Genomic DNA, 239,061 nt, shown 5'->3' on the forward strand with positions numbered 1-239,061 from the left:
ACGATGACAGGTTTTAAAAAACTGGAAATTCTCAAAAAAAAAAAAAAAAAAAAGGAAATTCTCAGCACAAGTTGTTCGCTCTATTTTGCATCTATTATCAACCATACAATTCTCAGGTGGATGGAATGAAAGTCACAGCAAATCAAGGCCAGCTTTTTATCTATTTCTTCCCCTCTTCCTGTTCTCTGGCTGCACAGAAGCAGAAGCTCCAGTTAGCTAGTTGGGCCTTTTTTTCCTGAAGAACTTAATGAAATTTTCATTAAACTCTTTATTAAACTTTTTTTTTCATTAAACTTCCCATAAGTTCTCCCAGCCACCTCAATTCCTTGGCAAGCTTCCTCCAGGACTTTAGGTAATTGTACTCATTCATTCCTTTATACATTCAGTACTCAGTGGGTGCAAGATGCTTTGTTGGGGATTATCCAAAATGCAAAAATAAATAAGCCTCAGTCATTGCTCCTTAGTGGTGTGCAATCTATCATATTCCTTCCAAACAGTTCCGGCAAGATTCTTACCTGTGTCCTGCATTTCACAACTTTGGTTACTTTCACTCAATTATGTTTTCTTCCTCGCTTTTCACATCTTTTGGAAGCACTGTAAGGGAATAATATAATAATCTATCTTTGTATATGTATTTGTAATTCCATAATCATCAGAAACCAGAGCAAACCAAAACCCTCCTTAGCACAGTTTTAAGAATTGGGAGGTCTGGGTTTGAGCCCCATCCATGCCTGTGTAGCCTTGAATCAGCCACTTAACCTCTCTGAATCTCAGTTACTTTGCCTGTCAACTAGGACTAAATATTTCTGCCTTACCTACTGCATAGCTGTGTGTGTGTGTGTATCAGATGAACAAATGTACATGCAATCATTTTCTACAATATAAAATGATCCACAGACGTAAGTTGTTATTAAAACTTTGTAATGGAATCAACTTCAGGGTTTGCTTATGTGTACAATACAAATGCCATAGAAATAGTAACTAAGGGCAGAATTTGACCCAGGGCACTTAACTACAGCATTTTTATTTTAAGGGCAGAAGGAACAAAATCAAAGACTTTCTATTCAAAGCAGAAAACTTTCAAACAAGAGTCAACACCAGCCAAGGACATGGTTACTAAGTGGCTCTCCTTGAGGGAAATTCAGAGCGTGAAGGCAAGCTTCAGAGAGCAGGAACTGAAAGAGAAAAGTCTGTAATGTTATCATCTTCCTCCTCCACCCTTGCTTAGAATTCCTTATCTAATCAACTGGAGACACAAATCTTAACAGTCAAACAATAAAACTGGGATGCAGTTTAAGTATGGATCATGACGGAGGCCAAAACATATCCCAGTCAGGTGACTATCATCGTGCCCAGAGGGCAGTAGACTCCACTTTTGCTTTAAGGGAACCATAAATCAAATGCCTTCTCTCCCAGATTTCTGAAGTGTTCTGTGGTTAAACCTGGCTAAAATACACTGCTAAAAATGGCATTTTGTTCACAGAAGCTAACAAAGAAGCAAAGTTTATGCTTAATTCCCCTGACATGAACCAGCAAGCAAAAGGGAATGCAGTGAAGTGGGGGAAAGGAAGGACTGCAGCCACTCCTCATTTTTCCAGCTTGAACTCCTGTGTGTTACGACTGGTTCCAGAAAAGTAGAAATAGAGAGGTTAGTGGAAGTTTGCTTGGTGTAAGAGATAAAATGAGAAGTGGTGAAGAGAATCGGAAAATATTACTTCAATTAGAAACAAAGACGAGGGACCTCCCTGGTAGTCCAGTGGTTAAGAATCCATCTTCCAATGCAGGGGACACAGGTTTGATCCCTGGTCAGGGAAGTAAGATCCCACAGTCCATGGGGCAACTACTGAGCCCATGCACCACAACTAAAGAGAAGTCCATGAGCTGCAATGAAGAGTCCGCACACCGTAATGAAGGATCCCACATGCCGCAACAAGGATCCCGTGTGCTGCAACTAAGGTTCCCATATGCTGCAACTAAGGCCCGATGCAACCAAATAAATAAATATTTAAAATTAAAAAAAAACCACAAAGAAGAAAATCTCAGACCCATTAGGATGGCTACTATCAAAAAACCAGAAAATACCAAGTGTTGGAGAGGATGTGGAGAATCTGCAACCACTGTGCATTGTGGGTGGGAATGTAAAATGATGCCAGTCCTATGGAAATAGTATGATGATTCCTCAAATATTTTAAAATAGAATACCATATGATCCAGCAATCCCACTGCTGGGCATATATCCAAAGAACTGAAAACAGGAACTCAAAGAGATGTTTGCACACCTATGTTCACAGCAGCATTATTCACAATAGCCAAGAGGTAGAAGCAACCCAGTGTCCATTGATGGATGAGTGGATAAACAAAATATATGCTAGATACATACAATAGAATATTATTCAGCCTTAAAAAGGAAGGAAATCCTGTCACATGGTATAACATTGATGAACCTTGATGACATTATGCTAAGTGAAATAAGCCAGTTTCACTGGCTTATGAAGAAGAAGAAGAAGAAAAAAGACAAATACTGTATGATTCCACTTGAATTTGACTGTACCTAGAGCAGTCAAATTCACAGAGACAGAGAGTAGAATGGTGGTTGACGAGGACTGGAAGGAAGGAGTGACGGGGAGTTGTTGTTTACTGGGTACAAAGTTTTAGTTTTGCAGAATGAAAAAGTTGTGGAGATCTGTTGAACAACAGTGTGAAAATGGGCCTGACACTGCTGAGTTGCACACTTAAAAATGATGAAGGCGGTAAAATTTATGTTACGTGTTTTTAACACAGTTAAAAATAAAACATTATTTTAAGAAAAAGAAAAGGAAAACCTGAATGAAACCTCACTGCCCAGATTAACCTTATACTAATGACCAAGCTCTATGCTTATACAGTCTGATGGTTTCCCATGCCTGTAAGGTCCAAACCTTTTAGAACAGCACTGGTAGTCAACAAATGTTTAATGTCAGGCAGATCACGTCACTCTTCTGCTGAGAATCTTCCAGAGGTCTTCAAAGGACTGGCATTGTCTCCCCAGCCTGCATTCCCACTTCTCTGTCCTCATCTCCTTTCACTTTCCTCTCAGTCACTCCACCCCAGCCTCCTGGCTTCCTGACTGTTCCCTGACCCACTGGGCATGTCCTCCCTGTAGGGCCTTTACAATGGGCTGACACCTCTGCCTGGAATTTTCCTCTCTCAGATTCCCACCTGGCTCACTACCTGACCTCCTTCAGGCCTTTGATCAAAAGCTCCCTTCTGGAAATGCCCTTTCTTAACCATCCTTGGAATTGTACCCCAGTCCATCTCTACCCCAGCACCCACTAACCCGTCCCATCTTTATTTTTCTCCATCATGCTTACTACCAGGTAATATATATTTTATTTATTTGTTTGGTCTTTGTCTCTTCACTGGAATCTAAGCTCCATGAGGGCTAGTATTATTTTACTCTTATTCACTGCTTTAAAAAAATCCTCAGCACCTTGAACAGTGCCAACCCATCGTGGACTTCCAATAAATAGTTGTCCAATTAATTAAATGATTGAGTGACCACAGAAAGCACTTGCAATCTAAGATTATTGAATACTTTCTAATTATAATCCAAATCTTTTTCCTGTGACCACTATCCTGGGCTTGGGGGAAAAAAATTGCAGTACAAGCTCTTTTTTGTCTTCACTGCCCAGAATGTAACCTGTACTCAGTAGCAATTGATTGCTGTTTTTTGGTTGGCACACTCTAATCATTTCCTCTCGGAAATTAAAGCAAAGGTCATGTTGGATAAGCACTCAATTAAGTCTTTAGATGAGGGCAATATATAAACAGACGACTTAGTCCATGTGCGTAGTTAATTCTCACATTACTTTGCAGATTGCTTTAACACTGTGGTAACATGATTCCTGCTAACTTGCTACCTGTATTCCATTATGAGTCTCAGTCTTTTAGTAAGCCCCCTCCCGACATTTGATTGTAAAAAATTTTCAACAGTATAGGCAAATTGAAAGACTTTACAGTTAATCTCTATATACCTGTCCCCTAGATTCTACTGTTAACATTTTAGCATACTTGTTTAACAATTAACTGTGCATCTATCCATCTCTAATTTGGGGGAGGGGGGGCTGGGTACAGTGTACTGCATGGATGACACATGACAAAGTAGGGCTCCTCAGCCCCTCCGTGTCTTCAGGGGTCTGGGATGGAAACTGTGTTTAGGATGGGAGATTCTCAGTGTGTTGGGGAATCCAGGTGGGGCAAGGAACCCCCAACAGCTGAGGGCCTCTCTCTTGCTCTCATGATCTCACTGGGGCTGGTGGTCCAGGGGGCTCTTACTCCTCAGAGGCCCCATGGACTATAAGTCCTACCACTCTGTTGCTGTAGCCAAATTCATTATCATACCAGGAAATGAGCTTGACAAAGCAGTCATTGAGGGCAATGCCAACCCCGGCACTGAAGGTGGGAGAGTGGGTGTCACTGTTAAAGTTGCAGGGGCCAACCTGGTCCTCAGTGTAACCCAGGGCGCTCTTTAGGGGGACCTCTGATGTTTGCTTCACCACCTTCTTGATGTCATTTTGGGCTGCTTTCCCTAGATGGCAGGTTTGATCCGTGACCAACATGTTGGGGGTGGAGACATGGAAGACCAGCCTGTGAACTTCCCATTCAGCCCCTGGATGACCTTGCCCACAGCCTTGGCAGTGCCAGTAGGAGCAGGGCAGCCCCACAGCCATCACACCACAGCTGCCCAGAGGGGACGTACATGGTCTTCTGGGTGGCAGTGATGGCACAGATGGTGTTCACGAGTTCTGGTTTTCTTTAACCCTAGGGCAGTAGTTCTCAACTAGAGATGATCTGGGGCCCTGGGGGACATTTGGCAATATCTGGAGACATTTTTGATTGTCGCAAGTTGGGGATGGGTGCTACTGACAGCTAGCAGGAAGAGGACAGTATGCAGTACACATCCTAAAATGCTCAAGACAGCTCCCCTTCCCCCAGCCCTCAGTCCCCACAAAGAGAGCCCAACAAGTCAATAGTGCCAAGGTTAAGAAACCCTACCCTGGGGCATAGTCCTTAAGATTCTCAACTGAAAACTGGAGTATTAACCATGTCTCCTCCTCTCTGGCAGGTCTTGAACTGCAGTTTTTGTCTCCCCAGTGCTGTAAGCCTGCCAATCCTTTGTTTACCCTTAGAGCCTCGCAATAGCTACTTTCTGCTTGGCGGTTTTGCCTATTGTCCTGCGTATACACAGTTTACGAACCAGCATATGTTTTCAGTGGAAAAAACAGTGTTGAATGTTGGTATCACCTATGCAGGATCTTGGCCCCTGAATGCCTGCCTGCTTTGGTTGGCTTCTGATACCTTAAAAAACCTGTTGTTTGTTTGCTTATTTATCCATTTTGGTTGTTGTTATTACTGGTTTGCATTTTATCCAGCTTTTATATTTTTTCCTGTTGGCATGGTTATTAGGATCCAAGCTACTCTGTCATAACCAGAATTGTAAGTCTGCTATGCATACATGCAACCGAGTCAGTTTAACTTCATTTTGAAAGTCTTTCAGTTAACAAATCTCCAATGATTATTCTGATCACCAGTTATTTGAATAAAAACATGTTTAGGTTTTATTTTCTGCCCAGATATATGATAGGTGAAAATATTTAAATGATAATATACCTTTCAAATATTTGCTCAGTGTAGAAAATTTAGAAAAAAACAGAAAGGGTAAAGAAGAAATTTTTTAAATATATACTTTCCATCACCCAAAACAGCCATCAACAAAGTTTGTTATTGTTCCTTTCAGTGTTTCCTCTGTACATTCCTAACAATGTTTTATTCAGGACTAACTCATAGGCCTTTATTAATTTATTTTGCATTTTTAAACAGTTTTATTGAAGTATAAGTTACGTACCATAATATTCACTTGCTTTAAGTGTGCAATTCAATGATTTTTAGTAAATTTACAGAGTTGTACAACCATCGCCACAATCCAATTGTAGAACATTTCCATCCCACCAAAAGGAATGTCTATTTACAGTAACTCCTTGTTTTAGTAGGTTGGCATTTCTCCCCTGGTTTAGCCTGTAACTTCTGGTCAACTCTGGTTTTCTGTTTCTCATGAGCTCTTACAGAGGTGCCAAGGGAAGGCAAGAAAGAGGTGGGCATCTTCTGGGAGGGAAAGGCCGGGGACAGACCTGTGTCTGACAGCCAGTGTGGCAGCCATGGAGATGCACTGGTCAGGTCTCCCTTTGGGAGAACACATGGTGGGGAGTGTGGGTGGCTGACAGCCCACAGCTGTGCAAGGTCCCCTGGGCTCCTTCAGCCAATGACTGAGCATGTGGGGGTGATAGAGCCAGAGGATGCAGGACTTCTCTAAGGCAGCATTTGCTGCCAACCCAATCGGAAAATGGGCAGAAGACCTAAATAGACACTTCTCCAAAGAAGATATACAGATGGCCAATAGGCACATGAAAAGATGCTCAACATCACTAACTATTAGAGAAATGCAAGTCAAAACTACAATGAAGTACCACCTCATACCAGTCAGAATGGCCATCATTTAAAAGTCTACCAATAATAAATGCTGGCGAGGGTGTGGAGAAAAGGGAACCCTCTTACACTGTTGGTGGGAATGTAAACTGGTGCAGCCACTATGGAGAACAGTATGGAGGTTCCTCAAAAAACTAACAGTAGAGTTGCCATATGATCCAGCAATCCCACTCCTGGGCATATATCCAGACAAAACTATAATTCGAAAAGATACATACACCCCTATGTTCATAGCAGCACTCTTCACAATAGTCAAGACATGGAAACAACCTAAATGTCCATCAACAGATGAATGGATAAAGAAGATGTGGTGTTTATACACAATGGAATACTCAGCCATAAAAAAGAATGAAATAATGCCATTTGCAGCAACATGGATGGATGTAGAGATTATCACACTAAGTGAAGTAAGTCAAAAAGAGAAAGACAAATACCATATGATATCACTTATATGTGGAATCTAAAATGTGACCCAAATGAACCTATCTGTGAAACAGAAACAGACTCACAGACATTGAGAACAGATTTGTGGTTGCCAAGGGGGAGGGGGGTTGGGAAGGGATGGACTGGGAGTTCGGGGTTAGCAGATGCAAACTATTACATACAGAAGGGATAAACAACAAGGTCCTACTATATAGCACAGGGAACTACATTCAATGTCCTGGGATGAACCATAATAGAAAAGAATATAAAAAAGAATGTATATACGTGTATAACTCAGTCACTTTGCTGTATAGCAGAAAGTAAGACAACATTGTAAATCAACTATACGCCAATTTTTTAAAAAATAGGAGGGATATTGTAACATGGAAAGCAGTATGTGACAAGAAAGAAATAAGACTTTTCCTATCAGTGGCCCCTCACACTAGAGCAGATGACTCCTTGGGTCAGGAGTACTTCAAGTGTGGCTGATGTGAGGAAAGCCATAGACCGATCCCTTTAAGACTCACACTAAATTCCATCACCAGCATGGGAACAGTCCTCTCCAGCCAATATGGCAGATGCAAAGTTTAAAAAGCTTGGGTTGGCAAGAATGTGAGTGAAAAATAAATTCCAGCAGAGTCCTGGTGATTGTGTCATTTGGTGACTGACATCTGAAAATCCTTGGCAGTGTTTTAGGGCATATTTTGCTTTAACAAGTAGGGAAGATACTTTAATTGGTGCCCTTTATTTATAATTTTTGTCATTCATGTCTGTGGAAAATTCCAACATCTTCCACGTTACATCATTTCTGGACATTTGGCAGCGTACCAGACCAGCAACTGTTTCAATAGAGAGAAATCTCTTCCCTCACTCAGCAAACATATTTTACTTCTTGGAAGATTGCTCTCCATGAATACTGCCTGATAAATCTTAATATGATTTTATAGATTATAGCTATCCCTCTTATAACTGGTTTTTCTATCATCCCATTTTTAAGGGTTAGTCAACATTTAATGAGTGCTCATGGATGTCAAATTCCATATGAAACAGGACTGGGTTTGCTCAAGGGTGATAAGAAACAGATGTGGTCTTTGTACACAGAATGCGTTATTTTTATTTTTTGAAATAAGAATTTAAAAATTAACTTTACCAGGGTGACCTATTTATTTTTTTATTTATTTTCTATTTATTTTTAAATTTATTTTCTATTTATTTATTTTATTTTCTATTTATTTTTTTATTGTGGTAAAAAATATATAACATAAAATTTGCCATTTTAACCATTTTGAAGCATGCAGTAGCATTAATTATATTGACAGTGTTGTCCAATCATCACCACCATCTATTCCAAAAACTTTTCATCACTCCAAGCAGAAACTCTGTAATCATTAAACAATAACTTCCCATTTCCCAGGCAGCCACCATTCTACTTTCTGCCTCTATGAATTTGCCTAGTCTAAGTATTTCATATAAGTGGAATCCTATAATATAAGCTTCTGGCTTATTTCACTGAGCATAATGTTTTCAAGGTTCATCCATTTATGATACATGTTGGATCATGTATCAGGATTCATTTCTTTTTATGGCTGAATAATATTCCATTGTATGTATATACCATATTTTGCTTATCCATTCATCTGTTGATGGACACTTGGGTTCTTTACATCTTCTGACTATTGTGAATAATGCTGCAATGAACATTGGCATAGAAGTGTCTGTTTGACTCCCTCCTTTCGATTCTTTATGGTATATGCCTAGAAGTGAAATTGCTGGGTCTTATGGCAATTCTGTGTTTAGCTTTTGAGAAACCATCAAACTGTTTTCCGCAGAAGCTGTACCATTTTACATTCTTACCAGCAATGTACAAGGGTCCCAATTTCTCCACATCCTCACCCACGCTCGTTATTTTCTGTTGCTGTTGTTCTCATTGCCATCCTAGTGAGTGTGAAATAGTATCTCATTGTGGTTTTGATTTGCATTTCCTTAATGGCTGGTGATGCTGAACATATTTTCATGTGCTTATTAGCCACTTATATAGCTTCTTTGGAGAAATATCTATTCAAATCCTTTGCCCATTTTTTAATTGGCTGTTTTATTGTTGGGTAGTAAGAGTTCATTCTATATTCTGGATACTAGACATCTACCAGATACATGACTTGTAAAAATTTTCTTCAGTTCTGTATGTTTTCTTTTAAATTTCTTGATAATGTCCTTTTATGCATAAATGTCTTTAATTTTGATGAAGTCCAATTTATCTATTTTTTCTTTTGTTGTTTGTGCATTTGATGTGATATCTAAGAACCTACTGCCTGAGAACCAACTGAATAGCACAGGGAACTCTACTTGATGCTCTGTGGTGACCTAAATGGGAAGGAAATCCAAGGAGGAGGGGATATATGTATATGTGTGGCTGATTCACTTTGCTGTACAGCAGAAACTAACATAACATTGTAAAGCAACTATACTCCAATAAAAAAAATAAAAGAATCCATTGCCAAATCTGAGGTAATGGAGATTTACTCCTATGTTTTATTTGAAGAGTTTTATAGTTTTAGATCTTCCATTTAGGCCATTCATCCATTCTGAGTTAATTTTTTTATATGGTGTGAGATAGGAGTCCAGCTCTACTCTTTCACACATGGATATCCATTTGTTGCAGCCTATTTTTCTCCCACTGAATGGTCTTCACATTCTTGTTGAAAACCACTTGGCCATAGATGCATACATTTATTTTTGGACTCTCAATTTTATGCCACTGGTCTATGTGTCTATCCTTATGGTAGTACCGCATTGCTTTGGAAATTGTAGCCTTGTAGTGAGTTTTGAAATCAAGAAGTGTGAGTACCCTAACTTCATTCTTTTTCAATATTGTTTTGGCTATTTGAGATCCTTTGCACTTCCATATGAATTTGAGGATTGGCTTTTCAATTTCTGCAAAAAAAACAAAAAAGCCACCGGCATTTTGATCAGGATTGCACGGACTCTGTCAATTTGGGAAGTATTGACATCTTAACAATGTAAGTCCTCCAACCCATGAACACAGCATGTCTTTCCATTTATTTAGGGGTTCTTTCACTTCTTTGAGCAATATTTTGCAGTTCTCAGAGCACAAGTCTTACATCTTCTTGGTTAACTTCATTCCTAAGCATTTTATTCTTTCTGATGCTGTTGTAAATAGAAGTTTAAAAATTCAGCCTTTTTGAGTGGACAGTCTGATGAATTTATAAACAGTAAATTTATACTGTTATGCAAGGCTCATCACAATCTAGTTTTAGAATACATGCATCACCCCAAAAAGTTCCCTTCTGTGTATCTGCAGTCAATCCTTGCTCTCACCTCCTTATCCCAGGCAACCTGTGATCTGTTCTGTCTCTATAGTTTTTTATGTTTTAGACATATCATAAAGTAGGTGCTTATATTTATATAAAATGCAACTATAAACAATGCATCATCTGCCTCTCTGTTCCCTTTTTCTCTCTCTTTCACCCAGGACAAAAAACCATCCAGCTTAGGACTCAAAATGAAAAGCTGCTCAGCATCACTAATCATTAGAGAAATGCACATCAAAACTACAATGAGGTATCACCTCACACCAGTCAGAATGGGCATCATCAGAAAATCTACAAACAACAAATGCTGGAGAGGGTGTGGAGAAAAGGCAACCCTCTTGCACTGTTGGTGGGAATGTAAATTGATACAGCCACTATGGAGAACAGTATGGAGTTCCTGAAAAAACTAAAAATAGAATTACCATATGATCCAGCAATCCAACTACTGGGCATACACCCAGAGAAAATCATAATTCAAAAAGACACATGCACCCCAGTGTTCATTGCAGCACTATTTACAATAGCCAGGTCATGGAAGCAACCTAAGTGCCCATCGACAGAAGAATGGATCAAGAAGTTGTGGTACATATATACAATGGAATATTACTCAGCCATAAAAAGGAACGAAATTGGGTCATTTGTAGAGACATGGATGGATCTAGAGACTGTCATACAGAGTGACATAAGTCAGAAAGAGAAAAACAAATATCGTATATTAACGCATGTATGTGGAACCTAGAAAAATGGTACAGATGAACTGGTTTGCAGGGCAGAAGTTGAGACACAGATGTAGAGAATAAATGTATGGACACCAAGGGGGGAAAACGGCAGTGGGGTGGGGATGGTGGTGTGCTGAATTGGGCGATTGGGATTGACATGTATACACTGATGTGTATAAAATTGATGACTGATAAGAACCTGCAGTATAAACAAACAAACAAAAAACAACAATTAATACTAAACTTTCTTTGGGTTATTTGTATGGAAATATGTTGATATAAATGTTTCAGACATTACATGAAATTTCTAAAAATCTTAAAAAAAAAGGGGGGGGGGCTTCCCTGGTGGCGCAGCGGTTGAGAGTCCGCCTGCCGATGCAGGGTACACGGGTTCGTGCCCCAGTCCAGGAAGATCCCACATGCCGTGGAGCGGCTGGGCCCGTGAGCCATGGCCGCTGAGCCTGCGGGTCCGGAGCCTGTGCTCCGCAACGGGAGAGGCCACAGAAGCCCGCGTACCGCAAAAAAAAAAAAAAAAAAAAAGGAATTACCCAGTGGATGTGACCATTTTAAAGAACATTCAGTCCATTCAGTCAAGTGAGCATTTAGTTGGTAATCTTGAAATGGGTCCTTTACAATATCATATGAACTGTAATGAATTTTGTCCTATGATAAATTAGTGATAAATGATCCATTTTAACAGAAGGAGAAGAGTCATTTTAAGAGTCATGCCTTTTAGTGGCCTCTTTTCCTGGAAAAGTGGATCCTAAATGCTTTATTCCAGAGATTTACTGTGATGCCCTGTTTTATCATGGATAATAATAGATGACACCCTATCTTTATAGTGGGGAATATATCTTGTTTTTTTCTGGCTTAATATTTAATACATTTTCTCTTCACTTTGGATGTGATGGCCATGATGGGTTAATGCCCCCTCAGAGCTGGGCCATTATTATTTGTAGTAGCAACAATAACAACAGCAGCAGCAACAACAATAATAATAAATGTCCATTTATTATGAGCCATATACTATGTTAGGCACTTACATTTATCTCATATAATCTATATAACTTTAGAAGTAAGTATTCTTCTCCAAATTTTACAGGTAATTGAAGCTCAGGAACCTGATGTAACTTGTCCAAGGTCATACAACTAATCAGTGGAAGAACTAGATTTGAATTAAGAGACATGTGCTTCTAAGTCTCACGATCCTCATCGCTACAAAACACTGCTCCTTGGGGCTTCCCTGGTGGCGCAGTGGTTGAGAGTCCGCCTGCCGATGCAGGGGACGCGGGTTCGTGTCCCGGTCCGGGAAGATCCCACATGCCGCGGAGCGGCTGGGCCCATGAGCCGTGGTCGCTGAGCCTGCGCGTCTGGAGCCTGTGCTCCGCAGCGGGAGAGGCCACAACAGTGAGAGGCCCGCGTACCGCAAACAAAAACAACATCAAAAACAAAAACACTGCTCCTCAGTAGTGCTAACAGGGATGGCACTAGGCAAAAGTAATGGAAAGACAGAATTTTACCTTTAATATGACTCCAGTGCCTCTGCTCCCATATAAGGAAGAGGCAGACCTAATGTCTTAAAGCAAAGAAATGGCTCTAATAACGGGCGGATAGTTGGCAGCATTCAGACATGTTGGTGCATCTCTATTTTCACGCCATGCAAGTAGCCACCATTTTGGCTATGATGAGAAGCATCCCTGGGTTACTCTTCTTACTAAATAGTAGGTTCTGGTTACTAGTTGCACAATGGACTTTTGAATAGCTGAAAAGAAAGGTCTCTCTACAGCTTCACAGGAGGGAAGACTGCTGGATGTTGCACAAACTTTTCTGAATCAGAATCCACAGGTTCCCACTTTAATGTTTTCCAATGTTGATTTTTAAACGGCACAGTAGTTTGTGTTACCAGTACAAATAGTCCACTTCAATTAGGGAACCCAAGGTGGTTGTTAGGCAAGGGGATTTTCCCCATAGTAGTATATTACTGTCATATATTCTCTGTACTTGTAGAAGTTGCTCAGAAAATGGTGCAGAGTAGTGGTGATGAAGATTTACTTCATGTTTAGCAATAGTTTGTTACAAGGAGGAATTTCAGATTTCAAAGAGTTTGTTACATAAGAATTTCAAATTGTTTCATGCACAGTAAATCTTCCAAATAATCCTCTGTGGAAGCCAAAAAAAACCCCAAAACAACAACATACATCCTGGCCTGTCCAAATGACCTCATCTCTTACAGCACCCACTAGTTACCAAATAAGAAAATCCTGGCTCATCCTTATGTCAGAGGAAGATATCAATAACCAGGCTAACCAGAGCAGCTCTGAGTAGGTTAGTTCTTGAGAAAACACCAATGGGTGTGTCTTCCAGGTATCTGAGGCTGGTGATTATGTGCTGAGTTTCTATTGGACAAATCTACTGCAAAGAGAGACTCAGAAGGACCGAGGACTGTTATGGGTTCTTTCACTGCATTGAAAACCCCAAATTACAGACATTGTCCAGCCACTGTTTAGAATCCATTAGAAACTGCTGTGTGTGGCTAGCTTATTAGAATAAAGTCATGCTGGGAGTGAGGTTCAAAAGCTGCAATTGTGTGAAATGTGAGGTTGCATTATTGTAAAGTGAATGAAATGAAAATAGCAGCTGGGCAGAGGATGAGAGCCAATCACCAGCTGCCAATACTGGATTTAAATACAGCTCCACAGTCCAAACCTAAACCCTCAGGATGACGGCCCACGCATCATAGTAACTACACAGTTTCCTACACTCCCCTTTCCCCTGGAGCCTTTGTTGATCTTCCCTTTGAATTCCCAAGACACAATATTTCGTGTGTTTGTTCAACAGTTCTCCTAAGGAGGTCCAATCCATTGCTAATAATGACTCAAAGTGCTTTCACTGGCTCAGATAAAAAGCTCAGTTACATTAACCTACTTCTTCCTGCCAAATACAAAGGCAATGCAAGGCTCAGATGTTACTAGGAGTTGCTAAGCACTTTGCTATTCAAAAGAATAAGAAGACCAGGTTTCTAAGAAGACATCAAAACCTCTTATCCTGAGGTTTATAAATTGTTCAAAGGGTGGGAGATGGGATTGTACTTTTCATTGGGATGAGGGACTGAGAACCTGGAAGTTTGAATTGTCTGAAATTAACTGGGTAAATATTGAATCAGAATTCATTTGAGTTGTTGCTGTATCCTTGTCAGCTCTCAAGGATACAACAAATATTTATTAAGGACCTGTTATTTGCCAGGCTCTTTTCTAGGTGCTGAGGATAGAGCAGTGAACAAAATGGACAGAAGATCCCTGCTTCTCTCTCATTCTGGTGGGAGAAGACACACAATAAATGAAACAAATAAATTAAATATAAGTGGTACATGGTACTAAGGAGGAAACTAAAACAGAGGAGGGACAGAGAGTTCTAGGTGAGGAGGGATAATCAATGGCTATGATTTTAAATAGAGTGGCCAATAAATCCAAAACAATTAAGAAAATGATAATAGGAACATACATATCGATAACTACCTTAAATGTAAATGGAATAATGCTCCAACCAAATGACATAGACTGGCTGAATGGATACAAAAACAAGACCCGTATATATGCTGTCTACAAGAGACCCACTTCAGACTGAGGGACACATACAGACTGAAAGTGAGGGGATGGAAAAAGATATTCCAAATGGAAATCAAAAGAAAGCTGGAGTAGCAATTCTCATATCAGACAAAATAGACTTTAAAATAAAGACTATTACAAGAGACAAAGAAGGACTCTACATGATGATCAAGGGATCAATCCAAGAAGAAGATATAACAATTGTAAATATTTATGCACCCAGCATAGGAGCACCTCAATGCATAAGGCAAATGCTAACAGCCATAAAAGGGGAAATCGACAGTAACACAATCATAGTAGGGGACTTTAACACCCCACTTGCACCAATGGACAGATCATCCAAAATGAAAATAAATAAGGAAACACAAGCTTTAAATGATACATTAAACAAGATGGACTTAATTTATATTTATAGGACATTGCATCCAAAAACAACATAATACACATTCTTCTAGTGCTCATGGAACATTCTCCAGGATAGATCATATCTTGGGTCACAAATCAAGCCTTGGTAAATTTAAGAAAACTGAAACTGTATCAAGTATCTTTTCCGACCACAGTGCTATGAGACTAGATATCAATTACAGGAAAAAAAAAACTGTAAAAAATACAAACACATGGAAGCTAAACAATACACTACTAAATAACCAAGAGATCACTGAAGAAATCAAAGAAATAATCAAAGAATATCTAGAAACAAATGACAAGGAAAACACAATGACCCAAAACCTATGGGATGCAGCAAAAGCAGTTTTAAGAGGGAAGTTTATAGCAATACAATCCTACCTCAAGAAACAAGAAAAAGCTCAAATAAACAATCTAACCATACACCTAAAGCAATTAGAGAAAGAAGAACAAAATAAACCCAAAGTTAGCAGAAGGAAAGAAATCATAAAGATCAGATCAGGAATAAATGAAAAATAAATGGAGGAAATGATAGCAAAGATCAATAAAACTAAAAGCTGGTTCTTTGAGAAGATAACCAAAATTGATAAACCATTAGCCAGACTCATCAAGAAAAAAAAGGGAGAAGACTCAAATCAATAGAATTAGAAATGAAAAAGGGGAAGTAACAACGGACACTGCAGAAATATAAAGGATCATGAGAGATTACTACAAGCAACTATATGCCAATAAAATGGACAACCTGGAAGAAATGGACAAATTCTTAGAAAAGCACAACCTTCCAAGGCTGAATCAGGAAGAAATAGAAAATATAAACAGACCAATCACAAGCACTGAAATTGAGAATGTGATTTAAAATTTTCCAACAAACAAAAGCCCAGGACCCAATGGCTTCACAGGTGAATTCTATCAAATATTTCAAGAAGAGCTAACACCTATCCTTCTCAAACTCTTCCAAAATATAGCAGAGGGAGGAACACTCTCAAACCCATTCTACGAGGCCACCATCACCCTGATACCAAAACCAGACAAAGATGTCACAAAGAAAGAAAACTACAGGCCAATATCACTGATGAACATAGATGCAAAAATCCTCAACAAAATACTAGCAAACAGAATCCAACAGCACATTAAAAGGATCATACACCATGATCAAGTGGGGTTTATCCCAGGAATGCAAGGATTCTTCAAAATACACAAATCAATCAATGTGATACGCCATATTAACAAACTGAGGGAGAAAAACCATATGATCATCTCAATAGATGCAGAAAAAGCTTTTGACAAAATTCAACACCCATTTATGATAAAAACCCTCCAGAAAGTAGGCATAGAGGGAACTTACCTCAACATAATAAAGGCCATATATGACAAACCCACAGCCAACAAAGTTCTCAATGGCAAAAAAATGAAACCATTTCCTCTAAGACCAGGAAGAAGACAAGGTTGCCCACTCTCACCACTATTATTCAACATAGTTTTGGAGGTTTTAGCCACAGCAAAAGAAGAAAAAGAAATAAAAGGAATCCAAATCGGAAAAGAAGAAGTAAAACTGTCACTGTTTGCAGATGACATGATACTATACATAGAGAATCCTAAAGATGCTACCAGAAAACTACTAGAGCTAATCAACGAATTTGGTAAAGTAGCAGGATACAAAATTAATGCACAGAAATCTCTTGCATTCCTATACACTAATGATGAAAAATCTGAAAGAGAAATTAAGGAAACACTCCCATTTACCACTGTAAGAAACAATAAAATACATAGGAATAAACCTACCTAAGGAGATAAAAGACCTGTATGCAGAAAACTATAAGACACTGATGAAAGAAATTAAAGATGATACAAATAGATGGAGAGAAATACCATGTTCTTGGATTGGAAGAATCAACATTGTGAAAATGACTCTACTACCCAAAGCAATCTACAGATTCAATGCAATCCCTATCAAACTACCAATGGCATTTTTCACAGAACTAGAACAAAAAATTTCACAATTTGTATGGAAACACAAAAGACCGTGATTAACCAAAGCAATCTTGAGAAAGAAAAATGGAACTGGAAGAATCGGGCTCCCTGACTTCAGACTATACTACAAAGCTACAGTAATCAAGACAGTCTGGTACTGGCACAAAAACAGAAATATAGATCAATGGAACAGTATAGAAAGCACAGAGATAAACCCACACACATATGGTCACCTTATTTTTGATAAAGGAGGCAAGAATATACAATGGAGAAAAGACAGCCTCTTCAATAAGTGGTGCTGGGAAAACTGGACAGCTACATGTAAAAGAAAGAAATTAGAACGCTCCCTAACACCATACACAAGAATAAACTCAAAATGGATTAAAGACCTAAATATAAGGCCAGACACTATAGAACTCTTAGAGGAAAACATAGGCAGAACACTCTATGACATAAATCACAGTAAGATCCTTTTTGACCCACCTCCTAGAGAAATGGAAATAAAAACAAAAATAAACAAATGGTTGTGACCACCTAGAGGGGTGGGATAGGAAGGGTGGGAGGGAGACGCAAGAGGGGGGAGATATGGTGATATATGTATATGTATAGCTGATTCACTTTGTTGTAAAGCAGAAACTAACACACCATTGTAAAGCAATTATACTCCAATAAAGATGTTATGAATAAATAAATAAATAGAGTGACCAGGGAAAGCTCCACTTTGAACGTGGAATGTGAGTGAAGACTGAAAGAGGTGAGGGAACAAATCATGCCAGCACCTGGGGGAATGAGCAGGCCCAGTAGAAGGAGCAAATGCCCTGATCTGGGAGTGAGCCTGGTATGAGAAACCTCCAAGAGCCAGGAAGGCTGGAGGGGAGACTCCAGAGGGAAACTGGGAGGAGATGAGGCAGAGGGCAACCCGGAAGGGGAAGATCACGTGGGGTCTTATAGGCCATTAGGATGATTCTCACTTTTTCCCAGAGTGGGATGAGAGCCATTGGAGGCTTTTGAGCAGAGGAGGGACATGACCTGATTTAGGTCTTGAGTATTTCTGTCTCTGACTGCTCTATTGATTGCACAGGATAAAATACTTAGCACCCTGCTGCTATGTTATAATATATATTATATATATGCATAATGTGCATTCCACGAATGTGTATGTTTTGGTGTATTCCAAACACATGCAAGTTATTCCTGAGCTGAAATTTGGAACATTTCTTCATATAGCTCTATGGCCCCAAAGTAGCACCTTCTTTAACCTACGGACACCTTGAGATTGTTCAGCCATTCCTTCATTTACCAAACTTTTATTAATGGGTGCTACGAGGTGCCAGGCACTGTTCCTTTTAAGCACTGCGGACGCAGTAGTGAATGAATAAGATAAAAGATGTCTGTGCCTCAATGGGGCTTTCACTCAAGTGATAGGAGGGCAGAAAATGCACAAATAAGATATAAATAAACAAATACATATATAAAGTCAAGTAGTGGCAAGTGCTAAGAAGAAAATATAGGTTAAAGGGCATTGAGTGGCAGAAGTGAGGGCTATTTTATTTAATGAAAAGATCATGAAATAACAGTTTCGCATCACTGTACATTATGACTGCATGTTTCTGAATGGAGAGATCGGTGAACTGCTTTACTATGACACTTGAGGGCTGCGTACCCGCAGCTCTGACCTGAATTTATCCAAACTCTCGAGGGAAGTGAACTCAGTGTGATGATTGACAGTGACGGTGGCCAGTACAGGAGTGCAATCGCAGTCCCCCCTTCCTGGGAAGGGCACGTAGCAGGACATGATCCCTCTTCCAGTTCCTGTTAAACAAAACAGCTATAATCCCATCCCTCCCCCTCCCCCTCGAGGTATTTGTGAATGGGCCAGTGCCCAACGTGGGTCCCCCAACGAGGGAGGGGGAAAGCAAGTGATGGGTGGGGGGCAGAAAGGCTCCCCTCAGCACCTGGCCCCATGGGGCTGTGAGGGGCTACTTTAAATGGAATGGTCAGTGATGTACTTCTTTAGCTCAACACTTGTTGAGTTCTTACTATGGTCAAGGCACTGTGCTAGGTTCTGAAGCATTTTCTATACAATCCCTGCCCTCAAGGGACTTAAAATCCATAGTAGATAGAATTCTATGGTGGCCTCTAAGATTCCTTCCCCTGGTACACACACCCTGTATAATCCCTGAGACTTGTGACTATGATATGATAATCACTCTTTTGATTAGGTCATGTTATATGGCACAGCTGACTAAGAAAGGGAGATTACCTGGGTGAGCCTGACTGAATCATGTGAGCCTTAAAAAGGACTATGCTCACCCTGAAGAACAGACCGGAAGCATGAGAGGGATTCAATGCCAGGAAGGTTCTCTGCTGCTGGTTTTGAAGATGGAGAGGGACACAGGGAAATGGCTTCTAGGAATTGAGAGGGACCTGAGGTCAACAACCACCAAGCAGACAGAGACCTCAGTCCTACAACTGCAAGGAACTGAATTATGTCAACAACTTGAATGAGCTTCAAAGCAGATTCTTTCTCAGTCAAATCTTCAAATCAAGCCCAGCTGACATCATAATTTCAGCCTTGCCGGAGCCTGAGCTGAGAGCTTGGCCATGTTGTGCCTGGTTTTCATACTTACAAAACTGTGATATAATAAACCAGTATTATTTTAAATAGCTACATTTGTGGTAACCTGTTATTAAGAAATAAAAACGAATATAGACTCTAATAAGACTTCTGGTTTCTGGTCCAGCATATAAGAAGCAGGAAGTCACCCCTCTATCCTAACAACAAGTAAAAAGCTGAACAAACTTGAAAATCAACTCTTTTTAAATCTGTAAGAGAAGTAAGGTCACAGGACAAAATGCTGCCCCCAGAATTAGATAGATTGACAGGCAAATACAAAGAATCACAACTTACTGGAGCAGAAACCTTCGCGGGAACCAGGGCTGGCCGTAGGGAACTTGAGCTGTAATTGACAAATTGCTGGAGGTTCCATGTGGACAAGACTAAGAGATAAAAACTCCAGTGGGACCCAGTCATTGGGGGGCCACCCATACTTGCGAGTTTTACCTCCAGGATCTCTACCACGTCCTCACGGTGAATTTCAGAGAAAAATCCCCTCATGCTTCCAGCAGGAGGAGGAAAACGGAACCATTTTGAAACACACCTGAGCATTCTGTTCTTAACAAGCTCTGCTCTCAGGAGAAACTATTTAACCAGAGCTAATCTCCTGGGGTTTTATCAAAGCCTAACTGATTGGTGGAGGGAAATACTTAACCAGCTGCCTCTAGCCTTCCACGTGGGAGAAGAGACATACCCAACTCCAGCCCACTCTAGCCATCCTGCCCACCTGAAGAGTAGGGGGTAACTGAGAAGCATTGTGAAGTTCACAGTCCAGAGGCATAGGCTCACTAAACGACCAAACCCTGGGACTTCCCTGGCAGTTCAGTGGTTAAGACTCCATGCTTCCACTGCAGGGGGTGTGGGTTCGATCCCTGGTCAGGAAATTAAGATCCCACATGCTGTGTGGTATGGCCAAAAAAACAAAAAAAGACCAAGTCCTAATCATAGGACTATAAAAAAAACAATGCTTCCCTTTCCCTCACCCCTTATCACCACATCACTGAAGGCCTATTTACAGGAGTTTGTTTTTTTTTTAACTCAGTACATCATATCCAGCATTCAACAAAAAATTATAAGGCAGACTAAAAGGCAAAAAACACTGAAGAGACAGAGCAAGCATCAGACCAGGCTGAGATATGGCAGAGATATTGGAATTATCAGACCAGGAATTTTAACTAAGTATGATTAATATGCTAATGGGCCTAATGGAGGAAATAGACATCGTGCAAGGACAGGTGGGTAATGTAAGCAGAGAGATGGAAATTCTAAGAAAGAACCAAAAAGAAATGCTATAGACAAAAAAACAAACCAAAACAAACAAACAAAACCATTGTGACTGAAATGAAGCATGCCTTTGATAGGCTTATTAGTAAACTGGATGTGGCTGAGGAAAAAAATCTCTGAGCTTGAGGGTATCTCAAAAAAAAGTCCAATACCGAAAAGCAAACAGAAAAAAAGACTGAAGAAAGAAAAACAGAACAGAATATCCAAGAACTGAGACAGCTACAAAATGTGTAACATATGTATGTGTAAAATGGAAATACTGGAAGGAGAAGAAGGAGAGAAAGGGACAGAAGAAATATTTGAAAGAATAATGATAAGAATTTCCCCTGAATTAATGCCAGACACCTAACCATAGATCCAGGAAGCTCAGAGAACATCAAGCAGGATAAATACCCCCCAAATTACATTGAGATATACCATTTTCAAACTACAGAAAATCAAAGATAAAGAAAAAATCCTGAAAGAAGCCAGAGGGAGAAAAAAAACAGCTTATCTAAGGAGAAGCAAAGATAAAAATTACATCTGACTTCTCCTCAGAAGCTGTGCAAGCAAGAATAGGGTGAAGTGAAATATTTAAAGTGTTAAGAGAAAAAAAACACCAACCTAGAATTCTGTACCCTATGAAATTATCCTTCAAATGTGAAGGAGAAATAAAGATTTTCTCAGACAAACAAAAATTGAGGAAATGTGTGCCAGCAGACCTTCTTGGAAGAAATGTTAAAAGATGTTCTTCAGAGAGAAGGAAAATGCTATAGGTCAGAAACTCGAATCCAGATAAAGAAATGAAGAGCTCTGGAGAAGGAATAAGTGAAGGTAAGTTAGAATCTAATTAAGTGGATATGAAAAGTATATCAGCATCTATATTACAAAGGGCACTCGAAAGCCGTGGGGACAATCTTTGCTTTTTGAATGACATCATCTCTTATTTTCTCCTAGACTCTCTGTAAGGTCGGATCTTAACAAACGGCACCGCGAAACAGAGGAAAGCTTCAAGTGAGCTTTATTAGGGAGCGCTCCCGGGCGAGGTTCACTGGTCCGAGAGAATGGGGTCAGAGAAGTCGCACCCGGGCGAGGGTTGGGCAAGATTTTATAGGGGAAGAAGGGAAAGGGGTGTGGTGAATCTGGGAGGGCGCAGGGTATTCCTTATTTGGTGGTCTTTTCGGGTATCCTGGGGGACCATTAGTCCCGCCCCTCGAAAGGCGGGAAGGCTGGGCTGGTTTCAAAGTCCCCAGGTCAGTTCCTGGAACTGGGTGGTCTGGAGAATTTCGTTCTGATGCAACCTGTGAATCTGATTGTGTTCCCCTGCCTCGAGCCAGTTGGCCTTACACTCTCCACTCCAGACTCTCGTTAAATGTTGAATTTAGCAGTCTACTGTCCATTAGATGGCCCAGAATGCCTTCTCCTCCATCATTTCACACCACTCCTTCAGCCCAGAATAGAGCAGCATCATTACAGACAAGATGAGCCATGTAGAGGCAAATATTTTAACTCTGGCACTTATCCACAGAATCTAGAGACAATGAAGTTATCATAAACTTCAGAAGACTGCAATCATAGCATGTCAACCCCTTACCAAAAGTGTTCAATGGCTTCCTATTTCTTATGGAATAAGGTACTAGATATACAGACTGATTATCAAGCTCTTCCGAGATATGACCCCCAAATGCCTATCAAAACCATCTCTTGCTATTTTACATGCCCTGTGCTGGCACTTGTCTTTGCCATCTCTGTTCTTTGCTCAGCCTGGTCCCTATTCCTGGAATGTCCATCTCCTCTTTATCCATTTATCAAATCCTGAGGCTCAAAGAGGTTCAGTAACTTGCTCCAGGTCACAGAGATTGGGGGTAAATCTCACTTTTTTCAGAAAACATTTACAGGTCAGGATCAGTCTTTTCCTCCCCAATACTTTTGTTAACACTTTGACCTAGTACTTATCAAACTGTACCTTGTCTTTCAAGTTATTTACATGTATAAGAAGAGATTCTTGCGTAAGCAAATGACTCCAGAATTATCTTAGGCTGAAATCCTCACTCTGTCACAAACTATGTGACCTTGAACCAGTAACTGGACCTCTCTGAGCCTCAGTTTTGTCACCTGCAAAATGGGACATATGAAAATATCTACCTTTCAGGAGTTCCCGTTACATAATAGTTTACTTCATGATACAAAAAGAACTTTTTTCAAATTTGTATATCCTTTGGCTCTTAACACAGTGTCCGGTAAGTCATATAGCTCAAAAAATGCTGATTGAATTAAATACCCTGGACATTTTTGGATCATGTTGTTAAGTCATTGAGTCTTTTTAATTTTTAAACTTCACTTCTCTCCAAGTTACAATAAAACTATTAGGTTCCTTTTCTGCTTAAAATCAATACTTATCCCATGAATAACAGGCATATTAAAACCTTTTAATTTTTCCTTCTTTTTCTCCAGGGACATGGTACGTTTTTAGTATCATGGCACTTCCCCACTCTTCCTACTGATGCTTCCTGGAATTACCTCCCAAATAAACTATAGTCTCAGGGTCTGCAAAGGAAGAACACAAGTAGGGCCAGCTTCATGGGTGTGCAACCTGTGAAGGGCCTGTATCTGGTTTAATGTTCTACCATTGCCATCTTGAAATTATTAATAATTTTGAACAAGGAGCCCTATATTTTTATTTCACACTGGGCCCTGCAAGTTATGTAGTCAGTCTTGAACCCAACCTAAGGCAGTGGACTAGCCTTCCATTTAGGATCCGTGTCCTGAATATCTACTGTATTATTCCTGGCCTCTGGGATTATGATTCATCATTCTATTACAAAGGCATGATCGACAACTTAGAGAACAACTGAATTTCACTCTTTTGTCAGGGGTTATACTTGACTTTGCGCTGCATGATTTTCATTGGTGATCACATAGCTTAGGTTGTGATTATTCCTTAAAGGTCAAAAGAAAGATTATTATATTTGTAATGGGTTATCATTAATGCTCCACCAGGCCTGTGTTCATTATTGCAATTCCACAGACTTTTATTTCCCTGCAGAAAAATTTCCAAGAATTTCCACTTCTCTCAGACCTTTCAGTCGTTCCTAAATGTGTAGAGGCATTTCGTGTGGGAATAGTCAGCTGGCTCAGATTGCTCTGTTTCTCATCATATTTGTATTAATATAGACTCTCAATCCATAAAAAAATCTGTTCTCATGAGGAAGTGATTAAAAGAAACGTGGGAGAGTGTTTCTGTGGCACTGGGCCTGCTCTCAATGACAAAATATGTCGCTTAAAATTCAGACTTTGGCCAAAAGGTGGAACTCTTCTCATTTGCTGGTTGGCCAAACCAAAGCATTTCACACCTCAAGTGGGCCATGCTTTGAACTGACAGGGAATCCTCTCCCCCAGAGAGTCATTACACCTCTTCAAGAAATCTTTCTACTTTCCAGATATAACATCGATAGATAGCCTTACTCCTTTCTCTCCCACAATGATCAAATAAGATAGTTTTGGCCTTTCCAACTAAAAATATCCTCCCAACAGAATGTCTGAATATCAAGGAATTATTGAATGCAGGTGGAAAGTAGAATCTGAATGCTCTAAACTTGAAATGGAAAAAAACAGAGATTTCTGCACGGAGGGAAAGGTGGACCAGATGAACTTCGGCTAATTTCAGAGTTAATAAGGCTGGTCAGGAAAATTACAAAAAGCAACAGCCAAATGACCTTTGGGGAAGTAAAGTCTTTGGAAAAATCTGCTGAGAAACAACAAGCTGATGTAGCCATATGGAAATGGTTGTTGGGGGTCTCTGTGGTAGATGCAGATTTATCCTTAGTCTCAATATTCTGTTATTTCTTCCCTCGTCTTTGCTCACGGTGGTCACTCCCCCTCAACCCTCTAATCCTCTCTGTAGATGTAATTTTCTCCAGGAAGCCTCCCCTGCCTTCTGCCACTGCCCGGTCCTGGGTTGGCCCACTATAATCAAGCATTGCTCCACAGTGCTCCCCAAACTCACCGTGCCTGTATCTTTCTTCCCCCACTGGAGCGTAAGCTCCTTAGGAGCAGGTGTGATACCTTATTCATCTTTAATTTGCATGTAGTTGCAGCTTCTTACTAAACCTGCGTGGAATGACTATGTGACTGGCTTTATTGCCTGATCTCCTGCCCAAGATCACTCCCCAAGGAACTGTGGGATCTCCTTACCAAGAGCTGTGACCAGCAGAGCCTCTCCAAGGCGGAGGATGTAAAGGAAGAGGCATTGAATGCACAAAGAGATCAGAAAGTGAACTCTTCCCGGTGAATGAAAATAGCAGCTGGTCAAAGCCTAAGTGCGATCTGAAGGGGAACGTTTGCTATCAGACCACATCCTTAGACTTGGCTAGTTCTTCCTTATTTGAGGGTGTGTTGCTTCATTTTGTCAGATGTCACACCTGCCCCATGAGGAGGAGTTGTTTGCTTCTATTTTTAATGAGGAATGAAGTAGGTGCCTGGAAGGTCCCTGAGCCCCCTATTGGGTGATGGGCTTTCGTTACAGATGTAATGGTATCTTGGTAGAGTGGACTTAAATGAATACAGGGTCTGAAGGTAAACAGGAGGCAGCGACTCGAGTTCATCATCCTCCAGGCTTTCCTGACAGATGAGAAAGTGGACACATTCTGGGAGCTGACATAGCCAGGGGCTTTCAGTTAAAACTGAATTCAAGGAATTCCCTGGCAGTCCAGTGGTTAGGACTTGGTGCTTTCACTGCCGAGGGCCCGGGTTCAATCCTTGGTCGGGGAACTAAGATCCTGCAAGCCGTGTGGCGCGGACAAAAACACAAACAAACAAACAAAACCAACTGGATTCAAGTTCCAGTTTCTCGGATTTTTTAGGCAAGTCAGCCTTGTTCAAGCTCCCGTTGATAACGTTAAATGACAATTATATACAAAATACTTAAAAGGAGATAATCAGTCAATGCTTCCTCCTTCGCTGCTGTACTTGTTTGGCCCAAGGTCACTCACCAGCAGCCTCTCTCTGGCCACCTCCCTTTGAAGACTGCGTTTCAATCCTCAGTGGCTTAAGAATCACCCGAGATCCTTGTTAAAAGGCAGCTTCTGGGCACCACCTCCAGAGACCATGGAACAGTTGGTCTGGGTTACAGCCCAGGAAGTGTCATTTTAAACACTTATTTCAGGTAATTCTGAGTCAGGTGGATTGCTGTCCACACTTCTGGAAACGCAATTTGAAAATTTCCAAGTGTTTCTTTGTTTTAGCACAAGACTACTTTCCTTTCATTGTCAACAGCTGGAAGAAAAACCCCGTTCAGCCAAAGTATTTAATTAGGTGCTCCGTCCCGGTAAGTGTTGAGAAAAACACAGTAAGCCGAGGCGGTGTGGAAATGGGGGCAGAGGGTAGGGAAAGCTGGCAGTCTTCACTGGCCTACAGATTGCCGTCCGCACTCCTTGGGGAGCGGTGAGCAGGGAGAAACAGAGCAGATGGCTTATGTTGGACTAGAGAGGCAAGAGGGGAGACTGATGGGTCTGGAGAGCTTCCAGCTTATACCAAGTCAGAGCTTAGAAGTATGGCTTTATTATTTTCCCTTGAGGGCTATAAACTCCCTCTCCATCAGACCCATTCAAATTTAAACATCAGGAACTTCCCTGGTGGTGCAGTGGTTAAGAATCCACCTGCCAACGCAGGGGACACAGGTTCAAGCCCTGGTCCAGGAAGATCCCACATGCCGCGGAGCAACTAAGCCCATGTGCCACAACTACTGAGCCTGCACTCTAGAGTCTGCGAGCCACAACTACTGAAGCCCGTGCACCTAGGGCCCGTGCTCCGCAACAAGAGAAGCCACCGCAATGAGAAGCCCGCGCACCGCAACAAAGAGTAGCCCCTGCTCACCGCAACTAGAGAAAGCCCGCGTGCAGCAACGAAGACCCAACGCAGCCAAAAAAACAAACTTTAAACATCAGTCCTCATACACAGCCCGAAGCCAAACTGAAGAGACTTTGCTATCACCAGTAGTTCAGGGTTGCCCAGAGGCTTCATTAGAATGGAAAAGTGAGGGGTGAGTAGACATCTGCTCAACCTGCCTCTTGCAAAATCCTCACTGAGGCCTGCGGTCCACGGGGCCACGGGCTGCCTCATCTTCCCAGGTCCTCAGTAGGGCATTTTGCCAAAGGACACCTGGCAGGGGCTCCCCTGAAGGCTGATAACTATCTAAGTGCAGGCTCCTCCTGGCATTTCTCAATTCTTATTTTCCACCCTTCCCCCTCTTTTTAAACATCACTGGGATTGGAAGTTCATTGCTCTTTGAAGAAATGCAATATGTTGCTTTCCAAGTTCCCCTGCCCTGTGCAGCTTCTTCACTTTGTCCTCCACCACCAAGTCACTGGCACAGAAGACAAATGGTTTTCTCAGCTCTGCATCTATTCAGCAAACATTTTTTTTTCAGCTGTGGCAAAATACACAATATCAAATTTACCATCATCTTTAAATGCACAGTTCAGAAGTGTTAAGTATATTCATGGTTGTGCAATTCATCTCCAGAACTCTTTTCATCTTGTGAAACTGAAACTCTGTGCACATTAAACAACAACACCCTGTTACCTGCTTCCCCCAGCCCCTGGCAAGGCCCATTCTGTTTTCCATCTCTGTGGATTTGACTGAGTCATACAGTACTTGTCCTTTTGTGACTAGCTTATTTCACACAGCATAATGTTCTCAAGGTCTGTCCATGTTGTAGCATGTATCAGAATCTCCTTCCTTGTTAAGGCTGAATCATATTTCATTGTATGTATAGACCACATCTTGTTGATCCATTCGTCTATCAGTGGACACTTAAGTTGCTTCCACCTTTTTGGCTATTGTGAATAATGCTGCTGTGAACGTGGATGGACAGATATCTCTTCAGATCCTGCTTTCAGTTCTTTAGGGTCTCTACCTAGAAGTGGAATTGCTGGATGATATGGTAATTCTGTTTAATTTTTTGAGGAACTACCATACTGTTTCTCACAGTGGCTGCACCATTTTACCTTCTATCCAGCAGTGCACAAGGGTTCCAAGTTCTCCCCATTCCAACAACACTTGTTATTTTCTGATGTTTTGATAACAGCCATCCTGATGGTGTGACGTGGTATCTCATTGTGATTTTGATTCGCATTTTCCTAATGATTAGTGATACTGAGCTTCTTTTCATCTGCTTGCTAGCCATTTGTGCATCTTCTCTGGAGAAATTCAACAAACATTTTTTTGTCATCTGCCTATCCAACAGCCATTTCCTCTTGTCCCCTGGCTGACCTCTGATTTCATTTCTTCCTGATGTGGCTCAGGGATAAGTCCTGACTAATCTAAGTCAGTGGTTCTCAATCCCGGCTTCACACTAAAGTTAAAAATACCCATGCCTGGATCCCCTCCCCTGACCAATTAAATCAGAATGTCTGAAGGTGGTCCTGGGCACTGGTATTTTTAGAAGTTTCCTACTTAGACTCAAATATTCAAAAATGCTGCCAAGAGTACAAACGATGGTTCTAAATCTATCACGAGCGGTAGTCTCCCTTCTCTTGCCAGTGATTGGCTTAGGATTGGTTGTATGTCTTGGTCTAGTCAATGTGACGTGATGGCTTCTAGAAAAGAGTTATTTTCCCTTAAAATGAAGCATGGCACAGGATGGGAGGTGGGGTGGAATGGTTCCTCTTCTTCCATTGAGTATGACTCTTAGAATGAGGGCAGTCCTCTTGCAACTGTGAGAGCCACGAGCCTGAAGGTGTCAGAGCAGGAAGATATGATGAACATGGGTAGCTGATGTTGTTGAGCTGCTGACTTTACCCACCTTAGAGCCAGCCTACTTCTGGAATTCTGATGCAAGATAATAAATGTCCTTATTTATGCTAGTCTGAGTTGGGTTTTCTGTTAGCTGCAGCTGAAGGTATCCTGATATTATATTACTATGTGCTGGGAATTTCAGGAAGGCATAAGGCTATCCTTATCTATTATGATAGAAGAAAGGAACAGAGACATTGTCTTGAACAGACTCCAACCCCGGACTCTCACGGTCAAAGTCCGACGCTCTACTGTCCAAGGTTTTCAGGTTTCATTCAGATCCCAAGAGAGACAGAAAACCAGGAAAGTTGGACAAGCTATACTATCAAGGGCCAGACCAGAACTGGAAACATCCTGAACTTAATCCAGACTCTGCCTCACATTTTCCTGTGGAATTTTCCTTGTCCCAGCCAAGTCCTTAAATCTGGGTCAGTTATAGAGTTTAGATGCAACACGAGAAGGGAAAGAAGTTGTGTTTACCGAACATTCTGAGTCCAAACCACATAAGTCTTTAGAGATTAAATTTAACACCTTGATGTGATACCTGAGACCAAACAAGTAATTTATTTAAACTAATGGCCAGCCACGTAGTACTTATCAGGTTACCTGAGTCTCAGGTACATAGCAGAAGTAACCTTCTTTAGCTTCTTCTTTCCTGGATCTAGGTGTTATCAGATCAGGCGTCATTTCTGCTATAGTTTCCTTCAATTGCACCTGTGAGAGTGCCTTATGAGTAGGCAGTGGGTATCACCATTTGGTGAGTCCCAGAGGCAAGGCTGGGAGAGGGGTACTCGGGATATTCTGCTGGCTGGTCACAGTTCTCTACCAATGTGCCAATCAGAGTTTAACGTTCCTTACAAACAAATCCCAACACACACCACAATGCTTAAAGATGACACATGATCAGCTGCTAGCTGACAGCACTGTGTGACAAGAATCAGCCATAGGAAGGTCTGATTCAAGATAAAAGAGTAAAAGAGGTATGTATGTCTCTAGGAAAGCCATTAAAGTAGAAAACACTAGAAGTACACTTACCATCAACATTTCAGAATATATTTTCTGATTTACTCTTATAGATTGTATCAAAATTTGAAATGAACATTGATGAGTATAAAGGTTGTCCAAAGCGCCACCTGTCAATAATTCACACCTGGCCTTGGAAATGGACTTTTTGGCTTTGTGGTCTCCACAGTGAGGCCACAGACCTGAAACTCCTCAAAAGAGAGATTTGCATAGAATGCATCGCAGTTTCAGAATGAATGTGAAAAATGTTGGGGAAAAAAGTGTGAGAAGGAGAAACATCACAAGGTATTCATTTAATTGGATCAGCATGAATGTTGGTTCTGACACTGTTTATCCTACAGAAGAAGCACGGTACTACTTGAAACTCTGCTGTGAGGTCTGTGAAGAACGTTGAAAATTAGGGGATTTTAAGTGTAAAAACTGTAAATGAAGAGAAATCATACCCATGTGTAAAACATGTTCAAAATTACTGCTAGAATTTTGTGGACACAACAAGGCAAATGTAGAAAACACAGAAGAACACTTGGGAAAGATAAAAGACAGCAACGTACTCAGTGATAATTGCTTCAGGTCTTAATCAGGGAGGCTGATTCTTCCCGTCAAAGTGTAAATGCCATCCTGGACAGAGTGCTGCCTTATCAGGAGAGAAGAAGCTAAATGCAGAGGTGTAACTGGGTGTTTTACCTGATGTCTGGAGAGAGCGTCTGGATGGTTGGATAATTTGCAGAGACGTTCCGCTGCTGGCCTTGTGCCTGGAAAGACAAGGAGAATTCAACAAGGGGCACAGTGGCTCTCGTGGCACTTCTGGGCAAGCCCTTGAAGGTATCTTTCCCACAAGCCCACCTGAGGGTGTGGGAATACTGAGATACAATTAAGTCAAGGCTGATCTGAGTGAGCCCGAGTTGGTCATTCTTCCTTAGACCCACCAGAAACATTGTCTCATTATAGCTTTTTACCCCCCCAGCTAAAGGCCACACACAAAGAGACTGAGAAGGAGAATTAAAACCAGAAAAGCAACCAAATGTAGAAACTTGGGGGGACAGAAGGCTGGGAGGGAGGATTAGAACAGAAGGTAAGAATTAAAAACTGGAGACCCAGAAAGAAGAACACCAAAGGAAAGGGCAGAATGGAATTATGGGAAAAGGCAGCTATTCAGCCTTGGAAAAAAATGTGAAAATTCAGGCTTCTAATACAGCATTACCCATAACAGCAGACCTGGGGTCAGATCAGTTTGGAAAACACTGTATCCTGTTTCTAACCATTCCCTATATTTTGCAATTTATAGCACAAAATAGCTTATTAATGGCTTTGAGATCTACTGCAATAAAGAAACCCATTTAACTCATAAATTCATTTAAATACAGAACCTCTTTTTCCATATTACCCCCATTCTAGTAACATCCTGTAGGGCTAGAATTCTACTCTACATATTTGTCACATGCTTATATACGTTATAGTATGATAAGGAAAAATGGTGGTTACGAGAAAAGTGTTTACTTATAGGAAGAAGCGAGATACAATGGGAAAACCAAACTAGGTTAGGAGTCAGGAGAGCTGACGTCAGCTGCTGACTCTCTCCAATTCTGCATTTCTCTGTAGAAAAAAATGCTGTGTGCAGCTTACGTTGCTGAAAATCCAAAATCAGAGAGAATTCAAACAGCAGCAAGGTTTAGAATTCTGGTTTTTCTCCTAAGAAGATTAATCACTTGTCCAAGTTACTTAACCTCTCCGGGCTTCAATTTACTCATTTGGAAAGTAAGGGACTTAGACATCAACATTTCTATGATCCTACCAAACTTTAAAATCTTATGTATCAAAGGAGCTCTGATAATTCAAAAAAATCCTTTCAATTGGTATCAGGCGACTCTCCTCCCACTTCTCAAAAAAGTCAAACAATTTATTAGTAGTTTGACAACCCACTCAAAACTCAAGGGAGCCAAATCATTTTCATCTATTGTGGATCTCTGAGCATAGACTGAAAACCAGCTTTGTGCTGACTTGACATAAGGTGTAAAGAAAAGTCCTCGTAATATGTGATGTTTTCTAGAAGCCTCTACCTTGGACTCTCTTGAGGCTCCTTTAGATGAAAGTCACAGACACCCAGCTCAAACTTATTTCAGGAGAACAGGGAGCTCGTCAGCTCAGATAACCACGACATCCAGGGTTACGTCCAGCTTTGGGAACAGAAAAATTGGGGACTCAACAATGCTACATGGATGTCATCCTCCTCAGTCTCTCAGCTCTGCTTTCTTTTCTATGGGCTGAATTCATTGTCAGGCAGGCTCTCCCTATGTCGGAGCACAGATGGCTTCCTGCAGGTCTAAGCTTCATAATCATTAACTTCTATGCTTAAAAACAGAGGTATTGCCTTACCCCCAAATGGTTCAAGCAAAATAATGCTTCAAAATAATGCTTCAAAATGATGCTAAGAATTATTTGAATGCTTACCCTGTGTTCTGCTGCACACGTATAAACTTACGTAGGTCTCACAACTCTAGAAAGTTGGTACTATTAAATTTGCGTTCTACAGAAAGAAACTAAGGCTCAAAGAGATTAGTTTATCTATTCTCTGTATGACCTTCAGCAAATTACTTAACCTCTCTGTGCCTCAGTTTCTTCATCTGTAAAAACGCCAACAACAACTATTTCCTAGGCTATAGTGAGAATGAGATAAGGCTACATAAGAACTGAAGGATGGTACCCAAAGTAGAGTCACTGCATCCAGTGAGAAGCCAGTCATTCTTGGTACCATTTCCACTTGCTATTCTCTTATCCTCTGCCTCTTTCCCTGTAATGGTCCAAAAAACTTCAACCTCATACATTCCATGGTCGCTAACAGCATTAGGTAAGAAAGTGTCACAGTAGGTCACAGCTAGAGACCGAGGGAAGGAAGCCTAAAACAGCACAGCGAGGGCAAAGCTGGAACCAAGATGCAGTATCCAGGTTGGGATGATAGAGCTGAGGGTAAGAGCTAAGTCAAGGCCGCTGATTTAGCCTAGATGGGAGCCAGTAGCGAGGCCTATACCCCGGATGGCAGACCCCAGGCACCAGCAGGCAAACCTCTAACTAGAAGCTTCTAATACTGCTCCTGATGGGGTAGGAGCCAGCTTCAGAGTGTACCAGCAGAACAGCTGCAGGTGGGAGCCCGTTCTCCCCCGAGGGAGACGGTAATGAGCTAACCTGGCTGGAAGAGAGAGCGTGGAACCCAAGTGAAGGTCACAATCTGACAGGAAGCCTCTCACTGACGGTGATTACATGAAGAGATGGTGCTAAATACTATTCATAAATTATTTGGCAAGTTTCACAACAAAAATAGGACTTTATAGACAATTTAACACATGCCCTGGCAGAAAAAAAATATTTCTGAACTCAGTTGTGAAATATCCCATCAAATCAATGCATTATTTAGGGTGGTTTCCATCAGAATTGGAGAAGCTTTTCTGAATATCCTGACCAAGTGCTGGGTGCCTGGAGCCGAAACTATTCTAGGGCTCCCTATTTCTCCAACACTGTTCTCTGAAATTAGTCACTGTTTCTGATCTCTTTTAACAGACGGTTTCCGATTCATTAAAAATAGCTCCAGGTGGGGCTTCCCTAGTGGCGCAGTGGTTGAGAGTCCGCCTGCCGATGCAGGGGACACGGGTTCGTGCCCCCGTCCGGGAAGATCCCACATGCTGCAGAGCGGTTGGGCCCGTGAGCCATGGCCGCTGAGCCTGCGCGTCCAGAGCTTGTGCTCCGCGACGGGAGAGGCCACAGAAGTGAGAGGCCCGTGTACCGCAAAAAAAAAAAAAAAAAGAAGCTCCAGGTGAAAACTTGCAATGTCTTTATTTTCAATATTTTGCCTCTATCTGATCCTGTGGTTAGTGCATGGAAGCGATGCCCCCTGAGTTGCTGAAGCTGGAGGACGGGAGGACTCGAGTAACACCCTCATGCCAAGATGTCTGGCAAGGTCCTGATTTAACAACAAGCAGGTGCTGAGCATCGAGAGATGTCAAGAGCACAGGAGACAGGAGGATGCCTCCAACGACAAGAATCTCTGAATTAGTGAAGTATTTGTTATGTCCATTTGACTCCTCCTCCCATAAAATCTGTGGCTGCCAGGATGATGGGAAAGCACTAAACGTGGGAGAGGATTATAAAATGTTTCACTGCGGGATGGATTTTATTTAATAATAGATAGGCTTTGTTCAAATGGGGCACTTTTGACCCGGGCAGATATTACTAAATTTACTACTGTGGTGTTTAGCTAAATGTAAAAATATCAGAAAGTACCCCCAGATGCTCAGAAACACAAGTGTCATTTTGTCTTCTTTATATGGTCCCAGAATCCTGACTGGCTACATCTACAGAAAAGTAGACCGTGATGTCGGGACCATGAAGAAACAACACAGGCTTAAATACAACTGTTTAGTTTGTTTTGGATGAAGTGACCAGTATTTATGACATTAATCAGTCTGGAATTCTAGGGTGACATCATCTCTTCCAATATGCTGGCTCTGTTCTGGCCATCTGGGGCGCTGACTTTTCCTAGCGCCTTGAGCACGTGCTTTCCAGAGCACTTACACTTCTGTGCTGTGTTCTTCTGATTAGCTTGTCCATCTCCCCTCCAGACCATCCGTGCTTAGAAACCTTCATGTCCTCACTGCTTCACACCTTGCTCAACACAAAATGAGCACATAGGAAATATTCAGTGAATAAATGCTTGCCAAAAAAAATCAAAGAAATTTAAAAGTTATTTTTTAATTGATAAACTTCCTGTTCCAGTATGGCTGAGTAAACTCCAACTGGCTCGTCCTTCTACAGAAAACAACTGTAAACTTTGGACACACACACACACACACACACACACACACACAATAAATCTCCTAGGCCACTGGATTTCACTGGTGAACTCTATCAAACATTTAAGAAGAAATGACATCAATATCACACAAATTCTTTCAGGAAATAAAGGAGGAAGGAACATTTCCCAACTCATTTTATGAGGCCAGCACAACCTTAATGCTAAAACCTAAAGACATCACCAAAAAAGAAAAACAAACTCCATGAACTGATAAATTTCGTCCATGATCAGAATGCATTTGGCTATCCTCACGTGTTTGACGTGTACAAATAGTGCTTCCAGCAAATTTATATAAAGTATTTCTTACTGATTTGTCAGAGAAGAAAAATTACTAATTTTAAGATTTGTATTTTAGGGCTTCCCTGGTGGCGCAGTGGTTAAGAATCCGCCTGCCAATGCATGGCACACAGGTTCGAGCCCTGGTCCGGGAAGATCCCACATGCTGCAGAGCAACTAAGCCCGTGCGCTACAACTACTGAGCCTGCGTTCTAGAGCCCGTGCTCCGCAATGATAGAAGCCACTGCAATGAGAAGCCCGCGTACCTCAACGAAGAGTAGCCCCCGCTCACTGCAACTAGAGAAAGCCCGTGCACAGCAACGAAGACCCAACGCAGCCAAAAACAAACAAATAAATAAATTTATCTAAAAAACAAAAAAAAAGATTTGTATTTTAGTGTCCACCTGTATAATTTTGTGGAAATTAACTCCAAAATGTAATGGAATTGGCCTCCTGTATCACCAATTTCAGTCCATCCAGATTTATCCATCAGTGGTTTGAAAATGGAAATAGATTATATAGAACAGGGAACTATACTCAATATTTTGTAATAACCTATAAGGGAAAAGAATCTAAAAAAGGATGTATGTACATCTGAATCACTTTGTTGTACACTTGAAACACAACAGTGTAAATCAACTGTACTTCAATTAAAAAAGAAAAAAAAAAAAAAAAAAAAGAAACAGGCAACCCCCGCCTCAAAAAAAAGACTCTAATTGGATCTCCTTGCCCCTTTTTGGAAAAACCTGTTCATCCCAGGCCAATTTGTAAGCCGCTTTCCTGGTCTAATTAATATATTTGATGGGACATTAATGGACAGGCTGTTCTTCAGTTGGATGTGCACCCCTAATCCAATCAGCTATTGCTGGAGGGGGTCGGGTAGTAGGAAATATGGTGGCCGAGGGCTGGCTCAACAGCAGGGCCTGTGGGAGGGGAGGTTTTCCTTAGAAGGGGTCGTGGGCACAGCAGACACCATCATTGTTCAGCACGGTAGCTGTGGTGAGTTGTGGCAGCCTCCTTATCATATTTTCTACATAGTCTTCAAGAAAACAGTTCATGTCCTTATTAACCATGGCACGCCACCACAGTGGTCACTGCTAGTAGAGCACTAGCCACCAGTCTACATTTCTTCTTTCTGCGGCAGGTGTAGGATGATTCAATCGCTATCATCAGGGGTTCTTCCTCGCTTTTCTGAGGTGTATGGAATATTGCTTCTTCCTCAAAAGGCACATAATTCACTTTCAATGAGGTCTGCACTCCACTTAGCAGGAAAGGTCTAGACGAGGCACAAGCAAAATGGTGATGATTTGGGTTCTGGGATCCGGAGTGTGTCTTGCTAAGGGAAGATTTATGACGCTGAACCAAAGTCCTTAGAAAATGCCAAGGAAAAAGACTGAGAAAATCAAGTCCAGGTGGCAAGTCCAGAGGGCAGAACAAGGTCAAAAACAGGAGACAATCCAAGGATCAGGTATCGAGCAGAACTAGAACAGATGGAAGGTGATGTGAGCTCCGCTCAGTGTGCCTTTGCTTGCTTTTTTGGATTCACCAGGTGGCGCGGGGTGGGTAGTGCTGGCCTCAGGGCACATGATTGAGGGGGACATTCAGGAAAAGTCTGTTCCTTCTCCTTCTCCATTTACCCCTGGTCTCTGGTCTCTGGAGAGTCATTCCAACTCTCCTCCATCACCTTGGAACTGTTTACTTTCTGCTGTGATTACTTCCTCCTGCCTACCTCAGACTCCCCAATTCCTCTAATAACCTGGAGTTCAGTGGGGCATGGTTTGAGCCCTTTAACCAGTTTGCTTTAAAGAACACAGCCCAGAAGGTGAAGTTAGCATCTGCCTTGCGGGTTACTGAACCTGTTCCTTCAGCATGTGCACTGTTCAACCTGTTCATCTGCCAGGTAGAGGCAGCCGTTAACAAGGTCACTTGTTATCACCTCTCTGATTCGCTCCCACATCATTTTAGGAACTCACGCCCCATTCTTCCGGTTGGGTAATCCACATGGTAACAAGTGATATCTCCACACGTGCTGCATATACCACACGTGGCCTGAAAAAGACATACGCACAGCTCTATAGGCAAATACGATGCCACTGATAATTCTAAATAGGAGAAGGTGCCTTGATTGGCTCAACTGACCCGGAGGCCATTAAAATGTCATTGTTGGGGCTTCCCTGGTGGCGCAGTGGTTGAGAATCTGCCTGCCAATTCAGGGGACACGGGTTTGAGCCCTGGTCTGGGAAGATCCCACATGCTGCGGAGCAACTGGGCCCATGAGCCACAACTACTGAGCCTGCGCATCTGGAGTCTGTGCTCCGCAACAGGAGAGGCCGCAACAGTGAGGGGCCCGCGCACCGCGATGAAGAGTGGTCCCTGCTCGCCGCAACCAGAGAAAGCCCTCGCACAGAAACGAAGACCCAACGCAGCCAAATAAATAAATAAAATGAATTTATAAAAAAATAAATAAATAAAAGATTTAAAATAAATAAATAAAAAATAATAATAAAATGTCATTGTTCCCGAGGAAAATGTTTTTAAGGTCAATCCACGGTTGCCCTACTCACAAATGACCAAGTCTGAACCCGTATCTTCACCTGAGACAACTTTTCTTGTTACGCAACCCAGAATACCTGTGATGTCACAGACCCAAGGGCGATTTCTAAGGGTTGGGTGAGCGTGAGGGCTTGGGGCTGTTCCCAGAATCCCTATCTGGAATGCGTTTACAAATGGTGATCAGTCCAGGGTGCCTGAAATCTTATTAGCGCTGCATGATGGGCGCATTGAAGCAAAATGGGCTTCTGTGGACTGGCACGGGAGCCAAGCTCACTCTTTCAGGACAAACTATAATCTTATTCATAATTTGGGGCCTATTCCTAGAATGTACATTCTATCTATTAAAATGCTTTGTAAAATAGAAGCCTATTGCTGATAAAACATCAGCTATTACCTAAAACAAACTCTCACCTTTCAGAACCAATATTTTCTCCCTGAGAAAAAATTTTTTCTGCTGCTTCTGAGGTGTCAGTTATTTGGTACTATTCCAACAGCCCTCAACTCTGAAATGTTTACACTAGCTAAACACACACAACTTACAAAGAACTGGCCACTTCACCCGAAATTTCCAGCTATTCACTTAATCAATTGCAACGTTGAAGCAGGCATTACCTTGGTCAAGGCTATACTTCAATTCAAGAAGTATTTAACTGTTTACCAGTGGCTAAATGCTGACTCAGGATCAAGGGAATTGTTTATTGAGTACACAGTGTTTGCAACACATGGGACAGATTTAAACTGGACAGAGAAAAACCCCATCACCAAAGTGCTTCAGGTTACCACTGATCATAAAAAGGCAGGCAAAATCATTTCTGCCATGAACTGATTGTGGTGACTTATCCCTTTATTAACATGAACAGAAATATCATCCAGCCCTCTAACACAGAGTATAGGGGTAGAGCGTTCCACAGGAGTTTAGAACTTACGTCAACACAAGCCTTTCTCAACCAACCAAGTAGTATTTCCTGACTACCTACAGCGGAGGAGATACAGGTACTAAGATATGCGTTGACCTTTTGAATAAGCAATTTCAATAGTTTTTCTCATTCAAGTAACTCAGGATCCACAGTAACTCCATCTAATGAGCCACCAAAGGAACTGCAAGTTGAATTAAACTGATGTCCACCACAAAATCCTTTTTCTCTTGAACTCTGTAAAGTCTCCTTTCTCTGTGCATCTAACTAAATAGCTACCTGTAAATAGAGTACACATAGCAACAATATACACCCACATATATTTTTCCACATCTGTTATCTTATTTAAGAGCAAGGGGTTTTGGAGTCAGAATTGAGTTCCATTTGTGACTGTCATAGTAAGTAAATGTGACCTTGGGTAAATCACTTAAGCTCTCTGGGTCTCAGTTTTCTCATCTCTAAAATGGGATTCGTAATAGAAATTGGGTAATTGTAAGGATTAAAGGAGCTAATATTAGCAAATTTCTTAGCACAGGGAGTACATAATCCATAAATCATAGATTTAATTATTATCCTTTAATAATTGTCCCAACCTTTGTAAGTCTACCAGGCACTTATAATTATCTCTGTTGAACAGATGAGATTAAGTAATTTATCCAGGGTTCAACAATTCAGCAGTGGCAGCTCCAGGGCTTCTGATGCCAGGCCCCAAGACTCCCACCATCACCCCCAGTCAACCTTATAGACTTTTATAGAATGGGCTGCACTGTCCAGCACAAGAAGAGAATTTTCCTTGGTGAAGGTCAGTGCCACAGGATGGGAAAGACCGTGGGTGATGATGGGCTTCAGTACTGGAAACTCCTCAGGTTTTCCTAAGCATACGACAGCCAGATTAGAAGTGTCGGCAACAATCACGTTCCCCTGGTGATCAAAGGTCACAGCGGAGGCGGTTATTTTGGAGGGGAAAAAGAGGCTCAGCCCAAAGGCATCCACCTGGCCGATGAGCTGCATACTTGAGCTGAACACCTTCACCGTGGTGCTGCAGGCCCCGGTCCCCACAGCCAGGGGGTGCTCTAGGACCGCAATGGCCCCGGTGAGCCAGGACACCGCCACCCCCCGGGGATGGCACAGGTGAGTTTGCAACCGTTCAGTTCTCCGGAGGACCCCTTCTGGAAAGTCGATTTCCAGGAGGTGCAGGGACCCCGCCTCCGCATCAGTTACCATGACCCCATTCTGAGGGGTGGTCTCCACACCCCAAGGCAAGGAGAACTGGCCTCCGATGACAAGCTTAATCTGGCCAAAGAAGTCAAACACTTTGATGGAGCGGTCGCCGGCGTCGGTGACAACCACATGGCAGTCGTTTGTGACGGTGACGTCAAGTGGATACCTAATGTCCTGAGCAGCGTCCCCCTTCTCTCCAAACTGATGCGCACATCCTCCCCCCGCGTCAAAGATCTTGACACGCCTCCTGCCGTCGTGCACCACCACGACCCGCCCCGTCTTAGGACACAGCGCCAGCCCAGTGGGGTTGACCAGGGTCCCCCAGCCTCCGAAGGCGTGGTGGCAGGTGAGGACCCCGGGGGCGGAGGGGGCGGCGCGGGGGGCCGCTGGGGCCGGGCGCAGCGCGGAGCCCAGGAGCTCCAGGAGGTGCAGCACCGGCAGGCAGTCGCTGGTGTCGCAGCCCCTGCAGGCTCGCCGGCAGAAGGGGCACTCGAGGGCCAGCGTCCGCGGGTGCGCCAGGGCGGCCACGCAGGCCAGGCAGACCACGTGGCCGCAGGGCAGGTTGCGTGGGCGCCGCTGCTGGCGGTGGCCGAACCGCTCAAAGCACACCTTGCACTCGAGTAGGCTGGTCTCGGCCTCGCGCACCAGCTCCCGCAGCGCTGGCCCGCTCCCGGAGGCCTCGGCACCCATCGCTCGGCCTGAAGGACTCCCGCCGCGCCGGCAGCCTGCGGAGCTGTACGCTGCCCCCGCGCCGCCCAGGGTCACGGTCACGGGGCGGGGCGCTGGTCCTGACGTCGACAGCGGCCGGCCGCTCGGCCGAGACCTGCTGCCCCCTGGTGGGCACTGCATCCTGAGGGTCTGACAGTGGACACTGACAAGCTGTATCCACAGCGCATGGTCAGACCTGTAATCTTCACAACAGTCATGGATGAATAATCTCCAATTTACACTTGAGGAAACATACATATTGAGGACAAGCGGGTTGCTCCCTGGTACCCAGCAGAGTGCCCTGCAGTTTCCCGTCGGCAGCGCTGGGTGCTGGGGCCTGGGGCTGGCCAGGCATGAAACCTGGTCTCAGAGCTCACGATGCTTATGATCTGACTGGGAAAACACAGTCGTACAAGGGAAATTAAAATCCAAGGGGGTGAGGCAGGTGCACGTACTTCTTTTGGGTCTTCTATCACTCTTGGAGTACAGTAGATGCTTCATGACTACTTGTAAAATGAATTTATGTATGAATGAAGCAATGTTATAGGAAAATACATGCAATCCACTAGATGAATTTGTGTCAAGGCGGGGACTATGGCTGGGAATGTCTCCCAGAGAAATTAATATGAAAGAAGAAAGCTGTTAGTTAATAATAAACTTACTCCATGCCTGCCCTCTTTTAAGTGGTTTCCATAGGTTATCTTATTTAAACCACATGACAATCCTAATAGGTGTGTTACTTTCATCACCCATTTTCTACCATAGTGTTTGTAGAGGTTAAGCTTCTTACCCAGGGTCACATGGCTAGGAAGTGGCCAGGCTAGGACTTGACTGCAGAGCCCACACTCTTAACTATACCAGTCTTTTCAAACTTGGTTGCACATGGTAAATACCTGGGTTTCATCCTCCAAAGATTAATTTGTCCAGGGTGTGGGCTGGGCAGCTGGGATTTTTTTAAAGCTTCCTAGGGGCTTATCATGTGCAGCCAAGTTTGAGAACCACTGTGATATGACAGTCCCACACATGACAGCAGGTTAAATTCTTTCCACCTCAATCAATATGGAAAGCACAGAGAATCTACAATATGTTCAAAGATCCTCAAACAGGAGATAGCACAATCTCTCTCAGGAATCGCTGTGGTACTGCAAGCAATCATTTTCAGGAGTCTCCCCTCAATGGATCACGTGAACGTTGTCTTTGGCAAAACCACTTATCAGATCACTTCTCCTCATTTAGAGATAATTACCGTGATCATTCACCCTCTTATTTGCTAGACTTCTGAGAAAACAAGGGATTTTTATCCCATTAAATCCCCTGGAGGAAACTTTAATGTAAGACAAGAAAGAACATTTTCTTATGTAGTGTTACAAGATTCAAAGATTATCTGTGTATTGGGACACAGTAACCAACTTAATATTATAATTTCAGACTACAATACATTTTCATTCCAAATAGAAATTACTTTCTGAAGTCATCCTTAAGTCAAAAAAAATTCAGGAAATCTAAATCCCATCTAAAAATGCAATATTTTTAGAATTAGTACTAAAAGATATATAATGAGAGCCATGTATAGAATATTAAATTTTCTAGTAGCCACATTTTAAAAAGGAAAAAGAAACTAATAAAATGAATTTAATTGCGTATTTTATTTCATCCAAAATATCCCAAATGATATCCTTATGACATGTAATCACTGTAAAAATTATTAGAGATATTTTACTCTTTTTTTTTTTTTTTAGTACTAAGTAAAGTCCAGTATGTATTTCAAACCCACAGCACATCCTAATTCCATTCAGTAACCACATGCAGCTGGAGGTTACTGCGGGGAACAGAGATCTAGACCAAGTCTGTGATTAATTACCTTCTCAAGATGCTTTTCATTACGGATTTCATTGATGCTTGATGTGCTTCTAACTTGCCTCTGCTCCAACATTGTTTTAAAACGAATCCAAAGACCCCCAACTCCTTGCTGACTGTGACGGAGCTTCTACCCCACCCCTCAGCGACGTCTTGCCAGTGAGTGTGATTCTCAGTAGAGAGGAGCTCTGCTTGGTGAGTAGCCTGCCTTCTTCTTCTTGATCCTGTGCTGTCCCCGTGCGGCAACCAGTAGTACTGCACCAAGAGGCTGGCGGTGTTTAGCGAGGTAAACCAGACAAATCTGCAATAAATACGACTTATTTAAGAATGTTCACAGTCATCGCTCTGCCACTTGGTAGTTAGCAAAGCGGTTCTGGAAAGCATTGTGGCACATACACTGACAATCCACCCTGACGATTTGCTGTCAAGACTCTAATTGGTAAATTTAAAGTATGGAAATGTAATTTTGTGGCGTTTGATCAGTTAAAGCTTTCTCAGTGACACAAAGCTTCTGAACTAAACACAAGTAGGTTTGCGTCTTTCACACTGAGGATCCCCACATTCTAGCTGGGCATCGTTAGCAATCATTTTCTTCACTGTTTGCTGCCTCTCCGTGGAGTTAAACAAATTCTGTTCCAGCGTTCCTGTCAACCCAACCCACACCTTTCCTTCCCTTTCCACTTGTCCTTTTTCTACTTTACCAAGTGTAGAGTCCAGTTTCTTTTTATCCAATCTTAAAATTGCTCTTTATCTTCATCCTTTCTTTCTTTTTCTGAAGACAGAAACTAAGTTCTAGGAGAGCAGGAACCATATCCGCAGTGCCTAGCGCATGCCTGGTACACAGCAGGAGTCAATACATGTTTTTAAAATGGATGAACTAATGAATACTTAAAAGGATACTACTTACAGGCAGCAAACTCCAGTGTTATACCTTTCCTTTGATGATTCTCTAGTATTTATAGGAAGTATTGTTAGGAAAATAGCACTTGCTTATCTCTAGAGTCAATGTTGAAAGGTTTCTCGAATACCTTATATAGTGCAATCCTCGTCGCATATATACACTGATTAATGAAAGAAATGCCCTGGGGACTTCACTGGTGGCCCAGTGGTAAAGAATCTGCCTTCCAATGCAGGGGACGTGGGTTCGATCCCTGGTCAGGTAACTAAGATCCCACATGCCGCAGGGCAACTAAGCCCACGTGCCACAACTACTGAGCTCGTGTGCCTCAGCTGGAGAGCCCATGCGCCCTGGAGCCTGCGCGCCACAACTAGAGAAGAGAAAACCCACACGCCACAACCAGAGAGAAGCCCACGCACCACAACGAAGATCCCGCGTGCCATAACTAAGACCCGTCGCGGCCAAAAATAAATTAAAAAAAAAAAAAAAAGAAGCGATGCCCTGAGTCTTACCTCTAACATTCTGAGTTTCCTATGAAGAATCATCCCTCCTCCATGGCGAAGTCTCCATGGATTTCCTCTGTGCTTCCCTCCAATACTTCTTACTTAGAGGGTCCTGGAATAGCATGACCATCTCTTCCTCCTTCCACCTAGAACAAGCCCTGAGGCCTGTGGAGGCAAAGGATTTGAAGAATACATCTTGTGGTCAGTGGCTGACTCCTGTGCAAAGGACCACGCGGCAGAGCTGGGGAAATGGAGACCCAGCTCAGGGTGGTTACAGCAGAGAGGAGGGGGCGGAGGGCGACAGGCCGAGGAGTCTGGGGGAGGGAGTTAGTGCTTAGGCACATGGACTGCTGGTTTTGCAAGTGTGGGAAGACATGCCACATACATGCAGTTGAGAATGAATCCCAGAACGAGTCCAATGACACAGTTACATCTCAGATTGTACCTGACAATGACCAGAGAAAGGAAGAGAGCAAGCCACATAGAAGCATCTCAGTCCAGGAGGAGAGATGCAACCTTTGAACAGAGAAGGAGCAGACTGTAGGCGCTTTAGCATGGGCTTGTGAGCTCACAGGAGCAAAAGCTTGCTACCATTATGAACCTGAATCCCTCCTGGGTTGGTGGGCTTTGAGTTTCAGGCAGCCTCCGGGCACTGCCTTAACAGGCAGATCTCCATCACCTGTGTGGTTCCTTGGACCCAGCCTGGATTCTGGTCTCCAGCTTTGCTCTCCCCCAAGGGCACCTGGTCTTCCAGCATCCACTCTGACCACCTATCTAATTTCACAACTCATGCCCCACGTGCTTGGCTTCAGGGGTGAGGGGTTTGGTGGGGAGGGGAAAGTGGTGCAGGCTCGAAGGTTTTGAGCACACACAGAAAAATGAGCTGGAGATGTATGGTTGAAAGTGAGAAGCTGGAGATTTCAAAGTTTCTGAAATTTTCATAAACACACAATGAAATAATTTTTATAATACACACCATCCCATTAACATGAGCTAAACAATCTAAATCATTTAAATATTAGGTAGTGCAGTAAGAAAGGAATGTCTGATTTATCAAAATGTGATTTTTAATGAAAAACTGAAAAGTTTTGAATCTAAACTTTCATAATGAACAGACATGAATCCAGTCCTAAGTACACTGCACTTCGTAAGACTATCATTTAAACAAGATTAAATTACGAGAAACAAAAAACTGCCAAACACAGAAAACAACTTTTAAAAATAATTTCTTTTTACAGTTTGGGAAAAATATTTTTTCCATATAGATTGGTTAATTTCATTAATTTAAAAGTTTATTTCTTCATTCTGTCATATATAAAATTATATAAGGAGAAAAAAATGTGAAAAGGAGTGCTAGGATTGAGTACAATATGAGGGTTTACAGTAAAAATTAATGTTTATATAATGTCTTAGACCATTATCTTTTACCTTGGACCCCATTAAAGTGTTACATTTACTCAATGGTTCTAAATTTCATAAAGAATGCCAATGTTTCTGTCTATTATATTTAAGTTATATGCATTATATTTTTCTTTTATTCTTTAATTATACAAGTAATACATGCTGATTGTAAAAAATTCTTGCAATCTGTAAGTAAGACACACAGGTATAATCGTTTGCCCCCCAATCACAGTCTCTTTTCCAAAGTACATGTTTTTTTTCCTAAGAAGTTATAAGCATTTTTGAGCAAAGATCTGTGATGTGATTTGTGAAGAATTTTTTTCCAAAAGTCACCTATTATATTTTCATGCCTTAGCACAATTTTCAATTGCTCAAAAACATGTTGATATTACTTGCTTCTATTTACATCTCATTTACTTTTCTATAAATAGATATAACTTTTCAATAATGTAGTCAATTCCCCAACTTTTATGTCCTTCTTCAAAAGCATCAACCTTCTCCAGACAATGAATATTGCACACTGAACCTGAAACAAAAACAAAGTGTGACAAGTTAAAACTTTATGAAGAATGCAACCAGTTCTAAAAACATATCAGATGATTTTTAAAAGAGTGTGCACTGAAGATCTTTTCTTTCTTTTTAACGAACATGGGGAAATAAATATTAAGGGTAAATTTTCTGTGCTCTGAATTGTTATTATCACTTATAACTCCTAAGAGCTAAAATAAACATACCATCTCTCTAGAAGAATTCAGATGTCTTTAACATAAGCATACCATTTAGCTAAAAAGTCCTATTACAGAGATGGGTTCCTTTTTTGGATATAATAGTCTCCAATTAACTGGCTTCTGACTTTTAAATTTTATATACTTCTAGATATTAATAGTTTGCTAATAGCTCAAAACAGTTAACTGTTGACTTTATTTCAAAAGTTACAGCACATGTCTGTAACTTACCAAACAATGTTTTAATTTCAGCATCTGGAACGTAAAATGGTGGACCTAAGTAAAAAAGAAACATGGTGAAGAATAAATTCTAAAAAATCTAATTGTAAAGAGAAATAAATTCTCAGGGCCCACTTCTCAGCTTATTTCCAGTGACCTTGGTATACACATTCCATACGTAACTCAATTATCCAAATAGGTGAGGATGTGACAGGTTCTTCTGCTTCTTGTTTTGCACATCTGATACCAAAGACTGGCTTACTGAGGGGACTGGTAATGTTAGATGCCCATCTCCAGCTTACATGAGATGGCTGAGTCAGCAGGAACTTGGGAACAGGAAAATCAGAGTGGAGTTCAAGAACAAATTTCCTTGGGGCTTCCTGCTTCCAGGGTAGAGATTTTCTACCACTCCTTCACTTACCCTCATCCTACAAACTCTGCCCACTTTTCTGTGGGCCATTTACTTTAGAAGAAATAGCTTCTGCCCCTTTCTAGAAGGGAATTCTTAGCCTCCACCCCAGACAAGGCCTGTTCTATCTTCTTCCTACAGGCCCTTCCTTAGGCCTACTGTTCAGGAAGGGAACTTACATCACATTCACAGAGTTGACATCTGTTTCCTTTATTTTCTATTTCCATCTGATTGTCCCAGACTTAATTATGGACACTAGGTCTCATCTTTTAATGAGTTTTTAAGATCTGACTTATTCAAACAGAAAAAAATACTAACACAGATATTTATAAAACAAAGCACTTTTTTAAAAAGGCTCAATTAAAAATCAAATAGGGTATTTTTACAAATTAAAAGTGTATGTACTTCGTTTTCACTTCTTCCTGAAAAGCCACGACTTAAAGATCAGGCTTTGCAACAAAAAGAATAAAATACCTAGGAATAAACCTACATAAGGAGACAAAAGACCTGTATGCAGAAAACTATAAGACACTGATGAAAGAAATTAAAGATGATACAAATAGATGGAGAGATATACCATGTTCTTTGATCGGAAGAATCAACATTGTGAAAATGACTCTACTACCCAAAGCAATCTACAGATTCAATGCAATCCCTATCAAACTACTGCTGGCATTTTTCACAGAACTAGAACAAACAATTTCACTATTTGTATGGAAACACAAAAGACCCCAAATAGCCAAAACAATCTTGAGGAAGAAAAATGGAGCTGGAGGAATCAGGCTCCCTGACTTCAGACTATACTACAAAGCTACAGTAATCAAGACAATATGGTACTGGCACAAAAACAGAAATATAGATCAATGGAACAGGATAGAAAGCCCAGAGATAAACCTAGGCACATATGGTCACATTAATTTTGATAAAGGAGGCAAGAATATACAATGGAGAAAAGACAGCCTCTTCAATAAGTGGTGCTGGGAAAACTGGACAGCTACATGTAAAAGAATGAAATTAGAACACTCCCTAACACCATACACAAGAATAAACTCAAAATGGATTAAAGACCTAAATGTAAGGCCAGACACTATCAAACTCTTAGAGGAAAACATAGGCAGAACACTCTATGACATAAATCACAGCAAGATCCTTTTTGACCCACCTCCTCGAGGAATGGAAATAAAAACAAAAATCAACAAATGGGACCTAATGAAACTTAAAAGCTTTTGCACAGCAAAGGAAACCATAAATAAGACACAAACACAACCCTCAGAATGGGAGAAAATATTTGCAAATGAAGCAACTGACAAAGGATTAATCTCCAAAATTTACAAGCAGCTCAGGCAGCTCAATATCAAAAAAACAAACAACCCAATCCAACAATGGGCAGAAGACCTAAGTAGACATTTCTCCAAAGAAGATATACAGATTGCCAACAAACACATGAAAGAATGCTCCACATCATTAATCATTAGAGAAATGCAAATCAAAACCACAATGAGATATCATCTCACACCAGTCAGAATGAATGGCCATCATCAAAAAATCTACAAACAATAAATGCTGGAGAGGGTGTGGAGAAAAGGGAACCCTCTTGCACTGTTGGTGGGAATGTAAATTGATACAGCCACTATGGAGAACAGTATGGAGGTTCCTGATAAAACTAAAAATAGAACTATCATACAACCCAGCAATCCCACTACTGGGCATATACCCTGAGAAAACCATAATTCAAAAAGAGTCATGTACCACAATGTTCATTGCAGCTCTATTTACAATAGCTAGGACATGGAAGCAACCTAAGTGTCCATCGACAGATGAATGGATAAAGAAGATGTGGCACATATATACAATGGAATATTACTCAGCCATAAAAAGGAACGAAATTGAGTTATTTGTAGTGAGATGGATGGACCTAGAGACTGTCATACAGAGTGAAGTAAGTCAGAAAGAGAAAAACAAATACCGTGTGCTAACACATATATATGGAATCTAAAATAAAATGGTTCTGAAGAACCTAGGGGCAGGACAGGAATAAAGATGCAGACATAGAGAATGGACTTGAGGACACAGCGAGGGGGAAGGGTAAGCTGGGACAAGGTGAGAGAGTGGCATGGACACATATACAGTACCAAATGTAAAACAGATAGCTAGTGGGAAGCAGCCGCATAGCACAGGGAGATCAGCTCGGTGCTTTGTGTCCACCTAGAGGGGTGAGATAGGGAGGGTGGGAGGGAGACGCAAGAGGGAGGAGATATGGGGATATATGTATATGTATAGCTGATTCACTTTGTTATAAAGCAGAAACTAACACGCCATTGTAAAGCAATTATACTCCAATAAAGATGTTAAAAGAAAAAAGGTCACGCTGTAATGTTCAAACACATTTAAATGAATCCAGAAGAAAACATCCCTTCTACACGTTCAAAACAAATACAGTTATTTTTAAAATGCAATAAATTATAAAGTTCCAGAAATTAAAAACAGCAATAGTTTAGAGATTTTCCTGCACACCCCTACCTCCCCACGTCCACGTCTCACCCCATCCTCCTATGAGGATGTATTTGTAGGCATCAGCCCAATACATCCCATCCCCACCACCATGGATGACACAGACTGCGTGTATATCAGCAGTATGCCTCACAGGAGAAAATAATGCTATCCAAGTCATAGAATTAAATCACGAAACAAGGCAACTGGAAAAAAGAACAAGAAACTTTACCTGCATGTTTAGTTGGATCGTAAGAAAAAACAGACAAGAGGTACTGAAACCCAGTTCTTGTTAGGGACAACATTGTATCTGCATAGCTGAAAAGAACATTGAAAGGCATGTGTTACATTTCTTTACAAAGAACGAGAGGCAGGGAGGGAAGCCAGCTTTTCCTTTCATCCCTATTACTGAGTTTAACTCTCCTAAAAAATCACATGAAGTAGATTCTCATTCTAAAAAGCTAGAAATGGGCTCAGCAAATGACGTTACCTGCCTAAGCCGGGAAATAGCGAAGGATGGGAACCCAAAGGAGGCCTGGCTCTGGAGCCCATCAGACCAGAAGATGTCAAATTAAGCAGAACAGAGGCTCCTTCCAACGTGATGTGGTCCCCGGAGGCCCATCAGCTTTGAACGTATATTTCCTGAAGCACTGCCAGCTTTGGGGCAGTGGTTCCTAGACCAGGCTGGTATCAAGATTACCTGGGCACCTGCTGGAAGAAGAGATGCTCGAGCTTCATTCTTCTCAAGACTGAGTCAGTAGGTTTGCTGTGGGGCCTGGGATGCTGCAGCTTAACAAATATCCTGGATGACGGGGTCATCACCGGGGGCGCGAGTAAGAGGTACAAAACACAGTCCCTTTCCTCTCTTTAGTTGGAGAGAGATAAGACTAATAAACAAGCCAAAATTCAAGGTACTATGACATTACAGTTCTGCACGGGTGGCATAAACCCTGAGTGCTATGGCGACTATCCTTTGGAGTAGGTGTCCTGAGGAGCAGGTGATGCCACTTCCCAGCCGTGTCTGATGGGTTCAGAGCGGGGACCTGCCCTAACAGGGCCCATCAGCAGACAGACCAGGAGCCAGACCTGGGTCTGGTACAGAATGAGAAGTTGGACCAATCAGATGACTCCACTGGGAAACTGAGTTAAGAGATCCAAAGAGGAGCTGCTAGTTCGCTGTGGTCATTGGACCAAACGCTGGAGTTTCTGTGCTGGGTGGAGGCTGGAGCAGAGGAAGCTGAGTGCTGAGGTAGGACGGCAGAGGAGGCATGCACAGGGAGGTAAGAGGCCATGAGAGACAGACAGAGGTGGACGAGCTGCACAGCTCTGAGTGAGGAGCCTTGGCTCTTTCCACGGGGTCCGGCTGTGCTGCCATCCCTGTCCAGAGCTCTGGGAGAAATCAGGGAGGCTGTCCTGCATGGGGTTTAGGAGTACGGACTCTGCAAGGTCCCCGAGCTCAAAGTCCAGCCCCTCCACTTATGGGCTATGTAAGCTTGACAAAGTCTTAACCCCTCTGTGCCTCAGTTTTCTCATCTGTAAAATGGGGATAAAACTAGTAACCAACTCACAGGTGGTTGTGAGAATTCAATGAGTGCACACACATAAAGTGCTTAGAAAACTGCCTGGTACGTGGTAAATGCTCAGGTCAGTAGCTTATTCCGTTAGCATCCTCAACATAAACTCCCTTAAAACTTGAGCTGGCTTGAGCTGGTCACTCTTCCTTGCAAGTGAAAGAACCAGACCTAAGCAAACTTCTGAGCAGAAACCTTTACTTTTTAACTTTAGATTCTTCTTAAGAAAGGAGGGACTTGCTGTCCCGATGAAGTGATCAGTCAGACAGGTTTGGCAGGGTTTCAGAGGACTCACAGGCATCCTTCCTCTTGGAATGCGGACTTTCTCTGTCAACCAGCGTCAAAAAATTCAGAAAAATGAGAGGTATGATTGATGGTAGGCAAGAAACCTGAGAGTCACAGCAGAAACCACATCCGTTCTCGCCCATGTGTAATCTCAGCAGGAGACACGCCGTAGTGATGGCAGGACTGGGAAAAAGCACTAAGTACTGTAAATGCTAAGATAAAGTCATTTATCTTCCTAATGGCTCAAAATAAGCAGTTATTCCGGAAACAAAGGCCAAGGCATTCTTGGGGCTGTGACAAGACACACACACACACACACACACACACACACGCCTGGAAGGGGAGGAAAGAGAATAGGGGGACCAGGAAGACAGAGTCTGTGACCAAACTAGAATTAGATTCTCCAAGAGCTCTGGAGGGGCCTCATGACTCTTTCTTACCATGAACTAAACAGTTCAGAGGCCACTTAGATGGCCTTTATTTCTAGGAGAGAGGAGGCAATGGTGGCTGGTGGGAAACAGTATATTTTCCTTGCTTTGAGTCAGGTTTGTTTTCACTCATTTACTCAACAAATATTTATTAAGCTCCTACTATGTGCTAAAATTTTATATACATATACATATATTTATATTTATTATTATGCCAGATGATATCATTATCTATAAAAATTAAGCCAGATGGTGGAGAAATAACTGAACACAAGGTGCACGGTCTGTAGAGCGAGCTTTGTGATTTCGGGTTTGCTCCCCACTGCCTTGGGGATCTGAGTGACGCAACCAAAGCCTGCAGAGAGACTAACCTCGAGGAAGAGGGTAGACAACCTTAGGAAGCGGGGAACACCTACGATCTTAGAGACTCAGCAGAACTGAGTTTAGTGTATAAATGTGGTGTTTTATGGAGACGCAGAAGTCACAGGTGGTACTTTTGAGTTGATGACGGACACTGATGTCACAGGGAAATGCCGAGCAGACACTGGATATGGGATGTGGGTGTTTAGGAGAAAGAACAGAGCTGGAAATACAGAAACAACAAGGGCCAATACCATGCGTGACTTGTTCAGTTATTTCCCCAACATCATGTGTATTTAGACATAGTAGGAACTTAATGTGTATTTGTTGAATACCAGAACGAAAGTAATAGGAGAACTGAAGCAATCTTTGAAGGAGCAAGTACAGGAGAGAGGACAGCACAGCCGTGCTGAGGATGGTCCCTCTGGGAATGATGACTTCTAGGCATGTGAGGAAGGTGAGGGTCCCAGAGAAGAGAGAAAGGAGGAAGGTGTCAGAAAGAAAAGGGAAAAAGGGGTGTGAATTATCACCAGAGGAAAATATATATTAAGAAGATGTGGAACTTCCCTGGTGATGCAGTGGTTAAGAATCCGCCTGCCAATGCAGGGGACATGGGTTCGAGCCCTGGTCCGGGAAGATCCCACATGCCATGGAGCAACTAAGCCCGTGCATCACAACTACTGAGCCTGAGCTCTAGAGCCCGTGCACCATAACAAGAGAAGCCACCGCAAGGAGAAGCCCGCGCACCACAACAAAGAGTAGCCCCCGCTTGCCACAACTAGAGAAAGCCCTTGTGCAGCAACAAAGACCCAGTGCAGCCAAAAATAAATAAAATTAAATCTTTAAAAAAAAAAAAAAGAGGATGTGGCAATGTCTAATTAAAATAAGATTAGGTTTGGCAACAAGCCTTACTCACCAAACAATTCTTTTTTTTTTTGGCCCGCGTGCAGCATGCGGGATCCTAGTTCCCCAACCAGGTATTGAACCCCCTGCGCCCCCTGCCATGGAAGCTTGGAGTCTTAACCACTGGACTGCCAGGGAAGTCCCAAACAATTCATTTTTAAAAAGAGAAATTTCATTTTGCTGATATGTTGAGTCTGCCTCCATACAACGAAGTAATTCAGTATTTATGTGTTACACCCAAGTAAGGCTGTGAATGATATTTGGGTTGGAAAGTACACAGGAGGGGTCACATTTTACTCAGTATACTTTCGCATATTTTAATTTTATTTTCTAATAAGACCAGGTACAAAAGAATGCTCACCCAAAATATCTAGACCAAAAGCTCTAATACAATAGCAGCTAATATTTAAACAGTCATTTAGGGTCAACACAGCACTTGTTACACGTGTTATTTCTTTCCATTCCCACAACAACCGTGTGAGGGGGCCTAGTCATGGGCGTGACTTTAAAGCCAAAGTCCTTGGGTTTTAATCTCAATTCTGTCACGTACTTGCTGCCGCACTTTGGACAAGTAACTTAAACTCTTTGACCTTAGTTTCCTCCTCTGTAAAATGGGAATAATGATAGCGTAATACCTCACAGCGTCGCTTGGTGGATAAATTGTGTTGTTTCACATAAGGTATTTTAAGAAAGCCTGGCACATGGCAAGGAGTGAACAAGTATTACCTGGTACTCTCAGTGGAGGTGGTGAGGGTGGTATTAGTCGGAAAATTACAGTTTTGCAGAGGAGTAAACTAAGGTGTAGAGAAGTTGACTTCTTTGACCAGGGCAATACAGCTTAGAAGTGACAGAGCCACAAGCCTTGCACCCATGTCCCCGTGGCCAAATCCTATACTTTTTAGACCAAGATGCTATTGGATATAGGTCTTCTAATTCCAAATACAATAAGCTATTTCAAACCAGCAGAAGTCTAGTAATCTTCTGGAAACCAGAAAAAGTACAATATAGCAAATTAAGGAGGCTAAAAAAGGGGGAAAAAACAACATAATTAAAGGAGCCAAATCACTAACCGTTTGCGATCACCTGGATTAATAGCGACTAACGCTCCTCTATCCCAAATTCTGTCAAATTTGCCAATATTTGCTCTACCAGAAAGAAAAAGATAAAAAAATTTATGTAAGAAAAATAAAATCTTTAACAAGACAGTGTTCCCCATGGCACATGTCAGAACCTCACCAGCTGTTAAGGAACTGGGATCTCACATCTGCTTTTCCTCAGAGTCTCTAGGGATGTGCTGGTGTGTGTGTGTGTGTGTGTGTGTGTGTGTGTGTAGCTGTCCATCTCCTCCTAGATCTAGGAGCTGGTGGCAGCAGCTTGGACTTGGGGGCACAAAGGAGGAACAAGGGACAGTTTGAGACAACTCTCCTCCCAGCCCCTGGAACAGGTATCAGGGACTTTTAGGAGATGAGCTCTCACCTCCGTCCACACCCTGAAATGCATTTCTGTTACAGACACAGGTGTGAAGTGGAAGACACTTTCTTGCTCTCCCCTCCTTTTCCCTACCTTCCTAGGGTATAATAATTTTTCCAGAGCCTAGCAGCTACCCAAGGGCAAAGATATCAAGTGTGCAGACATACAGGCTGCAGTTAAAAATAACTGCAGAACAGAGACTCAAATCAGTGCTTCATGGGTGCTACTACAAGGGAATGGGAGTGATAAAAAGACCCTCAGCCCACCCCAGCATTGCCTAGCAAATACTCAAGTTTTTAAAAGTGCAGACGTAGACATCAGTCCTACCTGGGAAGATCAAAAAGACTGCAACAGTACAATGAGATGTTCCCTGAAGAACTCTGCAATGAAAAAGTCAAGAAAAAAAAATTCCACTTAATTAGGAGGTACTTGAATGGTCAAGGGAAAAAAAACAGGGGCAAAGCAGCACATGGGTGGTAGAGAAAGAATGTGTAATTAAACATAAAGAACATAATTTCACGGCAAACAATTTTTTTAGACATCTTACTTTAAATTTTTATTTTGGGGGGACTTCCCTGGTGGTCCAGTGGCTAAGACTCCACGCTCCCAGTGCAGGGGGCCCGGGTTCGATCCCTGGTCAGGGAACTAGATCCCACATGCCGCAACTAAGAGTTCACGTGCTGCAACTAAAGATCCTGCATGCCGCAACTAAGACCCGATGCAGCCAAATAAATAAATAACATTATTTTTAAAAAACACTAATCTATAAAAAATATAAATTTTTATTTTTTTAATTTTGAAATAAATATGGACCATGCTGCAGAGAATTTATAGAATAAAGAAAAAACCTGCCTGCCACCCTCTGAGCACAGTGATTTTAATCATTTTGGTGAATTCCTCTCCATCTTTCCCCCCTCACTTCCTGCACCTTGCAACCTATGCAAATATTTTTATAACTGAAAATAAAATACAATTTTACTGAAAATAATTTTTAATGGGACTTTTTAAAATTAAAAACCTATATGGGGTTCTTTTGGATCAACTCAAAAAGGAAAATCAGATTGGTTAATCCTGAAGATCAGTTAACTATTACTCATTTTGGAGCTTGTTATATTTTAGCAATGTTTACTTTAGCAAAATCCTAATATTTTGACCCCCTAATGACAAGTATACACATCAATCAATTACCAGGCAGACTGAGAGAGAAAGGGCAGGCATTTTAAAAGTTACTCATGAAGGGCTTCCCTGGTGGCGCAGTGGTTGGGAGTCCGCCTGCCGATGCAGGGGACACGGGTTCGTGCCCCGGTCTGGGAGGATCCCACATGCCGCGGAGCGGCTGGGCCCGTGAGCCATGGCCGCTGAACCTGCGCGTCTGGAGCCTGTGCTCCGCAACGGGAGAGGCCACAACAGTGAGAGGCCCGCGTACCGCAAAAAAAAACAAAAAAAAACCAAGTTACTCATGAAAAGTGCAGTTGTATTGACTCCCCATTCACTGACTGTCCATTCACTGACTGATGAGCATTTATTTCCTGAGCACCTCGTAGACAGGACTAGCCCAAGTTCTAGATACTGCAGTGAATTTGACAGTCTCTGACCCCAGTGAGGACAGCCTGGTGGAGCAGAGAGGTGCGGGAACAAAGAACCATCACGGTACAGAATGGGCTATACTGTTCTGGTTGTGTGCCCAGAACTGTGGGAACACAGTAGACGGAGCAGGGAACTCACTGCCCAAGCACCAGGAAAGGCGGAACAAAAGGTGGCCGAAGAACTGGCTGGATGCATCTGCTGACATCACGGGTGTGGGAGGTGAGAAGTCTGGGAGGTGGGGGGAGGAGCAGGGTAGGAGATGTACTTCAGGATGTGAAAATGTTGGATTTTATTCTGAAATAAGGTGCAACAGAGGTGGGTGGGCCTTTGAAGACCAGTCTGGAAGCACAGTGGGGGTCAGCCCTGAGAGGAAGGGGTCGGGAGGCAGGGAGAACAGCCCGTGAATCTTAACCTTGGCTGCAGACTGGAATCCCCCAGGAGCTTTAAATAGACCTGATGCCAGGCCCCATCTCTAGAGGTTCTGACTGAATTAGCTGGAGGCAAGGCCTTGGCACTAGGAATTTTAAAAGATCTACAGATAATTTCAAATGTGCCACCAGGGCTGAGAACCACTTCCTCCAAGGAGTCTGGAAGAGGGCTAGCCTCTCCGGACTGAGCAAACAGCAATTCTTAGATGATCTCAGAATGGAGTGGGAGGAAGCTATAAAATAAAGTCCTATCAAGTTTCCTAGTGACCTGAGCAATTAATTTCAATATCTAGAAAAGAGAGTGCTTTGCGAGAGACCGAATGTACAGACGGATGGTGGCCAGACCACATCTGGTAAGAGCTCAGACCCATAACCTCTGCATCAACTAGCCAGGGAAGCCTAACCACAGCCTTGCAGGACGTGGTCAGTGACTGCCAGCCTCCCTGATTTTTACGCCTTCCCTCCACCCCTACGCCTCTCTTCTAGCTCAAAATCAAATACGCTTCCCAAACCAATCACAAGGGATGCCGCTTCTAGTTAGCCAACAGCGCCAGAAGCCTTCGCATTTTTATCTAGAAAGCTTTCCTACGCCCCCGCCAGGCTTTGAGCCTCTGACACATTCAATTGGCGACTCCCTCTGAATTGACAGCCTCTGCTTGTTCTCATTTGGGTGGTCTCTGTTTATTTCCACATTATTACCCCAAGCTAGTGAAGCAGTTCCACTGGATCATTCTGGTCACAGGAGGAGGACAACTCCCAAATCTATCATTTCCAGCCCAAATGCTTGGCGCACGCTTCAGAGACATTTGCCAGTTATCCCTTCATCATGCCACAGGTCTTTTAAACTCACCTCCAGAACAAAACTCATTTTCTCTGCTCTTCAACTTGCTTCTCCTTTATTCTCTGCTATCCAACCAGTCATCTGAGCTGGAAATGTGAACTCACCACCCCCTGGATTCCCACTCAATTAATCACTAAATCCTCCCAGTTTGACACCCTAAACATCATTTTAATCTATCTGTTCCTCTAAGTGCCCCATCACTCTCGCGGTGCAGCCCTGCAGGATCTCTTTCCTGGACCACTGCTCACAACCTCCTATCGGGTCTCTTTGCCAGGAGGCTACTGCCCTTCAAGCTCACTTCCCTTGAGGCCACAAGGGTGGTCGGTTACAAAAGAAAATCTGGCTGTGTCACGTTCAGGTACCAGCTTTACAGGACATCTGGACTGGATGACCTGACTCTCTGCCTGTCCTAGCCCTATCTGTCACCACACTTCAGGAAGCTCCCCCAGGCTGGGTTAGGAAACATTCCTCGCTGTTCCCTTAATACCCCGTGTCATTACACTTCGCTCCATGTATGACAAACAGCCTCCTTTGTTTCTCTTCTCTCCTAAGCTAAGCGATTCTTTAGGGCAGGGACTGTGTTTTCATCTCTTCAGTGTCTTATGCAGGGTGTGGCACAAGACAGGTTCTCAGAAACACCTGTTTATATATTAAAAATCAAACAAACCCAAACCAAAATCACGACAAATAAGCTTTGACCTTGGCTTTTATATATATTTGTTCACACCTAGCTACTGTCTATCTTTTTATGCTCCTTACACTGTATAATATCCAGGTGAATCTGGTGATAAAGTGGGGTCATCTGACACTTGCATAGTATCCTCACTTACTCATGCTGAGAAAAACCTTCTTCTGGGGGTATGGAAATAACTATTTACCAAAATCAAAACACACCTTGAATACTTTGGCTCCAGGAATTTCCATAATTTGTTCTTCTGAGTAAGAAAGATTCTGCTCCATAAAAAATTCCCGTATCCCAAGTTCACTGATTTCCACACCAACTACACTGTATCCTCGGTCTGCAAACCTGCATAAAATCATATAATTACACTTAAATTTTTATTTCAAATACCGTACTAAGTAAAAGGATATGTACCAATAAGCACACATTTTCCTTAATTTTAAGGGATTTATTTGAATTCAGACTCACAACGTTTCACAGAACATGTAGATACACAGAAAGTGGATCTATATATTCTCAAACCTTATGCTATGTGGAATTCTGAAAAAATGATTTATATGACCTTAGGAAAAATTTAAGAGTTTGGAAAATTATACCTTAACATGTTGATTTACTACAAATGATTTGACTGGAAGAGTTTCTGATTTAAAAGCATCCTATGAATTAGATATGCTTTTCAAGTTCTCTAAATCAGCTCTGTCCATTAAAACTTTCAGTGATGATGGAAAAATCTATACCTGTGTTGTCCAATCCAGCAGCCACTAACCACATAGGCTATTGAGCCCTTGAGATGTGGCTCGTGTGACTTAGTTTAAACAGCCACATGGGGCTGGTAGATACCGTACTGGAGCACTCTAGGACATTATCATCCACTTCTATAATAATCTTATAATTTCCACTTACACTAAACCCTATCCAAAAATTTATTTGATTACCATACGCAAAAGCTTACCAGTATTTTTCCGGTAAGGTTTATAATTACAGAATTCAGTCTTGGGATCTTAGACTTCAAAGAAAACAGCACTAGTGGCACAAATACCCAGGTACAGTATTGATTTTATGTTACATTAAATAAACACATAAGTCAGTTATGCAACATATGCTTTTTTTTTTTTTTTGCGGTACGCGGGCCTCTCACTGCCGTGGCGTCTCCCATTGCGGAGCACAGGCTCCGGACGCGCGGGCTCAGCGGCCATGGCTCACGGGCCCAGCCGCTCCGCGGCATGTGGGATCTTCCCGGACCGGGGCACGAACCCGTGTCCCCTGCATCGGCAGGTGGACTCTCAACCACTGCTCCACCAGGGAAGCCCAACATATGCATTTTTAAAAATCACACACCATGCAAAATCATGCAGTAAAAATCACGAGGCTTATGGGGAAAATGGGGGCTGGAGTACACATTGAACAACTTTGTCCTAATGGAGTATATTCAGCCATAAACAACTGAAATCTTGCCATTTATGACAACATAGATGGACTCTGAGGGCATTATGCTAAGTGAAATGAGTCAGACACAGACAAACAGCTTATAATCTCACTTATATGTGGAATCAAAAGAAAACAAAAACCAGAAACAAGCTCATAGATACAGAGACCAGATTGGTAGTTGCCAGAGGCTGGGGGTGAGCAATGGGTGAAATGGGTGAAGGAAGTCAAAAGGTACAAATTTTCAGTTATAAAATAAATAAGTCATGGGGATGTAATGTACAACATGGTAACTATAGTTAGTAGCATTGTATTGCATATTTGAAAGTTGCTAAGAGAGTAGATTTTAAAAGTTCTTATCACACACAACACTATGTAGTTCTGTAACTATGTATTGATTAACTAGATTTATTGGGGTGATCATTTCGCAATATATGTATATACAAATATCAAATCATTATATTGTACACCTAAAACTAACATAATGTTGTATATCAATTATACCTTAATTTTTAAAAAGGTTTTTTTTTTTAAGAAAAAACTGCTGCACGTTTGCCATAACTCATCTCTGTGAATCAGGATTTTCTCAATAATATGTAATTAAACAGTATTTAGAAATAAAATGGATTAAATAGTACTTAAGAAAAAAAAAAGTGCCACATTAAAAAGAAAAAAGACAAGAACCTAATAGACATGGTGGCACAGTTTTACATGTTAAATGGTTACAAAATATATAAATACTACAACATGGCACTTTACCTTGAGAGAGACCTGAAGTTTACTTGTAGACTTGTAGGCGTTGGAAGGGCTGCAGCTTTTAAGTTATTGTAAAGTAACGGAAGGGGGATTATTGGCAGCCGTGGAAAGTTCCAACACTGGCTGTGGATGGGAGCAAGTGGCTCACAGCACACCGAGGTGCACTGAGGTATCGGGGAGATAGTTGAGGTTTGTGCATGGGTGCATTTTGTCTATTTATACACGGTTTAGTAGAGCTGGGTGTTTCACCTCATGTTTCTTGCAGACAAAATTACATATAAGCAGATGTGAAATTCAAACCATGCTCAAATTGTTCCTTAATGTATTAGTGGAGTTAGAATGCAATTAGCATTTTCAAAACAATTGAATAATAGCAGAACTGATGGTACCTATTTCCCTACACAAGAGGACACACTTTCAATGTGGTCAGAACATGAACTGTTTATAGTTCTAAAACATACATATTAATAACTTATCTTTCACATTTCCTGGGAAATTTGTAAGTTAACATACATGGAATATTTTTTTTTTATTCTCCATACATTTTTTGAAGTTATAAAATATAAACAAAAAAGTTACCCAAACCAGCTGCATGGATTTTTACTTCTACTCAACATATGGAAAAATGAACCATAGCCTACTATAGACTGGCATAGGCTGGATTCTACTGGAATATATTGTCCTAAAAGAAACCCAAAACCTAAGGAAATGTCTTAAACATTTTATGTTAATGCTTTTGGGCTTCAGCTCACAGTTTATCTATTCACATCTGATATCTGTATAGACCTTAATACACAAATTTGTTACATAAGTGAAAAATCCTCTAATATAATAACTTTTATACAATTACAGTAGCTTAGTTCTGGCATTTTTATTACAAAGGACTTTAGACCCTAAATCTTCAACAATCACATTTAATTGGCTGTTTCATAATACCATTTTCTAACCTTGTATCAAAGCCTCTGCTAGAACTAGATTGTTATCACTTATGACACAGCAATAAGACAATCTGCTCATAGAGTTAATGTTTTTCTTGCAGGTAGTTTGCAAAGTAATTCTTTCTTCTGCTTCAGTGAGTTGGTTAGGATATAATGTTCTCAATTTCGTGGCCACCCTAGAATCTTAAGCCACAGCAGCCACTCACAAATGCTCTCAGCTACAAGTTGAGGGAGCAGGGGGCTGGCTGCAAAAATGCCACCATCCCCGCTCAGAAATCCACTCCCAATGCACACATGTTCTGTAGTTTGCCCACCTGTATTTATGTAGGGCAGAGAGCATTTTTAAGTTACTATATTTTTCATTTACTAATCATTTTCATATATTTTATTTTTCTTTCCTGCTTGACGATCAAAGTTCTCAACGTTCAAGCTTATACAAGCTTATGTCTTGGCATGTACGATAGCCTCTGTACATTATCATTACAACAAATTCTGTATAGGAAACGATTGCCAGGTTTGTGACTTTAGGGTAACCCATAGTGACAGTGGCTTGTGAATTAAAGTGAATTCTCACAAGAGAGAATTACTCACAAGAAATACTTTCTTTATCACTGGTTTTATTAGCAATGATTCATGAAAACAAAACCTCCTATGTGCTCGTAGAGGGATGGGAGAGTTGAGCTGAACTGTGGACTATACACGGTTTTGCCAAAAAGCTGTAATTCATTTTGAGCTTTTCTGTCCACCTCTATTTAAAATACCTAAAATTAACTTAGTTACATTCCAAAACCACCTACAAAAACTAAACCACCACAAAGATGAAGGAAATTTAAGAGGGAAGGCTAGTCCCATCCTCTGCCTCCCCCACCACTTTGGTTGTAGACTAATTCTTTTGCTTAGAAACTCAATACAGAAAGACTAGTTCTCCCCTCTGTTTCTGCACTGTCTTCCTGTTTGAGAGTATTACCTCTATGAACCCATCGGTATTAGTCTACTAAAAATATAGAATCCCTGTGCATTTCCTGAGAATGGAATTTTTTAAACTTACATCCTATTATTCACCCAAAGTGTTTACCATCAAGACAAGAAAGTACGTTCATGCTTATCTGCTCATACCATTTCATCTCAACTGCTTTTCCACAAAGAGGAAAAAATACCCTCAGTTCTTTCGCGCCTTTAAGGAAAGTATCCAAATGCTTCTTTAATAGCCTGGGGAGGAAAAAAAAAATTGTTTGTTTTAATTAGCCCAAGACACAGAGGAAAGGACTACAATTTTACAATGCTAAGTACATTTCATGTATTACCTCACTTAATATTTCCCAACAACTTTATGAAGTAGGTAACATTATTCATTAAAATCTCCAGTTTATACATGAAGAAACGGGAAGGTTAAGCAACTTGCTCAGTCAGGTAACTGGCAAGCAGTTAATGTGACTCAAACCTGGGGCTTTCCTGATTAGTAATTAAACATAAAAAATTATTTTTTCCTTGTTTGATATGTTTTGAAAATGTATATGTGTGTGTGTGTGTGTGTGTGTGTCTTCTAAGGCCAGCTACATGACAGAGATAACTCATACAATGGTTCTAGGATGATACCCCAACTACTACTTAGTGTGCAAATGTAATAATAATAATGATGTCCCCTGGGCAGTCAGGGTGGCTGCCTGGAAGAAGGAACATCTGTCGTGGCCACTCTACTCAGCACTGACCCATCTTTATTGCTGCTGCTTCAAAGCCCACTACTACTACTACTATTACATTGCTTAGCATTCAGCTCACTGATTAATTTCTCTCAACTTCTCTTCTTCCACCATATAGATAATACTTTAACATTTGAACACATGCTATTGGAAAGCAAAGTCAGAACACCACCACTTTTCAGCATAAAGAGATGCCAGCATTAATATAACCTGAGCATCTGCATATGTATAAACATGTATGCCCAACAAATAAATGTTATAGGGGATTAAAAAAAGGACATATTTCATAAATCTAAGATGTCATCAACTGTAAGTCACACCATTACTTATACTCCATGAGAAGAAATATCACTGCCAATTCACCTATGACATGCCACAGATGCATCCTGATTTCAGGGATGCTCCAATGTGAAAATCTAAAAATGTGCATCTTAAAATCAAATAATGGATATCTATATTATTATTTCTATTTCCAAAGTCAGTTTCTGATAGAGCATTTCTGTTATAGACCAACATTTGATATAAAGAAACATAAACATTTCTTACTGATGTCCTCGTTCTTGGTGAAATGCAATTTTGTGATTCACCCACTTCTCTTGCCATTCTTCCAGAGTCAGCATTCGGTTTTTCTGTACCTCAGTGTTGGGGTTCTCTTCAGCATCAAGTACTGCTCTTGTATTAGCCATGGTTTTGTAGATAGCTTTGACTCAGAAACAAATGTCTCCAATGCCTAAGTGGAAAATGTTTGCAAGGTTGTCACTTAAGTGCATTTCAATTCTATTGATGAATGAAGAAAAAACCTATTATTCTCAGCAGTACGGCTTTTATTTTACTTTTTAATTAATTAATTTATTTATTTTTAGCTGTGTTGGTTCTTCGTTGCTGTGCGCGGGCTTTCTCTAGTTGCAGCGAGCAGGGGCTACTCTTCATTGCGGTGCGCGGGCTTCTCTTGTTGCAGAGCACGGGCTCTAGGCGCGCAGGCTTCAGTAGTTGTGGCTCGCGGGCCCTAGAGCGCAGGCTCAGTAGTTGTGGCACATGGGCTTAGTTGCTCCGCGGCATGTGGGATCTTCCAGATCAGGGCTTGAACCCGTGTCCCCTGCATTGGCAGGCGGATTCTTAACCACTGTGCCACCAGGGAAGTCCCAGCAGTATGGCTTATTTAAAAATATTTCAATATTCACGGAAAAGCTATACAAAAAATTACTTTTCAGTGAATCTGATGGTAGAGGCATATCTCATAATACACATTAGGAAAGATCTTTAAATAAATTGAATTACATCTTAGAGTAAAAGAATTTAAGTTTAAAAAAAAGAGACAGGGCAAAAAAAAAACAGGCATTATAACTTTTGTAAGCTTAGAATCTTTCCTAGCATCTCACTCTTCAATTTTTAAAATTTCCTTTAATGTTTACTTCTTATTTTTTTAATCAATGTTATAATGCACACAATTCAGAGTTCAACAGAGCTATGAAAGCAGCAGTCCCCATTTCCAATGAGACAAACATCTTTAACTCTTTTAGCTGAATCTTGAAATATAACTCAAAATATAACTCAAATAGCATGCTTATTTTGTATCTTCTTAATTTTTTATTTCTAGGAAGCATCTAGAAAAGATAAGCATTTAGTCCTCTTTCAACTTCCCAACACACACACACCACCTTCTCATTTTTCCTATCCTTTCCATATAGATATAGCATATTTGTGATTAAACATTTCAAGTTCACATTATTAGGACTAGGTAAATACTATTCACAGGTAAGCCATATAGAATTCTATGATTACTTTTCCTTTTCTGTACAACTTTTTATTCTGTAGTTAATAACTATCTGGCTTTTTCATTTATAAAATTTCCATATATTTATTACTAATTCAACTCTAAGTTCTCCCAATCTCCTGTCAATACACTCTCAATCTCTTGGCTTATTAGATATCCTATCAACATCATCTCAGAGAATAACCTTCTGACCTGGATGCTGTCTTCTCCTGGTACACAGCTAGCCTTCTGCGATCTTTATCTACCACCATCCTGGAGCCTTCCTTCTTATCTTTTGATGAATCTCCTGTTTCCTTTATTGGCCATTTTCCTTTTCTTTGGTTACCACCCTTATATTGGTAAAATACAACCTTTGGCAGCTTTCTGAGAAAGAGTGCATGGGAGAAAAGGCTTTTGGCAATTTTGCATGTAGAAAATGTCTTCACACTATTTATTCCCCATCCTCGATGTATAGTTTTGCTGGGTAAGAATTCTTAGTTAGAAAACATTTTCTCTCACAATTCTGAAGAAATCATTCCCTTGTCATCTAGCTTGTAGAGTTACTGCTTAAATTCAAAGACATTTGGATCTTGATATTTTCCATGTGGCCAATATTTTTCTCTCTCTCAAAGCTTTTCTTTGCCCCTTAGTTTTTGCAATTTCATAATTCTATGCCTTATCCTGGGTCTGCTTTCATCCATCTGGCTGACTTCTTTTAATCTGGAAGCTCATATCCTTCAATTATGGAAAAATTCTTGAATTATTCAGATGATGATTTTGGTCCTTTTTTTCTATTTCTCTTTCTCGGACCCCTTTTTATGGTTGTAGAAGCTCTTGACCCAATGCTCTAAATTTCTCATATTTTTTTCTATTTTCCAACTCTTCATCGTTTTGTCCTGTTTTCTGACAGCCCACCTTATTTTTATCTTTCTACCTTGCTATTTAGTTTTTCTTTTCTGCTCTCAAGTCTTTAATTCTCAAGAGCTCCTTTTTGTTTCTGATGTTCTCTTTTCATTTTATTTTGTCGTTACTTCATGTATAGAATGTATATAATATTTTCTCTTATTTACCTGCATGGTCTGTTACTGAGTCATTTTTTTCTGTTGGTTTTGTCTTCTATCTTTCAAACTAGTGACTGTCCTCAAATTCCTAGCAATTCTTATTATCTACTCACATTTAAGAGTAAATACCAAAAAGCTGATTATAAGTTTAAGTTTGTGGATGGGGCTTATTGACTGTAAGCTTCTCTGTAGGATAATATGAATAGGTATTATTTGGAAACTTAGATGTCATTATCTTTATTCTCTTTGGACTCATCAGACTTTCCATAGATGGACTTCCCAATTCCTGTTGAAAGTTTGAGTCCTTGGGACTATGGTTCTATACTCACACGAGAAAAGGATAAAAGTGGGAAAGGGCCCCAGCATTCAGTTTGCCTGTGTTCAATTAATCCCCATATTTTCAGTATGGTACTCCCATCCCCAACTGTGAACTGTATCTTCCCAGTCCAAAGACTGTACCCTCTCCAGGGAATAAACCCCCCAAAGTCTGCTGGTGTGGTGAAGAAGAGATACTTGGTTGCAGGGAATTGGGAAAGGGATCTGCGGACTTAGCCTTTTAGGAACCAGAATTTCAAGCAATCCTCCTAATTTCAACCATACCCTTCCATCTCCCTGAGGTACCTGGTGCCGCTAATTCCTGAGCATTGGGGGATTCTATAATGCAAATAGGATTGCTTATTGGCTTTCCCCATTGCTGGTTTAGAATTTAGCTTTCTTCAGTCTGCAAAATCCTTTATCACTCGTCCATCTGCTTTCTAGTTTCAAATTTTTATTGCTTTTATCTTCTCTTCTGTCTTCCCTTTATGTCTTTAAAAATCATACTGTTGTTTTGGTGGAGTTTCAGGAGCAAGCAAAAGTAGATGCGCAGATTCAATATCCCTTCTCTACCCTACAAGTTTGCATTTTCAAATAATTTTCTTATAGCTTTTTTTTTTTGGTATGGGAAAATGCACACAAAGGCGTTGACCTAAAGAAAAACACACAACATAAGAGTTGTGAGTTTCAATTTTATTCGGGGACCTTACTGAGGATGATAGCCTGGGAGAGAGCCTTTCAGATACCTCTGAGGAACTGCTCCAAATACATATGTTCCACATGTATAAGATTTTTTTTTTTTTTTGACTAGGAAAAACATGTAGTCTAGCATACATTTTGGTAAAAGATTACTTTTTGTTTTGTTGTTGTTTTTGTTTTTTTGCGGTACGCGGGCCTCTCACTGTTGTGGCCTCTCCCGTTGCGGAGCAACAGGCTCCGGACGCGCAGGCTCAGCGGCCATGGCTCACGGGCCCAGCCGCTCCGCGGCATGTGGGATCTTCCCGGACCGGGGCACGAACCCGTGTCCCCTGCATCGGCAGGCGGACTCTCAACCACTGCGCCACCAGGGAAGCCCAAAAGATTACTTTTAATCACAAAGAACAGATACCTCAAGTTAATGATTTTAGTGATTTCTATGTACAAGAAGATGCAAGAATCTGGGGCCATTGAAATTCTCCCTGAGGCATGCTATCTAGGGGCCATTTATACAAAACCCAGAATGCCTCACCCTTATTTTCCCTCCAGAAGTCCTAAATCGCCTGGGGTACATAACCCTCTGCAGGGGGTTGTGTTTTAACCCTTAGTATAACTGGTTGATGAGCAACATTCTTTGTTCCTTTTTTTCCCCCCTTTTACAAAGCGAACTGAGAAAAAAGGACATGTGTACATAACTGCAAATCTACCTGAAGGTATGAGGAAAATGTCTGTCCTTTCAACGTGAAATTTGTCATGTGAGGACGATACAACACAATAGTTGTAACTTATCCTTTGAGTCATTAGTGAAACTAATTTAGTTTGGATTACACTAGCAGGCTATTGGTGGAGTTAATTTAATGATTCATCCATGAATCATTATTCATGGAAAAGCAGTTATTCAAGGAAAAGTTCCCTTTATGGCAAAACTTGGCTTCAGTGTGCTTAGGATTTAAGGAGAAGGCACCTCTCTTGGAATTGGGAACACAAATTCACTTCCCAGCAAACTTTTGTTAACAAATGGCTTTTGCAAGGCCCTGATGATGTCTAGAGGTGATGCTCAGGGTTTTCTGAGAGGTCAGAGGGAAGTATCTGATGTATTGGGTACAGAAAAGCAAAAGAGAGTTGCAGTTTTCCCATTTCCACATTCAGCCAGAAACTTTGGAACCTGAACTTGAGCCTTCATAAACAGTTCTCTACTTAAAACAAAAGGGAAGCATAATTTTATCACTAAGCCAGGGCAGCCTGGAATTGTTCAACTCTACCTCTCTTACACAAACTTGAAATATAACTTAACATCATGAAGATAACTTAATCACTTCTTAGGTGTTCTCATAGCTTCTCAACCTGTACTTAACTTGTCCACATCCTTTTCTGGGGAAATAAAAAGTTTCTTTCTACAAGCAAGATAAAAGTGCAAAATTATAAGCATCAGGAAAGGCAAATTTCACAATCATTCTTACCCATACACAGAAATAGCAGATGTGCTAGTTTGGTCGCCCAAGTTCTCCTTGGGTGGACTCCCAAGACTGGTTTCCTCCTCACCTTTTCAAAAAGCATGTTTCTGCTTTAGATTTATTTTAAAATTTTGGTAAATTTAAGAATAACTTCCCTAAAGTGCACAAATTTTAAGAGTATGGCTCAGTGAATTTTTATACATGCACACAACCTATGCAATTACCATGGAGCAAGACAATATTTACAGCATCCCAGTTCCCCTCACTCTCCCGGCAAGTACTTCTCTTTTCTTAAAATCAACAATACCCGACAATGCTTTGGGGTCACTTTAACCATGGACTCAGAAGGATCATTCACTACCTGATCTCGTTATTCCCCGTTCCCACTCGGCTCCCTGAGCCCATTTCAGGGCGCGGATGGCTGGGACGCCCCGTTCCGGAATCCGATCACACACTCACACCTAAACGTCCCATTGGTCATCGCACCCTCTCTGCACCCGGCGGAGCCTACCTTGTGCGCTGTCCGTCGCCTGCTGCTGGTTCTGGCGCTGCCGCGGGCCTCACGGGCTGAGTCCCTAAGCCCCAGGCTCAGCCCTGCTATTGGACCCGCCCCCGGACCCGCCCCTCCCGTGGCGCACAGACCCCGCCCCCCTCCACACGCTCCCCGGCTTGCTCAGCGGCGGAAATGGCCAGGGCGGGGCGAGTAGCGCGGCGAAGGCGAAGGCGGGGACCCTACTCCTCCCTCTTCCCGCCGGCTCCTCCCACCCCGGGTCACGTCGTGACAGGGGCGGAAGCAGCGGCGGCGGCGGCCGAGCCGGGGCTGCGGCTCGCTGCGCGGATCCTGCAGTCTTGTGCGCTCGGCGCGCGGCTTCGGAGAGGCGCCCGCAGCTCTGGGCGGCGCGCGAGGTCTCGCCTGCGCTCTGAGGTGGGGGGCACGCGGCTCCGGGGGCGGGCGTGAGGGCGGCGGCGGATTTCGGGTGACAGCTCTGCACAAAGCAGCTTGGCCGGGGTGCACGCTCTCCTGCCCCTGTGCAGCGCTCCTTGCCCGGGTGGGAGGCGGACCGGTGCCCTCGGGGCTATACCTCCTTCCCCGGATTGGTAGGGGGTGAGAGGTGGGGATCCCAGCCTGAGAAAGGGGGAATTCCCGGGCTGGGGTGTTGCAGCGACCGGGTTCCCCGGTTCATCGCGGTGCTGCGGGTTTCTCCTAACCCCCCCTCCCCGCAATATTTCCTTTCTGTACAGCGGTGCCTTCTCGCCGCGACTCCTTGCACGCCTCCAGCGCAAAGGTGAGCCCGGAGAGGCTGTTGCTTCGACTTCGGAGAAGAGACGAGAAAGCTTTTCAGAAAGCGTGGCTGCTGCATCTGGCACAGGGAACGTTGGGGCTCCCTCCTGGGGGCTGTCAGTGCCCTGTCACCTGGGGAGTACCTGCTGCGGGGAGTAGGCGGGGGACCTACAGTCCGGGAGTAGGAACTCCCTGGCTGTTCTTCCCAGCCGAGAGCGTGGCGCCGAGGAGCCGGCACGGCCTCGCAGGTGTTATTAGTTCGACTGCGGCGCCGCGACCACGCGTTGAGACGCGATCGGCATTGCCAGGTTTCTGGGGTAACTCCGCCGGGACCTGGGACCCCTAGGGGGCGGCCCGATTACGGTAGCTGTTAGTCAACAGCCTAGCAGCCGGCAGGTGAAAGAGGAAGGAATGGGCAGGCCCAGCTGTAATGAGTTGGGGTTCCGTGATCTGGAACCTAGCCAGCTGGAGGCCCAGCCCTCCCTCGGGAGAGCGTACGGGCGTCCATAGACCACTCCCTTTGGAGAGATCCGTCACTCCACCTGTGCACACACAACTCGAGGCTTTTACACTTTGGTTGGTTTTTTGGTGTTTTTTTTTTTAAACCTATTTTAGTAAAAGGAAAGCGAGTGGGAGGGACGGTTTCGTCAGGAGGTACAGGAGAAAATGACCATTAATAATTATCTTCCACGCAGAGAAAGTAGTCAACAAAGCATTCGGGCAATTGAACTGGATCCATATTTCGGAAAATTTGATTATTGTGGGTAGAATTTCAGGTGGCCCAAAGGGAAACTTTTGCTCTTTTTGTCTCTGAAGAAGTTTCTAGTATTTTGTCCAGTTTTGAGAAATTATGCTAACACCACTATAAATTTTTATTCCAACCTGGAGTTCTTTAGATTCATATTTTTATGAATTCTGTGTCTTTTAAAAAAGTTTTTTGAATAAGCTACTTCTGAAAAAATCCTGGGAATTATTAAAGTAGAAATCTAGACATTGATATGTTCACCTATATATTTATGCCCCCCCAACCATTTTTTTCTTTCTTTTGTCACATTGAAAGAAAACCAAAGCTATGAATTTAAAATTAGGAAGAAATATGCCTATAAAGTCATATTGAACCTGAAACAAATTGATCATACTTAACGTTAGGTGAGTTTATTAATTTGAAGAACCAGGTGGGAAAGCACTTCCAGTAAACTAATTTGTTTTAATGACACTTTTGATCATATTTCTAAGACTATATTTAAAAGCACAATTAACTGTAGTCCTTCCAACTTAAATATTTTTCCTCTATTTTAAGCCCCAAGAACCCAGCAACAGTGAAAATACAGAGATTACAGTAAGTGTCAAAAAAAGGATGAAGGTACATAACTGTTAATTGTATAATTAACTGAGACAAAATTACTGCCCTAAAAATCTTCAATCATATTTTTCCCAGACAACACAGATTTCTTAATGGCTTTTATAGCTAATGTTTTCATTTCCTGTTAACCATTTCTTGAATTACATATTTCTTCATTGCAATCAAATACATGTTTTTCAGTATACAATTGGGTTAAAATGTTTGATGAAATTTCCAGAATCTATGCTTTCTTTTGGGAGAGCTTTCTTTTGAGAGTGCTTTCTTGCCCAGGTAACACTTTAAAATGTTGCATGAACCTGATTTTATTTATGTCCCTAAACCCCACATTAGACTCAAATATTTTTGCTGCAATACTTAATGTATACTGTATACATGTTTACACATGCTTTAGTCATGGTCCATTTTATTAATAATGTGGGATATATGTTTTACATAAAAAGATTGGTTAGATTGGACAAAATTTTGAAAATGTGATCCAGAAAGCCTTCTCTGGGTATAAGTATAGGTAGACAGTAGTACTTTTAAAATCATTAGTTCTTTATCCAACTGTATAATGAGTGCTGTGGCACTAATGGCAGTTTTTTTTAATGGTTAAAGAACTGTAATGCATTTCAAAATATGCGTAAGGTATATTTGTTCACAACTAACATAATGGTTTTGAGAAAGTGAAGACTGAGTCAAAGAAAAACCATCCATAACATCGGTGTCAAGATTTCTCAAAGTTGTTATAGATGGCAGACTGAAAGTCTTCACACGTGATGTTAATAATCCATGAAAAATGCACTTATGAATGTTAGTGCAAACAATAGGATTACACTTTATAGTGAAACAATAGGACTACAGGCCCTTTAAAGCTTTTCCCCAAGATTAAGATCATATATGTGGGATTTATATCTTAAGATAAAAACACTTTTCCACTTTCCATTTTCTTATCCATAGGTATGTCCTGTTTATTTCTCATGCTATCGTTTTGTGTAAGTGTATGTGTGTGTAGTAAATATGGATCAGGGAAGGAGATGTGTGATAATTGTAGGATCCATACACTGTTGAGTACTTATACTAAACATTTTTCATTCCTTATCGAATTTAATTGAAAAAATACTAATATGATAATCATTCATGGTTTTATGCATTATTTTTCTTGTAGACTTTTGGTTCTTAATGTTTCTTTAACTGTGCTGTTATTAGACTAGTTTGAGAACTCATAAAATTTGTCCAGTGGAAGATATTAGTGACTATCTAACCCGGATTCCTATATTCAGTAGTGACTAGACAGTGTGCCTGAGATTTATTTGTTGGGTTTTATTGAGAAGGAATGAATGAGTGTTCTTTTTAAAGTATAATAAGAGAGCAAAATTCAGGAACTAAGAAGATGCAGTGAGATAGAGAGGAATATTACAAACAAAAATGAGATATTTTTACTCATTGAATTTTATAAACAGTAGTGTCAGTTGTTTATTGGTCATTCATGTGGTTACATTTTTATATGTAAATATACATACTACTAATGGATAACATTTACTGAGTACTTATACCAGGCCTGGTGCTTTAAATTAGTTATTTTACTTAATCTTCACACCAATGCTAGGATACACTCTGGCTGTGCCCATTTTATATATGAGAACACTGAGGTGTAGTCTTAGCGAGCTTAAGTAACTTGAAAGCAATAGCTTCACACTCAGGCCATCTGACTGCGGAACATACACTCTTACCAACTAAATTACATAATAACTTGACTCCAGAGTGTTGAAAGTATTAGCAGATGTTAATATGTAATGTTTGTTTGGTTTTTTTTTTTTTTCAGATTTTCTGATACAATGGCAACCCCACGGGGGAGGACAAAGAAAAAAGCACCTTTTGATCATTCTCCAGATAGCCTTCCTTTGAGGAGCTCCGGTAGGCAGGTATCACTCATTTGTTCATTCAATGCACCTGTTTTGAAAAACAGGCTACTGTGATTGGGACTGAAGAATTAGAGTTGATATAATTTCAGCCCTCAAGGGGCTTGCAGTCTAGTGGAGAAGTTCACCTTGGGACAATCAGTGTGATAAAGTGATAGAATGTAGGAAAAAAGTGTATCTGGCAGAGGGAACTGCGGGGATAAAAGGCGCAGAGTGTGAATCAGCATGGGGTGTTCAGAGAATCACAGCTGTAGGGTTGCCTCCAGGATATGAGCTGGGGCCAGATCATGCTTCGCTTGGTGTCATTCATAGGAATTTGGACCTCAGCTTGTAGTTGGTTGGGTGCTGTTAGCAGGTTACTTGCTGCCATCTCTCTTGTAGGACTTTTTTTTTTTTTAAAGAAAAATATTGAATGATGGAATTCTTTTTCTAGAATTTGTCTAATTTTTAAAATCTGTAATACTGAGAGGATATAACTGCTCTAAGTAAAGAAAAAAATCTTAATTTGAGAGTGGCTTTTATTTTTGATGGTGCAGCTTTTTAAAAATTTTTTAATTTTTTTATTGAAGTATAGTTGAAATAGCTTTTTCCTAAGAGAAGCTCATACGCATTTTCTCTACTCAGAGAGCTGTTGTCAAAGTGCTAGTTCTAAATTTCTAGCAAATTAGCGAGTTATTTGCACAGTGCAGTCTCAGGGAAATGGCTGTATCATCAACCCCTCCCCCACTGCCAGGATGCTGTTGATCTTCACGTTTAGAACTTCTAACGTGGAAGTGATGTCAGTAGTAAACCTCCCACCGCCTTTACCTTTGGCCCTGCCGGTGTACTCTTAACCTCAGCTGGTTCTTTCTCAGGTGAAGAAAAAGGCCACAGAGACGACAGACGAGGATGAAGATGGTGGGTCAGAGAAGAAGTACAGGAAATGCGAAAAAGCCGGCTGTACAGCCGCGTGTCCCGTGTGCTTTGCCAGCGCTTCTGAAAGGTCTGTTTAGATGGCGGGTCTTGGCCTCACCTTCCTGCGGGTGAGAGCCTTCATCCTCAAAGGTAGTCTTCCTGAAGATACATAGAGATACTTGTTATCCAACAACAGAGACATTGTCTGTCCATTTTGTATACAGCACGCCCAACTCTGCCAATCCGTGTCCTCCAGTCCCATCCACAATGGCTGTACCTCTGGTGGTAGGGGATGGCAGGGGGGACAGTTTGAGATGGGATGGGGGGTAAGAGGTGGGGGCAGAGGAGAGAGAACCTTGACCTCCCTGGAGAGACAAGTATACGCTTATTTCCCTGTGCTGCTTTTCTCCCTCATATAACATACCTTCTCCTCCAACAGATATATACAGGTCTCATTAAAGCTGTGTAGCTAACTGTACTCTTGCCATTCTTATTAGGATGACCCAAGCATAACCTTTTACTTCCAGAGAAAAATCTTCAGTTAACATTCAGTAAAACCTGGAAAACATATCCTGGGTTGTTTTGTTGTTGTTGTTTTTGGTTTTTTGTTTTGTTTTTTTAATCACAAAGAGGTGGTGGTGGTACTGTTCATAGTAGCATTATATTTCCTTCTTTGACTACATGATTGGCTGTGTGGTAGGTTGTATTTACTAGATTGCATGCTGGATGGTCCCATTCCAGCTGGCCAGATTCGTTCACTGTTTAGTATCGGGCCAGATGTTATCACTAAAGACCGCACTTCGCTCCTTCACTCCCATGCAGCAAGGCCACTGGCATCCCTTCTTTCATGTCTAAAACCCTATCATCACTCCGTGGAGTCTTGATAAAACTGCTAAGTCCCAGGCCCTTCTGATGGGTACCACTGATCTAAGTCCCTGTGTCCTAACCATGCACTGTTATGTATCAGTTGGCCTTTCCATTTCCCTTGTTGTAATCTGGTTGTTAGGATTCCCCTGTTATAATTCTGGTTGTTGTAATTCTGTCTGTTGGAGGTAAGGCAAAAGGGCTCCTAGGAGGTGCTTGATTAATTTTTTTTTAAACGATTTGATAAATGTTAAAAAAAAAAAAAACGAGAAGAAATGTTTATTCATTACCAAAGCTACCCGTTTTTGCTGTTTTCAGATGTGCCAAAAATGGCTACACATCCCGGTGGTATCACCTCTCCTGTGGGGAGCATTTCTGTAATGAATGCTTTGACCATTACTATAGAAGGTTTGTTCTGATAATTGTTTGAGGTTTCCGTGGTGGAAGGGATGGTGGCTTGGGTGGTGGAGGGTGTCAGATGGTTATGACTGAGCCCCCAGGCTTACTGAATTATTCCACTGTTTCAGCCACACCTGTGCTGACTACCGGTGGGCCAGGACTTTGATGCTGTAGTTTGCATGTGTGTACACTTATGTGTGTGCACACTCAGCGCTCAGAAAGCATCTGCTGTGAGACAGTTATTCTCCTTAGTTTGCAAATTCTGAAAAATCTAGGAGCTGCTTCTTCTGTGCCAATGCATGGGGGCAGAATGCAAAGATTAGGGGGAGGATGCTGACAACTAGAGGGTGCTGGACAGACAGGTAACCATCCCTTCTTGATAGTTTTAAGTACTAAAACTGATAGGAATGCCACCTGTTTTATGGGTGCCATGATAACTACCCCCCTCCTTAAAATATGGCTGGTTAAGTCCTTTATGTAAGATTTCTGCCACCTGTTTTGAAAACCTGAATAACTTATAGCTTGATATATTTATTTTTATTCTTTTTCAGCCATAAGGATGGATATGACAAATATACTACATGGAAAAAAATATGGACTAGCAATGGAAAAACTGAACCTAGCCCCAAGGCTTTCATGGCAGACCAGCAGCTTCCCTACTGGGTAAAGAAGATAACAACGCTTTACTGTTCTGTAAAGGATTTGTAGAGCTAAATGCAAGAGGAATGGATGAAAATACCAATTTTTAGGAAAGCTTTCTTTAATTACATTTATTCTTTCTGTAACTGTTAAAGCAAATCACATTTTTGATTTTTGTACAGAAATCACATAATTCAACCTATGGTGTAAAGAAGAAACTAAAGACTCATTACCAGCTGGTGATAGTCAGTGCTGTTTGGTGCATATCTCTCTCATCTTTTTTTCTATTCATGTTTTTCTGTGTATGTTTAAACACAATTTTATGCTTTATATACAAATCCTAATTAGGTTTAAAATCATACTTTGCATGTAAGTTTTTGCTAACTGAGTTTTTTTATTAATTTAACTTTATATCATTTTTCCATCTAGCCGTTCTTTGAAAACATATTTTAGCAATTGCATATATAATATAAATATAACATCATTTAATAAATGATTTGCTAATTTATTTAATATTACAGGTAATTTGAGCTTCTCTCTGCATACTTAAAAAATTTTTAATTGAAGTGAAATTCACATAACTTTAAAATTTATTTATTTTATTTATTTATTTTTGGCTGCATTGGGTCTTCATTGCTGCAAGTGGGCTTTCTCTAGTTGTGGCGAGGGGGGGCTACTCTTCATTGCAGTGCGCGTGCTTCTCGCTGTGGTGGCTTCTCTTGTTGTGGAGCACGGGCTCTAGAGCACAGGCTCAGTAGTTGTGGCACACGGGCTTAGTTGCTCCGTGGCATGTGGGATCTTCCTGGACCAGGGCTCGAACCCGTGTCCTCTGCTTTGGCAGGCAGATTCTTAACCACTGAGCCACCAGGGAAGTCCCCACATAACTTTCAATTCACAAAAAATTCACATAAAATTAACCATTTTCAAGTGTGCACCTCAATGGCATTTAGTACATTCACAGTGTTGTGCAACCACCACCTCTGTCTAACTCCAAAACATTTTCAGCGTCCACAAAGGAAGCCTGTGCCCATTCAGCAGTCACCTCCCATTCCTGCCTACCTCCAGCCCCTGGCAACCACTAATCTGCTTTCTGTCTTTATGGATTTACCATTTTGGATATTTTATATTAAGGAATCATGCAGTATGTGACCTTTCATATTTGACTTCTTTCACTTAACGTAGTGCACTTGAGAATCATCCTTGTGGTAGCATGTATTAGGACCGCATTCCTTTTCATGGGGGAATAATATTCCACTCTATGGATTTGCCACATTTTACTGATCCCTTCATCTGTTGATGGACATTTGGGTCATCTCTACCTTTTAGTTACTGCAAACAGTGCTGCTGTGAATATTTGTATACAAATATTTTTGAACATCTGTTTTCAGTTCTTCTGGGTACATTCCTAGGAATGAAATTGCTGGATCATAGTAAATCTATGTTTAACTTTTTGAGGAACTGATAACTCTTTTCCATAGCTAACTGATGCACCATCTCTCATTCCCACCAGCAATGTATGAGAGTTCAGATTTCTCCACATCCTCACCAACTCATGTTTACCAATTTTTTAAATTATAGCTGTCTTGGGGCTTCCCTGGTGGCGCAGTGGTTGAGAGTCCACCTGCTGATGCAGGGGACACGGGTTCATGCCCGCCACAACAGAGGCCCACATACCACAAAAATAAATAAATAAATAAATAATAAAAATTATAGCTGTCTTAGTGGGCGTGAAGTGGTATCTCATTGTGGTTTTAATTTGCATTTCCCTAATGACTAATGCATCTTTTCTTGTGCTTGCTGGCATTTGTATATCTTCTTTGGAGAAATGTCTATTCAAGTCTTTTGCCCATTTTTAAATTGGGTTGTTTGTCTTTTTGTTGTTGAATTGTGAGTGTTCTTTATCTATTCTGGATACTGGGCCCTGATCAGATAAGTGATTTGCAAATATTTTCTCCTATTCTTTAGGTTGTCTTTTCACTTCTTGATAGTGTCCTTTAGTGCACAGAAGTTTTAAATTTTGATGAAGTTCAATTTATCCATTTTTTCTTTTGATGCTTGTGCTTTTGGTGTCATATCTAAGAATCCACTGCCAAATCTGAGGTCATGAAGACTGACTCATATTTTCTTCTAAGAATTTGATCATTTTAGCTCTTTACATTAAGGTGTTTGATCCATTTTAAGTTTTGTATGTGTATTAAGTAGGGGCCCAACTTCATTCTTCTGCAGATGGATATCTGCATGCTTTTTTATTTTGGAATAATTTTAAATTTATAGAAAATTTACAAGGATAGTACAGAGTCCCTGTATATCCTTCACCCAGTTTCTCCTACTGTTATCACCTAACACACCAGGATTATATTTTGAACTAAGAACTTAACATTGGTGCAGTACTAATAAGTATATTACAGACTTATTTGGATTTCTTCAGTGTTTTCATCAGTGTCTTTTTACTGTTCCAGGATGCAATCCAGGATACCACATTGCTTTTAGTGTGATACTTTTTGACTACCTGCAACTAAATTTAACTCTGTTTCCTTAGGTTAGAGCTAGAAAGCCATTCTGACAACAGTACTAAGATCCCCTTTGCACTTCTGGGGGCCTGAGCTAGTATTGAATCACAAATTAGACTGATGGGGTAAAAGTGGATTTTATGGGTGGCGATGGCGCAAGGGGAAGAAAAGGTATTTACTTGGAAGTGCTGAACGGTTGTTGACCAAATCATGTGAAGAAGATGGCAAAGTGAGAGGTGGAAGATAGAAATGCTATAGCTCACGAGGTGCCAGCCCATTGATCTTGACTTCTTACTTTCCATCTAGGTTCAATGTACAAAACCTGAGTGTAGGAAATGGAGGCAACTTACCAAGGAAATCCAGCTGACTCCACAGATAGCAAGGACGTACCGATGTGGTATGAAACCAAATACTGCTGTTAAGGTATGATCTCTGTTGGTTTTCCTTCTGAATTAATTGATGTGTTAGTTTAGTTGTCAGTAAATAATAATGGTGTATATTTTTCAATAACTCCGTTGATCATTGTATCAGGATTATATTGTCCTACGCATAACAGAATCTCAACTACAATGGCTTAACCAATTAATAAGGCTTTTATTTTTCTCTCATTATAAGCAGTTTAGAAACAGGCAGTCCAGAGTTGGTGTAGGTATCCAAGGAAGTCTCCTTTTAGTTTCCAGTTCTGTCACAAGATCATTACTGCACTGTCAGCCATCATTCCAACTTCAAAGCAGAAAAGATGGGAAAGGCTGAGGTATTCCAAGCCAAGTCTCTCCCTCTTTTATTGGGAAACCAGGAGCTTTCCTGGAAGTTCCAGCAGTAGATTTCTATTTATAGCTCATTGGCCAGAATAGTATCATGCAGCTACTCTGAACAGCAATAGGGACCAAGGAAGAAAATATTTTATAACTGTTGCGTGTTTTATATTTTATAAAATATTTTATAACTGGAAGAAAATATTTTATAACAGAATCAAAATTAGGATCTTGTTAGTAAGGCAAAAAAGATATATATGTTTGGACTGTTAGCAGTCTTCCATAGTTGGTATAGTGTGCCTGTTTTGAGATTTGATAATTACTTGCGTTTAAAAATGTGTTAATTGCTTAAATGTGTTAAAGCACTCATCTACAAAATGTCTCTAGTTCCATCAGTACATTAAAGAATATTAGGAATCATTGTAATCTCAGAAGCAAGAGGCTTTCTTTTTTGAAAATTTTGATTTAATTCACATAGCATAAAATTCACCCTTTTAAAGTATGTAATTCAGTGGTTTGCTGTATATTCACAAAGATATGTGGTTATCATGAGCAAAATATTTTCTTTTTAAAGAAATGATGAAAAGCTCTATAAAGTTTATGATCAAGCTTTTAAAAGCCTGGGATTTAAGATACAAATATTATTAAAGTGACTCATAATTATTGTAAATATATTTGGAAGATTTTGCAAAGTGAAATGGTGAGAAAAAGGGTATGAACATTTAGGAGTTCTGTGTTTTATTGTTTTAAATTTTACACAGTTATTACATGAATATAATCTCGGGTTTAAAAAAAGTAAATTGAATATATGTATGTATATGTAAATATATACACACACATATAATTTACAAATAAAAAATGAAAGTGCCCCTTAACCATCTCTTCCTTCCCACCCTAATAGATAACCATTCTTAACGACTCATTTATCCTGCTAGAACTTTTTTGTGCTTTGATTATGTATTTATGGTAGGCACTTATTTTTGGCCGCGCCATGTGGCAGGTGGGATCTTAGTTCCCCCACCAGGAATCGAACCCGTGCCCCCTGCATTGGAGGCACGGAGCCCTAACCACTGGACCTCCAGGGTAGGCACATTTTTTTAAGGCACTTGATACAAATATCTAAAACTTTTTAAAGGTTTAAAGAACTACAGCTCAGAGTGATCATTTTGTCAAAACCTTACCTACACTGAGTGGTGATATTTTTAATAGATGTAAAATTACGTCTTGTTTTTAAAATTGAGGTATAATTACATATTGTAATTACATGCACAGATCTTAATTGAATTTCATTGAGTTTTGGATAATGTCCACACTATGTAGCCAGTACCCCAGTCAAGATACACGATGCTTCCACCACCCTAAAAAATTCCAGTCATTTCCTTCCCTCCCTCCAGAGGCAAACACTATTTAGACTGCCATACCCTAAACAGAGTTTTGCCTGCTCTTGAACTTTGTAAAATGGAATCAGTCAGTATATACTTTTTAGCGTTTGGTTTCTTTCACCGAGTAAAACAGCTTTTGAGATTCATCCATGTTCTTGCATGGATCAGTAGTTTTTTCCTTTTTATTGCTGAGCAGTGTTCCATTGTATGGATGTATCACAATTTGTTTATCCTCCTGTTGAAGGGCATTTGTGTTGTTTAAAATTTTTCCTATTATGAATAAATCTGTATGAACATTCTATGCAAGTGTTTTTGTGGACTTATGTTTTCATTTCTGAAGGGTAAATACACAGGAAATTGCTGAGTCATATGGTAAATTTATGTGTAAGAAACTACTAAATGGTTTTCCACAGTTGTTGTACGAACGAGACTACAACATTTGGAGGTGGTACTTTTTTTTTTTTTTTAATGTTAGCCATTCTAGTGGGTATGTATTGTTTTATCATTGTGGTTTTAAAATGCAATTCCCTGATGACTAGTGATGTGGAACATCTTTTCATGTGCTTATTGGCCATTCATAGTTCCTCTTTGGAGACATATCTGTCCAAGTCTCCTAAAAATTGGGTTTGTCTTGTCTTGTAGGAGTTCTTTATGTAATCTGGAAATGAGATATGTTATCTTGAATATTTTTCCCTGTCTTTGTCTTGCCTTTTCATTTTCTTAATAGATCCTTTGATGAGCAGTTTTTAAATTTTGCAGCCTAATGTATCCATTTTTTTTTTATGCTTAGAACTTTTTGTATTTTTTCTGCAAAATCATCGCAACTCTCAACTTGCACAGACAGTCTCCTATGTTTTCTTTGAGGAGGTTTATTATTTTAGCCTTTATATTTAGGACACTAGTCTATCTCAAGTTAATTTTTGGTTTTGATGTAGGATATGGGTCAAGATTCAAATTTTTTTCATATAAGTATCTAGTTGTCCAAAAGACAATTTTTTTCCCATTGAATTATTTTGGCAACATTATAAAAAAGTCAGCTGGCCATACCTGTAGCCAATTTCTGGACACTATTCCATTGATCTCTTTGTTTATCCTTAACCCAGTACCCTGCTGTCTTGATTATTGTATCTTTATAGTAACTCAGGTAGTATAAATTCCTCCAACTTTTTTTTTTCCAAGATTGTTTAGGCTATTTTAGGTCCTTACATTTCTATAAAAATTTTGTTATCAACTTGTCAGTATTTACAAAAACTTTTGGAATTTTGATTGGAATGGATTGAAGCTATAAATTATTTGAAGGAGAATTGACATCTTTACATTTTTTTGTCTTCTAATCCAGGGGTCAGCAAACTATGGCTCATGGGTCAAATCTGGCCCCCTCCACCTGTTTTTGTAAATAAAGTTTTATTGGAACACAGCCATACTCATTCATCATGTATTGTGTATGACTGCTTTCATACTACAATGGCAGAGTAGTTGCAACAGAGACCATGTGATCCACAGAAACTAAAATATCTACCATCTGGCCTTTTAAAGAAAAGGTTTCCCCAAATGTATGGGCACAAAGTGGGGAGCAAGGGGACGGTGGTGGTGGTAGGATGAGTTGGGAGATTGGGGTTGACATATATACACTAATATGTATAAAATAGGTAACTAATAAGAACCTGCTGTATAAAAAAAATAAAATGAAATTCAAAAAAATAAATAAATAAAAGGTTTCCCGACCCCTGTTCTGACCTATGGGTGTGGTCTGTCTCTCCATCTTTTCAGGGTCTTTAATTTCTCCCAACAGTGTTTTCTAGTTTTCACCGAGAATGTATTCTGTTAAATTTATTTCTAGATACTTATTTTTTCTGTGATTGTAAGTAGAATTTATTTTTAACTTTTCAAGTTGTTTGTTGCAGTTATATCGAAATACAATTTAATTTTGCATATTGACTTTATACCCAGAAACTTTGTTGACTTCATTTTAAATTCCATTTATATTTTTGTAGATTTTTTTGTTGGGAGGAATTCTACAATATCAACTGTGAATAAAGACTGTTTTGCTTTTTTAAAAAACTATCCTTTTGCTCATTTTTTTCCCTTACCTTATTGCATTGGTCAGGACCACCAGTACAGAGCTGAATAGAAGTGGAAGAGCAGGCTTCCTTGCCTTGTTCCTGACCTTAGGAGTGATGTGTTCAGTGTTTTATCATCATGTGTAATGTTGGCTGTGGCTTTTCACAAATGCCCTTTATCAGATTGAGGAAGTTCCTTTGTATTCCCAGTTTGCTGAGAACTTTTTATTATGAAAGGATGTTAGATTTTTTTCAGATACTTTTTCTGTATCTTTTATGATGATCATACAGTTTTTCTCCTTTAATCTGTTAATGTGGTGAATTACACTGATTATTGAATGTTGAAGCAACCTTGCATTCCTGGGGGAAAAAAATTCCACTTGTTCTCAATGTATTATCCTTTCATTGTGTTGGATTCAGTTTCCTAATATTTTGTTAAGGATTTTGTATCTGTGTTCATGAGGTTTAGTCTCTGTCATTTTCTTTTCTTGTAATGTTCTTGTCAGGTTCTTCTGTCAGAGTTACACTGGCTTCATAAAATGAAATGAGAAGTATATCTTCCTTCTCTATTACTGAAAAGTTTGTGGGTGGTTAATATTATTTCTTATTTCGTGTTTGGTACAATTCACTAGTGAAGCCATTTGGACCAATTTTCTTTGTGAGAAGTTTTGAAATTACAAATTCAGTTTCAATAACAGATACGTAGCTACTTAGGTGGTTTATTCTATCCATTTTAGAACATGGTGTTTTTCAAGAAATTTGTTTCATCTACATTGTCAAGTTTGTTAGCTTAAAGCTGTTTGCAGTGTTCTCTTAATTCTCCTTTTAATGCCACTGGTATTTATGGTGGAATCCTTTTATTGTTGATATTGGTGATTTGGGAGTGAAGAGTGGAAAGCGTTGATCTTTCAGGGTCAGGGGTCAGGGTCCCGGAATTAACAAATCCTGTTCTAAAACCTTTCAGTTTAGCCCTAAATTGATTCTTGAGCTCAGCCTCCAGAGTAGAAGACCTCTCTGAGGGATAGAAGAGAAAAAAATGGGAGGGGGCTTACCCCGAGGGAATGGGTAATTGATTTTCCAGACTGAGTGGGCACACCAAAGGAAACTGGGGTTTGAGTGGTGAAGGGACCGTGAGCTTGTGTGGTGAAGGGGAGCATGTCCAGCTGGCGGGAACAATATGGTTGCACTGAACTTAACCAGCACCTGTGCTCCAGATTACTTCTCAAGGGAAAAGTAGACTCAGTGGCATGTTATTATAACATTTGAAGAAGAGTTCAGCCAAGGAACAGTCAAAAATAGCAGACCGTTTTAATAGATACTAGCCTTTGGGTCATTTTCACTCAACCTATTTCTGTGAAGTTTCTGAACAGTTCCAAAAATATATATATTGGAATATTTGCATACTAATGTTACCTTACTAAATATTAGGTGTGATTTTTATATTAAAAGTTCACATTAAAATCATTTTGTACTGTGCTTTGACTAGCTTTGGTTTAACCACTGTTTAGAGTTATCCATAATCTCTCTTTTTCACTTGCAGATAATTGAATCTAACTTTGACTTCATCTCTACTAATTGTTCAGATTATCCATGTTGCTTTTTTTGATTACTTGATTTTTCTTCAGGTGTGTCATTTACAATTTCTTCAATTTATGTTTTTTTTTTTTTTTTTTTTTTTTGTGGTACACGGGCCTCTCCCTGTTGTGGCCTCTCCCATTGCGGAGCACAGGCTCCGGACGCGCAGGCTCAGCGGCCATGGCTCACGGGCCCAGCCGCTCCGCGGCATGGGGGATCCTCCCAGACCGGGGCATGAACCCACATCCCCTGCATCGGCAGGCGGACTCTCAACCACTGCGCCACCAGGGAAGCCCCTATGTAGTTTTTGAAAAGTCTGTTTTCTTTAGAATGAGTTTGTTTTCAGACAAATGATATTTGTTTATCATTGAAAAATTCAAGCAATATAGAAAAAAAGATTTAAAAAATTCATGCAGTCATCATCATGAAATAACCATTATTAAATGAGATTCATTCAAGAGAATTCATGCACGTATACAAGGAGAAAGCCTGGCAGATAGATAACTTCATATTAAGGAGGAGTGCTGTATATGCTTGCTTTATGTAAAATGATTCAGTTCAATACAACATAATTTAAAGTAAGTAAAAGAAGCCAAAGTGAAATATGAAATTGCTGGACATAGGACAGTTATTTCTTCATCTCAAGAAATAGTAGTTTCTAAAAACTCCCTAAAAGATTAAGAAAATACATGATGAGGATAAGTTGGAATCGCTCTAGCTTTTTAACAAAATTGCATGTTTCAATTTTAGGTTGTATCAGTTGACACCCTGCTAAGACAGAGGGAAAAGTAAATGACACCATACTTCAGCCCACCTCCCCTTTTTCTCTCTCCCATTTTTGTTAGGGTTTTGCTGTTTTGTGTTAGTTTAGTTTGCTCTGTTGGAATATCACTTTTTTTCTATGACCATATCCCATTCATTGTTTACTCTTGCACTTATATGCAATTACTGCTGCCCACAATTTCTGTTACTACAGTTCCTTCTATCCCATTATTTTGATTCATCACCTGCTTGGATGTATTTTAACATCAAGTACTTTTTTCCAGGAGAGCTCTGAGGTGCCAGAGTCCTTGTTTTTGAAAAACTTAAATGCCTTTCTCTTCTTCCATCCATCTTCAAGTTGAAGACTTTATGATCTTCTTAGATCCCAGCCTCTAAGGATGGTATCACATCTTTTAAATCTCCTCCCCCACCCCCGCCCAAGAAATCCTCCTTTGAGACTCTCCTGCTCCATTGCGATTGATTACCACCCAGAGCCTGAACTTTTGAAATATTTATTTAAAGTGTGTTTATTGACCCAGAGTCCTTTTGGTTTTCAGTTTGATCTTCTGTCAAGGACAAAGTCTGGAAAGATTTATTTGTAGAACAGCATTAAAAAGAATTGTAGCAAACAACACACACTGTTTTGGAGCTTTTTGTCATTTAATATTTCTTAAAGATGCTTCTTAAAGATCTTTACGTACGCTTCAGTATGTAAAGATCTCTTTCTCTTTAAAGACTGTGTAGTAAATAGTCCACTGAATGGATATGTCATGATGAATTTGGTGTGACTGAAGGGCATTTAGGTGACTTTTAAACATTTACCGTTAGTGAGAGTGCTGTAATGAATAGCTTTGTATCTGTGCTATTTTTCAGTGTATTTGTAGTATCAGTTCCTAGAAATAAAATTGCTGTGTCAGAGTATATCCAGTTTTTTGTTTGTTTATTTTTTTTTAAATATTATTTATTTATTTTTGGCATTGGGTCTTAGTTGTGGCGCACGGGATCTTTCATTGCGGCACGCAGGCTCTTCTTTGTGGCGTACGGGCTTCTCGGGCTTCTCTCTAGTTGTGGTGTGCGGGCTCCAGAGCGCGTGGGCTCTGTAGTTGTGGTGTGCAGGCTCAGTAGTTGCCCCGCACAGGCTCAGCTGCCCCGCAGAACGTGGGATCTTGGCTCCCCGACTAGGGATCGAACCCGTGTCCCCTGCATTGAAAGGTGGATTCTTAACCACTGGACCACCAGGGAAGTCCCTATCCAGTTGTTTTTAATATGAAATAATTTTTAGACCCAAAAGAGTATTTATAACTTGTGTGTGAGGAATAAAGGATGAAGGTGAACACTCACTGTGTGCCCCCCAACCTGGTTTTAGAAACAGAGCGTTACCAGTGCTTCTGCAACTCCCTGGGTTCCCCCCAGTATTTTTCTTCCTCTGCCTCTCCTACAAGAGCAAGCAGTATTTCGCATTCTGTATTCATTTTTCCTCTGCTTTTTGTTACAGAGTTGATAAATATGTATGACACTCTAAATAACATGTAAAGTTTTGCATATTTTTATATTGGTTGTAAATTGTATCCTATTGTGCGTATTCCTCTGCAGCTTTGTTCTCTTACTTAACGTTGAGGTTTTTCAGCTGCATCCATGTTGATGCCTGCAGGTCTGGTTCATTCATTTTCCCTGCTGTGTAGTTTTGCGTTGTGTCAATCTACCCCAACATGTCTATTCTCCTGTTCATAGGTGTGAGGGTTGTTTCTGGTTTGGGGCTGCTACACACAGCGCTCTGTGAGCATTCTTGCACGTCTCTCCTAGTGCATGCACACATGCAAGAGTTTCTCTGGAATATATTCCAAGGGCCAGATTTCCCAGGCCATATGGTATGCCAGTCTTCAGTTTATTTAGGTAACTTTTTTTCATTGAAATATCACATACAAACAGAAAATGGACAAGCCAAAATGCATAGCTCAGTGAATTTTCAGAGTCCCCATTTAGCCAGCTCCCAGTAAAGAAACTGAACACTTACCAACCCCTCAGAAGCCCCCTTGCACCCCTTTTCACTCACAGAGTCCATCCCTTGCCTCCCCAGAGTAACTACCTACTAACTCTTCTCCCCCATGCAAGTACTAACCAGGCCCACCCCTGCTTAGCTTCTGAGACCAGAGAGACTAGGCACATCCAGGGTGGTACGGCTGTGGATCTCTACTTACCCCTCTGACTTAACAACACTATGGCTGTTTTGCTTGCTTTTGAGCTTCATGTAAATGGAGTCAGATAGTATGTATGCTCTTGGGTCTGGCTTCTTTCGCTCACCATCATGTTTGTGAGGGGCATCCATGTTGTAACATGTAGCTGTAGTTTATTCTCTTGACTATAATACAGTTTATTTCTCCATTCTACTCTCGATGGACTTCTGGGTTGTGTTTATCTTCTGTCTCTTAAAAACAGTGCTCCTTTGAACATTTTCTAATCCTTCTCTTGGTACACATGGATGAGGGTCTCTCTAGAAAATACAGGTGTGCCCTGTTTTATTGTGCTTTGCTTTTTTGCGCTTCGCAGATATGCATTTTTTTTTACAAATTGAAGGTTTGTGGCAACCCTGCATTGACGGTTAACATTTTTAGCAATAAAGTATTTTCCAATTAAAGTATGTATGGTAATTTTTTTTGCTATTGCACACTTAGTAAACTACAGCATAGTGTAAACATAACTTTTATATGCACTGAGAAACCAAAAAATTCGTTTGAGTCACTTTTATTGCAATATTTGCTTTATTGCAATGGTTGGTCTGGAGCTGAACCCACAGTGTCTCTGAGGTATGTCTGTATAGCAAGGCTGGAATTGCTGGGCATAGATACAAGATAATGCCAAATTATCATGCATTTAAAAGTTTCGTATTTTGTCAAACTGTTCTCCAGAGTGGTTACATTCTTTTAGATTTCCACCCAGGACATCTTTACAAGAGAGGCTGTCTTCCCCGCACCCTCACTCATGTGGTGTTTTATCACACTTTTTTTTTTTTTTTACCAGTCTAATCAGTGAAAAGGGGTATCTTATTGAAGGTAATTGACACTTAAGACTATATTTTATAATTAAACCTAATTAATGCTTGTTTTTTGTATTGTTTTTGCAGCCTGAGACCTCAGATCATTGTTCCCTTCCAGAGGATCTCGTGAGTATTTCTGCATGTTCTAGCCTAGAGTGCGTCATGCCTTCAGTGATAAGTGCTATAAGTAAATGACAGTAACAGTTTTATGAGTATCTCTCTTTTTTTGGTTGCTGATCCAAGGGGTTTTTATCTAACAGGATAACATGATGAAAATGCTAGCAATAGTGGTATTGTGGGTGATCCTCTCCCAACTTAAAAAAAAAAAACTAAAATGTTATTGCTCTATGTTAAAAGGAAACAAAAAGGAAGAAACGGACACCTTGCCTTCCTACAGGGACCAGACTTGTTATACTTGTTTTTCAAGGGCGACTTTATGACCTTCTCTCCACTTGAATCGTTCCAGGAAGAGAACAAGATGCCCATAATTTGATGGTCTTGGCCCAGATTCAGCTGTGAGAGTGTTTTTGTGTATTCTGACCTCAGCATAACTGCTTTGTCCCATCCCTGCCCAGATGTGGAAGGGGAAGCAGCTGGCAGAGCCTCATCACATTTCATCTGTCTTAGGAAACTTTGCCACCTGAGCTGGCCGATTTTGCCACATAGCTAGATCCAATAGCTGTTTCAGAAAATGATTTTTTAAAATTCTGAGTTTCTGAGTTATTCTGCATTACAGCGATCCAGGATAGTTTGTAGTTTTTCTAGATGTCTGAAACCCAGGGACTGTGACTGATGTTTAGGCAAAGGGACAATTGACACCTAGCATATCTATTCTGTTACATAAAGGGCTGTGTGAGATGCCTGCGCGTGTGCGTGCTTGCGCACACAGACACATTAAAAAAATAAAAACAGTTGTACCGTCAAACATTTCCATAGTAAAGCAGTGGCCTAAATAATTTCTGGATTTAGGGTACACAGGATGACATTACAGAAAAAAAGGAAAAAAATAACCTTAAATACAATTACAAATACCTTAAGAATATTTCCCCTAGTATTCAGACCATTTTGCGCACAAGGAGTCTGAACTTTAGGACAGAGGCCATATTCTTGGGATCTAAGAACTTTAAAAAGCTTGAAAGAGTCCCTGGATATTCATCTGCCCGTTATTTATTTTTGTCTTTGGTTAAGAAAGAGTCCGGAGCAGGTTTATAGCCATGTCACCTATACCTGCTACGCTTTTTCTATTCATACGGATTCTGGGGTTACCTTTAAAGCAGTTTCTAAATTTTGAGTGCCTTTATTAGTTTCCTAGGGCTGCTGGGACAAATTGCCACCATCTGGGGGGCTTAAAGCAACAGAAGGTTATTGTCTCATAGTTCCAGAGGCTATAAGTCTGAAATTAGGGTGTTAGCAGGGCCGTGTTCCCACTGAAGTCTCTAGGGGAGGATTCTTCCTTGCCTTTTCCAGCTCTGGCATTGCCAGCAATCCCTGGCATTCCTTGGCTTATAGCCATGTCACTCCAATCTCTGTTCCATCTTCACATGACCTTTTTCCTCTTGTGCGTCTCCCAGTCCCTGTGTCTCTTCTCTTCTTATAAGGACACATTAGAGTGAATTTAGGGTTCACTCTACTACAGTGTGACAAATTACATCAGCAAAGACCTTGTTTCCAAATAAGGTCACATTCTGAGGTTCTGGGTAGACGTGAATTTGGGGAGACAACTTTTTAACCGAGTGTAGTGGGCATTTCATTAAATATGCTAATAGACTGACTGTATCCAGCACAGTTTCTTCAGTGGTATGTGTATTAAAAGCGAGAGTGGAACATTTGATGGCATATCGACAAAATTATAGTCAGGTGTCCCAGAATGGTAAGTGTGCTAACACACTCGGAATAGCAAGACCACGTGTTTGTTTACCAGTCATTGAGTTTCTCCTACGCTAAGCCAGAGGCTGGTTGGCGCGCCCTCAGGTGGGCTTCCAAGGAGAAGAAAGCCTGGGGCAGGTAGCAATGGCAGGGTCTCTCTTGGGTCCTGACTTAATTTCCCAACACAGCTGCAAGGCCCAGGAAGTGGATTAGAATGGGAAGCGCTTGGGTATGTGGTTTGTTTTTGTTTTTTCCTCCCTTTTTTTTGGTTGGTTTACTTTATTTTATTTTGGGGGGTTCTTGTTTTTTTAAGGCATCTACATTCTGCCCTCTTTGGTCCATTTCGAGTGTCAGGATCTGAACACCCAGTTTTACTCTGTCTGAGCCAGGAAGGGGGTCCATAGAGGCAGCCCTGGTGTGTTGGAGAAGGAACTGAAGCTTTCCTTCTTTTTGGTCCAGCACAGGCTGCTCAAGGGTAGCCAAACCTAAAACAAGCCTTGAGGACAAAGATTGCAAACTGAAAAGCCTTCACGGGCCGGGCAAGTAAAATAAATGTGTGTAGCAGCTGGGAGTAACTTATGGGGGGTGTTAGGGTTTGTAGTAAGCCGAAAAATGCTTGCCCCAGATTTGGACTTTGAAGGGCAAATAAAATGCATCTTGAGATCACAAACCCCTGCTTGATGGCAAGTGGCATTTGCGTGGAGCCTGGATAACTAGCATCAGAGGGTCCCTGAGCCCAGAGTTCTCCTCTATCAGGCTCCTAGAGTTCCTGGAGTGTACATTCAAGATCATGTGTAGCAAAGGCTGCCTAACATAGGGTATGTGGCAGTTTCGCTTTAGAAGCCAGGTAAATTTTATTTTTATCACAATAGTTAGTCATCACAGGGCTGCTTTGATCGAATGACTCTGTATGTTAAATCAGCCCTGGAATATGATCACATATTTTAAGACTGAAAATAGCTTTTTCAATTCAGTCCTACATGGAGCATTTTATTTTGATGATTGTCATGTACTTCTCCCTCTGAAGTTTTTTTAGTAGCCTCTGGCAAAAAGCAGTACTGTTTGGACTGCTACTCCAGAGAATAGTTTTTTCTGCTGAATTTTGTAATTTCAGTTATCTTTAGATCCTCAGTTAAAAGGGAGAAGGGATGGGTGATAAATGATTACGGAACAGAAATAAGTTTCTCATGTCAGACTCAAACAAACCTGGGCTTGCGGTATAGTCAGTGGGGGTAGCTTTAAGACTTACCTGGTGTTGGGGTTTTTTGAGGGAGGGAAAGGGGGAGGCCGTTGCTGAAGATCTGAAAAAACTCGGCCTAGGAAACATTCTCTCCAGGTCTCATCAGGCATTTTTTGTTTCTGAATCTTCCTGTGCAGAACTCTGGTCTAGGACTATGGAATGGGAGAAGGCAGAGTAGAAGGGTTAAGGATGAATGAGAATGGATGACACGACGAGAACCATCTGTCCTTGGCCGACTCTGCATGTACATTTCTTGGTTGCCATTGTCCCTCTTCGTTTTGCTCTGCCCCCTTGCAGAGAGTGTCGGAAGTTTCCAACCATTGGTGGTACTCCATGCTCATCCTACCTCCTTTGCTGAAAGATAGCGTGGCAGCACCCCTGCTCTCTGCCTACTACCCCGACTGCGTTGGCATGAGCCCGTCCTGCACCAGTACGCACCGCGCAGCCAACGACGCCAGTCCTGGGAAGCTGGAACACTCCAAGGCAGTCCCCTGTGTGCTGGGTGAGAGCTGGTCCTGGCCCTCCCCGCTTTCCCTCCTCCCTCCGCCCTTGCCCTGGAAATAAGTGGGTGAGCAGAACGGAAAAGATTTTTTTTTTTAATGTGTGCAGCTTGCTACAAAGCACCTCATTATTTCATGGATCTGGTTTCACTGTGGATCACTCGTATCATTTGTATATATTGGACAGTTAACTTTGCCCTCAGTCAGTGGGAAAGCCGTAACACTTGTCCAGGAATCATGCCTACGGAGTTCAATGAGCATTTCTTTGAAAGTTGGATAGCTGCAATAATTTGATGATAACACCTCCTCACCCTGACATGCCAGAAGAAAGTTTTGACCCTCTGAGCCACCCTTCTTTTTTCTCCCCGAGTCTTTCTGCTTCTAATTATGCCATTGCTAATCTCAGCCAAACAACCCACTCTTGGAAAAACTTCAGGTCAAGGCAGGCAGACTGATAACCATTTACTTTAAAGGGATCTTTAAAATTCTCCGTCAGAATTCTTGGTGTACAAGCAAGAATTGTAGATCATCTCCAGCACACTGACAAACTTCATCTTTGATGGTGCAAGTAGGTTTTGACATTGTAGCCCTATCTTAAGGTTTTCAACTAATAACCCTGGGCCCTCTAAAAATGCAGGTGTGGTCAAAATCAAAGCTGAAGTGATAAATCCCAGTGTTAATGAAGGAGGAATAAAACAGGCAACTCAGATACCACTAGTGTATACATTTATGAAGGACAATTTGGCAGCATGAATCAAAAACCTTAAAATAGATGTTCTTTGGATGTAGGAATTTATCCTAAATAAATTATCAAAGATTATCAAAAGTAAGTCCAAAGATTTGTGTGGCATTGTTTATAATAGTGAAGTAATTGGATGAAATTTAAGTGCCCAGCAATAGGGCAGTGGTTAAATAATAAACAGGAGAATATTATATGTCCATTGAAGTCATATTTAATGACATGGGACACTGTTCTTGAAAAGCAGGTAGGAAAAACAGCCTTTTTGTTGCATTTTTTTCTGGCTTTGTAAGAAAAAATATCAGTTATATTTATATTCTCTATTCATAGAAACAGAACCAAGGTTAGACTATACTCCTAAATGTTAACACCGCTCAAGGATTATCAGTAGTTAGTGATTGTTATTTACTTCTATGAACCTATTAATTTTATAATCAGAAAAATTCCAATGAAAGTTGCTTTTAAGATATATTTCCATGGGGACTTGGCATTCAGTTGGGCTTGGAATTTTGGTCTTGCAAGATGGAGATGTTCTGGAGATCTGTTGGAAAACAAAGTGAGTATACTGAACACTACTGAATGGTAACACTCAAACATGATTAAGATGGTAAATTTTATGGCACGTGTTTTTTTTAACCACAGTAAAAAATTTAAAAAAAAATTTCCAGACTTCCCTGGTCTGTGGTCCAGTGGTTAAGACTCTGTCCTTCCAATGCAGGGGACACAGGTTTGATCCCTGGTCGGGGAACTAGATCCCACATGCCATGTGGCGTGGCCAAAAAATTAAAAAAAAAAAAAATTTCCATGCCACAGAAATTGAATTTTTGAAGAACGAATGGGAAAAAAAAATTGTTTAATTCACGCCTATTTTGTCTAACTGGACAGAGGAAGTGGAAATGTTTATGTAGGACAGACTGGGGAGCTTGTCTAGGCTCTCCTTTCTGGTTTCTTTTTGCTCTTCAATTTAGCCAGATTTAGAATTTACAGCTTGTGAGGTTTGCCTATTCTACGTCTTCTCTCAGTTCCAGGCATGAACCGGTACTTCCAGCCTTTCTACCAGCCCAACGAGTGCGGCAAAGCCTTGTGCGTGAGGCCAGACGTGATGGAGCTGGATGAGCTCTATGAGTTCCCAGAGTATTCCCGAGACCCCACCATGTACCTGGCTCTGAGGAACCTCATCCTCGCCCTGTGGTACACTAACTGCAAGGTGAGTGAAGGGTGCGTTAGCCAGCAGCACATGGACACAGACTTCTGTTAAGGAGAGAAGTTGCTTTGACTGTGGACGGAACCTTTGGATCCGGGTGTCTCCACCTCAGGACTCTTGACATTTGGGTGGATATTCTCTGTGTCGGGGCTGTCCTCTGCATCGTAGGATGTTTAAGCAGCATCCCTGACCTCTACCCCCCACATGCCATAGCACCCCTTTCCCCCAGCTGTGACAACCAAAAATGTCTCCAGATATCGCCAAGTGGGGGCAAAGTCTCCCCTTCCTGAGAACCACCACTTTAGACCATATGGCATCAGAATTCTTCACTCTCTAGTTATATGGTGCAAAATTTGGTTCAAGGAGTTCCAATGACAATACCAGGAGAAAAAAGAATAAAACATTAAAGATTGGATTATAAACCCCTCGAGGGCTGGGATTCTGACTCACCTGGTTATCCTCAAGCATCTGAGACCAGTGATTTGCTTTTTGCTGGGACTGAATAAATGTTAGGGCCCTCACACAGTGCCCACCTTGAAAGGGATGAAGATAAATTAGAGGGTGGGCAGGGCGGGACCACGAGTTTTGTTTTATTTTTAAAGCAGAGGCTTTCCTGACGCTAGTGTTTTTCCAATTTATTAATTTCTTCTGCAATTATCTGAGTGACTGCTGAATGCAGAACATTTTACAAGACTGCCAAAGAAATCTTGGTTAAAGAAAGATATTCCAGTTCCACCCCGGTATTTCACTGGATTAGACTCCGGTCTGAGATGACTTGATTAAGTTTTGGCTATAAATGCAGTTTATATGAATTACACCCAGGTGAGTGTATTGGGCATGGTAGAATTATTCATTTCCTCTCCAGCAGGCTTGAGGGAAGTATTCAACAAACATTTGCTGAACTAAACAAAACTGGTCAGAATTTCCTGTAAATAAGTTGTGAAGATGCACTTTTCAGAAACAGCCTTGGGTTCATTTTTCTTCCCATTTCTTTTTAGTTAACTTTGAAATTTGACTTATACAGGAGAAGAATCTTATAAAAAGACAAATCCTCCACTTATCAGTGTGGATCTATTTTAATATGTAATAAGATAGCAAGTATTGTATCTATTTAATACTCTAGTGGGAAAACTCAAATATGGTTGCTTTAAAGGGGTCAGACTTTGAAATGATTTTTTAAATCTTTCTTTATTTTATTTTTATGGCTGCGTCAGGTCTTAGTTGTGGCATGCGGGATCTTTCTTTGCGGAGCGCGGGATCTTTCATCGTGTTTTTTTTTTTAACGTCATGAATACAAACACGTGTTTTAATATTCTGCAGCAATCCAAGCCAATGTTGTACGTGTTATTTCTTTCACATTTTGAGTATATAGTCATCTTCCTGTGTTCAGGTTCTGTTGGAGCTGGGGCTTGCGGACAAGTAGAGGAAAGGCCAGGGTGGGCCCTCTCCCCCCTCCGCCACCGCCCGCATGGCCCAAGCCTGTTCTAACTTCGAGACACTGGGCAGAGGCCACATTACTCTTGAATCTTTGAAACAGACCAAGGCCTTGCCAAAGCTGCTGGGGTGAAAAGAGAAAGGCAGTGTCTTTTTTTTTTTTACAAGTTCCTAAGTCCATTCCCCCCATGTCTTATCAGTGATGAGTGTCCAGCTTTTTCTGCTGCCAGTGCAAGCAGCATCCTGGGTTTCTGTAATGGCCTTTGTTGTGTGACTTATTGAATCAGGAATATATTTGTGGTATGGTCTGCCTCCACACTCCTGGGCCAGTCATTCGGGTCAGTCATTCTCTGCGAGGGGAAACTTAGGAGATAAAATGCAGATTGCTATGTGCTTCTTTTGTCCCTTTCTCCTTTTTTTCCTTCGCCAGGCAGACCTTCCTTTGGTCTTACTATATCTTAGTGATAAATGATGGATTCCAATTACCTGGAGAGGTTTGTTTTTTTTTTTTAATTGTAGTAAAACACACACAACATAAAATTTACCATTTTTACCCTTTTAACCATTGTAAAATGGATAATTCAGTGGCATTAAATACGTATACAGTATTGTGTAACCATCACTTCTATGTAGTTCTAGAACTTTTTCATTACCCCAAGAGGAAACTCCACACCCATTAAGCAGAGACTCCCCATTCCTCCCTTCCCCCAGCTTCTGACAACTACTTTCTGTCTCTATAAGATTTGCCTGTTCTGGGTATTTCATATAAACGGAATCGTGGCCTTCTGTAACTAGCTTCTTTGCTCAGCATAATGTTTTCAAGGTTCGTTCCTGTTGTAGCATGCATCAGCACTTCATTTCTTTTTATGACCAAATGATATTCCATGTATGGATAGACCACCTTTCCTTTATCCTTTCATCCACTGATGGACACTTGGTTGTCCTGGCAATTTGAATAGTGCTGCTGTGAATTTTTTTTGAACCTATGTTTTTAGTTCTTTGCAGTAAATACATAGGAGTGGAATTGCCGGGTCATATGGTAATGCTACGTTTCACTTTCTGAGGAACCAGGAGTTGTTTTTGGTTGGTTGGTTGGTTGGTTTTAACAGTTTGCTTTTATTTCCAAACACAGGAAGCTCTTACTCCTCAGAAATGTATTCCTCACATCATCGTCCGGGGTCTCGTGCGCATCCGATGTGTTCAGGAAGTGGAGAGGATACTTTATTTTATGACGAGGAAAGGTCTCATCAACACAGGAGTTCTCACCGTCGGCACCGACCAGCATCTTCTTCCTAAAGATTACCACAACGTAGGTGACTGTAGCTCTGGCAATACTACCACCATCGGTCATGATAAATGCTAGTACATTAATGTTCATAATACAAGTAAAACTCCCGTAAGCACTATAAAAGTTATAAGGCAAGACTTTTGTAGAATATGCATTTCTCCAAGGGAAGGGAATATCAATCACTATTCCTCTAGGCGGTAGAAAGGAGGAAGGGCTGACTCAGGACAAGTACTAATGTATTCTTTAGGGAAATAACTTGTACAGACAGGACATCAAGGAAATACAGATGAACGAACGTTGCTTGGCAGCTAGTACATTCTATTACATTGTTTTCATTGCTCTAATTGGATTTTTGTTTCTTTTCTCTTTTTTTTTTTTTTTTGGTAAAGAAATCAGTCATCATTATTGGAGCTGGTCCAGCAGGATTAGCAGCTGCTAGGCAACTGCATAACTTTGGAATTAAGGTAAGATTTGGGGGACATGGAGGCGGAAACAGATGGTTAACTGCTCCTTTGGTCCAAATGTTCTAAGACTTGGAAACTAGTTCCTGATTTTAGCAAAGAATGCTAAATACATTATATCTTTATATCTTTACAATAGATCCTAGAAAAGATACAAAATTTGAAATTGGTTTAATTGAAGAAAGGTAGAGGAAATAGAAACTCCAGCAGCTTTGGAGAGGATTTTAGACTATGATGGGCAAGACGCAAGAGACTCTAAGATGATATTAAAGCAGAAATTCTTGGGACTTCCCTGGTGGTCCAGTGGTTAAGACTCCGCGCCCCTGCTGCAGGGGGCACGGGTTCGATCCCTGGTCAGGGAACTAAGATCCTGCATGCCATGTGGTGTGGCCAAAAAATAAAATAAAAAGTAAAATTTAAAAAGCAGGAATTCTTGACATGTCGTTATTGACACAGCAGTGAAGAAAAAGCCCTTGTTTCTGCAATAGTTCGAGACAACAAATAGCAGCTTGGAAATTCACCATTTCCTGCATAAAAGTTAATGAACTATCCAGTTACATTTTCTTATGCAAATCACACTTTGAACCTAACTCTGGAAAACAAAAATCTTTGCTTTTGGAAGCAGGATTGAATTAGTTAATCCAGGGTTAAGACAGAATTATGTGACTTTTAAAGTACTGTATATTTTTGAGTTATCCTTCTTCCCCAAGGAGAAGGATATTATTTCTTTTTATCTAGTATGTTGCCTTATTCTAATTGTTCAAAATTAGCCAAAATAGAGACGATTACAAAAAAACAAAAATTGTGCAATTCAGTATCTAATTTCCATTAGATTCATTCAAATCTTCCAAATTTCTGGGACTTGCTATGTCTGACTCATTTCTCCTTTTTTAGAAACCTGTTTTGCAAGGACTTTGGTCTTCCATTAAACCAAACGTGAAAATCAATTTGGTAGAATTGAATTAGTCTTTCGCTGTATTCTCTCTGGCTGAAAGAAACAACTTCTTTTTCACAACGTTTTTCTCTGCTGGAGGAGTTTCAGCGATGAGAAAGTTTTCAATGGCTCTGCCTAAGTGGTTTTCCTCTTGGTGGAATGCAAGACCTACGTCTTGGATTCTTATATATATTGCTGACAAAACAGAAGAATCTGAGTTGAATGTATAAGAAATCTGTTTGCATTTCAAAATATTGTCTAAGTGGTATTAAGCTATGAGGTGTTTTAATTGGTCATTTATGTATCTCAGCATTAGATATTAGGGCCAAGGTTTCTTGTTCGCTTTTCACTTGGGAAACCCACAGATTATGTTACAAGGAAGGTTAGTCCTAGCCAAAGTCTAGGAGGGGTGCTGTCTTTAATGTTCAGCCTTCCTCTTATAGACTAAAATAAACTAGAAACGGATGGTCCTGAGTTCATCTGAAGTCAGAGAAAGAAGGTGGGGAGGGGAGAATCACAAGCTGTAGCCTTTCTAGTTGGAGAAAATGAGAAATATAGGTCCAAGGAAGAAGCATATTTAGGGGACCTCTGTTATTCTCCCCTTTCTCTAAGGAGACCCTGGGGAGGCCACCCCGCTCCCTCGTGGTTAGGAAGTAGACTACTCCTAACCTAAGAGATGGTTAGCTCGGGGAACCTCCTGGAGCAATTTGCAGAAGTGCTTTTAGGGATCTAGAAATGAAAGGACTGGTTTTGCCCTGAAGAGGATTCACATTTTCAGTTACTACAACCAAGAGCAGTGAAGCTCTTTGAGCCACAGGGCTGTCCACCTGAGAGCAGCTCCCACCACCACCAGCATCAGAAATTTGGAGGAGATAAAACGGTCTGGGTGTGGTGGGACCAACCTGCTTTGGCCAAGCCTGTGAGGCCATACTTAGATATAATGACATATGATTTTTTTTTTTAAATAATAGTCATAGGGAAGTTAAGGCCTGTTTACAATGCTAAAGGAATTTTGCTACAGACACAGATATTTCATAGGACAAAACCACCTCTTTAACTTAGTTTTTTTTTTTGCGGTACACGGGCCTCTCACTGCTGTGGCCTCTCCCGTTGTGGAGCACAGGCTCTGGACGCGCAGGCCCAGCAGCCATGGCTCACGGGCCTAGCTGCTCCGTGGCATGTGGGATCCTCCCGGACCGGGGCACGAACCTGCGTCCCCTGCATCGGCAGACGGACCCCCAACCACTGTGCCACCAGGGAAGCCCCTAACTTAGTTTTTAAGAGTGCCTTTTAATTTATGGAATACTATTTAATAAAAGCTTTCAATATGCATTTCACATGCTAGTTCATCCAGTCTTATCATTTTGGGATTTGAGAGGAAACAGTTTGAGGGGCTTCTCCAGCAGACCACTCACTTACTCCTTGCTAGAGCCTGCGTTGTTTGTTTTTAACATCTACTTGGGCTCCTATTCACACTGCCCTCTTTTTTTTTTAAATTTATTTTATTGAAGTAGTGTTGATTTACAGTGTGTTAATTTCTGCTGTACAGCAAAGTGATTCAGTTATACATATAGGTATGTATACATTCTTTTCCATATTCTTTTCCATATGGTTTATCACAGGATATTGAATATAGCTCCCTGTGCTCTACAGTAGGACCTTGTTGGTTATCCATTCTATATATAATAGTTTGCATCTGCTAATCCCAAACTCCCAATTCATCCCTCCCCCTTGGCAACCACAAGTCTGTTCTCTGTGTCTGTGAGTCTGTTTCTGTTTTGTAAATAAGTTCATTTATGTCATATTTTAGATTCCACATATAAGTGATATCATATGGTAGTTGTCTTTCTGACTTACTTCAGTTAGTATGATCATCCCTAGGTCCATCCATGTTGCTGCAAATGGCATTATTTCATTCTTTTTATGGCTAAGTAGTATTCCATTGTATATATATACCACATCTTCTTTATCCATTCGTCGTTGGACATTTAGGTTGTTTTCATATCTTGGCTATTGTGAATAGTGCTGCTATGAATATAGAGGTGCATGTATCTTTTTGAATTATAGTTTTGTCTGGATGTATGCCCAGGAGTGGGATTCCTGGATCATATGCACACTGCCCTCTTCTTAAAGTTGTTTCTCTAATAATATAATAATACATTAACCGGATATGAAACTCATTTAACAATGTCACTGTACATTTATACTGCATCCTATTCAGCTTCCCTGATTGTCTTTTTAGGTGACTGTCCTGGAGGCCAAAGACAGAATTGGAGGCCGAGTGTGGGATGATAAGTCTTTCACAGGCGTCACAGTGGGACGAGGAGCCCAGATTGTCAACGGCTGTATTAACAACCCAGTAGCACTAATGTGTGAACAAGTGGGTTTCTTTAAGATTTGTATTGTAGATAAAGAAAAGAAAAAATGGTATCAGTTTGCTTGTGTGCAGTATTAATGTGCTTCTAAATAATATGTAACAACCCCAAAATGATTTCTTGCCCCCTCATGCCCTCTGAAAAGTAAATAAGAACAAGTATAGTTCTTCCTTTCTGCGGAGGTGGAACTAGAGGACTTAAAATATGCCCCCCCCGCCCCAAGGTCTTTAATTGTATTTGTGCATTATTCGCAGGCCACTTGATTAGGGTTGCCAGGTTAAGCAAACAAAATTACAGAATGCCCACTTAAATTTCACTTTCAGATAAATAACAATAATTTTTTTAGTATAAGTATGTACCAAATATTACATGGGATATTTTGCATGCAATATTTGGGACATACTTATCTAAAAAAAAAAATGTATTCATTGTTTATCTGAGAATCAAATCTTTCATCAGGCAAACCTACCTAGTGTCTTTGAAGACCTATGGTAGGCCCAAGGATTTTTCTGAACTATTTATTGACAGTCAATTCAATTTCAACTTCTGTGAGCGTTCGTGTGTTTGTGTGCTCTTTCACATGAGATTCCATAGAGGAAATAGGATGTCAGAGCAGAGAGAGGTGGTGCACAGCTATAGCGTCTGAAACATTGATAAATATTGGCTGGAAAGCTGTGGAGGGCATGGCATAGAAGCTGTTGCTGGCACCCTTACATTCTCAGATTCCATGCTGGTTTTTCACTGCCTTACTTTGCTGCCATTCCCCAATCAGCATTTGTTTTTGAGAGGTCCTAGACCCTTTTCTCCATGAGAGCTCTGTCTGATTTCAGCTTAGAACCTGTACCTGTTTTTTCCAGGGAAAACTTTTCACCTTCTTATTCTTATTATTTTGAAGCTTGGCATCAGCATGCATAAATTTGGAGAAAGATGTGACTTAATTCAGGAAGGTGGAAGAATAACTGACCCCACTATTGACAAGCGCATGGATTTTCATTTTAATGCTCTCTTGGATGTGGTCTCTGAGTGGAGGAAGGATAAGACTCAGCTCCAAGATGTCCCTTTAGGAGGTATGGGGAGAATGGTGTTCTGATTGTTCCATCTGAGTCTCATTCTAACCTAAGCTTGATTAGGGGTAGCATCATTCATCCACAAGCCTGGATGGATGCAACAAGAATAGTCCTTAGGAGCGTTCCTTTTGAACTGACCGTTCCACAGAGGGGAGCAGAACTGCCTCAGGGACCTTTAGATGCGTGTGTGTGTGTGCACACACGCACACATAATTCTTTACACAATAGCCAGTGTTTAAAAAAATTATTTAAATGTTTAATTTTCAATATCCCAGAAGAGCTTACTTTTAAGGAAGCATGTGGTAAGCTCTATGTGAATAACAAGCCACCACATAATGACTCTTCTAGATAAGAGTTCCTGTGTGAAAGGATTCCTTTTCTTTTTTGGACAGTAGGTTAAGATTTTTTTCCAGTATATTTTGTTTAAGAATGCAAGACTCTATATTATGATTTAAGAACTTTAATTCAAAGTTTTTAAGCTTTGGTACTAAATGGACCATATTCACCCTTTAGAAAACCTGACTGTAACAGCTCATTTCCCTGCGGGCGCCCGCTGAGATCTTACTATATTGCTTCTTAAATTGATATTTATTTAACCTACAATTTCATGACCTGAATGTATTCACTTGTAATTCTTGGAAGCATGTCGGAGTTTCTTACAGTACGAGCATTTGAATTCAATTGGCAGGGTATTAATTTGCTTCAGCTATGTGTTTCTGTGCAAGGGGTCTCAAGTCTCCATCCTGGAATACACTCTGTCTCTGTTTGGGGTACATTTCTCAAGAGCAGGGACTGTCTGTCTCCTCTTTTTATCCTCTCTCCCCGCCTGCCCCCTGCCGCCAACCCCCCTCGCCCCCCTCCTCCCCGCCGCGACCTCAATTCTTCGCCTCTGAGACCAACCCACATTCTAATCGCCCTTAGTAAGTGTTGACTGACAAACCGTAACAGAACATTTTTAGAAACTTACTGGGGTTGACAGGGAACATTTAACCAAATGTGGTGTCCAAACCAAGTGGTGAGTTGTTGAATTTTCTGGAAATGAAGACAGCGACTAGGCGGACTTACATTATGTTGTCAGAATCTGATTAGTGTTTTTGCACATGTGTGATAGTCGCTGGGTGGGGTTTTTCTTTACGATTCTTTCAGGGCCACCAAATACAAAAGTTAATAATATTGCTTTGTCTTGGCTTTACTTAAAACAAGTTATTAAGGGAGGATCAGCAACACTTACTGTGTAAGTAGTTGTTTCATCTCATTAGTATATTTTTGGAAAAGCTTTAATAATAGTGTGCCCATCTCTCCATGAGGTTACAATTAGAGCCTGCCTAGCCCTATCTCGGCTGTCTGAGCTCTCACCTTATTAGCATTTAGCTGAAAAGACAAAAATATAAATACTAAGAAGCTAGAGTGAATTTCACAAAGCAAATATACTAAAGCTTTTAAATGTTATTTACGTAGAGATCATATTAAGGCTTCTCTCAGTCTGTTTATACTGTTCTAGCAGTCTTGGTTCTTCCCACACCTCTACAAAACCTAAAGGAAAATAGAAACTACATAGCAGGAGGCAGGAATGGGATTGCTACAAAAAGGTATTAAAAGTGGAAAAAAGCCCAGTGGTCTAGGGGCAAAAGCCTAGCACAGAGGTGCCACAGACATCCCCATACTACAGTCTAACATAAGAATGGAACATTTTAATGAGAACCTTGAGTTGTCAAAAAAAGAAAAGTTAACTGATGCTCAGTTCTGTTTCTAGTCAAGCATGTGCACAATACTTTATAGAAGCTTTGAGACTGCATTGTATCTGTTGGGTGGTTGTCACCACTGGGAAGGTAATAAAGAAGTAACCTGTGCTAAGATTCTTATACTTTGTCAGGCACAAGCTTTCCCCCACCCCCCCCAAAAAAGGAATCTAAGCCAATCATTGGAACGATGTCAGGGGGCGGTGTATATGTAGTTGAAAGTTCCAGGTGAATGGGATAGATAAGTGCTGGGGGTTGATAATCAAGGAGCGATTCCTGAGGCTGGTAGTGACCAGGTGATGCTGGTCTGTAAAGGATGGATGGGACTGGGGTGGGGAGGGCATTCCAGGGAGGGGCGTGGTAGTAGCAGACTTTGCAGGGTTGGCATTTACCAGGAAAAGATTGAGCAGCAGTGCAGCAGAGCCTGTGAGTGGACAGGCGGTGTTTGCTGTCTTTGGAAAGGCTAAAAATGTGCTAACACTGTCAGGCTGTGGTTTTTGGAATTTATTACATAGGCAATGGAGAACCAGTAATTAAAGGTGTTGAGCCAGAGGGTTGGCATGATGAAAGTCCATGATGGAATATTTGGAATGTTTGGGAGAGAAGATAGCCAGTAGTCAGTCTATGATAGGTCTCTTAGTTGAGGTGAGCTGTTATAAGAACTTGACTTTAAGGTGATGGCAATAGGACCAGAAAGGGAGTGGGAATCCTCTCTCTGTCTTTATATGTGCAAGGGTTACTTTTCCTTTATCTTGAGCAAAAGAAGAAATAGTTTCTCAACTAAGCAGAAATGAAACATGGTTGAAGACATAGAACGTGCATAGTTTTGTTCCCCATTAAGATAAGCTTTTACTTCCTGAGAGAAACCAACCTTATCAAGACAGATGCTCTTTCCCCCTGAGTTTACCTGGGAAAGGTCTTCAAAAGTTTGGGGCCTTGCAGGTTGAAGGAGGTGGAACGCAAAAGATAAGGAATTCGAGAATAATGTTAAAGTTTTTTTTCTGCTTTGCTCCATTCCCATTGCAGAAAAGATAGAGGAGATCTACAAAGCCTTTATTAACGAGTCTGGAATCCAGTTCAGTGAGCTGGAGGAGGAAGTCCTTCAGTTCCATCTCAGTAACCTGGAATATGCCTGTGGCAGCAACCTCCATCAGGTGGGCTTTGAAGACGCTTGTTTCTGTGTATGTGTGTGTTTTATATATTGAGATATTTAGCCTGGGATGGTCTGGATAAACGGGGAACAATGGGTCTACTGCTTAAAAGGTCAAACACCAGGACTTTAGAGTATATGAAACCCATAGTGGTTTTGAAAAAAAAATTTTTTAAAGCAAGAGAAACCTGTCTTCAAATCATAACCTGTGAAGACACCCAGTCCGTAAACCTGAATACAGGAGGGCTGCTGGGCTGAGTCAGGGAGGCGGCAAGAGCCAGTGTCCTTGCCTTCCCCTTGCCCTCCTTGGGGGCCCTCGAGCCATTTCTGTGCAACTGTGGGCTGAAAACACTGCTCCTAAGAAACCAGAATAGAGCATCTTTGCAATTAGGATCTGTTCTTCTTGCTAAAATAAATTTAAACTTGCCTAATTCATGTCACCAACTGTGATCGCGATACTTGGATATGCTGTACATTGAATAGCGGTTCTGTGGATGACCCCTCACTTAATAATCCTCTTTGGTGGGGCGGGCAGGGACAACAATTCATGTTTCCATTTGATGATTCTTTGCAATCGGAATCACACTTTTCCAAAATCATGCTGCATTTCAGTGTCTGTGGAATTTCCATGTTGAAGGCATCTAGGTGGCATATTTACATATGGAGTTGATTGAATGCAATTCTCCTCTCATGGAATTCTCCTTATCCAGGGTTGTTGATGTATAATACACCTTTCATTTTTATCAGGGAGTGGTACCCATGCCCAAATCATGTCTACCTTTTGTTCTAAAATAAGCTTTCCTGTGCTTTATTGAGAGATCTCCTTTCCCTGGCAGCAGTATCCACCTGGGTTTATCTATTCACGCCCCACCCCCCCCACCTTTCTGTTTTGCCCTCTGCCCTCTGGCCTGAGGTGGCCTTTCCCACCCTGGGGCTCCTGTTTTTGTCCCTCAGGTGCAGGCTCCAGGGTTTACACCCCCTCTTGTTTCCCAACCTCTCCTGATGTTTCCCAGGTGTCTGCTCGCTCCTGGGACCACAATGAATTCTTTGCCCAGTTCGCCGGTGACCACACCCTCCTCACTCCCGGATACTCTGTCATCTTGGAAAAACTGGCAGAGGGACTGGACATTCGGCTCAGATCTCCAGTGAGTATCCACAGTGGTGGGAGGCTCTGGTTTGGTGGTGTTTGGAGAATGTGAAGTTTGGGGCATGTGGATTACACAGGAGACAGGTGCCTGCTTTGATGTTCGGCCAGTGTCTGCAAATGCTTTTGATACTATGATCAGTCACATTATCCTTGGTGATGAGGCAGCTGCTGCTGCTTGGAAACAATAGTGGCTGAGATGCATTTTCATTAATAATCAAGGGGCTGAGTGAGAGTTCCCTGAAGTTGCAATACCTGTTGTTTAGTTCTCTGAATGCCAGGAAGTGATCCCCCATAGCCTTGGAAAGGTAAACTCCCATAATAAGAGAATTGGAAAGGATCCTGGATCATATGGTTCCATCCCTCATTATGTTTGTCATAACTGCTTTTCTTGAGCAGGTAAAGAGTATTGATTATTCTGGAGATGAAGTGCAAGTTACCACTACAGATGGGACAGAGTGTACAGCACAAAAGGTAAGTGCTGTGATTCCACTAGGTGCTACCAGGGGCCTGGGAGTAAGGGAGACCAGTGTTTTCCACCAAGCAGTTTGCCTTTGGCAATCTGCCCAGAGCCTTGTTCGATTTCTGGAGAGCTCTGTATCTCTACTTGTTGTGTATGGATATGCAAATCAGATTTAATTATTCAAACACTATATAGATTCATGGCAGATGGAATTCTGAATAGTGTTTCTCAGAGTGGGTTCTATGGTACATTAGTTCTGAGAGTTGACAAGAGAAGAAAACTTGGCCAAATTAGTTTGTAAAGTATTATATGCTACAGTCTAAGTTTAGGGTTAAATAAGAGCACATTAAAGGCTCTGAGAAGTCCTGCATTTTAAAAACCTGTTTTAGTTTGTGTAATTCAGTGGTTTCCAAGTTGGTGGTGTTTTTTGTTTTTGTACCATGGAAACTTTTTTTTAAATCAGATCAAGAACACTCTGCATTTTTATCTTGAAAGTGGCAGAAGTACTTTTATATCATTTGAATTTTTTGTAAACAGCTTTAGTAGGCGGACAGTGAAAGGTGCTGTAATGTAATATATGAAATCACACTGAGATTTCTGTAGTGTTGGAAAATAAAGTGTTGGGGGTGAAGGGGGATTAATAAACCCCATAGATTTATTTAAATTTAGTTATGTCTGAAGTGATTACCAAAAAGTGTAATTGATGAACCATCATAAGTTCCTAAACTAGCCGTGTTTTATGCTTTTCAGCTAGCTAAAAAAACATTTCACAGTCCTTGATATTCATACAGAAATGAAGGACTGCATGTCAAATGGGAAAGACGGGGTAGAGTGTATGAGCCCAGGGGGATGGTTCCTCATATTATTCCTGCCATTTACTAGCTGGATAGTGAGTATTGGTCATATAGACTTTGGAGTAGCAGTAGTTCTCAATCCTGGCTGCACCTTACAATCACCTGGGAGGTGCTTAAAAAGAAAGCTTACCAAGCCCCACCCTGCAGAGATTCTTGCTGAATTGTCTGGTCGTGTTTTTAAAGCTTCCCAAGTGATTCCAACATGCGACCAGAGTTAAGAACCACTGGGCAACAGTGTTCTTATCTGTGAGTCCCCAGGTGAGAATCAGGCTAATATCTAACATTCTTCCTGGTGGTAAAAAAATTTTTTTAATATCACCTTATAAAATTGGAAGTCGGCTGATGGCTCAACCTCTGGCATTTTGTGACTTTCCTTCTTTGCATCCAGGACAACATGCTAGGTGTGCTTACCCTGCTGGGTCACCCTCTGCCTGACCCTGACCAGGCATATTTGCTTTCTTTCTTTGTATTCTGGCTCTTTAGAATAATTAGAACATAGTTTCAGGCTGTGATTCAAAGCCTGCTCTGAAATGAGAAAAGCAAATATGTTTATTTTTAGTAGTCAGCACAAATCACAGAGTTTCAATTGAAAGCTTCCCCAGCTTATAAGTGAAAGATCTCCAACCCAACAGCATACACCGATAAACACTTAACAAACTGTAATTCAGTCTAGGCTGCTTCCACTGAGACCTAGCATTAGTTCCTTACCTGGGTATGTTTATATCTTTTGCCTATTTGTTTACCTGAGTTTGTGTGTTTCTGAAAGCTTTTTTTTTTTTGTCATTAAGAAAACATCTAGATCTTATTTACTTATAGTCTTATATACCCAAGAGGGTAATTGTTCCTTTTTTTCTTTTTGTTGCATGGTGGCTATTATCTATAACCACAATGAGGAGAGAGAACATGTTTTATATTTTATAAAATTTTCACGTGGCAGAAAATAGTGACAAAATCACAGGAAGAGCTCTGAACTTCCTGTGATCCTGGAGTGGGGGTTTCAATAGACTACATCTTTGATGAGGGTAGCAGTCGATATGGTCCTTGGTGTTCAGCTCCTTTCTCATCCAACTGTGTTATCCTGTACTACAGATGATGGAAAGTACACACACACACATTTCCCAGTCTCCCTTGCAGCCGAGGGTCTAAATATGAATTGGGTCCAGCCAGTCAGATGTACTCGCATGAGACTTGGGAGGTGTGGTATGGCTTTTGCTTCACTTCTGCTGCCTTTGCTGCCAGGCAAAACGTTCTAGGTGTTGGGTTCTTCCACAGCCGGAACATTAGAGGTCCCAGGACCCACTCATTTACTACCTGGGAGTCAAGAGCCAGGGCATGAGGTATCCCTTTTGCTGGTGCAGGTTGTTCGATAAGTGGCATGTTTCTGGAGCTGGTAGCCGTAGTAATGGCTCCTGATTGTGACAGTGGTAACACGGTTCTGGAGCCAGAAATTTCTTTTTCTTTTTTTTTTTTCTTATTAGTTATCTATTTTATACACATCAGTGTATACATGTCAATCCCAATCTCCCAATTCATCCCACCCCCACCACCCCCCCGCTTTCCCACCTTGGTGTCCATACATTTGTTCTCTACATCTGTGTCTCTATTTCTGCCCTGCAAACCGGTTCATCTGTACCATTTTTCTAGATTCCACATATATGCGTTAATATACGATATTTGTTTTTCTCTTTCTGACTTACTCTGTAGAACATTCTCTAGGTCCATCCACGTCTCCACAAATGATCCAATTTCGTTCCTTTTTATGGCTGAGTAATATTCCATTGTATATATGTGCCACATCTTCTTTATCCATTCATCTGTCGATGGGCATTTAGGTTGCTTCCATGAACTGGCTATTGTAAATAGTGCTGCAATGAACATTGGGGTGCATGTATCTTTTTGAATTATGGTTTTCTCAGGGCATATGCCCAGTAGTGGGATTGCTGGGTCATATGGTAGCTCTACTTTTAGTTTTTTAAGGAACCTCCATACTGTTCTCCATAGTGGCTGTATCAATTTACATTGCCACCAATGGTGCAAGAGGGTTCCCTTTTCTCCACACCCTCTCTAGCATTTGTTGTTTGTAGATTTTCTGATGATGCCCATACTAACTGGTGTGAGGTGATACCTCATTGTAGTTTCGATTTGCATTTCTCTAATAATTAATGATGATGAGCAGCTTTTCATCTGCTTCTTGGCCATCTGTATGTCTTCTTTGGAGAAATGTCTATTTAGGTCTTCTGCCCATTTTTTGATTGGGCTGTCTGTTTTTTTAACATTGAGCTGTATGAGCTGTTTATATATTTTGGAGATTAATCCTTTGTCCATTAATTCATTTGCAAATATTTTCTCCCATTTTGAGGGTTGTCTTTTCTTCTTGTTTATAGTTTCCTTTGCTGTGCAAAAGCTTTTAAGTTTCATTAGGTCCCATATGTTTATTTTTGTTTTTATTTCCATTACTCCAGGAGGTGGATCAAAAAAGATCTTGCTGTGATTTATGTCAAAGAGTGTTCTTCCTACGTTTTCCTCTGAGAGTTTTATAGTGTCTGGTCTTACATTTAGGTCTTTAATCCATTTTGAGTTTATTTTTGTTTATCGTGTTAGGGAGTGTTCTAATTTCATTCTTTTACATGTAGCTGTCCAGTTTTCCCAGCACCACTTATTGAAGAGGCTGTCTTTTCTCCACTGTATATCCTTGCCTCCTTTGTCATAGATTAGTTGACCATAGGTGCGTGGGTTTATCTCTGGGCTTTCTATCCTGTTCCATTCCATTCTGTATTTCTGTTTTTGTGCCAGTACCATATGGTCTTGATTACTGTAGCTTTATAGTATAGTGTGAAGTCAAGGAGTCTGACTCCTCCAGCTGTGTTTTTTTCCCTCAAGACTGCTTTGGCTATTCGGAGTCTTTTGTGTCTCCTACAAATTTTAAGATTTTTTGTTCTAGCTCTGTAATAAATGCCACTGGTAATTTGATAGGGCTTGCGTTGAAGCTGTAGATTGCTTTGGGTAGTATAGTCATTTTCACAATATTGATTCTTCCAATCCAAGAACATGGTATATCTCTCCATCTGTTTGTGTCATCTTTGATTTCTTTCATCAGTGGTATAGTTTTCTGAGTATAGGTCTTTTACCACCTTATGTAGGTTTATTCCTAGCTATTTTATTCTTGTTGTTGCAATGGTAAATGGGAGTATTTCCTTAATTTCTCTTTCAGATTTTTCATCATTAGTGTATAGGAATGCAAGAGATTTCTGTGCATTAATTTTGTATCCTGCTACTCTACCAAATTCATTGATTAGCTCTAGTAGTTTTCTGGGAGCATCTTTAGGATTCTCTATGTACAGGATTATGTCATCTGCAGACAGTGACAGTTTTACTTCTTCTTGTCCAATTTGTATTCTTTTACTTCTTTTTCTTCTCTGATTGCCGTGGATAGGACTTCCAAAACTATGTTGAATAATAGTGATGAGAGTGGATATCCTTGTCTTGTTCCTGATCTTAGAGGAAATGCTTTCAGTTTTTCACCATTGAGAATGATGTTTGCTGTGGGTTTGTCATATATGGCCTTTATTATGTTGAGGTAGGTTCCCTCTATGCCCACTTTCTGGAGCGTTTTTATCATAAATGGGTGTTGAATTTTGTCAGAAGCTTTTTCTGCATCTATGGAGATGATCATATGGTATTTATTCTTCAGTTTGTTAATATCGTATATCACATTGATTGATTTGCGCATACTGAAGAATCCTTGCATCCTTGGGATAAATCCCACTTGATCATGGTGTATGATCCTTTAAATGTGTTGTTGGATTCTGTTTGCTAGTATTTTGTTGAGGATTTTTCAGTCTATATTCATCGGTGATATTGGTCTGTAATTTTCTCTTTTGGTAGTATCTTTGTCTGGTTTTGGTATCAGGGTGATGGTGGCCTCATAGAATGAGTTTGGAAGTGTTCCTTCCTCTGCAATCTTTTGGAAAGAGTTTGAGAAGGATGGGTGTTAGCTCTTCTCAAAATGTTTGATAGAATTCACCTTTGAAGCCATCTGGCCCTGGACTTTTGTTTGTTTGAAGGTTTTTAATCATAGTTTCAGTTTCAGTGCTTGTGATTGGTCTGTTCATATTTTCTGTTTCTTTCTGGTGCAGTCTTGGAAGGTTATACCTTCCTAAGAATTTGTCCATTTCTTCCGGGTTACCCATTTTATTGGCATAGAGTTGCTTGTAGTAGTCTCTTATGATGCTTTGTATTTCTGTGGTGTCTGTTGTAATGTCTCCTTTTCCATTTCTAATTTTATTGATTTGAGTCCTCTCCCTCTTTTTCTTGATGAGTCTGGCTAAAGGTTTATCAATTTTGCTTATCTTCTCAAAGAACTAGCTTTTAGTTTTATTGATCTTTGCTATTGTTTTCTTCGTTTCTATTTCATTTATCTCTATCTGATCTTTATGATTTCTTTCCTTCTACTAACTTTGGGTTTTGTTTGTTCTTCTTTAGTTCCTTTAGGTGTAAGGTTAGGTTGTTTATTTGAGATGTTTCTTGTTTCTTGAGGTAGGATTGTATAGCTATAAACTTCCCTCTTAGAACTGCTTTTGCTGCATCCCATAGGTTTTGGATCATCGTGTTTTCGTTGTCATTTGTCTCTAGGTATTTTTTGATTTCCTCTTTGATTTCTTCAGTGATCTCTTGGTTATTTAGTAACATATTGTTTAACCTCCATGTGTTGTGTTTTTTACATTTTTCTCCCTCTAATTGACTTCTAATCTCATGGCGTTGTGGTTGGAAAAGTTGCTTGATATGATTTCAATTTTCTTAAATTTACCGAGGCTTGATTTGTGACCCAGGATATGATCTATCCTGGAGAATGTTCCATGTGCACTTGAGAAGAAAGTGTAATCTGCTGTTTTGGGGTGGAATGTCCTATAAATATCAATTAAATCTATCTGGTCTATTGTGTCATTTAAAACTTGTGTTTCCTTGGCTTCCCTGGTGGCGCAGCGGTTGAGAGTCCGCCTGCCAATGCAGGGGACATGGGTTCGTGCCCCAGTCTGGGAAGATCCCACATGCCATGGAGCGGCTGGGTCCGTGAGCCATGGCCGCTGAGCCTGCACGTCCGGAGCCTGTGGGAGAGGCCACACCAGTGAGAGGCCCGCGTACCACAAAAATAAATAAATAACATAAAATAAAATAAAACTTGTGTTTCCTTATTAATTTTCTGTCCTGATGATCTGTCCATTGGTGTAAGTGAGGTGTTAAAGTCCCCCATTATTACTGTATTACTGTCAATTTCCTGTTTTATAGCTGTTAGCAGTTGCCTTATGTATTGAGGTGCTCCTATGGTGGGTGCATAAATATTTACAGGTGTTATATCTTCTTCTTGGATAGTTCCCTTGATCATTATGTAGTGTCCTTCTTTGTCTCTTGTAATAGCCTTTATTTTAAAGTCTATTTTGTCTGATATGAGAATTGCTACTCCAGCTTTCTTTTGATTTCCATTTGCATGGAATTCTTTTTCCATCCTCTCACTTTCAGTCTGTATGTGTCCCTAGGTCTGAAGTGGGTCTCTTGTAGACAGCATATATATAGGTCTTGTTTTTGTATCCATGCAGCAAGCCTGTGTCTTTTGGTTGGAGCATTTAATCCACTCACATTTAAGGTAATTATCGATATGTATGTTCCTATTACCATTTTCTTAATTGTTTTGGGTTTGTTTTTGTAGGTCCTTTCCTTCTCTTGTGTTTCCCACTTAGAGAAGTTCCTTTAGCATTTGTTGTAGGGCTGGTTTGGTGGTGCTGAATTCTCTTAGCTTTTGCTTGTCTGTAAAGCTTTTGATTTCTCCGTCAAATCTGAATGAGATCCTTGCCAGGCGGAGTAATCTTGGTTGTAGGTTCTTCCTTTTCATCACTTTAAATATATCATGCCACTCCCTTCTGGCTTGTAGTTTCTGCTGAGAAATCAGCTGTTAACCTTATGGGAGTTCCCTTGTATGTTGTCATTTTTCCCTTGTTGCTTTCAGTAATTTTTCTGTGTCTTTAATTTTTGTCAGTTTGATTACTATGTGTCTCGGCATGTTTCTCCTTGGGTTTATCCTGCCTGGGACTCTCTGTGCTTCCTGGACTTGGGTGGCTATTTCCTTTCCCATGTTAGGGAAATTTTTGACTATAATCTCTGCAAATATTTTCTTGGGTCCTTTCTCTCTCTCTTCTCCTTCTGGCACCCCTATAATGTGAATGTTGTTGCATTTAATGTTGTCCCAGAGGTCTGTTAGGCTGTCTTCATTTCTTTTCATTCTTTTTCTATATTCTGTTCCATGGCTGTTTATTCCACCATTCTGTCTTCCAGGACACTTCTCTGTTCTTCTGCCTCAGTTATGCTGCTATTGATTCCTTCTAGTGTATTTTTCATTTCAATTATTGTATTGTTCATCTCTGTTTGTTCTTTAATTCTTCTAGGTCTTTGTTAAACATTTCTTGCATCTTCTCGATCTTTGCCTCCATTCTTTTTCTGAGGTCCTGGATCATCTTCACTATCATTATTCTGAATTCTTTTTCTGGAAGGTTGCCTATCTCCATTTCACTTAGTTGTTTTTCTGGGGTTTTATCTTTTTCCTTCATCTGGTACATAGCCCTCTGCCTTTTCATCTTGTCTATCTGTCTGTGAATGTGTTTTTTGTTCCACAGTCTGTAGAATTATAGTTCTTGCTTCTGCTGTCTGCCCTATGGTGGATGAGGCTATCTACGAGGCTTGTCCAAGCTTCCTGATGGGAGGGACTGGTGATGGGTAGAGCTGGGTGTTGCTCTGGTGAGCAGAGCTCAGTAAAACTTTAATCCTCTTGTCTGCTGATGGGTGGGGCTGGGTTCCCTCCCTGTTGGTTGTTTGGCTTGAGGCAACCCAGCACTGGAGCCTACCCGGCTCTTTGGTGGGGCTAATGGTGGACTCTGGGAGGACTCAAACGCCAAGGAGTACTTCCCAGAACTTCCACTGCCAGTGTCCTTGTCCTCACAGTGAGCCACAGCCACCCCCCGCCTCTGCAGGAGACCCTCCAACACTAGCAGGTAGGTCTGGTTCAGTCTTCTATGGGGTCACTGCTCCTTTCCCTGGGTCCCGATGCGCACACTACTTTGTGTGCCCTCCAAGAGTGGAGTCTCTGTTTCCCCCAGTCCTGTTGGAGTCCTGCAGTCAAATCCCGCTAGCCCTCAAAGTCTGATTCTCTAGAAATTCCTCCTCGCATCGCTGGACCCCCAGGTTGGGAAGCCTGACGTGGGGCTCAGAACCTTCACTCCAGTGGGTGGACTTCTGTGGTATAAGTGCTCTCCAGTCTGTGAGCCACCCACCCAGCAGTTATGGGATTTGATTTTCTTGTGATTGCACCCCTCCTACCGTCTCACTGCAGCTCCTCCTCTGTCTTTGGACGTGGGGTGTCTTTTTTGGTGAGTTCCAGTGTCTTCCTGTCGATGACTGTTCAGCATATAGTTCACCAGAGATTTCTTGATTGTATGGAGAGACAGCAGCTCTCTTTGATGGTCTGGTTTTGTGAGTTGTTCTTGGAGGCTCTAAATGGTTCTGTAAACTAGTTGAAAACCTGCAATAAATTGTTTCTTCCTTTAAAAAAAAAAAGGTATGTGGCTTTACATGATTATAATAATCCCTAATGTTTGTGATGTGCTTTACCACTTATGAAGCATACTGATGTGTATTGTAAGAGTTTTAGTGTTAAGCATATCCCCAATCCTTTAAGGTTAGTAGGGCAGGTATTACCTTGGCCACGCATTAGAAAGTGTCAGGAATGATACACAAAATCTGGTTCTCCTGACTCTGTATTTAGGGCTATTTCCTCTTACAGCATTGCTTTTCAGGATTGAGATCTGCTGACTCTTCTTACCCAGGGTTATTAATGCATCAAAACCTTAATGCAGATTCCTCCATATGAATGTTGCTTCTGCTCAGCCAGTCCACTCTTGTGCAGTGAACAGCCTGCACAACTGTACATGGCCGTTATTCTTCTTACCAGTGTAACAACATAGGATGTTGATAATCTCATGACTGGCAATAAAAGGCAGGGGGGGCAGTTCTTGAGGCATTAAGATTTTCCTGGAAATGAACCCACTGAGTATTAGATTCAGTTGCTGTTTGTATGTTAACTGTTCATTATTTCCCACAGGTGTTAGTCACTGTGCCCCTGGCCTTACTGCAGAAAGGTTCCCTTCAGTTTAATCCACCGTTGTCAGACAAGAAGATGAAGGCTATCAACAGCTTAGGTGCAGGCATCATTGAAAAGGTAACTGAATTACTTAAGCCTCAGAACTAGAGAGATGAGTATCAGATGACAGGGGTTCCTTAACTTCTGATATTGGGAAGCAGCAGGTAATTTTTGAATCCAAGTCAAATTCGAAGATTTCCTTTTCCTTTGAGTAATTGTCCATGAAGAATATGAAAGGATATTAACAAAACAAAAAGAGGAGAGCTGGCTAAGGTCTGCAAGTTTTGATTTTAGGAGAATGACTCTTGTTATTCAGAATTTGAACTGGGTGTATAAATAAGCAATTCTTTTTTTTTTTTTCTGCTTTCCATGTCTACCCTGCACTAATTAGCCCCAGTGACGAGAGTGTTTTATACTTCCTTTGCCTTGAAAAGCTCCTTTAGCAGAATCTCTCAGCGCTACAGTAGATAACAGCAGACCTATGATTAGTAAGAATTTATCTCATGGACGTAAGGTTCAAGAGCAGGTCTCAGGGATGCTCTGCATCTTCAGATTAGCCTAGAGGTTGTCAGTGGTTCCCACCATTATCTGTGGGAGTACAGGACTGAATGGCATAAAAAGCCAGATGGTCACAAAGAGAACAAAGGAGGTAGGAGAATGGAAAGGGAATATTTAGAAATGTTTGAGTTTTTTGAACATCTTTTTTTTTTTTTTTAATTGAAGTATGTAAGAGCTATAGGTGGCTTCTTAGAGATTGCTGTACTTTTGATTTCAAGAAGCTGTTAACCACCTTTCTCTTGCTCGCTTTCCAGATTGCCTTGCAATTTCCCTATAGATTTTGGGACAGTAAAGTTCAAGGGGCTGACTTTTTTGGTCACGTTCCTCCTAGTGCCAGCAAGCGAGGGCTTTTTGCCGTGTTCTATGACATGGATCCCCAGGTAAAATCATTGGTGGAATGTGGTATGAATTCCCTTATTACAGTTTAGAATTTGGTTTGGTAACTACTCGTGTGTCCAGCCCAGGAACTAATGGACATTGTGGACACTCCAGATGTCTGTTTATATTATGGGGGGACACTTGGATGGGACATTTTCCTGTAGGAAAAGTACCCCAGTATCTGCCATATTTTCCTAAAGTACTAATATTGCTCCCTGGGAAGTGAATTTGTTGCCGTGGAAATGTGTTATTTCAGGCTGATGGAAGGATTCCTTTTAGGGAGAATTGGTGTCAGCACAGTAACGAGTGGTACTTGAAATGTACTCCCCAAGAGTCCGCCAGGGAGCCCTGGTTAGGAGTGGGATATGCCTGGCGCAGGTGAGGGCTGGTCTGGGAGTCGGTAGATGTGATTGGTGGGGCAAAGAAGACGAGGAGAGGACATACCTGGGTCTTTGCAAGTGACAGTTGTGGTGATGTCCTGCCAAAGAATCACAGTTGTTTTTCCTCCTGCCTCTTTGTTCCAAGACACTTTATCTTCAAAGGTTCCACGTGGGAGCCAAGGGCAAAATGTCCTTACTGTTTGAGAAGGTTTTTTCCCATTATTTGACCAGCAGACTTCCTTTCTCAATGTCTTTCTACTTATTCTAAAACAAGTTCTTAGAAGGGAAAAGCCAAGAGAACCCAGAATTTGATATTTACATGACTTCCGGAGTTTTTCCAGCAGGGAACAATAAAATGCGTAAATGAATAATGAGTCTGTGTGGCCTGGGTGATGGAAAGGAGGCTACAGGACTAGGAAATGATGACATTTGATGTGAGAATGAGGTCCTTCTCTGTTTGGAACTGTGCGTCTAGAGACTTTGGTGCCCGAAGTCCAAAGTGTAAAGTGCTTTTCCCGTCACGTGTCCAGAAGCAGCACAGCGTGTTGATGTCGGTGATCGCGGGGGAGGCGGTGGCGGCCGTCAAGAGCCTGGAGGACAAGCAGGTGCTGCAGCAGTGCATGGCCGCCCTGCGCGAGCTCTTCAAGGAGCAGGTCAGACACCCCTCTTTGAAAAGAGAAAGACTAGCCGCATAGCACAGGGAGATCAGCTCCGTGCTTTGTGACCACCTAGAGGGGTGGGATGGGGAGGTGGAGGGAGGGAGACGCAAGAGGGCGGGGATATGGGGATATACGTAGGCGTACAGCTGATTCACTTTGTTATACAGCAGAAACTAATGCAACATTGTAAAGCGATTATGCTCCAATAAAGATGTTAAAAAAAAAGAGAGAGAGAAAGACACTCTTGCTGCTAACTTCACTCTTTGGAGTGGTTTGAACCCAAAGCTAATCCATCAGTACCAGAAATGAAGGGGCTTGAGGCAGTGGACCACATTCTTCTTATTTCTTTCAGTATCCAGCTTGCCACTTAAGTACCTGGATTAGTTTGCTCAGGCCGCCATAACAAAATGCCACAAACTGGGTAGTTCAAGCAACAGGAATTTATTTTCTCACAATTCTGGAGGCTAGAAGTCCAAGATCAAGGTGTCGCCAGATCAAGGGGTTGGTTTCTCCTGAGGCCTCGCTCCTTGGCTCACAGATGGCTGCCTTCCCCGTGTCCTCACATGGGCGCGGCTCTGTCTCTTGTCTGTGCTCTAATCCTCTCTTCTTAGAAGGACACCTGTCACACTGGATTAAGGTCCACCCTAATGATCCCATTTTGACTTAATTACCTCGTCAAAGGCCGCATCTCAAGTACAGTCACGTTCTGAGGTACTGGGGGTTAGGGTTTCATCATCTGAATTTTGGGGGGACACAGTGCAGCCCATAATAGTACCCCATTCCTCCTTTTACATGATTGCCTTCCTCCCTTTTGTCTCACATCATGCACACCCCCATTCTTTCCTAAGGAGATAAAAGGCTCAGCATTTTCCACAGATTCTGTATTGACCCAAACCCTAGCAAGCTTTGACGACAGTTTTCCAATCAAAGGGACATTGTCCAGAATTTTCTGTACCCCGCAGCGAGTCTCTTCTCTCCCTTTTCTCCAAGAAGCTCACGGTACTTTCTATTTGCCAGTTCACTAAATCTCACAATCTCTGGAGAGTATAAATGGCGTGACATGTAACTTTTTCAAATAAAGGAGGAGAAGTACAAAGAAATGAAAATGCCTCAAATATTACATACATTCAAGAGAGGGGGGCCCTCGGGGTATTGCTTATTTTACATGATGTGATTCTATCTCACAGTAGTTCTTATTAGCTTGGGGCTTTTGTTCAAAAATTTGTTTTCAAATCAGTTATTTGGAACTTAGCACAGGCTCCGTAGAAATCTATTTCATGGTGGCTCTTGGCAGAGGTCAGCCTAGAAAATTATTTGAAACGTAGAGTGAAACCTAACCTGTGTAGCTGCTTTGTGGAGAAGCCTGTTGAGAATTCCAGTTAGAGGTCCTAAGACCCTGCCCGTCCCTTTCCTCCCCTGGTCCAGCGCGTTTCAGGCGATGGGAAGGGGAATGCCTGGACTCTTAGCTGTTGGTGATGGCCCCTGGTAGGTGGGAGAAAGCATCTCTGGCAGAAGGATAAAGTGTTAAAGCGAGGAGATGTGTGTGTGCTGGGGAAGGTCAGAGAGATGGGGCAGCGAAAGAGGAAAATGCACAGAGACGGTGCCTGGGCAGAGCAGCAAGGGGGCTGGAGGGTCATGCTGAGAACTGCTGTCTCAGAATGCTACAGGGATTAACTTACTTTCTAGATGGAGGAAGAACTGTAATTTTATACATTGGGTTGCATCAAGTCTAAGTCCCTTCTTGATCCCGTTTTCCAATTCCTTCTACTTGACACAGGAAGTCCCAGATCCCACGAAGTATTTTGTCACCCGGTGGAGCACAGACCCCTGGATCCAGATGGCATACAGCTTCGTGAAGACAGGGGGCAGTGGTGAGGCCTACGACATCCTTGCTGAGGAAATACAAGGAACCATCTTTTTTGCTGGCGAGGTGTGTACGGGGACTCCGACCCCGATTGCTTTCATTTTGATCACCTGCTTTTAATTAAAGTGATCGATGTCCAGAGTTTAAAAGCAACATCAAATGCTGTCAAAAGTCTTACGGCAAGAAGCCCCAGGTACCTTGACAGCACCCTCCTCAAACTCCCCGAGCAGCCATTTTTAACTCTTTCTCCTGTTTCTTCTGGAATTTACTTCATGCTTTAAGTTTTTTTGTTTTTTGGGGGGTTTTTTTGCGGTACGCAGGCCTCTCACTGTTGTGGCCTCTCCCGTTGCAGAGCACAGGCTCCAGACGCAGGCTCAGCGGCCATGGCTCAGGGGCCCAGCCGCTCTGCGGCATGTGGGATCCTCCCAGACCGGGGCACGAACCTGTGTCCCCTGCATCATCAGGCAGACTCTCAACCACTGCGCCACCAGGGAAGCCCTGCTTTAAGATTTTTATACTGTTGTCTTCTGATTTAAGAAGTTAGACATATCTCCCGACTATCTTAGACATATCTTCCTATCAGGTTAAAGGTTTAGCCCACCCTGGTTTTTTCACACTTTTCACTAAATTGGTGTCAGTGCTTATATGGTGTGGCTGCTTACTGCTGAGCCAGGAAGGAAGGCGTTCACTGATTCCTTTCTTACACAGCTGTTTTCTCTTCGGTCATAATGGCCTCTTTTTTCACTAGCTTAATTCTTTTTATACCACTCCTTAAGCCTCCCCACTCCTTTTTTTTTTTTTTGCCCACGTTGTATGCATGACTCTTAGTTCCCAGACCAGGGATGGAACCTGTGTCCCCTGCAGTGGAAGCACAGAGTCTTAACCACTGGACCGCCAGGAAATTCCAAAGCCTCCCCCTTCTTGAGTCATCTCTAATTCACAGTTGAATCCCTCTGGCCGGCCTGTAGGTTCTGTTTCTCAAAGCCCCTTTTCCTGGCATCTTCCCTCTGCTCCAGGCTGCACTGATTGATCCCAGGGACCCCTGCAGAGCTGTCCTCCCAGCACTCCTCCTTACCACTTTCCAGGCTTGGGGTTCTTATTTCCTAGATCCCTCTCTTTTTTCTTTTTTTTAATATTTATTTTTAAAATTGTGGCAAACAACACATAACAAAATTTACCACCTTAACTGTCTTCAAGTGTCCAGTTAAGTGGCGTTAAATACACCCACACTGTTGTACAACCATTGCTACCATCCATCTCCAGGACATTTTTATACTGCAGAACCAAAACTGTGTACAACTCCCCCTCCCCCAGCTCCCAGCAAACACCATTCAACTTACTGTCTGTCTCTGAATTTGTTCTAGGTCCCTCATCATGTAAGTGGAATCATAGAGTATTTGTCCTTTTGTGACTGGCTAATTTCGCTTAGCACAATGCCCTCAAGTTTCATCCATGTTGTGGCATGTGTCAGAATATCCTTCTTTTTTTAAGACTGAATAATATTCCATTATATGCACCTATCACATTTAGTTTATCTGTTCATCTGTCATGGACACCTGAGTTGCTTCTGTCTTTTTTGGCTATTGTGAATAATGCTGCTGTGAACCTGGGTGTACAAATATTTCTTCGAGAACCTGCTTTCAGTTATTTTGGGTGTATACCCAGAAGTGGAATTGCTGGATCATATATTAGTTCTGTTTTTTAGTTTTTTGAGGAACCACCACACTCTTTTCCACAGCAACTGCACCACTTTACCTTCCCACCAACAGCACGCAAGGGTTCCAGTTTCTCCACATCCTCGTCAACACTTAACTATTTTCTATTTTTTTTATGATGGCCGTCCTAATGGGTGTGAGGTCAGCCTTTCTTCTTTCTTGATTTACTTCTGTTGAGAAGTGTTTTGCGGTTCTAATTCCTAATCCTTTCTGTGCCTTTTTTTTGCATTCCTTATAATCTTGGAGCTCATGTCCTTCATCCTCTAGATTTTTTTTACTCTGCTCATTTCGTTCCTACAATTTTTCTCTTATTTCTAGATCTTCTATTTCATATATTGGAACTGTTGAATTGATTATCTACTTTGCTGTTACTCTTTGCTGTTTTTTATATTCTAACCCTTGAGTCGATTTTTTAAACTTTGGCTCCGTTACTTTATGAGCACTTTTCTTGTTCTAAGATTATTCCTTTTTGGTAGCATTTTCTTCTTGCTTCGTAACTTGTTCCTTACATGGCTCCTGAATTCCTATTTTGTTTACTTTAGCCTTTGCCTCCCATATGTCCGAATATCCAGTCCTTGACTGTTCAGATTTGAGTGAGGCACTTTTTAAAAAGCCAACTGAAGGTTCCAGCAAGCTTGTCAACTGGAGGTTGGGGGCCCAAACATCAGGATCTATCTATAGCTCTTTTCTCTTAGTTTCTCGTTTGCATGATAGAGGCTCACCTCCTGGCATTCTGGGAACTCGAAGCCTCACTCTTAGTTATACTTAATTGCATTTTGTTTGGCACCTCACCCTGCCCTGTACCTCAGAACTCCTGGGGGTTGCAGTAGGGGGAGTGGGGAACCTGATGAGGGACCAAATTGCTCTTCAAATTCTATTTTTTATTCATTTTGGCCATGTTGCATCTTCGTTGCTGCGCATGGGCTTTCTCTAGTTGCATCTAGCGGGGGGCTACTCTTCATTGCAGTGCGTGGGCTTCTCATTGCCATGGCTTCTCTTGTTGTGGAGTACAGGCTTGAGAGCACAGGCTCAGTAGTTGTAGGCTCAGTAGTTGTGTTTCTTAGTTGCTCAGCAGCACGTGGGATCTTCCCGGATCAGGGATGGCACCTGTGTTGCCTGCATTGGCAGGAGGATTCTTAACCACCAGGGAAGTCCCACTCTTCATAGTCTTTTAAACCAGTCCTCAGTTTTTCACCCTTGCCAAGCCTCTGCCTCCATGATGGCACCAATGGCTGAGATTTATAAAGGATTTTTCAGGGTGAATTGGTTTCCCTTTGCTATTTCACACACACACACACACACACACACACACACATCCACCCAGTTTAGCAGAATAAAGTGAATTCTCAGCACTCTTTGATCTGCCTTCATACTTTGTATATTATAGTTTGGGATTATACAGGTCTTCCTGGTTCATCTAAAATAGTGTTTTTAATTTTTCGCTTCAGGGTTTTTGAATTTTTACAAAAGAATGTAATTTTAAAAACAGCTGTCTTTGATTCCTCCTTGGCCTGTGAAGAGCCAACTTTGTAGGAACAGAGCATAATGGTTGCATTCCAGGCAACAGCTGTGTACTGCTTCCAAGAGATGGCCCTATTAGACTAATGTGCCAAAGGGTCATGAACACGGTTTGGAAGTTTCTGACTTTCCTTTGCTGCTTTGATACAGTTGTTACCTCATCTTCTTATAAAAGCCATTTCTTTGAAGTTTCTGTCACTCTGTGACTCTCCCCCCCCCCCCCCCCCGCGTTTAACTGTATTCCTACTGACCTCCTGGTCATTCCCCCATTTATTAACGTCTTTGTCACCTGGATGTTTTCCATTCATCAGTTTAGGTGACATGGAACCTAAATTAGTTCACGTGGAACTTCCTCTGTTTCTTATCCTCCCTTTTCTGTGACCTACTCAACTCCCATTTCAGCTACTCTTCCCCATAACCACATCCCAGACCTTGTCTTTAATATCTAACGGTCATGAATTCAAGTTTCCTGTCCTCCTGGTTTGCTTATTCTGTTCCCACTATAACCTCCTTGAAAGTGAGGTTCTCCTGTTGACAGTCCTCACCTTTTGTCTTTTCCCTTCCTGTTGAACTGATCTATCCTTGGAGTAACCCAACTCTTTCTGTTATACCCATCTAGCAAAACTCCAGCCGTGGATGAACTGTGATTCACTTTTTGTGCTTGTTTTACTTATCACTGATTTTAACAACTAAGATTGTCTGATGGGAGGGGACTGTGTCTTATTATCCTTAACTCCAGCACCTGGCACACATAGAAAATATCTTACTGAATGTCACACAGTATTTCACGGGAGCACTGACTATATTGTAGAATAAATTTGGTGAAACATGGTGCTATGGATGGGTGAGTAGAGTGTTCATGTGAGCACACAGGAGCGACAACAGTATTTTAGGAGGATCAGAGAAAGTGTAAGTTTGTATTTACCTTTTGATTTTCATCTAAATTCTTTATACATGATCTCAAATTATACAATTATTTTTTTTTTACAGGCAACGAACAGGCATTTTCCACAAACTGTTACAGGGGCATATTTGAGTGGTGTTCGAGAAGCAAGTAAGATTGCGGCATTTTAAACAGAATTTATCTGGACCCAGCTTTCTTCTCCCAAATGGGAGAGTCTGAAAAACATGTTAAACCTCACTTTGATAAAATCAAACAAAAATCCTCTCTGGGTAGCAAAACTGAAATGTTCTAAGGTGGCATGGTAACGTAAACCCATTTTACCACTCTGAAAGCACTAGCCCCAAGAATCCTTCTGTAAGCACTTATATTTAATGGCATTTTCCATAGGTCTGACTAGCACTAAATCTTCCGGATCTCAGAATAAGGCAGAATATAACCTTAAATTAAGACCTTGGATATGATCCTTCCATGGTTGGAGATTCCCTTTAAATCTGACATTTTTTTGGCTGACCAATTTTCACACATTGAGAAACCAAGTCAATCAAGCAGGATTAAAAAAAAAAAAAAGCCATGTACTTTTCCTCTATGACAATTTATCAGTATCTTTGCCAATGAGCCTTAAGATTTTTATATAGCTCCAATATTGAGCTTTTACCTAAAATTTAGATAGAAATCTTTCCGTTTTGAATACAGCACAAACTCTTCAGTCAAAGGTAAATGAAACTTCTATTTTATATTGTACATATTTCTTCCCATTGGGTGTTCAAAAGAAATTTAAATTCAGGTATCTTTTATAAAAAAAATTTTAGATTTGTGCACTCATTGGCAAAACAGCAAAATTTTCAATTCCTTCAACAGTACATGTTATTGTATCACTGAGAATTGGGAAGAGATAGTGTGGTCTTCACACTTTAGACATAGAATATGGCTATTTTTCTTAGTCATGTTTGGGTGGATGGCACACTTTAAACAGCCTCAGTTTTGGCAACCACTAGCAGAAGGATCTTGTCAGCATAATTAAGCCTCTCCCCACTGCCTCTTTTTAAAATAACTGATTACATCTCTAGGAATATTTTTTATAGAATTACGTTTTCAGTATTCCATAGGCAGGTCCACTGGAAAACTGCAGAAAAATGTGTAATATCCTGGTATATATTACACATTTTATAAGCCATATCTTAAAAGCCTGAGTACATGGTAAATATTTACTTTTTCCTTCTTTCACTCATGACAAGAAAAAATAAACATTGATTTCAGGGTCTTCAGGATGCCCATCTTGCCAGGAAACTTCAGTTTACAGGTTAGAAATATGGGTAATTTATGTGCTTTTGTTTTAAAAAGTCTTTGAATAATTCTTTCAATATATTGGTCAGCTTAAAAAAGGACTCAAAATGACTTTAAAACCACTTTTCAAAATATTAGGTATTTCTAAAATTTGAAGTCAGCTTATAAGTAGAAATCGTATTTTATAGAAAGAACATACGGTGAACTTTAGACAGAGCTGAGACACACCTCCCTCCCCAGCAAAGTATTATACAACTGAAAGAAAGCAAATAGCAGTATATTGGTTTCAAGGTTAACACAGGAAAATGTTGATATTTAGGTTATCTGATGAGACTCATTGGTACTGATTGGGAAGTATTCTGTTTTCAAGTGTTTTATGTGTTAAAATGTTAAAAGAATAGCATGTGTCGAGTGATAAATGCAAAATATTTTAAGGTGAAATGGTTCACAGTACATTATTACTTTAGTTTCTGGGCACTTAAACTTGTATAGTGCTATAAGCAAACAAGGGGAAAACCCACCTAAATAAAGTATGGTAAATTTTTTAAAAAACCCATTTCCTGTCTCAAGTGACATCAACTAACATTTTGTTCTTTAAAGAACCACGGTACCTTTTTTTCCTTGAGTTATTTGAGTATGTTTTTCACTGCTGTCTGAAGATTTTGTAATTGAGTAGCAGTGAATATACACAATGTTTTAACTGCAGACTGTGAACCGCTGATTGTGTAAAACTGCTTAATAAAACTTGTTTTTCAAATACACTGTGCACTGTAGTGGTGAATGCACACTCTTAAGCAGAGACATCTTCACCACAAACTTTCACAGACACCAAATCAATCCCCTCAACCTCTAAACCCTCTTTAGACTTTTTAGGTCATAGGCATTACTGCATATCCCTTTCAAGTAAATGGTCACGCATAATTGTTAACTTTGATCAACTTAGTTTCATGAGAGCACTTCAAGTTTTCCCTAGTGACTTCTTTGTAATGTATTTAATTCAAAGTAAAATCAGTTACCACTGACGAGCACTCCAAATTATATAGGCTATGGGGCTAAATCCATTTAAAAATCTCTATTATGAAATACATGTTAAAACATCAAATGCAAAGAGAGAGAGGTGGTGATTTATTATTTTTATTGACAAGGTTTATAGGAACAAATTAAATATTTAAAACCAAATGCCAATTATTAAGTCTCATTTAGTTTATTCCATTAATTTGTATTAAGTATACCTTTCTCTAATGTCTTAATAACTTTATCAAGGAACAAGTCAAACCTGTGAAAACACCTGTTAACAGTCAACATATCATTTTTATATATTTCTGTTCTATGATGCAAAGACATTTTAAACACTCAGTGGTTTATCAAAGGCCTAATTCTTGTATAAGCAGCATGTTTTATTTTAAAATTAAGAGATAATTTAATAAACCGATTAAGACAGTTAAGTTAAAAGACAAAATTAGTCTCATTCAGGAGTGGTCCATACGTTGATCACCTAGAATCCTAATTGGCCAAAATTTAAAGCCTAACACCCCTGATTCCACAAATACATTAAGTTTCTTTAATGTTAAAAATAAGTCTGTTACCACTTTTGAGAAATACTTTGTCAGATACCCACTACTGTCTACACATTATCTTAATCTGGAATTACAACTGGTACTTTCACCATAATTATAAAGGTGGCCAGGTTTCCTGTAAATATCAGCATTTTATATGGGCAAAAGCAGTTAATAAAAATCAGTTCATTTATTATAAGCAAAATGTGCTTCTACTTAATCCAACTCTCCCAAATTTTTGAAATTTTGATGTGTTGATTTTGGTCTATCCTCACTATAAAATGTATCTACAGACACTGTTGCAGGGTTAACACTAAAACTATAAATTGATGACCCTTCCAAGGCAAAGCAGAGAACTATATGTTCCTTCAGTATTTTCTTCACTGAATTCTGACTTTCACTGCTCCGTCATACCATCTGGCTGAACACTGATGTTTCATAGTTTATAATAACTGTAAAGATACGTACTTATATGAGTTTAAAAATTGATCTGCACAAAAGAAATAAAAAAACTTTATATACAACAAATTCGTTTTTAAAAATACAAAAATAACATCTGTCACTCTTGTCATGCTGACAATTTGACATATATACACATGCAGGAGAAAAGTTCTGATTCAGTCATCTGGACGGCTGAAGCTTGTGTATTTTTAATATGATGAACACACACTGAGCTTTCACACTGACAGATGTGTATTCAAAATATTTCATATGCTAAATACTGCAATAGTCTCTGCATGTATAAATGCCAGTTATGGTCGTTTCTGTTCTACGATTAAAAGTATGTCTTAAGCTAATATTGCGCGCACACTAAAAACTACAACAGTTCAAGAATCTATAGTCTTATATAAAGAAATCCAAAATGTACAAAATACAACTATAAAAGCAAGGGACAATTACTGCCATGCAAAAATTTAAACTAAAAACTGCATAGAAATGCAATTTAAAACGGCAAACGCAAATTCACCTAACACTCAAGATAAAAAGGTCAGAAGGAAGTTCTACCAACACAATGCTTGCAAAGATTTAGAAAAGGAAATACATTCTCTTTGCTGGTATAATGGTATAAATCAGATCTTTAAATCCATGGGTACAGGTCATCTGTTTCTGTCCTCCTAAGAAATTAGCTGTAATGAAAGAGAAACGTTATTTCCTCATACCCAACATACAATAGTTGGAACACATAAAACCTCATTTAATTTTTTTTTTGTGGTACGCGGGCCTCTCACCGCTGTGGCCTCTTCCGCTGCGGAGCACAGGCCCCGGACGTGCAGGCCCAGCAGCCATGGCTCATGGGCCCAGCCGCTCCGCGGCACATGGGATCCTCCCGGACCGGGGCTGGGGCACGAACCCGTATCCCCTGCATCAGCAGGCGGACTCTCAACCACTGAGCCACCAGGGAAGCCCTCATTTTATTTTTTAACTTCTATTTTACTACTGTGACCTTGGGAAATCAGCTGGGATAAATATAAGACTACAGCTACTGTTGATCTTCTCCTGCCTTTAACTGGTGGACAGAAAGGAACATGTGCTTAAGTGGTTGTATGAACTCTGAGATGCCCAGCTACCCATGTACACTGAACCCACATCTTCATCTGAGGCCAGGTTTTGTCACTAATGTTCAAACTTTATTTTTAAGCTCTAAAATGGGAATGAAAATAACTATCTTTCCCATTTTGAGGAAATCTGAGCATCACATGTGATATTTAGTGACATAAATATTTTGAAAAATACGCAGTATTTGATACATGTAATTTCTTTTGTCTTATAAGTCCAAAAGGATCCAAGTTCAAAAAGTTGGATATAGTTACCTCTTTAACAGTTGTTTTTATGAACTCTTTTCTTTCAGTTAAGTCATAAGCAGGATAATTTTCATATACCTGTAGTGAAAAGGAAAAACAATGTTAAAAGTAGATTTAAAAATCCAATAATATTCTCTATCTTTGGATAATGAAGAAATGTGTGCCATCGACAAGAGCTACATGTACGTTTGAATAGTACGTTCTAACCACCAGTGGCTCACCATGTAGCATTCTACAACAAATGAGTAGTTTTAATAATACTGTATATAGAGCAGTTAACTAGCATGAAAACATTCTCAGTGTTTTATAAAAGTGGGAGTTTCAGTTGAACTAACAATAAACATGGATGAGGAAAACTTCTAGATAGACCTTAGGTTAAATGGATTCTTTATATTGGTAGGTTATCTATCAGATATTTTAGGTATCCTCTTATTTCTTCTGTTACATCATCTAACACTACTTATGATTCCTGAACTTCAACTCTAATGAATTTCAGCCTCCAGAGCATTGCTCAATCCCCTCCCCAAAGTTGTATCACTGAGATCCAGTTGTATCATTGAGTCCTCCACTCCTAAATTTTTACTCTCTAAATTTTCCAACTTGATACCTGCTGCTTGGCTTCACAATGACTTCTGGTCCTGAACTGCCATATACACCAAGCTGGCTTCACTCCTATTGTCTAATTCAAGGTCAGCAAATGTTTTCTGTAGAGGGCTAGACAGTAAATGATTTCAGCTATCCAGTGACAGTTTCCGTCACAACTACTCAATTATGTCGTTGTAGCATAAAAGCTACCATAGACAACACTTAAAGGGATGGGTGTATGTCTGTGTTACAAAGGCCCACAGGCTGTAGTTTGCCAACCTCTGCAAATATAGTCAATCATTTACATTACTCTAATTGTTTGCCCTTTGTTCTTTCTCTGTAAAACTCCAACCCTTAATTGGTCTAACTACCAACTTTTATATGGTTAAATTCTGTGCGAAAATGTAACAAATTTGAAAAGGATGGTTCCATTTTATCAACTATACTTGAATAAAGTTAAAAAAAAATGGTCCCACTTGGTATTCAATGTCAAAGCCTCCCTAGAAATCCCAAGGATTTCTAATCAGGTCCCCCTTACATTCTCATCAGTGGCAATTTCATCCCCTTATTCAAGTGTCCCACACTCCTGCTCTCAGCCAAGAAGCCATTATTATGAATTCCTTCAACTTCCTGACGTGCCTGTTCTCCTCCAGTTCATTTGTGTCTGGATTCATCAACAGTCCTGTTTCCTCTACCTCTGCAGGGACCCAACACTCAATGCTCCTGTACCTTCATCTTCTTTCCCAGAATTGTCCCTTAGCCTAACGCATGCTTCCACTCCCCTCTGACCTTAAAAAGTATTTTATCAACTTGTATCTTCCCCCAATTTAATTACTAAATCAGAAGCTTTCACTTTCCTCACTATTAATTCTGAGTCCAAGGGACAACCCTGGCATTTACCACCCTTCAAAATTGCTATTATGTGAACAACTGTCTCTTAATTGCTGAGTCCAAAAAAACCCTTACGTTCTTCTCACCTGACCTCTCCATGTTATTAACAATCCCCTTAAAATTACACAAATGTATTCACAAAACTCATTCAAATGAACAGAACTAGTCTCCCTTCAATTTTCCTTCCAGTCTGCCCTTGTCCCTCTCCCCTAAAGGAAACCAGTTATCAATTTGCTGTGTATTCCAGACCTTTAAAAATGAGTTTATATACAAACATATAAATATATCAATGGCAATATAGTTTTTCTGTATTTACACAAATAGGGAAATACCTCTGTTTTAAAAATCTGACAATACCTGGAAGGTTTTCCATATTCTTTTGAACTGCTACACAGTTCATATTCCAAAAATATGGATGTACAGTTTAAACATTTTCCTACTGATGACCATTTAGGTTGTTTCTGACTTTTCAGTATTACAGACACGCTTAACATTACTGAAACCATTTTCTGCAGGTGTGACTATGTCTTTAGGATACAGACCTAGAAAAGGAACTGCTGGGTTAAAGGGTATTTGCCATTTACATTTTAATATACTACCTAATTATTCTCCAAAGTTATTACAACTTAAAGGATGAGAGTACGTTTCCCTATTCCATTGCCAACCTTGAAAACTGTTAACCTTTATAAAGATTTTGTTAAAGCTAATAAGCAAAAGTATTTCCTTTTGATTTCTATCTTCCTCATTAGTAGGGAAGGTTAATGTTTTCACGTTTACAGGTCATTTATGTTTCTTTTCTGTGACCTGACTTTCCACAGCCATTGTCCAATGTCCCATGTAAGTTAATTACCTTTTCTTAGGCCGGGAACTACCCCTCCCTGCCCCTTCTTGAAACTCTCCTCGCTTGGCTTTTACAGCACTATTCTCTCTGGCCTTCCTTCTACTACTGACTCTACGATTTCTTACATTTTGTAGGAATTACTTCCCAACTCTTTGATGATAATGGTCTCCAGGACTCTGTCCTTTGCCTTTCTCATCCTTTACCTTCTTCTCTAGGCCACCTTATCTTCTGGTTTTAACTCCCAGCAATATCCTAGTCTAGGTTTCTCTCCTACCTTGGAGAATTACAATGTTCACCATTTCTCCCACTTGGATGTTTCAAATACTCCATCTTAAAATGTCTAGAACAAAACTCATCTTTTCCTCAAGAGGTAGCCTTTTGTTCTACTCCCTATTATGATTAATGCACCCAAGCGCTTACACCCACACGGAGCAACCTGTGATCAGGCTCTCTTGATTTCAGACTTGGATTATGGCAGCCCTGTAACTCTGATTATGATGTAAAGGTTTCTCTTGACTCTTGTCTCATTCTTCACCAGTCCGTTCTTCTTGATGTGTCTAGGATGACACTTAAAAAATAAAAATCTTTTTTTTTTTTTTTTTTTTTAAGAGTCATCCTAGACTGCTCCTGCCAAATACCTTTCAATAACCTACCCTGCCTCCCAATTCCTCATTAGCTTCAGGGAGAAAAATCAAACTCTGTAACAACACATATAAAATCTGCAGAATTCTTTAGTATTCTCTCCTAACTTCTGTGAAGAATTCCTTCCAACTCTAGTCTTCAGCCAAATTAAACTAATGACTATTCCTTGCAAATTAAACTAATGATTATTCCTCGCAGTCATTATGTGTCATGTTTTATGTGAATGTGTTGATGTTCCTCAACTGTATGAAAGCTGAAGCTCTAAGACCTCTTCCAAGATGCCTTTTCAGACTCCCCCAACCCCCATTCCCAAGCAGGTACCCTCTGTTCTGTGGTGGTGTGGCACCCTCTGTACTCTTCTAACACAGCTTTCACACACTGTACTAAGTGACTAAAACAGCTGCCTCTTTCTACCCACTAGATTACACAAGACCCCGAAGCCAAATAATGGCTTCTCCTGCTCCACCTCTAACATCTATCCCAGTGCCTGATATGTAGCAGAGGCTCAGCGAATGCTGAATAAGAAAAACAGTATGTCTTAAAAAGGTAAAGAATATTCCACCTTTGGTACATTTCAAATTTTAATTTCATTTTACCATAAGAAACTAGATTTTAAAACCTTCCAATTTTGGTCTACAGTATGGAATCGCTACAGAATCATATTCAAGACTAGATCATTTCATTTCCTGAGAAGCATCAGAAGAACTTAAGAGAAGTTTGAGCTAAGAACCTAATCTATAACATCTCATTTATCATAGTAATATTGAAAATAAGGTGGTCCACAAGATCCTGCTTATTTAAACTAACATAATCTAGGGGTGCATCAATAAAAATAGTTGCTATATCAGGAAAAGAACATCTACGGAGTTTGAAATGTATTACCTTAACTTTACTCACTGTATACATTCAAATGTTATTTACGAAATGACTCCAATAGGGCAGGTTGTGACTATTTTACTGAAAGTGGTATCCCAGCACCTGTAAGAATACCTGGCATGTGGTAGTTCAATAAATATTTGTTCAATGAATGAATGCACATAAGAATCTAGCTTCCAAGTGAGGGATGGGTGAAAGAATTTTTCAAACAGAAGCAAAATGATCTCAGCATTTGTCCAATTACCTCTTTGCAAATCTGTTTCATTGTGACTTCCTCCAAGTTAGCACTGGCCAATAATTTCTTTACTGTTTCCTTTAACTCTTCATCTGTAGGAGGCTTCTTCAATTTTTTAATTAAAGGTTCATCATCTGAACTATCCTCAGATTCACTTTCTACAAGTAAGACATTTTATGACATGAAAATAAATTTTTCTTATATAGCAAAGTAAATTAATATTCAAGACACATTAGGAAGAACTCTGTAAGTATTCATCAAATCCTTGAAAAGGTATTAGATTAAAAAATTAAAAACTATAAAAAACTGGTATACTATTTTCCCCCCTCAAATGTTCCTCAGAGTTTACCTATTTTCCACACATGCTTAAAAACTGTATTATAAAAAAACAAAACAAAAAAACCTGTATTATAGCATATAATGTGTATCTTTAGGCTGCTGAAAATGTGTCATTTCTAACATACCTTTTTTGGAACTATTTTGATTCTTCTTGGTGGTACTGCTATCTGCCTTCTTAACATTAGCACTTTTTACAGACTTTTTACTTTTAGAAGTGGCTTTCTGTTTGGGTTTTTCTCTTTTGGATGTCTTTTTTGGTGGCTGTTGGAAAGAAAAACAAAGTACATACGCTGATGAGAGATTACCTGCGATCCCTCTACTGCTCCACACCCCTCAACAATATTAGAGAAAATTAATGTGTTCAATATCACCAATAAAAAATTATTACTATTAATTTTTGAGGTGACTAATACACTCAATGAACTTAATTTTATCCCAACACGAGACTAGTCAGGTGAGGTCAAGAATCAAACATTAAAATTATTAGGTGCTCACATTTATTACACACTATAGATAGAAAACTGTCTACCCCTCCCTTAACTAAGGTCTACCCCATCAGACCTTAATCTTGAAAAAAACTCTAAAATATAGGTACTATTAATATTCTGTTATTTATTGTCAGTCTCTCCCAACTAAAAGGTAAGTTCCATGAGGACAAGGATTTTTTTGTTTTCACTGACATACCCCTAACTCCTAAAACAGTGCATGGTGCAAAGGAGCTGCTCAAAAACTATTTATAAATGTATGAGGAAACGAAGGCTCAGAGAGGTTTTGTCCAGTCACATAATAAAATAAAGAAGTGAGATTCAAATAGATCTGACTCCGGAACTTGTTTTCTTAAACACTAACTCACAGATAATAAAATAAAAGCAAAGTATACACATACGGTTAGATTAAAATGACAAAATTATAGTTCACTGTAACTTTGTCTTAAGCAGAGTCTATGAAATTAGGAAACGTTAATTCATTAACGTTCCTGAAGGTAAAAGTACCTGTATATAAGGCAAGTACCTCAAGATAATTTAAAATCTCATCTTTACACACCAAAAACACCGCAAATCACTTTTGACAGAATGTTTCTCCAAATGTTTTATACTCTGAATTTCAGATTATCATCAAAATTCAACCTTTTTTTTTTAAGGACAGAGACATTATGTTGAACGTAAAGAAAAATTAAAGTACATAGACCAACCTGTTCTAAACTTAGGTGGGCTCAAGCTATTTCTAAGTGAAGTTCATTGGATTTTAGTGCTTGTCTTTCCTTTTGCTACACTGCCATCCACTGTACATATTTACTTAAGTATAGTATCACCCTACACTACCTCAATAATACACTGTTGGCCGGAAACTAGCTAACCTATCTAGTTTAACTGCGACTAAAAAAATGGATTTAAGCAGTGTCAAAGGGCCAACATGCTTCTAAAAATAGTCTATAAGCTTCACCTATGGATTTTTGCTATTTAGAGGCCATTTATACTTTTTTCCTAATTCTCAGAGGTGTTCCAGACATGGGGGTTGCTGGAAAGGCATCAATGGTTCATCAATTTTCTATGACTAACCTGAACTAAGTTTTAAGTTTACTAAGCATCCACTTAATTCCTAAGAACCACACGAGGCTCTGAAAGGAAATACTAAAAATTCGTAAGTTCTGTTGATGCACTTAATACACAGAATAATGACTATTATATATCACTCATCAGTCAAAGGTTAATAAAATCTGGACCTGCGGGTCATTCAAATATTTTATAATAAACTTAAGTTATTACAGAAAGCGTGGGGGGGATGAGGAAGGGAGAGCAACAATGTTATAAGCATTACCACTTGATCCCCATTCAAATCAGACAGTTAGAATCAGATGATTAAAATACTTTCAGAGCCTTTAAAGGCCAGGGTATAAGGTAAAATTTTAGAAAGAACACACACTATGGTGCCATTTTAAAACCTGCATTTGGGAGTAGTAATAGTTTGATAAAGCATAAAACTGTGCAGTGATAAATAAAGGATAATCAAGCCATCTCCATAAAATGTTACTATTGGGGCTTCCCTGGTGGCGCAGTGGTTGCGTCTGCCTGCCAATGCAGGGGACACGGGTTCGAGCCCTGGTCTGGGAAGATCCCACATGCCGCGGAGCAACTGGGCCCGTGAGCCACAACTACTGAGCCTGCGCATCTGGAGCCTGTGCTCCACAACAAGAGAGGCCGCGACAGTGAGAGGCCCGTGCACCGCGATGAAGAGTGGTCCCCGCTCGCCGCAACTAGAGAAAGCCCTCGCACAGAAACAAAGACCCAACACAGCCAAATAAATAAATAAATAAACAAAATAAAATTTAAAAAAATGTTACAATTGGACAAACAAAAAAAATTAAAGCTAAGCTTCTTTCTATATTTAAATCTTCTAAAAGGGAGAGTGTTCTACAGTTTTTTAAATGGACAACTAGCCTATTATCATCTATTAACAAAAAGGTTGCAAACATACTGTCAAAAGTACTATAGAAGATACAACCTAATAGATAAGAGTGTAGGCTGTGGAGGCAAGCTGCCTAGTTTCAAATTCTAGACCCAGTACATCTTTGGGCCCTAGTTCCCTTGTTTATAAAATGAGGGAAATCGTAGTACTCAGTCTTAGGGGGAGTAACTACATTAATACACAAAAGTACTTTTAATGGTGCTGGGCACAGAGGAAACAATAAATATTAGCTATTACTACTATTATGAGTGCTTCCTTTTGTAAAGGAATTCTTTCATCATACAAATGTAATTTCCTCCAATAACTTGAAGTTTTCTTTAAAAGGCAAACACATAGAATAGATACATAGAATAGCAGTAAGACTGCCTCAGTGACACCTGTGTTAACTAACCATGATACATCATGCTTATTTCATTACATTCTGGTAGAACTGGACCCACAAATAACCGAATCTCTGTAATAACAAATTATGTTATTTACACTGGAATTCGCTTATCTTTAGTAACCAGTTACAAATTACTCTGTGACAAACTTAAGGTAGGAATTCAGTAAAGTATCTTTTTCATACTGGTAAGTGTTGGCATGGGGAAACAGTGAAAACTGGGTAGTAAAATAAACTGTAGAAACGCATACTTATGGGTTTCATCTTGAGCAGGGAGGCAATCAGATAAATAACTCACATCATGTGCTTTAGCCCTGCAGCTGCTAAGAATCATTTGAGCTGCCCTGAAGATGAGATATTATGTATAGGAAAAAAAGGTAACTTTGGGAAACAGGGCATCTCAAAAGACAGACCTTGATATTGGAACCCAACGTACAATTTTTGGCAGTTAAGGCAAACATGGCAATCTGGTATTTCCGAGGTAATGAAAAGGGGCCCTGGGAGAACTGAGAAGTAAAGTTAAAAAACATGCCTACTTAAATTTTACATGACCTTTCAAGTCTTCATTACTTTCATTCCCCCTCCTGTACTTAGGAAAACCTCACTCATGAGTCTAAACCCAACTTAGCAATCACCTCCTCCAAATCTTTTATAATACCACCAATTTGATTAATCTGTAATCCCACAGTACTTGACCTACAATTCATTTGCCCCTTCTTTCTGGAAGGCACTGTGAAGCAGTGAATTAGAACACAGGTTTTTAGAGCCAAACTTCCTTGGTTCAAATCCTGACTCCACCAGTGACTAATTTTGCATTCTCAGGCAAGTCACTTACCCTTCTGTATCTGATTCCGCATCTGTAAAAATGGAGGTAATAATACCAGACTTTGCTAAATTTAACACTCCCCCCTCCCACACCTTATCTCAGATACTGGGGTACATTTTGCAATCTACATTAAAATGATGCCTTACAGGCATTGCAGATTTGACAAACTATGGCCATGTTTGTAAAATTTTGTGAGGATCAAATGAGTGAATACATAAAAGGCACCAAAGAAATATTTAACGTATTTATGTTTTTTAAACTGTAGGTAGTTGCATGTCTCTTCTCCCACTACACTACAAGTTTCTTAAGGGCGTTATCTGACAATCTCCACAAGAAGAGACACCTATCTAACTTAGCTCTATCTGTCCCTAACAACCACAAGAGTGTTCGCCATAAAGTAGCCATGTAAATATTTCTTGCCATGTTCACCTCTGTATATCGTTTGCAGGATCTGGTTTACCTGTACTCTGAACCCAGGACCTGGTTAAAAATGTAATTAAAAGGAAAAAGAAAAAAGGCATTTGTATAGCACTATTTTCACATACACGATCTATGACCTAAAAAACAAAACAAAGCAAAAAAAAAAAAAATCCAAAGACAGTTGATCTCATTAAAAGGAAAATTTATCTGGGTAGTTAAGTGAGCCAATGTCTTACAGCTAGTAAGAAGCAAGACCTTGATTAAATTCAGTGTGCCTCCTGCTGCATTAGTTGCTTATAGAAATGACTAATGTACCTATGTATTTCTTTAAGCCAGAGGTGAAACTACTGAACTAAACCAATGCAGTAAGTCAATGATATCATAATCTATTTATCATACTGTTAAATTTAACTTTTTCTGTTACATACAAATGTTACTGATAATAACAATGAATAAAAAATGTTGGCAGAAAATACAGAAGGGCAACAAAGGACAACCAAACTCAGTATCAGGGCTGTCTCTGGCCCTCACCTCCTAACTTTGTATGGGCTCAAGATCATTTCTCTAAAAAAAAATTTTTTTTTTTTGAAGCCAAGATGGGCCTTCGGTGTAATCCAATTTTACATAGTTTTCTCCAAATCTTTCTTTTGTTATGCCAACCTCTCCTGTTTATCCTTTAAGGCTCAGATCAAATTGCTACTTCCTATGATGTTTCCCTGTCTGGATCTTTGCTCCCTACCTGCCCCTAGAAAGAGGCAAATACTCCATCTTGAGCAAACCACTTTCTTAGCTCTTAAGTTATACTTTACTGTACTTTCTCCCTCCTAATCTTTGACCTCTCCCCTCCTACCAACTAGATTGAACGGCTTAACACAGAGACTCTTATTTGTCTCTTGATCTCCACTGCAGAGCTTAGAACTGGCACACAGCAATTGCTATGTAATTATTTGGAAAACTGGGATGGGAAAAGATCCTTGAAGACTAGATAACTTTAACGATCTATTCCAACCCTGAGGTTCTATTTCATTAGAATCACTCTGCTTGCTAAGACAAACATTTTTTCTATCAATAGCAGTTAGCCAAACTTCTTGATTTTTAGTATCAGTCTTCTGGCACAACTTACCTAAATAGGTTGTACATTTGAGAGAGAGAGAGAAAAAATCAAGTGTGCGGCCTGGGGACCCATGTATTTTTTAAAAGCACCACAGTAAAATGAGAGAGAAATATATGGTCTAGATCTGTCACCAAGCCTTTTCTATGAAGTGCCAGACAGTAAATATTTTGGCTTTTGCTGGTTCATATGGTCATTGTTGTACATTCACCTTTTTTTTTTACAAATATTTAAAAAATGGAAAAACCATTCTTAGCTTCTCGGCTGTACCAAAAAAACGGATCTGGCATACAGGCCATAGTCTGCCAACTCCTAGTCTAGATCATGAACTACTGGAGACATATAGGGAAAAGGCAGAGCCAGATAAAGAGATCAATAGGATCCTTTATGTCAATAGCTTTTAGTTTTAAATTTTTTCCAGCAGAAGTGGATATATGCCCATATTAACTTTCCTAAAGCTACTGCTTAAAATCAGATTTGGACATAAAGCTGAAGACAAAAAGTATGACCTAAAGCTCTGGAAAGTTGGTTATTTATTATATCCTCAAAGTACAAAAATGAGGATATATCACCTTCTCTCATGGAGTCAAGACTAAATAAGCAAGATGTGAAAGTACATGGCACACAGCAGATCTCAATAGTATCCTCCTTGTTACATACCAATAAATGCTTATGGAATGAGTGGTACTTCTCCCCAGATAGACTGTCAGTTCCTGGAAGACAGAGGCCATGTCTCTTTTCCCCACTTAGCAAAATGCTCAGGTAGAATAAGACAACCATTCTGAAGGAAGGAGAATGATCAATCTACCCCCAAAGGTTATATTACACAGCCATGCCCAACCACGTGGGTTCTCTATAGTCTGGCTTCAAGGTACGTTGCTCTAGCTTCATCTCTAACTGCTTTACTTCTGGACAAACTACCTAACCACAAACGTGTCTGTCACAGTACTTTCCTACTCCCCATCTTTGTTCACGTGTCCAACTTTCCTTTCTATCCCCAAGGTCAATTTCAATTGGTATTTCTTCCATCTCTCCCCAAAGCTGTCACTCATCAACAGAGAGATTCTCTTTCTTTTGAAATCCTATATTAAGCGTCAATCAAATGGTATTTGGGTAGGAAAATATTTTCTGTAACCCCAACAGCACTTAGCACACTCTCAATTTATTGAACTGAGCAATCAAAAAGTGATTACATTAAAAACCAAGTACTGGCCCCCTATTTTAAGGCTTTTTAAAAATATTCTGAATATTTCAGTAATTAAACACAGTACGTGGCATTATAAAGCAAAAACCTTGGAAGTACTTATGATACTTAACACCTTTGTTATTTAATCAAATAGGAGGCAAGACTGTGAGTCTTTTAGCAAAATGTATGGGAAAAAATTAGGTGAAAAAAAAAAAGAAAAAGCTAGTTTCCAAATTCTCATAGGATTTATTTCTAAGATTCTGGCTTGCCATTTCTGAATATGCTGTGAGTGGTTCAATCAGGACCATCCAGTACTGTAGGTATTTTTTACATGCTAAAGGGAAACAGATAAAACTGAGAGCTGCCATTAATTTCAGGTAGTACAATGTACCGTCATCTAAACTTTTTACAATGTACTGTAGTAATATAAATTTTTAAAAATTTGAAGGAGATTTTCCATGTGTCTGATAACCGTGAAGGTATAGAATCAGAGGAATGACACGAGCACTTTTTGAAGGAAGGCAAAAAAAAATTCTTGGGAGAAGGCTTACCTATCTTTTATAGGCAGCAGGGCTATTGAAGGAGGGTCTCCAAAAAAGACGCCTGTCACAGAGCCAGAATCCTGTCCTCACAGCAGAAAGGTTGTACTGGGTGAACAGATGAACAAAATAAGTATTAGCTTAAAATACACTATTCTTTTAACAACTTGGCTGAGAAAACTCGAGAGTGCCAAGAGTAAAGAATGTGCAAACCTTGCTATATTCCACAAAAGATTATGAAAGCAAGTTTAACCCTAAACAGATTTTATTATGGTAATTATTCAATTTTGCCTTCCAACAAAAGGTTTCAATAGTTTATATAATTCTGTAATTCCTTTGATCAGATTGAGATGGGGGAATTCTTATTTTTTAGAACATATTTAAGGACTAACAAAGCTTTCACGTTCACCCTCCCACCACTACCAAATAATTTCTCAAATGGCCCAAATGTTTATCAAAACTATAACTGAAAATTTCTCTCACTTGGTAAACATTGTAGGATGGCTCACTCAGCATCACACTTTTTATCTGCCTTCCTCCTATAGACGCAGGAAAGCTAACACTTGGGTCTTACTAGCCTCCTCTACAACTAGAGGTGGCTGGGTAAAAAGTTCTGGCCAATGAGATGTACCTGGACATCTCTGGTAAAAGGTATCCCTGCCAGTGGGGGAAAAAGCCAAAACATCACTAGAAGAAATCCCTTTACTCTTTTTTTATCTGGAACAGGGATACAATGCCTAAAGGTAAAACAATCATCCTGAGATCATGAGGTTTAATGCCACATGTAAAGATGGTGGCTCAGGAAGAGACAGTCCCCAAATTCTTAGTACCTTTCTTGAGCTGCTCTACTAGCCCAGAATTGCCTCTCTGCGGACTTCTTGTCCTGAAAGAAAAAGGGAACTCCTGTTTTGGACATTATCAGTAGGGCTTTTAAGTATTCAGAGCTTATGATATTCCTGATGTATCTGGGAACATTCAGATAAATTCAACACTCACAAAGTAAATATCTATAGTTTGTTTTATACTTTCCTAGAGATAAAGAGTATTTATAAAAACACTAGGAAACAAAAACTGAAGAAGCATTAAGCTAGCTTTTAAGGGTCTAAAATATAATTAGAATTGTTTTCTCTAATGTGGAGAGCACTGCTTCTCCGTTCTTTTTTCTGTACTCTCAATAATTTCTCTGTACCTAAGGTAATACCTGTTGTGAACGGCATGCCTGAGTATCATTTAATCTCACTGGTTCATTTCAGGAATCCTCCCCTAAAGATCTACTCCAATGTGTAAATCAGTTGATTTTCATAATAAGTTTACAGAAAATAATTAAACCTCTATTCTCTCATTCTAAAGAAATCTGATCTATCAGTTTCTTCCTGGTTCCAAATTGCTCTCCTTCTACTGCCCTAAGTAAGCAAATGTCCAAGAGCCAAGGTGATAAAGAAGTTTAGACCAGCTCTTTTATAAAGGAATTATTACCCAGGTCACACTCAGAAAGAGCACCTCCTTATGTGAATTAATTCTAAAGAAAAAGAGAATTAAAATTCACTGGGAACCGCTCGCTGCATATCATAGAAACAGAGGTATAGGTACAGAGAACCTCAAACAAAATGTCTTAGCAATTGCTGGCTAACATGCTAAATGTGACATATTTCATATAAAAGACTTAAAAAAAAAAACAAAACCCCTGTCAATTGTTTTAACTGCAGTTTTCAGTGATTTCAAACATACATTTTAAAATAATATTTACTTATAAATTAAGTATCCTACTCTTTCACACAGCTAAATATGGAAAGTAGCAGGTGAATAATATTCAGCCTCATATAACTGGCTAATGAACAACTATAACTTGAACTGGATTTCTGCTTAAAACTTCTGACTTCAGCAATATGATACAGATTATTTGGTCCAAAGCTCTCAATTTACAGAGGAAACAAGAAACAAGTTCAGTTATTTACTCCAAGAATCTAAAATAGAACAAGCAGCTGATCTTAACAGGGAGAACTCTTATCTATGAAGGAAAAATTCATTTCAGGAAATAAAAATAAATAATATTAACCCAGTAATTTTCCATGAAAAAAAATCTGCAAAAAACATTACATCTATAGGGCTTCCCTGGTGGCGCAGTGGTTGAGAGCCCACCTGCCGATGCAGGGGACGCGGGTTCGTGCCCCGGTCCGGGAAGATCCCACATGCTGCAGAGCAGCTGGGCCCGTGAGCCATGGCCGCTGAGCCTGCGTCTGGAGCCTGTGCTCCGCAACGGGAGAGGCCACAACAGTGAGAAGCCCGCATACCACACACACACACACAAAAATTACATCTATAAGCAATCCTCAACTTTTCCAATCAACCTGCAATTCCTCTGTATAGCCTCTTAGAAAAGAGGTCCTTTCATAGTATTGACCAAAAATACCTCAGTTTATGAAGTCCCTAACAAGGATGCCACTTAACAGACTCCTCAAAAAAAAGAATAAGGGAAAACAAAGTTACTATAGAAATACTATCCTTCCTGCCAACACTTACCTTTCAAAGGCAATCAGAGCCTTTCACAGCAATGGAATCAGCAATAAAGTTTTTGAGGAGGATGGCCCTAAATTTGAAGGAGTCTTTAAAGAAATGAAGAATACCTATGCTTGCTAGAGGGTGATTTATCAGGAAAAAAAAAGATTTCTCAGTCCAGATTTTCCTGGCATTATATTTTATGAAGTCTGTCAATACCAGTCCAAGTAGAAAAACCAAAGCAGAAAACAGAGCATTATGATATAGCTTTTAGATTGTGTGGCTTTACATACTTAATGTCTGAAAGGCATTTTTGTGTTTTTTTTTTTTCTCCATGGATTTTCATCATTTGACCTGGGTTTCTAGCAAATGATCCTCATTTAAGGCAATGAAGAAAGAAAGGCTTTGATCTGTAGTGGGACAGTTCCATTTGTGATCATTATCCAGGAACCAATATGGTTATAAATCAGGAGTCATCTACATTCACAGATGTCAACTAACTCTATTCAGAACAAAGGGACAATAATCTGGAAAGCAAATGAGAAAACGAGTGTAAAATATCCTCACTTTTTAACCTGCACCTTAGTAATGACAAGAAGACTGGATTTATAAATCTTGCATATGGTAAAATGTCATCTTAATACTAATAGTAATAGCAGCAGCTAATACTTATATAGTACTTGTGCCAAGTACTACTCTTAAGTGCTTTAAATAAAGGCACTTAATACAACCCTTGGAGGCTGGTACTATCATTATCCCCATTTTAAAGGTGGGAAACTGAGGTACAGAATTTACAAGTAACTTGCCCAAAGTCAAACAGTGACAATCAGAGTACAGCTGGGATTCGAACCCAGTTTCCAAAGGCCATGCTCCTAATCATCTTGCTTCTACAAAAAAAATTAGATGTTTATATTCTACGACAACTTTTCATGCTTTAAGTCTGCCTTTAAAAAGGTCTTGGGAAGCGTGCATAGTGAATACACAATAGTAGATAACCCAAAATTTGCTGAATGAGGAAATCTATTACTGCAAAATTGCCACTATTTATATTCACATATAAATAACACGTTTTCCTCCTACATGTCCTTAAAATCTATTCCATAAAAACCCTAGTGCTCAGATTACTCATCTTCCTTCATACCAAAAATATATTAAGATACTAGTTATGAAACACCTGCTGGATCTGTAGTATCCTTTTTAAAATTATGAAGCATTCTATACTTAGCTTTATAGAAGTCTTTATAAAATCTGACCTTAAAACAAGCAGGGATTTTAAATACCTAAAGACAAGTATACACAAAATGCACACCTATAAAATCACAGTTCACCACATCTTTATTCTCTCTAATCCAGCAGTTATCAACTGAAGGTGATTTTGCCCTCAGGGGACATTTGGCAATGTCTAGAGACAGTTTTGGTTTTCACAGCTGGGGGCTGGGGGCAGGGATGTGCTACCGGCATCTAGTGGCAAATACTCTGCAATGCACAAGACAGCCCCCTCCAACACCAAAGAATCATCTTGGTCCAAAATGTCAAGCCACATTAATCAAGCCCCTACATAAGACAAGGGGGATTACCCAATTTACAGAGCAAGTTCTGATCATTAAAGAGAGCACCAGGGCTTCCCTGGTGGCGCAGTGGTTGAGAGTCTGCCTGCCGATGCAGGGGACGCGGGTTCGTGTCCCGGTTCGGGAAGATCCCGCATACCGCGGAGTGACTGGGCCCGTGAGCCATGGCCGTTGAGCCTGAGCGTCCGGAGCCTGTGCTCCGCAATGGGAGAGGCCACAACAGTGAGAGGCCCGCGTACCGCAAAAAAAAGAGAGCACCAAAACACGTTAAAATAGAGCCAGCAAAACACTGTTAACAATAACAGGAAATCACCTCCTTGTACCCTCTCCCTCATCTACTTGATTGAAGATACATATTAAGGAGAGGGTAAAGCTAACCCCTTACATGGTTCAGCAGCTCTCCTCTTCCCAAAGTTTTTCTTCGGAAACTAAATATTCTCAACATTTTATAAATACTGCCAAGTAAAAGAAAATGACAGGCATTCCTAAGTGACACAAAATTTGCCCACCAATCAAATAAACTTCAAATGCCACTAGTCTCATTAAATAATCCCAAACTGAGATAAAACGGTGGTCCTTAAACCCCTTGCTTTTTGCATAAAGCAGAATAAAATGGTACAAGTCAATCATAAAGTATTAATATACTATGAAAAATTTCTTTAAAAGTCTCCTTTGTGTTCCTGTCAGGATATGTACTCCTCCTCCTTCATTTACCTACTCTAGTCTTCAAGGTCCAGCTCAAACACAGTGCACAGCAACTTCATTCTTTTCCAACTCTTACACTCTGGCATGGCAATAAAACTAAAAGCTCCTTAAGGGAAAGAAAGGGTTTACACTTAATCCTTTCTGTGTCTTTGGAATTAAAAACAACCAACATGGTACATATATAGTTCCTTCAAATCTATGCTTTCTGTCTTAATCTATTATATAGCAGGAGTATTCAACTCTCTCCATGAAAAGAAATGAGGAAAAAACCCCAACATTTTACCTCCTCTTCACTTTCTTTATCTTCATCATCTGAAGACTCTTCTTTGTTTTTCTTTTCCTCTTCATCACTGCTAGACTCATCTGACAGAATTTCAGGACATTTGGTTCGCTTAGCTTTCCTGGACATTCCAGAACTGTTCCGTTCTTTCTTGTTGCCTTTGCTAGAAGTTTTTTTAGATTTTGGCAATGGCTGCATAAAATAAGGATAACATCAATGAGGTATTATATTTCCGAGTCAATCATGTCTTTTTGATAACTACTTCTCAACTTAATTCTTCTTGTTCCTGTCTCAAGAAATTTTATTTCCAAGCTTAGCAGCTTTACAGAGAATTCATCTTTAACTTCATGTGTCAAGTCAACCTTTTTGTCTGCACTACCAACACCCTTTCATTTTTTTTAGAACCTTAGGTTCTAGGCAAAAGACTCTTCACATATTTGAAAGAAGTATGTGTTCTACATTCTGATATGGGACTAGAAGCCCAAGTGCACACTGTGTTAAGTTCAGATATTTGTTTATACTTCATCAAGATGATATTTTCAGTTAGACTTGCTATTTATTTCACTCCTACAAGCATTAAAACTGTCACTGCCTTCTTGCTTTAGGGGACCCACTAATCGACCAGGAGGAATCATCCATAAAGGAAATAAAACCTCACTTTACACATCTTGAATTGATGAAACATATAGTTTATATTCATATTACCTATGGGTTCTACTTTCAATAATGTACTCTCACTGATGATTTTAAATATGCAATAAGTGTCGAGTATGTTAATTATGAAATGAATTAAGAACCACAAAATAAGTGCCACTGCCATTACTCTGATATTCAATTAAACCATGTATATTTAAAAAGCAGAGATCACATGAGGAAAATAATTTAATTAACTGAAAAATTTAATTTTTAAATGCTTTCTTAGGGGAGTATTTACTAACTTCTGAAATTGAAAACTATAAAATAACCTTGCATAAAGGATCTGAAAAGACTAAGGAATTAAAATTATTTACTTCTAAAATCATGGGCATCTTTTGTCTTTATTTTTGCCTATGTTATTTTCTACAATAAGGAAAATTCTGTAACGTAACCTTAAGATACGCGATTGTGTAAATGTTACTGGTAACTCTAAGCTATCTCTCATGAAACTAGCAGAACCACAGGTCCCTTCTCTTTCAGGAAATTTCAGTCTTAGGGGTCAATGTTACCTGTACAAACATTAAGAAAAGGTGGCTGCTTTGTGTAATGTGGCATTTTCAGGCTATCTACAACCCACAGGACAGCCTCTAGCTTGCCCAAACAACCTACCCTTCTCTAAAGACAGACTGGGAAACAGCCAATCTAGGTACCTCTAGAAAATAAGTTAGTGGACCAAAGATATTTCTCAGAGAGGTTCTCCACAAGAAACCTCCTAGAATGTATACAGATAACCTTGTTATGTGAACTACTGCCATTACCACCTATTACCAGGAACCAAATCCATCTGGATGAATTCTTTGATATTCTTGTTTGGAGAAAAGGTAACTCACTGTCCAAACTCTCACTATTCACTAAATGAAATCCAAGACATGAATATATTTGAAAAATGTGATATCCCTATGTCAGCTCAGAAGCCAGATGCAGGTTATAAGAATATAATCTGTATGTGAAATCAGTAAGATGAGGACTGGAATGGGTGCTGGATAAATTTATACAAGAAAGTGAAAGAATGCTGCATCATTCAAGAAACCAATCAAGAAAATGCAACTTCTAAAAATAAACGAAGAGACCTTCATTTTTAAAAAGTAATAATATATAAATGCCTTAGAGCTTTCCTATACTGGTTCTAAAAATAGCTGAATCTATTAATCAGAATCCAATGTCAAGAGCATCATCCCTTTTTGGAAACAAAATCTGATTAACAGTCAAGCTAGAAGTACAAAAAGATAGTAAAACAATGTTAAATCAATAATTTTAAGACTATCCTAGAGCAGAAAAAATTAGCATTAATGACTTTATAGTGTTTTCCTCAAATGATGGAAGCATATGGTAGCACAGAAAATAGCTTGAGATTGATACCATTAGACTAAGGAGTAATCATCACAGAATCAGATATGAAAAAAGGATGTAAGAGTAAGAGTCCATAAAAAAGGATAAAACAGTGGTTCTCAAAGTCTGGTTCATAGAACCTGCGGTTTCCTGAGACCTTTCCAGAAGTCCAAAAGGTCAGAACTATTTTCATAATAATACCAAGGCATTATTTATTCACTCTTTTCACTGCGTTGACATTTGTAGTAATTGTGCAAAAAGCAAAGGTGGGTAAACCTACTGGTACCTTATCGAGATGGAGGCAGCAAACTGTGTTTGTAGTCATTATATTCCTCACAACCACACACCAGTTCTTGATGAAACAGTAAATACTGTGTTAACTCTCAACCTTTGAGTACATGTCTTTATACCATCTGTATAACAAAATCAGAGGTACACATAGAGTACTTTGGCTACATAAGGAAGTTCACTGATCTTCTCAAAGAAAAGCACTTGCACAACTGAGCAGTGAACTAAGCTATCTTTTTTCATGGAATATCATTTTTAAAAGAATAATTAAAAAACTATGCCTATTCAGACTTAGGTATTTGACAGACATAGTCTCAGAAATAAATGTGAGCCTGTCGCCTCAAAAGAAACCTGACAGTATGTATTGCCAATGATAAATTTCAAAATTTCAAGTGAAAATTAAAATTTTGGAAAGTTCACATCCACTATCATGGACCTGACAGCCTCCCAATACCTAAAGATTTTTTTTTCTGATGAGACAAAGGTTATATTAATGAATGTGACTTTTTGACAGTGTTCAATGAAATGCACCAGCATTTGGAAGATATGCATAATTCAGGGAACCAACATTTTCCAAATGGAGAGTGCATATTACAAAATATGCATAGGTAAAAGGTCCAAGTTTATTAACATGGTTTTAGATACCACATTACAACTAACCTTTAAGAACCTCCCCACTGTGGAGTTTTGGTGTTATATCAAACGAGACTATCCATAATTAACTGAAAAGGTTTTTAAAATATCCTTCCTTTTTCTAGATACACAGCTGTGTGTGGCTGGATTTTCTTCATGTACTTCAAGCAAATCAATACATTGCAACAGAAGGAAATGCAGAAGCAAATGAGAATAGAGCTGTCTTCTCTTAAGACAGACATAAACAGATTTGCAAAAACAGAATGCCATTCTTCTCATTAAAATTTTGTATAGTTATTTTTCATACAAATATTACTTTTGTTAACATGTAGTGAGCCTGTTATTTTAGAACTTTTCAGTTTTAATTCAGAATACAGTAATATCAAAATAACCCACATAAACAAAAGCTCTTGAGGTCCTCATTGATTTTAAAAGGGTAATGGGGTCTTGAGACTAACACACTTGAAAATCACTGAGGAAACGTTGAATATAAACATATCCCTCATATCTCAGGCAACTTAGTAATTGCTTCTGGGGAAATAGTGTTCAAACTCATCTTTTAAATAAATCAACTAGAACCCCTCCTCCCCCATTACCATATGCCTTCAGTTTGTGGCTGTATGACAAAAATATCCTTAAGTATCACTATCCAGCTAATGGTCAACAGGACCAAGAGCAGACAAAAATAAAGTCCCAGAGCTATTTTCTGGTTTCTAATCTTAATGCCCTTCTCCCCTCACTGATGGTGCTCCCCTGAACTCCTAGGCCCTCTAGATCTCTTCCCAATTTCTTTCCTATCAAAATGAGAAAATATGAAAATATTTGCTAAAAGATTGAAAACAAACTGAAAATGCAAGGTCATATAATTAACACTTCAATAAACATTTTAACTCAGTGATGTCCTTTGTTACTGTTGAACAATCAGGGCAAACCTAATCCAGATTTTAGAAGAGTAGTGAAAACTGTAAGACTTTTACTTCCCTGTCCAGCTCCTGGGCTCTCTTGATGATTCTGGAAATACAGTCCAAGAAACTTCAAAGAGCCAGCTTTTTTCTGTCACTTTCTCATAACCTTATTCCAGTATCTAGTAAATGTCCAGCTTTAATACACCATCTTGCCTTTCCTGATCTGATTATAGGTCGCACACCCTCCCTCACCAGCCCAACACCTCACCCTCAGCTCAACCTGTTTCTGTTCTTCAAGTGCTTCTATATACATAACTCTGGATACTTCCTTTGTATTTCTGTCCCATTTGACATTTAGTTAACAATTGTTTTTCTTAATCTTACATCCTTTACATCTGATAAGGGAAAACACATCCGTATGCCTTCTGTTATTTCTATCATGAAATTGTTGCAGATATGTCAACGGAAGGCATATTCTTTGAATGTAAAAGATATTACTGAATGTTGACAGCAATGCTAATTAAAATGTTCCAGAAAAAAAGAGAATGGAGACACTACAAATAACTGATTTGTTACTGAAATAGTAAAAAGTGATCCTCACTTTGCCAGAAGGCTTTGGATGCATTAAGAAATTCAAGATCCTTTTCACCAGTTCACTATTTACACCTGATCGCTCCAAATCAAGAACCTCGCAGATGCTCTTTAACATGGCATTTCTAAATCTGAAACAGAAAATGGAAGAAACCAATGTGATTATGTAGGAAAGTTTATAAACATTCTCCACAATATAAAGATAATAGCTAACCAAACTGGCTCAGCCACAAATATTAAGAAAACAGCCAATGTCTCTCTGAATCTTAGAGGTACTCCCGATAATCTTGACTACTGCACAAAATACAACCAGATGTAATTATTAATAAATGGAAAACATCATTTACCAATTAAGTCTTAAAGGTGGTATGAAAATAAATTCACTTAGTTCACTGAAATATAACCTAAAGTTTTCAATACTATAAAATTCACAGACCTGTTAATTCTTCTGGCTGGTGATTGATTAAACAACACATTTTCCCCTGAGTATTCCTACTGACAATGTCTCAAAGAAGGTATAGGTAATGACCTTTAATACTTAGAGTTTTTAATCTACAGGTGACTTAACAAACAAAAACTCTTATAAGAATATATCATCACATTAAAAAAATTTTTTAAAGAATATATCATCTTGTTTGCATTAGAATGGAAATGATTTCTATCAAATTGATTAACTTCAAAATAGTTTAAATGGTACCTATAAGTGGGAGAACAGAGTGGCTGGCAGGGAACAGGAATGGAAGAGTTTTCACTACACTTCCTTTGGACCTCCTGAATTTTGGACTGTGTGAATGATTTACCTGTATCATTCTTCTAAGAATCAGAAATGTCTTTTGAGTTTTCAATAATCTTGACAGCCGCTATTTATCAGAAATAGTTAATACTTTATGATGACATGCTCTTGGAATTTAAAGCAAAGAATCATCAGTCTACTGAAAATGTAAGGGCAGTTATATTTAAATGTTTAAAATTAAGTGTGAAGCACATTAACTATGATATTTATAAAAATAACTTACTTTTTCAACATTTCTTCCTTCTTTTTATATTGCATACTTCCTTTTTCAAATGGAAATCCACTGAACTGACCCACATTCTTCTTTAATGAGGACACCTGAAAATGTTTCTCCTATTATTAATGCTACTACTTATTACCCAGTAATGTACACAAGAAAAATTTCAAAGCCAACACCTTTATTCACACCTGTCTCCACACTATAATATTGGTGTAGTCAACATTTTTTCTTCACATTGGAAAACTGTATTTGCTACTAAAATATTAACATTATAAAGTGTTCAAACTCAATTCTTTGAAAATAACAATTTGAATTGAAATGCATTTCATCTGGGAATTTTTACTAGTAATTATAAAACCACAACTAAATGTTACCCGACAGCACCAGGGGATGTGGAAAGTTACTAAAAAGACAGCCTACTCCCTGGCGGTCCAGTGGTTAGGGCTCCGTGCTCTCACTGCCAAGGGCCCAGGTTCAGTCCCCGGTCAGGGAATTAATATCCCACAAGCCGTGCAGTGCCGCCAAAATAAATAAATAACATTTTTTTTTAAATGACGTCCTTTCCTTAAATAATACAAGTTGCTAGTAATATTTCTTATTTTCCAACAGAAAGTCAGGGATTGATTCTTTAAAAAGAACAGAGCACCTCCAAAAGTTAATACCATTTAGCAGTAATGGGACTTGTGTAGATTAGATTGTTGTCAGGGTCGACTGAGGTAACACACATGAAAATAAATTTTACCATGCTTCAGACAGTCAAACAATGTCAAACTTTACTTTGTCCACTCAAAGTCTCCTCACTTATATGAAATACTGAAGTTGTGTGTACAGTATAGTAATTCAGTAAATGAAACACTGATTTATTCTAACACTGGCAAAAAATTACCAACTAATTTAACAGATATTTCCTCAAAATGAGATACAATATGCTGTAATCATTTATTTCTGAATGGTTAGAAACATCCAAAAAAGGGAGTTCCCTCGTGGTCCAGCGGTTAAGACTTCGTGCTCCCAATACAGGGTGCCTGGGTTTGATCCCTGGTCAGGGAACTAGATCCTGCGTGCCACAACTAAGACCCAGCACAGCCAAATAAATAAATAAATATAAATTAATTTTTTAAAAATCAAAAAAACAGATTTCTTCTAATACAGTTAAAAATCACTAAAATCATCATAATTTTGATTTCACAATGTGAAATTTTAGTTTGCCTTAAAAACAACTACAGTATGAAGAGCCCTGGATGTTAAAATACTAATGGCTAATATCCAGCTACATGTCCTGTGATAAGTCATTCAACTGTGTGTCAGCTGGCTCATTTGTATGGTATGGAGATTGATCTAGTTGATTGCTTAAGTCCTTTCCAGAACTAAAATTATGCTTCCATTGTGAAGTATTTTAACACATAAGTAGACTACTAGGTAAAAGGTATAAAAAAGGTCTTACTGTGCCCGGTCTGTTGTAAAGCAGTTTATGTAGATTTCTAAGTTCATCCGTTTTCTTCTTACTCAGAAAAAAATGTATCCTTTCAATTTCACAAAGTTTCTGCCCCTTTCCTAGGAAAAAATACCATGTTAAAGTTAAATACCCATTATGTGTTAGAACAATTAATTTAATGAGAATTGTTTTTTACAGCATAATTTACATATAACTTCTGTTCTAATAGGGCAAATTAAATAGAATTACACCAGTTATATATTGCTACTTAGTAAACACTAAAAACTAATAAGCACTGCTATCCATCATTTTGTACATTTAGGCGTTTTCACTATAAAATGAAAGGAACATAAACTTACCTTGTGCAATTGTAAATGGCTCTCTTTGCAAGGAAGAGACTTGCATTGTCAACCTCTCTACTTTTTTCTTTTCCCTCTTGCCTTCCACGATGAGACTCTTTTCTAGAAATCAATTTAATACTTCTTAAATAACAAAAAGCTTAAAGAAGGTATTAACTTTATTACATAAACATAAACTCTTCTCCTGAGCATGATTTTGAGAAGTAAATGATACAACAGAGATGAAAATACGTGATAAGTTAATAGCGTCGCTGAAGTTTTTTAAAAGTAACACTTTACTTACCTGGCAACCCCACAGGGGAACTAGTTTTAAAAAAAAAAATCAGAAAGCAAACAAACTTCTATCCAGCTACAATTATTGCTATGGAAGTCCAGTCATTTTATTTGTGAAAAATCACCAAGGTGCTCATTAAGCCTACAATTTGACTAGACATAATTCTATTAATTGGGATTCCATTTACCGTACATCAGAAAACAGCAAGTTTAGATTGAGATTTTAAGAACTTCAAGAGATATTCAGGGCAAAGCAATAATTTAGTAAGCTGACAGAAGAAAAGCAACAGTAAGGCAGAGCAGCCTGGAGTTACTATGGCTAGGGTAAAATTCTACAAGTTTACATTTAAGGCAATCAATTGGGAGGGCATTACTTTGTAGTTCAATAAATGATGTTCATAATAATGGTCATAAAACCCTGTAAAAAAGTTTTGCAATGTTTAGTCCGGACTGCTTTTTTTCCCCTAAGCTAGGTAATATATATATTTTACAATTTAAACATTATGCTGGATTTTCTTTTTTTTATTTTTGGCTGTGTTGGGTCTTCACTGCTGCGCACAGGCTCTCTCTAGTTGCGGCGCACAGGCTTCTCATTGCGGTGGCTTCTCTTGTTGCGGAGCCCACGGGCTTCAGCAGTTGTGGCTCGCAGGCTCAGTAGTTGTAGCACACGAGCTTAGCTGCTCTGAGGCATGTGGGATCTTCCTGGACCAGGGCTCGAACCTGTGTCCCCTGCACTGGCAGGCAGATTCTTAACCACTGAGCCACCAGAGTAGTCCCTAGGCTGGATTTTCTAAAACCCACTTACTTTCTGACTGAGATAAAGTCAGATAAATAAGAGGACACTATAGATTGCTGGAAGTGCTTCCACTCATTCACCTGCATGCCTATTTTGTGCCAAGTTGCACTAGATACTAAGGAGGCATCAATAGATGATTAAGAAACTGAATATTTCTTGAAAGAGATCATGTCTACTGGGGTCCGTGAGACACAAATATACTCCAAAGTAGAAGATGATAACACACTTTAAGAAAGATATAATTGAAAGTTCTCTGAGTTGATGAAAGAGTAATTCTTTTTCGATTATGGAAAAAGGACCAAAACACTGGATCTGGCTTTGAAGGACAGGTAAGATTTGGAGACATAAGGATCTGCCCACAAAGAATTAGTAAAAAGAAAGGGATTCCAGCAGGTGTATGCTGGCAATGGTGCGCGGCAAGGAGAGAAAGCACTCTAAAGCAACACTGGTGACCACTCCGCTTCCTTTCCCTGAGAGATGTAAGCCCTTTGCTTGCTGCTGATTACCATCTATAAGCTAATGACATTCCTGGTCTACCTCCAGTCCAGAGCCTTCTGAGCTTCAGGCTGTCAACTGAACAGCTCCACTTCATGTCCTACAGGCACCAAACTCAATGCATCCGCAACAGAAGTCATAATCATCTCCAAACTCACTCACCTTCATGAATTCTATCTTTCAGAAAATGACAGTATTATCCACCCAGCTGCCAAAGACAGAAACCTAGGAGTCATCTTTTACAAGGCATCTCCTACCGCCCTTCCCCTCACTCCCCAAACCACTGCCAAGCTAAGTCAATTCACCCCCTTACTTAGCACAAATTTCAGTGTCTTGTTTCTATGATGCCTCAGTAGTAGAGTTAAATTTTCAGGGCCAAGTAGGATAAAAACATCCACAATTTCGACTGCTCCACAAACACCTCAAATGAGGAAAAGGAGAACAATAATAAATTAGGACAACTATAGAACTGCCTGGGGCTATTTTTTTTAAATTTTCATGTTAAAAAAAAAACACCACAATTTAAACTGCCATCAATCTCCTGAGCATTACTGTACCGGTCATTTATAGAATTTTTACACGACTTCTATAATTTCTTCCTGATGTGAAGAAATTCATCATCTCGGTGGTATCCAAAACCAAAAATTCGAGGAAAAAGCGCTGAGAAAGTCTTGGACTAGTAGTGAGATACTGCGGCCAATTTCCAGTTATTATATTATGAAAAATTTAAAAATAATTCATATTTTTCCTAAGCATTTTTGAACTTAAACGTGGACATGCTTCCCCTTAGAGCACATACCACTTTAGACAAACAAAAGGCACACCGTGTAATCTCAACCCAGATTGTATTTATAAAAAGTGCTGACGGTGGACTGGTTTAGACTTAAAAAAAAAAAAAATTTGACAGTGAAACCTGGGTTTGGGACGAAATCCTCAAACCTCTTCCCAAGTTTGGTTGAGCGGTAGTCAAATATTAAACAAACCTAGATTGGGCTAACACCACGAGAGAAGGATAAGATCTGTGACACGGAGCTTTAAGTGGTTAGAAACATTTTAGGAAGCGGGCACACCTAAGGGGCACTGCCCCGTGCATCCTGGATAAACTGATGCAGCATACCACTCAATTCTCTAAGGCTCCTCGGTTTCGTGCGTCCAAATAGGCTACTACCGCTCTCTCTCAACACCAAAACTGAGACAGCTCTGAGCTCTCATTTAACTTTCTTTCACAGTTCACTGCTTTCGTATTTAACTACTTTCTAAGGGAGCAACAGCTTTCACCGGTGTTTCCCCGTGAAAGTAACTCCCCTAAGCCTTTGAAAAGAACGTCTGCTGAAGTTCGGCAAATAAATTAAAACTATTAAAATATTTCCAGGACTCGTATTAATAACTTTTTCTAGTCTTAATATATGATTTCAGTTAGGACCCTACAATAACTTCAAAAGGCAAAGGACGTGTACTTAAATTAGCAAAAACAAAACATTACCTCAGGAACTCCCAAGGCTAGCACTTTAAAAAAAAACAGATCTGAAACTTACAAACTTCCTGTCAAATGATAAAATGTTATGAACTTCTCTGTTGCTGGCGAGAAGTAAACTGCACTCCAAAGTAGTAACAACGGAACGAGTAATTTTTTTTTAAATTGGAATTCCCAAAGTTATTTTCTCTGCTACTGCTCAACACGAAAAACCCTAATTCCGCAAACACTCTTACTGAAAATCACTCCGATTTAGCGTCTTTAAGCGCAAAAACAGCCAGAAAACCGTTTTCGGGAAAATCGATCACTAGCAACGAGACTTCCTCCCCACCTTTCTCTTCCTCTTCCTCCTCCTCCTCGTCGTCCTCGTCCTCCTCTTCACTTTCTTCTCTCGGGCCGGGCATTTCGGGCTCTTTCTCGGACGCTGGCTGGGCGGGGGCTCCCTCTCCCTCTGCAGCAGGGCCGGAGGAGGACATGCTGTGGACCTGCGAGCGGGGAGGAAGCCACACGTCTCGGTCCCCTCGCTCCCGGCTGGAAGGACGCGGCGGCTCCAGCCGGCCGCCCCCGGGAGCCGCGGGAAACCTGACCGCAAAGTTGCCTCTCAGCGTAGCCGGGTCTGCTGCTCTCACTCCCCGGGGGCGGCTTCCCTCTTGCCCCGCAGGCAGTCCGGCCGTCCTGAGGCGGGAAAGCGCGGGCGCCTAGCCGCCCCTCCCACCGCCCGGCCCGCGCCGCCGGCCGCCCCGCGTCCCCTCCCCCGCCCCAGGCCGCCGTCCAAATGGCCGCGGCGGTGCGGGCGGGCCCCGCGCGCCCTCTCGGCCTGTCCTTCGCCAACGCAGCCCTCACCACGGGTCCCGGCCGCCGCAGGCCTGGCGCGCGAGGGCACGAAGACGCTCCGGGCGGTGGCGACGGGCACCGAGGAGGACGCGCGCTGGCTGCTCGCTGGCGTGACGCTTCCGCCGCTCTCTCGAATGCCCAGAATCAACAAGATTTTCAAAATGGCGGTTCGGGAAGGAAAGCGGGAATGCGGCGGCCAATCAGGGCCGTGAGCTGGGAGTTGGCGCGCGCGGAGTGGGGGAGGCGGGGCGGGCCGGCGCCTCTGTGGGAAGCCCCGGCGGGCTAGGCTGGGGCGGGGGCGCGAGGGTCGCCCTGGCCGCGGGCGCAGTCCCAGGCGGCCCCCGGCGGCGTCCGGCGTCTGGTCGGCGTTCTGCCTGGAAAGCGGACAGGCCGCTTCCCGGGCGGCGGGCGGGAGCGGGCGCGGGACCGGCGAGGCGGCGCCGAGCGGAAGAACGCTAGAGGGCCTGCATGTGTATTGTCTCCGTGGCTCGTTCCCGGAAAAGAGGAGCGGCCGCAGGGTGGTGAAGAAGTTTACATCCCGTGAAGTCGCTGCTACAGTATTTGCCAGAGGTTGAGGGGAATAACTAAGTGAGCGATCTCATTTGGGTCCCAGAGACCACGCTGGTGATGACTTCCGAATCTGCTGTATTTCGGAGGACCCCGTCGCTTGTAAGGTGCACCGCAAGGGAAAAGCCCCTACCACGTTGAAAATTCACAGTCACCGGAGAGAAAAAGATATCCAGACCTGTAAATGTAGGGGGAAATCATGTGTGTTAGTTATAATAGAGGAAATACGGTATCACCCAGTCCAGGCTCTTCTCCCAGAGTTCTAGGCCAGCTCCGCAGAATCCTTTAAAACTCAACGTTTAAAAAAGTGAACACATTGCTCCCATACCCTTGAGTTTTCGGGCTTGCAGGTCGAAACCCTAGCAATAAACTCATCTTTTGGCTTTGTTTAAAAACAAAACACAACACAACACAGTGCTTCCCCCCGCCCAAATGCTCCCCCTTACTGTATCTGATTCCCTTCATTTCCCTCCCCCCACCCCGAAGTCCTCAACCACTGTCTGCCCAAAGGGTCCTTTTACTGGATGAATTTAACAGAAATATGATCAGTTAAATTTCCCTGAATGGACTCCGGTTTGTAAGGCAAAAGTTAGACATTTTCTTTGAATCTTCTTTTTTCCTTTTGTGCCCCTACTGAAAACATAAGCAAATCCTGTCACTTATACTCTCAAATTTAAAACCGTTTTTCACTCTACTGATGTCACTCAGATCCTGTCCACTCTGTTGCTTGGATTTGGACATAGTCCCTCACTGGTCAGGTGGCTTCCACATTGCTAGCCCCACCTCCTACTAATCACGTAGCAGCCAAGGTGATTTGTTTGTATTTTTGTTTTAATTATCAGATTGGGTACTCGCTTGCTTAAGACTCTCCAATGATTCCCCATCATACTTGGAATAAAATTCAAAATACTTATGGTTGTCCACCAAAGAAAAATGCACAACCTAAAAGTTGCGAGTTACTTTTTTTTTTTTAATAAATTTATTTTTGGCTGCATTGGGTCTTCATTGCTGTGCCCGAGCTTTTCTCTAGTTGTGGCGAGCAGGGGCTACTCTTCGTCGTGGTGCACCGGCTTCTCATTGCACTGGCTTCTCTCGTTGCAGAGCACGGGTAATAGGCGCGCGGGCTTCAGTAGTTGTGGCACGCGGACTCAGTAGTTGTGGCTCGCGGGCTCTGGAGCGCAAACTCAGTAGTTATGGTGCATGAGCTTAGTTGCTCCACGGCATGTGGGATCTTCCCAGACCAGGGCTCAAACCTGTGTCCCTTGCATTGGCAGGCAGATTCTCAACCACTGTGCCACCAGGGAAGCCACGAGTTACGTTTTATTCAGGGAACTTACTGAGGACTATGGCCTGGGAGACAGCCTCTCAGATAGCTCTGAGGAACTGCTCTGAATAAGTAAGGGAAGAGCCAGGTTATATAGGAGTTTTTGCTGAACGAAACCCACAAAACAACAAAACCCAAACAAAAACATGTAGTCAAACATCAAAAGATTACTGCTAATCACAAAAAAAAGATATCTCAAGTTAATGATTTTACTGCTTTTCTATGAATGGGAAGATGCAAGAGATTGGGCTCATTGGAAATTATTCCTTAGAAATGCATCTCTTTTTTAAAAATAAATAAATTATTTATTTTATTTTTGGCTGCATTGGGTCTTTGTTGCTGCATGCAGGCTTTCTCTAGTTGCAGTGAGTGAGAAATAAACTTCTGTTAAACAAAATTGTTTAACTGCAGTTAAATAAACTTTAGCCAAAAGAACCTGTCTCATCCTAATATATCATCGCATCACAACAAACAAAAAATGCTCTGAATCTTCATAATAAGAGTTTATTTTGGTTTGCATGCATTTGGCAAATCCCTATTGATCACTTACTATGCGTCAGGCCCTGCTTTAGGTGCCAAGAATACTGTGATGAACAAGACAAAGTCCCTGCAGCCACAAGGAGTATACATTTTAGTGGGGAAGACAGACAATAAGCAACTAAAATTTTCAGATAGTGATAAATGCAACAAAAGAATCAAAGACCTTCTTTTTTTGTTGTTGTTATAAATTTATTTATTTTTATTTTTTATTTTTGGCTGCATTGGGTCTTTGTGGCTGCCCGCGGGCTTTCTCTAGTTGCGGTGAGCAGGGGCTACTCTTCGATGCGGTGCGCGGGTTTCTCATTGCGGTGGCTACTCTTGTTGCAGAGCACCGGCTCTAGGCACATGGGCTTCAGTAGTTGTGGCATGCAGGCTCAGTAGTTGTGGCACATGGGCTCTAGAGCGCAGGCTCATTATTTGTGGTACACAGGCTTAGTTGCTCCACAGCACGTGGGATCTTCCTGCACCAGGGCTCGAACCCGTGTCCCCTGCATTGGCAGGCGGATTCTTAACCACTGCGCCACCAGGGAAGTCCTTAGAAATGCATCTTAACTATCTAGGGCCAGTATCCTGTTTTTCTCTGTCCTGAATTCCCCTCAGGATGCAGTGGCTGATGGCTTGATGGTGGTAACATTTGCTGTTTACTGGAATGACAGGCAACATTCTTTGTTTACTGAAATGACAGGCAACAATTTTTTTTGTCCACATGGTTTATAAGGTCCTACATCATCCAGTTGCTGACAATCTTGATTTCATCTCTCTGACACTCTTGGCTGTTTCAGCCACACATACCTTTGATGTTCCCCCATAAAGCCAAGCTCACCCCTACCTCTGGGCTCTCCACTTTTTTTCTGCCAGGACTGCTTTTCCCTCAGAATCTTCAAGTGATTTGTACCTTCACATCATTTAGCTCTATGCTCAAGTGCTTCTTCTATCCCAATAGCATCACTATTCCCTTTCCATTCTTTTTCAGTCATTCACTTATTCATTCAAAAATATTTATTGAGGGGCTTCCCTGGTGGCGCAGTGGTTAAGAATCTGCCTGCCAGTGCAGGGGACACAGGTTCGAGCCCTGGTCCGGGAAGATCCCACATGCCGTGGAGCAGCTAAGCCTGTGCACCATGACTGCTGAGCCTGCGCTCTGGAGCCCACGAGCCACAACTGCTGAGCCCACGTGCCACAACTACTGAAGCCCACGCACCTAGAGCCTGTGCTCTGCAATAAGACAAGCCACCAAAATGAGAAGCCTGCTCACCGCAACAAAGAGTAGCCCCTGCTCTCTGCAACTAGAGAAAGCCCACGCGCAGCAGCGAAGACCCAACACAGCCAAAAATAAATAAATAAAATAAAATAAATTAATTTAAAAAAATATTTATTGAGCACCTACTCTCTGCTTGTCACTAGGACTAAGTCCCTGCCATCTTCAAGTTTACATTCTAGTTGAGACAGTGAACAAACAAACAAGTGAATTTATTGTATGACAAATAGCTATGAAAGTAAAGCAGGTTAAAGGAGATAGGAAGTACCAGTAGGATGGATGGGATTTTATTTTACATATTTGATAATTAAGGAAGATCTCGTTAATAAGATGGCATTTGAAAAGAGATCTTAAGTAAATGAGAGCAGTGGAGAAAGACTAGATATATTCTAAAGAATTCTCTAGAGTACTGAATTTGGGTTATGATGACCTTGGGTTTCTGGTTCAATAACCAGAACAGAGTATGTATTTGCTGAGATGAGGAAGACCTCAGGGGTTGGGGGAGGGTGCAGGCTTTTATTAGGGGAGGGGCAAAGAGTAGTGGAGAGGGGAGTCAGTTATTTTTTAGGCCTGTTAGGTCTGAGATTCCTGCTAACATCCAAATGGAGATTCAGGCTAGGCAGTTGGATACGAAAGTCTGCCATTCAGGTGAAACTCTAGCCCAAGATATAGATGTAGGAGTTGTCAACGCGTAGTAGATGGTATTTAAAGCTCTGAGCCTGGAGGAGCGCACTAACACAGTGAACATCAGCAGAGGTGAGGAGAGGGTCAAGATTGTACCCTGGAGCTCACCAGTGTTTAGAGGTTCAGGAGAGGAAGTGGAACCAGCCAAGGAGACGACAAGGAGCAACTGAACCCAGTGAAGTGGGAGGAAAATCAAGCGAAAATGTCGAGCTTCAGAAGCTAAGTGATTAAGAAGTATCTAAGCTGAGAGAGCGATCAGCTGGGTCAAAGCTACTAAAAGGTCAGGTGAGATAAGCACTCAGAATTGACCGTTGGGTATAAGAATGATGAGTTATCAGTGGCACTGACAAGAGCTGTTTCTCTGCAGTGGTGAGTATGAAGGTGCCAGGAGTGGGGTTAGAGAGAGACAGGTAGATAAGGAATGGAATCAGACACTTTCCAGGAATTTTACTATTTCAGGGGAGCAGAAAAATGGAGCAGTAACTCAAAGGGAGTTTGGTTCTTTTTTTTTTTTTTATAAAGTTATTTATTCATTTATTTTTGGATGCGTTGGGTCTTGGTTGCTGCACGCGGGCTTTCTCTAGTTGCAGCGAGCGGGGGCTACTCTTCATTGTGGTGCACGGGCTTCTCATTGCTGTGGCTTCTCTTGTTGTGGAGCATGTGTTCTAGGCGTGCGGACTTCAGTAGTTGTGGCACGTGGGCTCAGTAGTTGTGGCTCGTGTGCTCTAGAGCGCAGGTTCAGTAGTTGTGGCGCACGGGTTTAGTTGCTCCACGGCATGTGGGATCTTCCTGGACCAGGGCTCAAACCCATGTCCCCTGCATTGGCAGGCAGATTCTTAACCACTGCGCCATCAGGGAAGTCCCAAGAGTTTGGTTCTTAAGTAGGGAGATATTACTGTACGTTTGTGTGATGCTGGGAATGAATCAGTAGGGAGGGGGAAATTGGTGATGAAAGAGGAGGGGACAATAGCTGGAGCTGACCTAAAGTTGGTATGTCAAGTTGGGCTCTGTAAGCAGATGCTGAAACAGAATCTGGGGTGTCAGGTATTGATTAGGAATCCGTGCCTGTGAAAGGAAGGGGGAGAAAGCAAGAGTGGGCAGAGGAAGAGGTCAAACTGTAAAGCAGAACTGGCCAAGCCTCAGCCAACTCCATGGGGAGTTCTGGAGAGAGTACAGCTCTTCAGAGTGTCCTGCGTGGCTGAGCTTTTATACCCCCGCCTTGCCCAGTCACTGCATGCAAGCTGCTCCAGGAAGGGCATGACCTGGGATGAAGTTGACCACAGATGGGGCAGCCGCTGAAGAAGCTGACCATGGAGGCTGTCTGCTGACTGCGGGCTCTGCAGCTGAGCAACAGGTCCTTCCTTGAAGGGGGATCTAGGTGACACATCTTCATGTCTACATGGGAGATGAGAGGCAACGGAACCTAGTACACAAGTGGAGGAGCTGTCCTTAGGACAATTTCTACGTAGTAGCAGAAGGGAAGGCAGAGGATACAGCTTTAGACAGTGGGTGGGGTTGGCAGATTTGTGGGAACTTCAGAAGTTCTTATTCCTTTGAACTTCTCAGTGAAATCAGGAGCAAAATCATTGACTGTCAGTGTGGGAGAGGACAGTTGGAGGTTTCAGGAGAGAGGAATGTGTGCTAGTCATATAGGAGAATGGGAGACGAGTGGACAAGAGAATGCAGTAGGGTTGCCAGGCAGCGGCAAGGAGGACCAATTGAGGTTAGTGGCCATGAAGTCAAAGTGAGAACAGTCAGGGTTATTGTTTTTCTGCAGCCATATTCAGCTACTAGGATTAGGTATAAAGGTGGCAAATAATTGGATTTAACCAGGTTGGCCTTTTTTCAGACAAGTATGAAGAGAGGAGAGAAGGGTGAGTTGAAGATATGGGTGCGACAATGAACATAATGATGGAGCATGGAATAGGAGTTGAGTAGGGAGGAAAGTAACAATGTGAGAGGGATGAGACATGGTGAAAATAGGGCAAGATTAAGAAGTAAGGTCTTGGACTTCCCTGGTGGCAAGTGGTTAAGAATCCGCCTGCCAAGGCAGGGGACACGGGTTTGAGCCCTGGTCCGGGAAGATCCCACATGCCGGGGAGCAACTAAGCCCATGTGCCACAACTACTGAGCCTGCGCTCTACAGTCCGTGAGCCACAACTACTGAGCCCTCGTGCCACAACTACTGAAGCCTGTGTGCATAGAGCCTGTGCTCTGCAGCAAGAGAAGCCACTGCAATGAGAAGCCCGTGCACCACAACGAAGAGCAGCCCCCGCCTGCCACAACTAGAGAAAGCCTGCGCACAGCAGCAAAGACCCAATGCAGCCAAAAATAAAAAATAAAAGTAAATAAATAAATTTATAACAACAACAAAAAAAGAAGTAAGGTCTTTGTTTCTTTTGTTGCATTTATCACTACCTGAAATTTTTAGTTGCTTATTGTCTGTCTTCCCCACTAAAATGTAAACTCCTTGTGGCTGCAGGGACTTTGTCTTGTTCATCACAGTATTCTTGGCACCTAAAGCAGGGCCTGACGCATAGTAAGTGATCAATAGGGATTTGCCAAATGCATGCAAACCAAAATAAACTCTTATTATGAAGATTCAGAGCATTTTTTGTTTATTGCGTTGGGACAGTACATTAGGATGAGACAGGTTCTTTTGGCAAAAGTTTATTTAACAGCAGTTAAACAATTTTGTTTAACAGAAGTTTATTTCTCATTCTATAAAACTCTTGGTCAGTTCAGGCAACTCTGCAGGGCTTCCTTTCCTGTGATTTACTCATTGCCTTAGGCTCCTTTTGGTCTTGTGATCCACCATCACGATATGAGTCCTGAGTGTTCACAGTGTTAGGGGAATAGAGCAAGACACGAACTCATACCAGCTCCTCTAGGGTTCTGCTCATTGGCTAGTGACCATATGGGTCATGCTACCCCACCTCACTGCAAAGAATCTAGGCAACATGGGGGCACATATGGAACAGTTGGTGAGCTTTGCTGTCTCTGCACAGAGGGGATGATAATTACAACCAAATAAGGTACAGTTGGGATCAACAGGGGACCGTGCTTAAAAATATTTGTTGGTTTAATTTTGGAAATGTTAAAACCCTGATTCTTAAATTGGTTCCATTTCTGCCTTAAGAAGTTTTTACATCCACTGCACACAGACATCTTATCTTTCTTACACACATATCTATCTTTCCCAGATGACAAGCTTCATGGGCAGGGACCACATCCATGCTTATTATTCTCTCCCAGTCCTTGGCACAGTGCCTAACACAAATACTTCTAAAATATGTGTTTAATTGAAATGCATCCCCTTTTGGTTCTAAGACAGTGGCATGAGTCTGTTGTCTGGATGCCATTTAAAGACCTTCCAGCAATACCAGCTCCGTAAATTAACGTGGCTCGAATAAGCTGATGACCAGAGTCTCTTTTAAACCCGGTCATAAATATAAATATAGTGACACATTTGGTTCTTCTAAAAACAAGATATCATACTCTATTCTGGTAGAGTTAGCCAAAGTATTATATGCAGGTTAGTAATTTGAGATTAGGTTTGAAAATATGTGAATGCAACGATATCCAGTTGGTTGATAAATGGGATATTCTAGCTTGGACGATGGCCAGAGAAGACTATTCAAAGTAAGTAGCAAGAGAAGGTGAGGGATATGGTGGTAAGACAATAACAGTTGGAGAACAAAGGATAAGTGGTTACCAGATTTTCGCCCTAGAATCTAATTGTGCTCTAAATTTAGCAAGTATCATTTATAACACATTTTATTAATATATCCTTAGCAACTGTTTCATGGAATGAGGCCAAAAAAATAGAGACGACAGAGCTTTGGTATTACTTCCCTTGTTTTCTGTAAAATAAAATCATCTCTGTTGAAAGGGGCTTTTCTACTTATGGACTAACATTGTTTAGATTATATGAAATGCCATCATTGTTGGTAGAATCATAACATCAGAGGCAAAAAAGTGTTTTCCACTACAAGTTGTCTAGAAATCCTCCACATTGTCACAAGATTGTCAAAACAGAGCATTATCTTAGAAAGTTGACGTGAAACTCTAAAATATTCCTATGGGGGATTCACTGGTGGTCCAGTGGTTAGGACTCTGTTCTCTCACTGCTGAGAGCCTGGGTTCAATCCCTGGTTGGGGAACTAAGATCCCACAAGCCAAATGGCCAAAAATAAATAAATATAAAGAAAGAAAGATAATTCCTATTTTGAGTCTATAGACTTCTATAAATAAAATATTTCTTTTTTAAATTTATTCTTCATTTAAAGGAACTAGAGAAAGTTTGGGTGGGTATCTTCCCCATAGGCAGCTTGGGTTTAAAAAATTAAATTTAGAATAAACAGATGTTTGCAAGTTAGGAAGAGAAAAAGGTTTTTCGATGTGGACGCCTGGGCGCCGAGCGGCCGCCAGCCTCTTGCCCTGCTCGGCGCCTCCAGGCTCTGCCTAGGCCCGCGCCGGGGCCCCGCGGCCAATGAAGGACCCCCGGCTCTAAGGCTGCCGGGGCCTGCGCACCGGGACCGCCGCGGCCGGCACACCCAGCCAGCCCAGTCTGAGTCTCTGCTGCCTCAACCGGATCATTAATGTCAAAAAGCAGTGTGTCTGTTGGATGAATTTGAGGACAACGGGAACTTTGGGTGACGCTGGCCCTCAGGACAATACCGCCTATGAAAGACTGGCCGAGGAGACGCTGGACTCAGCAGAGTTTTTTGAAGACCTTGCAGACAAACCTTACGCATTTGAAGACTATGATGTCTCCTCTGGGAGTGGTGTTTTAACAATTAAACTGGGTGGAGATCTAGGAACGTATGTCGTCAACAAGCAGACCCCAAACGAGCAAATCTGGTTGTCTTCACCGTCCAGTGTCCACAAGCGTTACGACTGGACTGGGAGAAACTGGGTGTGCTCCCACTACGGTGTGTCCCTCCACGAGCTGCTGGCCACAGAGCTGACTCAAGCCTTAAAAACCAAACTGGACTTATCTTCTCTGGCCTACTCTGGAAAAGGCACTCGCTGCCCAGCCTAATGCTAAAGACAGTGAAAGCTCTAAAGCCAAGACCCCAGCTTCGTTCTGCAGCTGAATGGCTAGTCTTCTCCATTCCTGCTTTTGAGGACAGTTGCATTATGTGTAACGGCTCTGTGAAAAGACCGTGTTGCCTCTTGCCCTGCCCCTGAGTTCAGGTTTTTAATTTCCGTAGGTTTCTTTGGATTTATTGTCTGATTTCCTCCCTCCCGTGATAGCCCTTATCTTTCGTAATGTCTGTATGCCCATACCTTTAATATATAACCTCACAACAAAGAAAAAGAAGAAAGACAAATTCCAGGAGGATAAATGAATTGGCTTCACCATTCATTCCCTGAAAGACTTACTACAAAAACTGCATGAAGAGTGACCAACCTTGCCATTCTATCTCAAAATGAGACTCATTAAAGGGAAGCCTAAAACATTCCTACTCCTCTTGAAAGTGTAAACACTTCTAAGCCCTTTAGTATTGAAGCATCAGTGGCAACTTGGGAATTCTGAAACCGAAGACCATTTTCTGTTGGTGCTCTGTGACTGCCAGGGTGTGGCCCGCATGGGGTTAACACAGGGAGATGTGGTGCCGTGTCTTCCATATGTGCATATATATGTACACACACATTTACATGTGTGTGTACATATATATATTTTAAATTTAAGAGTCAGTATAGAATAAGCTATTGCAACACTGGTCTGAGGATGCAAAAAATCCCCCAAAAGCCATCTCTGTAAGTTCATGGATATAGTATAATAAATGAGGTCATGGAGCTGAGAGGTGCTTGGTAAACTGTGAAAGGCCACATAAATGAAAAGATGTTGGTGTTAATGAAAGGTACCCTGGTCTTACACTTGACCCAGCACAAAAGTTGTTGTCTGTCTCTGGGCCAGTTTCTCGAACTCCCTGGACCTCTGTTTCCCCGTGTTAACAGAAAGGGTTAAACTGGATAGAATATAGTCGATTCCCAATTTAGACATTTAGTGGTCCCCTCAGGCAACTTAACAGGCCAGCTTAATTCCCTCTAGTAGAGGAGATGACAGTGAACAGTTTTTTTTAAGCTATAGAGTAAGTAGATGGTTTTGGGTTTTGTTCTACTTGAATTTCAGTTGAATTCATGTTCAAGTAATCATCTTTTATTGTGCCGTTACTGTGCTAAGCCTGGGCTGTAGGCTGAATGCCAAGGTGTTGATCCTAACCCCCAATCACAGCCCTCATAAATGAGATTAGTGCCCTTATAAGAGAGACCTCCCTCATCCCTTTCACCATGTGAGGACACAGCAAGAAGACAGCTGTCTATGAACCAGGAAGCAGGCCTTCACCAGACGCCCAGTCTGCTGGGGCCTTGATCTTGGACTTCCCAGCCTCCAGAGCTATGAGAAATAAATTTCTGTTTATAAGCCAAAAAAAAAAAAAAACACCAAAAAAAAAAAAACAAAAAGAAAAGGGTTTTTCAAAGATGGTGCTGGGCTTCCCTGCTGGCACAGTGGTTAAGAATCCGCCTGCCAGTGCAGGCGACACGGGTTCAAGCCCTGGTCTGGGAGGATCCCACATGTCGCAGAGCAACTAAGCCCCTGCGCCACAACTACTGAGCCTGCGCTCTAGAGCCCATGAGCCACAGCTACTGAGCCCGTGAGCCACAACTACTGAAGCCCGAGAGCCTAGAAACCGTGGTCTGCAACAAGAAAAGCCACTGCAATGAGAAGCCCACGCACCTCAACGAAGAGCAACCCCAGCTCGATGCAACTAGAGAAAGCCCGCTCGCAGCAACGAAGACCCAACAGAGCCAAAAATTAATAAAATAAAATAAATAAAGAGATGATGCTGCCTCCTAGTAATATTTTTTGGAAAAATACATTTGTTTTGTCTCTCTCCCATCCACATCTCAATCTAACGCAGTGAGTCTCAAGTGGGGGAGGGGGCATTATGCCCCCAGGGGACATTTGGCAATGTCTGGAGACATTTTTGGTCGTCCCAAGTAGGGAGAGGTGCTACTGGCATCTAGTGGGTAGAGGCTTGTGACGCTGCTTAAACATCCTTTAATGCACATGACAGCCTACACAACAAAGAATTATTTGGTTCAAAACATCAATAGTGCTCAGATTAAGAAACCTTAATCTCATGCAATGTACAGTACTTTCTTTTCCTAGCACTCCACTAAAACTGCTCTCATAACGACCAGTAATGATCTCCAAATAGGCAATTGAAAGACTTCTTTTGAATACTGCTATACTTTTACTTTATTTCTATGCAGCATTAGGTACTGTTTAGCATCCCCTTCTTTCAAAACCTTTTTCTCTTGACTTGCATGACATTGCTTTCTCTAGGGTCTCCTCCTTTGCTGGCTATCTTGCATCTGTTATCCTCTTAAATGTTGGTGTTCTCCAGGGATCCCCATAGGCCCTTGCTTCTTTCCTTAGACATGATTTTCTTGGGTGATCTCGTCCACACCCCTGGTATCAATGACCTCTAGATAAATAAAATCCAAATCAATATATTTAACAACTTACTTTCTCTTTGAGCATCATACTCTTATAATTGCCTATCAGATCTCCTCGCTTAATATCCTATTAATATCTGAAATTCAACATATCACAGCTAAACCCATTCTCTAACAAATCTCTCTTCTTTTTATTTTTATTAATTAACTGATTTATTTTTGGCCACGCTGCGTGGCTTGCAGGATCTTAGTTTCCCGACCAGGGATTGAACCCGGGCCACGGCAGTGAAAGCACCGAGTCCTAACCACTGGACTGCCAGGATATTCCCTCTTATTTATTTATTTATTGGTGAAGTAGAAAAGAATAGCTTTATTGCTTTGCCAGGCAAAGGGGGCCACAGCAGGCTAATGCCCTCCAAACTGTGTCCCGACCTGGAAGGGGTAGTGAAGAGTTTTATAGTAATGGTTCAAGGAGGCAGGCAGGATCAGCTTGTGGACATTCTTCTGATTGGTTGGTGATGAGGCAGTTGGGAGTCAGTATCATCAACCTGGTTCCAATCAGTCTGGGGTCTGTCTACATGTTGTGGGCAGCACACAGGTAACTTCTCCCACCTGTGGGGCTTTTGGTATCTGTCAAAGTTCAGAGGGAGATGTGAAGGTGCTGCAGAGCGGTTAAAGGCACAGCACTGCAGAGGCTTCCTGCAACATGGCCACATGGAACTTTAGAAATTGCTCCTCTGGGAGATCCGAGGTGTGCGCAGGCGGTCAAGGTCAACCCTCAGAGGTGTCCGCTGGGTCCTGCCTCAGACCCTGGCTCTGTGTGCTGTGTGAAGCACCCCTCTAAGCGCTGTCTCCACTGAGAAGTGCTGCCACGACCACTGACAGCCTGGGCAGCTGGTGTCAGGACTTAAACTCAGGTTCTTTATGTCTTTTTGTAGGCATGTTTTTACATCATGATCCTGACACCTTGTCCTCCTTGACTGGGCATCTGACCAAGTAAGGCCAGTTAGTCCCCTCCCTGGGAATTAGGAATTGAGAGAGAGAATGAAGATAAAAGAGAATCAAGAGGGGAAGGAGAGAGAGTCAGGACTGTATTCAATTCCCATTTCAGATTGCTGTCTGTATCCATATGTTTGGCTCCCAGGTGACAGCCCTGTTACCTCTTAAACACTTCCCCTCCCCCTGACCCCCAAGTTATCTTGACTGCATTTCTATTACCTGCAACCATAGAGTCCTCATTCATACATCGACTGGCTATGAATTCAAGGGTTAGCCCCTTGCCTTGGTCTTCTCTGTAGATCCAGCACTTATGCCAGTAACAGAGTAGATTGTACTATATAGATACAAAATAGATACTGGATACAAAAATATCTGTGAATCAATTAATGAAGAAAGGAGGAAAGGGAGAAAGGAAAGAAGGAAAAAGAGAAGTGAAGAGAGAGTTAAAAAGAAAAGAGGAGGGACTTCCCTGGTGGTGCAGTGGTTAAAAATCCGCCTGCCTATGCAGGGGATACGGGTTCGAGCCCTGGTCTGGGAAGATCCCACATGCCATGGAGCAACTAAGCCTGTGCGCCACAACTACTGAGCCCGCGCACCACAACTTGCAAGCCTGCATGCCTAGAGCCTGTGCTCCGCAACAAGAGAAGCCACCGCAATGAGAAGCCTGCGCACTGCAACGAAGACCAAAATAAATAAACTAATTAATTTAAAACAAAAATTTAAAAAGATTAAAAGGGGAGAGGAGAAATAGGAAAGGAAAAATATGAAGGAAAATTGAGGATAGTAGAAATAAGAGAAAAGAGAGAGAGAGAGAGAAAATGCAGCAAATGATCTCAAAACAATAACAAGCAAAGCTAGGGGTAAAATGTTTGGCTTTCCTCCTCTGGCTCTGGTCAGCCAGCTTTCCCCCTGGATTTTACGTCTGCCCCTGTGCTCTCAGAGTAGAGAGAAGGTCTAGCAGGGAGCCCTGGTACCTCCAAACACCTTAGCGCTAGCACTTAAGCTTTCCTTTAGATCTTCTGATTACAGACCACCATGCTTACACCATAAGGTAGTTCAGCTCCCGGGGCAGCCACAGGTGTCTAAGACCTAAACTAATCTAGAGAGCGTGGCCTAGTACAAGTAGCATGAACTTTGATTTCCGACAGATGGATTGAAATCGAGGCAGGTCATAAGACGATTAGATGGCAGGAGTGAAAGATAATAGGAATAAAACAACTCTCTCAGAAGGAGAGGCGAGCTCCTTCTTTATTGGGGTAGGAGCATACTGGTTTGCTGTCCCAAAGCAGGAAATTTGGAATATGTATATATCAGTGATTCCTGTGTGTCCAATTTTCCTTTAATTTACTCCACTACTCAGTAACAAATCAACATTCTTTTTATCCTTGAACTGTATGAGCTAGAGTTATGTATAAACAAAATATCTTGTAAAAAAACAAAACCCAACCCCCCAAACAGACCATTCTCTCTCTATCTCTAATTTCTATTTACCTCTATTGTTTCTCAATTGTTTCTCACGCTGACTCTCCTCCCTCCCCACGTCCCTTCAGGAAGAGTTCCTCTCTCCAAGGACTTGTGGTGGGGCGGATTTCACAAAGGCATGAGGATCTACATGCTGATACTCATTGACCATGTCTCCCTTCTAAAGCTCTTCTCTCCATTCCCTCTCATCCCTACCCCCCATCCTCATTTTTTTCCTGTCTGTAGGCAGTAGTCTTTCTCAAGCAAAAATCTGATCTCGTCATTACCTTGCCTTAACATTTCAATGTCTCCCCACTGTCTGTGGAATAAAGCGCAATTTTATTTTTATTTTTGTATTTTTTTTTTATAAGATGAAGCCATTATTTTGATTTGTTTTGTTTTGTTTTTTGGCCCTGCCATGCTGCTTGCAGGATCTTAGTTCCCCAACCAGAGATTAAACCCGGGCCCCTGCAGTGGGAGCACGGAGTTCTAACCACTGGACCGCCAGGGAATTCCCTAAGATGCAATTTTAAAACAGGGCCTAGAAGACTCTACATGATCTGGCCTCTGCTTACCTCTCTAGCCTGCCTCTCCATTCTTCCTCTCAAACACTCCCACTCCCACTCTTTGGAAACAATCTTCCAGCCGCAATCAATGAGCTTCTTTAAATTCTCTGAATTACCAGGCTTTTCTTACCTTCCGGTTTTCCCTGCATGCTTACCCCTCCCCCAACTCTTTCTCCTCCTATGGCTTCATGTATACTGCCCTCTGTGAGTGCCATCCTCTATCAGAGCATCTACTTTCAAAAGCCTGTTTACTTGCCTATTCCCTCTTCAGCTTGCCGAGGTTAGGGATGTTATCTTTCTTGCTATCTCTTCTATCCCTAGCCCTGAGCAGTGTCTCGAACTAGTAAGCATTCAATAAATATTGGCTGAATGACTAAGAAGGCCAGAGCCTTTGTGCTAACCTCCCCCCCCCACTCTTCCTCTGTCACCTAAGGGGGTCCTTTCATTTGCAATAACTTGTTTAATGAGTTTATCTTCCAGCACTGGCCTCCTGCCCAATAGAGAACCCTGACAATTCTAGTAAGCACCAATTTTTTTTTCCAGCCCTTAGATTAAAAAGTTATCTGATAAGTTTAGGAAAGATAGTGGATTAACATGGAGTTAAAACGTATTTTAACGTATTTGCATTTCCCAGCACTCTGTTATAAACTGGTTGCTTCTCAATTCCTAGTACCCTTAAAGTATAACATGACTATGAATAATGTTACACTCTAACCTACTCTATAAACGTATATTGATAAGTAAATGAATGAACAAACGGAGCTCCATTTAACAACTCACCTTCCACATTCCCAGTAGGGATATGTCACTCCCAGTTCCTGCCTGTTAGTGATACAGTGATGTTTTCACATATCGCTTCCCATCGCTCTCATCTTTTATATTATTCAGTATGCTCTCCCTTTTGCTAGCTCGTTTGCCGTTTGAACTCTCTTTGAATACATCCACCTGCTCCTCCCCAGAACTTTGGCTTCAAAACTGCATCTCTCCTAACCGGGAACGGAGGCATGCTCAGTACTCCAAGCCAGGTGAAATTAACTGCCCTTGCCCTGACGTGGGGCCCTGACAGGTGGCAGGTATCGACAATGCTAGCAAAAGAAACTTGTCCTGTCTTCTACAGCTGAACATATCCTTCCCGGGGCCAATCGAAAGTCCTTGCCACCTAAGGGTAACTAGTGGGGACGTCTACATTTTTAAAACAATAAAATGGAAGGAGCAATTTTGGAAAAATAAGAATGGCAGCAGATTCTCAGAGCACAATCTACATGAATATCAACTGTCGAGTGATGCTGTGATTAAAACAAATGAGGACGGAGGCAGGGGATGAATGGAAGTGGTGTCTGCCTTGAACCTCGGTGGGCAGATCAAAGATTTTAACAGGGTTTTTCTGAAATTGCCCAGCCCCAGAATTTCCAGGATCCCGTTCGCGGCCAGCTTCCTAAAGGGAGCGCGTTTCTGGGGGTGTGTGCGTGCGCGCGCTGGGGGAAGGAAGGCTCGGGAGAGGGGCCACCGCTCTCCGGAATAAACAGCAGGGGGAGAAGGGGAGCGCGCGAAGGGCGGCGGGAGGGGATGAGGAGGCAGCCGCGGGGGCGAGGGCCGGGGGAGGGGCTCCAGACGCGCGCAGGGGCTGGTAGCCGGGAGACCCGAATGCCTCCGATACCTGAAGCCGCTGCCTGGAGAAGCTGACAGCTGACGCCAGCGGGCGCACGCGCTCGCCGGAGCCCTGCCCCTCGCGGTCTCCCTGCCCCGGGCTCCGACCTCGCGCGCATGGTAAGGAGGGGCGCGGGTTGCTGCCCTAGCACCGGCGCTGCAGGCCCGCGGTGCCAGCTGCCGGCTCGGCCTCCCCAGGCTGTCACCTCCTGCTCCCTCCCTCGCCCCCTCCCCGGTCCCCTCGGCGCCCGGCCGAGCCCCAGGCGGGCGGCCCTCAGGGACTCCGGCCCTCGCGGACCCCCCGCCTCCTCTCTGACCTCACCCCTCACTTTTCCCCCTTCCCCCGGGCAGCTCCGAAACCCCGCACCCCCGGCCCCGGACGAGAGGGCGAAGGAGGAGGCAGGAGGTCGTCCAGCGTGTCCAGGTGTGTGGCGCAAACACCGGCGCACCGTTTTCCCCCTCGAATCTGCAATAATTTCCAAGCTGAGAAATCACAACTCCTCTCCTTCCAAAACATACCTCTTTCCCCTTTTGTTACTATACTAACTTTGGGAGGATATTAACCCGTGGTCAAGGTAGGTGTCTTATCTTTTGTATCTGCACCAAACAGTGATGGAGGTTCTTTGGTTTTGGTTTTTGGGTTTTGTTTTCCTGAAAATTAAATACTGTGATGAGTTTACAAGGTTTTCTGGGTGACTGCGGTGCGAGAACTTGATCACAGCTTAAAGCAATAGCTCCTACGCGGGAGCTGAGATCATGATTAAGAAATTGGGATGTGTGTGCGTGCGCGCGCAGGCTTCTGTGTATTTAAAAAGCACTCCAGGTGATTGCGATGCGCTCTCCCCTCATAATTACTTGAAAATATCTGTAAGGTCCTTATGAGGAGAGGGGGCACCCAACTGTTGGTAAACATCCCCTGAAAATAGTAGTGTGAATAGGGAATTAAAACGGAGTGAAAGCTGGTCCTCTTCAAGTTGGTGAATTTGGTGCAGTGTCATTGGTTTTAAGATGGCAATTTTGGGACGGGAGGGTTAACGTTCTTTTGAAACTCAGATATAGGATGGAAAGAAATACCCCACTTCTAACCGCCCTTGTTAAAGAGTTAGTTTTTAAACATAAGCTTTTAAGATGTAAGAATTCCTTCACAAGTACTCTGGCATTTAGAAAGGATGGGGGCCTATTCTCCTGGGAATCAGAAAAGCTTCCTTCACTGAGCTTGCATTGGCTGACTTTCTGTCAATGACCACTGGCATTTTTACATGTTGGTTATTTTAAGGCTAAAGACCCTAATGGACTATATCTCTAGGAACCCAAAGAGGAATTATCATATAAATTGATTTAGTTCCTGTTTACATTCCTATTTGAACCAAGCTCTTCTACCCTGAATTGGTTAAGAGTGTAAATTATATTGTATTTGAGTTTGCACTAGTACTGTTTCTCCATCTTGAACTTTGTCATAGATGTACATCTGCTGCTTTTCATGTATATCTATACCTGAACCATTCTAAGTAACTGACAAACTCGGAGTGTAACTACCAGGGAAAATAAAGATTTTTGTTTATCTGTCTTTTGGAAATTTGAGGTGAAGGACTAATTTTTTTTAAATACCATGAAGTAGGTATGATAGTAAATCATACAACATTTTATGAAATGAGATGCTTGTTATGAAATAAGGATAATATTTGATATTGCCTTCAAGGATATTAAGGACAAGTAGGTGACTGTCTGTAAAGCATTTTGAACCTTTAGAGTCACTGTCTAGGTATTGAGCCAATGGGATTGTTTTCCTGGCAAACTTTTTCACCTTTCTAAAATTAACTTTTCTCTAGGAAAAATAGTGCAGATACACACGATTCAGCCAACCAAGTCCAGAAACTACTGTGTTTGAATTTAAAAAGTGACCTTAATTCATTCTAATACATCTAGTGTTTGCAGCTTATGACACAAAATATGCAGAAATACTCGCTATTTGCTGACATCTTCAAAGCATTGGCTTAATGAGGGGAGTTATGAACAGAGTACAACGTTGTGTTATACATTTTGTTGGCTTAGGGAAAACTATTATTTTCCTAAGGTTTTTGTGTATATATGTGTACACTGGGTCTGGGACTTACATAATTATGTACATATATGTAACACATGTTTTTAATAGAAATGAAAACCTGCAATATTTTTCTTTGTGACAGGACACTGTAAGCATTAGGTTTTGATTACTTTTTCATGGAAATTTTAATATGACAGAACTAAAAACTTCAAGGAAATAATTCCACCAAGAGCAATTTGGAACTGAAGGCCTTTTTTAATGAAAGATGTTTGAAGCCCTTAGTCTGTGTGCTTAGCATCCACCGAGCAGTTCTTTGTGAGCGAGTTAAGGGTGGTAGATCCCATTCTGGCAGCCTCAGTGGATGATTAGACCCTGCCACTCTTCTCCAGACCTTTAATTTGGTCTGTAACTTGATGCTTCACTGACCCCACACGCCCCCTGCCACGCTAGCTCACAGAGCAATTGCTGGCACTCTGGATTGAATTTTTTCCACTCCCATCAATTAGGACGTTTGCATTGGTTGCAGAATTCAGTTACATTTTTAGCTCAGTATTCTAAGAAATACCTTTAGCCACAAAGAGAGTAGGCTTAGGGCAGCCTAGATCACAAATTGCCTTATTTAATGGTGCTGTGTTAATTTCCCAGTGATTCAACCTGTATAGAAATAATCGAGTCATACAGTATTAAAGTTGGAAGGCACTGTAGAAGTCATCTAGATTCTAATAATTTCTTTCTACAGATGAATGTTGATGCAATTGTAGCCATAATCCGAACTTTGAGAAGAGACATTACATTTCATATTCTTTTCATAGACATTAAATTTTATATTCTTTCCAGTTCTTGTAGTAATGAGGACTTTGCTCATTTGAAATGAATTTCTATACGAGTTCAGTGATGTAGGAATGGCAGTAAAGTAAGTTGCAAATCTCTGATTTCCAATGAAATTCAAAGTGTGATCTTAAGGGCAATGGAAGTCATTTACAACGGTGGTGTGCGACTATAAACGCGCATCCTGTGTTTTTCATTATCTTGGATGGGGACCATTTCAACCGACTGACAGAAGAAAAGGAGTACCCTAAGAAAGATGAGGGCAAAGAGAAGAGCAAGGTGGTGGGATGTGTGACGAGCATGACTTAATGAATCAGCAAATCATTCAGAAATGGTTGGCCTTCAGACCCCTCCCCAGAGATTTTAATCTGAAATAATGGAGACAATTACTGGGGTTTCTAGCCCTCAAAATCCTACTTAAATGAGACTTGGTTTTTGGAAGTTCCACCTCTTGATGTTTCTGCCTTTCAAGATCTTCTATCTTAAAGATCTATCTTCCCAAGTTCCTAGGGTTGAGGATTTACAAAAGAATTTATCCTGAAATATAGGCACTGAAAGGATTGGATCCAATCTTAAGAGACCACGTAGAATCTAGGGGAGTACTCTTGCTAGTGTGGCAACTCACCACCATTTATTTATTTAGGTACTTTACATACATTGAAAAGTATCTTCATAGTCCTAACAGATAGACATTATGGTCCCCTTTATATAGATCTGTGATTCAGAGAAGTTAAGCATCTTGACCGCACACACATACCCCTTTCAACACCCCACACTGCTTCCCTAGAGTCAAGCTGTTGATTGAATCTGTAGATGATAGTATGCTAATTTTGGGATATCTGGCAAATTTCCTAATTCTGCAAAGACCTTATAAAGTCTTCACATGTTTCTGTATTTCAGTGTAGCTGTGTTCAATGTGTGGAGCTCAACATTCTTGCATAGATTTAAAGACTAAAGACAATTACTACATTTAAAATACGTGTTCCAAAGTAGAATTAATCCTCAACAATCAAGATGCCTTTTTAAAAAAAAAATATTTATTTTTATTTTTGGCTGTATTGGGTCTTTGTTGCCGTGCATGGGCTTTCTCTAGTTGCGGCGAGCTGGGGCTACTCTTCGTTGCGGTGCACGGGCTTCTCATTGCCGTGGCTTCTCTTGTTGCGGAGCACGGGCTCTAGGTGCCCAGGCTCAGTAGTTGTTGCACACGGGCTTAGTTGCTCCACGGAATGGGGGATCTTCCCGGACCAGGGATAGAACCTGTGTGCCCTGCATTGGCAGGCAGATTCTTAACTACTGAGCCACCAGGGAAGCCCAAGACGCCTTTAAAAATATATTTTCTTTATAATTTCATGACATTTTGGTGATTCATATCTATAATATGACTAATTGCTGCACCTTCCATTACTCCCTACAAGTGATTCTGTATTACATGGTACCACTTCCTTCAAGGCTTTTTTAGAAATTCTGTTTTCTAGTGTCGTCCTGCCAGAGCAGTTATAAATTAAAATGTGTAATAATTAAATTTACTTTCTTTTTTTTTTTTTTTTTTGCGGTATGCGGGCCTCTCACTGTTGCAGAGCACAGGCTCCAGACGCGCAGGCTCAGCGGCCATGGCTCACGGGCCCAGCCGCTCCGCAGCATGTGGGATCTTCCCTGACCGGGGCACGAACCCGTGTCCCCTGCATCGGCAGGCGGACTCTCAACCACTGCACTACCAAGGAAGTCCAAATTTACTTTCTTTTATGTCTCCTATATATTACAGTTAGGATGTTATATTTGTTTGGTTTTGAAAATATGTATGTAATTAGACTATATTTTCTATGAATTTCATTTCAAGACAGCAAAGGAGTAACTTACAGAATTATTTGTTATAAAAATGAGCTTTAGTGTGAGAGGGTTGAGAGTCATTGCCCTATAAGGAATATTTCTACTGAATCTGACACAAATAGAACTATTTAGCAGTAAAAGTTTTACCATTAGTTTCATAAATTTATGTTTTAATCAACTTCTTTTGGCTTTTGTTATTCTATCTGATCAACATTAAACCTTACGTAAAGAAGTGAAGCGTTGTCTCCTTAAAGTTTCACCTTGAAGCTTCTACCCCAGGAGAGAGTCTTTGCGCCTGTGGAAGGCGTCCTTCCTTCGCAGTTTCTTCCATACCCTCAAAGGCAGATGTTATTCTCTGCATTAGTTGGTTCATAGAAAATCTTTTTTGTAAACTGTTTAAAAGGTTCCGCTGCTAGGTCTAGTACAAACAGCAACTGTCTTGGCCATAACGTTCATATAGCCCAGCTTCTGGGTCTCCAAACTGGGACTGTTTCTGCCAGCAACTCAGGCAGCGTTTGCCCTGGTCCTCAGCTCTGCCGCCTCTTGGAAAGTGCAGAAGTGCCTCAGGAAATTTTGCTTTAAATCTTCAAGCAAGTTCTTGTAACTTCATACCTCTTTCCTATAGTATTTAATTAGTCCAGACTTTTTTCCTTTTTAAAATAATACTCTCCTTTAGCACACTTTAGTGCCTTATCACTATTGAAATGTTTTTTTGGAAACCATGTGAGCAGAAAGAGGTAAGAGTGTTTGGAGTATCATATGTAAATTTATATATAAATATATTTAAGTTTATAAGTAGGCTTATAAAAAACGTTAAGGGGCTTCCCTGGTTGAGAGTCCGCCTGCCGATGCAGGGGACGCGGGTTCATGCCCCGGTCCGGGAAGATCCCACATGCCGCGGAGCAGCTGGGCCCGTGAGCCATGGCCCCTGAACCTGCGTGTCCGGAGCCTGTGCTCCACAACGGGAGAGGCCACAACGGTGAGAGGCCCGCGCACCGCAAAAAACAAACAAACAAACAAAAAACACTAAAAAACGCTAAGGAGCGTGTCAGACTCTTGACTAATTTTACATCTTGGTTTTGGAAAATACAGAAGAGTATAAGGATGACTGTCAGAACCACCTCTAATCCTACCATCCAGAGATAAGCACATCTAACATTTTGGCATCATTTTTCCAGTTTTATTGATAAAAGTATCCATGTGAACATATATGTGTATGAATGTTGTTACAGACTTTAGATTTTTTTCTGTGCATTCTTTTTATTTACTTAAAAAATTTAACAATAGGTCATAAGAATTGCCCATGCTATTCAACAGTTTTCTCTAGCTGTCTGGACTGTATTTTATTTGCTAACTTTTCTTCTGATAGATTAAAAGGTATAGATCATATTTTAAAAATCCAACTATAGCTGCCTTTAAGGGTTTTGTTTGTTTTATATATATATATATATATATATATATATATATATATATATATATGACCTTGTCTTCCCTAATCAGTGCCAGGGAGAAATGGTATTAATAAACTTTCTTTTGTAAGATGAGAAATTTAACACATTTACTACCTTTCTTTCTCCAGCTCTGCCATTTCCTAGTTTTTTTGTTGATATCATCTAGGGTTATTAAAATCAAATTTATTACCGTTAATAAATGCTGAAATCATTTATTTTCCATTTAAGGACTTTGGACAATTTCTTTAAGGTTTGTGCCCATATTGACCAAGTTTATTTCGACTTAACTCTGTTTAAGCTGTTCTACTGCTTATGCCAGCTTAATAGAATTACAGTTCCTCCATCCTTAAGTTCATAGCAAGACAAATTTAAGTATATATTCAAGTAATTTTTTAGGAGGTCATAAATAGCTGAGAAGTTTTTAAGAAATTGTTTTCAGGAATCCTTGTATAGATGGGAATACTTTTCTGTTTTTCTTGCTTTATATGAAATTCTTGGATCACAGTCTACCTCAGTGCTCTCTAGATGTTGCTCTATTGAATTCTAGAGGTTAGGATTGCAGAAGTCTGAGGTCTGCCTGATTGCTGTTCTTTTGTAGATAATCTGTTTTTCTGTCTTGACGCTTAAAGCATCATTTTAAAAAAAATTGAAGTATAGTTAATTTTCAGTGTTGTGTTAGTTTCAAGTGTACAGCAAAGTGATTCAGTTATATATATTCATTTTCAGATTCTTTTCCATTATAAAAGCATTGTTTTTTTTTTTTCTCTGATACTATGAACATTTTTACCATATCATATCATGGTGATAATCTGTTATATTAATTTTTCTTGGTACTCTTTGAGTAGTTTTTGATTTGAAGACTTAAAATTTCTTTTCATCTCGGAATTCAATTTTTTCCTGATTATTTTTTTTTGTAATTACATATACATTTATGTATTCATCTCCCGTATCTCATTTTTTATTTACTACATTTAATCTTTTGCCTTTTCTCTGAATATGGGCAGAATTTCTCAAGCTTAACCTAATCAATCTACTTTGATTAGATTTTCAATCATTTCCAATCTGTTACTCACCACCTCCATTGCAACTTTTTATTGGGTCATGATATTTTTGGTATCCAAGTTGTCTTACCTAATCTCAGATTCTTTCCGCTTTATGACTACCTGCTTTGGTTTCATAGCTATGATGTCCATTTTCTTCTTACTGAGTCCACTAAAGAGAAAATCTATGAAAGTTTCTACTGTTTCCACTTTCTTTCAGTAGACACCATTTTTGGTAATTCCTTAGAAGAGTCTTCTTTTGCAATAGTCTTTTCATATACCTAGTCCTTTTTCCCTGATTGCTCTACCTTGGAGAAATAATGCCTAATTAGTCCAGAATCAGGGGTAAGATAGGTCCTGTACCTATGGTGTGAATCCCTGGCTGACTCCACAGTCAGAGAAAGGAGAAGGAGAAAGTTGAAATGTACTGTGATTTACTTTACCACCTCAGAGAGAAGGGAGATGGCAAGAGGCAGATGGCATTATAGAAGGGAACTTTGGCTCTTTACAAAATTTTCTTGATTCTACAATGCCCGAACTTGATTAAAATAGAAACCTTTGTCTGTTTTCACTTTTATACATTATCTTATTTTATCCTCAAAACAGTTGTCTTAGAGTCAGAGGACTATGGCCTTTGGATTCGGAAGATTGTGGTTTAAACACATTCCTTAAAATTATACTCATAATGGAACTTTGGCAAATTAGTTTTCTTAGCCTCATTTCCCTCATCTGGAAAAGGTGATAGTTACGCCCTAGAGTGGTACAGGTAACACAAGGTAATTATAGAGGAGTTGTCAGGTGGTGGTAGAAGGCATGGATGAGATGAACCTAGAGTGTGCAGCAAAAAGAACCCTCAACAGTGAAACTCTGAGAACATAGGAAACAAGTCAACAAGAGGAGCCTGAGAAGGAGTAGCCAGAGCAGAGAGTGAAATCAGAGAATCAAAGGGAATTTAGAAATTTAAGATGAAAAGAACTCTCATTAGCATCATGAGGACAAAGAAGTTACCATTGGGTTTGGCAATTGGGTCAGTGTGACCTCAGCCAGGGGCAGTTTCAGTGGCGAGATGCAGATAGAAGGAAGGCTGCAGTGGAATGATGAATGAGCATCAGGAAGACAGGAAAGTGTAGACAGCGAATAGAAAAATGTTTCTCCCTTAGGAGAAAGGGACAAGATAGGGAAAGAGAGAGAGAGGTCAGTAGCCACGTAGATACTCAAGATTGGGGAATTGGATTTGAGGGAATAGAAAAATCTCCCCCCTACCCCAAATTTTAGGGACTGAATGTTTGCCAAGTTTAAATGTTTTTCAAGTAAGGACATTAAAAATACCACCGTCTAATCTTATTTCAGAAAAGAAAATATTAACATTGAAAAGTTGAATAAATTTAACATTATGAGAAAGTCAGTATCTCAGATAGTGAAGTTTTTCTTTTCCTGTCCAAGATTTCCTTTTCCCCCTGGGTTCAGGGTTCTTTCTCTCCTTCTCCTTTACGGATCTGGCCTCACCAATTGTCTTTTTTCTCAAATATTTTTGATCTCTTCTTGATTGACTCTTTTTCATTAACATATAAGCATACTCCACTCTCCTCTCTTAAAAAAACATAGGTCCTCATTAACTCTTACTGAAATGAAACAGCGGCAGAGGGAATGGGTGGAGTGGCTGGGTAGGAGGGATGCTTTATATGTAGCAGTAATAAAACTTGGTGACTGGTTGGATCTTGCAGATGAGAGAAAGGGAGGGATGTAAGATAACTCCCAGGTGACTCTGCTACGTGGTGTCATAGAGGAGCAGGACCGGGAGAATAGAAGATCGTGGTTCAGTCCAGCGCGCAGGAGGCTATAGAGGTTGGGAGCTCTGATTGCGTGTTTGACTCTTGCTACTCTGTGCTTCTGCCTAGGTCCCCACCTCACCCCATCACTCCGCCTCAGCCATTGTCATTTCATCCTTCATGGTTAAACCTCAGTTTACACAATTATTTAACTCTTGAGAGTTCAAACCCTGCTTGTAGGAGTTTGTGAGCCAATAGAATACATATATTTCCTTTTGGAAGAAAAATAGAAATGGACCACTTGATAGAAATATGAGTACACATGGAACAGGATGTTAAAATGGAACTTTTTAGTTTTCAGTTTTAGCTGTGGCTTAAGACAGTAGAGGCCACATTCCAAAGTAAGACCACAATGCAGACTTGGAAGCACAGGAGAACCAGTTTAAACTGTTCGTGGTTAGCTTATTGGCCACTCCCAGGTGATAAAACAGGTTGGAGAGGCCAAAAAAAGAATGATTAGAAGATGATTTTCAGAGAGTTGGTGGTGAATTCGAGTCCCAGATCCTGGCCACCAACAAAGGGGTGTGAGGTACCTGCCCCTCAACTCACGTCTAGAGAAAGGGGTTTTATGCAGATCACTTGGAGTGTTTAATGTGTATCCCTGAAGATGGGGAGGTGTAGAGATTCAGGTCTGAGAAATCTACAGGACAAGAGAGTGGCTGGCTAGCTCCTCTGATGATGGAGTGAAAGAGATGTAGCTGCACTGTTCCATAGTTTGGTAGAGCACAGAGTGCATGGGTTGTTCCCGAAAGAACAAGGATAGATCACCACGATGGAGAGTGAGCTAGCTGGGGATCACCTCAGGTCATGTCTGAGAGGACCACCTGGACCCCAGCAGGGTAAACTGAGGAGGGAGCCCTAAGTAACCATCAGCAAAAAAGGATCCAGAGGTTAGAGATCCCCAGTGATGGGGCTGGAGTTGAGGTTTCCCACCTCTCTACTTTCAATTATCTTCATCACCATCCCAACCCTGGCTCAAAAGAAAAAGTAGGCTTTTAAAGTATCCATCAGTAAATGAATGGATAAAGAAGTTGTGGTATGTATATATGTGTGTGTGTATGTGTGTGTGTATATATATATACACATATACATATATATGTATGTATACACACATATACACACACACTATATATGCATGTACACACACACACACAATGGAATATTAGCCATAAAAAAGAATGAAATAATGCCATTTGCAGCAACATGGATGGATTTAGGGATTATCATTCTAAGTGAAGTAAGTCAGACAGAGAAAGACAAATATATGATATCACTGATATGTGGAAACTAAAAAATAGTACAAATGAGCTTATTTACAAAACAGAAATGGACTCACAGACATAGAAAGTAAACTTATGGTTACCAGAGGAGAAGTGGCGGGGGAAGGGATAAATTAGGAGTATGGGATTAACAGATACATACTACTGTATGTAAAATAGATAAGCAACAAAGATTTATCGTATAGCACAGGGAACTATATTCAATATCATGTAATAGCCTACAATGGAAAAGAATCAAAAAAATATATATGTCTGAATCACTTTGCTCTACACCTGAAACTAAAACAATATTGTAAATCAGCTATATTTCAATTTTAAAAAAGTAACCTTTAAACACTCACCACGCTCACAGATCACCAGCATTAGATCTAATGATCTAACTAGTCTGTATTAGTCAAGAAAGAATGTTCCTGCTGCCTCTTTTTCCTTCTACCTCATCCCCACTTTTGGATCAGAAAGTGGGGGCAACCTAAATTAGCAATCCGGCTGGAGAGAGAAGAATCTTTGTTCACCTTTCCCAGAACATGTGGGAACGTGTTCACTAGCTGCAGGAGGGAGCCATTTAACTTTGCATGAAGTTGGAAGAGTTTGAGTGCTATATTAAATTAGACACATTAATTACAGAACTGTGATTGATTTTTTGGACTTAGAGTGACTTGAAAAGTCTTCATTATTTGAATGATTGCAAAAGACATGACAACTGTCCTGAATTTCATACAAGGACAAGGGAAAAACCAGCCCCACATAATAAACTTACAGACGCAATGGAAGAAACAGTCATTTTCTGATTATATCCCATGGGTCCTGCTTGTTCATTATAAGGGTCACGCATACAAAACCTGGTATAGTTTTTCAATGATACATAATTGGCAAGAGGATAGAAGGGAAGGGCAGAGATGGTTATTATAGGAATCAAATTTATTCACAGAAATGTCACAAAAACTATTTTTGTTTCTTAAAATGATGCTAGGAGAATTTTAATTAATCAATTAAGATATACATTTGGTAATTTTAAGATGAAGTTTGCAGTCTGTTCCACAGCTGGGGAAATGATCTGAGATAGTGCTTTTGTGTTATAAGCACATAAGACATTTTCCCCCTTCTGTTTCCAGAGAATCGTAGAAGTAATAAACAGCTAAGATTAATTGTTCACCGTTTGTATTCTGCCGTTGATCAATTAAAAAAAAGTATGCATTCCTGTGAAACAATAAAGCTGATACCCATAAGCCAATAAACTCTAGAATAAACAAGCATGCTAATGGATGTCTCTTTTCAGCTTTGGGGAATTTTAAAAGGGCTTTAAACTATTAGCTTTCATATGATCTTTGCAGCATTTGTAATGTTATTCAATCAAAGTCTTTTATGGTAAAGGAGTGACAAGGAGACAATCTAAATAATGTTTTTATTAATGTGTTCCTAGAAGTTGAAAAGACAACTTGAAAAATACATGTGAGCCACACACAGAGTATTTACATTGACAACAAGTGTCGTTTATTCCATAGAAGTGGAATTTTGGATCCAGAAGTAGGATATTAGATTGACCTGCAAAGATGGAAGAAAGGTGATGACTTGGCCTGAGGGTGAGTCGGTCTTCAGTGGCTCTAGAGAAAATCCTGCCATACCCTTAGGATCCTGAGCCCAATTCCGTGCTGTTCTAGTATTTGATGTGCAATTCCCTTAGCACAGTGGTTAAGAGCAAAGGTGCTAAATGTGGTGTGACCTGGGACATATCTTCAAATATTGCTTTTTCCCGGTAGTAGGCAAAAACTCTAAGATGTCTCCCAAGATTCCGCCCCCTGGTGTACACCTCTGTAAATCCTTTCCCCTTAAGTGTGGCTATGTTAAAATGGTCTACTTTTTTTTCATTAAAGATATTTTCAGTTCTAGATCTCTATGTGATTCCTCTTGAAATCTTGTTTTGTACTGCTTTCCTTCTGAGCAGATGGAGTTTTTCTAGTTCTTCCACCCTCCTGATTTTATGTAAGGTGCTTAATTCCAGCCTCACGTGGTAGGTAAACTCTACACTTGAAGGTAAATATCCTATTCTCATATTCCTACTAGGTCTTCAATTCCTAATCACTATTATGAGTTTCTTTTTTGTTTCCGGGAGACTTCCCTTTCTTGCTTTCTGCCCAGCTATGCATTTAAAGTAATTTGTTATACTTATCCAGAGCTTATATGTGTTAGCGAAGAAAGGTATGGGATGGGAAGGCAAGGGGTGGGGATGGAGTGCACTTCCCAAATCAGCTCAGCATGCCTTATTGACTAGAAGTCCTTAACTTAATTTTGTGATCTACCCTCCCAATTCCGTTTTACTTTTTATTGGAATTATATTGAATCTATAAATTAAGATGGAGAGTATTTATAATATTGAGTCCTCCCACTATGAATCTGGTATATATCCCACCCTTCATTTGAAACTTCTCTTTAATGTCCTACTGAAACTGTGCAATTAAAAATAGGTACTGTGGGGCTTCCCTGGTGGCTCAGTGGTTGAGAGTCCGCCTGCTGATGCAGGGTACACGGGTTCATGCCCGGGTCCGGGAGGATCCCACATTCTGCGGAGCGGCTGGGCCTGTGAGCCATGGCCGCTGAGCCTGCGCGTCTGGAGCCTGTGCTCCGTGATGGGAGAGGCCACAACAGTGAGAGGCCCTCGTATGGCAAAAAAAAAAAAAAAAAAAAAAAGGTACTGTGTACTTATTGTGAAATTTAGTTCTAGGTTTTATACTTTATTCCTAGATATTATTCCTGGCTTGTTGAATAACCATAAGGAAATAATCTAATCATTATAGTGTTAATTTGGTTGAACTAATTACTGTTTTACTCAAAATGCATAAAGTAGAGCTTTTTGAAACATGAGTAAAAATAGAAACTAACAGAGTAGTAAACAAAATTACTATGTATGTTTTTTTTTGTTGTTTAATATTATGGTTTTTTTTTTAACTTGATGTATGACAGAATCAGGATTTTAAATTATTAGCTGAAAGAAGGAAATTGTGGAACCTAGGTCTGTGGCTAGACTGGGGAGCCCAGATTTAGGCAACAAACATTGAGTGAGCTGCATGATATTCATTGCTAGGATATGGTAAAAGTCAACTCAGACACAATAGAAATGTTACGTTCCCAAAGAGGCCTTGAAGAGGTGTCAGTGGAAACTCTGTGATCACACCCTCTGTTGGCAGCGTAATAACTGTCTACCCTGGTTTCACGTACCCACAGTTTTGAAGGATTTTGCAAAATTTATCATTTCTTTTAATTAAAAAATAGATGTCTGGCACCATATGTCAGGTGAGATAAGAATCTAAGGGGGCATCCCCAAATCAACCAAGCCTAAATGGGCAAGTCTTATAACATGTTAGGAATTTCTGGACTACAGTATTCTCTGTTATCTTTAGTTATTCTGGTATGCTTAGCCAGCACCCTATATTAAAATTGTTTCGTTTTAGAGACTTCCCTGGTGGTCCAGGGGTTAGGACTCTGCACTTCCACTGCAGGGGGCACGGGTTCGATCCCTGGTTGGGGAACTAAGATCCCGCATGCTGTGTGGTGCAGCCAAGAAAAAAAAAAAATTGCTTATTTTAGAAAATTGTACCTTTGTTATTTATTTTCGTTGTTTTTTCATATTATTGGAAAAATAAAAATATAAAGTCTATCTATGCATATTTAACTATGATTCCACCAGAACTATTCTGAGAATATATTAGGAAGGTTGTGGGAAATACAAAAGCTTCATTATGTGATTTACTAAAGTGAAATACATATAATGAAAACAAATGGGATAGGCATTACTGTAGTTGGAACTCATATATGATATTATGGTTTCAAATCAGTTTATTCCTCAGGTATGTTTACCTTCTTCACATGTAGCTGGTTGGTTTTGTTTTTACCATCTCCCTTATAATATGGGAATGAAGAAAGAAAATGAGAGTGTAAGCAAGTCAAATTTGTTGTGTCTGAGAAGCCTGGTGAAAGGCTGTTAAGAGTTGCCATCTAATAGCCTTCTTTTATATTTGGTTAATATTAAATGCACATTAAATAACTTTGTCATACATTATCTCATTTGGATCTCACACAACCCTGTGAAGTAGATGGTGAAGATATTAATATTCATACTTTACAGAGCAAAGACCCAAAGATAAAGTGACTTGCCCAAGGCGTTGTACTTAGAAAATTGGAGGATTTGACCTGAAAATAGAAATGACTAAGGTAAGGTGTGTGGTTTAGGAAATAGTAATAAATAAACAAGTTTGGGGTGATTAGGTATAATGTTTCGTCTATCTGTCATATATCCTTCTGTCACTGGCATGAATAATTAAGACTACAGTTTTCTCTTTAAACCAAAATGTCTTACTAGTTTTATAGTGAGAAAAGGCTTATCTTTAGAGAAATGAGGAGACAGAAGCAGAAGGGAGTATGACGGGTTTGGAAGTAACATTTACCCAGCACCTGTTACATGTTAAGCTCTGCGTGAGGCACTGTGCACAAGTGAGAGAGGAATTCTTATTCCCACTAGATACATGGCAAAACTGAGGCTCAAAAAGGTTTAAGTTCAATAACTAGTGCAGCTTTAGTTACCCAGCTACTAATGAAGAAGCAAGAATTTGAACTTGGGCCAAAGCCCATTCCTTTCCTCTATACAAGCTGTCTGTGAAATGCAAATCTAATAGTAAAGCCTTTTCAACAACTGAACTGTAAGATGGAAACCAGGTGCCTCTCTTGTTTCACTACAATCTCACCATGTAATTAACAAATCATTATTGCTTGCAGAACCTTATTGATTCAACTCTGTAGAGCTCTTTTCTGATTGGCTATGATTAATGTAGTGCTTAGAGCTGGAAAGGACTTCAGAGATTTAGAATTTACAAACTGAAGATAGAGATCAGAATCCTTTTGTGGAACATTTTCAAAATGTACATGCCACCTTCTGAATAAGTATGTCTGAGGTGTGGATGGGTGTGTGTGTGTTTGGAAAAGTTTCCCAGGTAATCTGATGTACTTTTCTGGTGAAGAATCATTTCTCTTGTCTAACCCCTTAATTGTGTAGATGAAAGAGTTTCCTTGGAAGGAAGAAAAATACTTCTGATTTAAGATTGCCTTGGTTAACATAGGCAGTTAGAAAATGTAAGCCTTAATGAGTCTGTTTCTTCAGTTCTAAGGTCATATTTCACTACCATCAACTTGCAATTTAGTTTCTGACTTAATGACTGGGGGCTTTAGGTAGACCTTTATTTTCAAAACAAATCTCTGTTTTTCTATAATGTAGATGAATGAACAATGCTCTGTACTGTGTTTTGGGTTCAGAAATTGGGAGAAGCTCTTTAATGATAATAATTCAAGTTAGTTGCAAACAGCTGCAGCAGAGAGAGAGCAGACAGAGCTGCTGGGTCCAATGCTGGAAGCCACACTGAGGTTTGTACAGTGTCAATGGGACCAAGACTTAGTTCTAGGCAGGAAAATAATTTTTTCACCCACTAAGTTGATTTTACCTGCGTATATATCTGAACTGCTTAACAGCATGCATAGTTCATGACTTGGCTTCAGCTCCCACTCTGGTCGTCTTTAACGACTTTCAAACATGATTTCACAAATCCTGAGGTTTATGCAAATATAAAAATTTCCTTTTTTTTTATATGGGTAAAGCAGGCTCCTGGAGACAACTGGAAAGCAAGAGGGTCTTCTCCTTACATTGGATAGTTGGGAAAAATCCCATGGAGGAATCTGTTATTTGTGGAATAGTGAACAGTTAATTTTAAGCTTAGTTGAGACCATCCACCTTAGTTGATCAAAAGCTAACTGGGGCTCTCTTTTCACTCATTAGACCCCAAATTCAGCTTCTGTAACAACACCAATCAAGATGTTTAGTAACATAGGATCCAAATAAAATATTTTTGGTTCAAGTGACTTGCTTTATAATCTACCTTTTATTAAAACAGATTCACCTTTTTTCTTTTTTTAAAGCATTTTATTGAAGTATAGTTGATTTACAGTGTTGTGTTTAATTTCTGCTGTATAGCAAAGTGACTCAGTTATACATATATATTCTTTATCATATTCTTTTCCATTACGTTTTGTCACAGGATATTGAATATAATTCTCTGTGCTATGCAGTAGGACCTTGTTGTTTATCCATCCTATATATAATAGTTTGCAAAAACAGATTCAGTTTTTAAAGGGAGTCCTATGGCTAATTTCACATTTTCCTTTCTCAAAGAGGATCTTCTACTGTTCTTTCGATATCATGTAAAATAAAGATTTTTCCTGTTAAGATTATTCTTAATGATCAGGAGTAAATATGAGTGTCCATATCTGCTCAACTGGTTAAAGAGAATGACCTTAATTCAGGTAAAATGTCATGAACTGATTCTTGTAGGGAAAAAGTATAATGCTACATATTGCCTTGCAGAACTTAGAATTCTTTCATCACTATAAGAAAAGGGACAAATATAAGCAGAGAGAAATAGATAACAAAAAGATTGTGCATGTAAGCATAGTAAAGTGTAGTCAGGTGCAGAATGAACAGAAAACTTTTGCTTTGGTTAGGGAAACTACTCCTAGATATAGTATACCGTTCTTCGGAGCAAGCGCTATGCAAGCTACATGCCATAATTCCTTGAACAGAGTGAGATTTTCTACTTCTGTGATGACTTGGAAAAAGCAAAACAAAGCTAAAAAATCCCCAAACGCAACAGCCAAGTATTCACCATTTTTGTATGAAATTAAGGCTTCTATATTTGAATATTACATTTTTAAGAGAACATATCTTGATTTTAGCATGGCCAATGCAACCAGTGAAAAGTCCTCGTTTATTTTTATAAACTCAGTAAGTTAGGATTGTAGGCTTTATAAAGCTAGATGGAACCTTAGAAATCATCCTTTGTCAATTGTTATTTTACAAATGAGGAAACTGATGTAGCTTGCCAGGGTCATTAGTTATCTGGTGGTTGAACAAAGGCTGGTGCTGAAGGTTCTTGATTCTTGGTGACATTCTTCTTAGCTACTTTCTGCGTATGATGGGAAAAAACTAGGTACGTAATAAAATTGTGTATTGAATCAGAGAATGTCAATATCTGGTTATTCATGTTTCAGAAATATAGCGTGTGGTAGTAACGCTGTTCTCTAAATATTTCTGTTTTTCTGCCTTCAGTATTGCATTTTCTGACCCCCATGTGGTTGGATGGGATCATGTGACCAGTTTGACCAATGATTTGCTAGCAGGATTGTGTGTCATTTCTGAGGGGGAGTGTTTAATCTACGGTATGAGACCCTCTGAGAATCTAGCTGCTCCATTGGCCTGAATGAGAATGATGTGCAGTGCCCCCTGCTGAGCCAGAACAGACATTTAGCTTGAGTGAGAAAACCCTTTTTGTTTTTTCTTTTTTTTTTTAACATTTTTATTGGATTATAATTGCTTTACAATGGTGTATTAGTTTCTGCTTTATAACAAAGTGAATCAGTTATACATATACATATATCCCCATATCTCTTCCCTCTTGCGTCTCCCTCCTTATCCCACCCTTCTAGCTGGTCACAAAGCACCAAGCTGATCACCCTGTGCTATGCGATTGCTTCCCACTACCTGTTTTACATTTGGTACTGTATATATGTCCATATATACACTACCACTCTCTCACTTTGTCCCAGCTTACCCGTCCCCCTCCCCGTGTCAAGTCCATTCTCTAGTAGGTCTGTGTCTTTATTCCCATCTTGCCCCTAGGTTCTTCATAACCTTTTTTTTTTTTCAGCTTCCATATATATGTTAGCATACGGTATTTGTTTTTCGCTTTCTGACTTACTTCACTCTGTATGACAGGCTCTAGGTCCACCCACCTCACTACAAATAACTCAATTGCATTTCTTTTTATGGCTGAGTAATATTCCATTGTATATGTGTGCCACATCTTCTTTATCCATTTATGTGTGTATGGACACTTAGGTTACTTCCATGTCCTGGCTATTGTAAATAGAGCTGCAGTGAACATTGCGGTACATGACTCTTTTTGAATTATGGTTTTCTCAGGGTATATGGCCAGTAGTAGGATTGCTGGGTCGTACGGTAGGTCTATTTGTAGTTTTTTCAGGAACCTCCATACTGTTCTCCATAGTGGCTGTATCAATTTACATTCCCACCAACAGTGCAAGAGCGCTCCCTTTTCTCCACACCCTCTCCAGCATTTATTGTTTGTAGATTTTTTGATGATGGCCATTCTGACCAATGTGAGATGATATCGCATTGTAGTTTTGATTTGCATTTCTCTAATGATTAATGATGTTGAGCATTCTTTCATGTGTTTGCTGGCAATCTGTATACCTTCTTTGGAGAAATGTCTATTTAGGTCTTCTGCCCATTTTTGGATTGGGTTGTTTGTTTTTTTGATATTGAGCTGCCTGAGCTGCTTGTAAATTTTGGAGATTAATCCTTTGTCAGTTGCTTCATTTGCAAATGTTTTCTCCCATTCTGAGGGTTGTCTTTTCGTCTTGTTTATGGTTTCTTTTGCTGTGCAAAAGCTTTTAAGTTTCATTAGGTCCCATTTGTTGATTTTTGTTTTTATTTCCATTTCTCTAGGAGGTGGGTCAAAAAGGATCTTGCTGTGATTTATGTCATAGAGTGTTCTGCCTATATTTTCCTCTAAGAGCTTTATAGTGTCTGGCCTTACATTTAGGTCTTTAATCCATTTTGAGTTTATTTTTGTGTATGGTGTTAGGGAGTGTTCTAATTCATCCTTTTACATGTAGCTGTCCAGTTTTCCCAGCACCACTTATTGAAGAGGCTGTCTTTTCTCCATTGTATATTCTTGCCTCCTTTATCCAAGGTAAGGTGACCATATGTGCGTGGGCTTATATCTGGGCTTCCTATCCTGTTCCATTGATCTATATTTCTGTTTTTGTGCCAGTACCAGACTGTCTTGATCACTGTAGCTTTGTAGTATAGTCTGAAGTCAGGGAGCCTGATTCCTCCAGCTCCGTTTTTCTTTCTCAAGATTGATTTGGCTAATCGTGGTCTTTTGTGTTTCCATATAAATTGTGAAATTTTTTTGTTCTAGTTCTGTGAAAAATGGCAGTGGTAGTTTGATAGGGATGGCATTGAATCTGTAGATTGTTTTGGGTAGTATAGTCATTTTCACAATGTTGATTCTTCCAATCCAAGAACATGGTATATCTCTCCATCTATTTGTGTCATCTTTAATTTCTTTCATCAGTGTCTTATAATTTTATGCATACAGGTCTTTTGTCTCCTTAGGTAGGTTTATTCCTAGGTATTTTATTCTTTTTGTTGCAGTAGTAAATGGGAGTTTTAATTTCACTTTCAGATTTTTCATCATTAGTGCAGAGGAATGCAAGAGATTTCTGTGCATTAATTTTGTATCCTGCTACTTTACCAAATTCATTGATTAGCTCTAGTAGTTTTCTGGGAGCATCTTTAGGATTCTCTATGTATAGTATGTATAGTATGTCACCTGCAGACAGTGACAGCTTTACTTCTTCTTTTCCAATTTGGATTCCTTTTATTTCCTTTTCTTTGATTGCTGTGGCTAAAACTTCCAAAACTATGTTGAATAATAGTGGTGAGAGTGGGCAACCTTGTCTTGTTCCTGATCTTAGTGGAAATGCTTTCAGCTTTTCAGCACTGAGGACTATGTTGGCTGTGGGTGTGTCATATATGGCCTTTATTATGTTTAGGAAAGTTCCCTCTATGCCTACTTTCTGGAGGATTTTTATCATAAATGGGTGTTGAATTTTGTCGAAAGCTTTCTCTGCATCTATTGAGATGATCATATGGTTTTTCTCCTTCAGTTTTTCAATATGGTGTATCACATTGACTGATTTGCGTACATTGAAGAATCCTTGCATTCCTGGGATAAACCCCACTTGGTCATGGTGTATGATCCTTTTAATGTGCTGTTGGATTCTGTCTGCTAGTATTTTGTTGAGGATTTTTGCATCTGCGTTCATCAGTGATATTGGTCTGTAGTTTTCTTTTTTTGTGACATCTTTGTCTGGTTTTGGTATCAGGGTGATGGTGGCCTCGTAGAATGAGTTTGGGAGTGTTCCTCCCTCTGCTGTATTTTGGAAGAGTTTGAGAAGGATAGGTGTTAGCTCTTCTTTAAATGTTTGATAGAATTCCTCTGTGAAGCCATCTAGTCCTGGGCTTTTGTTTGTTGGAAGATTTTTAATCACAGTTTCAATTTCAGTGCTTGTGATTGGTCTGTTCATATTTTCTCTTTCTTCCTGGTTCAGCCTCGGAAGGTTGTGCATTTCTAAAAATTTGTCCATTTCTTCCAGGTTGTCCATTTTATTGGTATAGAGTTGCTTGTAGTAATCTCTCATGATCCTTTGTATTTCTGCAGTACCAGTTGTTACTTCTCCTTTTTCATTTCTAGTTCTATTGATTTGAGTCTTCTCCCTTTTTTTCTTGATGAGTCTGGCTAATGGTTTATCAATTTTGTTTATCTTCTCAAAGAACCAGCTTTTAGTTTTATTGGTCTTTGCTATCGTTTCCTTCATTTCTTTTTCATTTATTTCTGATCTGATCTTTATGATTTCTTTCCTTCTGCTAACTTTGGGATTTTTTTGTTCTTCTTTCTCTAATTGCTTTAAGTGTAAGGTTAGGTTGTTTATCGCAGATGTTTCTTGTTTCTTAAGGTAGGATTGTATTGCTATAAACTTCCCCCTTAGAACTGCTTTTGCTGCATCCCATAGGTTTTGGGTCATCGTGTTTTCGTTGTCATTTGTTTCTAGGTATTTTTTTGATTTCCTCTTTGATTTCTTCAGTGATCTCTTGGTTATTAAGTAGTGTATTGTTTAGCCTCCATGTGTTTGTATTTTTTACAGATTCTTTCCTGTAATTGATATCTAGTCTCACAGCGTTGTGGTCAGAAAAGATACTTGATACGATTTCAATTTTCTTAAATTTACCAAGGCTTGATTTGTGACCCAAGATATGATCTATCCTGGAGAATGTTCCATGAGCACTTGAGAAGAAAGTGTATTCTGTTGGTTTTGGATGGAATGTCCTATAAATATCAATTAAGTCCATCTTGTTTAATGTATCATTTAGACCCTTTTTGTTTTAAGGCACTAAGATTTAGGGCTTACTTTATTCTCAGGTTATAAACTTGCTAAGGGGTGTTTTCTTTCAAGGAAGAAAATGCTTCTAATTTAGGCTATAGCATTAAAGGGAAATGAAGAATTTAGGCAACACATTTGACAATTTAGGACAAAAAGAATGATACGGTTTTTTTTTCTTTTTTTACTTTTTAAGGGTATTTTTTTTGTTTTTTTTTTTGGTGGGGGCGGTTAATGTTTCTGTATCATTATCTTGATTCTCCCCTTTGGTTATTTTTTACCACCTATGGTAGCAAACTATGCCTGGAGTGACTGCTGCAACCAATCTCAAAATTTTTTGAACTATTATTATTTTAAGTCACAACTAAGACTCACTAAATTAAAGTAAGAGTCAAGGAATCTGGGTCCCGTTTTCATATTGCTGCTGCATGACTTTCATCCTGTCTGGGTTTTAGGATGCACATCTATAAATAGGTGTTGAAACAAATCATCTTGAATATTTTTCTAGCACTGTTGATCTGTAATTCCAGGAAATCAGAGTCATGTCGCTAGCTATTTTGGGTTAGGGATCTTAGGCAGAATTTTAAAATATAAAAACCAGGTCTAAGAATATCTTGGTCTAACAATTCAATTATAAACAATGCTTAAATCATCCCAAACTTTGTCCCAAAACATGATATACTGTATTTTCAGAGGTCTTTTGTAAGTGCTATCTATGTTTTTAAAAGTATATATTTTCCAGGTTTTTCTCATATGTAAGTGTATTTCCCATATATTTAAGAGCGTTCTTCTTTGGCATTCAGAAAAAGTTTCCCAAGGATGCAGTGGAACTGTTTGTCTATTTTGTTTAACTTCCTTTTTTTATCTCTCCATTTTTTAAAAAGAGATGTGGATGCCAAGATCTTTAACTTTTTCAAGAGATTTGTCAACTTTATCTAAATTTACTTCTGCTGAGTTCTAAGACCCTGGGAAAGTAGTGGCAGGCTCCCTTTTTGATGGAAGTGCACCAGTGGCTGCGCTTAAAGTTCAGCCATCAAATCTTCAGAGTGTTTTGTTTGCAGTCAATGTGGATGGAAGGATCAAGTGACAAAGGCTTTAGGATCAATGGCCATGTGCCTTAATGGTGGAAGCGGTGTCACAGGTTTCTTGCTCTGGCTGTTGACTGACTTTTCTCAGAGCCAAAACTAAGCTGGCTACAGAACCATCAAGCCATAGCCCCGGGCCAGGAGGGGCAAATCTAAGTTATATTAATGTCGTTGCTATCCTCATGGATTGGTAAAGGGGCGAAGTGATCTATGAAAGCCGGTTCAGTTGTTTGCTTTTACGTAGACAATGTAATGGATTGTTCATTTTGTACTTTTTTTTGGTATTGCAGTTTCATATAGTTGGTATTGGAGCCTGATATTCTTTTACCTTAGGGAGCTATTAATGATGGAGAAAGTTACTCATAATGATTGTCATTCTTGTTGTTTGTAAAATACACTTCTAAGAATCAGAAATTGCCTGAAAATATAAGCCTACTGAATTGCACTGATTTAATGGCAAATAAAATGCTCTTTATGTAATAAAACTCAGTTTTTAGGAAAGCAGAGTGTGACATTTGGACAACTGTTACTTATTTTGTATTCCTAAAACATTATTTTCATTTTCTGCTTTCTTCTGAATCTTAAATATAAAGACAGTTTTGGTGCGTTTACCTAAAGAAAAAAAAAATAACTCAACATGGATACAAACATTACTCAGTCACAAGAATTTTTATTGAGCTTAAAGTCCCGTGTACAAAAGCACCATTCAGTGCTTTAAAGAGCTTGAAAAGAGTGATCTTAACGGTACAATCTTATCGTCTTCAACTTGTCATCTTACCTGGTCTTAAACATTGGCTACTTACAATGGAGTGCAGTGTTAGAAAAAGTGATTCAGTGCCTCCAGATTTCACTTAATTCTGAGGAATGCATAAACCCCCAAGGCCAAGGTAACGCACTGTAGGCTTTCTGTATATTTGTGAACCACAATCGTGGGGTCTCTTGATAGGTATGAGAGGTATGTGGAGTGAGGTATTTACTAACTCCTTTATGCGCCAGCACTCAACTGAGCTAAGCCAGAATCCACATGTCACAACTTGGGTGGCTTAATTGGTAAGGACTGTAAACTGGATGGAATGCAGTAACACAGAGGATGTCCTGAATGTGTTCAGATTTGATGGTATGAGAGAGAGGTGCATTTTGTATGATTATTTTCAGTGGAACACTTGCTATTTTAGATATTCTATCTTAGCCTTCTAAAAACAAGCAGTGCCGTTTGCTTGATTTGTTATCATAGCCATTTCTCCAAGTCCAATGGAGGATATTAAGCAAACCCTAATAAATACATTACTCTGGGCTTTCAGTTAATAGACCCATAAGATTTCTCTTAGCTCAGCAAGTATTCACAGAGGGGATGAGCTATATTCTTAGGGTACTTAGCGTTTGAGGTCAGTGCAGATTTTTTTCATTCACACTTGAGAGGTTTTACAACACACTCAAATAACTGTACCTACGTACCCTAAGGGGACGTTGACAATAGTAGGTTTGATATTTGGGAAAAAGAATTTTGAGCTTATCAAAGTAAAAGCAAATTAAAGAGGAGGCAAGCAATAATTCTTGCATAAATGTTCTGTTAACTGATCTCTGTTGGGCTCTGAGGGCAAGAGTGAGCTGTTTCTCCTGGGCGAGTGTTGGATGCCTAGTTTGTATCAGCTGCTGTTGCCGAGTGTCAATTATGCAGGGCCCCGCCCCCTTCCACTTTCAGAAGAAGAATAGAACTAATTGAAGCATGAGGATGCAATGCATTCCTAAATATATTTACTCCAAAGCAGCAGTCTCTTCCACATCCTGCAAAGCAACCAAGAAGGACTTTTTTTTTTGTCACTTAGAGTTTGACATTGGATTTGAAACTCTAAGGCTCAAATATGCCGAAAAAATATAATACAAATAATCCAGTTTGTATATAGTTCAAATCTTTTCATAATGATCTCTATGAAACCATTCACGTTCTTTCACTATGTTGGAATTGTGCTATGTTAACTTTTACCTAAGACAACCAGTTTTAGAGAGTGTCTTCTGACATTGGTTATTTGCCGTGTCGATTGGGTCTGCATCCACATGCACCTTTAGGCCAAATCATAAACTTGGTAAAGTTTGCATCTTTCTTCTTAATTTTCTTTGTCCATTAAGTTTTCTCTCCTGCTCAGAAGCCCTCACCCTTATTCCAATAAAATCCCAGTATTGGGCAAAGTCCCTCCCTAACCACAGTAAAAGAAATCTGATCTTCAGAAGGTAGATACAACTAAAACACAAAGGTATTATTAATCAAAAATAATGAGCAGAAATAGGAAACCTCTAACTTTAATGCCCTTGGACTAGCTTCATCTTACAAGAGGGATGTCTTCATAGTTTGAGATGTACTTAGAACCAGAAGACCTGGATCCAAGCCTGGCTTAGTCCTGCTCTCAGCTCCATCGTTCTCAGCTTCAATTTATATCTCGTACTTGGGGGCTGCTGTGATTCTGCAAGGTGGTGTGGGTAGAAGTGTTTTGTAAAACATGAAGTACTATGCAAGCCTTCTTTTTTTAAAAAATTGCTTTAAAACCATGCAAGGAACTCTAAGTAGGAAGTCAGAAGTACTAACCTTTGGGACTTGGAAAAGTCTTCTAACCATGCCAGGTCTGTTTCCTCATCATGAAAACCTGGAGGTTGAACCAGAATATCTATAAAGTCCTTTTCAACCCCAGGCATTTTACAGTTCCACGAAATAAAACACTGACACCTAGTACCGGGAACACAGAAGGTGGCATGAGTTCGAACCAAGAGGTGAATTAGAGGAGTAAAAGAGATGGCAATTATGGGGGAATTGGCCTTACTCCTCCCAGAGGTCTGCAGAAGCTGCATAGCAAGGGGTAGATGGGGTCTGTGTGGCAGGAGCCCTAGGAAGTGGGGGCATGAGTGTGGAAGGGTTCGCAGGTTTGGGGTGAAGGATTGCAGTGTGTCTGAGTGATTAGGATGATTAGACATTTGGGGGCAATGTTGCCAGGTGGGTTGGATCTAAGGCTGCAGAGATTTTGGTAGCGGCAAGTGCAGGGGTGAAAGAGGCAAGATATTCCTATTACAGCACCACCAGCGCTGTAGAATCTGAACCTGTTTCCCCTCTCCAATCCACTGGGCAGTGAGAATGATCAACTCAGATTACTTTTCTTCCCTGCTTAAAACCCTTTAATGGCTTTCATTGTATTGAGATTAAACTATGAATTCCTTAAGTGGGCTTTCAGGTGCCTGAAGGAATCCACCTCCCTTCCACTCTGCCTCTTTCTTTCTGAATTCCAGCCATGCTGGCTAGTTTGAAGTCACCAAGGTTTTCCTGCACCAGGACATTATCGTGTGCTCTTCCCCACTATTCTTCGGAAGGTTAGCTTTGATTCTTTGGGAGCTTAGCTGGAGTATTCAGACAGGCTTTCTCTGACCTTGCTACGCATAGTAATCTCTGCCCCTTTCTAAGCCCTATATTTGTTTTTTCAACAAACACAGCTATAATCTGTAGTCATTATGCTCTTGAACAGTGTCTGACTAAAGAATTCTTTTGTCAAATGATTGAATGAATGAATGAGAAGCTCACATTCTTTTCTTGCTTTTTCTTTCTTCTCTTCCTATAGCTTTATTTATTTTGTCTTTCCCTCATAGTTTGAAACTCTTTATAGCTTTTATAAATTTTTTGATTATAAAAGTAGTTTATATCCATGTCAGAAAAAATTCAATAATGCTTAAGTATGTAAGGAAGAAAATAAAAGTCACTGAAATTCCATCACCCAGAGAAAATCAGAACTAACTTTTTGTTGTATATACTTAAAATCTACTTCTAGGGACTTCCCTGGTGATACAGTGGTTAAGAATCTGCCTGCCAATGCAGGGGACACGGGTTCGAGCCCTGGTCCGGGAAGATCCCACATGCCGCAGAGCAGCTAAGCCCGTGTGCCACAACTACTGAGCCTGCACTATAGAGCCCGCGAGCCATAACTACTGAGCCCGCGTGCCACAACTACAGAAGCCTGCGTGCTTAGAGCCCGTGCTCCGCAGCAAGAGAAACCACCGCAATGAGAAGTGCACGTTCTGCAATGAAGAGTAGCCCCTGACCAGTGCAACTAGAGAAAAGCCCATGCACAGCAACGAAGACCCAATGCAGCCAAAAATAAATAAAATAAATAACTTTAAAAAAAAGAAGTGTATTTATTTATGTTTTCTTTGTGGTGTGCAGGCTTCTCTTGTTGCAGAGCACGGGCTCTAGGCGCATGGGCTTCAGTAGTTGTGGCGCATGGGCTTAGTTGCTCCGCAGCATGTGGGATCTTCCCGGACCAGGGATCGAACCCATGTCCCCTGCATGGCAGGTGGATTCTTAACCACTGTGCCACCAGGCAAGTCCAAAAAAATCTACTTCTTAATTTTGGAAAGCAGTTGAGATCAGTATTTTTCTTTTCAAAATTTAAAACCAAGTTGCTTTCCTCTTTAAAAGCCCTTCAATTAGTTGGGTCTGTGCATCCTTCCCAGGAGCCTTTTCTCCCGTTGACATTGGTACTATTCTTTTCTGCCTAGAAGTTAGGCTGATCCTGCCTTTTTCAGGCGTAATCCGGTGGCACTTATATTTGGTTAAAAAAAGGTAACTGTTATTCTTGTCTTTTTTTAAAAAATAAATTTATTTATAAATTTATTTATTTTTTGGCTGCGTTGGGTCTTCGTTGCTGTGCACGGACTTTCTCTAGTTGTGGCGAGCGGGGGCTACTCTTCGTTACGGTGCGCAGGCTTCTCATTGCGGTGGCTTCTCTTGTTGCGGAGCATGGGCTCTAGGCGCGTGGGCTTCAGTAGTTGCGGCACGTGGGCTCAGTAGTTGTGGCTCGCGGGCTCTAGAGCGCAGGCTCAGTAGTTTTGGCTTAGTTGCTCCGCAGCATATGGGATCTTCCCTGGCCAGGGCTCGAACCCATGTCTCCTGCATTGGCAGGAGGATTCTTAACCACTGCGCCACCAGGGAAGTCCCTATTCTTGTCTTTAGCTTCCAGCATTGCAGACTGGGCATTTAAATGCCTTGAATTGTGTATCTGGAGAAGCTAACAGCTGCATGTGCTATTTCCAATACTTTTTAAGATCCACCCAGGATATGACCATAGGAATGCTTGTCGTTTTTTTTGGAGGGGGTGGGTATAGATGTAAAATTGGTGAGCGATAAGCAGAGGTGAAAACTAGGTGAGAAATTCTTCAACAGATTGTAGGCTTGCCATCTGATATCTGGGAAAACTGCATTCCTTTGAGCAGCTCTCAGAATGCTCATCTGCCTGAATTTAGGTCAGCCACAGATGGGGAGTGCTTTGGAGACTCAAGGAACATCAGTATGTCTCCAAAACAAACAGAGCAAACAAATTCCACTCTCTCCTGCCATGTATATGTGGCAAAACCAGCACTATATGTGCTATGCAATACTGCTGTTCTCCTAACATCCATGTATACCTAGCACTGTTGCAACATATATATGTTGGAGAATAGCACTGTTGCATAGTCTGTAAATTATTAGCCAACCAACCAACCAAGAAAGAAAAACAAATGAGAAACCTTGATTTTTCTCTTAAAAAATGAGAACATTTGGATCAGTTAGGGGACCATGGGCAAGTCCTTCCCTTCTTTGAAATATTGAAACACACAGTTGAACTGTGTTGCTAGTTCTTTATATTCACCTCCAGCTCAATCCATAAACGACTCATTGACATTGTTTTGGGATCTGATTGGACTGAGAAATCCCCGTTATATTTTAGTAGGGCCAATTTCATGGATTTTCTCAAAATATTTTGCAAGCCAAAGCCTAATAGAAGTTTAAATTGAATCTTTATTTCTGTCCTTTTCCGTATAACATTAAATTATGTGATATTCTAGGAAGTTTTTGTTTGGGAAAGGATGTTTAAAGTTAGAACTATTTTTCTTGGCTATAATTACTTTAAAAAACTATCACTCCTAGGTTTTGACTATTTGTGTTGGTGAGGGGAGGGGGCAGGTAGTTAGCATTTGCATAGTTACTTGATGTAAGAATGTATCTCGCCCTTGGAAGTGGGTGGCAGGTACTGTGGGTGGCCGGCTCACTTCCTTTATCGTTTCATTGGTTTCAGACTAACAAATGTGAATTAACACCAACCCCCAGAAGCTCTTCATCTGTGGCTGATGGGACTTAGGGTGTCCTTACTCCAGCTCCTTCACCCCTTGGGTGGGATGATTCTAAGGCTTATTTGTCTCAGAGTTTCCTGGTGGACTTAAGTCCCAGGGTATGGCTTAGCCTTTGTTAGCTCTCCTTCCTTTCTTGCTGCTCCCCCACCAGTAATTCCTATACCTCCTTAGTAAACTATTTGCAATCAAATCTTTGTCTCAAATCAAATCAAATCAAATCCCTGCTTTGGGGGGTACCTAATCTAAAGCAAACCTCTTACCTTCAGGCAACATTTTCATCTATATTATCCCAGGTAGATAAAACACTCCTGGCTTAATGCACTTAACAGGTACTTTATATATTTTCATTATCTGGTAGCACATACTGTTAATTGTTTAACATTAAAGACATAACTAAATAATGTCTTTGTTGTTATTTTCCTTTTTAAAGGGAAAGCTTTTGAACATCTAAAACATGATTGAAACAATGAAAATACAGTAAAAGCATCAGAAAACTAAGTACCTAGGTTAAGCACCATCATATTTTAAGAGTTCCCAGTCTCAACAGTGACACTTTAAGACAGAACAGAATACATACCGAGTGCTACATTTAGTGACTAAACTTATTATACTTTTATTGTTGCTTTTCGTAGCATCTCCTATATTATAGGATAGCCAGGGACTTATAAATAATTTATAATTTTTTTGTGAAGGTAAGGTTTGAGGTCAAATACCACTTAAGTCACATTAACGTAAGAGCTCTACATTATGGTCTGCCCCTTAAGTGTCTAGGATACCACTGAATGAAAAATAAAAGATTTTGCAGAATTGGAGATTAAACATACAAAAGTCACCTGCTCCTTGAAAGATAGGGGTAAGTATAACTTGGGGCAGTTAATTGCTTGGCTTTGCAGCTATAGTTTGGCCTTCTAAATGTGCCAGCTATCATGAAAGTGCACAGCCTTGGCCACGTGGGTAGTGGAGTCAGAGGTCATGATGGAACCAGATTCAAGATCACTGACTGTAAGATTCAGTCTGTGTTGGGTCAGAAGTGTATCTGCAACGTAGGGAGAGAGGCAGCCCAATGTGGTGACTGGGGAGTGCAGGCCAAGGGGTGGTGGGGGAGAGCCTGGGTGCAGATCCTGACTCTGCCACTTACTGTCCCCAGTAAAATAAGGATAATTCCAACCCTTCAGGGTGTTTGTAAAGATTAGATTGACAAAATGATTCAGGCACAGTGCCTGATAAATAGTAAGCTCTTGGAAAATGGTAGTTGCTATAAGGGTGGTTTATTGTCCAAACCAGTACACTTTCAAAAATGAAAAGGGGTACTAAGATGAGACATAATATATAATATATATAAATACATTTTAATAATTATATATTGACTGCAAAATTAGTCTTATTATGTGGGTAGGCCCACAGTTCTATTTAAAAATGTTTGAAAATGAAATTCTTTCCAAAAATTAAAAATAAATAGCCATGTACATTAAAGCAAAACTTAAAAAACTTTATAATGTTTTATTCGAACAATAAAAGTAAGTGGAGTGATGATTTTTGATACGTATTCACATACTTAATCAGTATTTTAGTCATAGCTGAGTCTAATACCACATCACTGGCATTTTTTGAAGAAGACATTTTTTTTCTAACATGGACATATTCTTTTGTTTGTTTTTAAAATTGAAATACGGTTGATTTATGATGCTGTGTTGGTTTCAGGTATATAGCAAAGTGATTCAGTTATATATGTATATATATGTCTCTCTCTGTATATAGCTATTCTTTTTCAGTATAATGAAAAAATTATAGGTCATTACAGTATGCTGAATATACAGTGCTATACAGTGATCTCTGTGCTATACAGTAGATCCTTATTGTTTTTCTATTTTATACATTGTAGTGTGTATCTGTTAATCCCAAACTCTTGATTTATCCCTCTGTCCTCCCCCTTTCCCCTTTGATAACTGTAAGTTTATTTTCTGGAAGTTTGTTTTTTATGTCTGTGAGTCTATTTCTGCTTTGTAAATAAGTTCATTTGTATCATTTTTTATAGATTCCTTATGTAAATTATATCATACAGTAGTTGCTTTTCTATGTCTCATTTACTTCATTAAGTATGATACCCTCCAGGTCCATTTACATTGTTGCAAATGGCAAAATTTCATTGTTCTTTTTATGGCTGAGTAATATTCCATTGTGTATATATACCACATCTTCTTTATCCATTCATCTGTTGATGGACACTTAGGTTGTTTGCATATATTGGCTACTGTAAATAATGCTTCTATAAACATTGGGGTGCATGTACTTTTTTGAATTATTTTTTTTTGTTTTCTTTGAATATATGCTCAGAAGTGGGATTGCTGGATCATATGGTAGTTCTGTTTTTAGTTTTTTGAGGAACCTCCATGCTGTTCTCCATAGTGGCTGCACCAATTTACATTCCCACCAGCAGTGTACCAGGGTTCCCTTTTCTCCACATCCTTGCCAGTGTGTGTTATTTGTGGTCTTTTTGATAATGGCCGTTCTGACAGGTGTGAGGTGGTATGTCATTGTGGTTTTGATTGGGATTTATCTGATGATTAGTGATGTTGAGCATCTTTTCATCTGCCTGTTGGCCATCTGGATGTCTTCTTTGCAAAAAACGTCTATTCAGGTCTTCTGCCCATTTTTAAATAGGGTCGCTTGTTTTTTTGGTATTGAGTTGTATGAGCTGTTTATATAGTTTGGATATTAACTCCTTAAAGGTCATATCGTTTGCAAATATCTTCTCCCATTCAGTAGGCTGTCTCTTCATTTTGTTGATGATTTCCTTTGCTGTGCAAAAGCTTTTAATTAGGTCCCATTTGTTTCCTTTTTGCAAGTTTGTTTTTCAATAATTGTAATTCTCCAAAAGCTTAGAAATCTGAAGGTTTCTGGTGCTCCTTGAATCCTTAATTAAAATTTCTAACTGATATTGAACAGAATGCACCCCAAATCTAGAGGTCTCGTTTACAAAAATGTTCAGTATCTTAGGCAGGACACAGATTAATTTATTAAGTAGTTTCAACTGATGATGGGCAGCAAAGAGTAAAGTCTGGTACTGCCATGCTGTTGTGTGTGTGTATGTGTGTTTAATTCCACATCAGCTTCATCCCCAGTTTTGTAATTTAATTACTTGACATATTCAAAATTTGTAAAATTTGACAAGTTAGAGCTTCCATTTCAATCAGTAAAATAACGCAACTTCTTTGGATGAAATTGTTACTTATATATATACTCTAACCAATTCCAATTATTTTTCTGTTCCATATCTTAATTAAGATATCTAATTTAAAATTTAGTAAAATATTGTTTTTACCGTGGACACCATGGTCCACCAAAATTATATTATCAAAATATAATATGTTTTGATTCAAAAACAAATACTTTTACTTTTAATGTTGAACTTTTAAACTAAATCTGCAGGAAGTTTCCCAGTAACTTTAGATGTTTCATCTTAAACAGACTAAATTCCCAAAAGCTTTGATTCCATGAAGTGGATTAAAAAAATTAAACCCTTATTGGAATTAGTTGATCTAAGTGAAGCCTTGATAACACTGAGATAAAATTAGCAAAATTGAATTGTTTATGAAATTCTCCTGCTTTCACTACCAGCACATTGTAGCTTTTGCTTTACTTTTTGTGCATGAAGAGAAAAACTTGAAATAAAAAATTGACAAAGTCAATTTCGAAGAGCGTTCACTGGATCTAAATGTTATGTAAGCACCTTCTACAGCTGCATGTGATAAACGAAACTATAAGTACAGGGTTCTGAAAACAGCTACTGATTTTTGACTTCTATGATAATATAATGCTTCTTCAGCCAGTTGGTGTTTTTGAGTTTTCACTCGGTTATTGATATCACTTTCCTTATGGTTCCTCATGGCTGTAGGAGGTGGCAAATGATGACATTTTGTGCAGTTTTACATTCATCGTTCACGTACTTGAGAATTGAAAATTCAGCACTTTTAGTATTTTGCTAAACATAAACTTCCATTTTTTGAGCTCATTGCTGTTGAAGGGCCTATTATGAAATAAAAAGGCAAAGCCAAACAGTAACATAATGAATAGTTGTAGATATACATCATACAAGAAATGACCAATTCCAAGTGTCCAGATTGGTCTCTACATGCTTGAAGGCAGCACACTTGACCTCTTTTCCCTGCAACTATTTCACCTTCCCCCTCCCCATAATTTCCCACCTTTCCCATTGACCCTACTAGCTGTGCCTTGGCAGTTTTGTGGGCCTGACCGTGGGTCTGGCACACCTAGCTGGTAAATCCAAAGGGTACAGCATGGCAGTTATCAGAGAGTTCTCTCACCACCACCAGAGGCTGGAGGGTTTAGCTCTCCCTGGCAGCTCCTGTTTGAGTACACTTTCTTCTGTGAGCAGATGCCCTGCTATCCTGAAAGGGAGGTGTTAGTTCCAAGTATTTGGAAAGGGCTGGGGAAATTGGGTCATTGCTGGTCACCTTGGAGATTTAACCACTGTCATTAGAGCGACAGCTGTGTTCACTGCTTGTCTTAGCTTGAGCTGCTATAACAAAGTACAGTAGACTGGGTGGCTTAAACAACAGAAATTTATTTCTCACAGTTGTGGAGGCTGGCAAGTCCATCAAGGTGCCAGCAGATTCAGTGTCTGGTGAGGGCCTGCTTCTTTGTTTGTAGATGGTCATCTTCTCGTTATGTCCTCAGTGTTTGCAGTGAGAGAGACACACATACACAGATTCCTTCCTTTTCTTATAAGACCACTACTTCCATTTTAAGGGCCCCACCCTCGTGACTCCATCTAAACCTAGTTACCTCACACTGGGAATTGGGGCTTCAACCTATGACTTTTGGGGGTGCACACCATTCAGTTCTTGGCACTGCTCATGTGCCTTATGCACTACTACTGGACAAGACAATAGAAGGAGCATGGAAACACAAAGTGGAGGGCTACTAAATCAATCCCAGCTTATTTTAATGAGGCTATTCATAATAATTTGATTACGATTACTAATAGTAATTCATTAAAGTGAAAATACCCAGGCAAATGTTAAGCTAAACAAGACGGCAGGACAACTGGCCAAAAGCAGGACTGTCTAAGGCAAAAAGTCCTAGCCATTATCACTAGGAAGGATGGCACCGTATCTTAAAAGAAGTCTTTAACACTAGGAACACTAGAACACTAGAGGGCGCTTTAGACTGTAATTAAGAATCTTGCTTTATTTACGCAAGGAAACATTATAGGATGTTACAAGCTTCAGTAGTGAATGGTTTATAAAAATTTAGGTAAGTCCGTATAAGTTGATTTCACTATTCCAAGAACATGATCAGATTCAACACAAATGTTTTGGAGTGTGTGTGTCCGCATGCTGGAGGTTATGATAATCCTATTTTATTATTCTTTAATTGAAGTATAGTTGATTTACAATAATAATCGTATTTTTGTTTTACGTCAGAATGTCTTTTTTTCCTTAAATCTTCAGGAGTGCCTTAAGATTAGATAAAGATTAGGCTGCAATCTGTCCTCATTAGTTGGGGTTTTGTTTTTTCTTGAAGGAGGGGCAGGGCAAGGGAGGGCTGTACAGCCAATTAAAACAGCTATAACATGGTCCTTCTTTAGAGATAACCCTGATGATACTGTTTTACATACGTGTGGCACCCATTATTCTTATGATATGTGTTAAGTACGGGTGGATTATTAGGCAAGGACTCCAGTCTTCAGGGCAGCAGTACAAACAGTGGGGAAAAACATTGTTTGACTCTTCGTCTGGTCTTGGAGCCCCTGGTTCTGTCCCTGTCGCTGTGATTTTGGGAGATCTTAGGCTCTTTCTGGGCCTGTTTCTTAGTAAAGTGGTGGGGTCGACCTAAATGACTCAGTCTTTTTCAAGTCTAAAATTCTCTTATCCTGACTTTTACACCTAACGTCGATTAGTCTTAAATTTACATTCGCATATAGGTGCCCTGTCTAGAAGTTACCTTCAGTTCAAATCATAAAGTCTGTGACTCTGTGAAAACTTGATTCAGGAGAATGTGGGGAGGTAGTGACTGCTCCCTGATCAAGTTATTTTTGCAGTACGCGGGCCTCTCACTCTTGTGGCCTCTCCCGTTGCGGAGCACAGGCTCCGGACGCGCGCAGGCTCAGCGGCCAGGGCTCACGGGCCCAGCCGCTCCGCGGCATGTGGGATCCTCCCTGACTGGGGCACAAACCCTGTGTCCCCTGCATCGGCAGGCGGACTCTCAACCACTGCGCCACCAGGGAAGCCCCGATCAAGTTCTTTATAGTGGCTTATTTTACATTAGAAACAGATAGCTCTTTGTCACCTGGTAGAAAATACTCATACAAGCACTGCTCCCCAACCTCAAACTTCCCTTGAAGTAAAAATGATGGTCAAATGCTTATATTCATTGCATTTGCTGCTAGGATTCAGGCTAGATAAACAGTGAGAGGCCAAAAATCACTTGAGATTTTCATTTAAGTCTAATTAGTCTATTTCTGATGCGATGAAAACACCGGAGATGACCCTTTGCCAGGTAGATGTAAGCCCCCTCTGCCCTCAGGTAATTGAGGCCAGACTGTTTAGGGATCTGAATATTGTTGCTACATTGTTTTTTTAACTTCCCAAGAATTCTCAGACATTCCTGACTGAGTTCTACTTCTAAAATAAACATGCTGAATGGTGTACCCTTTACATGGAAAAATGAAATGTTAGTGACATTCATCTCTATTGGAAGAAAAATAATTTGGTTGGTGGAGTTGTAAAACTCCTGTCTTATATAGAGATAAAAAAGTGACTTTTAACACATTTCTCAATTGGTGGCATTTTCAGTAGTCTTCTGCATGTCTCTCTGTGTGTCTGTGTCTGTGTGTGCATCTGTGTGCTTGTGTTTGCATGCCTTGTGTCTGCAGGTGTCTCTGTGCGCTCATGCTTCACATAGACAGTCACTCACAATTAGTAACTCCTGCATGATAACTTGTTTTAGATCTTGCAAGTTTCTTCACACTTCGTAGTTTCACCATCTGTGGTGGTGAAATCAAAATGAAGGAGATCCCAAAGGAAACTTCCATCTCTTGGCAATTTCTTCATGACTCATAATATCTGAACTGAGCTTTGGGAGCAGAGGCAGAGTAGGGGAGGGAAGGACACCGAGGCTGAACCAGAGAGGAGGGAAGGCAGGAGTTGGGATGGGTCTCACACCTGGGAACTGGGGCAGGTGGGCAAGTAGATCACCCCAGAAGGCTACAGAGGTCAGTGTCAGGAAGATGCTGCCCATCCATTCATTAACCCTGTACTGAGTACTTAGTTTGTTGCCAGGTGTGTGGTTGGTGAAATGAATGTGGAAGTGCCTTCCTTCAAGCATTTTAAGGCTCAGTTGGTGAAACAAACATAGAAATAAACCCTGATAAAATCACAAATGCTAAGAGGAGAGCCACGGGAGCTCCAGGGGTTCAGGCTATGAGGAGATGACCTCGCTAATATGCTAATGCCCCGTGTCTTTCAAGGAAAGACACGGGTTCCAAGTGGACAGCAGGCTTTCCAAGGTGTGAATGGAGGGACCATGAACCCCAGTCCCTTGTGCAGTGTGGTCCAGGGGAGGATGTGAGTTGGGGGATGGCAGAAGTGCCTTCAAGAGATGGAGCTCTCAGTTCTTTCAACACATCATAAAGTCTTTGATGGACATGCTGGCTTGAGTTCAAGATGGTGCTTTCTAAACCCATTTTTTCTATTCCTTAGAGAACCTTCATTTGCTTAAGGAGTACAACCATTTCCTCAGGCATTTATGTAAAAACTCATTTTATTACTTGTCCTTAAAAATTTCTTAAAAATAACACTGGGGGAAGAGACAAATCGATAACAATATTTCTACTGTCATTTTTAACAAGATCGTTTTTGAGCTTATCAGTCAAGACTCTCTTGGTTGCAAGTGACTGAAACTCCACTCAAACTAGCAGATGCGAAAGAAATTTGTGGGCTCACATAATTGGGAAGTCTGAGGGGGTAGGGGAGGAATTACCGGATCAGAGATTCAAATATGACCATGGAACTCTCCACCTCCCTCAGCTCTATTCACCTCTGTTTACAGTTTTGCATCCTACAGTTTTTTAAAAAAATTCTTTCTTGAGAATTCTAGTGAGGTGGAGAACTTTGGTTGGATTAGCATGTGCCAGATGGCTGGCTGGTATTTTGACCACTATAGTACAAGTGATGAAAAAACTGTAGAGAAAATTATAAAATGTAAAGTCATCTTCTTGTGCCCCATTCCTCTACGTTTGTAGGACAAAAATGTCAAACACTGGGAATAAAAAATGTCCCTTGTTGGCAATGAGCAAGGAAAATTGAGGGTGATAAACTGATTCAGATAAAACGAGAACAGCAACTTACTCAGAATGCTAATATGTGCTTAGGTTTTTTTCCTAAACCTTTTGTGTGTAGCACATTCAAATTTTATCACAACCCTATGAGATGGGTGTGACTGTTATCCCCACTTTATGGATGAGGAAACTGAGGTGCAGTGGGAGTTGGGGGGGCTGCCCAGCGTCAAACACTAGTGCCTGGAAGTTTGTCTTCAGACATGTGCTCTAAACAATGAAGTTAAACGCAGTTGCATGGCATAATAATTAGTGATTAAAGTCTAATGAATGAAGACACGAAGATATGAAACACATGGTAAAGAAGGAAAGAGGGAAAATACCACTTCATATTTTTTTTTTCTCCATATTTTATTCAGTGAATCTCACCCCAGCTCCGAAGGGTCTAGTGGAGTCCATCAGGGTTGGGAAAGGATTTGCCTGGGTCACATCAAGGCTTGCCTGAAAATAGTGGATTCAGATTCAAGGCTACCCGCTAATTCAACCCTTGGGAATTTGGCTCATGGATGGAATAAAGGGAGCATGGGAACACGAATGGGGCCCACTTCTGGAAAGAACAGGCAAAATTCGAGGGGGAGACACTGCTTGGACTCCCTTGGCAGCTCTGACCTGACTCAGGAGAAAGTCGAGTCCTCTGTGACCCTCCACGGGCTGGCCAGGAGCCAGGCTTCATTGGGTTGACAAATGTGTCCACCCCTCGTGGAACCAGAGCAGATGGACAGACACTGAACTTCAGGACTAAAACTGGTTTCATTGAGCAGTGGGTGAGGTGGGAGTAGGGGAGGTATGTGTGAGGTTGTCTCCCTTTGTAAAATTTTTTCTGTTTTATAATTTTAAAAGTGTGGTTAAATATGCAAAACATAAAATCGACTGTTTCTACATGTACAATTCAGTGGCATTAAGTACATTCACCACGGTGTGTAACCATCACCGCTACCTATTTCTAAAACTTTTTCATTTTCCCAAATAGAAACTCCCCATTCCCCTCTCCCCGCTGCCAGCCCCTGGTCACCTCTATTCTACTTTCAGTCTCTGTGGATTTGCCTATTTCAGGTTCCTCATATCAGTGGAATTATATGATATTTGTGCCTTTGTGTCTGGCTTCTTTCATTTAGCATAATGTGCTGAAGGCTCATTCATGTAGCCTGTGTCAGAGCTTTATTTCTTTGTTAAAATTGGAAGACGGGAGAGGAGATGGCATGAGGGGGTCTGGGCTTGTCCTCTTCTGGTGGCCAGGGGAGAAAGCAGAACAGGGGTGCCGTCCTCCTGCCCTTGAAGAAATTCCAAGTTGTCGCTTGGCTGTTCCTTGCCATGTCCCACGGCCATTGAGTGGTGTGATTCATCACCCCTCACCCCAACCTATCCCCCAATTCCTTCTCTTTAAAATACAAGAACTAGGAGATTGGCTTGATTTCACAGTGACAGAGTCGGGGAGGCAGTGGCTTTGAGGTAGGGAAAAGACCTGTTACTTATTCACTCTTGAATGTGAATTTGTGTCACCAGACCGTTCTCCAGTACCCTCAGCAGAAGTAAGCAAATAAGAATGATGGAGTTGGAGTAGAGGGTAGGGTATGGCTGTCGTTCTGGAGCACAGGTACGGCAGCCCTATTCAGACACCACCAAAGCCCGAGGCCTGTGGGGAGATGGAAGGAGAGAAGGGGAAGCTGGGATTGTGAGGAGGGGGCCGGAGGAGCCAGCCCTGCCCTGGCGTGTCTTCACCGGCACCAGGCGGGACACTACCCTTGCCCACCTAGCAGCTGTCACTTAAAGCATCTAAGGTGGCTAGCCCACCTGGAGTCTCGCAAGGGTGTGGGGAGAGCTGGATTTTGCAGCCTCCCTCCTCCCTCCTTTGCAGATTCTCTGGTGATAGAGACATGGAAGAAGTTTCCAAGGGTGACTCTGGGTCAAGCAGTGCAAAAGAGAAGCTCTTTGTGGAGACAGTTTCTGTTCTGTTCATCTGTCCTCACGTTCACTTCCAGCTCTGAGCTCCCCTGGCCGTGACTCTGAAGAGCCTTCCACATAGGTTTCCATACTCGCTGCCACTCTCGAAGCAGGAGGGACCTCCTTCCACCTCACTGCTGTTCTTTCTTGGCTTTTTCACATTGGATGGGTTTGTGGAAAGGCAGCCAGCCTTGGCTGCAGTACGCATGGGGTGGGGAGACAGGAAGGAGGTTTCTGGGTCTGTGTTGTTGACCTAATTCTACATTCTGTTTTCATTGAATGAGTTGATTATTTTTATATCACTTACTGGTAAGTGAATGACCTGCACTCCTTTCAATTTTTCCATGTCCAAACCTCCAGTTCCTGACCACATTTTACATGCACTTGAAAACTGCATGTAATCCCTTCTTATACTCTTTCTTTTCCTTTTAAGCCCATGGGAACAATATTGCCTGCTTATTATTGGAACAGCAGCTTTGCTGCTGGTGTTATAAAACCCTGGTCTTACACGTAATTTGTATGAGGAATAAATTAATATTTACTGTCAAGACTTTAAAGGAGCTGTCTTCATCACGTCGCATTTTAATATTTAAGGTACCAATGGAATCTTTTCAGTTTAATCACCTTCCTTGAAGTGATTAAATCTGCATCACTTGATCTGACTTTCTTTCACCAACTCAGAAAACTGGTTCCTTGTTAAACAAGTTAGTTATTTGTTTCCTAAAGTTATACTCACTGTACTTTTTGTGTTTGACTTTGCTTTTTATGTTTCAATTTCAATGAAAAACATTTAAAAAAAACACTTGAAGAATATATGTTCTCTTTGTATTTTGAAACTGTGATACTCCTGTTATTTTGGTGTTAGGTTGAGCATTGGAGAGACTTTCTAAGTTTAAGTTCAAACTCATCAGCATCATGGCTTTCTTGTTTCTAAAACTTGCTCAATTACGCCTCATTTCTGCTGGTATGACATAATAAAAAGACTCTCCTGTCTTGTGTAACTTTGATTTTTCTATCTCCTCCCTGCTTTTCAGTAAACTTTGAGATTCTTTTCAGTCCTAAAAATTAAGTGGGAATAGTAATTCCATTAAGTATGGTTTTTAAAAATGTTTAATAAACAATATGTCATTGCTTAAAAATTAATTTTAAAAATTGGGACATTAAAAAACTTATGGCAGCATTAATTCCCTCCAGTTACATATATTGGGAGTGTGATCGGTTTATTTATGTGTGTGAGACCTATGTTAAAAGTAAATAAATACATTTAGTACCCCTTTAAAGAACAAGCCCCCCTCCCGCATAAAAAGGATACATTTATTTTACAAGAAGTGATAAAACGTATATTTTGTAAGAAATAGAATTTCAAAATTATTTAATATCAGGTATTTTTTGCATATTAAATGTGCAATGTAGTATTTGTGTTTCCTTTTCCTGTTACAAAAGAAGATAATGACTTTAGTGGGGAAAGCAGAAAAAAAGCTTTTGGGTCTCTGTCCTTCACTCTGACTGTATTCCTTTATTGTAGACATATTAACTGAGTAGACTGCTCTAATTACAGAGTTCATTTTTGTAGCAGGCTCAACTAATTCAGTTTAAAATCAGATTAAAACAAAACTTTCTTCTTGTGTGTCCAAACCCATAGTTTAGACTGTTCTGAACTTTTATTTTTTTAATTTTTATTTATTTTTGGCTGCAGTGGGTCTTCGTTGCTGTGTGCTGGCTCTCTCTGGTTGTGTCGAGTGGGGGCTACTCTTCATTGCGGTGCGCGGGCCTCTCACTGCAGCGGCTTCTCCCGTTGTGGAGCACGGGCTCTAAGAGCGCGAGCCTCAGTAGTTGTGGCACGCGTGCTCAGTAGTTGTGGCACATGGGCTCAGCCGCTCCGTGGCATGTGGGATCCTCCCAGGCCAGGGCTCGAACCCGTGTCCCCTGCATTGGCAGGCGGACTCCCAACCACTGCACCACCAGGGAAGCCCCTGTTCTGAACTTTTAAAAGAATGTTCGGCCAGTTTTTTCCTCCAACCACAATTTGATATAATTTCCTTAAAAAGCAAGAAAATTGTGCCACATTCAAAGATCCCAGCAGTTGTTTAGGGGCTATTTCTGTTGATGGGGAGAAAGTAAGTGGACCACCATGTACTGTAAATAATAGCGAGAATGAGGGCTGGGAAACCAGGGGTGAGTCTGGTTCAACTCAGAGGAAGAGCTGGCAAAGTTGAATTCTCCATCTTTGACCTTAGCATTTCAGTGGTCTTTGGTTTTATATGGACTTTCTCAAGTTCCTTCTTGAGTCATTTCAGCTGTAGAGTTTCTCTTCCTTTTGCTACTTTGAGAATTGAGGCTTTGGAAGCAGGGACTCCCCTAGCCACAAAAACTCCACGGTAGCTCAATGTCCTGCAAAGCAAACATCTTCCCACTTCCCCGTGTAACTTCTACATTTGCTTTGTGATTTGTTCAATTCTGAAAGGAGGGGCTCTGGCTTAAGCAACTGTGAGAAGGAAACTGTTAGCTCTAGTTCATAGCATAGCAGGAGGAGAATATAACTATGTCAACTTGGAGATCTTTACTAAATAAAGAAACAAGGGATTGGTTTAAATATGTAGAGAAGTTATAAAGAGGAAATTTGGAATGGTGATTAAGACCAGAACCATTGGCCTTAGGTAAACCTGGTTCAAAATTTGCCTTAACCATTGACTAGCCAGGTGACCTTGGTGTGTCTAAAGGATTTTCATCTGTAAAGACAAGAATATATAACGTTTAGAGGGTATTGTAGGGCTAACATATCTATTGTGATACCTAGCACAAAGAAAGTTCTGTAAATGTGTCATTCGTTCATAAATATTGTCATGTGTGTACAGAGAAAAACAGACATTACTAATTTTTTTGCGGCTGTCTAGTTGAAATAAGAAGGATAGATATTGTTTTCAGTGTTAAAGGTACTCATGGATAAGATAATTTGACATGACATTCACTGGTACTGATACACCGGAGGGAATTTCCCTGTCTCCTGCCTGTAAACTACTGCTGTCTTTTAAGTTCAGCTCTATCACCTTCCGATCCTCCAGATGGCGATCCCTCTTTCCTCTGTTTCCTTTGTAGCAGGCCACTATTTATTGTTACCTTTATCTCAGGGTCTCTGTACTCTCCCCTTCTGGACTGTGAGCATTTTGAAACAGGGATTCTTTTATTTATATTTAATCCCACCCCCCTCCCGAAACACTGTGTAGCACAGGACCTGGCGCAGAGGTAACTATTACTTGGGTTGAAATGGATTGAATTTAATTAAATCAAATGCCTGTATAGAAAATAGGCCATTCAAAATATTTGGGGCTCACAAGACTGCTGGCTAAGTCTGCTAAGTGTCTCATTTTTACAGCCTTGTTTTGGGTTCCAGGCCCCCGGTCTTGGTTTAGCACCAAGACTGCACACCAAATTTGATGCCACTTAGGACTGCAATTGTCACTGCAGACAGAAAACTTGACGTGATGCAGCTGTCAGCAGATGTCAGGTTTCTAGAGGCTTTACAAGGGGATCGGCTCTTCTTTGGGATAGGAACAGCCATGTAGTTCCGTCTATTGGAATTAAGAAAAGATTGCCCATGTGACAACTGGGAATAAGGGCTCAGGTACAAGCTGAGGAATTGTGCTCAGAGGTCATGGTTTTCCTGGTGAGACTGCTGGAATGGGTTTAATACTTGTTTTTAACCTGCACATAGGGGTGTCTCTTTATTTGTAGCCTCTGTGGAGGCCCAGGTTTACTCTTGTCTTTCAGTATCCTTGTTAAGGAAATGGGAATAAGTTATTCCACTTATGATGGCAGTCAAAAATAACACTGACAGTTATATCTTTAAATTTGAAAAATACCTATGTTTGAGCCATTTTGATGTATAATATTTTTTATTTAATTGCCACATCTGTTATTTAGATTGTAGTTTAAGTATAGATTCCTTTGTGATGTTGTACTTTGGTATTCTTGAGAGGCATCAATACAATTTAAATAGATGTTCTTCTACCTGCTATAATTCTTCACTCTCTATTCAGTGAGTCTACATTTCTAATCTTATTCAGGAATTGACTTAAAATGCCTTTTTTTTTTCCTGACCATGGCCCAGCAAGTATGGGAAAGTAAGAGTGGCCTGCCATGAGGGGACACAATGAGGGTTGTGTTTTCTGTTTATAATTGTAAAACAGTAATGAAACTAATAGTTGGTCTCCTTTTTAATATCACCGTGTGAGAACAATCCTAAATAAATGTCAGTGATAAAATACTTTTCCCTGAAAAAACTCTTTCATTGGCCTAAGTTCTAAACAATTTCTATGTTTATTGTTGTTTTAATAACACATTCGTAAGCTATGAACTTAGCACATTTGTGTTACTTACTCTTTAATACACATTGTTTCTATGTGGAAGTTAATTTTGAGAAGACCTACTTGAACACTGAACTACATACTTAAAAAAAAAACATTATCTTGAATGGTTTCTGAAGGTCAGTATCCAGGAGTGTCTTAGGTTCATGGTTCTGGCTCAGCACCTGTCATGAGGTTGCAATGAAGATTTTTGCTGTGGCTGCATCATTTGAATGCTTACTTGGGAGTAAGATCTGCTTCCAGCTTGGTCTTCAGTTCCTCACTGGCTGTTGGTCGGAGGTCTCAGTTCCTCACCGGTTGGGCCTCTCCAACAGGGCTGTTCATTGTGGCATCTGGCTTCTCCCTGTGTGAGCCATACATACACATTCACTTTGACAGTAAGTTCCTAAAAGTTCAGAACTGTTTGAGCTCACCTCAGGTGTAGTTCAAGTCTCTGGTCCCTCTGGTGCCACACATGTCTGTGCTTAAATCATAGATTTGAAGTCAACAGTGATAACCACAATGATGGCACAGAGGAAGAAATCTACTTCAACATGTCACTCTTTGTGACCATTTGGAGGTTCTATTTGTATTTAAAATTTGAAACAGTGCAAATCACAAGGGGTACAATTTTTATTTGTAAGTGTGAATTTTAACTTATACATGACATATTTTATTGAATTTGAATAGCAACTTTAAAATTAAAATTTATTTTAAAAAATTCTTGTTTTAAAACTAAAGAAGGAACAAAAAGATACAATGTCACATCAGTATGATTTAGTAGTTTACCAAAATTGTACCTTTTTCAGACATTTCATTTTTATTGAAATTTGCTTATTCAGTTATTGTAATAATATTCATTATATATAAGGTAAATTCATGTTCATTAATCATGTATAAAGATAGACTAATATGTAGATAAGTTTTTCCCTCTTTATTCTAAAAAGATATATTAAAGTCATTAAAGCGTATTTGATTCATCTTTTCCCCCTTTTTTGAATGGCAATTTCTTTTCTTTTTTATTCTTTATTTTTATTATTATTATTTTTTTTGCGGTACGCAGGCCTCTCACTGTTTTGGCTTCTCCCGTTACGGAGCACAGGCTCCGGACGCGCAGGCTCAGTGGCCATGGCTCACAGGTCCAGCCGCTCCACGGCATGTGGGATCTTCCCGGACCAGGGCACGAACCCGTGTCCCCTGCATCAGTAGGCGGACTCTCAACCACTGCGCCACCGGGGAAACCCTATTCTTTATTTTTTATTGGCATGATTACATATACATATTGAGTTCAATAAAATAAAAGTGTCTCTGCCTATTCCCCTCTTCTGGCCACTGTTTCCTTTTATAATTCTAACCAATAAGATAATTTTGTTGTATAGAGAAGGGTGGTATTAGATTTACTCCAGGTCGAATTTGCTAGGTATGATGTTGCTTCTGGGATAATTTTCCACATAGTTTTTCACCATCTCTGATAACTTTCCTTGTACTCCATTCTTAGTCAAAAATAGCATATCCTGCTTTTCTATCATGATACAGCCCTGAAAAACCTGTATGTAATCGGAATCTTTGGAAAACATATTATTTGGAACATGCAAGTCATCCATTTTCTTTTCAGCAGGCTTACACCCCACTTGCCTTTTTACTCTTAAAAGAGAAGTTAGGAAGCACCCGTAAAGGAATATTCTGTGTTCTGAGCAGAGAAGATTAGATGCTTTTCCCACCCACCCTTCTCCTTGCCCTACTTAAGGGAGACATAGCTTCTTTTAGCCCCGAAGCAACTTTGTTCCATCCTCGCAGGTCTTCCCTGGTCCTAAAAACTCTATTTCTACAACTCTGAAGTCACAGGCCAACTTCTTACCCACCTAGAACCAGAACAGCAAAAAGCTCCGTGCCAAAGACAGTCCATGAACTATTCTGGCCAAAGATGACATTTCTGGTTTCCCTGATATAGTCTGGGGACGTGGTAGATGGAAACCATATCTGGGAACAGGCGTGTAATATGTGCTTGATTATATTGGCTCAATGAATGAGCTCTGCAGACTCAATGTTAATCAACCAGGACTTCCTGAATATTCCTTAACTCTTCCTAAGGGATAGTATCATCAAGTCCTTTGAGTCTCTTCCTATCCACAGGCTTCTGTATATTCACTTGTGAGTTTTCCCAAACGTGTTTTTAGAAGAGCTCTTTTAATAGAATGGTTTGGGTAGAACTTCTTTGTAACTTATTCTATTAGTTCAAAATATGAAAAATACATATAATGGGGTGGGGGTGTCTTGCTATCTGGATATCACTGTCATACTGTCAGAGCCCAGCCGACCCCCCAATCCTTTCATTTTCCCTGCTTTGTTGGGCACAGGTGAACCCTCCCTATTCTTTGACTTTTTCCCACAGAGTCTACTTTCTATTAGATGACAGTAATTGTTAATCAGAGATGCTCATCTGAGTGAATATATTAGCTACAGAGTGTATCATTGTCTCAGATCAAACAGCCATCTCCTGAAGATGTTTAAGGAGAACGAACAATGGTCCCAGTTTCAGGCTAGAAGGGGAAAAGTTACACGGTGTCTCTGGAGAAGGAATTCTGGCTTCAGCGTTAGAAAGATCAGGGTGTAAATCTTGGCTCCATAACATCTTAGCTTGGTGATCTTGGGCAAATGACTGACCTCTCTGATTCTCATCTCAAAAATGAGGGTGATACTTCCAATTGGCAGGGTTGCTGTTTGAATTAGGTGGGCTAACAGATGGTAGAATGCTTAGCACATAGTAAGCTGTTAATTAGCAGTGTAATTGTGATATTTAGGGCCATCTTAGGCTTCTCTGAAGCCTCATGCTATGTGTGAGCGTCTGCCTGGGTAGCTGATATAAAGCTCTGGTTTTCCTTAGCATTATTAGGAAAACTCTTTTAATAGTAAATGGTATCCAAACACTTGGGAATTATGAGTCTGGGTGTTAGTTTTATTATTTGCTTCGTGTAGGTTGTTTTATTATTCTTAAATCATCTCCCTTTGAATTTATTGGCGTCTCTTCCAGCATATGTGATGCTGATCACCGAATAATTTGAAAGTTAAAAGGATGGTGAATTCAGGTGGAGGCAAGAGCTTCTCTCCAAAAGAAGGTCAAAGTTTGCCACTTAGGGCTTCCCTGTTGGCGCAGTGGTTGAGAGTCCGCCTGCGGATGCAGGGGACACGGGTTTGTGCCCAGGTCCGGGAAGATCCCACATGCCACGGAGCGACTGGGCCTGTGAGCCATGGCCGCTGAGCCTGCGCGTCCGGAGCCTGTGCTCCACAACGGGAGAGGCCACAACAGTGAGAGGCCCGCGTACCATTAAAAAAAAAAAAAAAAAAAAGTTTGTCACTTAAAGATGAGGGTTGTTTTACATATAGTCACAATAAAGGTAAGAAAATACTTTTCGGGGTGGGTCTCATATATATTTACATATACAGGGTCTTTGGACTGCCCCAAGAGAGGCACATAATTATAACTTGTATCTATGCTAAAATGATGAGCCTCAGGATTTTCAACTTGAAAGGGAGAAAAAGGCTGTTACTCTCCCTTTTACGAAAACCCCTACTGAAATATGAAGGAGCTTTAGAAGCCTCTCATAAAAGATCCTGAGAAAGCCATCTGGGCTGTTTATTTAACTCATTAATCCAGTGTATTTAATTCCTTTGGGCTAGGGAGGAAAATTATCTTTTCCTTAAAAAAGTAGTTTCCATATTACATGAAACACTCTGGTGTCTATTTTTAATGAATGAATATGAGAGCTGGGAAAGCCATTTAATTTGCCGATGTGTCGGTTTCTTTCTCTATAAAATGAGGGAGTTCGACTGGGTGCTCAGACCTCTTCTGTTCTCAGGGGCTCTGATTTGTAATGCAAATTATAAGGATTGAATGACTGTTGAACATCTGTTAGTCATTCCCTACCCTTTAAATGAAGGTTGACTGCCCTCTAGAAGATTGTATACTTCTAATAGTCCAAGGAAAGAAGTCATTTAAACTTACATAAATGAGAAAAAAAGGCGGCAAGAGAATTTTGACTTTGCAGTTTGTTTTTTTTTTTTTTTCCTTATCAACTAGCTAGTCATTGCTGCTTCTTTGACGTTAAATAAATGCTTGTTTCCACTGAATTTTCTGGGCGGCTTGTCAGGATTGTTGGGCTTTGCTCTTTTAGAACATGTGATGTTAAAAACTTTTTCCCTCCTCTGGAAATTCTTAATATGTGCCCACTGGCAGTCATACCACATTATTTTCTGTAGATTTTGTTACAAATTTGCTTCATAAAGCTTAAAAATGAAAAGCTCAAGGAAACTGGTATTCATTTAAGTGACATTTTAAGTCCATACTTTCTATTAAATTTGATTTTCTCTTCTATTCTTTAAATTTCACTTAACTTTTACTCTTTTGGTGATAACTTTGAAAGAAACATGTTATGTTACTCCTTGTTAGACTTTACATTTAGTTAGAATATGTATTACGTTTTACCAAGTGTTTCACTCATACACTCAATCGATCCTCACTTAAACCAGTGTAAGTCGCATAACAAGTTTATAAAGTTAAGCAACTAATTATCAACCTTTTATAGATTAGGAAACTTAGGGAGGTTAAATATCTTGCTGGCCACATTGACATGGAAATCTATAGTCTGATTTTAACCTCCATGCTTTTTCCACTTCACCAGCTCAGTTCAAATCGGCAAGACTGCTGTAACACACATTCGAAACGTTTTCAGAAGAACCCCAGACAATGAATTTGTAAAGGTAGACTTTACTTACTGTGACACTTTGGACTAATGGATTTTCTTTCTTTCTTAAAATATACTATGTTGGTCACTCCTAATTCTTTCCTAAAGCTGGCCCTGTAAAATAGATACATTTTTCAATTTAAAAGTTTAAAAATGTTCACCTTAGGAGGATTCCATAGGCCACACTCAGTTCATTTCATTCAACAATTAAATGAGGCTCCATGCTTCTAGGGGCTGAGGAAGCAGCAGTGACTTGAAGAAGTAAAAATTCCAGCCCTCATGGAGCTGACATTCTAAGGGCCAGGGGTAGGGAGAAAGATAATACAACAAATAAGTAAAAACATAGGTGTCATTGGATGGGGATATGTGATATGGCGAAAAATAAAGGGATTGCAGTTTTTAAAAGACTTTGATTGAGACCTCGTAGAATGATTTTGGGAGTGTTCCTCTCTCTGCTATATTTTGGAAGAGTTTGAGAAGGATAGGTGTTAGCTCTTCTCTAAATGTTTGATAGAATTTGCCTGTGAAGCCATCTGGTCCAGGGCTTTTGTTTGTTGGAAGGTTCTTAATCACAGTTTCAATTTCAGTGCTTGTGATTGGTCTGTTCATATTTTCTATTTCTTCCTGGTTCAGACTCGGAAGGTTGTGTTTTTCTAAGAATTTGTCCATTTCTTCCAGGTTGTCCATTTTATTGACATATAGTTGCTTGTAGTAATCTCTCATGATCCTTTGTATTTCTGCAGTGTCAGTTGTTACTTCTCCTTTTTCATTTCTAATTGTATTGATTTGGGTCTTCTCCATTTTTTTCTTGTTGAGTCTGGCTAGTGGTTTATCAATTTTGTTTATCTTCTCAAAGAACCAGCTTTTAGTTTTATTGATCTTTGCTACTGTTTCCTTCATTTGTTTTTCATTTATTTCTGATCTGATCTTTATGATTTCTTTCCTTCTGCTAACTTTGGGGTTTTTTTGTTCTTCTTTCTCTAATTGCTTTAGGTATAAGGTTAGGTTGTTTATTTCAGATGTTTCTTGTTTCTTGAGGTATGATTGTATTGTTATAAACTTCTGTCTCAGAAGTGCTTTTGCTGCATCCCATAGGTTTTGGGTTGTCGTGTTTTCATTGTCATTTGTTTCTAGGTATTTTTTGATTTCCTCTTTGATTTCTTCAGTGATCTCTTGGTTAGTAAGTAGTGTATTGTTTAGCCTCCATGTGTTTGTATTTTTTACAAATTTTTTTCCTGTAATATCTAGTCTCATAGCATTGTGGTCGGAAAAGATAACTTGATAGATTTCAATTTTCTTAAATTTACCAAGGCTTGATTTGTGACCCGAGATATGATCTATCCTGGAGAATGTTCCATGAGCACTTGACAAAAATGTATATTCTGTTGTTTTCAGGTGGAATGTCCTATAAATATCAGTTACGTCCCTCTTGTTTAATGTATCATTTAAAGCTTGTGTTTCCTTATTGATTTTCATTTTGGATGATCTGTCCATTGGTGAAAGTGGGTATTAAAGTCCCCTACTATGACTGTTACTATCGATTTCCCCTTTTATGTCTGCTAGCATTTGCCTTATGTATTGAGGTGCTCTTATGTTGGGTGCATAAATATTTACAATTGTTATACATTCTTCTTGGATTGATCCCTTGATCATTATGTAGTGTCCTTCTTTGACTCTTGTAATAGTCTTTATTTTAAAGCCTGTTTTGTCTGATATGAGAATTGCTACTCCAGCTTTCTTTTGATTTCCATTTGCATGGAACATCTTTTTCCATCCCCTCACCATCGCCCTGATACCAAAACCAGACAAAGATGTCACAAAAAAAGAAAACTACAGGCGAATATCACTGATGAACATAGATGCAAAAATCATCAACAAAATACTAGCAAACAGAATCCAATAGCACATTAAAAGGATCATACACCATGATCAAGTGGGGTTTATCCCAGGAATGCAAGGATTCTTCAGTATACTCAAATCAGTCAATGTGATACACCATATTAACAAATTGAAGGAGAAAAACCATATGATCATCTCAATAGATGCAGAAAAAGCTTCTGACAAAATCCAACAGCTATTTATGATAAAAACCCTCCAGAAAGTAGGCATAGAGGGAACTTACCTCAACATAAAAAGGCGATATATGATAAACCCACAGCCAATATTGTTCCCAATGGTGAAAAACTGAAACCATTTCCACTAATATCAGGAATAAGACAAGGTTGCCCACTCTCACCACTATTATTCAACATAGTTTTGGAAGTTTTAGCCACAGCAATCAGACAAGTAAAAGAGATAAAAGGAATCCAAACTGGAAAAGAAGAAGTAAAACTGTCACTGTTTGCAGATGACATGATACTATACTATACATAGAGAATCCTAAAGATGCTCCCAGAAAACTACTAGAGCTAATCAATGAATTTGGTAAAGTAGCAGGATACAAAATTAATGCACAGAAATCTCTTGCATTCCTATACACTAATGATGAGGAATCTGAAAGAGAAATTAAGGAGACACTCCCATTTCCCACTGCAACAAAAAGAATGAAATACCTAGGATACCTACCTAAGGAGACAAAAGACCTGTATGCAGAAAACTGTAAGACACTGATGAAAGAAATTAAAGATGATACAAACAGTTGAAGAGATATACCATGTTCTTGGAATGGAAGAATCAACATTGTGAAAATGACTATACTACCTAAAGCAATCTACATTTCAGTGCAATCCCTATCAAACTACCAGTAGCATTTTTTACAGAACTAGAACAAAAAATTTCACAATTTGTGTGGAAATAAAAGACCCTGATTAGCCAAAGCAATCTTGAGAAAGAAAAACGGAGCTGGAGGAATCAGGCTCCCTGACATCAGACTATTCTACAAAGCTACAGTAATCAAGACAGTCTGGTACTGGCACAAAAATAGAAATATAGATCAATGGAACAGGATAGAAAGCCCAGAGATAAACCCACACACATATGGTCACCTTATTTTTGATAAAGGGGGCAAGAATATACAGTGGAGCAAAGAGAACCTCTTCAATAAGTGGTGCTGGGAAAACTGGACAGCTACATGTAAAAGAATGAAATTAGAACACTCCTAACACCATACAAAAAAATCAACTCAAAATGGACTAAAGAACTAAATGTAAGGCCAGACACTATCAAAATCTTAGAGGAAAACCTAAGCAGAACACTCTATGACATAAATCACAGCAAGATCCTTTTTGACCCACCTCCTAGAGAAATGGAAATAAAAGCAAAAATCAACAAATGGGGGCTTTCCTGGTGGCGCAGTAGTTGAGAATCTGCCTGCCAATGCAGGGGACACAGGTTCGAGCCCTGGTCTGGGAAGATCCCACATCCCACGGAGCAACTAGGCACGTGTGCCACAACTACTGAGCCTGCGCATCTGCAGCTTGTGCTCTGCAACAAGAGAGGCCGCGACATTGAGAGGCCCACGCACCGTGATGAAGAGTGGCCCCTGCTTGCCGCAACTAGAGAAAGCCCTCGCACAGAAACGAAGACCCAACACAGCCATAAATAAACAAATTAATTAATTAATTATAAAAAAAACAACAAATGGGACGTAATGAAACTTAAAAGCTTTTGCACAGCAAAGGAAATCATAAACAAGACCAAAAGACAACCCTCAGAATGGGAGTAAATATTTGCAAATGAAGCAACTGACAAAGGATTAATCTCCAAAATTTACAAGCAGCTCAGGCAGCTCAATATCAAAAAAACAAACAACCCAATCCAAAAATGGGCAGAAGACCTAAATAGACATTTCTCCAAAGAAGATATACAGATTGCCAACAAACACATGAAAGGATGCTCAGTATCACTGATCATTAGAGAAATGCAAATCTAAACTACAATGAGGTATCACCTCACACAGGTCAGAATGGCCACCATCAAAAAATCTACAAACAGGGCTTCCCTGGTGGCACAGTGGTTGAGAGTCCGCCTGCCGATGCAGGGGACACGGGTTCGTGCCCCGGTCCGGGAAGATCCCACATGCCGCTGAGCAGCTGGGCCCGTGAGCCATGGCTGCTGAGCCTGCGCGTCTGGAGCCTGTGCTCTGCAACGGGAGAGGCCACAACGGTGAGAGGCCCGTGTACCGAAAAAAAAAAAAAATCTACAAACAATAAATGCTCGTGAGGGTGTGGAGAAGAGGGAACCCTCTTGCACTGTTGGTGAGAATGTAACTTGATACAACCACTATGGAAAACAGTATGGAGGTTCCTTATAAAACTAAAAATAGAACTACCATACGACCCAGCAATCCCACTACTGGGCATATACCCTAAGAAAACCATAATTCAAAAAGAATCATGTACCAAAATGTTTATTGCAACTCTATTTACAATAGCCAGGACATGGAAGCAACCTAATTGTCCATTGACAGATGAATGGATAAAAAATATGTGACACACACAAAAAAATATGTGACACATATTTACAATGGAACATTACTCAGCCATAAAAAGAAACGAAATTGAGTTATTTGTAGTGAGATGGATGGACCTAGAGACTGTCATACAGAGTGAAGTAAGTCAGAAAGAGAAAAACAAATACTGTATGCTAACACTTATATATGGAATCTAAAAAAACAACAAATGGTTATGAAGAACTTAGGGGCAGGACGGGAATAAAGATGCAGACGTACTAGAGAATGGACTTGAGGACACAGGGAGGGGGAAGGGTAAGCTGGGATTAAGTGAGAGAGTGGCATGGACTTATATATACTACCAAATGTAAAACAGAGAGCTAGTGGGAAGCAGCCACATAGCACAGGGAGATAAGTTCGGTGCTTTGTGAACACCTAGAGGGGTAGGATAGGGTGGGAGGGAGGGAGATGCAAGAGGGAAGAGAGATGGGGATATATGTATATGTATAGCTGATTCACTTTGTTATAAAGCTGAAACGAACACACCATTGTAAAGCAATTATGCTCCAATAAAGATGTTAAAAAAAAAAAAAAAAGTGTGGTTGAGAAGATGACATTTAAGCGTGGACCTGAAGGAGGCAGGTGAGGGTGGAGCCTGTACATAAATGGGAGAGGACGGTGGGGGAAACCGTCCTGGTGGGGGAAACAGCAAGTGCAAAAGCCTTGAGGTGGACACGCTTCTTCACAGTCAGCGAAACCCTTACAATTGGAGCAAAAGAGCTAATACAGTGATTATGTTAGGAACCTCAGCATGTAGTAAACAGGCACCTGGATGGGCCTTTGTGTGAATATAAGGTTTTATGATGCTTTTAGTGTTAAATAGTGAAAATGATACCTGCCCCCCAACTCTTTACATAAAGGGAAGCATCATTGCTGAGTTTGTCAACTCATATAGCAATTTCAGCCTTCTTTAGAGTATAATATTTTTCTGAATAGGGAATACATTCCTAAAGCATAAAATTCCAAGGATACGTAAGGGTGTATAAGTTAAAACTATCCCTTCTGTATCCCAGACACCCAGCTCTTCTCCTGGGAGGCAGGATTATTACCACTTTTTTCTGTGCCTAGAGACAATCTAAGCCCATAGATACAACCACAGCAGAGGTTGCGGGTACCAGCTTTGGAGCCAGACTACATGCATTTTGGTCCTGGTGTTGGTACTTGCTACCTGTTTTGACGTGGGCCCACAGCTAAAAGTCCAGATGCCTCCATTCCCTCATGTGTAGAACGGAGGGAATAGTCATAGGGTTGTTGTGAGAATTAAATGAGATTATATGTTTACATAACATATAAATATAGGAAATATTATATACATATAAAGAATTTAGCACAGTTTCTAGCAAAGAGTAAATACTCAATAAATGTTAGTTATCATCAGATATTCTTATAGGAAGCTTTTAAAATAATCCCATTATACAGATGTGGAAAATGAGTCTTAGGTCAAGAAATTTCCTAGGAAACTGGGCTAGTAGGTGAAGGCACAGTGATGCTCAATCAGTGTTCTAATACCACACTCCAGGGTTTCCCAGATGAGGGTCAATGAGATGGCTGTCTTATGGGTCTTCCTTTCAACCACATAAAGTGTTAAATGCCAGACGAACGTCGATGTAGAAAGACATGTAGGTGTTTGCCTGAGAGCCTAATCAAATCCATTTCTTCAATTTTTTTGTGGTTTTAGCCAAGGCTATTTCACAAATGCATAATGTTTTGGTTTTTTACTTTGAGCAACTTCCATTCTTCCAACCAATGTTTATTCAGCATGTGTTATGTTCCATGCAGTGTATTAGGTACAGTGGGTGAAAAAACTAGACAAAGTTCCTGCCCTCTGATGGTTACAGCTAAGTGGGTGACATAGACAAGGGGATATGTAAAATACAAGGTCATTTGCTCTCATAGGGATTTGTCCAGTTTGGGCAAAGTTGATTTCCTTAAGCCAGTAGGTGTTTCCCAAAAAACTTTTCTTTTTTTTTTTTTGAGAATTCATCAGTTTGCTGTTCATGGATGTACATCAAATAATTCTTAGAAGGCAGTAGGCTTGTTTTTTATTTGTTATGCCTAGAACGTACTAAATATTCGGTGAGGTTGCTTGCTTTGAAGGTTCAGTGAGTTGCAAGCAGGTATTGCATTGTTTGCCAACGGGGAAGGCACTACCAGTGTAGCACGTAAGGGAGATGATGACTTTATAATGTACAAAGGGAAAACAGTAAGTATGGATTTGAAACAGAATGTATTAAACATGGGACATGGAAGTGCTGCACGTCTGCCTTGAAACAATGTTCAATTCTGAACACTGTCAGCTATTTTTTCTTGAATGGAGGAAGTAAAAAAGGCTTGAACCATGAATTCTGGTTTGCCTGATTTATATGGTCTACTCAGCCCTCCATGCCCAGGAGGAATAAAACACATAGTGGAAGGTTTGAAAAACAATAAACTCTTCAACCAACCTTTTCTTCTTTTTTCTTTCTCCCTCCTCCCTCTTCTCCCCCTTCCCCCTTTTTGGGGTAATGCTTGTTTTGCAAATTTGCTAATAAGTCATGGTAGGAGCTCAATAAAAAAGGAGTGAAGTATAGAATGATTTTAAATATTTACTTATTATTATTTATTGCCTTTAGTGAAAAATGATTGCATATGTTTCCGTTTGATCGCTAGCCCTTCTTTTAGGCTTGTTACACTTTGCTTCCTTTTCTATTCTCCTCACTCCTGTGATTCTGCTGGTTTCACATACCTAACTCACCTGCTCTTCGTCTTGGATGGGGACACAACTCTCATGGAAATTTAACATTTACATCCCTGCTTCAGTTAAGAGCGAGGTTGACCTGTGGAACTTTGCCTACCTTTCAGTTCCAGTTAATGCCTTTGGGCCCAGAGTGGTCCACAGCCCACATGAAAAGACCAAACAGTTCATATTCTAGAATCAGAGCTATTACTCTTGAATGATTATCCTGAAATCAAGTTTTTTTTTCTTTAGCCAGCCAGCCTAGACCTCCCCTTTCCAAGTGCTCTGGAACTCATCCGTGTATCTAATCCTTGCTTTCTTTTAGACCCTTTCTAGTCAGCTGTTCAGTGGAGAGTTCCAGTTCTGCTAGGGCTTCCACATGTGCTCTGTGACCTAGCAAATAGCATTGATCTCCATAACCCTGGAGGCCCTGTGGATTTCCTTGTGGCTCTTCCTTTTTTTTTTTTTAGATTTTTTTTTTTTGATGTGGACCATTTTTAAAATCTTTATTGAATTTGTTACAATATTGCTTCTGTTTTATGTTTTGGTTTTTTGGCCAGGAGGCATGTGGGATCTTATCTCCCCCACCAGGGATTGAACCTGCACCCCCTGCATTGGAAGGCGAAGTCCCAACCACTGGACCACCAGGGAAGCCCCCTGTGGCTCTTCTTAGACAGCTGTGTTACTTTGGGATTGGCAGGGTGTGGTGTCCCTAAACAGAGGTAGGAGAAAGGTGGCCACTCATCGCTGTTTTCCATAAAGACACAGTCTCTCTTGGCCTCTTGCCAAAGGCTTTTGAAATGCCTTGGAGTTCAGGGCATTGGGTTTGCGGCCCCTTTCTCCCTCCTGTACCACTGCTCAGGAAGAAACCGGAAGCAGGACAAAAGGTATTGCTCTTGTGTTGCCCTGCAGGAATTGGAAACATCACTTTATCTTTCAAGGCAGCTTGTGTCATGTCATCCGCCAAAGTGGGTGGACCTCCACCATTTGTCCTGACTTGTTAAGATTCACTGTGAGAAGCAGTACATGTGAGTGAAGGTCCGTCTCTTCCTGAGACCTCAGGAAGCCCTATCCTATCTTGGAATCAGAGATCTCCACAGCTCTACCTCGTTGAAGAATCCTTCCAGAGCCAGTCCCAGTGCCTTCCTACTCAGCCTCCTCTTGCCTCAACTCGCTAAACCCACAACTGGCTAATTCTCCAGTATCTTGCCTGCCAAGTCTACTTGGAAGGTCTCTTTGGCTGCTTTCTTTGTTTTTTTTGCCTAATGCCCTACAACTGTTAAGTCTTCCCATCGCTGAGTAAGGCAGGAGAGTGTGTCCATGACGATAGGCGTTATATCTGACTCTTGGATTAGATGAAATAATAAAGCTTCTAGCCCAGTACTTAGAACACGGGGTAGGGATTCCGGAATCCTTTCTGTGTTCTTTTTCCAGCAGCAAGCGATGCATAGGCAGGCTCTTCAGCTTTTGTTTGGTGAGCCCTGTTACGGTGTGGATGTTGGTCCCCCACGTTTGGATTCCAATTTATCCTCTTCCTGTGACTTTGGCTAACAGGCAGTTTGTTTAACCTCTCTGCCTCAGTTTCCTTATCTCTAGAGTTAGCATTAAGAAGAGTTCCTCTTCCTAATGGTGCTGTGAAAATTAAATTAGTTAATATATTAGGTGCTGATAAGACCATGTACATAGTGCTAAGTGAGTGGGAGAAATAATTTGTTATATTAGTAACAGAAGGGAGGTTGCAGCAGTCACTGCCACGTAAAGCAGTGGCTTTCATCACCATGTAGCATAAAGTGAGGTGAGTTCCCTTTCCCTACATAGGAAAACCCAGGTTAGATTGGAGTTGAGTGCATGGAATAGGGGTTCCAAAACGGAGGTCAAAGGGTCCGTTGGAGCAGTCTTGCTGGGGATGGGAGTTTCTGACTCAGCTGAGTAAGATAGGCACATTTCTCAAACCCCTTTGTAAGAATCACCCGGGGCACCTGTGTGACATGTAGAATCTAGAGCTGTACCCCAGGCAGACCTAGTGGATCAGAATCTTCAGGGAGCGTCTTGGAATCTGATGTGTAACAACCCAGACAAATAGTACCACCTGGAAACACCAAACACTCAATCACCTGGAGGCTTGAAAGAACACTGATGCCTGAGTCTCATGCAATGGACATTCTGATTTGATTGTTTTGGGGTCTTGGTGGACAGTGTACAGGCAATGAGGACTTTTTTTTAAGCTTATCACAGAAACCTAATGTGAGCCAGAGTTGAAAACCACTATAATAGAGAGTGAAAATCAGACTTAAGTCAGTATTTCCCAGAATCAGTTGGGGTGTGTGTTAAAAATAGAGATTTAAAAGCTCCAGCCTGCTGAATCTGACTCTCTGGTAGTAGGGAATGAGCTGGGCTGAGGGTGGGGTAGGGAGAGTGAGACCCTGCAAACAGTCTTTCCCGATGATTCTTCTGCATGCTAGACTTTGAGAACTACGCACCACATGGCATTTTCCTGTAGTAGGCATGAGTGGAAACAGCTGAATGAATGAAATGGGATCACTATTTCCTTTTTTGCTAAACCAATCTGTTAGAAATATGCTTCTTCATGTACTGTTTGTAAATTCAATACTTACTCTCCATTGATTGGTATAGGGTTTCTAGAGAGTTGTCCCTCTTTTTTTTTTTTTTTTTTTTTTGCGGTACGCGGGCCTCTCACTGCTGTGGCCTCTCCCGTTGCTGAGCACAGGCTCCGGACGCGCAGGCTCAGCAGCCATGGCTCACGGGCCCAGCCGCTCCGCGGCATGTGGGATCTTCCCGGACCGGGGCACGAACCCGTGTCCCCTGCATTGGCAGGCGGACTCAACCACTGCGCCACCAGGGAAGCCCGAGTTGTCTCATTTTTAATATGCTTTGACTTGACCTGACAGAACTTGATGGGAGTTATTTTTGGGTTTTTGCACGGTCTCATGAACGTAACAGGTCAGATGATGAAACCAGGGAAAAGTGCTGTAGAACAGTCACCTGGGCTGAGCAGGTTGTAGTTCAGCGTGGGTGCCTGTATTCCCAAGGCTATCAAACCAAAGGTCTGAAAAAGCTGGAGCTGACAAAAAGGAGGAAGTGGAAGTTTGAAAGATTAGAAGTTTTATGTAGCTGTTCTGAAGACAGAAACCCTGTCACTTCTCTCAGATGGCAACCTTGCATGTGGGCTGGAGTCCTGTGTACTTTTGCTCAGCACTGCATCCCCAGGGCTTTACATGTGTGGTACTCAACCGGGGCTCCATAAATAGTTTAGAAACGAGAATCCTTCCTACTGTGGCAACAGTGTAAGTGCAGTGTTTCGCCTTTTCCATTAAGACTGAGGGAAACAACAGTTTCTTCAGAGAGCTAATCTAGGAAATGTATATGCACTAGGTCAGTACAGAGATTGATCAGGTCCCCTTGGAGGGAATGACTCCTCAGTCTGCAAAACCAGCTCATAAACTAATTGAAGGTGTCTTATTTGCACATATAATCTGTTCCTCCCACTGGAGGTGGGAGGAGATTAAGTGTGGAAGCGTAGGTAAGAATCTCTGGAACTGCATATTGGCTGTACCTATGTGAGCCCCGTCCAGAGGAAAGAGTGAACTGCCAAGGCTAATGCAACCACTGAGTGATAGTAGTGGGTTTCTCTCTATTCTGGAGATGGATGCGTCAGGCGTCCAAAGCCTGATGGCATTAACAGTTAAGTGTTTGACCTCTCTCGTGATCTAACTGATACTCAGCTCATCGATAAACTTGACACTTGGGTTTCTCATGTAGCTCGTTCAGACCCTTGCTATTCAAAGTGTGGTTCATGGCCCAGCAGCACTGGCATCACCTGGGAGCTTGTTAGAAATGCAGACTCTCGGGCTTCCCTGGTGGCGCAGTGGTTGCGAGTCCGCCTGCCGATGCAGGGGACGCGGGTTTGTGCCCCGGTCCGGGAGGATCCCACATGCCGCGGAGCGGCTGGGCTCGTGAGCCATGGCCGCTGAGCCTGGGCGTCCGGAGCCTGTGCTCCGCGACGGGAGAGGCTACGACAGTGACAGGCCCGCGTACCACAAAAAAAAAAAAAAAGGAAATGCAGACTCTAATGCCCCACCCCACCAAGCCCAGTGTGTTGGGTTTGCCTGACAGTGTGGCATTCTCTTTTTCTGTATCATACCCACGGATGTTTAGTTAGTATGAGTCAGCATCCATGGGATTGATTAACTTCAAGATACCAGCAAGTAGTTGCCGAGCCTGTCAGGCTGAGGGCTGACCCTGGCAGAGATGAATTCACCAAGGCAATGTCACTGAATGGGTGACCAGTTGGCCCTCTTCAGGAGTCCTCCCTTTGTGTTGGGTGCTGCCTTTTAATTTCAGCACTGACGCCTGCTACATGTTGCCTTCGATAACTGTATGGGGCTCATTTCCTTTCTGGCACGTACACTCCAGTGAACTTGCCTCCTTTACAGCTGCGGGAACATACTTCCTGCAGCTGCTCTGCAGCCACCTACGACTTCAGCAGTTTCTGAGGGTCTTTGCAGTGGCAAAGAAGGGAGCCTTACTTGTTGAAATTCTATAGGGCACGTTTGTCTATAGATTATTATTATCATGTTTTAAATTAACCAACAATCATACTTTATCCAGACTTCCTTAATGTCTACCTGATGCCCTTTTTCTGTCCCAGGATCTCATCGAAGTTACCATATTACATTTAATCATTATCTCTTCTTAGGCTCCTCTTGGCTAAATTTCTCAGACTTTCCTTGTTTTCGGTGACCTTGACAGTTTTGAGGAGTACTGTGAGGTATTCTTAGACTCTCCCTCAATTGCGATTTAGGATTTGTCTGATGCTTTTCTTAGTGATTAGACTGGGATTATGGGTTTTCAGGAGGAACGACCACAGGAATAAAGTGTCATTCTTATCATATCAAAGGTACCTACTATCAACATGACTTGTCGCTGTTGATGTTGGCCTTGATCACCTGACTGAGGTGGTGTTGGCAGGTTTATCCACTTTAAAGTTATTCTTTCTCCCTCTTTCCCTACAGTACACTTTAGAAGGAAGTCTCTGTGTCATTCACACTTAAGAATCGGGGAGTTATGTGCCACTTCCTTGAGGGTGGAGTATCTACATCAATTATTTGGAGTTCTGTATGAGAGATTGGTCAATTCTCCATTATTTATTTATATCAGTATGGACTCATGAATGCCTATTTTATGCTTTGTATTTTTTTTTTATGCTTTGTATTTATAATCCAATAGTACTTTGTTGCTCAAATTATAGATTTTTTAATGTCCATTATAAACGCAGGACTGTTGCCGTTGACTGGGTCTAGGCCTACCTGCAGGCAAAGGAGATAACTGCTTACCTGGAATGATTTCAGTGGTACTTACCACCAGTCCTAAAGCTGGTGCCGTTTGAAATACTTTGTTACTCCTTGTATTAGTTTGCTAGAGCTGCCGTGACAAAGTACCAGTCTGGGTGGCTTAAACAATAAAAATTTATTATCTCACAGTCCTGGAGGCTAGGAGTCCAGCATCAAGGTGTTGGCAAGGTTGATTTCTTTTGAGGCCTCTCTCCTTGGCTTGTCAATGACCATGTTCTCCCTGTGCTGTTACCTGGTTTTCCCTCTGTCTGTGTCCTAATCACCTCTTCTTATAAGGGCACCGGTATCATTGGAGTAGGACCCACCCTAATGACCTCATTTTAACTTAATTACCTCTTTAAAGACTCTATTTTCATATCACATTCTGAGGTACCAGGGGTTAGGACTTCAACATATGAATTTTGGGAGGACACACTTCAGCTCATAACACTTCCTGAGGGAGTCTTGGATACACATTTTCACCAGGCATTAACTAGAAGGGACACTCATTGGTTATGTTTTTAGTTTATTTTATTAACACTACCATTGTTGCCATGAGGCAATAGTGTATACCTCCTCTGAGATGGTCTGAGACATCAACAGTTGGGGGCAAGGGAATTGGAATTGGCTGCTTTGCAGAGGGAATGCTATGATTAGAACCCTAAACTGTGGGTACCTAAATGGGTATGAAAGGAGAGAGAGGATTTGCATGGCAAGCTGCATAAGGGGGGTGGTGGGACACTAAAATAGGAAGTTGGTAGTAATGAACTTTCTGTGCAAGATGGCCCTGACCATTATCGGTTTAGCTGTTTGATCGTGCACAGAGTCTATAAGAATGGCCTCAGGGTCAAATATAATACGCAAGAAAGTTGGGTGACTTATATTGCAGTGGTGACTGCCTCTTAGTATGCATGCTACTCAATGTGATGTCGAAGAATCTCTGTCTCTATTCTTAGTTTAGGGTTATGCTGAAAAAGACCTGGCTTTGTGCACACTTTGCCCAGAAGGGGTATGAATATTGTGTATTGAATGCATATCCCTAAATTCTAAGTCTAGTCTTTGAAGCTGAGTCCACTGTGACATTATAGACAACTGATCCTGCTACTGCATGTGGTTTGGTGTCTTTGGCTTGTTCAACTTTAGCAGAAGATAATGGTGTCAAGCTTTAGAACTTCATGTTTCTAAGGCCAGTAACAATTCAGCACACCATACGACGAGGGTTTTTTATTTTAATAAATTTATTTATTTATTTATTTTTGGCTGCGTTGGGTCTTTGCTGCTGTGCATGGGCTTTCTCTAGTTGTGGCGAGCGGGGACTACTCTTCGTTGTGGTGCGTGGGCTTCTCATTGCAGTGGCTTCTCTTGTTGTGGAGCACGGGCTCTAGGTGCACGGGCTTCAGTAGTTGTGGCATGTGGGCTCAGTAGTTGTGGCACATGGGCTCTAGAGCCCAGGCTCAGTATTTGTGGTGCACGGGCTCTAGAGTGCAGGCTCAGTAGTTGTGGCGCATGGGCTTAGTTGCTCCACGGCATGTGGGATCTTCCTGGACCAGGGTTTGAACCCATGTCCCCTGCATTGGCAGGTGAATTCTTAACCACTGCGCTACCAGGGAAGTCCCAACAATGAGGTTGATTCAAGCAAAAAAGAGCAAGATGGAATTGAGAGAGCCTGAGTTATGTTGCTGATTTCTTTATCTGTGGCAGAGACTACTATAATAGTTGCCTTCCCGAATTCCATTTTCAGCTTCTCCTTTAGGCATAGAACTTTATCTCAGTTAAAGAGTGGACTTCCCAGCCTCCACTGCAGCCAGGTGTGTCCACATAATTATGGTTCAGCCAATCATATGTAAGGGTTTGGGAAATTCCAGAAAGGCTATTGAAAAGGAGGGGCACACATTCTTTTCCTTTCTCCTTCTTATAGCCCTGAATATGATGGCTGGAGTTCCAGCAGCCATCTTGGACCATGAAGGGATGTTAAAATCAGAAACCCAACACAGGACTGTAGAACGGGAAGTCAGAATAAACTCAGGCCCTGGATGACTCAAAGAGCTGCAATACATGCACTATTATGTGCAGACTTTCAAAAAATAGTTTTTAATATGAAAGAGAAAAAGAAAACTTCTATCTTGAGATACTTCTTTTTTTTTTTTTTCTGTTATATGCAGCCAAACCTAATTCTTACTTAATGAACCTTGGGTACACATTGAGCTCATCTGGGGAAATCTATTTAAAAATACTGTGCCTGGGCCCCACCCCAGATTCTGATTTCATTGGTTTGGCAAAGGAACCAGGCAAGTGTTCATAAAAAGCACGCTTAGGTGATTCGAGTGTGTGACCTGAGTTGAGAACTACAGTCTAATCTTATGCGCTATCTCCTCCAAATAACTATTCTGTTTAAGAATTGTGTTTTCTGATATCACTGGGGTACTTATTCTATTTCTGTAGCTGTATTTGGGAAGGGAACAGTACTAGGGATATCCTAAATGAGAACTAATTTGAAATAGTTTGTGATTTAGCTATTGAAAACAATTTTGGAGATTTGAATGATAATGCAGATATCAATATATTCTAAGAACTCAGAAAGCATCAAAATAATGACAATATTCATGAAGGCTGCACAAGATGGCTTCATTTCTGAGGAAACAGTAAAACTCTAGCCTTCCATGCTTCTTTTCCCTCTACCAAATTCAACCATACTTCTGAGGATTACAAAGAGTTTGGCAACAGGGTACTGGGAGGTAAATATGTCTTTAAAGCTAAGCTGTAACTGAGCTATGCTGAGGGAGAACACAGAGAGCTTTACGTTTTTATTTTCCATTAACATAGTAATGTTGGGTATCTGAGGAGGATTGATGGGGTATAAAAACCCAGTGTAATTTCTGAGGCTATCAATCATACCTATTTAACAATGCTTTCCCCCTTCTGTATGGTATTCTTCTAGTTCTGGTCCTTTTTTTCCCCCAAAGAGTTAGACTGCTAACCCCTAATTTTATTTTAGAATGCATACTATAAAGATTGTGTTTTATTGATCAGTGTCTAATATTTATGACTTTGTGTTTGTCAATAGCTGGATCAGTTTTTGTCATATGTGGGTAAGAGAAATTTCAGATATGATGTCAAAACTCCCCTTTCTTCAGTTTCTTCTGAGTTATTTGCTATAAACTTTTCAGTGGGAATTCAAGAATGAGAAGTAAATAACCAAGTAGTATATAGTCGATTCGCGAATGATCAAGAAAGTTAACGTAGTGGGTTTCATTCTTTTAAAAGCAGTTTCCGTCTAAGCATCCTAGCATTTTAGAAATAATGAGTATTAATGGACACAGATATATTATTACATTAGAAATAATCAGTATGTTAGAAATATACTAAGGGACAGAAGTGCCTTTGTGGGAGCAGTGGGACTCGGGATGAGTCTTGGCCATCTGTGTGTCAGGTAACAGACAAACAGACCTTGGTTGCAGCTGTAGACCCTGCAGTGGTCCAAGAACCAGGTCCAGTCCTCCTCAGCCATGGTCTAGGAGCCATGGAAAACACTGGAAGACACCGTCTTAGACAATCACGCAAGGATGAGAGAGCCTTAGTGGAAGTCCAGGTTCCTAGAGGAGAGCTTCTAGCACACTGTTGAAGCAAAAACATGCATTTGGACACAGTGGAGAGGGTAAGAGGAAAAACTTGACTTTACCCGCGCAAACCCTCCCGCAAGGTGGCACAACTTAGGGCCAGGAGAGAACTTTTCAGCCCACAATTTTTTTTTTCTCTCTCTCTCTCTCTCTTTTTTTTTGGGTGGGGGCTGTGCCATGCGGCTTGTGGGATCTTAGTTCCCCTGAGCAGGGATAGATCCCAGGCCCTGGCAGTGGGAGCACCGAGTCCTAACCACTGGACTTCCAGGGAAGTCCTCCACAATTTCTCTTGTAAGGGGAAAAATGAGAGCAGGTGAGTGAGCATCTGGTTCCCTCCACTGTGTGGGATGCTGCCAAAGAGGCTCAATCCTCTATCTCCCCATCTAGAGTACTGCACCATGAGCTGCATGACTTGGACATGGAAAGAGGCTGGCCTTTTTTTTTATCCTTTGCTATTGCTTTCTCTATTACTTCTTTCTCCTCTCTTCATTAGTGTTCCTAAGGGGTTAGTTTCTAAGCTCTCTTTACCTCCAACTTGAGTTACTCAGTGGTTATATCATTCACATTCATGGCTTCAATAATTGTAAATAGGCAGGCTGCTCCTGAATCAGTATTTTACTTTTCTCCAACCCCCTGCTACCACCAGCATCATTTCTCACCTGGACTACTGAAACATATTCTTACCTAGAAGCACCTGCATTAAATTTTGCTTCCGTTCAGTCTATTTCTACACTGCAGCCAGGGTGATATTTAAAAAATAAAGAAGTGCTAATGTCAAGTTGCTTAAAAAGTCTTCCCATGGTCTTCTAGTTTAGCTCTTAAGCTTGCAAATTGCTTCCCCGTCATCTGGTCTACCTCTTCATCCTAAATTCAAAGTACTCTTCTTCAACCTCTCTGTAATCCAGCCCTATTGAATTCTGTAAATCCCTCAAATGCACCATGCTTTTCTGCCGCCTGCTCTTTAGACATGCAGTTTTCTCTACCTTGAAATTCCTCTTTTCCTATTTACTTCCTGACTCCTGTTCTTCCAGGTCTCAGCTTAAATGTCACCTCCATAGGCAGGTGACGGCACTGGATGGCTATGGATCAGAATCACCTGGAGGGCTTTTGTTAAAATCACCAGGTGACACTGCTGCTGCTGCTACAGGGACCATACTTGGAAACCATTGTTCTAGATTAAGCTAAGTTTGGGCTCCAGCTGAGTGCTTCCATAGCACCTGTGCATCTCCTAGCATAACACTCCTCGCACTTTATTATTAGCACTGAAAAATAACTAAAAAATGATTATCCTTTCTTTGTGAGGTCAGACACTCTGGCTTTCTTGTTTACCTTTGTATCCCTAGGGTCTAGCACTGTGCCTAGCACATAAGAAGGATTTATTTAAAACTCACTGAATGAATGAATGAATGAATAAAAGGCTATGTTTGAGTAAGAAGGCTGTATCTAGATTATTTATGAGTCAGTTAAGGCAGTAATAATACGGAGATAAGACTAGGGTTTGCCCTATGTATCGATCTTTACCTTGTTTCAAGTTTGTTTGGTTTTGGTTAACTACACATTCAAAATGTAATTGAGGGCAGTATATGTGCCTTGAAATGTCACTATAATTCTTCTCATCTCTACCACTACCTTCAACATCTGTAAGAAGCAACAAGTGAATATATTTTGGCTGATTGTGGTACATGACAATTCCATGAAAATCTGACACTTACTTGTGGGATGTACATGTGTGAGCTCACGTGTTTCTGTGTATGGGGGTGTATATTTTAGAAATGTCTTTGAGTAGAAGAGAATCGAAGAAGACCAGAAGTTGTGCAATGTATAGAGCTCCATTGCCAAAAAATGTAATTCTTCAGAATTGACAAAGCAGAGACTTCCTTCAGCCCTGATAAGGTTGTTGTAGATTGAATTTTGGGGGATGTTCTGAAGTGGATCAAAATTCTTTTATTGCCTGCACACTATCTTGAGTTTTTTATTTCTTGAGTGAAAAATGAGCACAAATCGTAATTTATATTTACAGAATAGTGTAAGTTTATCATTTATTGAATATTTACTATATGAATCATAATCCTAGAAATGAAAGACACGCTTTCTGCGCTCATTCACAGTTTAGTGTGACAGACATGCAAGTAAATGCTTAACGTATAGTAGGGTAAGTGCTGTAGAAGAGTATGTACAGGCTACTCGGGGAATATCCAAGCACCCCTCCCGGACAAGTGAGGATCTGTTGCATTGCATAGTAAGGATATTAACCTGGGTGTGTGGGGTGCTTAATGCAGGTTACCTCTTATATGTGAGACGGCAGAATATGGCTACTGTACAGCTTCAGCCAAACGCAGAGATTATTTGTCCCTAAATCCAAATTCCAAATTCCTGATAGAGAAAATCTGATTGGCTCTACTTCAGACAGACATCCATTCTGGGTCCAATCAGCTTTAGCTGAAAGAGACGGAATTACATCGTCCAAACATGGCTGCCATGGGATTTGGAGGCACCATCCTTTACTGGTAGGAGTGTCTGACTCTTGTCTTTTCTCACTCATCTAGTTTGACTACTGATTCTGGCTACTCTAATTGTTACATGGAGATGTCTAAGAGTTCCCCTCCAGGTTCGACCCATGATTATAGCTCTTTGAAGAGAAAACAGGACTAGGATAGGCTTGGCTAGTATGTTGTTATGTCAGTGATCATCCCGTCTTGAGGTACATCATTGTTGTCCCCTCAATCTTATTCTTCATAGCTCAGTTGGTTCTACACAGACACACACGGACACACACACAGACACACACTTAGACATAGGGAGTATGCTTACAGTTTCTGCTCAGAAGAAACCACTTGCCTCCTTGGAACTCAGCTTTTGATTTAAGCTGCAATGGTAACAATTCTACTGACTCTTTGCCAATATAAAGCGAATAAAACCCTCCCCCAACCTGTTTTCATTACTGTCTTTTTTTTTCTTAACATTTTTATTGGAGTATAATTGCTTTACAATGGTGTGTTAACTTCTGCTTATAACAAAGTGAATCAGCTATACATATACATATATCCCCATATCTCCTCCCTCTTGCTTTATTGTCTCTTTATGATGATGTTGAGAGTCCTTTCCCCAGTGGTCACTGCTTATCAAGAAGTGAGTCCAATTTCTCTCATTGAGCGCAGTGAGAAGAACAAATTCACCTGGGGCTCTTAGGAACCAGTGGTGGTCACCAACTACTTTCTCATTTGAAGCAGCTTCTAAGGAAGGAGGTCAAATCTTAACACCCAGTTATCCATGTGTATACTTTCTATATATTCTTCTGCAGCTGTAAAGAGAAACTCAAGGGGAAATATTTATTGTTACATTTTTTGTAGGTGGCCCAAACTTATGAATATTAAGTGTTCCAAAAGTTTATTTGTGGGTCAGTGGTTTAAAACTTGGAACTCATTTCACTATGGAAACAGCATTACATTTGATAGTTTAGGTTTCTAGCCAAACTGTAAATGATCATTTGGTCTACAACACAACTGAAATGGTTTCCTTGCCCTTAAAATGAGCGTCTCGACTCTTCTATGTCAAAAGCCCTGAATTCACTAACTTCCTTAATACTAATTCCCCTGTATTTCTCTACAGTTTGATAATCTCTGGACTTCCCTTTTTTTTTCTCACTCTAAGGAAGGTAGGAAGAAACCATGGAGGTGTGCAGATGGACGATAGGTGTGGGCTCCAAGTGCTGAAGGATGCAGGGATACTAGATGGCACAAAAGGAAGGGTAGGGTGGAGTGTAGTGAGTTTGATGTTCTTAGTGACTCTCATAGGAAAGATAGGGAAGTCTTGTGGGGGGAAGAGTAGAAGGGGGAGAATATATGGCTGCAACATTTGATAAATAGGTATTGTCATTAGTTAGTCAATGTCTGCGTGTAAATATTTTTTCTTGTATGCAGTTGAGTCGTTCTTTGCCTTCGATCAGCCTGTAGTAAATTAATAATGAATTTTACAGTATTCCCCATTGGTTTAGCTGAATTCCTGAACTCCCTTCCCTGGGCTGAGGCAACATGACTGCATAGAAGTCCAGCCAGATAACGGAAGGTGTGCCCTGGCCTCTAATTGCGCGGCCGTGTTAGGTAATCACTGTGTGCCTTCGTGGGGCTCCTGCGTATGTGGCTTTAGCAGATTGATTTCATCCCCTTTTTTGACTTGGACCCAGACAACTTTACATTCTCGGCAAAACAGATGGACAAGGGTGAAACAGGATCTTGTACTAAAATAATCTTTGAGTCATACTCTGTTCACTCTTCCAGGAAACTTGCCCCTTCCTTCTTGCAGAAGGCTACTGCTGAGATGTAATGCCCTGAGTTGCAGAACTCTCAATGTACGTTTTCTTTTTTCTTCTTGGTCGAGATTGGGCTTTTGCTAAGATAGGAGTATTGTCTAATTTGTTTTGGTACAACACCTGGCTGTTTGCCCAAAGTAGAGGTCTAAAAATAGGAATAAACGTTTTACATCAACCTTCTAATTTTGTCCTCCTTCCAAAAAAGATCCTGACATGAGAACAAGGGGAGCTTGATTTCACCTATAAGTTTATTTTGGGAAGCAAGTGATCCTCTAGCAGAAGATCAGGTGACTTGGTTATTAGGTTCTAGTCCACGTTGTGCCAGTAACTGCCTCTTTGACCCCAGGAGGGTCAGTTCATTTTTCAGTGCTCAGTTTTCTCATCTGTAAAAGGGCAAGGCTACAACTTCAACTGAGAGGCGGCTGCGTGTACTCAGTAAGAGGATGTATGTGAAAGCACTCAGATGAGGTCACATTGCTATAGTAACCGAGGTTTTGATTAGTTTTTAGAGATTAGAACTATCCTTCCTCAATATAATATAAACTATAACAAAATAGTTTATATTATATTGTAACAAGGATTAATTTGCTT

At 40.6% G+C, this 239,061-nt stretch overlaps 4 protein-coding genes and 2 pseudogenes across 15 annotated transcripts; 2 read left to right on the forward strand and 4 right to left on the reverse strand.

The window, feature by feature from the left end:
* Nucleotides 1–4,124: 4,124 nt before the first annotated feature.
* Nucleotides 4,125–30,606, reverse strand: LOC111181287 (glyceraldehyde-3-phosphate dehydrogenase pseudogene; annotated as a pseudogene).
* A 2,656-nt stretch (nucleotides 30,607–33,262) lies between these two features.
* NHLRC1 (NHL repeat containing E3 ubiquitin protein ligase 1) lies at nucleotides 33,263–40,528 on the reverse strand. The gene has a single exon (XM_089918392.1). It carries the CDS (start codon nucleotides 40,442–40,444, stop codon nucleotides 38,981–38,983), a length of 1,464 nt encoding a protein of 487 aa, XP_089774518.1. The 5' UTR covers nucleotides 40,445–40,528; the 3' UTR covers nucleotides 33,263–38,980.
* Nucleotides 40,529–42,412: 1,884 nt separating this feature from the next.
* On the reverse strand, nucleotides 42,413–68,248 carry TPMT (thiopurine S-methyltransferase). 4 transcript variants are annotated; one of them, XM_089918393.1, is made up of 10 exons: nucleotides 67,853–68,231; nucleotides 62,609–62,792; nucleotides 61,479–61,571; nucleotides 57,456–57,588; nucleotides 54,033–54,085; nucleotides 53,306–53,380; nucleotides 49,389–49,553; nucleotides 48,921–49,006; nucleotides 45,802–45,846; nucleotides 43,430–45,371 (listed from the first exon to the last, which is right to left on the reverse strand). In XM_089918393.1, exons 2-10 carry the CDS (start codon nucleotides 62,746–62,748, stop codon nucleotides 45,259–45,261), a joined length of 903 nt encoding a protein of 300 aa, XP_089774519.1. In that variant the 5' UTR covers nucleotides 62,749–62,792; nucleotides 67,853–68,231; the 3' UTR covers nucleotides 43,430–45,258. The 4 variants fall into 4 exon arrangements, with proteins under 4 accessions (XP_089774521.1, XP_089774519.1, XP_089774520.1 ...); XM_089918394.1 differs by lacking the exon at nucleotides 67,853–68,231 and having other exon boundaries at nucleotides 62,609–67,846; XM_022586735.2 differs by lacking the exon at nucleotides 49,389–49,553 and having other exon boundaries at nucleotides 43,536–45,371; nucleotides 67,853–68,208.
* KDM1B (lysine demethylase 1B) lies at nucleotides 68,109–131,019 on the forward strand. Of its 8 annotated transcripts, XM_022586739.3 has the most exons (24): nucleotides 68,109–68,266; nucleotides 68,584–68,627; nucleotides 69,924–69,962; nucleotides 71,791–71,890; nucleotides 72,742–72,869; nucleotides 73,964–74,053; nucleotides 74,596–74,707; nucleotides 77,500–77,616; nucleotides 86,849–86,887; nucleotides 90,165–90,369; nucleotides 92,129–92,313; nucleotides 94,877–95,053; nucleotides 95,422–95,496; nucleotides 98,670–98,807; nucleotides 99,698–99,869; nucleotides 102,635–102,762; nucleotides 103,772–103,903; nucleotides 104,302–104,376; nucleotides 113,366–113,482; nucleotides 114,217–114,342; nucleotides 115,251–115,373; nucleotides 117,157–117,309; nucleotides 121,467–129,527; nucleotides 129,621–131,019. In XM_022586739.3, the coding sequence occupies exons 4-23, from the start codon at nucleotides 71,804–71,806 to the stop codon at nucleotides 121,548–121,550; spliced, it is 2,463 nt and encodes an 820-aa protein (XP_022442447.2). In that variant the 5' UTR covers nucleotides 68,109–68,266; nucleotides 68,584–68,627; nucleotides 69,924–69,962; nucleotides 71,791–71,803; the 3' UTR covers nucleotides 121,551–129,527; nucleotides 129,621–131,019. The 8 variants fall into 8 exon arrangements, with proteins under 8 accessions (XP_022442447.2, XP_089774515.1, XP_089774514.1 ...); XM_089918389.1 differs by lacking the exon at nucleotides 114,217–114,342; XM_089918388.1 differs by lacking the exon at nucleotides 73,964–74,053.
* DEK (DEK proto-oncogene) lies at nucleotides 123,783–153,934 on the reverse strand. Of its 2 annotated transcripts, XM_022586744.3 has the most exons (11): nucleotides 153,541–153,934; nucleotides 153,029–153,182; nucleotides 149,660–149,761; nucleotides 149,310–149,419; nucleotides 147,869–147,963; nucleotides 146,863–146,983; nucleotides 142,414–142,602; nucleotides 130,557–130,692; nucleotides 130,102–130,250; nucleotides 126,032–126,100; nucleotides 123,783–125,347 (listed from the first exon to the last, which is right to left on the reverse strand). In XM_022586744.3, the coding sequence occupies exons 2-11, from the start codon at nucleotides 153,171–153,173 to the stop codon at nucleotides 125,336–125,338; spliced, it is 1,128 nt and encodes a 375-aa protein (XP_022442452.1). In that variant the 5' UTR covers nucleotides 153,174–153,182; nucleotides 153,541–153,934; the 3' UTR covers nucleotides 123,783–125,335. The 2 variants fall into 2 exon arrangements, with proteins under 2 accessions (XP_022442452.1, XP_022442453.1); XM_022586745.3 differs by lacking the exon at nucleotides 153,541–153,934 and having other exon boundaries at nucleotides 153,029–153,386.
* Nucleotides 153,935–162,164: 8,230 nt separating this feature from the next.
* On the forward strand, nucleotides 162,165–162,980 carry LOC111181273 (frataxin, mitochondrial pseudogene; annotated as a pseudogene).
* The last annotated feature ends 76,081 nt before the right edge of the window (nucleotides 162,981–239,061 follow it).

The sequence above is a fragment of the Delphinapterus leucas genome, chromosome 10 (genome assembly GCF_059928025.1).
Source record: "Delphinapterus leucas isolate spDelLeu-1000000601 "Yukka" chromosome 10, BTC_Dleu_Yukka2, whole genome shotgun sequence".
NCBI classification, from domain to species: domain Eukaryota; kingdom Metazoa; phylum Chordata; class Mammalia; order Artiodactyla; family Monodontidae; genus Delphinapterus; species Delphinapterus leucas.

What these genes read in the sequence shown, in the direction of transcription:
- DEK (XM_022586744.3), bottom strand. Translation starts at nt 153,173, where the DNA reads ATGTCCTCCTCCGGCCCTGCTGCAGAGGGAGAGGGAGCCCCCGCCCAG. An exon ending in ATCCAAAGCCTTCTGGCAAA is followed by an intron (nt 142,603 to 146,862) that starts GTGAGGATCACT and finishes TATTTTATGCAG; the next exon opens with CCATTGCCAAAATCTAAAAA. An exon ending in ATAAAGAAAGTGAAGAGGAG is followed by an intron (nt 130,693 to 142,413) that starts GTAAAATGTTGG and finishes TCTTTCCAACAG; the next exon opens with CCACCAAAAAAGACATCCAA.
- KDM1B (XM_022586739.3), top strand. Translation starts at nt 71,804, where the DNA reads ATGGCAACCCCACGGGGGAGGACAAAGAAAAAAGCACCTTTTGATCAT. An exon ending in TGAGGAGCTCCGGTAGGCAG is followed by an intron (nt 71,891 to 72,741) that starts GTATCACTCATT and finishes GTTCTTTCTCAG; the next exon opens with GTGAAGAAAAAGGCCACAGA. An exon ending in CCATCTTTTTTGCTGGCGAG is followed by an intron (nt 117,310 to 121,466) that starts GTGTGTACGGGG and finishes TTTTTTTTACAG; the next exon opens with GCAACGAACAGGCATTTTCC.
- NHLRC1 (XM_089918392.1), bottom strand. Translation starts at nt 40,444, where the DNA reads ATGTATGTTTCCTCAAGTGTAAATTGGAGATTATTCATCCATGACTGT.
- TPMT (XM_089918393.1), bottom strand. Translation starts at nt 62,748, where the DNA reads ATGGCTAATACAAGAGCAGTACTTGATGCTGAAGAGAACCCCAACACT. An exon ending in AGTCTTTTTGATCTTCCCAG is followed by an intron (nt 53,381 to 54,032) that starts GTAGGACTGATG and finishes TCTTTCTGGTAG; the next exon opens with AGCAAATATTGGCAAATTTG. An exon ending in CGATCCAACTAAACATGCAG is followed by an intron (nt 45,847 to 48,920) that starts GTAAAGTTTCTT and finishes TTTTTTACTTAG; the next exon opens with GTCCACCATTTTACGTTCCA.